The sequence below is a fragment of the Pseudonaja textilis genome, chromosome 1 (assembly GCF_049901715.1).
Source record: "Pseudonaja textilis isolate UNSWEBS1 chromosome 1, rPseTex1.2, whole genome shotgun sequence".
NCBI lineage: Eukaryota > Metazoa > Chordata > Lepidosauria > Squamata > Elapidae > Pseudonaja > Pseudonaja textilis.
Window position 1 is genome coordinate 221700164 of NC_141990.1, and position 286951 is coordinate 221987114.

At 40.6% G+C, this 286951-nt stretch overlaps 12 protein-coding genes and 1 long non-coding RNA gene across 29 annotated transcripts; 8 read left to right on the top strand and 5 right to left on the bottom strand.

Annotated features, from left to right (window-relative positions):
* Positions 1-530: 530 nt before the first annotated feature.
* Positions 531-21817, bottom strand: ATG9A (autophagy related 9A). 2 transcript variants are annotated; one of them, XM_026708109.2, is made up of 18 exons: positions 21710-21817; positions 20948-21075; positions 20427-20525; positions 17608-17741; positions 17240-17367; positions 16772-16815; positions 15777-15841; positions 14919-15080; positions 13998-14139; positions 10983-11731; positions 9360-9513; positions 8959-9138; positions 8220-8465; positions 6900-7114; positions 6284-6401; positions 4446-4671; positions 3720-3862; positions 531-3126 (listed from the first exon to the last, which is right to left on the bottom strand). In XM_026708109.2, exons 5-18 carry the CDS (start codon positions 17340-17342, stop codon positions 3121-3123), a joined length of 2553 nt encoding a protein of 850 aa, XP_026563894.1. In that variant the 5' UTR covers positions 17343-17367; positions 17608-17741; positions 20427-20525; positions 20948-21075; positions 21710-21817; the 3' UTR covers positions 531-3120. The 2 variants fall into 2 exon arrangements, with proteins under 2 accessions (XP_026563894.1, XP_087776722.1); XM_087920596.1 differs by having other exon boundaries at positions 21639-21764.
* Positions 13240-16864, top strand: LOC148128035 (uncharacterized). Its single transcript, XR_015740843.1, has 3 exons — positions 13240-13339; positions 14239-14310; positions 16762-16864. It is a non-coding gene; the product is annotated as an uncharacterized LOC148128035 (long non-coding RNA).
* On the top strand, positions 21548-38669 carry ANKZF1 (ankyrin repeat and zinc finger peptidyl tRNA hydrolase 1). Of its 6 annotated transcripts, XM_087920604.1 has the most exons (19): positions 21864-21960; positions 22336-22440; positions 22572-22638; positions 23185-23205; positions 24019-24136; positions 25663-25760; positions 25988-26090; positions 26323-26516; positions 27529-27644; positions 31036-31183; positions 32148-32370; positions 32752-32916; positions 33605-33754; positions 34183-34278; positions 34554-34806; positions 35232-35343; positions 35670-35837; positions 36623-36693; positions 36774-38669. In XM_087920604.1, the coding sequence occupies exons 5-19, from the start codon at positions 24022-24024 to the stop codon at positions 36892-36894; spliced, it is 2133 nt and encodes a 710-aa protein (XP_087776730.1). In that variant the 5' UTR covers positions 21864-21960; positions 22336-22440; positions 22572-22638; positions 23185-23205; positions 24019-24021; the 3' UTR covers positions 36895-38669. The 6 variants fall into 6 exon arrangements, with proteins under 6 accessions (XP_087776729.1, XP_087776730.1, XP_087776726.1 ...); XM_087920603.1 differs by lacking the exons at positions 21864-21960; positions 23185-23205 and adding an exon at positions 21548-21783; XM_087920600.1 differs by lacking the exon at positions 23185-23205.
* On the bottom strand, positions 37699-50013 carry GLB1L (galactosidase beta 1 like). 3 transcript variants are annotated; one of them, XM_087920599.1, is made up of 17 exons: positions 49903-50013; positions 47227-47383; positions 46054-46226; positions 44719-44869; positions 44325-44385; positions 44018-44112; positions 43272-43452; positions 43123-43181; positions 42262-42383; positions 41693-41733; positions 41426-41544; positions 40668-40742; positions 40165-40254; positions 39883-39996; positions 39579-39710; positions 38835-39041; positions 37699-38037 (listed from the first exon to the last, which is right to left on the bottom strand). In XM_087920599.1, exons 2-17 carry the CDS (start codon positions 47278-47280, stop codon positions 37819-37821), a joined length of 1893 nt encoding a protein of 630 aa, XP_087776725.1. In that variant the 5' UTR covers positions 47281-47383; positions 49903-50013; the 3' UTR covers positions 37699-37818. The 3 variants fall into 3 exon arrangements, with proteins under 3 accessions (XP_087776725.1, XP_087776723.1, XP_087776724.1); XM_087920597.1 differs by having other exon boundaries at positions 46054-46229; XM_087920598.1 differs by lacking the exon at positions 49903-50013 and adding an exon at positions 47788-47946 and having other exon boundaries at positions 46054-46229.
* Positions 49892-60343, top strand: STK16 (serine/threonine kinase 16). Its single transcript, XM_026707853.2, has 8 exons — positions 49892-50008; positions 51927-52039; positions 53685-53904; positions 56257-56390; positions 57121-57241; positions 59303-59398; positions 59537-59658; positions 59751-60343. Exons 2-8 carry the CDS (start codon positions 51954-51956, stop codon positions 59887-59889), a joined length of 918 nt encoding a protein of 305 aa, XP_026563638.1. The 5' UTR covers positions 49892-50008; positions 51927-51953; the 3' UTR covers positions 59890-60343.
* Positions 60344-64367: 4024 nt separating this feature from the next.
* TUBA4A (tubulin alpha 4a) lies at positions 64368-93529 on the bottom strand. Of its 5 annotated transcripts, none has more exons than XM_087920628.1 (5): positions 93314-93529; positions 76719-76770; positions 67672-67894; positions 67059-67207; positions 64368-65796 (listed from the first exon to the last, which is right to left on the bottom strand). In XM_087920628.1, exons 3-5 carry the CDS (start codon positions 67850-67852, stop codon positions 64825-64827), a joined length of 1302 nt encoding a protein of 433 aa, XP_087776754.1. In that variant the 5' UTR covers positions 67853-67894; positions 76719-76770; positions 93314-93529; the 3' UTR covers positions 64368-64824. The 5 variants fall into 5 exon arrangements, with proteins under 5 accessions (XP_087776754.1, XP_087776756.1, XP_087776753.1 ...); XM_087920630.1 differs by lacking the exon at positions 93314-93529 and adding an exon at positions 92971-93299; XM_087920627.1 differs by lacking the exons at positions 76719-76770; positions 93314-93529 and adding an exon at positions 73242-73324.
* Positions 93530-98702: 5173 nt separating this feature from the next.
* On the top strand, positions 98703-102936 carry LOC113441124 (tubulin alpha-1D chain). Its single transcript, XM_026707947.2, has 4 exons — positions 98703-98942; positions 100894-101116; positions 101529-101677; positions 101861-102936. The coding sequence occupies exons 1-4, from the start codon at positions 98940-98942 to the stop codon at positions 102842-102844; spliced, it is 1359 nt and encodes a 452-aa protein (XP_026563732.2). The 5' UTR covers positions 98703-98939; the 3' UTR covers positions 102845-102936.
* Positions 102937-106261: 3325 nt separating this feature from the next.
* Positions 106262-127884, top strand: LOC113441083 (uncharacterized). The gene is made up of 9 exons (XM_087920632.1): positions 106262-106335; positions 106821-106930; positions 107359-107406; positions 108649-108732; positions 110533-110604; positions 113608-113701; positions 123953-124023; positions 126299-126507; positions 126541-127884. Exons 1-9 carry the CDS (start codon positions 106262-106264, stop codon positions 127735-127737), a joined length of 1959 nt encoding a protein of 652 aa, XP_087776758.1. The 3' UTR covers positions 127738-127884.
* A 7477-nt stretch (positions 127885-135361) lies between these two features.
* On the top strand, positions 135362-146701 carry LOC113441084 (dnaJ homolog subfamily B member 6-like). The gene is made up of 7 exons (XM_087922757.1): positions 135362-135426; positions 137573-137682; positions 139361-139414; positions 140431-140541; positions 144633-144732; positions 145007-145077; positions 146418-146701. The coding sequence occupies exons 1-7, from the start codon at positions 135362-135364 to the stop codon at positions 146699-146701; spliced, it is 795 nt and encodes a 264-aa protein (XP_087778883.1).
* Positions 146702-174872: 28171 nt separating this feature from the next.
* Positions 174873-192600, top strand: LOC113441197 (dnaJ homolog subfamily B member 6-like). Its single transcript, XM_026708069.2, has 8 exons — positions 174873-174960; positions 175862-175971; positions 181503-181562; positions 182176-182289; positions 187399-187503; positions 189202-189304; positions 190111-190181; positions 191850-192600. Exons 1-8 carry the CDS (start codon positions 174896-174898, stop codon positions 192359-192361), a joined length of 1140 nt encoding a protein of 379 aa, XP_026563854.1. The 5' UTR covers positions 174873-174895; the 3' UTR covers positions 192362-192600.
* A 3315-nt stretch (positions 192601-195915) lies between these two features.
* On the top strand, positions 195916-226254 carry LOC113441148 (dnaJ homolog subfamily B member 2-like). 4 transcript variants are annotated; one of them, XR_015740844.1, is made up of 12 exons: positions 196130-196313; positions 197783-197850; positions 204629-204722; positions 204882-204991; positions 206695-206748; positions 207617-207733; positions 208335-208415; positions 209052-209157; positions 211571-211641; positions 212846-213088; positions 214671-214861; positions 216250-217208. XR_015740844.1 is itself a non-coding variant. In XM_087920606.1 (12 exons), the coding sequence occupies exons 3-11, from the start codon at positions 204658-204660 to the stop codon at positions 214833-214835; spliced, it is 876 nt and encodes a 291-aa protein (XP_087776732.1). In that variant the 5' UTR covers positions 196130-196313; positions 197783-197850; positions 204629-204657; the 3' UTR covers positions 214836-214861; positions 216250-217208. The 4 variants fall into 4 exon arrangements, 3 of the variants coding, with proteins under 3 accessions (XP_026563772.1, XP_087776732.1, XP_087776733.1); XM_087920606.1 differs by having other exon boundaries at positions 214807-214861; XM_026707987.2 differs by lacking the exon at positions 214671-214861 and having other exon boundaries at positions 195916-196313.
* PTPRN (protein tyrosine phosphatase receptor type N) lies at positions 218363-260052 on the bottom strand. 2 transcript variants are annotated; one of them, XM_026707983.2, is made up of 23 exons: positions 259852-260052; positions 245665-245715; positions 244619-244732; positions 243922-244027; positions 241988-242171; positions 240151-240349; positions 239816-239908; positions 238946-238983; positions 237893-238209; positions 235736-235822; positions 234762-234841; positions 234147-234211; positions 233330-233542; positions 232305-232520; positions 231510-231657; positions 230834-230907; positions 229751-229828; positions 228859-228978; positions 227491-227657; positions 222686-222739; positions 222124-222188; positions 219737-219810; positions 218363-219341 (listed from the first exon to the last, which is right to left on the bottom strand). In XM_026707983.2, exons 1-23 carry the CDS (start codon positions 259982-259984, stop codon positions 219270-219272), a joined length of 2748 nt encoding a protein of 915 aa, XP_026563768.2. In that variant the 5' UTR covers positions 259985-260052; the 3' UTR covers positions 218363-219269. The 2 variants fall into 2 exon arrangements, with proteins under 2 accessions (XP_026563768.2, XP_026563767.2); XM_026707982.2 differs by having other exon boundaries at positions 240034-240349.
* A 2938-nt stretch (positions 260053-262990) lies between these two features.
* Positions 262991-283464, bottom strand: DNPEP (aspartyl aminopeptidase). The gene is made up of 15 exons (XM_026707979.2): positions 283326-283464; positions 283027-283105; positions 280187-280275; positions 279879-279992; positions 279415-279540; positions 276118-276248; positions 274301-274385; positions 274053-274157; positions 273028-273105; positions 267977-268060; positions 267029-267189; positions 265147-265186; positions 264382-264483; positions 263671-263838; positions 262991-263119 (listed from the first exon to the last, which is right to left on the bottom strand). Exons 1-15 carry the CDS (start codon positions 283329-283331, stop codon positions 263069-263071), a joined length of 1419 nt encoding a protein of 472 aa, XP_026563764.1. The 5' UTR covers positions 283332-283464; the 3' UTR covers positions 262991-263068.
* Positions 283465-286951: the final 3487 nt, after the last annotated feature.

Below are 286951 nucleotides of genomic sequence, written 5' to 3' on the forward strand. Positions count from 1 at the left end.
CCAACATCACTCTTGAGTTGCAGAAATAACTCCACCTTCATCAGGTTTAATAAAACTGATGTGCTTTTTGACCTCTTAACTTGTAGAAGAATGTTATCTCAACACCAAACTATTAAACGAAGAACCACATCTCTCTTAATGTCTCAAAAGTGATGACGTACAATCTGGGATTCAGCTTGGTCCATTCTGCAAGCAGTCAGTATTAAGAAACAGTGGCTTTATGCAGAGACACACCTTTGAGAACAAGTGCATGGAGCAGGATATCCAAACCTTCACAAGGAGGGTCATTTGACCTAAGCACTCACACTCACTGTGTCCACTGCTCTCAAAATAAATGTTGTATTTCAACTGCACGGTGATTTAAGATGGCGAATCATTGAAGTGATTTAAGATGGCGTTTGAAGTGGCATGTCAGGGTGAGTTGAAATCTTGGCTAAAATGTACCCTTTGCAGGTGGGCTAACATAACTCTCTTACATTTCTAATTTAAACTTGGGTGTAATGGATAATCCCACACAAATGGCCAGACCCTTCAGAGAACACCTCCTTTATTCAGTAGATACTGTACAGGAAGCTGGACAATCAGCTCTGCTTTACAAACCACTTGCATTATTCACATACAAACTGGCCTCCCTAATGCCACAAATAAATGTGGAGGTAGAAGGTGGCCATTCCATGCAGATGCAGATGGAGCAAAGATAAGAAGAATGCATGACTGCTAGTATTGCCTCCCCTGCTATCCTTTTGGCTAAGCTACGTCAAGATGGAGGCTGAAGAAGAGCCCATACTTGACCAGCACAATTCAAAGCAGCAACCTACAAAGTGATTCTTCTTTCTACAGGGATATGTCAATATTGCTGGATTTCTCCGTATACTAATGAGGAGTAGGCATAATGCTGATCCTAGCTGTATCTGTAGTTTTAAACCATCCCGACCCAACTTAGAGAACTAAACCACAGCCACACGAAGGTGCGTGAGTTGTGCATTGTACAAAGGCACCATGACACTGGGGTGAGGGGAGGGAATTATGGGAGCAGTAGTATCCCAGTGCCACATTGCAGGCAATTGGTTTGGAGGACGAAGTTATTTTAGTTACTATTCTGCACATGTGCTGTAGAAGAAAAGGGAGACTGAAGCACTGGGAAACCACTGACATGATTTGATGCTCTGGTGGTAAAAAGCTTTTTGCACAAAGGCACCTTATAGGTCAGCGGTGGTCCTACACCAGATATCCTAGATTACGACTCTTATCAGGCCAAGAAACAGCACCTGCAGGGTAGTTACTGAAAGTTCTTTTATTTCTTGGCAGACAACACTCTGCAGTAGCAGCTCAACAACATTTCCCTATCCCATAGATACTTGATAAAACTACTGGGAGAGAAATGATGAGTACAGGAAAATACTGAGCCATGAACTAGAAACAAGTCTGTGGAAAACTGAGGATACATAATCTGTTTTTGTTTTCCTTCAAAAACCCCTAGGAAAGTATATAAAATTCAGGAATCTGGCTTTCCCAAACATGAAACATCCCCAGAAAAATCAGCTATGGGATCCTGCACAGCCTAGTCTGCGACAATGAAAACAAAATATATTATCTGGGATAACTTACTTCTTTAACACAAGGTAGTGGTTGTCACTGATCATTACCTAAAAGGCTAATGAGAATTTAAAATATGACCCATTGTGACTATGGGCTCTCCAAAAACGAAATTCAGAAAAAATAGTGGGTTTTTTTTAAACCACAATGGTTCCTACTACTTAACTAGGCCCAGCTAGCCTACAAATAATACAGAAAGGAAAGAAGAGCAAGGGCAAGAATCGAACACCAGTGTTTCTGTAGACAGTCTGAAATAGGGCTTTATCTGTTGAATTGTGAGTTTAATTAACTCTTTTTGTAAAAACATGAAAGTCATCCCTTCTTGAGTTTTAAGATAGCTTTTTTTGGCATATGGTATTTCCATGAGAGCTGCATAATTACCATCAAGGCACCCAAAGGGAAAACAAAAAGAAAATCACGAATGGGGCAGCACCAATTTGGAGAAGCCAAGCAGGATATTAAAGAATTACTTAAATATGATATGCCTATCATGCCTCTGATAAGCACTGGTAATCTCCACTCGTCTTTCTCTCTCTCTCTCTCTCTCTCTCTCACACACACACACACACATAGACACATACATATACACACCCACACAGAGTACAAAGTCTTATTCTTGATTCTGAGTCTCAGCAGGAGAATCAAGGGCTTTTAGAGCAGAGTTTCTTTCAAGGCTTTTAGGCTGGGCATTATTTTATAAAGCTGACTTTGATCACTTCAGATCTTGTCTCAGGCAAACATTACCATGATAAACCTGTGATCTGATATGGGCGGGGTAGGACATGAAATGAATATGGCCCCCAAGCAATGAGAAATCAATTATGCCCCAAGAAAGGCAAATCCTATGATAGAAGTGATGATGGCACCACAGGGGTATTCTTTTCTTCTAGTCTGGCATCTATGTAGAATGGAAAAATCGAAGATGATGTATTCCCTTGCTGTGTGCGACCGCTTCAGTTGAGTCAGGCTCTGTCAGTGGGTGGAGGAAGTCTGGCCCTCAATTCTTGTTACAAAAATAATCTCTCACAGCCCTTCTTTTCCTGAGTCCAAATCTACATCCTGATTGCATCTTTAGTCATGCTGTAGTCTAGACAACGGAGCAGCTCTTCTGGCTGCTGAACAGGATCCACAAGCAGGTCCTCTTCCCAACTGAAGATGATTTCATCAGGCAGGTTGAGCATTGCTTGTCTCACCCATTTCTTGTGTGCTCTGTGGCATTCTGTGCAGGTCTTGGATGGTTCTCCAACATGGACAACACGTATGTAGATACAGACAATATATGTAAATACACACACCCCAGCCTATGCACAGCTAATGCATCACCGGTATGATGCATGTCTGGATAGAGTTCTGCCCACCCCAAAAGGCACCACTGACAGCATCACATCGGTTACCCTTGTATTCTGATGTCCAGGCCATGGGTGCTAGAGCTAACCCATATCTTCTAGGGCAGGGTAACTCACTGCTCACCAGCCGAGATAGGCCCCAGGTCTGGAACCCCCATTGGATCTTCAGCCTTCACAGTTACACCTGGAGGGAGGGGTTATTGTTTAAGACAGAGGCAGTTATTTTGACAGGAAGGATACTGATTTAGTCAGAAACAAAACCCAGTATACATGCCCTTCTAAGGTCGGTGGCACACCCATTTCCATTTCTACATCAAAATCAATTAATATATCCCTTGACAAAACAGTTCTTGGTAGCAATGTGCAGCGCTGCATTACCACTAGGCTGTGTGTGTGTGTGTGTGTGTGTGCGTGTGCGTGTGTGTGTGTGTGTGTTCAACTATGTGAAATCGACAGCTACATCTAGGCAATTGAAGCATCACTCCTTTTCATGAACATGGGCTGTGTAGGATGCATGTCAATAAGGGGTGGGTGGGTTTTGATACATGGTCACGCCAGCTATTTTGCTGTCCTTGACCCTCCTGTTAATAGCAACAGCGCTTAAGACTTATATACCGCTTTACAGCCCTAAGGTTTACAGAGTCAGCATATTGCCCCCAACAATCTGGGTCCTCATGTCCCCAATAACTACTTATTAAGATATGGGAAATTCCTTCTTTTTAGGAGATAACACACACCACACCCACTGCTAATACCAAGGAATAAAACAAGCTGTACCTTGTGTAGCTGAGGTGGCAACTCATCTTCTGAGCTCTCTTCTGGGACAGGTTCTGGGTGTCGAGCAGCTTGGCCATCTTCTGCCCAGCCCCCAAGTGGCAGCCGAGCAAAGTGTGATGGAGCCCTATTCACTGGACCAGGGTCTATAATAGGACAGAAGGAATGGAATGGAACTCACCCATTGCTTGAAGAAAGCACTGTAACTTATTAAGAAGAGAAAATAAGAGTAAAAATTATGGGGGGAAGCTTTCAGCTATAGAAGCAATAAAGGGAACGTTTGGGAAACTTTTCAAGCTTACAATGGTATTATTGTTACTTTTGGCAAGTATTCTGTATGTGATCATGTTCACCTATAGTTCACAAGAACTATAGAAACAAAAGTTAAGAAGCTGACAAGGAGTCTCAGGGCAGCCTCATCTTATGACAAGGACTGCACATTCTGCTTCTTGCTTTTGCCATATTATTAAGTATAAAGAGGTTCTCTGTAGGATTTAATATTTAAAATAACTCCTACCCTTAGTAATCTGAGAATAATGAAAGAATAAGGCCCTAATGTATAATTGATAAACAATGAAGTTAATTCAAGGCCTACTCACTATGGTTTGCAAATCATGGTTCATTGTATCATGCAAACAAATTTTCAGTTGTGGCTTATTCAAAAGTCATTTCAGCCCTTCTGGCTGAAGAATGCAGGATGACCGTGGATTTACCAGACTTTATACATACCCGAGACACCTCCATAACGGCGCTGGAAGCCTGCCTGTAGAGCAGAGGCCTCATCACTAACTTGGCGCGGGGAGGCAAACGGATAACTGGCTGAGCGAGGCATGGTGCTGCTAGGGGTGTTCCTCTGGGCCTCTGGGTCTTCCTGGGCACTCTCGCCACTCTCATCACTCTCCCGCCGGTGCCACAAGTGTCGTTCAAGGTCCAACTGGGCGTGCTGCTTGTGCAGCTGTGAAAATGAGTTAATAAACAAAGTGGGACTGTGTTTAGTCAAGTCAAGGTTATGGAGAGGTCCCAAGTAAATCTAGCTCCAGACCTGAAATTAGCTGCCCTGCAGTCCTACATATGTGTGTGGAGTCCCCGTCTGTACAAACAGAAGGTTCAGTTCTATTCTGTTACCTAACATTCAAATGTAAATGCATCTAGCTACAGTGTATGATGCAGTTTTGCCTTAAGTTTTCCAATATGATCTCTTACGATGTGATTCTTATTTCGCAGATCCTGAGTTCAGTTTGATACTTTAGGATAATACAAGCGCAATTCCCTATGCTAGCAGGAAGTTTGAGTTTACAGCAAAATCCACAACGTATGTCCACAGTTATATAAGCGCCCTTCCAGAAATATGGATACAGTTCTAAATGTTTCAGAAATGACTTGAGAAACATTATTTAAATTCATGAGTAATCATCAGAGCTATGCAATGATTTGGTTGTAACTGAGAAAAGTTCTTTGAAAGCATGATTGAACATCCATATGTGATTCACTAAAACAGCCATACTTGGGTCTAGGACAAGGTAGCTACGACATAAGCTTTCCTGCAGCAGCGGGAATCCTGAAACAAATGTGCCTATTTTGGCTTCCCAGATGAATCCAAAATACTGGACAGCCCTAATAACAATATAAATCATGCTGAAGCTAACTTTCAAAATTAAGATTAAATGTAAAATAAATCCCATATAGTTTATGTTTTCACCATTATATCTTTCATTGTTCTGCCTCCGTTTCCTTTTTGTAATGCAGCGCTAGTATACAAAGACTTTTCTGGCCTCAAGCCAAGACTTCAAAATCAGTGTCATCTCCAGCAAACTAGATGCCGAAGTGTCAACACGCCATGTGTACTTTTTATCTTTATTATTATGTATTGTTTTGTTACATGGTATGAGCCACCAAATCAACTTACAATTGAATAAATAAAACATGAACATAACAATACATATTCACATCTTATGTATAAGATGTGATATAAGTATAGTACATAAAATTATATATTGCAATGTCCTACCTGTCAATGAATACTTCAGCTTCAACCATAACAATACAAGAGCACACAATAGATACAAACTCAAGGTAAACCGCACCAAACTTGATTGCAGGAAATACGACTTCAGCAACAGAGTGGTCAATGTCTGGAATACTCTACCTGACTCTGTAGTTTCTTCCCCAAACCCCCAAAACTTTAACCTTAGACTGTCTACTACTGAACTCACCCCTTTCCTAAGAGGTCTGCAGGGGGCGCGCATAAGCGCGCCAACGTGCCTACCGTCCCTGTCCTATTGTTTCTTTTATTTTTCTTATGTGTATCCATTTCATGTATTCATAACTATGTTTATATTTATACCTGTTATCTTGTAATCACTTGACAAAATAAAATAAATAAAGTAAAATCTTTTAGATTTAGACATATTTACATATTAATTGTTATTTAAGCTGCAATGCCTTAGGCAAGCTCAGAAATGGCCACATATATGCAATGACCTCTTCACACCACTGTCATTTCTTTCACTTCCTCCTCTCCCCTGCCCCACAAATACCCCCAGCGTAAGTCATTATGATCATATTACCTCATGCATATAGAGAGCATGCAGACTCATCTCAGTGGAGGCATATTCTGAAAGAATTAGGCTCTGGAGCTGACCTTCCCAAGCACTGCTGCCAGAGCTTGCTGTCCTGGCATCCACCCTGCAGCCAAAGTGAAGGAAAGAATCAAAATGTGGTGGTAGAAAAAAACAACAACACTGATATTCAGAAAGACTGCCTCACCTTCCAGCACTCATCTGTTAAATAAACTTTTTATCAATCATATATATGCTTTGCAGCTCTATTCTAACTGGGTACACAATCATGGGCTTATGATTCCACATCATCCAGAATGGGACTGCAAAACACACATTCAAAATACAAAGCAGCTTTTGTGAAGCCTTGGAGAAGTGACCAATTTTATGAAGCTTCAATCATACAAAACAGATCTAGACGGTGCAGGAAGGGACAATTAAAGGCCTTAAAATGTTCAGTTTAGAGGAAAAAATGACATTGCCCTCCCTCCTCTTTACTAGGAAAAGCATCGAGTAAAAATTACTCCTCAGAATATACTCTCAAAGCATCCCAGATAAAATATTGATGAGATTATTGATCTCTAAGAATTTTTCCAGGAGATGCTTACCACACACTATATCTTACCCTGAGCCTGTCATTGCACCATGTCCCCGAAGCTGGGCACCATCAGCATGGGAACTGCCATGTATTGTCTGGCTAGACTGAAGAGGGGAGAAGGAACGCAAAGCAGATGCCACCTCAGAGACAGCAGATAGGTGCCGTGAAGTCTGTGCATCACGGATTGTCTGGTACCCAAGTGCCGAAGAGCCAGCAATCACATTGGCAATCAGACTGTGTGGCTGCAGACAGAAGAGAAGAGGGATTTTAATTCTTCAGGAGCAGGATTCTCTCCCCATGTTTGTCCCTAGAATTTCACCATCCCTTTCCAATTTTAGCTCTGAACCTGCAATGGGCAGAGCTGAAAACTCTCACTCTCCCATTCTGAAAGCTAATCCGTTCACCAATCCCAACCCTAGAAGGCATGTGGGATTTTCTGGAAGATATTAAAACCGGATAGTTGACTCTTTACATAGAGAAAAGGAAAGCAAGCGATTCAATGAGGCTCAGTGGGAAACCTTTATAGAAATTCCACAGAAGGCACCTGAAACTTGTATGAGTGTCAATAACAGAAATACTGTGAGGACTGGGGTTGGCTACTTCTAAAGGGTTTGGGACAAGGGCTTAACTTTGTGATTTTCTGAGAGCCACAGGAGGCCATTCACTGATGAATGAAAATAAACAGCTAAAAATCTTTTAATTTTTTTTTCATGCTTTTGAAAATGAGGTGAAAAATCATCTGCAAACAAAAACAAATTGCTATTGTTCTTATCTTTAAATTCCTAAAAAAAAAAAAAGGGCAAAATGGCAGTGTCAGAATTTGGGAGTATTACTGGAATTGAGGCTGAATTATTCCGGACTGCTAGAAGATGTTGCTTGCAGCTCCTAGATTGCCTGTTTCTGTTTTAAGAAGTGCAAATGAAAGATGGAATACAAGAAACCTACTCAAAGCAGGACATGGAAGATTTCAGCCTATACAACAGTTCTCGCAACAAAGATGGCTTCTCATGAACTGAGATAATGCTACTCTGGTGAAAAGAGTACCACAGGTGTGAGGAAAGCCCTTATGCAGAACTGGTCAAGTCAACTTAGAATATATAAAAGTGTTTGGGAGCTGTAGTCCACTGGAGTCACTGCACAGAGCAAATGACTACACATAGTTGGCACTGTGCCTTGGTTCTTCTCAGCCTAACCAGCAAGAACACTATTCTTGGCTTAGATTCCCAAACAGTCCCCCCATTCTCAACGCTCTACAAAGAGACACCAATTCTCTCCTGTATGGGGGCAAGACATCTCACAAAAGTAGCTTTGCCATTTGTTAGTTCTCATCGTCTTCTGTGTGGATACCTCAGATTCAGACTGTAGTGACTGGATAGAGGTAAAAAGTGCATTGTCAGGCAAGACAGCCTGCTGGGCCAATGCCAGGCTGCTATCACGGTGCACCCGTTCCTTCAGCAAACCAATGAAAGCTGTGCTCTCCCGAGGTGGTTGCCAGTGTGGATTGGTGATGGCAAAGTGCATGAGGGACAGCTCTGTCTTGCCATCTTCAGCTTGCTGATAAATGGAGGCTTCTGTCTTCCCAGCTGACATCCACTGCAAAACAATCAGAGCAGAGCTCAGGGAAGTATCAGAGCTAACTATCCCCCCCATCCGTATTTACTTGATTTTGTGCAAGCAAAAAAATAATACAACGGCTTCTCCTAGAATCATTATTTTTTCCAGTATGCAGTTATTCTTTAAAAAAAACCTACGAACAGTGTACATCTGATATGTAAACCACATTTCATATTGTGAAAATGAAATTCACAAGTGTACCAGGAGCCTGAAAGAGTGATTAGGCTTTTACAGTATTTTAAGGCTACAGCAGAGGAAAATACTGTTTTGTACCTTGATAACTTAGCTGACAGAGTGAAAGCAATTACCTCCACATGTAAGCTGCATTTTATTATTTGACCCCCTCACTTCTGTGCTCTGTGATTTAAATTACTTTTCAGGTATACTTCCATTCCATTAACATCCTATTGAAGAACGGCCTTTTCTGAATTCCTAGTTAATTTCCAATTTTTTAACTTTTGGTGGGACTTACTGCAGGATGCCCATGCTGGCGCACATCCATTTGGGCAAAGGAGCAAGTGTCTCCCACACCCACCACCTCCACTGTAAAGTTGCGGAAGAAGTCGATGATCTCCAAAGCTTTGGGCCTCAGACAGAAAATGAGAATCAAGGGCGTCACAATGGGACTAAGCAGCTCTTCCAGAATGAACACCTTTGATGAACACAGAAAACAAACCATTCAGTCTCAGAAAACACCACAGTGAATATTACCAACATAGCTCAGGATGACTACAAGCACGACTGTTACTCCAAATGAGAAGGTCCCTGAATTTCTGGAGATTCTTATGTAAGCATCTTGTTTATAACTAGTAACTACTCGGGACCTCTCTTGATTGACAGGGCCCTCCCACCCTCGAACCTATCCTATCTTACCGCCTTGTACTGGAAGAGCTGAGCAAATTCATCTCTGGTTTCATAACGATGGGCATTTCCTTGCCAGTGGTCAGGCATGTAATGGATATGTGCCAGAATCACCCGAAGCAGCTGCTCAGGGCAGAAAACCAGGTGTTGGTCTGGGATGAAGGACCTGCAGGGACAGAAAGGGTGCACAAGCCACATAAACTGGAGCCAAGGAGTTCCACATCCCTTGAGAAGCAGCGGCAGACAGGAAGTAGCTTGTTGGCAAAGAATGCATATTGCTACTGTTTACACTTCTTCTTTTTTTATAGTAATGGAAGGACAGGTTACAGATAAAGATTATATAGGAATTCTTAGTTCTTCAGACACAGCACAGGCAGCTCTAATCCATGTATTCATTGTGGAGGAAGGCAATTAATCTTACAATTTTTTTTGTCCCGCAAACAAATTGTACCATTATCTTCTAGTTTGAAGACTTTCAGATTTTATTACTTTTCTATAAAAAAGTTTTATCAAGTGCAATGTTAGTTTACATGTAGGGCAATCTTTTAATAATTCCTCCAATGCCAATTGTTAATTGACATGACATTGGTTGCAGATTACATCTCTCCAGAACCCTTTTAACCATTGAACATATACAACATATATTGTAATTCATAAAATGCCAGGTTGATTTAAATGCTGATCCATAAACAACAATGTAAAAGAGAAACCTTCAACTTGCAATTATTTATATCAATAAAGGAGAATATTTGTAGCTCGGGGTTGAAATAAAGGGGTCTTGGTATTCTCTGAGCTTGATTGTTTTCTTACACATTTGATTACTCAAACTAGGTAACATCATCAATCTTAATAAGGGGTGGAGTTTGCTCTCTAGCAAGCCACTAGAATATATTCTGAGAGCAAACCCCACTTTTTACTAGCACTGATGACGTTACCTAGTTTGGGTAATGAAACATCTAGAAGAAAACAACCAAGTTCAGAGAGCACCGAGGGCCCCTCTCAATTATTTGCATCCTGTTTGTTTCTTCCTATTTCATCTCTTTATTTGCTAATTCTTCCACTTTCTTTTTCTGTTTCAATTCCCTTAAGTAAACTGGTGACTCCACAACTAGTACCCTTTTTCTCTCTGCTATAAAGTTACAGTGTCTATGCACTTTATAGTGAACAACTGTACCACTGTTAGATTCAGGAAAAAAACCCTAATAACACGTGTCAAGTAAGTCTTAAGATTCCTGAAAAACCAGGTTTTGTCTCCTGACCTCTCAAAGTTTTATGACACAATCATTAGAATGAAGTCAACTTCAAAGCATCCTGCCATCGTGATTAATGAATTAGGAAAGGCCTTTGCTTAACTGAACTGAAAGACATGAATTGTGAGGCTTAGTTAAGTCTCAGACTCATGGCACTCTAAAATGTTCCAGGCATAACTGCTAAAATAGGAAAGAGTGACACTTCTAATTTGTCTTCTAGCAGTAAAATCAAAGAGGGAGCAAACATAAGAGCCCTTAGTGTTTAATATATATCTTTTAAATTAATGGATTGCTTTTACTACCTGCATAGTAACAGTTATTATTCTCCAACCATAAAGAAAGCCTCCCAAACCATGATAGCTTCAATCCAACCATTCCCACTCACCTGCAGACAGTGACAGCCACTCCCAGGATGGTGACAGTTGTGAGAACATGTTCTACAGCTAGTACATCTTCATCATAAATTGTGAGGGCAATGAGGACAGCAAGGATAGAACCAGCAAAGAAGGCCACGTTCTTCGCCACAATAGTAAACAGGGGAGAAATGAAACAGTTCATGTACTTGGAAGCTGGCTTATAGCCTTTGCTAAGTCTTGAGTGCAACTCATGGTCCAGCTCATTGAAATGTCGCAGGTAACAGCGGCCATAGAGAGACCAGCAACGGGCACCCAAGCTGCCTGGTTCTCTCTTGAGAATTTCAGTGTAACTGAAGAAAGCATAAAGAATCTGCCATATAAGTATAAGCGGACAAAGGAGAAAATTAGCAATGCCAATCCATAAGATACGGGTGCCCAGTTTATCAGCCAGCTCCATGCGATTGCTACTACGCTTGTACTCAGCCTTCAGACTCCATTCGTTCTCAAAGAGCGAGCCTGGACCCCAAAAGAAAATGAGTTCAAAGTTGTACTTGAGACCACGGGTGTAGAAGACAGTGTCTCCCAGTAGGGGAAGATGGAAGCGCACAGGCAGGAGTGACTTGTTCACTATGGCTACCATGTAGTTCTTGAAGCGCAAGATGCGGTGGTAGATGTCCAGTTCCGTCAGCTCCTTCTTATGAATGCAGATCTGGTGCTCTTTTTGGATTTGTATAATCCGTGCTTGTACCTCCTGCCAGGTATAGTAGGGCAAATTGGACTGCAAGTAAGTAGACAGAGGATATAATCAGTGGTATGATAAGGGCCAATGGAATAACTTTCCTTGAACTGACTAGAAGAAGGCGATAATTTTACCACTTCCTATGCTAATTCCTAAAAAAACCCAACATATCCATGTAGACTTTAGGAATCGAGCTTCTGTGAATCCTCCAGTCTGAGAATTACGGTATGTACAGAACAAGTGTTTTTAGTCTTGTACCTAGTCAGTTCTTTTGTCCTCTTCCTATATCCCAATGTAAGGATAACACTTATTCACTTATTATTTATAGAGATCTGCTCCTAAAATGCCAATCACTTCACAAGCATTTAATTCCAAAATCTCTTGTATATCTCAAGGAACTTCAGTCAACTTTCTTTTGAAGTGTCAAATTTAACTATGTCAAAAAAAAACCAATGCAGATTCCCAGTCACAAGTATATAAAATGAAGGCATCTAATTTTAAACTTGAAAGGGTGATGCCATGCATAGCAGCCAAGAAAAAAATCATACAGAGATCTTTTCTGCATTACTTCGTTTGCTTGCTTGTTCTATAATTTTGAGTTGAACATTCCCAGGACCTGGGGATAGAGAAGCAAATTCGTAATAAAGAAACTCAGCTTCTAACAGAGCTGGCCAAGGGTCTAGAAATAGATATCGGCAAATCCAGAAAAGCAGCTGCAGAGTATAACAGCCCTGCCACTCAACTAAGCAAATCTGAAGAGCAAGATGGATCAATGGGCAGAACTAAACTTCCATGGGATCGTCACCAGACTGGAAAAACCAAGCAACACTGTATAACTGCAAAGAAAGGTCACTAAGGAGCAGCACATAGCAAGTAAATTCAGAGACTTGCGAGGCATTTTGGGAGAGGAAGGGTTTTAAAACATGGAGCAAGTTCTTATCTCCTCTTGATTACTTTGACAAGAATGTATATCTACTTAACTGATTATAAAATATTTACAACAATATTGGCTGATAAACTAAAAAGGATTTTACAAGATGATCAAATTTTACTCAAAAGACAATTAAAAGATAATGTGGAAATTGTATTGGATGTAATAAAGCAGCAATCCTGAATCTTTCCGGCTCTGTGGACCCGCAGCGGCAGGGAGAGGGATAGCTTTGTGAATGCCTGCTGCTTGCACAAATGCAGCTTTGCACACACTCATCTGCCACTTACACAGGCCAGTTTCCAACAGGCTACAGCCTGGCCCAGGGCCTCAGACCGGCAGGGTGTGTGTGCGTGTGTCCCTATAATAGAGTATTTGCAACAGGACAATGAGAAGCAAGCGGCATTGATTTTTCTTGAAGCAGAGCAAACTTTTGATTATTTGCTCTTTTGTGTTCAAAACACTGGAAGATCTCAACTTTGGGGAGAATCTAACTAAATCACTTGAAATACAGAAGGGGCACGACAAGGATGTTCTTTGTCATCTTTGATTTTTAAGTGTTAATTGAAAATATTAGGATGAGAAAATAACAGGGTTGAAAACCAAAAAAGAGGCTTATACAATGAAGGCTTTTGACTTGGTTTTGCAAGAACCCCAGAATGGTATTGAGCACTTCATGAAATGAAGAAAGTGAAAGACTTTGGTGCATTAGAATGCATGTAAGTAAATCCAAAACTTTTGTTTTTAAAATAAAAAAAAAAGTGAGTACACAAGACCAAGAGACTCTGATGAAAACGATGGCTTCTAAAATTGAGAAGGTTAAATATCTAGGGGTTACATTGACTAATGTGAATTGTATGCAGTTTCAGAATAACTATGCTAAGGTATGGAATGATGGTAAAAAAGACTTACTGAGGTAGGACAAACAACAGTTGTCCATGTTGGGTAGAATTTGAATGATTAAGATGACTATTTCACCTAGAATGTTATTTCTATTTCAGACAATACCAGTACTGATGACTGTTGTACCATTTAACAATGGCAAAAAGAAACAAAAATTTAGCTTTGGGATTTGATTATTGGAATTGTTTATGATTATACAAGTACTGTGCATTATGGTTAATCTTATAATAAAAGATTGAGACATTTATACTTGTAAAAAAAAAAAAGAATGCATCTACTACCTTGCTGGTAGTAGAACAGGCTTTTTAATCCAGCACCACACCCCACCCCACTCCCCAGTAGCCAGGTGTCCCTGGGATGCCTGAAAAGACACTGCGTTCACTGGTAAATCATAAGGCCTCTAAACAAAAAAGTTTCACTCAGGTACCTTTCCACTTGAATGAACTCTTAGTGAAGGGAATCTCAATAGCTTACCATGGGAATTTTGAGCGCATTCACATAAAAAGAATGTATTTCCCAGTAGCAGCATAGGTTGTAAATGAATTTAATCAGCCGGTGAATCCAGAAGACCCCTGCAATCACTAGGATGGAGAGAAGAAATCCATTGGCCTGGATTCTATGAGAGAAAAGAGAGACTGAGTCACCGATGGGAAAGAATAGCTACTGCCTTTATGCTTTAGCAATATGAATAAACTCTTTCTTCTCCCACTACCAGAATTCAGGCAACTCTAGCAAAATCTGGAGAATGTGTAATATGAAGATACCAATAACCAAAGCAACTGGGCTGGTAAGACTAATGGGAAAAATATCAAGGACATCATTACATAAACAAAACAAAGCTCTATGAATCATATGACATCACCTACTCACTCCCAGTCAAACTGGTCCTTGATGATTCAAAACATTAACCAAATGTCATAAATAGAATTATAATTTATAATTATAAAATATAAAAAATAAATAAATTGAATGTACATCCAGATAAACAATACTGCGTACATTCAAGTTTAAAAATATGAAAGTGGTCTTTTTAAAACAGATTCCCCCCTCCCCCATGTGTGGTTCGTCCATTGACTGGGAATAGAAGACCAAAGATAGGCTAGCTAACCTTATTAAAACTGTTGCAAGTAAATAATACATGAAGTTTAAGATCCATTGTAACTGCTATTGGGAATCACAAATTAGCCAGTGTACAAGCTGGGACATGTAATATTTCATTCCCCAAGTCAAACAACTGAAAACATTTCTAACTAGAAGCTAAATTTCTCAACATACAGTAGAGACGGAGCATTACCGATTATGACGCTCGGGAACTTGCTTATCTGGGAGATCTTGTATTAAGTCTCACAAAGATGAACAAAGGATGTGGCTGTATTTAGTCACTGCTATCTTTACCTGGCACTGCACTCATTGGGAGGCAGGAAAGCATCTGGCAGAGTCACCTTGACTGGGTCACTGGAATGCTGACTGTGATTCACCAGTTTGTTGGCAAAGAGAATATCATAGTCAACACAGCTGACAAGGAATGTAGTAAAGGCCACAACAAAGATGAATTGCCTATAAGAACAAAGAAGAAAAATTAGATTGGACCAGATGGACCTTGAACAACACTTGTGGCACCAGCGGGAGAGTGATAAGAGTGGCGAGAGTGTCCAGGAAAGGACCTGGGCTAACAGAAAGTATGAGGTTTCCTATGATCAATTTTCGAACTGAGTCAGCACATCAAGACACGATTTCTTACCGTATTTTTCGGACTATAAGATGCACCCCCCCCCCCACCTAAAGTGGGTGGAAATGTCTGTGCATCTTATAGAGTGAGCACTGTGATGGGGAGGGTTGGTGGGGTGCCAATCAGCTGTTGTAGGCGGTAGGGATTGTCGCCGCCACTGCCTATCACCACCGCCACCGCCTGTTTGTGGCAATCTGCAGTGAACGGGCAGTGGTGAACAGGCCATGGTGGCAGCGAATGGGCCACAGTGAAGTCAAATGGGCGGCGGCAGTGGCGATAAATGGGTTGCGGTGAATGGGCTGCGGTGGCAGCGAATGGAGGCAGAGGTAGTTTTTTTTTTTTCCTCCTCTAAAGCTAATGTGCATCCTATAAACCTAAAAATATGGTAACTGGAATTGTGCATTGCGAAGTATCACCAACCTAGGTGAGAGATTATTATATTTTTCACCTTCTGATTGACAAGAGGGCTCATAGGAACTTAAAAATTATTTCTACAAATCCAGGGAGGAAAAAATTATACTCACATTAACTCAAAGATCTCACTGATAAGCATGCATGTGAAGCCATTCTTCTGGTGCAGGTTATAGACGTGAAGATTATAGTCAAGGAGAATTGTCAAATTTTTAGCTGTAGAATCTACCCCCAATTTAATCTGTGACTTAGAAATGGTATTTTCTCTCCCACTTTTAACTGCCTTGCTATAATATTAAGTAGTTATCACTTGAGGTAGGGAGTCAGTAATTTTCTTCATAAAGAATTTCCTTTGAAAGTGCAGGTAGTTCTTCTTGCGTAGGAAATTATGACAGACCTCTCCCTCCCCAATGTTATTTATGACCTATTTTCAAAGTTATGACTGCTATATACCACCACAGTAATGTGACTGCATTTGGGGCACTTGGCATGACTGGTTGCAGCCACATGGCATTTGAAATTATTTTGTTAGTTTCAGGCACTTATTGTTGCTTTCTAGTAAAAAAATCATCCATTCAGGAGAATGGATTCACTTTATAGTCACCTAGTTCATTAAATAACCCCAATGACTTCTTTATGACTGTTCTATAAAAAGGTCACAAAATCAAGTCAGGTTACCTGGCGACCCACTTAACAACTACAAAGACTTACAACCAAAATTCCAGGGTCATTGGCGGTTATTGAGGACTATTTGTCTGTACAGTTTACATCCTTGTATCTTTTGTTATCTGTGAGGAATCTATTGGTTGCAAGGATCATTTCTAAATGAAATATACAATATATGTGCATTTATACATATATAATTTATATGTTGTATAATTGAAACTGAAACACGCTCTAGTTTTTTAACGTACTTATTTACAATAGTACTCTGTTGAATGCAACTAATCTATCAATTATTTCCTAATTTATGTCACTATGGTTTATTATTGTAATAATTTCTTAATCCTGAAGTTAAAAGGCTCCTTGTTAAGTGATTTCCAATTTGGTATAAATGGAATTCTCCTTGGTGTTCAGTAATTTTGTCCCTGCAATCAGGTAAGGATATACGAGAGAAAAAAAGATCCAGATTTTCAATGTGATGCCAGGGAGCTACAAGACAAGACAAAATGTCAAAAATATTCATTCCAACATTCATCATAGAAGATTTTACCAGAAAGGGAGAATGCCTGCCAAAAGATAACCTCTTCGCAGAAACTGCGACTACCATTTTCACTTAAAACAATCTCACCCAAAGGGAATTAAGAGGCATTTGTGTTTCTATTTGTGTTTTGATTTATGAGATGAAACATTCAATTTCCAGGAGAAACGAACTAAGAATAGCATCTGGAATATCTAAAACTAAAACCAATTATTATGGAAACTTCCTTCCACTAGATTTAATGAAAATTAGGATCATATTGTATAAGAAATGCAGTTCCTCCACCAACATGGAGCAGAACCCCCAATTTTCCTTTTCAACAATGCATACCACTGGAGTTTTTGATACCAAGGTTAGCAGTCCATCTATACTTACATTTGCTTCCCTCCGGGACATGAACCATCAGATTCTCTTCTCCAGGGGGAGAGTCATTATATGAGGCCTCCAGTCGCTGATACTCAGTATCAAAGTGAGCCATGTTGTCATCTAAATTCTTATAAACTCTGACATAAAGGGCAGTGAAGGACAGAGAGAAGAGGGATCAGCAATTTGATGTAATTACGAGCCATCAGTCAAATAGGCAGTTCATAACTTCTTCTTTTAAGCTATACTTATGTACATAATACCAAACAGACTAAGAGAAGAGGAAACTATTAAGAAACTATAGCAACAGGGCAGAAAATTATGGAAGTTACTAGTTTTTCTTTTTGCCCCCTCTTTTTCCTGAAGTCTGATTGGCTCACCTCTCTGATCACTACTTGAGGATAAAACAAGAAGGAAAAACACTTCATTTCATTAAAAATTCTGTTCATTGTCCAGCCATTCGACTTTCATTGCCTCCATGTTTACAAGCTGCAGTCTGTTACAAGATATACTCCTAAAACAAAAAAACATATTACATAAGCACAGATTTGACACAAATAGTTATGCTGTATCAAGCTCTCCCTAAATGCGAATGAAATATTTTCCAGTCAAATAAATATACCGCTCTCCTTTGGCCTTCACAAGAATGTTTTTCTAGTTTTATTTTCAGTTTCTTATTACAGCATTAAAATGCACGTAAGTTGAAAAAATACATGCTACTTAAAAATAAATCTTAATGTAACAAATATATGGCATAAAAATGCTATCAAGCAACTCTTTCATTTAAAAACAAAGCAAAAGATTACATTAAATGTAGAAAAACACAACAGGAAACTGACTGTCTCAGAAAACTAATTCTGCTACAAATGCCAAATTCTGGACTGTGAAGTCAACTCAAATACACTGAGTGCACAAGGAGAGGATTAATCTATAGTTAGCACAGCTGGTAAGCTACACACAATTAAAAATTGATCTATTCAACATGCACAGATTAATATAGAATTGGAGCTTCGTGCTAGATGAGATGAAAGCTTATTGAGCCCAGCACTGTAGGTTCAACAGACACAATACTCAGAGAGAGCCTCTCGGGAGACCACAAGCAGGACATGTCTGCAACCACCACCTTCTATCATTGTCCTTAGAAATTAGGATTCAGACCATAACATTTCTGAGATTAGAAAACCAAGATTATTTGTGGCCGTTGGTAGCAGTGGTGGGATTCAATTTTTTTAACTACTGGTTCTGCTGGGCGTGGCAGGGGAAGGGTACTGTAAATTCTCCAGTCAGAGGTGGTATTTGCCGGTTCTCCAAACTGCTCAAACTTTCCACTACCGGTTCTCCAGAACTGGTCAGAACCTACTGAATACCACCTCTGATTGGTAGACTTCTTCATGAAATTTTAATGCTGTCCCCTTTGGACAATCACTACATTCCAGGGCAAAGAATCTTAACAGCTTCACAGTTTGCCGTACCAGCATACTTTTATACACTAAACTACATAATTTCTTGCATATCCATCCTTCCTTTGGGACAGTCAATGTTACTGTTGCAGTGTCCTTTGAGAACCCATGTAGTGGATTTCAAGTATCAGCATTCAAGTATCAACTGTTTGTATCAATTCATTATTCTACAGTACTGTGTTAGCAATTTTAAATTAAGCATGGGATTTTTCTTTTTCCCAGCTGCCACTTCCCAACTGCCACTTTCTTCAGAGAGCTACACACCACAAATCCCATGAAGAACCCACTGGTGTATATGATTTTTTTTTTTTTGCTCCATTATATATCACTTTATATATCACCTACGCTAAATTATATTTGCCATTTTAATTCCTACACATTCTTTAAAAGAGATCATTTTAAAGTGCCTCACACTTCAGTTTTCTTTCAATCACTCTTAACTATCTAGGTTTTCATAGACAGTAAGAGATCACTATGGGTTTTGTGATAAGATTGTGATACAAATGTTGTTTTTTCTAAAAAAAAAATCATACACCAAGTAGTCCTAGCACTTCTGGTGAAGTGAATTTTTACATACTGTGATTCAGTTACTAGCATGCCACTTTGCTGCAAACATAGTAAAACATGGTTTGTGTAGGTTAGAACTGAATGCTACAGTTTTTCAATTTTTTAGGGTTTTAATGCAGGGTTTCCCTGAGATCTGGAAATTATTTCAGTTCCTCCTGAAAAAAAATGGTGAGAAAGGCCGGTCTATATAATGTGAAATGTATTATTTAGTTTAATCTGATTACCATAAAATAATATATTCTTTTACTCTATCATTGTTAAGCTTATTTGGAAGCTTTTCATAAAAGATTCTGTTAATAGTACTGGCAAAAATTATGCAATATCTTTCAAATCAACTCATATGCAAGCATATTAATGTTAACTAAAAAACATGTTATTTAAACGGACATGCTTTCTAAATAGAATATAATTCTGAGTTCTCATAATTTCCAAATATCCTTAACCTTTTAAAACTTTCAATTTACTGATTTTTATTTTTTATTTTACTGATTTCATTTTTTTAAAGATTAGTCTACTAAAATCAAACTTCCTTGGCTATTATACGTGTGTGTGTGTATGTGTGTGTGTGTGTGTGTGTACTATTTCCAGTCAATTCAACAATATTTATACAGTATTTTGCCTCATATTCATTTAGAAAACTTGTAACCACAACAACAGAACACAAGCCTGCTTCAGTCTTCTGATATTATCTCTCACAGATTTTTAAACAGAATTACTATAGTTCCAAATGTATTTTAAATGCAAAAAGCAAGAGTGCATACCTGTAACTGGTCTATGTCACATGCTTTATATATATATATTTCTGAGGTTTTCGCGGTTATTTGTATGTGGATCTTTGGTTATTCGGGTTTTCTCCCGCGTAAAATTGGAAGTATTTTGGCGACGTTTTGATGAAATCTCATTCGTCATCTTCAGGCTTGTGTCTTCGGCTTTGTGCTTCTTGGAGTAATGTCGAAACGTCACCAAAATACTTCCAATTTTATGCGGGAGAAAACCTGAAAAACCAAAGATAGATAGATAGATAGATAGATAGATAGATAGATATACACACATACACACGTTCATATATGTCTTATTGGGCAAGATCACAATCTATCTAGTCAAGATTTACATAAATTGTACCAAAGGGCTGTGTTAGGTGGCCAACTGAAAATCAACTAGTAGTCCATTACCAATTTTCTGATGCTGCTAGGTTAAAAGGTCGCAGGAATACAATAGCATGGCAGACGATGCTCTTGCCTTCTGAGCACATGCTTGCATTGTTGCCAGTTCTGCAAATAAAAACAATCACATCAAACTTTAGATGTTTCTCTTGGTGTATTTAGGATAAAATCTGTCCTTGTCCAGCAGAGAGGCAAACCAACCCACCCACAAGAAACAGCAGCTAATCTACTGCCTACCATTATTCTGACAAACCGCCTCCATCTGTAGTGTGGCAGAATTAAGGAATTAAAGAGAAACTTCCTAGCAGTGAGGACAATTAACCAGTGGAACAGCTTGCTTTCAGAAGTGGTAGGTGGTGCTTCATCACTAGAGGATTTTTGTTTTTTTTAAAAGAAGAGACTGAAATGGTATAGAGCAGGGGGCTGGACTAGAAGACCTCCAAGGTCCCTTCCAGCTGATTCATTCTATTCTAAAATAAACCCTTCCCAATGCATCAGAACAAAACGGGACAAAAAAGCCAAAACCTAACCTGTTCCATCTTGCCCTAATGCTGAAGAAACATTCTGTTTGTTTTGTGGCTGGCAAGACCAAGCAGCATGGTGGGCATCTCTAAGCCTTGAATCTCCACAGCGTTTTTAGCACCTGGTAGGCTGGTGCCTGGGGAAAAACAAAAACAAAAACAAAAACAAAAACACAACAACCCCACAGCACATTTACAGTGGCGATTTCCAAGGGTGGAGGAGGAGGAGGAGGGGAGGGGGGGGACCCTTTATGTAAGTATCAGGAGAGCGAGAACCAAGAGCCTCCCTCCTTTTCAGCAATTGCACCAGACCCGCAGAGCGCAGAAGCCGGCAGAGGCCCATCCAACCCGGGCCAGGTGGGGGTGGGGGGCTCTAGCCAGGTGAGCAAAGGTGAAACTAACCCACCACCCTCGGACGACCTGGCCATTGGGACTTGCTATGTGGGGCTGGGCTCGGTGTCGGAAGTCTCCCCTGCCGAGGGAACCCCACCCCACCCCCCGCCTTCTTCCCCTCTATAGACCGGGCGCGTCAGGCAGATAGTCCCGATATGTTGATTTGTTTTGGCTGCGGGAGCTCCGGTAGGGAGGAGCCTTCCTCCGGGGTTGTTTACACGGGAGAAGGGAAGCTCGGGTTGGAGAGGACGCGGGGAGCTCTTCTCCTCCTCCTCCCCGGCTTTTCCCCGGAGTTAAGGAGGCTCACCCTCTGCGGTCGCCCCTGGTAACCTGCCAGGGCCGCCGCTACCACCGCGACTTAGGGGAATTGTCACTCACTCTTTCTCCTCCGCCGCCTTTCCCTCCGTCTGGCGTCTTCCGCTACCAATCAGAGGTCACGACGGGCCGAAGAGGTACAATCAGGGCGGACCAATGAGAAAGCCGTTGGGGTGGGGAGGAAGTGAGAAGGCGAGGATTGTCTTGTAAGGGAAATCCGCGATGACGGACGGAAGTGACGTCTCTCGCCCGGTGACAGAGTCGACGAGCTCGTGGAGCGGGGCCCAGTCCTTGCTCCGGTGGGCTGTTCGGAGGTATAAGGGGTGGCTTAGGCTGTCGCCTCCCCCTCCTCCCGGGATAATTGAGGGTGACAACAGCCAGTTGGTGGTTTATAGGTTAAGTAAAGTGATTGCAGAGGTGTTTTGAATGTTGCCCCTCCACTTATTCTGTGTCTTTATTATAGGGAATACTAGGTACGTTGATTCAAACAGGGTCGCAATTTCGACCTGTCTACTGAGTGTAAGCTCTTTCAAGGACAGTCCGAGCAGTCTTTCTGATTTTGTCCATCCACCTGATCTGTTGTGCCATCCCCCCCATTTTCTACTTATCTTAACTTTGCCAAACGGTTTTATATAGTCCAACATCTATCCTGTATCACATTATGAAATGGTGTGTATTTCTACTTGTAGATTGCTAACACAAGGGAACAGTCATTTTTTTTGATCCAGGATTGGCTGGCTCTTCTTGCCGTCCACAGTTCTCTTAGAGACAATTTCCAGCTCCCCAATTCATAGGTATATCTTTTTTTTCTTTCACTCTTTCTCATTATAATGTATAACTTTTATTACTCAAAGACTATAATGTTTAGCCATTCTTTTTGTTACAGAAATGCTCTTTCATCATGTATGTTTGTCTTCCTGTCTAGGATTAATTTCTCTTTATATCTGCGATATAGTCAATCTTGAGCCAAGGAAAACACCTCACCATCAGCTGTAAGTTCACTGAGCACGCTGCTCAACATTGTTTAATATTAACCCAAATGTTTTACACTTTCCATTTTTATTTTCACAACCAAATTTGTGTTATCTGCATTTCAAAAAGGGTATTCTGGCACTCCCATTAGTCTGATTGTATTGTATGCTGGTATGACTTATACAATCAGTGGCCTAGATGTACTTCCTCATATTTTCTTGCTCTCTTCAGTATCAATTTGTAACAGTCATCTGATTCCATGTCCTGCCTTTTTTGAAACTCATTTGACATTTCACTATGTTCTGTTCAATTCTTCTTTTAAATTTTAAGCCAAGTGAGATATATATACTAATCTTTTCCAGATTCCGGGCCATATAATTTTGTTTATATTTCAGAAATGTTGGCTCTAATGAGTATCTGGCCTGGTGTGTATTGTATGTAATTTTCTAAGTTGGCTTTTGAAAGTATATTTTCTCTCTATAAATATGTATCATTCTAGAATCCTTTATATAAAAAGTTTTGGCATTGTATATTTATCTATTTTTAAGTCTACTTGTTTATTACAGCTCTCCAATGATGACACATAGGTATTCCTACATTATTTTTGATTTTTGATTTGTTACCTTAAAATATTTTTCACTTATCCTTTTCCTGTCAGTTTTTTAAATTTGCTGGTATTCTTAATTGAGATGATTGTTTGTTCTTTCCTGCAACATACATGTAAGTTGACTTACAACCATTTGTTTGGTGACCATTTGAACTTACAACAGCATTTAAAAAGTAAGTTACAATCAGTCTTCATACTTACGACCATTGCAGCATCCCCACGGTCATGTAATCAGAATTGGGGTGCTTGCAACTGGTATGTATTGCATTGTCCTGGGGTCATGCAATTGCCATTTGTCACTTTCCCAGCTGGCTTTTCGACAAGCAAACTTAATGGAGGAAGCTGGATTTACTTAATGACTACACAATTCACTTAACTGCATCAATTCACTTAACAACCAAGGCAAAAAAGATTATAAAATCAGGCATGACTTACTTGACAACCATCTTGCTCAGCAATGAAAATTCTGGCTTCAATTGTGCTGGCAATTCTCTACCTTTGCACTTCCCTTATACCTTAGGGGAGGGGCAATCACCTCTCAGCCTTACTCTGGGTCACTGAGAGTAATGGTAGGTCATTGTACCATATCAAGATGGAATAGCAGCTTAATCTACTTAGGTAAGAATGAAATAATTAGCTCTAGGCATGCTTCTTCCTGTCCTTTTCTATTTCCCATTGGAGGTGGAATGAGGTAAATTGCATTCCTTTCAGAAGCCCCTGTTGAATTTAAATAACAATTGTCTTTACTGTATATCTGTTCTTAAAATTTGCTGATTTTTCTCCATCTTTTCAGACCATGCAGCCTATTGAAACCTTGTCTGTGTTTGAAGCTGCTCAGAATACAGCTTTAATGAATGGACTTTGCCTTGTCACTGAATCAACAGAAGATATCACTTCTGTGGCAATTCCAGGTGCTGAATTTATGGGCAACAAATGTTATAAATGTGGGTGGGGAGATTCAGCAAATGGCTACATGTTTACCTGATTTTGGTTGGGACAACCATGACTTGGATGACTGAGAATCTCCATAAACATTTACCAGATTTAAAGTCTTCAGTTTCAAGTTGAAATTGGTTTTGTTTTCCGTTTTAGTTTGTTCCCTAGAATCCAGAAAATTAATGCTAGAGTAAGCTAGCCAAATTTTATTAGGCCACAGGTGTGTACTACAAATAAATGACTGCTGTTCATATAATAGCTTAACCTTACAGAAACTTCAGACTTGGAACATTGTGATATACCTGACATTCTTTGAAGTGTTGACCGATTTTTTCCTGTTGCCTTGTACTCTTAGAACTACTATAGTTGGATTCAGCAGTCTGGATGACCACTAAATGGCAGCAAAGAATTTGGTTATGTTTAATAAAACAACCCTTTGAACTGGTCAGCATTACCAAATCCACATCTTATATAGTGGGTTGCAATATAGTTTGACATACAGGTTGAGTGGAATATGATCCAGGTAGCTAAAAATTTCGTGTTGTCTTGAAATTATAGCAGAAAGAGTAATTCTGTATGGTGTTCCAGGGAAAAGGTTATAATGGATCCTTCTTGGTTAATTCTCAGATATCTGTATTGAATTAAGCATCTTCTCAAAGCTAATGAAATCGCGAGAGTTGACCCTGTGAACGACCTCATTTAGACATAACAGGAAACCACTGTTTTCCCACAATGTGACTGAACTTCAGCCAGCCTTGAGTTTCTACATTTTCTTCCTATCCTATTTTTGCTCTACCAGTTAAAAACATTAGGAACATCTGTTTTTAAGATAGTTATCATATTAACAAAGAATGGTTTCTTTAGTTGTTAAAGGGAGCTGAGGTTAATTGTAAACAGTTGAAAATAGGAAGCAAATGCTCCTGATAATTTCAGATATTAAAATAGGAGAAGTGACATGGAGAAAATAGAAATAAAGGTGAGCTACCACCTGAAATTTTCATGATTAGTATACAAATTTAGTACATTTATTTCTTTAGCAACTATTTAAAATTAATTTAATACTCTTAAATAATTTGTTTTTATGTTTTCTACATGGGAATATTGCAATTCAGATTTTGAGAGAATGGATTCGGGTTTACAACTCTGGTTCACTTAACTGTCATAAAAACAGTTATCAAATTGGATATGGTCACATGACTGACTTGCGTTATAACCATTATGACTTATGACCAAAATTCCAGTCCCAGTAGTGGTCATAAGTCAAGGAATACCTGTACATGAATTCATCTTATTAAGCCAAATGACAGAATTGGGTTTTATTTAAAAAAAACTGTTTTCATTTTAGTTTTAAGGCTGTTATAAATCAATGTCTACCACAGATAATGTGTTTTTTTTCTGTGGCTGATGAAATGCTGTGCCTATTTTCAATGAATTTTTATAAAGACATACATTCATCACGTAATTTTGTGTTATTGGTGCCCATTTTTTGCTGTTCTTGCAGAAACCAAGGAACTCCAACAAGCTAAGTTAATCCTAGAGGTATCAGACCGGATGTATTGCTCTGTTTGCTCAAAGGCTTTTGAGAATCGAGATGAACAGGTAGCCATTACTGCAAGCATTTTCTGTATGAACAGGGCAGTCTCTTGCTTCAAAGGAAATCTGGGGATTTTAAATTATTCAAATTATTGCACAGAGAGCCATGTATTGATGGGAATTGTTTCTATGTGTAAAATCATAAAGGCATTTCAGATTCATTAAGAATTTTTGCCTATTTATCACAAGAAATTTAGTTCCAACCTTTTGAACTACTTGCTATTTCTATTTAGAAAGAGCATTATCGGTTAGATTGGCATCGCTTCAACCTAAAACAGCGATTGTTGGGACGTCAGATGCTCACAGTTGAAGAATTTGAAGCGAAGACTCAAGCAGGTGAAAAAAAATATACGGATAAGAGTCATTATTGCTTCAGGATTCTGTTAATTCTTATGATTTCAATCAACAAACTTTTGGCCTAGCAGGAAAATTCTAATAATCCAGCTATGAAGTTGTTAACAGATTAATGAAAGTGAATCCTTAGAATCACCAATTATGTATTTATTATTTTTTTATCCTTACCTTATTAGTTTATAAATAACTCAATGCAATGTTACTTTGTATACAGATGATGTCTCCAGTATCTCTGGTTCTGATTCCAGTGACTGTGAGTCAAATAGTGAATCTGAATCACAATCTTGTCTGAATGGTGAAAGAAAAGGAACCGGCTACTACAACCCACGCTCTCAACGCATACTGTTCAAAAACTCTGAAGCCCAACTCATTTCAGTCTTTCGCTGTGTGCTGCTAAACACTACAAAGGCATGTCAGAAAACACGTGGTCTTATTCTAGCTTTTTCTTCTTTTAATTACTAGTTGCCCATTAGCAAATGAAGCACTTAGCTTTTCAGCTGTAAAACACAAAAGGACACACATTGGACATCCAGTCTAGGTTTTAAGTGATCCAGTGTGTTCTGCAGAATTATTAACTGTTGTTTTTTCCACCTAGTTTTCTGCTTTCCTGGGCTACAGCCTCTATTCCAAGCATTCTGAGTCTCTGAGCAATATTGTTATCTCATCTACCTGAGGTTGCTCTTCAGTTCTTGTGGTCAATATATTAGAATACAGGTGGTCCTAATTTAGCAGCCACAACTAGGACTGGCAGGTTGATCATTAAGCAAAGTGATCGCTCAGTGAAACTACAACTTCAGCTTTCCTTTGCTTTACAGACCTGTGAAGATCATAATTGTAACAAAAATGTTACTTTTTCATCACTGATGAAAGGGTGAACAGTTAGTAAAGGAGGCAGTTGCTAAACGATGATTCCCAATATCTGTCAATTGCCCTAGTTTTTTGGCTGTGATTTTTCTCTGCCAGCTTATTTCTGAGTGGGATGTTTATGAACTAAAACATGTTTTGTTTTAAACTTGGAACCAAATAGCCCTTTCAAAATCATTCTAGGCTGATTATATTTCAGCAAAGCAAGTCCCATGTTGTCCCAGTTTGCAATTTTTCCTCACTGAAATGATTTCTCCCTGCTCATGGTTAGTTTCCTTGGAAAGAATTGTCTTTTTCTATGGGATGGTTGCAGTTTTCCAATTTCACATGTTCTGTGGAAAAGAACATCTTTTTGGAATCACTATTTTTTACTTTTGTATTTATGTTGCTTGGAAATGCAGAATTTCCCTTTAGTACATTAAAACCTTAACATTTCTCTGCAGGCCAAGAATATCCTAAAGATCTCCAACAGCCAGTTTGCAGGTGTTTGTGTATATGTGTGTGTGTGTTGCTCAGTTTAACCTTTCACTAATTGAAGAGTTTGCTGTATCTCCAGGGCAATTTTGAAGAGCCTGCAGATCTAGTGGCTTCCCTTCAGAGGCAGAATCCCAGAATCTCCTGGGTTATCCTGATGGCTGGTGGAGGTCACTTTGCTGGAGCTGTTTTTCGGGGGTAAGAAATGGAGGATCTTGCTGTTATGGTGGATCTTCTCTGCACTGCAAATCAGATCTGTTAGAAGGCTGAAGGACACTATGGCTTTGCGCATAGCTAACACTAAAGCATTCTTGGTTTGATTTTTGCTCAGGTTGTTTGACTTGTTGTATAAAGCACGTAGTGCAGTTAATTCAGGGAATGGATGGAGGCGGGGGAGGGAGAAAGAATGGGAGAGAGAGGGAGAGACTGAGACTGATCCATCTGTACTGCATATGCACAATATGGACACTGACTTAGTTTTTTCTGAAGCAAGAAGGGTAATAAAAAGAAAGGAGATTTGTCAAATAAGCAGCAAATATGAGAATTCTCCTTGGATGGAAGAATCCTTCTTCTTCCCCCTCCCCACAAATGCTTGAATTAACTATCACTCTTATACCATTCCTCTTGGGGATTAAATCAATTAAAATAAAACCCAGGTTCACTCCCTGTGGCCCAGGATTTCAGAAGTCATTTAAAATTTTGATTACATAATAAGAATAGAGAGCTACATGTAATTAGCTTGAATTGTAGGGTCACAGATATTTTTTCTTTTAAATGCAACGTTTTGTAAAAAAAAAAACACCTCTAAAAGTTGCTTTGCATATACAGGTGAAACTCGAAAAATTAGAATATCATGCAAAAGTTCATTTATTTCAGTAATGCAACTTAAAAGATGAAACTAATATATGAGATAGATTCATTACATGCAAAGCAAGATAGTTCAAGCCGTGATTTGTCATAATTGTGATGATTATGGCTTACAGCTCATGAAAACCCCAAATCCACAATCTCAGAAAATTAGAATATTATGAAAAGGTTCAATATTCTAGGCTCAAAGTGTCCCACTCTAATCAGCGAATGAAACCATAACAACTGCAAAGGGTTCCTGAGCCTTTAAATGGTCTCTCAGTCTGGTTCAGTAGGAATCACAATCATGGGAAAGACTGCTGACCTGACAGTTGTGCAGAAAACCATCATTGACACCCTCCACAAGGAGGGAAAGCCTCAAAAGGTAATTGCAAAAGAAGTTGGATGTTCCCAAAGTTCTGTATCAAAGCACATTAATAGAAAGTTATGTGGAAGGGAAAAGTGTGGAAGAAAAATGTGCACAAGCAGCAGGGATGACCGCAGCCTGGAGAGGATTGTCAGGAAAAGGTCATTCAGAAGTGTTGGGGACTTTCACAAGGAGTGGACTTAGGCTGGAGTCAGTGCATCAAGAGCCACCACACACAGACAGATCCTGGACATGGATTTCAAATGTTGTATTCCTCTTGTCAAGCTGCTCCTGAACAACAAACATCAGAAACGTCTTACCTGGGCTAAAGAAAAACAGACCTGGTCTGTTGCTCGGTGGTCCAAAGTCCTGTTTTCTGATGAGAGCAACTTTTGCATCTCATTTGGAAACCAAGGACCCAGAGTCTTGAGGAAGAATGGAGAGGCACACACTGCAAGATGCTTGAAGTCCAGTGTGAAGTTTCCACAGTCTGTGTTGATTTGGGGAGCCATGTCATTTGCTGGTGTTGGTCCACTAATGTTGGATGTTGCTTAATGTTGCTTCATTAAGTCCAGGGTCAACTCAGCCATCTACCAGGAGATTTTGGAGCACTTCATGCTTCCTTCTACAGACGAGCTTTATCGGAATGCTGACTTTATTTTCCAGCAAGACTTGGCACCTGCCCACACTGCCAAAAGCACCAAAACCTGGTTCAATGACCGTGGGATTACTGTGCTTGAGTGGCCAGCAAACTCGCCTGACCTGAACCCCATAGAGAATCTATGGGGCATTGCCAAGAGAAAGATGAGAGACATGAGACCGAAAAATGCAGAAGAGCTGAAGGCCGTTATTGAAGCATCCTGGTCTTCCATAACACCTCAGCAGTGCCACAGGCTGATAGCTTCCATGCCACACCGCATTGAGGCAGTAATTGCTGCAAAAGGGGCCCAAACCACGTACTGAGTACATATGCATGCTTATTGTTAGGTATAACATAGGTCACCTAACTAGTTTGGGTAAAATAATATATATAAGCTATGATTGTTAGTTTAAGTGTGTGTCACTTTAAATGCAAAGCATGTAATTTTGGGTGTGGTGTGAAACCACCATAAGAGGCAGCAAGACAACCTGGCTTTTGCTGACGATTCCCTGACGTTTGCTGGCAATTACTGACAATTACTGGATTGGATTACGTTGATGTTTGTTAGCTGCTGTATTTTCCCTACTGACGAATTGCTCAAGGAAGAGAGGAGTTTTTTCTTCATATCTCTCTACTGCGAGGAGATATCACCGGACTGATACTTTGTAAGTGTACTGACCTCTCTTTTTCGACACTGGAATTTGCAACTGAATAATCCCTGGACGGACTGAACTAAGTGAATGATATATGGACTGTTTTGACTATGCTTTAACTCTTGCTGGAATAAAACTATTTAATAGGCACTGTGTATCTGCTTTTACTGAGTGTAAGCTACACAACGTTTATCTCACACATATTTTGCCTGCCTGCCTGACTGCCCTGCAGATCTTGCTAGGGTATATCCCTAACACTTATACTTTTCAGAGGTCCAATATTGTTCTATGTACAATCCTTGTTTTATTGATTGCATGTAATATTCTAATTTTCTGAGATTGTGGATTTGGGGTTTTCATGAGCTGTAAGCCATAATAATCACAATTATGACAAATCACGGCTTGAACTATCTTGCTTTGCATGTAATGAATCTATCACATATATTAGTTTCACCTTTTAAGTTGCATTACTGAAATAAATGAACTTTTGCACAATATTCTAATTTTTCGTGTTTCACCTGTATGTATACATCCACACACATATATATACAACACTGAGTTACAATTCATTCCTTTTTTGCTTATATCCAATAATTGGAATTTATAAAAGATACTATATGGTATCTATTTCTTTCAGGCAAACATTACAATATTTGTACATGTTAGCAGAGAGGGATTCAAGTATTAAAAGAAGACAGAATCTACCAAGCTTCTGTAATAGGGGAGCTGCCACTGTGCTTCTATTAAGCTGCCTTTCTTTTCATTGAAGGCTGTCTCTGATAAAATGTGGGGAAATAGCATAAGTTTCCAGGCTAGTATTGATGTTGATGTCATGGTAATTCACGTAAGGGAGAGAATTGGTGGAAGGAGGAATGGTAGACACTTGAATATTTTACACATTTGTGTAACAAAGGAAGATTTCCCATTATCTATCTATCTATCTATCTATCTATCTATCTATCTATCTATCTATCTCTGTTCTGTCTGTCTGTGAGCTAGAATCTAAATTAATTTCATTGTGTAGTTTCTTAATTGTACTAAGTGTTTACTCCTGCTAAAGGCTTATATTCTCTCTGTTCTCAGGAATGAGATATTGGCACACAAAACTTTTCATCGATACACTGTGCGAGCTCGACGAGGTACAGCCCAAGGAATGAGGGATGCTCAAGGGACAATGCCAAAATCTGCTGGCGCATCAATACGGCGCTACAATGAGGCTGCTCTCCTTAAAGTAAGTACGCAACCAAGAGGAAACCTGCAAAGTGAGAGGTTCAAGAGGTCTCAGATTCTTCCCGTGGCCCTATTTCAGGGTAACATTGCCCAGGCCTTCATGGAGAAAAAAAATAATAATTTTGTGGGCCTGTCTAGATTCTTATTAGTGATACGTGCATAGCCAAGTGATGGAACATAAATATAGATGGATCACTTGGTGGCACAGTGGTTAGAGTGCAGTACTGCAGGCTACTCCTGGTGACTGTTGGCTGCCTGTAATTGGGCAGATCGAATCTCACCAGGCTCAAGAATGACTCGGCTGTTCATCCTTCTGAGGTGGGTAAAATGAGGACCCAAAATTGTTGGGGGCAATATGCTGACTCTAAACCGCTTAGAGAGGACTGTAAAGTACTATGAAGCGGTATATAAGTCTAAGCGCTGTTGCTGTTGCTATAGCTTAGTTATATAGATTCATCTTTTTGCAGTTTCTGCATGTCAGTATACTTTCTGATAGAACATTTGAACTGTGCATTCCTGCCAGCCCTTTGAGATAGTCCAGGCAAGAAGCACAAACCATCAGTACTAGCTCTAACTTTATTGTAAGGTTACAATAATACAATCTTGCAAATCTGAAGGTACTTTTCTCTCCTCATTTACTTTAACTTAACAGAAAACTAGGGAGGTTCCCATCTGAGACACCTCCCGTACCCCTTTTTCTTCCTGTGGGCTGTGATACCTATTGCATAATAGTTGTTTAGGCTGCGGCTCTTTCTCCTGCTTACAAGATCATCGTCACAGAACATTATAATCCCCTCTCTGACATTAAAAATGGTTCTGTGGGAAAAGCAAATATCTGGATCTCTTGAATCACATTTTGCATTTAAGCTGCAAACCAGTGCTTACTGTAGTACCCAGTTGCTAAACTGGCTCACAGCAATATTGAACATTGTGCATGAGTTGTTCCCAATTTTTTTTTTCTACAGGAGATTCAGGAGCTGCTAACGAGCTGGACAAGTTATTTAAAAGAAGCAGAGTGCATCTTCCTTCGTGCTCCACACAATAACCAAGCTCTCTTGTTTAGCAGCAAACATGGCCCTCTTCAGCGAGGTGACCCACGTATCCGGCGTATTCCTTTCAGCACCCGAAGAGCCACCTTCCGTGAGGTGGAACGGGTCCATGGGACTTTAAGCAGTTTGCTGGTATATGGTGAGCTGTCATTTAATTTTTCTCTGTTGTTGACTTGACTTTTAGCACTTGAAAGATATTTTTTGGTCTGTAATGCAGTGCCAGTCAAATAATTAAACTTTCTAAGGAATGATTTCTTTCTTTATTCCCTTCAGAACCACCCAAATACTTGTAACTGCACTTTAAAAGCGTTGCAAGTAGTTTTCTTAGTCTTATCCTAACATATTGGAGTTCTCTTCTGTCCTGTCCTGTCCTGCTCTTGTAAGTTCTCCATTCTATTATAGAAATTTAGTCCAAAACTATGCCATTGAGATGCTATTGGAAGTGTAATCTCAATTTGAGCATCTTAAGGGGAAAGAAACAAGGACATTAAAATTACATTCTGATTTTTTTTTAAAATAGGAAGTAATACAACAGTGGCAGATCTGACTAGTTCTCCTCGGAAGACCTGGAAAAAAGTAGTTCGTAAGGATGAAGCATTTACACAGCCTTCTGGCACTAGTGAGGAGGATGGCCATTTTGAAGCTGAAGGAATGCATTGTTATTCCTATTCTGTCACCCTTCCTGGTCAGTGTAGTTATCTTCTGCATTCTTTCTTTCTGACGTCTGGTGTACAGAACGAAAAGAGTACAGGTTGTCCGCGACTTACAACAGTTCATTTAGTGACCGTTCAAAGTTACACTGAAAAAAGTGACTTATGACCATTTTTCATACGACCTTTGCAACATCCACATGATCATGTGGGTTTTTTTTTACTCAAAATTGCTTGGCAATTGGTTTGTATTTATGACCGTTGCTGTGTCCCAAGGACACGTGATCCCCTTTGGCAATCTTCTGACAAGCAATCTATGGGGAAGCCAAATTCACTTAACAACCAGGTTACTAACATCAACTTCAGTGATTCACTTAACAGCTGAGGCAAGAAAGGTAGTAAAATGGGGCAAAACTCACTTAACAAATGTCTATCTAACAACAGAATATTTGGGTTCAACTGTAGTCATAAGTCGAGGACTACAGGTGTTGAAGTTAACAATATACTGGGGATTTTGCCTAGAATGATTAGTAGCTTAATGAGAAGTCCCTGAAGTAAAATGTTTCAGGCAGCATGGAGTTTACTAATGTATAGGGTGTGATCATAGCAGACTTTAATAATGACTGATGGCATACAGGTGGATAACATGAAACAACAAATATAACCAGTTCCTTCTTTTCCCCCTCTCCCCATTCTCATCTGAGCTGTGCTTTTTTTTTACAGTCTCTGTAGCAACGATAGAGGAAGAAGAAGTGGGGGAAGAAAATCTGGAACTGGTGGAGGAGACACTAAATTTATTAGATTTACGTGAATTTGAGGTGACGCCAAAACAGAATCGCAAAAAGAGGAGAAGGAAACCCAAGACACCGCCAAGTAAGTGGTTGAAATAATGACCCTGCTTTTAGTATGCCTATTAGGTTTATTGCTTTGTGGAATGATCTTCAAGGATAGCAAGCAGGACGATAGAACTAGACTGGCTTTTTGGCAGATTCTTCTTTTTATAGTCAATGGACTATAGGTTGCGGGCAAAGAGTCTGCTAAGAGGTTGGTGATATCTTGAAACATCATCTAAGTCGTCTTAGAGTAGATCACCTCTGGCCTTCAGATGTTGCTGTACTGCAGTTCTTGACTTTTCCAGCCAGCATGGCTAGTGATGAGGAAAGTTAAAATTTGCAGGTTAGCAACACTATCCCAGGTACAACCTCATTGGTTTTAAAATCCTATTAGTGCTAAAATATTAGGCAAGGATTTAAGGGGACTGATTAAAACCAGGGAATCTTCTACTGTGTGTTCTGAGACAGAGTCTAACGTGGAGACTTCAGGAAGTGTTGAACACAATACTTCAGTATGTAGAGGACCAGCGTCAACTGACATCCAAGAACAGCAAGAGCCTCAAGGTGAGTTTGGGAGCATGTGTGGGATAACATAGTCTTCCAACTGGCTATCTTGACCTTTATTCTAGATTATGTGTGGCAGGTTGGATCTGTGGCTAGATGCTATTGGATGTGTGTGTGTGTGGAGGGGGATTGTATGTTGTTCTGTACTGATGTTTTTATTGTGTTAGCTGCCCGGAAAACCTTTTAATGGGATAGGCAGCTATATAAACCCCAATCATCCCCTCTTTCCAAATAATAACCTCAAATGCACTTGAATACCTTTCTCTTCCTCCCAGATGCTCCCAGCACAACTGTGCAAGATGCTTTATTTACAGCATGCAAAATGGGAGACATTGGAGCCCTACAACATCTTCTGGGAATGGCTGATAATACAACAGATAACAGTGAGTGCAGTGATATAGTCACAAAACAGTTGCTCAACACACCCCTGGATGAGAGTGGCTGGACTGTTTTGCACGTGGCGGCAGCAGCAGGAAGAACTGCAGTTGTGCGGCTCTTGTTGGAGAACGGGGCTGACCCTGCCATCAGGTAATGTCCATCAAGAGAGGGTCATATTGAGGCCTAAGTTAGCCCCAGTCTTAAACTGTATTTAGTCTGTGCATGGGATCTGACTCGCAAACTTAGCAATAAGCAGCTGAGATAAGCAACAATAAGTTCTTCTGCCGCATCTCCACCGGTGTCTTGGTTTCCCTTCTAGTTATTATGGGTCCAGGATTTTCATAAATATAAGGAATTAATACTTTACAAGAACCAAGGTATTCAAAATTGTTTTGGCATATTTACATGGATGTTTAAGTCTTCCGAGTAGCAAACTAGAAGAGAGTTGTCCTATTTTCATAGCTGGAAAGGTTTTCACATCTCTTTGTCTCAGCAATGATTACCTTGAAGGTAACCCTTCTTGCAAGTGTTCTGTAACTTTTATTTTATAAAGCACCCACTATTTTATACTCCAGAGACAGAAAAGAACAGCCTCCATACTGTGTGTCTACCAACAAGCAAACCCGTAATGAATTCCGTAGATTCATGGGTGAACAGCCAGAGAGGTACGACTACACCCGGGCTCAGGTGAGTGGAAACAAGGTCTTGGATGTCAGCTCCCATCATTCCTTCCTGACTAAGTTAATCAACTTAGGAAGGAATGATGGGAGTTGACATCCATCCGCTAAAGTGCCACCCATTGGTTGTCATTTAATGAAGGTCATCTTTAGGTATGGATAACTTTAAATGTTTGTTTCAGTTGCCCAGTCTAGATTTTGTCTATGAAGCATACAGCGATGGGGAGGAAAGCTTTGCACAGGATATAGAAAAGATTAATGTCCTCTTTAGGATTTTCTTTTGCTGTTGGGATCGCCTCCTGTTCTATTTGATTCACATATGGAATGTAACCACAGGTGCCTGGCCCCCTAACTGCAGAAATGGAAGCCAGACAGGCAGAACGCCGACGAGCACAGAAAGCCCTACGGAAGCAACGAGAACGAGAAGACCGTGAAGCACAATTACTTCTGGAGCAAGAACAGGAAGAGAAAAAGCGGTTTGCCCTGCTCAGTGATCGTGAGAAGGTCAGGGCTTAAAGTGGCTTAAAAAGTGATAGCGTTTCTCATTCTTCTGTTCACTGAAAACATTCTGCTGCAATATAGCAATAGCACCTAGACTTAGATAGTACCCCATAGTGCTTTACAGCACTCTCTGAGCGGTTTACAGAGTCAGCATATTGCCCCCAACAGTTCACTACACCCATGTAACACTGCTACTCTGTAAGTTATTTTGCCTTCCAATAAGATTCGATAGAATTCAATGTTCTGCTTATCACTTTTAAAGCTCTACATGGCCTAGTAGTAGTAAAGTTGCAGAACCACTTTCTGCAAAGAACATCTGCCCGCTCCGCATACTCCCACAGAGAGAGCATGCCCCAGGTTCCCTTTTAAATTTTGCCACCTTATGGAAGCTAGTACTGCAAGCATGCCTTTTGGAAGGCTGCCTCTGTGCTCTGGAACAATCCCTCACCCACCCTAGGAGAGGCTTTTTCCATAGGCAAAGTTACTTTCTGATTGTTTTTTATTGTGCTTAGTTGCCATTTTCTATTAATAAATTGTGTACATTAGTGCTAAATGGTTCGTTTATTTTATTTCTTTTATGTTGTATGTTACCCATAGTCCTATTGTGTTGGGTAGCCTAGTAAATCCAATAGATTTTAATAAACCTTCTTCTATAGTTTGATATAATGTTGTCCAAATTCTTTCATCAACATTTTGAGACTGTTAATGCGTTGAACTTCATACAGAAAGATGGAGACCATTCTTTTTCTATACGGTGACTTTTTCCTAATCGTTTATTTTCATTCTAGCGTGCTCTGATGGCTGAGAGGAGATTTGCTTCCCAATTAAAAGACTCTGGTGCATCTTTGACCAATACCAGGTATTTTGGGAGGGTGGGGACTTCCTGAGAAATATTATTTGGGTAAAAACCACATGATTTCTCATCTTTTGTGTCCATAGGCGCTGCTGGTTTTGTGGGGAATCCCTTTTGGGTTGCATTCCTTTCCATTACCTTGACTTCTCCTTCTGCTCCACAAATTGTCTCCAAGCCCATCGTCGAGGGAAAACTCTCCCATCTTAGCTGGAGGTTTTGCTTTGGCATCAAGAGACTGTGCTACAACAGAAATCCAACCCCAGGACTGTTGTCACTTTAGAATGGTGAGAGATTAAGCACAGCAGGAAAGTCACAAGTAATTGTTTCCAAGTGGTTCATAAGAAATTAATATGGACTGCTGTTATTTGAGAAATGAACTTCTTTTGTAAGAATGTAGGTTTTTCAATTTTAAACTAGGTTATTTAGGAACTGGTTAAAAAGAGCAACCTCTCTCCCCAGATATGTTGGGCCTGCCCCACTGGAATTAACTGCTGACTGGGAGTTCTACAAGTTAAGAATTGTAATACATCTTTGCTGTGCTGGTTACAGAAGTCTACTGTATATTAAGGAATAACTGAACGAAGATCATAGATAACAAAAATGGAAGAATCCTTGAGCACTGTTTTTTTGACCTAATGCTATTTGATTGTCTCTTAGCTAGTACTTTCACAAGTAGCAATAGATGTCTTAAGAATCGAGACAGACCCTTGATCTACTTAATATAAAGCACAAAGAACTTGATATCTGTTCCTGATGTTTAAAGGTGCCTTATCCCCAAGTATGTCATGTGATTGCCTGGTTCATCCTATTTTCACTCAACTTTGCCAGTTTCCAATTGCAACTCTATCTTTGATACAAATGCAATGCCAAGAATGCATTACAATACTATACCAGATACCTGCATATTTAATTTGGTGAGGAGCATGATTCATCCTGAGCACTTAAATAGCATCAACTTCAATTAATACTCCAGTGAAAGACTTGCCCTCTAAATAACTGTAGTTTACTTGGTTTGTTCATTAGAGCTTACGCTACAGTCCAATACTTTATTCATTTGATTCTTACAAGACAGTGATTTCAAATACTTTTGCCAGGGGTCTCAGCAATGTCATAATCGGATAGCATTTCCAGTTATTTCATGTCTTTTACAGAGAAGCTAGAAGTGCCATTGAGAACGGGACGGTCAAGAAAAAGCACCTTTGGGTTTGATGGTGCATTCTGCAGTTCCAACACTACAATAGTATTGAGGACTGAGGTACTGAGGAGAAAGCCAGGCACAAAGAGGGTTTGCTGGGGTCCACGAACTGGCCAGAAACGGCCCAGGTTAAAACCGTTGATCCAGATCTGGCCCTAGTTAAAAAGATAAAAGTGATTTTTATAAAGTAATACTTTATTTGGGCATCCCAGGAGACTACTGCATCTATTTCATATTTTATTATTTATCCAAAGCCAGGAAAATCACTGATGGCAAGAGAAAGCTTACTAGTATAAAGCTTAGAAGTTAATTCTGTATGTGTGTGGATTACAACTATATGATTTGAATATATAACAATAGGAAGACATACTTTTAGATGGTAAAAAGATATTATTCTTAATAATGTAATTATGGAATTTGAAATGCTGAATGAATTTTATAAATGTTTATAGGAACAACTGGCAAACATTAATGTTCTACACCAGAGTTTTCTAACCTTTCTGGCTTTGTAGATTGGGGGAGTGGCTTAAGGCCCGATAGGGGGGCTGCAGCCAGGGAGTTGAGGATTCCTGTTCTACACAATGCTAAAACCAATAAAATTTTATGTTATTAACCCTACCTCAACATAGTTCTATAAAGTAACTATTTAATTACTGTTTAAATTACATAAAACTTGTTTTTGGCATCATGTGATATTTTGTCTTTCCTTTTCCCTATTTTGACCTTAATGGCCACTTAATTTTGATATTCTTAAAACGGTAAATAAAGGCAACTTTTTACTTATAAACTAATTCTTGAACTGCCTGTAATTATAAAGTGCTTAATGGATAAATATAGTAAAAGAGCTGCAGCTAGTAATTTGGATCATAGAAGCTCCATTGCCAATGAGAGGAAGCAAAGAAATCACCTTGCTGCATAATGGAAGATAAAATTGTGTTCAGGACTGCTATACCTTGCTCCACCCTGGAAATTTCACATAGGTGTCATAGTTGATACCAGGTGTTTTGAAGACCCCAGTATAGAAAGCAGGTCCTGCAGTGCTATTGCTTCGTGGGACATATGGAGGCCATTCCTGGGCCACAGCTGAGTCAATATCAAGTGGATAGATTAGCCAGTCGCTTAGAATGGTAGAACCCAAAGTAAGATTATGGGTCAGGCCCTGGGCAAAAAAAGGGAAAAGTACACTAAGATGTGAAAAGAATAGCATACACTTCGCTTTTAATCTGTAGCCCTCATGTGAGAAAAGAGTTGAATCCTGCTGCTTGGCAAAACAATCAGCTATTATCTGTAAGGACCTAATCATTTTTCCTGTAACAGGATTTTTAAAAGATTTCTCCCCCAAAAAAACCTGGAATAAAGCTATTCAAGCAACTAATAAACATTATATCAGAACGTGCAATGATTAAAAATGAGTTCATTACTTTTGCTTTACAGCTCATTTTTCAGAAGAATGCCTAATACTCCAATTCCAAATCTCAAAATAATAATAATAATAAATAAATCCCCAATTCTTTCAAATCACTTCAGTTGCTGTTTATTATCTAGAAACGGCTTACTCTTCTGGAAAATACTTAACTTTGAAGCGATAATGTAGCTGCCTAGAGTCCATCCCACTCCAGTGTACTTCTATGAATAAAAGTTATGAATAAAATTACTCTTTATCTACTATTTCATCAGTAGTGCTCTCCTGCAGTACCTTAAAGTCACTGTTATTTGCTCCAAAATTGATATGGCCCATGCTCTCCACCAGCAAGTCCAATGAATCTCCTAGCTGACCAGTTATAGTGATGGAATTCACTCTGTCTCGTTCCAGTGTCCCTTTATATTCCTCAAGGCAGAAAGAATAAAGGATTAACAATTAAATAGCACTTTTAGAACTGAAGCAAAACCCCTATATCACTCAGCAGCCTCAAGCAATCACTATGAGAACCAGGGACATCCCCCCCGCCCCCCGCAATTAAACGCCTGGATCATACAAATGTCTCCACTTTCCAACTTACTCCATTAAGTAAAACATAGGCAAGGTCATGGATCCCATTCTCAAGGACTGAGAGCAAAACAGGCTGTAGGATGTCATCTGGAAGAACAGTACGATACAACATAAAGCCATGGGTCTGAAATATAAAATGAAAACTAATGCAAATGTGGACTGTAATCCAAACACCAAACAGGCAAGATCCAAAGGATCTTTTTTTCAGCTTCTCTGAGTTTTCCTGAATTTTCTCTTAGAACTACTCTTAGCTCCCCTTTTTGATGCCACAGACTCTTGTTTCATTTCTTACCTGCATCAGAGCCTCAAAAGTGAGGGGGAAGGAAGAATGGAATGGTAGGCCAGGGGAGAGAAGACTTAGAATATCCAAAAAGGCCACACGCTGTAAGAAAAAACTGAAATTGTATTTATGCTATTTAAAAAGTAAGATACAAAAACATATTTCCCCAAATCATTTCCATTAAAAATATCAAATAATGCAAAGTAAGTATACAGCAACATTAAAACAAGCAAAAAGATAACTGTCATTTTAAAAATGCTGTACCATATAAGCATATCACTGTTTAAAAATGAAAGCAGTGGTTCTGCTGAATTCCTGATGTGGGCATGGAGCACATCTCAATACTGGTGCCATTAATACCATCAGTTTTATGTATCAAATTTTCTATTTCAAAATCCATTTTAATACCTTTGATTCCATCTTAGGAAACAACATGTAAGACTACAGGAATAGCTTATCCATTATCCAATTCCTAAACATCCAATGGAATACAGTATCTTAGAAGTCTCACTTACCAGTGGTAAAGATATATAGCCATATGAAAATTTGGGAGTGGGAGGTGGTATTGGTCCTGCAGGCACCAGTTGAAACTGCATTTAAAACAAAAAAGCAAAAGAGGTCAAACTTAACATTAATTTCAGCTGATGACAATATCACATTTAGCAACTGAAACAGAAAGAATAAACCAGTTACCTTGCCTCGACATGGCTCCTACCAGAAAAAAAAAATCTTTAAAAATTGGAGGGGAGGAGATAACTTTTAAGCATCCAAGTCCCCAGTATTATCTACCATCTGCTAGTGAAACATCACCATTCTCTTGTTCCCAAAATAGCTGTCCTATGCATATTCGACTGCAAGTGGAGGAGAATGAGAAAATAATTGCTGAAATAAAGATTGGTACATGCAGTTCATTCACTGGAGATTTGGATGTGGGGAGCCCAAATGTAATTCACCACTCTTTTACTTGATTGCATATTGAACCAGATTTGGCTATATCATGGCTGTCTGGTGCAGTAATACCAAGCTCTTGTAGTCATTCCATTCCCCTGCTTCCAGGAATCATGAATAGAACTTATCTCTTCTAAAACTTACTGCCAATAATTTATTCGAATATGCTCTGATTAAATTTTAAACTTTAGGGTTATATCCTACCTTAGTTGTGACTGCATGTGCATAGCAGCAAAAGAGCAGATTATTAATAAATAGTTTCTTTCAATCAGTATAAAAAGCAGCATTGCCTCTCAATCTACTGTCAAGAATGTTGAATTGTTACCTTGCCAATGATGGCTCGAATGTCATACAGCTTTTCTGTAGGATCTCCAGCTTCTGAGAGAGGTGCATCATAGTCATAGCTAGTAGTGATAGGATAATACTTGTCCTTGTAATCAGCACCTGAGTAGAGAAACCTATGAGAACAAATCAGGCTTCTGGATTTCTAACTCTCATCTGCAACTAGATACCAGTACTTCTATTTTCCACCCAGAAGCTAAGCCTAACAATATCTGATTGAGGTAGCAACCCCAAGAACCCAGAAACTCACCACTCCAGTAACCAAAATTGGTGCCGCCCTGGAACATATACCTAGAAAAAGATCAGGCAGCAGAGTAAGAATTCACTTTCCATCCAAGCACTGAGACAATGACTGATTGTGGAATAGAAAAAAATGGACAGGGAGTACAAAAGGAACAAAGAACAGTTTTGCAGTTGGATTTGCATACTGAATAAACCATAATGTGACCTGTCTGGTTTTTGCTTAGAATGAGGAGAATGTGACTCCATATAAAGTAAGATAAATAAAGTCATATAAAGTAAGATAAATGGTGAACCCCGGGTAGTCCCAAATATGTTCAAGTTTCACATTACATCTTCATTCTGCTGGAAAATTTTATTTGCTATGTATGGAAATACATAGAAAGAAAAGATAGTAAGATTGTACACGCACACGCACACCCACACACACCCACACCCCATCTGAAGTACCAAAATACCCATATAGAATAAGATGAAGCTAAGAGCCATGACTTCTGTCTTAGACATAATTCATTTCTTTTTATAATCAATTCTATTGCTTCTGTCCCCTGCCACTCTCCCATATAGTCTCACGGTTACATGTTGACGTTGGCTCCCAATTCTAGGATCTTCTGTAGGCCATTAGTCACAACTGTAGTACTTTTTGTGGAGTGTGGCTCACCCCAATAATCCAGCCAGCCTGTGTAATACTCAGAATTCACCTAGGGGAAAAGCATAATTAAGACTTTTATGGAATAATAGCAAAGCTATTTTCAACACCTGAAACCATATATAAATGTTAAAATCTGAGAGCACAGGATAAGTAAGTCAGACCACAAAAATAGATTAGTTGATACATTATGATTTACAGTCCATAGAACCACATACTTCAACAATGATATCCAAGCTGTACGTTATCATCAGCTGCGGTGGCTATGCTCATGATCTCATTTATGTCCAAAATGAAGCTGTGCACCAATTAGGAAATATACTCCAAGGTGAATATCTCTGCTCATTATGCTGTCTACTTTAAAGTGGTAATTTAATATATGCTTGTATCTGTAGAAAAACAACTTTTAAACTGAATTTGAATTGAATGAATTAAATATTAAATGAATATTGTTCATTTTATTTTTATTGCATTTATTTTGTTATTTTGTATATCACCCTGGTACTTCTGAAACACCTAATTATTCTATAATTGAGTCTCAGAATTTTTTGTAGAGAGAGATGAATCTTGAGACCTACAGATCTGGCATCACCCAATGAAACTCATAACTTGCCCTATGTTGAAAACATAGGGCTACAATTTCTATTGCTTTAGCACCAACTTACAAACCACAGAGGCAAATGAGGATTTAGCATGCAATTCCCTGGAAGCACCTCTAGGTGCTCAGAAGAAATGAGAATTATAAAGCCACAGGTTGCTTCTTCCTACACAGCAAGGCTAATTGCTCTCACCAGTGGCCCTCTTGGCTCAATCAGACGCTGCTGTTCAAATGCTCGTGTCACATTTGTTTCTGTCAAAAAACAAAAAACAGAGTAGAAGTCAAAGGATAATCCATTCCAGATCCTATGAATTCTGTGCAGATCATTTAGCTTTGCACTACCTGATCCAAAGTCCACAGTGGCATATAAATCTTGCAGGGACCCACACTTCAGCTCAGATTCTTTGATGCCATCAGTTGTGAAAAGTACAACTTCTTTGCCCAAATACAAGCGGAAAACAGCCAGGAGGTGACGCATATAGTCATAGTCACATGCGTAATAGCTTCCATATTCATTCTCCACCTGCCTAGAGAACAGTGGGGAATTAAAGGATGATGACTTAGAGCCTCTCATTTCCCAACAGATCAGCTTTAAATAAGACTTGTATATACCTCATTTGTCAAATGTTGCATATGTAGCAGCTTATGCAGCCCACTTGTCCCATATGTTGGTTTTCCAAGTAGATGCAGCTGAGCTAGTTTTTAAAGGAAGCAGTTTGCTCTCCCTCTGTATAAGTTGGAAGGGTGCTAAAAATGTCTTTGTTGTTTGATAGTGAAAGACAGCAAATGTAGGTTGTGTAAAATGTTGGGCACTGGATAACATGATTTTAAGATCCAAAAGGATTCTGCTAGGCAAAAATTTGTCAATGGATTCCAGAATTCAATTTTCAATTTTTTGTACCCGGTAGGTCTGATTGCCATCTTTTTCCAAAACTATTGTTTAGGATTCATTTGTTTTAATGAAAGTGACAAAAACTTCTATTCCCTACTATATTCACCACATGGCTATTGCCAAGGAGACAACATACACACAAGCACACAAGAACTGGGAGTGTGTGTGTTCCTGAAATGTCTTATCCTTCACGCACCTGGATACTGATGATGTTACCTCCATTTTGGTAAAGACGAGGTTTTATTTTCGGTAGCAGGACACTCAGCCATTTGTTGACAGCTTGCAGAAAACCTGAGAGCAGAAAGCAACTTGTTCAGCTAAAAATGAGGATACTCTGTTCAAATTCCTGTGTAGTACTAAGATAAGAGTTGGTGGTTACAATGCTGCATAGAGAAGTCTGGAAGAATACATTGAACTTTGTATTAAGTTCATATACGTTCTCTGCTTCTGCAGAAGATAGAGGAAATCCTGTTTTCTTTCTCTGGTTCAGATTTCCCCTTTACCTGGATCAGATGTTCGTAGAATAATATTTGGTTCTGCCAACAGCCAAGATGGAAGGCCACCCTAGGAAAGAAGACATCAAAATAATCCAATTGTGCAACGAAAGTCAAAGACATTATTTATGCTCTCTTTATGGCCACACAGAACTGCCAAAAAATGAGAATTCAAAACTGCAAAAATAGGTTTGATCTTAATTAGTGTAAATTAGTTGCTTGAATGATGAGAGCATCCATATATAACTATAAAGCCAGAAAAATACAAGATTTAAAAATGAAGAAAAGCTATAAAAGGAAAACGAAGGAAAGATAGCTCATCAAATTATTAACTGTTTGAAATGAGTTGTGGAACATTCAGATGCTTAAAATAATGACTTATCTGAATCTGCATAGCCCTCACCATATCCCATTCAGCACAGATGTAGGGTCCAGGGCGCAAAATCACCAATAGTCCTAATTGGGCCACTAAGTCCAAGAATCCTTCCAAGTTTCTATCCCCAGAAAAGTTGTAAATTCCAGGCAATGGTTCATGGTAATTCCATGGGACATAACTGAGGAATTAAAATACACATTTCAATCCAGAATAGATTTCTGAGAGACAAAAAAAAGTAACTGTAATTATGGGTAAATAGCACAAAACCATGCTTTTTACCTTCTGGCACTAAATACTAAACAATATTTTTGTAGTTCAAGTACATCTTTCAATCCCTATTTCTCAGCTTAGCTTGATAGCAAATTCACATATAAGTGATAGCAAGCAGGGAATATGAACAAAAATTTTCTCTCCTAGTTTTAAATTGGAATGATGGGCAGAGGTAATTATCCCAATTGTAGCAGAAAGGGGGTAATTAAATATGCTACATTATATACATCCATACAAACAATTAGTGCTATACAGACATACTGTATCTGCGCAAGGGTATATATATCCTAATGAGACCTTATGATAGAACAAATGATTTTCATTACTTGGGTCAGACCAAGGGTGGAATTCAAAAATGCCAGCAACCGTTTTGCTGTCAACCGTTTTGCTGTCTGGTTGCTGGGTGGGCGTGGCCATGGTGGGCATGGTCTACCGGAACTCCCAGAAGTCCAGAAACAGGCCTGTTTCCAGCTTCCAGTGGGCCTCCAGAGCCCGGGGCAGGAGGCTGTTTTCGACCTCCCAGAGGCCTGAGAGAGGCCTCTGGACCCTAGGTCGAAAACGGCCTCCCCTAGGCTCTGGAGGCCCACTGGAAGCCAAAAACAGGTCCGTTTTGCAACTTCCAGTTTTTCTGGGAGTGCTGTTTTTTGCCTTCCCGAGAGCCCAGAGGCCTCCCCCAGGGCCTCTGGAGACCCACCGGAAGCCGCAAACAGGTCCATTTCTGGGCTTCCGGAAGGCCTGTTTTTCCCCCTCCCAGAGCCTCTGCATGAACCCTGCACTTACCCTACATGGAAAATGGGCCAAGTGGAGATTCTTGGGAAGGGAGGGGCAGGGTGGGCGGGACCAGCCGGTCGGTTGAAATACCGCTTCAAAGAACCAGATGGAAACTTAACAAACTGGTCCAAACTGGGAGAATCCCACTCCTGGGTCAGATCTATTTTTAATAAGCATGAGTTTCTCTGCTCCCAATATTGGTTACAATCCAAATCATTAACCTTCCAATTAGAAAATTGGAATATTTATGATCAGTTAAGTCTCTAGTCTCTTTTACAGCAAAGAGTATGTTCCAGCTGGGAATCACTTCTGATCACTTACATTTGTACAGCATTGAGACCACTCATATACATCTTGAGGAGCCGGTCTTTCCAATAAGCTGGTGGGATACGGAAGTAATGGATGCTGCCTGAGATATAACGAAACTTATTTCCATCCTTGAGGAAGCAGTTATTTTTATAATCAATGCTGAAGGAACGAACTGCTGCAGTGCCCTGCTATCCAGAAAAAGAAAAGAAAGCTTCATTTTGTCTTTTTCCATACAACCACAGTGCTGCTTTAACTATAACTATTTATTAAGGTTAGGGGCATGGGTAGAAGATCCATTCATTCCATGGCCGTAATAAGATATAATTTATTGACTGAAACAATATATTTAACACTAATTAGCTCCTTGTATTTCTGCCCTGGATGCTTTGCATAAGAGACTTTATACTTATAAATACCTAGTTAGTATAAAACAATACAATATTTCAGAATGGTAGGACATTACAATACTGTATATAGTACTTTCCCGAGGTTAATCTCATGTACCTAGACATAAGGCATCCCAAAGTAACTCATATCTCATGCTCACTGCTGCTCCAAATTTTGCAAGTTCAAATCTAACGTCCCAATCACAATTTATACTTGACATTTAGATCTGGCCCTCTCTTATTCACTTAAACTCTTTCTAGGTTACTGGCCGATCTTCTTCTGAGTCATACTGTGGAGTCACTTTATCTCTTTATCTCCCATGCTATGGTGACACATTATCAGCCAGCTAGTCACATAACATGATCACATGATTGTTGAGAATTTATTTTGAAAAATAAATGATTAATTTGCTCTGAGTGCATGACTTAGATCATAGTCTAAAATAATTGGAACTCTGTAGTGTTCTTTGTTGTGGCCTCAGTCAAATGATTATTGAGAATTTTAAATGAGCAGAACAGATTATGTTCTGATTATGCTCCATGTATAAGAATTCCAAGATAATTATATTACACAGGAGCTTAATTCAGTAGTACAGCAATCAACTCACTAATTACAAACAGAATATCAGGAGAAGGTTGTGGAGAAGTGCCAAAAAGCTCTAAAGAAAAACCTGGACTATGAGATTACATAGAAGATTACAAAGCAGATAGATAAATCTTCAATATTTCCCTTAAAAAGTTGTAAAAAAAATTTCAGCATTTTTCCTAATAAAATCCTTCCCTAATTCTTTTTGCTTACCTGAAATTGTAAACCTCCGCAAACTACCATGAGAATATACAGCCCCAGCCCCATCTGTTTAAGGTTAATTTCAGCCTGGAACAAGAAGCTGCAAGAAGATATCACATGACAATCTGGTGGGCAGGCCCTGGTGCTTCCTCTGAAGCAGATGATCGTCCTATGAGTTGGGAGGGAAGAAGGCCAGTCAGCATTTTTTTTAATGAACTAAATCCAAAGCCAGTCATATCAGAGTATCATAATATCATATCATAATACACTACCATGATGTACCAAGTTCCCTCTGAATGCAAAAATGAACACCAAGGAACTGAAAGAGAGGTTATTTACCATAACTTATGCAAAACATACATTTCCTCAGACTAGCAGGATACTGACAAATAGTTATCTGTGAGTTGAGAGTGTTAATATACCTAAGCTGATACTGTATTGTATGATATTGATTCAAAAGCATCAATTATTTTAAAATAATACACACTGGATTTAAAGATAACTCACACTTCTTGTAGATCTAATAAATGATCAGAAGCAAATATGGTGATTATGAAACAAGCTAATACATACCTATTCTGAGAGAGCAAAAGGTTCCATAAGAATATCAAGTACTTTAATTATTAAATATTGTGTGCTGCTATCATATAATTATATAATCTTCTTGCTTTTCAGTGTGTTTTGTCCTATTTATTGAAACTTGTCATTGGAAGTCCCTTTTACTCGCCAGACCTGTATAATGATTGTATTCATTCAGCAACAGGGAATCCATATAGACATCCAAGGTAACCAGTGCATAATGTCCCAGCACACTATCCTTGGCATCACCACATTCTGTGCCACCTCATAATGAGATGCTGTTATAAACTAAGGAATTAGGAGTCACTGAATGGTAAAATTTGGGTAAAACCAACCAGGCTCTAGATGCCATTGCAATCTAAGCCACAAAGGAAGTTATTTGATCAGAATGTCAAATGTCTGCTGTCAACATGATTACTCCCCCCACTTTTTAAAAGACCCTGTAGTCCAGTGGTTGCCAACCAGTGGGCCACAGACCACTAGTGGCCCACGGGAAAATTTTGGTAGTCCGCAGAGAAATATCACCTGCAGAGCATCCCCCAAAGCAATTAATCCAGGCTGCACAGGAACACAAGGCTGCACAGCCCACATGGCCTGCAGAAACCCTCCCCGCCCACTCACTCCTTACGTGGCAAATTTGCCTGCTAAGTTGCTATTTTTGCTATTTTTTCTTTTTCCAACCATCAACTGTTCTGCTGTGCTGGGAGATTTGGATTAGCTAAAAAGCAGGAAATCATTGCATTTCTTGCTTTCTAGCTAATCTTTAGATCTTCAGCTCCTTCCTTAGGACTGAAGCTTCTATTATTCAGTGCAGATAGCCAATTGTGGATAGATAGATCTCTAAGTGAATCTGTAATTCTATGAGCAACTCAATATGCCTGCCTGCTTTGCCTGATTTTGGGTAAAAGTTGCACTTTTTTATAAAAAAATCAATATTTACATACATAGTGTGTTGTGAGTTAATTTTCTGAGTTTGCTTGCAAGCAAATTTTATGTGACAGACTCAGGTAGCCAATTTCAGAATCATAGATCTCTAAGTTAATCTGTGATTCTGTGAGCAACTCAGTCTGCCTGCCTGCTTTGCCTGATTTTTGGTAAAAGTTGCTCTTTTTAAATAAAATAAATAAATTTACATAAATATTTATATTTACATACAAGCCATGCCCAACCAGTCACATGACCAAGCCACACCCACAAATTAGGTCACACCCCCAGAACCAGTTGTTAAGAAATTTGAATCCCACCTCTGCCTGTGTGTGTGTGTGTGTGTGTGTATGTGTGTGTGAGTGAGAGAGAGAGAGAGAGAGAGGTTAGATCAGATCTCTCTCTCTCCCACCAATGTCAGCAAGTCAGTAAAAATTCATATTAGTGGTCCCTGGGATTTAAAATTATGGGTTTGGGTGATCCCTGAGGTCCAAAAGGTTGCCGACCTCTGCTGTAGTCTCTATTCAGGAGAGAGTTGGAGCAACTGGATGAAGCTGAGCATTTACTGGCCAGTGCCCTTCCTGATGCTTATGCAGTGTTCACAACAGTTTTTTTTTCTTTGCGCCCTAGGAAACATCTGCAGCTACCTCAGTTTGAATTCTCAACCTTCCGAGGTGAGTGTCTTCACCACTAGGCCACCAATATTATGTTCACAATGTTATTATTAAAATGATCACAATTAAATTTTATTAAAACTCCCCACTGCATTTTCCGGCATGTTAAAGTGGCTAAAATTACATCTGCCTTGACACACTATTGCATCCCTACACATCTATAAATTTCAGCAGAACACCTTGGGCTAATCATGTTCTAATTAGTTCACAGTTTTTGTACTAATTTATGTGGTGGTGGGCTATACGCATTTATTTAAAAATAAGTCTTTGCTGTTAATTGAAAGTGACTCTCACATTTTAGGAAATATTCAGTAACCCCAGTCAAATAAAACCCACCCTACTGAAGCTCAACACTTTTTGTCTAAAAACTCTACAGACTTGCCCTTGAACACCCAACTCATGACTTCTGTCTGTTTTTCTCTTTTTGCTTATCAGTTCTTTCCCACTTCCCGCCTTCTTTTCCTCTTTCACAGATTATTTTCTTCTTCCCCTCGAGTGGTTGCTTAGTTACCTCCAGGGCCGCAAGAGAAGACGGCGCAGAGTGATAACGTCACCAGCCAGCGCAGTGGCTCCTGTCGCGCTCAAGCTCTCCAGGACGCCTTCCAGCTCTAGACTGGGTGAGTGTCTCGCCCCCTCCCCTCTCCTCTGCTCTCTACCCCCCCCACCCCCACCCCGTGTGCCTCCGTGGATGGGCGGGGCGTGAAGATGAGCTTGGTCGAGTTTGCGGCTGTTCTTTATTCGAGAATGGCGGTGCAGAAAGGGCGAGGATTTCCGTCCCCTGTTTGAGAGTTTGAGCCATAACTCTGCCTCGGAATTTAATGCACTTATCCACTCTAGAACAAATGACATAACAGTAACTGCGACTGTGCGTCTGGTCATGTGCAGAGTGCATTATTCCCATGGCGGAACTCTGCATGTACTGCTTCCCTCGATGGCTTTTCGATGCCCCCCAATCAACCGTATATGTTTTCTGAACTACTGAATGTGACGGCTGCTCAACGCTTTTCTCTCCGGCTCCGAAGAAACTCCCTAATCTTTACTTTTTCCTCCTTTTTTTCCTTATGTGCCTTGCCTTTTTAGAATGTAATCCAAAGGGCAGGCTTCTGACCTTTCATTTTGGATTATGGTTGACACTCAGGGAGACGGTACTTTACTCGACAAGCAAGGGGAAATATATAAAAGAGTTTTATTATGTAGTTTTTAAAAAGTCACATTTTTGATAGGCAGTTAAAGAGAGATACTTTCCCTTCCCCTTTCCATGCTATCAATTCAGTTAGTATCCTTAATGAAGTGCCTTTATATTTGGAAGATACCAATTACATTTCATCATATGATTCAACTGGGAGCAGGTGGAAGGAAGTTCTGATTCTAGATTGTTCCATTCCTTGTTGAGATGAACAGTGGCATTTTGTTTTTGTTTTTCCAAAAATAGACTACAAAATTTTGGTGACTGGAGTCGGGCCCTGTTCCCCAGTTTTCCACATAATATCATTTTTTTTCTTTTTAAAAGAATCATTGAGTACACATTTCTTGGCTGCCAAACTGTTGACATGCAGCTGACTGCTGTTTTGGAGTTGACAATTAACCCTCTTTTTTATAGTTCCACAGAACATATTTTATTATAACAGGATAGAGAATGGAACATTTGTCTTCAGCTGGCCTGGGAAGCCTGCAAGTCTGTATGTGCTTCATCTGCTTTTGTTGCTGTTTTATTTTTTGCAATTCTCAAAGCCTATTTAAGATTGCACCATCAACATTGAGTGGCAAGCCATAGCAGTGTAATTTCTCTCCTTTCTAATATTTCCCTAAATAAACATGCTAAACCTAGTTTTACTTTTATAAACCTCACTTCCCCCTCCCCACCAAAAAAGTAAAAAAGAGGGACTGAAAATTCTAGCCATTGCTCTTCTATGGCATTTCCAGATGATATTTACTGGTTCTGAAGCTCTCCGAAGCTGGAGAAAATGTTCCCATGTTTTTTTAATCTGGCTCCTACCCACAGAAAGATAGTTTATATTACAGCCTGCAATTTGAGCTGTCTCATTTCCTCTCCAGTACCAATGTTGTGACCATATTTTTTTCCAGTCAATATGATGATATTGAGAGAAAAGAAACCGATGGAGGGACAATTCTGTTATTGGGCAAACAATATGAACTATTCTCTTGTATCCCCCTTCAGTGTTATACCTTACATGAAAGGTCATCTGGTTTAATTACATAGATAGTCCATGTTTAGCAACTATTTTGCACAATGACTACTCACATTTCTGATGTGATGAAAAAGTGACTTTGCATGTGTGACCTTTGCACAACTGCAAAGCAAAGGAAAGCTGAAATAAGGTCAGAAATGCATTTACTGTTTTATCTAGCAACTACTTTGCTTAATGATCAAATTGCCAGTCCCAATTGTGAATGTTAAACATGGACTACTTGCATATGTATCCATTTATTAATATCTTCACATGAGGCTGTCCCTCTTTTCTCAGCCTTAGGCCTTTACAATGGTCTGGTACTTTGCTTTCTTATCCTCTATAGAGTCTGAAGGATGTTGAAGCGACCACCATGGGTCATGCCCTGTGTATCTGTTCAAGGGGGACCATCACCATCAATAACAAACGCTATCTTTTAATCCACAGGCTTGGGGAGGGGTGAGTATTGGACTCCTTCCAGAGGGATTTTTTAAGATGCTTTGCAGTGATTCATTTTGAAATTTCACAGAGGACCCTTTAATCACTACCCTATCTTTTACCGAAGTTTGGTCTATATTTCCTTTTAACTGTGGTAATCAAGTTGGTAAGAAAGACCGAAATGCAAAGCACAAAACTTTAGCATTACCTAAAGTGCTTCTCATCATTGTCTCCCCATCACTGCCTTCTCTGACTCCCACTAGTATTAATTCTCCATGTAGTTCTCCACCTGTAGGAAGATGTTTTGACCGCATATGTTCACTCTTTTAAAGAAGTAGGAATTATATATGTGTATATACACATACTTTATTTGCCGGGGTAGAATTATTGCATTTTAAGGTTTATTCCAGATATGAGAAAGTTGTTCCCTTCAGATTATTCTGATCAGTATCATCCATCATCCTCACCATAGCTGGCTTCAGCTGCTGTGAGTTACAGCCACATGGAGGGCCATTGGTTTTTCTATCCACTTCCCACCTTCTCCAAAATATTCCTCCAAAGTTCTCATTCAAGCTTCATTAAAGACAAATGTATTTTTTTTTCTTCACTTGGTGCTATTCCCTCCAGCTTTTCATACATGAATTGGCTTCCTGTTACTCCAAGAAAGGTGATAACACAATTCCTCTGGGCATCTGATTTTGTTGCTTACCACTCATTACAGTTAGAATGTTATTTCTGATACATAATCATATATTTTCTGTGCCTTATGTGTGCTGCTTCTCTTCCCCCAGTAATACCTCAGACTTTCATCCTTTTCTTCATGAAAACTTAAGAAAACATACACACACACACACACACACACACACACACATATAGATATAGATATAGATATGCAGAGAGAGAAAGAGCATAGAAACCGAGCAGACCATCAGGCTATCAATATTTAATGTTTAGTTTCTAATATTAGAAAATATCATTATAAACTAAATATAAAATAGTTTTTAATGGTAGAAAATATCAGAGTCCTACAGAGCTGGTGATCTTCCCCATTTATTTCCAATTAGGTATATTTTGGATGTGCATAAACTCTTTTGTGATTGCTAAGCATATTCAGTGGCTGTGCCCCTTTGGACAGTTTTATCAATATTGTGATAAAGTGCTATGGAGAACCAGAATTCTGCTTAATTCTATATGGCATTTATTTAAACATTTTCCCCTTTATCAAGCCAACAATTGTACAGTGCTACACAAAGTATTTTTGAAAAAAGCAACAACAGCTTCATGAAATTATAAACAAACCAGGGGCACAACATGAACAAGAGTCCTCTCTTGTTCTTCTTCCAGTTGTAGCATTAGATATCTACCTTTTCTCTATAATCTCATTATTATGTGTCAGCACTGAACTGATATGAATAGCAACTATTAAGCTGGCATCGATGAACCAGCAACTCCGTGTGGAAAGCACAGCCCTCGCAGTGCTGCGAAGTGTAGGATGCGGATGATAGCAGAACAGGGTCATAATTTAAGAATAAGGGCGAGCTTTGAAAGTAAAGAAAGTCGTGGTAGAAAAGAGGAGAGAAAATAAGTTGTTTGGGTTCCATTTACATCAGAATACACAAGCCTTTGTCCTCCTGCCCTGTGGCTTATTCTGTTTTACTCCCTGCAGTGGTTTCAGTTATGTGGACCTTGTCGAGGGGCTGCAGGATGGGCGCTTCTATGCCTTGAAACGCATCATATGCCATGACAAGGATGATCGTCAGGAAGCTCTGCACGAGGTAGAGATGCACCTGCTTTTTGAGCACCCCAACATCTTGCCTCTCTGTGCACATGCCATGGTAGAGAAAGGATCCAAACATGAGGCCTGGCTCCTCTTGCCTTTCCTCAAGGTCAGTCGCCTCCAGACCAATTTCCTAGTTAAGGGGTAAGGTGCAGATAGGTTCAGTAGGTGCACGCCAAGAAATGTGTTCTCTGGATAAATTAGGTGGGGCAGGGAGAAGAATGGGCTCTATGTGCAAACCCTACTTTCAATTCATGTGAAGGCTATTTCTAAGGTATAATTAACTAATCAGCCAGTATAATTAAGATCCACATTCTTACACCAAGAAAACTGTTGTATAATTGCTATAATTGCTCCAGTGGCTTCAGCATATATATTCTTATGCAGTCGGAATTTATTTTCTATTTTTGTCTTATGTGCATGGCTTGTGATCACAAAGGTTAAAGTATCTTCCTTTTAAATGAAACTATTTAAAACAACAAATCTCCTGAAGTATAATTTGCATAACGGGAAATGTGGTGGCTCATGTGATTATAATGGTGAATTGACAATCTGTTAAACCTGCATTCGAGACTGAGTGCTGCTGTGTGACGGGGTGAGCTCCTGCCAATGTAGCACTTTGAGAGCATGCAAATGCAAGTAGATAAATCGGTATCACTTTGGTGGGCTCATTAATAGAGACGTGAAAGGACCCTTCAGCGGGCATCCCCTGGGCAACAGTGATGTCACCAGCTAATCCTTTCAACCCGGAAGCATCTCGATGCTTTTGACACGAATATAACAACAGTTTGCAGAACAAGGACAAAAATTAAAATTTGCCCACTTCCAAAATTGGGCAAAATGACACACAGAGAAAAAGTTTTCAGTAGGGTGCCAACAAGCCAACACAAGGAAGCCAATATATCTTGATAGCAATCTGGTATTCCATCTTCAAAGATTCTGCCCCTGTCAGCTTGTGGAGAATAAGGAAGACGACTCTGGGTGTCCAGTGCCTAAAACTGCTATCTAGGCAAAAATGGCTGGAACATTTTTTTAAGTCCAGAAAAATGAGGTAATATTTAGAAACAGCTCAGGCAGACACCTCCCTAATTCACTTGATTAAAAGAAGGGGGAGGAAGTACACAAAATCAGACTTGCAAGATTCTATTATTGTAGTTGATCTCAATAAAGGTATAGTTTTAGCCTTCCTGGAGAGTTGATTCCTCGTCTGGTCAACCCAGTGGAGGAGATGACACAGCTAGGGCTCCAGTGATATTGGGACCTTGAGCAAGGCCTCAGATGAAAATCCAGGGGATTGTGAGAGAAGGGGATCCTTTCAAACTAGTACCAAAGTGTCCATTGGTAATAAATAGTACTGGAATCATGACTGGAAATAAAAGTTAAATTATTGCACTTTTCTGAAAAACAGGTTTTTGGATATTTTGCAGTAGCTGAAGTTTGCAATGTTCTTTAAATGCAGTGTTACATCATTTTAATTGGATGCAAACAAGACACATGTAACAGAGGCTGGTTTTCCCCCAAAAGGTGTAGCTGTGCTCCATCCCAAACTGTATAAAACCAGTATAAAAGCTTTCTTAGTACAGCCATCAACTGCGTATCCAGTGACATACCTGGCCTCTCATACCTGGCCTGCATAGTATTGTGCAGAAGAGACTCCAGTTATCACCAGCAACTGGCTTTCCGTATCAATGTTTTTCAAACTTGGAACTTTTAAAATGTGTGCATTTCAACTCCCAGAAAAGCCAGTTGGGAAATCCTGGGAGTTGAAGTCTACGCAACTTAAAATTAGAAAGCTTGAAAAGCACCCTTCTACATGCAGTGCATTTGAAGTCAGCTAAGGTCCTCTCATATCTGTTCCCTTTCCCCCTTCAAGCCAATCAGGATGTTGTGAGTTGTGCCCGTAATTTTGCTCAGCCATGCTGTTTCTGCCATATTTTCTCTTGGGGGGGAGGGATCTACAACCACAGGCACCTAAGAGTTCTAGGACAATTTTAGTATTTACAGTTTATGGCCAAGTAGCAAATACATTAATCAACCCTTAGAACAGGGGTCCCCAAACTTGGCAACTTTAAGACTTGTAGACTTCAACTCCCCAAATTCATAGCTCCGTGTGGAGCTATACTGGCTGGAGAATTCTGGGAGTTGAAGTCTACAAGTCTTAAAGTTGCCAAGTTTGGGGACCTCTGCCTTAGAATATCATGGTATATTCACTGTAGCCCCAAACCAGGCGTAACTAGTCCTGCTTTAAATAAATGATTTGCTTGTTTCGGATTGAACCAGAAGCAACCAAACCAATATTGATTAAGTCTCTGCAGTTGTGAGACTCAGATAGAAAAGAAGGGTAAATCACCCTTAGGCCACAGTCTCTTAATATCTAGGGATAAATCTTTTTCTTCATTCAGTAAGTTTGGAGAACATGCATGCCATTTCAGTTACTAACATGCCTGGGTTTCTTTTCCAGAGAGGGACCCTCTGGCAGGAAGTGGAATCTCTAAGAGATAAAGGCTCCTTCATGCCTGAGGAGCGTATCCTGGTCATTTTTCATGGCATCTGCCGAGGACTGCAGGCCATTCATAACAAGGGATATGCACACAGGTAAGAAGCTGGCCTTAGACAGCAGGGTGTCAGGATTCCAGCAGTGGCCCTAATTAAATCATGAGCTTTGAGCCAAGCTTCAAACACTTCAAAGGATTTATTAGGAGCTAATATGTCGATATGACCAGTGTGTAGCCGATTCTGAGACATGTAATTCATTGTCAACCTTGACCCTGTTTTCCCCCCACCCCCCCACCCCTCTGGGTGTATCATAATTCGTATTCTCCAATGAAACACGTTCATAGCCAAGAGTCATCAATCATGTTCTCCAGTTAGAGATTTGAGGCAGCAACTCCAGTCGCTTAGTTATAATCTTTGCAGGATATGAATAGAATGCACTTGCAATTCCAAACTGCTGCACTGCTCTTTCAAAGTCCTTCTCCCCGCCTTTCTGTTCATGGCAACTCAGAAATGGGCATAGAAATGTTTTAAGTGTTGACACAGGGTGCATGAATAGAGTAGCAATGAGAACCACAAATGGGGAGCAGAACTGAGGTCATGACAGACTGTCAGTCTTTGTTATAGGATTGCTGGCAAAGAGCAGTTTGCAAAGATAAAGAAAAACCTAAGGCACAGAACATCAGCGTGGCAGTATGTTTAGTACAGGAAAGCCCTTGATTGAAATATTACAAGCTTCAAACTTCCTTTAAAGCAGGATTTGGATAAAGCTTTGGATTGTTGCCAAATACAGATTTGGGGATCCATTTATATTCTGCTTGCCCTTTTCCAGAGATTTAAAACCAACAAATGTGCTGCTGGACAATGAAGATCAGCCACTGCTCATGGATCTAGGCTCCATGAATCAGGCTCGCATTGAGGTGCGGAGCTCACGGGAAGCTATGACTATTCAGGTATGAGGTTGATCTGTTCGAAAAGAAATGAGAGTGTAGCTCTAACGATGAAGGAAAACCATCCAGTGAAATGAAACTATTCAGACTATAAAAGCCAGAGACTTTTATTGATATCCCAGCACCCTTCATTTAATGGCAAAAGAAGGATATTATTAGCAAGTAGTGATATTGTCTGTGAATGCAAAATGGTGGCACAAAGTATTTTGTGTCCCAACATGTTATTTCCCCTTAAAATAAATGATCGGGTATCTTGATGGCAAAATCAAGTTTATATGCAAAAGATTTGGAAAAATCAGCAGTGGCATCCACAATGACTATTGCTGTCATGGAGCAGGTAAACCCAAAGTCCAACCTCAAATGTGTGTCATGCATATTGCATACTCAGGATCAGGTCTCCACTTGTCTAGTTGTGCCCGCTGTTTGGAAGATCATAACCATTGTTGAAGATGCCCCCGAAAGTGTGGGCAGATGCACTCAGATTCTAGAAGATCCTGAATCAGAACTGTTGTTCTGTCTAGCTCAGGATTATTGATATTGAGTGGATCAGCTAATTTGGGTTTCCAGGAAGAATCTTTTCCTTCCCTACCCAGGCCAACTTGTTCTCAACTTCAAAGTTATGCATGGCCTTTGTCCCAAGCAGAAGTGGGATACAAAAATCCCAGCAACTGGTTCGCTGCCCAGTTACTCGGTGGCCGTGGCATGGCCTACCGGAACTTCCGGGAGGACAATTTTTCACCTTCCCAAGGGTCCAGAGGCTTCCCTCAGGCCTCTGGAAGGGTGAAAATGGCCTCCGGGGTCTGGAGGCCACCTGGAAGCCAGAAACAGGCCCATTTCCGGACTTGCAAAACTTCAAGTAGGGCCATTTTACGCTTTCCCATGTTTTGGTGGCTTCCCTTGGGCCTCTGGGAGGGCGAAAATGGGCTCTGAGGCCCTCCAGAAGCCATAAACAGGCCCATTTCATGACTTCCGGTACTTCTGGTAGGGCCGTTTTTCACCTTCCCAATGGTCCGGAGGCTTCCCTCAGGGTTATGGGATGGCAAAAACGGCCTCCCCCGAGCTCTGGAAGCCCTCCAGAAGACGGAAACAGGCTCGTTTCTGGGCTTCCAGAAGGCCTGTTTTTCCCCCCTCCCAGAGCCACCACATGGACCCTGCACTTACCTGCATCAAAAATGGGCCATGTGGAGACTCTGGGGAGAGAAGGGGTGGGTGGGGCCAGCCGGTCAGCTCAAATACTCGTTCAGTGAATCAGATACAAATTTAACATCCGGTTCATCCGAACCAGTCCAAACCGGTAGAATCCCACCCTTGGTCCCAAGACCTTAGAGATCTACAGCCAGTCAAAATAAACATTAGTAATGAAATAGTATCTACCTCTGTTTCTCACAAAACTTCCCACCCACCCACCATAAAGCAAAGTAGCCCTTGCTTTTAAGAAAGGGAGGTGATTGCTGCAGTTTCCCCTTTCCAACCAGATCAATATTTCAGTATAGGCAAACATAGTCATAGTTTCAACAGCAAGCAAGCAGAAGCAATAGAATCAATTACTGTAGTGAGATCTGTCCAGGAAGATGTATTTATATATTACGGGATTTGCAAATCATAACTTCAACCTCTTGAGTATTTTGAAAAAGGCAAGCAGATCAAGGTGAGATTTCTTTTTTTCTCTCCCTTATCAGTGACTTTGTTAGGACTCTCCTGGCTTATTAAAATCTCACTTGAACTTAGTTTCTAGTGACAATGTAGGTACACATCCACCTAGTTTTCTTTTGTCAACAGCATGGGAGTAGTTTACCAGTGCCTTCTGCTAGAATGTTTTTCCCCAAATCCCCGGTTTAATCTACAGCCCTGAAATTTCCTACTTGTCTCCTACACACTACTATGCACGAACTGCTATGTCTTATATTTAATGTTAATGCCCTTAATTTAAAATATTTTTCCTGTTAACTATTCCCCAATAGCAACCAGAGGGATCTGTGGGGGAAACCTGCTAGCAGAGAAAAGTTGGGATATTTCTCCCCTTTCTTCCCAGTCTTTGTCTTCCTTCCCCTGTTGATCCCATAGGACTGGGCTGCCCAACGCTGCACCATCTCCTATCGAGCCCCAGAACTGTTCCATGTTGAGCGTGAATGTGTTATTGATGAGCGTACTGACATCTGGGTAAGAGATCATCACTTCTTGGAAAATATAAATATCATTCAATATTGCTGCAATACATTCATAGGAAATAAAAAAAATCCTATTTCATTGTTCCTCGGTTAGCTTTTTGCTCCCTAGGCTCACCTTCCCTCTGCTTAGTCCTTAGGCTGTGTTCTCTACTGCATGATGTTTGGTGAAGGACCTTATGACATGATTTTCCAAAAGGGGGACAGTGTGGCCTTAGCTGTTCAGAACCACCTTACGGTGCCCCCAAATACCAGGTAAGCATTTGCTACCTAGAAGGTTGGGGAGGGGGTTGTGGGCCTGCTCTTAATCCAAGGATAGATTGATCTAAATGGGTTCTAAATTTCAGGTACTCCCCAGCCTTGGAACACCTCCTCTCTTCCACAATGGTAGTCAATCCTCAGGAGCGCCCATTTGTTGCAGACATAATCTGTCAGCTTGAAGCGATACAGCCACCTCTCACTGGACAGGATGCCACACGCATCTGAGACCACAGAATATGCAGCTAAAAACAGAAGCAGCTAGAGGCATTTTGGCCCAGGTGGGACCTCAAGAGATGAAGTTCAGAGCAAACACTTGACAAGAAGTCATGCTGAAGGCCAGTCTTGTACCTGGAGGAACTGTCTTACAATGGGGACTGCATTAAGGACAATGCTGGTCTTTGGGACTCACTCCTTTCCCTGTATCTTACCAGGCTTTGACTGTTCCGATTGTTGGCCCTTACCAAATGCTTCCACAAAGCATGAAATTGCCCCAAGGGACCAAAATTCCCTTTCTTGGTGGAAAAAAAAAAGCTCTTAAATTTGTACCTGAATGTGTGAGTGTGGATTGATGCCGATATTGTTTTGTTAAAGGCATGCCCTCGGGGCCTAAGTGTTAAATAAAATGCAGGCACCATCTTGGACATTTTTAAACCACCAAGATGATAAAAATGTGATCCAACAATAGTGTTGTTCATTTATCACATACTGTATATACTGCTCAATCACACATTTTCTCTTCATGTTTCTTATGTATTTAATTACATCTTCTTGGTTATTCCAGTAGATTTTCCTTTTTTTCCAAGCCTCAAAGAACTGCTTAACATATACATTGAGAATTTTTTTGTATTATTTACGTTAATTGTTAGTTGTTTTGAGGGTCAAGAGTCATATAGGGTACAAAATTTTATTTTAACTCTCTGAAAAGTTGATTTTTTCCACAATAGTAGGTATGTGCAGGAGTTCCAAGCTTGAAATGTGTGTTTTAAGTATTATGAGTTTGGAACAAGATACCTAAATTGAGCATTTTGTCTCATCAGGTTTTCTTTTTAGCCAAAACAAAATGGAGCAATTTCAAGCATGTTACAATTATTGTAAATATGTCACTAGGAGGCAATGTATAACCAAATTCATCCATATTGGGGCTCATCAGATTAATGTCAGATCGTTTTCTATGGGGTTCAAACCCTTTAACAGGAGATAAATTTGTGGATTATATACAGTGCATTACCTTTAGAAGTTATCCAAGTCCTTGCATTCAGTGGTGTTATAGGAAAGGACTATAAAATATATACATTATTCTGTACACCATTGTTACGATTTCCTAGGAGACTCAAGTCCTGTGATTGATTTGTTTTATCCATTATAATTGGCTTAAGGTCTTTCCCTCAGCATAGCTGATAAGAGTAACAAATACTGTACGACCTTGCTTCTATTGACAGAGAATGGGATAAAGAGAGGAACAAGGAGCAATTTAAACACGGTTCAGAGATACATGTTGCTGCAGCACCTGAATTAGTTTTGCTGAATCAGATCAAATGTCCTGTCTGCATTGAGAGGCAATTCTGGATGATCAGTTTTCCACCTGATGGACTAACGTTAGTTGCATATCTATCTGAACAAAAACATAATTTTACTTACTCTCTGATATAAACAGAGCTGCTAGGCTGGGTTGTTTACCATTGTGTTGTGGCATTCTTCTGCAGATAGGACTTTGAACGTATTTAAATATGTGCTGTGCGCACTATATTAACCAAGTGTTGCCAATAACACTGCAGGAATTAGTTCTATGTTATAAAATGCAAATACTGCACTGTATGGCTTTTTTCTTTTAGTTGAGCACATTGTATGCCCTCACCGAGGTGTGAGTTTTCAGGCTGCATGCTAAATGCCAAGACGATTGGTTTTAGTTTATTATGTACTCTTGGCTGCTGGTCAAATGCACAAGTGTGCACTGTGTTCATTATGAAGACAGACGTTTCAGTCTGGATTATTGAAGTGAATCATGCTGTTACTTTTTGCAACACTTTTGGGCTGCAAAGGAAAATAAGACCCAAGTTGTGTTTCTGTTCTCTTTTATGAGAATTAAAACATGACTCCCTTTTCCAAAATCAATTTTTGCAAATCAGATCACTGATAGTCACCAGCAAAGAACTGTTGTTTTTTCTAGCTATAGAGTGAAAAATGAAAGGGCAAAGAACTTGTGTTCTCATTATTCCCTGTGACAAGAGTGCAGTTTTTAAAAACTGTGTTCCAGGATACTCATACCATTTCTGAATGTTATTTCATTGGAATGTAGCCAATTTGTCTGTTTTATGCCAAGCTCAAAAGCTTTCTTTTTCATACACATCACTACAAACATGTAGTGCATGTGCAACATGTATCAGTTGCTTTTTAAAGCTGTGTGGCATAGCAGGATGAGTCTGACTCTATTTAAAGAAAATAATAAATCAGTGACATTAATATCAGTTTCAGGAATAAAACATATATCCTTAGCACACCCATCACTTTTTAAGGGTGATAGTCCTTCTGGATTAAATTTCTGTGATATAATCCAGTTAGAAATGGAGGGAAGAGAATGTAGCAGACAAGAATGTACAAAATATAACTTGGGGATGGCAAAGCTACCATAACTGAAGTTGACATGCAATGTTTTGGCCGACATGCCAAAGTTTACCCACATCCGACAACTATTCCCAAAAATATGTCATGTTCTTGCACAACTTTCAGAGCCTGTAATGGGTGTGTGAGAATGGGATGCACTCCCATGCAGCCTCCAGGTCTACCAAAAACCATGCAAGAGCAGGGACATGCTTTTTTGCAGTTTTCAGAGGCTGCTGAGGATGGGATGTGTTCTTGTATGTCCTTCAGACCTACTGGAAGCGACAAGAGGGCCATCACCACCTCTGAAAACCACAGCAGAATGGGGAATTCCTTTGTGCAGTTTTTGGAGGCTGCAGAAGAGCGTTCACCTGTTGCTTTAAGAGCCTTGTGCAACCTGAAGCAACCTTGGGTAGGTAGGCCACAGAGAGCTGTCTACAGAAAGACCACCATCTAAAGTTAAATGATATACAGCAGATTGTTGGGCTCCGAGTTCACTATGGAGCCCATCAGCTCCGAACATGCCTTGCAGCAAGTCAGCTGGCCGTAGAGCATGTCACCTCTCTGCTGCTGTCAGATCTGTATTTTCGCTTGCATGCTGGCCTTTGGAATGACTCAGCAGGATGGATCCTGAAGGAACTGCGGGGCTGAAGGATGGATTCTGAAGCAACTGCAAGATGGAGTCTGAAGCAACTGTGGGACAGGAAATGACTCTCTTCATGTATTTATGTGGTGCATATTGTTAGAGGGGGTTGGGGCACATATAGGTGGTAATTAAGCCATAGGTTAAAACGTGAAGGTGGCACCAGGTGGGGATCAGTTAGTGAGGGTCAGAATAGGTTAGCGATGTAGACATGTTATAGGGTTAACAGCATTTAGGGATAATGGGTTAGGCGTGACCAGAATTAGAACTGTGTATAGGCCTGGGTGTGGTGTGGTGTGGTGTGGTGTATCTCATGATGACATAATGGTAATAAAAGGAAAAGAAGCAAACTCAAACCCAACGCTAACCTTGCCTGGCTTTTAGCCTTTCTTGTCAGAGAAGAATATTTGTTGTTTGCTAATCTAACAAATAAACCATCATTGCACTACAAAGGAGCTGGGAGTTTGTATTCATTTCAGGACAAATCTTAAATACTCAAGGACTGGCTGACAGATCCTGTGGAGCACTGGGCCACGGGGCAATTGCACCTTGGAGAATGAGGTGGTCTTTTTCAGTAGCAGCAGTGATGGCGGCAGCTGAAGTCAAATGCTACTGTTCAGGGTAGCCTAGATATTGGGGGGGTGAGTGAACAGAGATTTGTCTCCTTTGTGTATGAGACACACTATCAGTCAAGGTATTTTCTGAATTGGATGTAGCAGTGGACCCTTTCCACCTCAGCCTAGCTACTGTGGTAAGTTACTACTACACTGTTAAAGCTAACAAGATCTCCGCTTGAATACAATCCCACTAAGATTTTTTTGGTCTTTCATGGGTTTCAATAAAACAAAAGTCAGATACCTGCTCAGACATAATTTTCTATGATAGGCTTGGGCTGGTTGCTTTCTAATGGAATGTCTTGGATTTAAAATGTTACTTTGTTAGTTTTTGCAATACTGTAGCCTGACATCCTATTCCAGTGGTGGCAAACCTTTTTCGGCTTCCGTGCCAATAATTTCACACGCACTTGTACCAGCACCCAGAAGGCAATGCATGCTGGTCCCCCCACCCACTGCACATGCACACGTGATCCCCTTGCCATGCATCTCTGCACCCGCAATTACCCCATCATGCGCCATGCATGTGCGTGCGTGCATGCGCGATCCCCATCTGCATGTGCGAGCCCAGTATGCATTGTGCATTTCCGCATATGCACGTGTCTCCTGCGCATCCCGCGTCAGATACCAGACAATCAGCTGTCAGGCGCAAGCGGGCGCGCATGCGCAGTGGGGCTCTTCCGGGTGAGCTCTCGTGCGGTGGGGGGAATGGCTCTGTGTGCCACTTCTGGCACGTGTGCCATAGGTTCGCCATCATGGTCCTATTCTGACATCTGCAGCTCATGAAACATGTTTTAAAAGGCAACTTTTATTCCCAAAATACATGTAGAAGTACGGAGTTTCCCAAGCTGGAAATAGGCGAATCGTTTATTGTTCAGAAATAAGCTCATTGTTTCCTCAACTTATTCTTATTTAAAATTGAAACAATCTCATTCTTTGATTCAAAGTTTTGTATCAAAAGATGAATTTGCTTTTGTGGGAGCAAAAGTGATATCAAAGAGGGCAGACTAATCGTTTCATGGTAATGTGCAGTCTGTTGTAACCTAAAGTTTTATTACTTTGCCAAAATGATCAGCAAACATGTTTTTTTTTTTTTCAAAAAAGATGTGCTGTTCAGTTTACAAATGTAACTATTTCCTTTGTCAAGTAAGGCAGCCAGAACTGCTAGGCAGCTGAGCAAAAATTGCGTTAGATAGAATTGCTTCATGTGAATTCTGCCTGGGACAAACACATCACTGTAGTTTAGATTCAAATCAAGCATACTTTAATGAACAGGAAGGTCCAGACAAAGTAGAGCATTTATAGCTATTCTTCTCCCTCCTCCTCATCTTCATATGAATCAATGCCCACCTCCTCATAATCCTTCTCCAGGGCAGCCATGTCTTCCCGAGCCTCAGAGAATTCCCCTTCTTCCATCCCTTCCCCGACATACCAGTGCACGAAGGCCCTCTTGGCATACATTAGATCAAACTTGTGGTCCAGGCGGGCCCAGGCCTCAGCAATGGCTGTGGTGTTGCTCAGCATGCACACTGCCCGCTGAACCTTGGCTAGGTCTCCCCCGGGAACTGCAGTGGGAGGCTGGTAGTTGATGCCCACTTTAAAGCCTGTAGGACACCAGTCTACAAACTGGATGCTGCGCTTGGTCTTAATGGCAGCAATGGCAGCATTGACATCCTTAGGTACCACATCGCCTCGATACAAAAGGCAGCAGGCCATGTACTTGCCATGGCGGGGATCACACTTCACCATCTGGTTAGCTGGCTCAAAGCAAGAATTGGTGATCTCAGCCACAGAAAGCTGCTCGTGGTAAGCCTTCTCCGCAGAGATGACCGGAGCATAGGTAGCCAGAGGGAAATGGATACGAGGGTAGGGCACTAGATTGGTCTGGAACTCTGTCAGGTCTACATTCAGAGCCCCATCAAAGCGCAGCGAGGCAGTGATGGAGGACACAATCTGGCTGATAAGGCGGTTGAGGTTTGTGTAAGTTGGCCGCTCAATGTCCAGATTCCTTCGGCAGATATCATAGATGGCTTCGTTGTCCACCATGAAAGCACAATCTGAGTGCTCAAGGGTGGTATGTGTGGTGAGGATCGAGTTGTAAGGCTCCACCACAGCTGTGGAGACCTGCGGAGCTGGGTAAATAGCAAATTCTAATTTGGATTTCTTGCCATAATCAACAGAGAGACGTTCCATCAGCAAGGAAGTAAATCCTGAGCCAGTTCCTCCTCCAAAGCTGTGAAAGACCAAAAATCCTTGGAGTCCTGTACATTGGTCAGCCTGTGAAAAAGAAATTATCACTCATCACTTTGCATCTCTTAAGTTACAATGCAAAGTGTTATTTTTACCTGGAAAATCTGAACAAAAAAATCCATTCCACTATTCCATTTATTTTCCATAGATGCCCGTCTCAACCAATTGGTTACTTGGAGGTCACTCTCTTTTGCCTCAGGATATTAGCCTCAAATCATTAACTACACACACAAGATCTCTTTATACGACCAAGCCAGGCATGGTATGTTTTCTGTTTCATAATTAATTAAGAGCAAGTAATTTTTCAAGGTTAGAAGGCAGCATCTGGTATTACAGTTGTGGCAACCGATTATACAAGGGAGCAGGGTTGGCTGGAGCGTGGTGAAGAAATTCACTAGAATGCATGTGCCAAGTATACCAATTTCAAATGCATCCTGATAACTTGCGCTTGGTTCCAGGAAGGAAGAGGCAGTGCTTGCCAGCCAGCTGCAAACCCATCTACCCCACATGTCCTTCCTCCCCAGAGATTCATAGAAGCTTCTGCGCAAGCAATGAGGAGATAAAGAGGAACTAAGAAGAAGAAATAAAACTTTGGAAGAGCAAAGGCAACAACATTTTTAGCTGAGAGTGGTTTCTTAGGAACGAGTGTTTAAATTCAGAGTAAGGTAACCTTTACAGTCAACTGGATCAGTAGGAAGGAGTTCTGGAACACCGATGAATAGAAAGAGGACGGGTAGAGCAATGCAGGGACATGAAAGGTATAGGCCCCGAGGCAGTGTTTCTCAGCCTTGACAACTTTAAGCTGTGTGAGGAATTTTGGGAGTTGGGAGTTCACATATCTTAAAACTTGCTGAAATTGAGAAACACTGGCCTAAAGGAATAATGAGTGGCTGAGACAAAATTAGAATTGGGAAACATCACATACAGTGACAGTGATTAGAATCAGGAAGACATATTATTCACTCTGATCAGAAGGACACAAAAAGACAAGGGTGAAGCATAAAGAAACATTCTGAATTTTGCATTCATTTGCACTGCACTCAGCATCCTCAGCTTCTAAAACAAAACTTGAATGAATGGAATAATGGAATGAAATACCACTAACCCACCCTCTAAAGAGGTGTAACATGGCAAAATAAATGCCTAGAATTATCCAGAAAGTGCACAAATAACCAATAGCCATCCTGGACCTCAAGTCCCTGCTATCCCAACATCTCCACCAGTCTCAGGCAGAGTTCCTTCCATTCCTCCAAAAAGTCCATACCCCCATCCTTCATTGCAATTATTACCAGTTTACGAATCCTATCCAACACCAAGTCAATGATCTCCTTGCCAATGGTGTAATGTCCACGGGCATAGTTGTTGGCAGCATCTTCCTTTCCAGTGATTAGTTGCTCTGGATGGAAGAGCTGACGATAAGTGCCACCACGAATCTCATCTGGAAAAGATTAAGAGGATGTAAAGTTTATTACAGTGTACTGTGTACTTTCAAGCAGACACCCAGCAAGCGGAATAATTCAACAAGACATCTAAGGAAGGATATTGAGTGCAGCCAAAATCTTGCAGAAGATCCGGAGGAGTTACATGCTTCTCATTCTAGGACAGAATCACTTTATCAGGAGGCTACTTTACGGAGTTATTCCAACTGAATGTCTCTGTGGGAACTGAACAAGGAGTTGGCAAGTCAAGTCTCTTCTCTAGGAGCCATACTGAGTGGTAATTCTGGGTTCAGTAGACCCCCCATACATCTAAGAGCGAATTGGATAAGAACGTACCTAAGAAATTCAGACTAAAACTGCATGTTTTGCTCTGCCTAAAGAAGAACTGAATGAATCTGAGCCTATTTGAGAAAAGTTGCTGCTCTTCTCTTCTAGGAGTCAACATTTCCATAGATGTACTCACCAATCACAGTGGGCTCCAGGTCCACAAAGACAGCCCGGGGGACATGCTTCCCAGCACCGGTTTCACAGAAGAAGGTAGTAAAGGAGTCGTCTCCACCACCAATGGTCTTATCACTTGGCATCTGTCCATCTGGCTGAATTCCATGTTCTAGGCAATACAGTTCCCAGCAAGTATTGCCCATCTGCACGCCAGCTTGGCCGACATGGACAGAGATACACTCGCGCTACAGAAAGAAGAGAAAGTTGACTTCTCAGAGTGCTATCCCAAGCAAGGCATCAAGCTGCGAGTTCAATAGAGCTAATATATATCATCGTGTGTACCATTACTGGTAGAAGGTGTTTTACCAGGCCATTGGCTCAACTGGGTATTCTTGTGGGTGACAAGTTAAAGGGTTTTTTTTCATTTTTGAGAATGGGAAACCAGGAATATTTCATTGTAGAATTTTAATGAACATTACATCCATATCAAACCTGTATTTGGAATGGAATTGTTTCTAAACCTACTGAACAAGAGAGCAATAACAATGCCACACAAGAGACAACAAATGCAGCTAAGCTGCCTATGTACTTTTGAAATTACAAGTTATCGTAAGAGGAATAGTACTTACTTAAGTGTTAAGTGTAATACCAAAATAACTGTTTTAGAAGGGAGAAAATGAGCTTGAGCTATTCGTTATATCAAGAAGGTTCAGTGATCATTTCAAAATGAAATGGCAGCAGTTCCTGAAGTCAGCAAAACAGGAAGCAGAGTTAAGAAATCTATTGCATACCAAAGCCGCAAGGAACTTTATACAAACTGCCAGCCTGTGCACTTCCACGCCTTCCATTTCACATGTGCAAATATAATTTCCTTTTCACACCTACACATCTCTAGCCTATAAAATGCATGCACGCTTTGCTAGCATGTTCATCTCCCACATTATACATAGCACATTTATTAAATTTAAATTAAATGCCCCTCTCAAGATCTGGATTCCTCTCTTTGAAATCCAAATTTAAGTTTAGACATTTCCTACCCAAGTCAGTATCAAGACAGTGGTCATGTTCACTGTAGGTTTCAGTTCTGAAGTTCAGAAAGAAGTCACATCTGCATAGATAGCAAAGCTCATTGGAGCGAAAAAAAGAAAGAAAGAAAGAAAGAAAGAAAGAAAGAAAGAAAGAAAGAAAGAAAGAAAGAAAGAAAGAAAGAAAGAAAGAAAGAAAGAAAGAAAAGAGCCCCTAAATCTCCCTAAAAGTCAATACAGACAACCCTCCCTGAATTACCTACAGCCCTGCAACAACAAAGTGATCGAGGTGGGAAAAGCCAAATAAATATTGCCCAAAGATTTCAAATGTTTGCTAGTGAATTTGTGCCAGCTGGTGTTTAGTGGATCAAATACTTAGTATCAGGTCAGGGCAGCTATTTACAAAGACATCCAAACAGTCTGCTGGACCACCTTGTTCATGGAGTTAGTAACCTTCGTGAGGCCATCAAAGTAAGGTACTGAATGAACCTGAGCACATACAACACTGTTTTAAATAAATATGCTAATTCCAAGATGGCCATGTTATCCATCTTTCCAAGGAGAAGAAGTGAGTTCAGAGTAAGTAATGCTTAGATAGAAATGGTCTGGTTTAATTTTTTGTTTAAGTAAGAGAACTACCTATAATCCCAAGGAGAGGTGGCATCTGAATATTGTATGTGAATTAGGGTGCTATGTATGGAATCTTACTTATAGTTTTAAAACTAGGCATTCTCTCTGAAATGGAAAAGCCATGTTTATATTCAGGCTGCAAATATACATTGTGGTACAAGTTATTTCTTCATAGTGGTAATTTATTCGTACTTATTGAGAATGAGGCCTAAAACCCTGTCAGATTAGATCCTACCCAGAACCCCCTTCACTGGATCCCTGGCAGTGGGGAAAATCAAGCAAACTTGACTCATAGAGGATGCTGATTCCAGAAGGAACATAAACCTGGACAGATGTTTCCTTAACCAGTCAAACCTTCTGGGTTGCAGTCCTAACACATAAAGAGAATGTCATGTTGGTCCATGGTGTTCCACAGCTGTACTATACCCTTTCAGAGCTCCCTTCTAGAATGCATACAAACAGAATCATAAAACCAAGCACACACAATCACAAGGACAAGCCAATAAGCTATTGCTAAGGGGGGGGGGGGAAGCCAGATTGAGGAAATGATAAGACTATTTTTGTTCCAAATGAATGACATAATTGCCCCATAAAACTCTATGCTAGTTTTGCCTATAAGCAACTCCCCCTCCCCGTCATACAGCATCTCTCATTCACTTATTCAAGGCACAATTTACCCAGGAGAGCATTTCTCAAGCTATTTATACTGTACATTAAAAGCTCAAAGTAAGTAGTGTAATACAGGGGATAAAATCAGAGGCAATATGAATCCATATGAAAATTAATTCTTGGCCATAGTCTCAACTCCACATAAAATATTACAGAGTTTTGTGATAGAGTAAAATACTACATAAAATTAAATTTGGAAAAAAAATGATTTTTAGATTTTCTAATCCCTCCCAGGCTTGTTAACTAAACGAAACAGACATATATACATACATACATACATACATACATACACATATACATATATATATATATTGGGGGGGGGAGCTTAGGCACTCTTACACAAGATAATGAAATCCGCATTAAACTCAATAGCAAGTAATTCTGCTATAAAAATGATAGGAGTGCATATAATTATCTTCATTCTTTGCAGAATAAACAGAAAAGGAAAACAAATACCTTATTTTTTAAAACTTGCTGATTCATTGAATGTTACTAGGGAACACATAGGAAAGATATATTTGATAATTTTTTATGAGTCATTTCAAGGCTCTTACTGAGAATTAATGACACTTCATTAATATATTTGATAAATATATTTGATAAATTTTTATGTGTCATTTCAAGGCTCTTACTGAGAATTAATGACACTTCATTAATTCTCAGTAAGAGCCTTGAAATGACACATAAAAAATTATCAAATATATCTTTCCTATGTGTTCCCTAGTAACATTCAATGAATCAGCAAGTTTTAAAAAATAAGGTATTTGTTTTCCTTTTCTGTTTATTTGATTCTGTTTATTTGATTAGCTGCATATTATTTGTTCAGTACTATACTCACCTATCAATTGTCACATTTTACAACCATGGTTTTATTTGTTTTGATTTTTTTTCTCCAAAACCCCCAATTCCCAACAGCATCCATAAGCAATGCTGACAAATCCAACTGCACAAGTACTATGCATCATCAAAATTATGACAGGAAATAGGCCCTGAATACAGGTTCTAAAGTCAAGTTTAATCTTTGCTATAGATTTGCTAAATGACCTTGAGCAAATTCTTACCCTCAGTTCCTCATATGGAAATACTGGCCTATCATACCTAGCCCGTAAATAAAAGAATTACTGAATGGACATCTCTAGAAGTACTTCATACACTTGCACCTCTGAATACTAGCATGCCCACCCACATCTTTAGGATTCCGCAAGCTTCTGGATTGGCTTCATACTTTTTAATCCTCCCAATTAAAAAACACGAGTCTGTAACAAAGTACACCTCTCATTCTAAGTTATTAATGGTCTGATTTGAATGTTACATGAATGCAGACAATACAGGTAAGTCCTCGATTTACAATAGTTCATTTAACGACCAAAGTTAAAATGGCCTGAAAAAAGTGACTTATTTTTCATTTATGTCCTTTGCAGCATTCCCATGGTCATGTGATCAAAATTCAGATGCTGTTTTGCAAATTCACTTGGATCACCTTTTGCGACCTTCTGACAAGCAAAGTCAATGGGGAAGCCAGATTCACTCAACAACTGGGTTGCTAACTTATCAAGTGTAGCAATTCACTTAACAACTGTGGCAGGAAAGGTCGTAAAATGGAGCAAAACTCACTTAGCAAATTTCCCACGTAATAAATGCCGGGCTCAGTTGTGGTCTTACGCACAGGACCACTGATAATGGCAAACAAGTTGGATGACTTAGCATCCAATCAACTGTGCTTTTACTCAGCAAACCAAGACTGTGTACTATGTGAACCAGATCTCTTACAGGCTTCCTTTGGTGCTTGGAACAAGTCCAGCGATTTTGCTGTGTAGAAAAAGCCTTCACCGCCAACGAGACAGGTAAAGGGTAGCAAAACGATGGAGGTGGGTGGGGGAAGAAATGGTTCTGAGCAGCAGAGCAAATTTTGGGCAAGGCATTTACTGTGAGGCCGGCCCAGCACTGCGAAGGCGCCCCGGGGGAACTCTTAAATGGCGCGTAAATTCGTTCTTTTTTCTTCCGAGATTCGAATGAAAAGCCGCAATTGGCTAATTGGCTAGCCAAAACGAATACGCTACTTTAAAACGAATACGCTACTTTAAAACGAATACGCTACTTCCGCTTTCCACACCCCATTCGCTCAGATTCATAAGTGACGCAGTTTATATATAAAAAAAAAAAGACGCAACACATATGCAAAAACGCCCCAGCCTCCAGGGAACTGGCTCCCGGAGCTGGGAGAACGAGTCTCCTCATTGGAAAACATAGGCAAATCCCCCCCCCGCCACCACCACCACCCGCCCCGTAGTAGTGACAAAGCTTGTTTCGGAGGGGGGCTGCTTCCCGTTCGCTGAGACTGGAATACTAAATATAGGACACCCTTTCGCAAAGTACAGAATCTCTCCCCCCACCCTTAACCCCGAAATGAAACTGGAGAGGCAATTACCTACTTTGGACTAAAGCCCGGTCGAGGGCCCAGTTATTTCCAGCTCCAGGATTTCGCTGGAAGCCGATCAGGGGAGCGTCCCAGCCCCGATGCTCCCTCCTTTCCACCTGCCTATTAATAACCTCTTACTCTCCCATCGGCGAGCAATGAAGTATAGGAGGGGGGGGAGGGGGGCGAAGACAGAGGACCATCTGCCCCACGACTCTTCAGAACGACGGGCGAGAATATTCTCCCCCGCTCCCGTTATCCAACCGGGGCAGGCAAAGCAGGGCTCGGAAGCGCCCTTCTCTCTCTCCCCCCCCCCCGCCACCCCCAAACACAACTTCGCTCGGTTCCTTTGCCAGCCTCCCTTGCCAAGGAGCAACCTGCGCCTCAAACCCAGCTGTTACTGCTCGTTGCACCAGCGCGGCTAAGGAAGAGAAACGGCGAGCCCCGAGCGCGCCAAACTACTAGAGGCCCGGGCCTCCCTCCGCGGGTCTAGGGAGCACGCGCCTGCCAGGTGATCGTTCTCTTGCCGCGCGCTCTTGAAATGCACCGGGGTCACCCTTTGCTCTCCCACAGGCCAGGTTACATTAACTCCGCAGGTGAGGGGGGCTAAGAACGGGAGGTGAGCCCCCTCCCCGCCGCGCACGGTTTATGGAGTTTCTCGGCCAAAAACCTTCACCTTGACCGGAGAGCGGAAGAACTCAAAAGCGCGCCCAGCCTGTACCGGACGGCCAGAGTCCAACCCTGAAGGGTGCCAGCTTCCGCGCGGGCGACGTAGGACGCGTGTCCCATTCGGTAGCGCAGGGAGGCTTAGGCCTGCTGCGCCCGCCTACTTTCTTCCCCTCCCCACCTTACCATGGTGTAATATGTGACGGGGCTGAAATCTCACGCTGAGTCGGTGCGACGGAGCCTCAGTGAGATGCAGCAACGCCTGGTGCAACTCGCTCTACCGCAGTGGCCTTATAAAGGAGAGGGCGGGCAGTCCTGACAGAAGGAGGCGGGCGTAAAAGGTCGCTCCTCCTGAGCCTTCGTGGTGAACGGGTGACGCGGCTCTTAAGTAGGAGGCGTTCATTCTCAACTGGAAGCGAGGAAGGCCAAGCTGCACGACCACCACGTGCTAAAACTCCCTCCCCCCCCTTCAGTTTTTAGGGAGGACATACAACTCTAAAGAAAAAGGTCCAACCCTTCTTTTCTTCTCTATGGCAGCAGTTCGAAGTATGGGGGCTGTTTCTTCTCTCCTCCCTTTCTTTTATACCTGAAGGTTTACCACCAGGATTAACGAAGATTAGAATAGCTATTAGCAGAAATCTGCAGAAGATTTCTTACAGGCATATTTTACATCCTTTAAACCTGATGTAACTATCCGGTAATATATTCCAATTCAGTACTTTTTTTTAATGCTGTCCATTTTTTATTTTTGGTATTAATAAATTGTCTTAGTAAACTCCTTCAATAACAAGTTTCGGAGGCAGGGAAGGTTTCAGGATCATACAAGATATCCAACATATTTTAATGATATGTATTTCCATTTAACTTTCTAAGTAAATTATTCCTTTTCTTTTTCTCTAAAGTATTTTCTTTCTTACTAAACCGTATCTGGAGGTTGAAAGTTTCATTACTGTACTTAATAACTGATAAACAGTTAACAATCTCATGAGTCCATATTCTTTCACGCAGACAACCAAAAGTATTACCACCAGCCAGTTTGAAACAGGGATTGCTCTTAAAGTCAGCTTTAAATATATAAGGCCCTGGGAACAACGTCTGGCAAGGTTGTCTATAAGATAAGGAAAAAAGTTGTGGCTATACATCAAATATGGTTTTATATAGCTGTGAACATACAGCTTGCTGAACAACTCAAAGTAGCCCTACTTCAGATACAATGAAAAACAACTCATAGCTACATTATTGCTTTAGACAAGCAATGAAAAGGCAAGAATAAGCAGTTCTTGCCAGAGTTGTCAGTTGAAAAGTGTTGCACATCAATATCTGACCTCTGAGCAGCTGAAAGAACACAGGGGACCTGTAAAGTGGTACGCTTGGAGTGCATCTCTGCACTGTTCTACTTAAAGTAATTATATTCAGCTGAATGAAACCTCTTCCTAATTTAAACGGAGGACTACAGCCATGCTTCCAGTTCTTTGGTTGTGTTCATAAAATGCTGAATCTATTGTTTATGGAAAAAAAGTCAGTACAGTTGATTTGGTCCTTATAAGATATGAAGCTGTGAAAAATTGATCTTTGAATCACCAATACTCAATAAATATTCACCACCTGCATTTTGCAAAATGTGTTATTTGTGCATTATTTTCTCCTACGTAGCTTTATTGGATCATCTTGGATTTTAGTACTTCTCCAGGTGGAGACTGGATCTGCCCATTGTTTTAAACTATAATATAGTTCATTTTCTGGTTAAGCTTATTGTATGAATTCAAACACACTGCTTTGTAAATCATAATACTGTATATGATTTATCGTGTTGTATGAACTCAGATAAGTCTAAGCCTTTGCTTCAGTCTTGACTCCTGGTGACTACATGGGCAAGTCTATGCAGTTTTCTTGGCAGTATTTCCAGAAATAGTTTGCTACTTCCTGCTTCCTAGGGTTGGGAGAAAATGAATGCCCCAAAGTCATCCAACTAGTTTCACACCTAAAACAGGACTAGAACTCATGATCTCCAATTTCTAATCTGGTACCTTAACCACTGCACCAAAGTAGCTGTTAACTAATTATATAACGAATTACTACTTCCTTCTTTATATCCCACCTTTCTTTAAAAAAAAAATCAAAATAGTCCAGACACACTTTAACCTTTTCTTGCTCCTTAGTATTTTGAGTTGGGCCTTTCAGTTCCACTTTGATGTAATCTTTTATTTTGTTAAAACTATGACTTAACCATTCCGTGCTGCTTTTCACAATAGCATTACATGAAGTTAATAGCCTCATAACCTTGCTAAGAAAGAAATGCTTTTGGTTAAGCTCCTGAAAGAACTTTCAGATGAAGGGGTCAGAAGAACAGCCTTAGGAAGAAGTACCCATACAAATTGAAAAATCTTCAACTAGACCCCAAAAAGTAGGATTTGGGGAGTGTTAGGGCATGTAAGACACCTCTGATGAGTTCAATAGATGGATGCTCCTATGTGGAAAACACGAGCCCAAATATTCTAGCCAGCCTAAAACTAGAAAAATCTCTGTAGTCAGAGTAGGCAAAGCAGCATCTGACCGACCTTATCTCGGGTCAGAAGCCAAACAGTAAGACTGGGCTAACATTAGGATGAGAGGGAATCCCAAAGATCTAGAGCTGACAAATTTAGAGCTAAAAAAGTAGCCATGGGAAACCGCATCCATAGGGTCACTTAAAGCAGTTGCCCCCAACCTTTTCGGCACCAGGTACCAGTTCCATGGAGACAGATTTTTCCATAGACGGGAGGGGGCATGGTCTCATTTGCTGCTTGCATCCTGCGGATGGGTGGGTGGGGTTCGCTTGTTTGCATGGCCCGGTTTCTGGCATACCACAGCCCGGTGCCGGTCCACAGACTGCAGGGTTGGGGACCCCTGACTTAGAGAACTGAGTATCTTTGTCTGGTGGTCATCAAACTCATTATCCTTTGAGGCAAAGGAGTGCTTGTGGGCATCTCTTGGTACACATGCTTTGCAAGTACAGTAATGAAAGGAGGGATCCCTTTATAAATCCTGCAGACAGCACATAAAGGAGAGTGGAGCAGCCCCTTTTCATCAGGATGACTTATTCGCTAGGACCATCCCTTTGTCTCCAGTGCTGGAGAGAGACTCCTCCACTCCCCAGCACTGTCTTTGCTTAGGAATGTTGCCTATGGTGATGGCAGGCCTGGACACGTGGCCCCACTTTTCTTGTGCATCTCCAGCTGCGCTTGCTGGAACAGGTATTCTTTCCCTGGGGCCCAGTCTCTGCAGAAAAGACACCCTGTATACAAACAGCCTGAGTGTGGAGTTTAGGTCAGGCTTGTAATTGTAATTAGACATTCTATTTATAATAATAAACAAGCTAATAGGGAACCCATGAAAAGGGAGCAAAAGGGGGAAAGGCCATGATAGATAATGCTGTGCCAACTGAGAACTAACAGAAAGCTACTGAAGGTTGGCAGGATTGTGAAATCTGACTCTTGCTTGAAATATCTAAATGTCTAGGGGAGATGCTAAGAATAGGACCAGCCAGGGAAGCATCTTCAGGTTTTCATCCTGGATTCAAGCATGGCCTTTAGCCACCTTTTTATGTCTTCCAATTTATTGAAGAAGGCAGCTCACCAAAAACCCAACAAATATTATGTATCTGGCTTTATGGCATCCACCTACCAGTTCTCCAGTCCACTGGGGCAGTTTTCAGGAAAGCCATGTCCTATGAAATCTGGAGGGAAAAAGAAAATAGACTTATTTGTTAACTCAACCCCACAAGCAGTCAGGATTCACCTGGGAGAAATCCCCCGCTTCTCTTTCACCTGACAGCCCTTATCTCAGGTCAGAAGCCAAACAGAGTCAGACTGGGATAGTACTACAGTAGGATGAGAGGCCACCAGGGAATATAGGACAGGTTTGGAATGAGACAAAGTGGAGTGTGACAAAGACAAACTCTTAAGTTGTTCTTAGCATTCAGGAGCTACATTCCACATATGGGCTGCGTTCTCCTTGCCTTGGGCTTAACATCTGCATTTCTGCTTATCTTTAACAAAAAGCTACTGCATAGACACTGAAATTAGCGCTCGGTAGTGCAGCAAACCAATGTGGAATGATGAGGTACAGGTGGGAATAGCGTGATTTTTAAAATCTGCAGTTTTTTCTTCAGGGATCAATTTTGCATTGTTAATGCCTTCCTGCATTAAACATTTGATCTCTGTCTCTGCCCTCTTCTGCATATACAGCTCCATGCAGGCACTATCTAAAGGGGACATGATAGCTACCTTCAAGTGTTTGAAAGACTGTCTTTTAAAAGATGAAATAGATATATCCAAGAAAAAAACTAACAAAATCTAGAGGGTAAAATAAACAGCTGCTCAATACCCTGTTTCTCCAACAATACGGCCTCTCCCAATAGGAAGTCCCAGCATGTTTTCTTGGCATGAAATGAAATTAAGCCCCTCCCCCCAAATTAAGGCTATACTAAAACATGCGAAATGGAGGAGAATGGCGGGAGGGCTTTGGCGCAGCCACGCGGCGTTTGGCGCAGCCATGCACGGCCAGCCAGGGCTCCTCCCTGCACCCGGAGCCTGGTGGAGACACTTGGCTTCAGGTGCTGCTTCCCTGGCCAGCAAGTCCAGCAGAGAGAGCCCGAAGCCGCCTGTTCTTTCCACCCCTCACCCAGCCCGTCCCTGTCCCCACGCATCTCCAAACTCACCGGCAGCTCCAAACGCTGCAGCGGCATGGGCATCGGGCAGAGGTGCTCACTCGGTGGGGCTCAGCTCAGAGGAGGACGCGACGCGGGCTGTCGCCTTGCCTCCCTATCCAGGGATGGGTGAGCACTATCACTGCCTCGGGCGGCCTCTCCCAGTGGCCCCTTCTGGGTCGGGCTGGAGGGACTTGAGAAGGAAGCCAAGCTCGAGTCAGCCCGGTTCTTTCGCTTGACAGGCGGGTACGTACCAGCAGCTCACTTTCCCAGCTCTGCCAACCCCACCTGGCTCCAGCACAGCCCTGGCAGGATGAGTGGAGGGTCTGGTGGGGAGGTGCTCGCTGCTTTGGCCAGAGCTCTGCTGCTGGGCAGGAGGGCCCACCTGTCAGCTGCACTGGGCGCCCCCAGTGAAACTCTTCGCACTCTGCCCGGTGCCAGGCAGGGATGGTGGCTGGGCGCTTCTCCCAGGGTGGGCTGATCCTGTGCTGTGGCCCTGGGAGATTCGCCTCCCCATGTGGGGTTGGACTGCCCTCTTGGGCAGGGCAGGCTTTGTCACACCGGTAATAGGGTGTCGTTTTTAAAAGAATGGGCTTTGCCTTCGAACGATGCCCGGGAAGGCGGCAACAGGAGTGCCTGAAGTTGAGTGTCTCTGCTGGGCTCCATTTGCAGGAAGGACCCTGGCTGGCCCCGCATGGCTGCGCCAAATGCTGTGTGGCTGCGCCAAACACCACAGCATTGCTCTAAATGCTGCGGCAGCACGGGGAGAAGGGAAAGCAACGGTCGCGGAAGGTCTCCTGATACTAAGTGCCCCACCAATGCCGAGGTCAACATCCAAGCCGTCGCCGCCCGCCTGCCTGAGGATGCAAGCAGGGGGAATTAGGTCACCCCCGAAAAGATGGCCTAGCCGTTTTTTCGGGGCTTAAAAAAAAATAAGACCCGGCCTTATTATATGAGAAACACGGTAGTAATAAAATAGAAAGCAGCTTCAACTTAAGAATGGAATAGAATAGAATACTTTATTGGCCAAGTGTGATTGGACACCCAAGGAATTTATTTTTGTGTAAATACTCTCAGTATACATAAAAGATACATTTGTTAACAATCAAGAATCATAACGTACAACACTTAATGATAGTCATAGGGTACAATCAGCAATCAAATCATGCTAGGAAACAGTCAATATAAATTGTAAGGCTACAAGCGGCTGAGTTACAGTCCTACAGTCACAAGTGAGATGGGATGGGTGATAAGGAGTGATGAGAAGATTAACAGTAATAATAGTGCAGACTTTGTAATAGTTGAACAGTGTTGAGGGAATTATTTGTTTAGTAGAGTGATGGTGTTCAGGAAAAAACTGTTCTTGTGTCTAGTTCTGATGTGCAGTGCTCTATAATGTCATTTTGAGGGAAGGAGTTGACACGGTTTATGTCCGGGATGTGAGGGGTCTATAAATATTTTCACAGCCCTCTTTTTGACTTGTGCAGTATACAGGTCCTCGATTGAAGGCAGGTGAGTAGTAATTGTTTTTTCTGCAGTCCTAATTACCCTCTGAAGTCTGTGTCTGTCCTGTTGGGTTGCAGAACTGAACCAGACAGTTATAGGGGTGCAGATGACAGACTCAATAATTCCTCTATAGAACTGTATCAGCAGCTCCTTGGGCAGTTTGAGCTTTCTGAGTTGGCGCAGAAAGAACATTCTTTGTTGTGCTTTTTTGATGACGTTTTTGATGTTAGGTGTCCATTTAGGTCTTGTGATATGATAGAACCGAGAAATGTGAAGGTCTCTACTGTTGATATGGTGTTGTCTAGTATTATAAGAGGTGGTAGTATGGGAGGGTTTCTTCTAAAGTCTACCACCATTTCTATGGTTTTGAGTGTGTTCAGTTTCAGATTGTTCCAGTTATACCACGAGGCAAGTTGTATAACCTCCTGTCTGTATGCAGATTTGTCGTTGTCTTGAATGAGAGCAATCACTGTTGTGTCATCAGCAAACTTCAGTATTTTAACAGATGGATCGTTTGAGATGCAGTCATTGGTATATAGGGAGAAGAGAAGTGGAAAAAGGTAGGAAAAACAAGAAAGTCATTTTGGTGCCAGATGAAAGGCATAAGGTGAGCCATCCATAGCCTAGGGCCTTCCAGATGTGCTATAATGTGCAGATAGGCCAGGCTGACCTACAGTACATGAATGTTTCTTGGAAGAGTTATAGCAATGCAGCTTGAGTCCTTAGCATGTCTCTTATATATCACTGTGGGTACTTCAAGAAGGATATTTATTTATTTATTTTCAATTTATATGGCTGCCCATTTTTCACGAAGTGATTCTGGGCATCATACAACAAAACAAAACAAGCATTTTACAAAACCAGATTAATTAAATCTAACAAAAACAAGCATGCGAAGAAATACATAAAGGTGTTGCCCATGATGCAGCCAGATCCCAGGCCTGTTGAAAGAACCAAATTTTAAGGGATTTCTGGAAAGTCATGAGAATGCAGTCCTACTCCAGAGTTCACCTTCAGGTGAAATGAATTTTATTCAATTAAAGTAGGCAAGTCTGCTCTACTTTTCAAGGTGAGCCACAGTCTAGCTTAAAGTAGATTTAATATTCTGAGCAATACAACACTCTTAAAGAAAACCAATGGAAGCTTTTAGCTGCCAAGGTAATAATCACTTGAGAAATCATTAGTAATTCTTAATAAAGGTATTCATTGCCTTCAAAACAAACTTGCTTTCATTTGGTGGCTGAAATCCCACAAACAGATTATGGGTGAGAAAATTCTGCCTATAATCTCTCCTCCTCCATATGGTTATTTATATCTTCTCTGAAGAAAGGGACATTTCCAAAAGGGTAGGGAACCAGATGTTTCTCAGCAGAACTGCCGGCATCTGTCTCCATTGCTATGCCACTTGGATTGCCAATTCACTAACAACTGGAAGGCCATTCATTGCCAATTCTTGCACACAAGAATGAATCTTTGTTGCAGGATGACTCATTGGGTTCATTCAATTTCCTGACAAGGCAAATTACTTTTGAAATCAGGAGTTGGTCGAAGCAGCTTCCAGAATACAAAATGCAAGGGTGATATCTCTGAAAATTAAGGAACCCCACTGGCTTTCACGTTATAAATTCTATTAACACTTTCATCCACAGAGCTTGAGCATCTTTTTGCAGTTAAGTGCCGAATTTGCTCTATCACTGCACTATAAAGCATTTTTGGAATATAATCATATTTCACTTGTAATTTTTTTCTATCCTGATTTGATATGATTTACTAATTTCATCCCTCTCCGGGGGTGTTATTGGTGTTAATGGTGTTATTAATGCAAACCTGAGGCAAAAAAAAAAAATAGGAAATATCCAACTTCCTATGAACTGGCTTTAGCATTACACAAATTATATTTTGAACTATTGCCAATACCATTTGGACTTTGGATCAGGCAACCAAATATCTTAAACCAACTCAGCCACAGATCAACTTGTTCTGCTAACTGTATCTCCCTTAAATCTCAGTGGATTCTACTGAATATCCTGCACCATTCAATGCAGGCTTTTTCAGTCCAATCCAGTTCACTTGTTTCTCTCCTCACACAGCATAAAAAAAATGAACTGCATTTGACTGTAATTACCTGGGTTGAAGCCAAACGTTTATTTCCTAGATCTAGAACCACCTTTTGGGTTAGCAATTTGCAATAAAATAATACAATTCTCGATGAAAGTGATGAGGAAGGATTAACATCAGTTCATATTGTGCACATGCCCAAATTGTCGTATGATATGTCTCTGACTCTTCCTCCAAACAGATTATTTTTAGGTCATGTAAGAATAAAACATCTCCAATTAATGTAAATATGACAGCTTTGGAATTATACTGAAATCTAATCACCAGCATAGATTGCAAATTTAAAATGACACCCTTATTTTGAGTCATACAAATTATTGCTAGTAGTCATTTTCATTTTAGTATTGAATATTCATACTTTTATTATTCACGAATGATTGTGAGAATACAACTCTGCTGTTTGAGCCTTATAAAGGAAGGGTTCCAGGGTCCAATTCTTAAGGATTTGCCTATGCAGTGGTAAAACAGGGTAAATTTAGATGATCCATATTAAAAAAAAACTTTTTTCTAGTGACCAAATTATGATTTGCATATTGTGTTAAATTGTGGTTCAATCAAATCAACCATAATTATCTGGGCTAATAAGAAACTACAAAAACACAATATGGATTAGCAGGAATCCAGCCTCTTGCCCGCCCATTGCTTTCCTGATGTTCCAGTCCCTTAACTTCCAGCATCCCGTTTTTCTTTTCCTTAAAACAACAGTCAATGTACTTAAGTGGGTGTGCCCACTTAGGTGTAGTGTGAGGATGGCAGTAGCAGAATGTGGAGTGGCATGACGTGCTTGATGAGAAGCTAATTCATTTGTCTCACTTTAATGGCATTTAATCAAGTACCTTCTCTACCCAATGCTCTTTTAGCCTAGGAGCTTAGCAGACATTTCCAGTAGCTTTCTTTGCTTATTAACAGTGTGGCAGGTGGCCAAGGGAATGGGCAGGGCAGGGCAATAGATTTAGTAAAGGACAGTAAAACATACAACAAGGAATATTGCTGTGATTGTCAAGTACTTAGTAGAAAAATGCAACTCAGCCCAAGATCTGCCTTAGGTAAAAAAAGAATCTTAGGCCCTTTTTTTCCTTAAGGCACTATGTGAACTTTAATTGGCAAAAGTTGCTGTCCAGATGAATCACCAACTCAAACTCTGATTTGCAAAATATTCTGCCCAGAGAGAGCTTTGAAAGCAAGTTAATATCCTCTTTTCTTTGAAAGAAATGTCAAAGGGCTTTTATTTCAAGAGCTTACCCCAAGATAGGAACATAGAAAACTGATGGGAAAAGACCTAGTGGTCCATCTGCCCTTTGAGTTTTTCTTTTAATTGTCAGACGATGGGTATGTGTTTATTCCAAGCATATTTAAACTTGTTTAATGATGACTGACCCACTACCTCCACTGGACCTCTCTCCTTATTTATCAAACTTCTTTGCTGCCCACTCTCATGGTTCAAGGTGACTCTGAACAGCTTACAGCAAGATAAAGCACACAGCCATTTGACCCTTATAAATATAAAAGCAGATTAAATTAAGGAAATTAAAACAAGCTAAAAAAAAACCCCAAGGGTTTGCAGGGGAGAGGTGTGGGGGGGTGCCTTCTCTGCTAGTACACCAGCCACATCCTTGTGATGTTTACATGGTTTATTGGACAGAGGGACAAATCCCACCCTTGTGTAAACAGTTTGTTCACAATCCAGCCGTAGAATTGCAGAAGAAACAGTTCAGTTTATGAGAGGGCTTTGGAGAACTAAAAGCTTGGGCAGGCAGCCAAATACAAGGGGAGAGAGTTTTAGGAGGAAGTGATTGGTTGATGCAAGAATTTTATTTCATTAACTAGCATTACCTTTACTCACCCTTGAACTGTAGAAATAATGAAACTGTGGAGGAAAACCAACTAATTATGAACCAAGGAAATTTAGATTGTACAGGGGTCAGCGGAGAAAAAGGAGCTCCTGTGCTTTGGCTGCCCAGAATGAGAAATAGAAAGTGTTTTTAAAATGGAGTTTATTCAATCCCGTAGTCACACTTACTGCAGAGAAATGCCAAACTAACTATTCCAGAAAAATCCATACCAGATTTTGCACTAGATCAAGTAATAGGTGGGAGGAAAAAAAAATAGCTGGCAATTGGTTGTCTGTGTTGTTCTGTATATTGCAGGATTAAATTGTTTCGGTTTGTAAAAGCCACTCATTTTCAAAATTGCTAGGACAGATAAAGCACATGTGCAAACAACCAATTCTAGTTTTTTCAAGATGCAATTAAACAAGCCATGGTTTAGCTCAATGTGCAAGCCTAATATTGTGAGTGTTTGGAAGTGGTAAAGTTTTTTGGGGGACTGGTCTGAATCTCTTTGAAATTATAAACTTTAGTATAACACAAGCTAACTTTTGCTCATTATTGGAATAAAATCATTAAATCGCCACACTATTCTGATATAACCCTACAATTACTAATTTGGGCTACTACCCCAAAATATGTTGGGAAGAAAAAAAAATCCAACTGGAGTTTGTTAAATTTAGCCTATCTCCCATGGCTGCGTCATGAGACTAAAATGTAATTCTCGACTTTTTGCTAAACCATGGTTTCCCTAGTACTGTTCCTGTGCCTTTAAACCTCCAGCGTATAGGAATTTATCCAAAACATTTTTATTCTGGCTGTCTATAGTAATTGTACTTGCTGAACTAAACTCATAGTATCCTTCACAGCAGGCCACGCTGGTTGGAGCTGCCTGTGTCCTGTTTGGCAACCTGTCAAGCGAGCAACTTATGAGGCGAAGATGGAATGCATTTTACCTGCATTTCAGGCTTTTGCAATTAAAGACGTAGCAGCAAGCAAATAAATAAGGCAGGGACGGGACTTGATCCAAAGAAACACAAAGAAGAAATAGCCACAAAGTGGGAAAAAATAATTCTGTCAGAGTACATATGTTCAGGTATTCCTCATCTTAATGACCACAGTTGAGCCCCGAATTTCTGTTGCCAAGCAAGACAATTGTTAAGTGAATTTTGCCCCATTTTGCGACCTTTCTTGTCACAGTTGTTAAATGAATCAGTGCAGTTGTTCAGTTGGTAACATGGTTGTTAAGTGAATCTGGCTTCCCCAGTGACTTTGCTTCTCAGAAGGTCCACAAAAGTTGATTACATGACCCCAGGACCACAACCATCATAAATATGAGTCAGTTGCCAAGCATCTGAATTTTAACCATGTGACCATGGGGGAATGATGCAATGGTCATAAGTGTGAAAAATGGTCATAAGTCACTTTTTTCAGTGCTGTTGTAACTTTGGATAGTCCCTAAATGAACTGTTGTAATTCGAGGACTACCTGTATCAGAGAAGGATATGTAATGCAGCCAGGAGTGGGCTGCTGGGGGTTTGCAGCGGTTTGGGAGGGCCCCCAGCTAAGATTCTGTGCAGTCTGGAGAAACCCCAAATCCCACTCCTGGCTGGCCCCACCCACCCTGCCCCTCCCCTCCCAGGAGTCCTCACAGGGCCCATTTTTGGATGCAGGTAAGTGCAGGGTGTGTGTGGAGGCTCGTGGAGGGCAAAAAAATAAAATAAAAACAGGCCTCCCAGAAGTTCGAGAAGGCCGGAAATGGGCCCATTTCCAGCTTCCAGAGAGCTTCTGGAGCCCAGGGAGGCTGCTTTCACCCTCCCGGAAGCTCGAGGAAAGCCTCCGGAGCCCAGCGAGGGCAGAAACAGCCCCCTGCCATGGTGCAGGAGGCTGACACTCAGCAACCGGGCAAAGAACCCTTGGCTAAAATTTTTGAAGCCTACCCCTGTATGCAGCTTCCAGCCTTCTGCCTAACCACTGGAGTAGGTAAATATAGTTCAGGGTAGAATTCTGAAACCTCAGAGTTTTGTCCCCTAAAACCACGAACTTGTACAACCTGTCCATAAATCAGACAAATAATTGGGGACAGGGGGGAAGGACCAGGCAAGATATAAATATGATCCTTGTTTTTAATAATTCAAGCCTACTCTACATATCCCAGGAGATCTCAGACTTTGTAGTACTCCAGTTACCTCTTGTGTGCACAGACAAAGCTGGGAGCAAAGCTTGTGCATGTTTTGACAGTCTTTCTGTTTTTTTACAAGTAATAAAAAGTAAAATAAAAGAAGGATTTCTTCAGAGTCAGCATTTTTCAATCTCAGCATGCTGGCTGGAGAATTCTGGGAGTTGAAGTCCACACATCTTAGTTCCTGGGATTGAGAAACGCTGCTCTTAGTTGTTTGCAACTCTCTGTGGGCTCACCCCAAAGTTTGACAATCCCAGCTACAAATAGTTGTAATCTCAATGCTCCAAATCCATAGCCTTATGTTGCCAAGACAGCATCTATCCATAAGGGTAAAATAGATTTGTAGAATACCCAAAATTGCAGTAAGATCGCATATCTGATTGGGAGGGGAGCATCTGTGAGTTAGTGTGGATTGCTGGGGTCCGCCTGAACTAGTCCCTGCAATGTTCTTGATATTTTTGGAAATGGTTTACCATTGCCTACTTTCCAGGGCTGAGCAAACGTGACTGGCCCTAGGTCACCTAACTGGCTTCGTGGCTAAGGCAGGACTAGACCTCATGATCTTTGATTTTTAGTCTGGCACCTTTAATTAATTACCGATAATTGAAACTTGGTTTCAACTGGGAGAGAAGAGTTTTCAGTTAAGGACCGAACATAACTAATGTGTATAAACTTCTGAATGATGTTATTGGTGCGGGACAACCTGGGGGAATGGAATGGAACGGCATAGAATGAACATTGGGGAAAAGAGCTCGGCTGGCGAGAATCCTGGTCAGGAAGATCCCACACAATGTGCTGTTTTGCAAAAGTTATGTCTTACATTGTGCAGAATCTTAATAGCTTATGTAAGGCATATAAGGCTTGTGCCATAGAAATACGTGCAATTCTCCACGTACGACCGCAATCGAGCCCAAAATTTATGTTGTTAAGTGAGAAATGTGTTAAGGGAGTCTTGTCCCATTTCAAGACCAGTTTCCCCATTGACTTTGCTTGTCAGAAGGTTGCAGAAGGTGATCACCTGACCCCCAGGACACTGCAACAGTCATAAGTGTGAATCAATTGTCAAGCATCCAAATCATGTGAACTTGGGGATGCTGCAACGGTCATAAGTGTGAAAAATGATCGTAAGCAACTTTTTTCAGTGCCGTTGTAACTTCAAATGGTCACTAAGTGAACTGTTGAAAGCCGAGGACTACTTATATAGCATAGATGCCAAACTTGATTACGTGACATGATGTATCATGATGTTCTTGGCCTTTGCGGAGCAGGGGTAGGCGTGGCCTGTGCGTGACGCACCTGGCCCACAGGCTGCCAGTTTGACAGGCCTGCTATATAGGATTGGGCCATGATGGCGAACCAATGTCACGCATGTCAGAGGTGGCACGCAGAGCCCTTTCTGTGGGCATGTGAGCCGTTGCCCCAGCTCAGCTCCGCCACACATGAACCTGCACCTCCTGCCAGCCAGCTGGTCTTTGGGTCTCTGCCATGCATGTGTGGGATGAGGGGCGCATGCAGGGGGCAGGGGGCATGCGCAGGGGGTGGGGCGCATGCACAAGGGGCAGGGTACACGTGAGGAAAACGTGCACACATTGCATTTTGGGGATGGGCGAGTGCTTTGGGTGCCGAAAATGTTAGCCATCACTGGGATAGAGCAATGCTCTCCTTTCATGATGTTCAAACATGGGCACATTTGGCTTCTGAAGGCTTAGTCTTTTCCTTAAACCTGGTCCTTTCCCAACATAGTTTAAGGACAGAAGTCCTAAGCATAACAGCTGCTGTCTTTTAGTAATTTGGAGCTGCCAAGATTATAGTCTGAGAAGGGCAGACGACAACTACAGAAACCAGAGTCTCATTAGAGAATCACACCAGGGGTGGGATTCAAATTTTTTAATAACCGGTTCTGTGGATGTGGATTAGTTGGTGGGCATGGCTTGGTGGTCATGTGACTGGCTGGGTGTGGCCAACTCAACATCACTCACATTGAGGCATGCATCTCCTCGCCTGGCCTCTCATGACTGTGGGGATGCTACAACAGTCGTTAATGTGAAAAACGGTCATAAGTCACTTTTTTCAGTGCCATTGTAACTTTGAATGGTCACTCCACACAAGCAAAGTACCAGCAAAGGAGTGGAAAAAAACTCCAGAGAAGTTCCTGAGACAGGAAGTTTAGTCCTGCCAAGAATGTAATAAGGGTTAATGGAGAGGCAGTTTCTGTAAGCAACACCAGAATGTTTCCTTCCTGCCTTCCTTACAGGATTAGGCCAGTAATTTCTTCTAACAACCGGTTCTCCCAACTGCTTCGAATGTTAACAACTGGAGAGGCAGTAAATGAGGACTTCCGGTGGAAAGGCAAGGACGGTGAGAGGGGCAGAAATCCGCTCGTGATTCTATCCTCCCTTTTCTTGAGTTTGGTGCGATCTTTCGGGGTGCTCGAGTCTTGGAGAGACTCGTGCCGGTGTGGGGAACCTCGGGCTGCAGTGTGGGAAAGCAACCCCCTGTAACGAAGAGGAAGCCCTCCAGAGCCCAACGATCAAGAACAGCCTCCTAACAATGGAGGCTCCAAGTCCGGACTGCCACCGATGGGAAGAAAAAGTGAGTGAAAGTTTGCAAGCTCGGGGGAAAGAGAGTCGTGGCAGAGAAGATATTTGTTTGACAATAGACTGATTCCAGGCTGTTAAATACTGTGTGAATGCCAGCTGTGAGCTCCAAGACGAAGCGGCTACAAAAGAATTGGTTTAGTGAATGTGAAAGAGCTTGGCAGGCAGAAGAGAGTCGGAAATAAAAAGAAGTAAAGAGAATTTTGGAAGTCTGAAGACTCTATTATCACTAACATTTGGATTGAAGCTATTAAATTGGATCCAGAAGCAGAACGAAGCCGATTGGGGGAAAGACAGAGCAACTCCATAGGCAGCACCCAGAACGTTGAAACGAGTGGGAATATTGCTTACTGGCAGCTGTTACTCAGCAAATCTTCATTTGCCATTTCCGGTGTGCTAGAAGTGGAAGCTTCCAAAGTGAAAAGCGGAAACAAAAACTCTTGTCTTTGGAATTTTCTTTTTCTTTTTCTCAACCCTTTTCTGTGTGTACATACTTACTAAAAATAGCCTCTCTTCTTTCTTATTTGTTGATGGTATGCTATGTTGAAATATGCTTGCTTTTTTTTTTTCCTCTGATTTCCTCTTGATAAATATGTACATTTAGTAATGAAATATTAGAGTGTTAAAATATTGGATTAATTTAGTTAAGTTATTATTAATAGAGATTGTTATAATTTGAATGGGAATATAGGGAGACAGTAAGAATATTAAGCATTAGCTACTTAATAAGCTTAGAGCTCTCTAGACCAATATTATATTTCTTTGTGTGGGTTTATCTGTGAATGTAATATATTTTATAGTTAAGGTTACTTTATATTGAAGTTAAACTAGAGAAAATATATACACTTTACTAATTAGTCAAGAATATAGCTACTTAATAGGTTGATAGATCTTGGTCAATTTTAGTTACAGAACTAAGAATACTGAATGCCAATTTGGAATAATATATTCAATATTGTACAACAACAAAAACAAATTTTGAAGGAAATGACTACTACAACTACCACTGCTTTGAAATCTGGTAGGAAGGTTAATCCCACAATAATGTCTACTTTGACAACAACTTCACCCATGGCACAAAAACAATAGAGGAAACACTACCAACAGAGAAGTCAACTAGCATCTCGAATGCGAATATCCAAGCAATGTTCCTAACTTTACAGGACTCATTGACAAGATTGCAAGAAACAATGATTAAAAACCACAGTGAAACAAGGGCAGATATCAATGAATTGAAGGAAGAAATGGGGAACTAAAGACAGAAATGAAAGCGGACATTTCTAAAGTAGAGGATAAAGTGGGGTGTTGCAGCAGGCCTTGGAGAAAAACGAAGTTATAATAAAAGAAGTAGAGAAAAGAACCGAACGAACAGAAAGGGAATTAGAAAGGGTGGATGAAGATTTCAAAAGCATGAGCAAAGAAATGGAGGACTCCCTTGTCCTCCTAGAAATGGACAAGGCAGCAACTTACCTAAGATTCCAAAATGTGACAGAATCAAAAGAAGAAGACCTGGAATACTTGATGGCAGAAATACTGGCCGGTTTATTGAAGATGGATAAAGATGAAATTCAAAAAGAGTTTGATGAAGTCTACAGGGTCAATACAAATTATGCAAGACGCCACAATTGTTCTAGGGAAGTACATATACGATTCACTAGAAGATGTGTTCGAGACATGATATACAGAACCTCAAGAGATAAAACTATAACCTACAAAGAGAAAGAAATTGTGATTCTTAAACAGATACCGAGGAGAATAAGGGAACAAAGGCGTGACTATAAATTCCTGGCAGCATATTTAAATAAAAAAGAATCACATTTAAATGGCTTATTCCAGAAGGAATGTTAGTGTCGTGGAAAGAGAGGAAAATCAAAATAGATACTATGGAAAAAGCCCAGGATTTTACGAACGGATGGTGGGCCCACAGGAGCAAAGTAGTAGGGAGAAATTGGACACAAAGTTTCAAGAAGAATACAGTGGACATAAAAATAGAACTGGAACGGTAGGAAACCAAGAAAATACCTATTCACAACAAAAGACAGAAGGAACTACATCAATACAAGCGCAAGAAGAGAGAGGAATTGTTACACGACAAAGAGCAAAACAAAACTAAATAGATGGGAGAAGAAAAAAAAATTACTATCAATAAACATAAATGGTTTAAATTCAACAATTAAGAGAAAAAGGATATTATCTAAATTAATTAAACATAATGCAGATATAACGTGCCTGCAAGAAACCCATATAAAGAAGAAGGATGAAAAATATTTAGAATGCCCGAAATTAGGAAAATTATTTACCACACCAGCAGATGAGGAGAAAAAGAAGGGAATCGCAGTATATGTGAAAGAGGATTTGAAATCTGAGCTAATATGGTCAGACTTAGAAGGAAGGACTCTGGGTTTGCAGATCTGGATTAATGATATTCCAATTCTTTTAGTAGTAATATATGCCCCAAATGGAGACCAAAAGAGTTTTTAAACACCTATATGGAAAATTGGTTGAATTGCAAAAAGAAATATTTGTATGGTAGGGGACTTCAACTCCATTGCTGATTTCCAAAAGGATCACAGTAATGCCGGGAAGAATAAAAAGGGGAAGAGAGAGCTCCCAAGATTTGTAGGGAAATGATGAAAGAGCTAAATCTGACAGATATATGGAGAAGATTACATCCTGAAAAAGACAATTTACATTTTATTCAAATCCCCACCAAACATGGACACGGATTGATATGGCATGGATGAGTGGAGAGATAGCAAATGAGACAAAAGAAGTGGAAATTTTGCCTAATGAATGGGCAGATCATAATCCAATACAGGTAATATGGAAGGGCAGGGCAAAACCAAAGAAAAGATGGACCTTAAACACTCAATTAATAAGAGAGAAAGAATATATTAATAAATTAAAGGAGGAATTGATTTTTTTATTAAAGAAAATGATAACGGAGAAACCACTGAAACAAAACGTTTGGGATACGATGAAGGCGGTTATAAGAGGCACAACAATCTCTTATAATGCTAAGAGAAACAAGGAAAAATACTCCCAACAAAACAAATTACAACAGAGAATTAAGGAGCTAGAAACCCTTCTACAAAATAACCCAAAAGAATCCAAACTGCAAAATCAGATAAGTATAATCAAACATAAACTGAATTTAATTGATCAAGAGAAATGACTATGAATTTGAACTTAACTAGACAAATCTATTTTGAACATGCCAACAAGCCAGGAAGATGGCTATCTTATAAATTGAAAAAAAAAAAGAGAAGAGACTGATATACCAGTTAATAGATAGCAAAGGAGATACATACCAGGAAATAGAACAAGAAAAAAGAAATCATTCATAAATACTTTGAAGATTTATACAAAAGAGAGGATGTCAGTGAAGATAGAATAAGGAATTATCTAGATGAAGTAAAGGATAAGGCAATTGGGGAAGAAATGGCTGAACTATTAAATAAAGACATTACTGAATCGGAATTGAAATCAGCAATAGAGAGCCAGAAAAATAATAAAACCCCGGCCCAGATGGGATCCCAGGGGAGCTGTACAAGGCAATAGCAGATCAAATCGGATCACTTATGGTGGAAGTTTTTAATGACGTTTTACTAGCAGCTAGGATGCTGGACTCATGGAGGGGGGCACTGATCTCGCTGATCCCGAAGGAGGATACAGATCCCAGATATATAAACAATTACAGGCCGATTTCACTCTTAAATACTGATTATAAAATATTCACTTCTATTATAGCAAACAGATTAAAAAGATTGCTAAACTTGTATATACATGAAGATCAAAATGGATTCCTTCCAACTAGGCAAATAAAGAATAATCTAAGAATAGTATTAGATGTACTAGAATTTTATGAAGCCCACCCAGAGAGACAAGTAGCACTCATGTTTCTAGATGCAGAAAAAGCTTTCGATAATTTGAATTGGCAATTTTTAATTCAAAAATTTATAATTTGAATCTGGGTACCAAATTTGAAAATATTATAACAACTATATATGACACACAACAAGCTAATATAATAGTGAATGGGGAATGCACCACGCCCAATAAAGATAGAAAAGGAGTGAGACAGGGTTGCCCACTCTCTCCCTGCTCTTCATATTAGCATTAGAGACATTATTAACACGAATTAGGCGGAATTCAGATATAAAGGGATTAACAGTTAAGAAAGAGGAATATAAATTGCAAGCGTTTGCGGATGATATGATTTTCTTCCTTGAAGAACCAAAAGACAGGGGACCAAAATTGATGAGTGAATTAGAGAAATTTGGAGCAGTAGCGGGACTTAAAATAAACAAAAAAAAAACCAAATTAATGACCAAAAACCTAACAGAAAAACAGAAAATAGAATGTTAACAACTGGTTCTAGCTAATAGGTGTGAACCTGTAGAATCCCACCTCTGAATCACACTCATAAGGTTATTGCACTACATCTTTTAGCAATTACAGGGGTAAGAAGTACGGGCTGCAGAATGCACAGAACAAAGCCCCAAATTTCTGGACCAGACATACTCTTGTTTCAGGTGAAGGGTGGAAGAGTATGTTCTCCCTTGTCCAAAGGGTGTGTGACAATGCCAGACCTCTAGTCCACAGTTTCTCAATCTTGGCAACTTTTAAGATGTGTAAACTTGAACTCTGGGGACAATTCCTCATACATGCAGTAATATAAATTAACACCAGAGGGCACTGCTATGTTAAAATTCCTCAGTTTAACAATGAAGCATTGAATTGCAAACTACCAGTATGGAACTGCAGTTTGCTAGGTACTTTAAAATGAACACACACACACACACACACTTCAACAAAAAGTTGTGAAAATATAGAATGGCTGTTCACTATAACTGTTATTTAAACCATTAATCCTCCTCAATCTTAGTAAAACAATAACTGGCAACAGAAGCAGATAATGAGCTAGCTGCTAGCAAATTCCTATCACAGAACACAGCCTGGCACATTTTATTGTTATCAAGATCAAACAGTTACTTACTCACAAGTTCTGCAAGCATAACAGTAAGCAGAGAGACCTTGATCTTGCCGTTCAGTTCCTCCTGCTCCAGTGTTGCACAATATAAAGTGTTCTTGCAAATGGAGCTACAATTATTAAGGTTATGCCCTAGTGGAAAAGTCAACTTTCCCTGATCACGTTTCAAGAAGAGGGTATATACTTGTTTTGCTGAAGGCTATAGGGGTTGGGGCTTCTGCTGTTTAGCTTGACAGAAAACTTCAACTGGATGGAAGCTATTAGTTTCTGTTGAAAGGAATCCGTCATCGGCTTCTCCAAATTCAAACTTGCTGGAATTTTTAAGTTAAAAGAAGAAAGAAGCACTTACCCCTTTGGAACAGCTCCTGTTTGTCCTGCAAACAGGCCTCTGTGGCAGCTCTGTGTTCAGACTTGTCTGTTGCCTTGGAAACGATGCCAGACACTGCCTCCTTGGCTTCATACCATTGGTGGGCAATGTTACCGCTTGCTCCAGAGTCCCAGAGACAAAGCTCTGAACACGTCTAGGCAAGTCCTATCAATATGAACTCTGTTGCGGAATTGAGGCAACCACCAGGCAGCAGCTGGCTTAACCCCATTCAATGTGCTGCTTGATGACGTTGGGGAGACCAGCAAGGGGATAAAGGGCAGACCTACGTTGGTTTTAAATACTCCTGATCAATATATACACATTCATGATATTTATAGCTTGCTTTTTAATTTTAACTAGACAACACGTGACACATTGTTGCAGAAATATTTCCTTACCAAATAATTCCTCATTTTGTGCTTTCAACAATGTACCTGAAAAGTTCTTAAAAGGTCAGGAAGTTATTCGGGGATGTAGCTATCTTGAAAGCAGCCAATTCTGAACGGTATAGCACAGCCAAACATCGGTAGTTGATCACATAAATGTTTTATGACGTTCTGTATTATGTCAAAATGCTTTATGATAATTTTTATGCCTTAAAATTTGCCAAATTTTAATTCTGCGGGAGTCATGGGTCCCAGATTTTGGATACATTTTGTAAGCTGGCCCATTTTGAAATATCTTAGTTGAAAATATTTTCCCTAATGATCCTCTCTTTCACCCAGATAAAAATTGCAGACATGAGAGTTTTAGTACTGTTGGAAGAAATATCCTTCTGGGTTCAGTTCCAAGTGGGGAAAAAGACACTGGAAACATGGAGGCTGTTTGGAAATATAGTTTCATGGTAGACAGGACCACATGGCTTGGAACTCCAAAGTGAAAAGGACGATCACATGCTTCAAGATGTCGGATGAAGGAAAAGAAGGAAAAAGGGGCAAGATGCTGAGAGTGCAATTGCTTTATACCCTCTGTTGGGCCCCACTTTAGTGTTTCCTGTTCCTGTGCAAGAAATGTATCCCATTGGCTGTCAGACTCCCAGGGGCGGGGTCTTAGCTAACTTTGTAGGCTTTGTCTGGACCACAGGGCTTCACCTGAGTGCTGGCTGATGCAATCTTCCCAGACCAGGTGGTGAGATGGGCAGAGGCCTTTGTTATGTACAATATGCTGGCCTAGGCCCACCCATTAACAAAGATGAGGGTGGAGCTTCTTTGGCAACAGACCAAAGCCTCGTCTCTGCAAGGTTTCATCTGTGCTCGCAGCTGGAGCGCCCCGAGCTGGCTGGTTTCAGGGCTAAGCCACCCCGTAGAGGTGGTGAAGAAGAGGGAGACTGCCTTCAGGGTTGAGGAGAGCTGCATCTCTCCTCCCCAGCTGGCCATTACTCCCTTTCCTGAAGGCGGTTGTAGCGGTGGTCAGAAATGGCTACCACAAAGAAGAACTCGACCGGAAAAGAATGTGCAGGAGGAGGATAAGAAGAGAAAGTTTTGGTTGACTGGGTCAAACAGCAAAGGCAACAAATAAGGTACCCTGGAATTGAAACTATTAAAAAAAACAATAACATTGTTCCCTAAGAGGATTTTTAAGCTGCGAAGGAGAGAAAAAGGGGAAAAGATTTGGGGGTTTTTCCTCCTTTTCCTATACTGACAGCTAAGAGACTTAAGCAAGAAATTGGAAAAAAATCCACTTTGACATTAATAGGCATTTAATGCTGAAAATAAAAAGTCAAAGGGATAATAAAGATTTCTGGATAATCAAAAGCTTTTGAAAACAGGAAAGGAGAGAAAAAGAATAAAAGGGCAGCATCTGGAAGGGAGGAGACTGCCTGGAATTAAAAAGAATTTACAGCAAAATCTCAACAAGACTTCCAAAAGATACATTTTAACTGAAACATCGCAACAAAAACCCCAGGAAGAGAAAGTGGAAAAAGAAATAAGAAGAAACAGCTTGGGACTATTTGGATTACTTGATGATCTCTGGATTTTTGGTTATTATATTTGAATGACTAAAATCAATCGGGTGGTTGTTTAAAACTGTTTAAAATGGCCCCACTTTTAGAAGAACTGAAAATGGAACTTAAAAAGTACAAAGAAGATGCACAAGAAGGGAGAGGTTCTTCTGGCTTCGTATTTCAGTTCTTAGAAATGGAGATTTGGAACTATGAGAAACAATAAGAAATGCCTGTAGAACAAGAAGATTGCGACAAAGAAGAAGCCATATTTAATGAACAAGTAATCTTAGGTGGGGGAAAAAAGGAAAGGGAGGAAAGAGAATGGAAAGTTTCAGATTGGGACAAACACCCCCCCCCCCAAAAAAAAGTAGAGTGAAAAATAAGTATAAAATCAGAAAGCAACAGAAGAGGGAAATGCAGAAGAGAGAATTAGAAGTAGAGAGACAAGGGGGTAAAAAGGGGAGGGAGAAGATGAGAGGGAAGAACGAAAGGAAAAGAAGTTATAAACGACAGAAACAAAATATAGAGAAACAGGGTCTATTTAGAGATAATGGGTGAAAATTTAGTGGAAAAAGGATTCTGCAAAGGTACATAAGATAGTATTGTTATATTAGAAATAGAAATAATTTTAGAAAATATGCAACAATGTATGATTAAAATGTTTGATAAAATAGCTATTGTAATTCAGTGGAATGCTTGTCAATAAATAAATGTAACAAAATGAATATTTAATGATTTACAAAACATGTGAAGAGAAATAAGGGAAAAATTAATTATGGAGATTATACGTCTTTAAGGAAGTATGATATTTAATTGAAAAGAAATGTTAAAGATGTTAAGATTTTAATGATTATTAATGATAGAACTGAATTGGAATGGAATGAGGGTTTATAATTACATATATTTATAATCCTTTTTAAAAAAGAATATAGTGTGTATTATAAGTATGTACCAAGCAGAATTCGATTGGAAGTTATGTATTATGTATTATATTGGAGGTCATAACCTTAAGGTATATATTGAAGTTTAAGTAAGAGTTGAATGGATGTAATTAAAAGATATAAAGGTGTCATACTCCAATTAGTAACTACAGGAGAAAACTTGTTTAATGAGAAAAGATAATATGAAATTGAAGCAGAACAGACAAAAGTATAAATATAATGATTTGAATGGAGATGACATAATCAAAATAAAATTGAGAAAATTAAAAGAGGGGAAAAACTATATAGAAAATGTAGAATAGTATAAGGTATGGAATAGAACACAAAAAGGAGCATGAAATTGAGTTTTGTGTCTGTATAAAGAAGTTCAACCCGGGACCATGATATTTTCAAAAAAGATGTTTTACTTGTATTTTGTATGTGTGAAAACCCAAATAAAATTGTATTAAAAAAACAAACAAACAAAGGTGGGGGTGAGCTTCTGCTTCTGAGGTGAGTTTCTGCTTCCGAGTTTCTAGTCTTTTTAGGGGAAATATTCTGCCTTTTAAATATTTCCTAGGATATTTCATTTTTCTAGAAGAGGGGTGGGTGCCTAGTGGGATTCACTGGAATGCAGCGGCAGTCTGCTGTTTTTAAAATTACTGCTCCTATAATAGAATAACTGATTGGAAGGGACCTTAGAGATCTTCGGTCCAGCCCCCTGTTCAAACAGGTGTGGAAGCCCTCCCCCTCCTAGAGAATGAAGTATTTTGGGGAATATTAAAAGAGGCAGAGTATTATATTTTCCCAGAGAGGAAATGGAGAAACATGCTCTTAAAGGCAGAAAGCCATCTCAGTCTTCCTGCTATAGGAAAACTCAAGCTGCCTCCAGCAGAACCCTGAGTTCTTTAGAGACAGATATTTTGTGCCCATTAAGAAATCCTATTCTTAAACAAAACGCCTTCAGCCCAGGTCCCACAGAAGGTTGGAACTGATGGGATTAAGAATTTGCATGCACACACCCCAAATTCTAAAGACAGGACCTTTGGGACATAACATTAGTAAATATAAAGATCCCTCTCCCACATACTTGCTAGTCATTTCCGGCTATAGAGGGCAATGCTCATCTCTGTTACAAAGCCAAAGAGCCAGCACTGTCCAAAGACGTCTCAGTGATCATGTGGCCGGCATGACTAAATGCTGAAGGCACATGGAAGGCTGTTACCTTCCCACCAAAGTGGTCCCGATTTTCCTACTTGCATTTTACATGCTTTCGAACTGTTAGGTTGACAGAAGCTGGGACAAATAATGGGAGCTCACCCCATTACGTGGTGCTAGGGATTTGAACTGCTAGGTTGGCAGAAGCTGGGACAAGTAATGGGAGCTCACTCCCTTATGTGTAGTTGAATTGATAAGTTGAAACGAACCATTATTCTCTTTTTAAACAAGACCTATGGGATTTTGCATTTCATGGACATCATTTAGATGGGACAGAAGGGTTATTGCAGAGCTGTAGACTGATTTTGCCAGGAAATATCTTGTCTCTTCAGTAAGCCTCACAGGACTGAAGAGGCCAATATTATATTTCCAGCAAAGTAGATACTACTGTGTTATCTCTTTTAGCTACAATCAGGCTGAGAAGTGGAAGAGGTGTGTTACTGTTCCATATTTTCTGCTCAGGCAGATTTGCTTTCCTTGTAGCACAATTTCCATCCTCTGAACCACATACACTTTCCCAGGGGTTTCAGACTGAGGGAAGTGTTCATTAAAAAAAACAACCTCAGAATCTTGGACCAAGGGGCAAAGCTCTAGTGACAGCAATTTGATCTTTTGAAATGAACTTTTTTTGCATTCTTAATGACATTGCAGAACCTCACCACATTCTCATGGCACCCTGGGCTCTGTTGCATACTTTTGAAAAACCTGGCAGCCTATTTTATTCATTTATTTATATCCCACACCCTTATGATTTTTATAAATAACTCAAGGCGGCAAATATAACCGACGCACTTTCCTACTATTTTCCCCATAGCAACAGCCTTGTGAGGCGAGTTGGGAGTGACTGGCCCAAGGTCACCTAGCCAGCTTTCCTGTTAAGGCAGGACTTGAACTCATGATCTCCTGCTTTCTAGCCGAATGCCTTAATCAAAGTGTCTCTCTAGCTTCCTCGAGCTAGTATAAGAGGCAGTTATTTACTTTTCCTTATTTATTTTAGTAGGCTTATATGCTGCTCTAGACATGTCCTCCAGACTAAAATGCAACAGTACATATATCATGTTACAATAAAATGACAATATAGTTATTAACACGGCATGTTCTGAAGAAAAAACCAGGGAAACTAAGCAAATAGGAGAATTAAACCAAAATACAATATCATGCTTAAAATCCACTAAGTTCAGCCTTGCTTTGGCCATGCATCTTAACTGAACAACATAATGAGAATTTTCTTTGGCCAGAATATTGTTTGTGCTTCCTGTCCAACACATGTACACAATCTGGGTTAGTTATAATAGAATTGTTAGTTGTAACCAAGGCCTAGCTTTGCTTTCATTACTGATTACTTGTTGAGCTGGGCTGTAACTCAGAAACCGTTCTGACAAAAGCTAACCAGAATCCGTTTCTAACAACAAAGCATTTCTTTTTTGCTGGCAATGCTATAAAAGCCAGCCTTGCAAAAGAAAGCTTAATTCCCACCCTGCGTCCTCTGGGCTCTTCGCTTGCCAGGTCAAAGAAGTTTTGCAAGATGGTGAGTGTTGCTTGGAATGCTTAACTTCCCTGGAGGTGGAAAGGAACTTTTATTTTTAATTTTTTAGTTTTCTGGGTTGTGATCTCTCTCTCTTTCTCTCTTTCAATATGCAACATGCAATGCAATCCCAGGGTTTTTCTGTGGAAATCCAGGAATGCTTAGGTCTGTGCTGAAATATATCTTAAAAGGTACATTGCATAAAAAAGAGAAAAGAAGCAAAAATTCCATAACATTGGAGAGGAATAGCTTTCACTAACTGGAGCAGCTCTGGATTAAGGTTGTCTAGTCCCAGAATTCCCAGGAAGTTGCTAAAAGTTTTGGAAATTGCACATATTTGAAAGCTGTTCAGGAGGGAGAAGTTGAAGTTGCTAGGGGGATATCTTTCTTTTCCACCTTATTCTATCTCTCCCTCTCTTTTTAAAATTTTGCTTAGTCTTAGTTCCAGTACAGGTTATATCAACACTATATTTTTGAAAGCACTTTGGGTGAGCTGAGGATGCTTAATCACAATGCCAAAAACAGGTTTTGGTAATCTAGCAGGTATTTTCCTCGATTCAAAGAATCTTGGTGGGGAAACAGAGTGCCAGACTAGCAGAGGTGAAGTCAAACCACCATCAGCCTTCAAATTCACTCATGACCTGAAACTGAATCATCATTTCAGTGTGGTTTCTAAATACAGGGGTCTTATTTCCAGCTTAAGAAATATGGAATAAAACGGCCAGCTGTAACACTCCTGTCTGCTGGGATTTCAGCAGCTTTACTACGCTTGAGTATTACACCTATATATATACACGTGAGATAGAAAAATGTGTTTTCAAGTTTGATAAGGACAGGTGTAAACTGAAAGGCAAGATCTGATTAGATCTAATGTAAATAAATTTATAAGAAAACGTGCATAAAGTTACCCTTCTTGGAGAAGAAAAAGAGGACATCAGTGCAACATTTTAAAATATAAAGTAACATGTTATCTAAAAGCAGCCCTTTGGCTTCCTTCCCATGACATGTTATTTGAGGACCTACGGATTGTCTATCTACAGATGTCTTTTTATTTTTTTGTCCTACCTGGGCAAAAATATTCCTTCAACTTTTCAAGATAAAGCCCAATTGGTCTAATTAATATATTTAGCTATAGCAGAGGATAAATTAAAGGAAGGAAGATAAATTTTGACCAGCTCTAGGAGGTTTAGCAAAAGGATTTTTTTTTTTTATCCCAGGTGGTTGTCTGCATCTCTTGGAAACTTGAGAGAAGAGACTATTCTGTCCTTATAGCCCAGATTATAAACTATGCACCTGACGGAAGACAGAATATTTCCCAGATACTTGCTGGGTTAGTGCTTGGACTGAACTACGAAGGGAACCAGGATGTGTGCCAGAAAACTCGAGCCAAGTGGGCAGAGCCAGGCAGACCTCAGGAAACAAGTAATAACCTCCCTTGACTTAGAGGTTATAATAACCAGTATGGTCGGCATCAGTGGTGGGATTCAAAGTTGTTTTTACTACTGGTTCTATGGGCGTGGCTTGGTGAGCGTGGCTTGGTGGGCATGGCAGGGGAAGAATTCTGAAAAACCTCGATTCCCTCCCCACCCCACTAACCTGCTTTCCAGCTCCGTTCTCCTGTGCAGGGCAACAAAAGAAGACCCAGCCAATCAGCTGGGACTCAGGAAGCAAAGAATAGATGGGGGCGGGGCCAGTCAGAGGTGGTATTTGTCAATTCTCCGAACTACTCAAAATTTCTGCTACTGGTTCTCCAGAACTGGTCAGAACCTGCTGAATACCACCTCTGGTCGGCACACAGACTCTGGGAATGCTTCACTTCTTAGAAGATTAATCATCCATCACTTTGGGGTAGCTCACCACATCCAGCAGTTGCATACTATATTCTGTACTCTGTTTCTGATCACAGATAGCTTCTACACTGATAATGGATTTTGTTTTTGTTTTTTTCTCTCAGCGTGAATGCATTTCTATCCACGTCGGACAGGCTGGTGTGCAGATTGGCAATGCTTGTTGGGAACTGTACTGTCTGGAGCATGGAATCCAGCCGGATGGGCAGATGCCCAGTGACAAAACTATTGGAGGTGGAGATGACTCCTTTAATACCTTCTTCAGTGAGACCGGGGCTGGGAAACATGTGCCTCGAGCTGTTTTTGTGGACCTAGAACCTACTGTGATTGGTGAGTGGCGCCTCTTAGGAGGGGAACCTGATTCAATCATTCTGAGATAAATAAATCAGTGTAATTTTGTCCGGGTACTTTTCAGAACCTAAAGACAGCCCACACCATTGGATTTTATGGTATACATACAATACATTAAAATTAACAATTGTGTGCCCCCAAATCTCTGCTCAATGACAGAAGTTTATTGGATAGTTAAGAACTCTGTGTCTTCTAAAAAGTTTCACAAAGCTCCGCCAGTTCTATACCCCTAGCAACCATAATACCTAGCAAGCCTTGATCCCTCAAGGAAAGCAGCTAACTATACTACGAATAAACAAACAGAAGTGTACAAATGTCAGAACGCAAGAAGAGGGACAGAGAGTGAATTAAAATGGGACTGATCTGATCTATTCTGTATCTTGAATTCTAGATGAGGTTCGGACTGGCACATACCGTCAACTTTTCCACCCAGAACAGCTGATCACCGGAAAGGAAGATGCTGCCAATAACTATGCTCGTGGTCACTACACTATCGGCAAAGAAATAATTGATTTGGTGTTGGACAGGATCCGAAAGCTGGTAATTGAATAAGGAAAGCTGTTGGTAGGACTGGGTTGGATTTGTCCTTAAGAATATAGAAGGAGTCCTGGTTAATTTACAGGAGTGGCGATTATACATGACTATGCTTCAGATCACTCCACCTAATTTCCTAAACCCAATTTACTGTTCTGATTTGTTTGTTGTTTGTTTTCATTTCTCCAGGCAGACCAATGCACAGGATTGCAGGGATTTCTCATCTTCCACAGTTTTGGAGGAGGCACTGGATCAGGTTTTACTTCTTTGTTGATGGAAAGGCTCTCTGTGGATTATGGCAAGAAGTCCAAGCTGGAGTTTTCCATTTACCCAGCACCTCAAATATCAACGGCTGTGGTGGAACCCTACAATTCAATCCTCACCACACATACCACCCTTGAGCACTCAGACTGTGCTTTTATGGTAGACAACGAAGCCATCTATGATATCTGCCGTAGAAACCTGGACATTGAACGCCCAACTTACACAAATCTGAATAGGCTGATTGGCCAGATTGTGTCCTCCATCACTGCCTCGCTGCGCTTTGATGGGGCTCTGAATGTAGACCTGACAGAGTTCCAGACCAATCTAGTGCCCTACCCTCGTATCCATTTCCCTCTGGCTACCTATGCTCCGGTCATCTCTGCGGAGAAGGCTTACCATGAGCAGCTTTCCGTGGCTGAGATCACCAATGCTTGCTTTGAGCCTGCTAATCAGATGGTGAAGTGTGATCCCCGCCACGGCAAGTACATGGCCTGCTGCCTTTTGTATCGAGGCGATGTGGTACCTAAGGATGTCAATGCTGCCATTGCCACCATTAAAACAAAGAGAACAATCCAGTTTGTAGACTGGTGTCCTACAGGCTTTAAAGTGGGCATCAACTACCAGCCTCCCACTGTGGTTCCAGGGGGAGACCTAGCCAAGGTTCAGCGGGCAGTGTGCATGCTGAGCAACACCACAGCCATTGCTGAGGCCTGGGCCCGCCTGGACCACAAGTTTGATCTAATGTATGCCAAGAGGGCCTTTGTGCACTGGTATGTCGGGGAAGGGATGGAAGAAGGGGAATTCTCTGAGGCTCGGGAAGACATGGCTGCCCTGGAGAAGGATTATGAGGAGGTGGGCACAGATAGCATTGAAGGAGAAGGAGAAGAAGAGGAAGGTGATGAATATTAACACTGAATATTAATAATACAGTATGAATATTTAATTTCTCTGTTGCTTTACTACTTGGTGAGTTCCTTCTCAATAAAAATTTAATCATTTTATAGAGTTGCTTTTCAATTATTTTTTTCTCACTTGTTATTTAACAATTAGTTGCCATGCTACAATCTGCTCCATGCACATATAATTCCTGGCATACTTTAATTCCAACTTACATTTCCTTTGTGTTGTCCTTATCCTTAGCAATCTGAAGATGCATTTCAGTACAATGTGGTCTAGTACTTACGGTATCATTAGTTCAGCACAAATATTCCAATCGTATCAGACCTTCAGTCACTAAATGCACTCCTTCCACTCTCCAGCTTTCAGTACTTAAACAGCAAGCCCTCTCCTTTCCTTCCTCGAAGACGACACATTTTTTTCACCAAAGCATACATGTAATCTAGATGTTTGTCTGCATATATTTATGTGCATTTGTTAGGACATTTGCAAAAGCATTCTCGCTGATTGGGTGAGTTTTGAAATTATTATCAAATACACAGAAATCACAAAAGTCCTTTTTTGACCGTGTACAAATAGAGCAACTGCTGTAATGTGTTCTCTCTCTCTCCCTCTCCTTCTCTCTCTCTCTCTCTCTCTCTCTCTGTGTGTGTGTGTAAGTAAGTAAGTAAGTGAATGAAAGATGCTGGGAGATGGAGTGACATAGAAAACGAGGTCCTGTAAGTTCAGGAGAAGGATGCTGGAATGAACATTCCATTTTGACTCTAAAGCAAGAGCAGGACAGAATTTAAACATTATATAACCTTGAAGCAAAATTTTCCAACATAACAACACTCTTCAATTGCATATTGATTTGTTGTTGATATTGTGCAAGAAGCAGGGATATCTGGTGGAAAAGACATGACAAAATGATTATTGGAAAGGCTCACACTATCAATCTGGATTGAAGTAGCAAAGTAGTTCAAGAATAAAAGCAAAGGTTGACTATACAGAAAATATTAACTTACAAATTCCCAAATATTGTCTTTTATATGATACTTTTTAAAAGATCTTTAAGCAAAACTTAAGTTCTGATGTCATAATGACCCCAAACTTTCCATTGGCTATGAAACTGTTACACAGTAGGGGAAAGATCAGCTTTGGGGTGCTGGTATCTTCAAATGCCCAGCCAGCCAACAGGTGGAACCAAGAACATACAGGCAATCTCTGGATGAGCCAAGGTAAGAGGACACATGGCAATAAAGAAACAAACTCTGCAGAATATTTTGGAATATTACCTAAGGTAGGGTTTTTTTTCTCACTCTGGTTCCTAGATGTGTTAGACTTCAGTTTTCTTAAATCTAATCAGCAAAGTCTTCCTGCTGATTGAAAATAATAGAAGATGGAAATTGAATACCTCTGGAAGATACTAGGTCCAGGAAGGTTGTTTTAAGGAGAAAGATAAGTTGGGTTCACAGAGTTAAGAAAAAAATAATGGCCTTTCTTGAAAACAGGAAGTAAGGCTGAGACAATATTTTGATAAACCAATGCAGAGGTGTGATTCTACAGGTTCGCACTATTCGGTAGAACCAGTTGTTAACATTCTAAGCAGTTTGGAGAACCGGTTGTTAGAAAAAATTACTGGCCTTATCCTGTAAGGAAGGCAGGAAGGAAACATTCTGGCGTTGCTTACGGAAACTGCCTCTCCGTTAACCCTTATTACATTCTTGGCAGGACTAGACTTCCTGTCTCTGGAACTTCCCTGGAGTTTTTTTTCTCCTCCTTTGTTGGTTCTTTGCTTGTGTGGAGTGACCATTCAAAGTTACAATGGCACTGAAAAAAGTGACATGACCATTTTTCACACTTACGACTGTTGCAGCATCCCCACAGTCATAAGAGGCCAGGTGAGGAGATGTGTGCCTCGATGTGAGTGATGTTGAGTTGGCCACACCCAGTCACATGACCACTAAGCCACACCCACAGAACCGGTTGTTAAAAAAATTTGAATCCCACCCCTGAACCAACGTTATAATCATTGTTTAGGAGAGCCTTCTTTAGTTGCTCAAATGGAAGGCAAATTCCAGTGCTCCCAAGAAAACATGTCACCAGGAGTTCTTTAGTGTCCCAGTTTTTATTTAAGCAAAATATTCCTAGATCCTCATTGGCACTCATCTGTTTATCCAAATTTAGGTTTCACTGAGTTGATTTCTTGCAAAATAACTCTCTGATCTTCCAGATACTTATTTAAAACTTTAGGAAATAAGAGTGATGGCACTGACTCAACAAATAGCTTCTGTCAGCCCAGATATATTGACAATAGGGGTTTACCACTTCCTCATGCACCTCTCTCTCCAAGGACTGTGGTTAGTTCATGGAGTAGAGTAATAACCAAGTAGTCAATCAGAAATCTGCCTAAATCACTATTGGCAAGAAGTCAGAATTTAATGGGATCAACCATAAATGAAAATTTGGAACTCAAGAATGCAGAAAAGATGAACACAATTTCTAATCACTGCAGGCAGCAATAGCAATAACAATAGCACTTAGACTTATATAGCGCTTCACAGTGCTTTACAACCCTCTCTAAGGAGTTTATAGAGTCAGCATATTGCCCCAACAATCTGGTCCTAATTTTACCGACCTCGGAAGGATGAAGGCTAGGTCAACCTTGAGTTGGTCAGGATCAAACTTCTGGCAGTCAGTAGAATTAGCCTGCCATACTGCATTCTAACCACTGTGTCACCATGGCTATCTAAAATTAGATGGTTAAAATTAAAGTCTATGCTCTAAAATCACATGGGACCTTAGACTTAATTAAAAATGGTAGTCAATGAATATTTGTCGTAAGTGAGGAGCCCCATGGCCCCATTTGTTTTCTAGAACATTGTACATAATAGAAATATTGAACAGAGGAAAAAACAGCTGAAATGTCATTGCTCCCTTTATGCAAGATAATTATTTAATTAAACCTACAACTACACATGCATGGCAAATTTTAGCTAGAGTAGGACATGACAAGAACATATTCATGCGCAGGAGTCATTGAAACTGGAGATCCTATGAAGAGGATCTTCTGAGGTAACCTAGGCATGACCAACTCATCATCTTAGTTATAAACAAGTAAACTTTTTAGTGGAAGGAAAAAGGTGTAACGTTTGGCATTTTCCAAGCCAAATTTCTGAACAATTTAAGTTTATTTTTGGTCAGCTAACCATGCCTTCTTTTAGCGAGTTCCTTGGACTGGATGATGGGATTGTGGTTGGCCATTTTTTATGGCACATTATTCTATTTTTTGGTCTGCAGGATCTGTTTCCACAGCACCCACCTTCTGCTGTACAGCCAAGCGTGCGGCCATGATCAGCCCCAGAAGCAGCTCAGAAACACTGTTCCCCTTGAGGCTGCAAGTTTCCTTCCACATCTCTACTATCTGTTTCTGCACAGAACAGACCAATGGCTGCTATGCCAGACTATTATAAGCTTTTAGATATTCCTCGGGATGCTTCTGACAATGATATTAAAAAAGCGTAAGTCTTTTCTTTGAGTATTCTTCTCTCTAAGGAGCTTTATTCTGGAATGTAAACCAAGTTTCAAAGTTACAAAAAAAAAAAAGATCCCAAATCTCATTTTTTTTAAAAAAAAAACATGCACTGACATTTACGATTTTTATTCTGGTAATTAATGAATAAAGGATGTCAAATTATTAGTGATTATATCTACCTAAATAGATAGATACCCATTTAAATAAGTATTTATTTGGAGTTTTTATAATTGAGGCTTCAGAGCATCAGCATTTAGACTTATATAGTGCTTAACAGCCCTTTCTAAGCAGTTTATTGAGCCAGCATATAGCTCCCAACAATCTGGGAAATGGACTCCAGTAATTTGAGTCTGTCCTACCTTCAGAGAAAGAGTATTCTCCCTAAATCTAATAGCTTCTTTAGAGATGCTGGTTTACTATTGGTTATTGAGTTATGGATTTCTAATATTGTCTTCATTTTGCCTTTTGTAGGTACAGGAAAAAAGCCCTGCAGTGGCACCCAGATAAAAATCCAGAGAGGAAGAAATATGCTGAACAGAAGTTCAAAGAAGTTACAGAAGCTTATGAAGTGCTGTCAGATAGTAAGAAACTTCCTGGCTCTGTTTGCCCAATTTCTCTCCCTCTCCCTCTCTCTCTCCCAGGTTATATAATCAATATTTTAATGTGCATGACAGTGCTTCTTTTTTATATTATACTTAACTTCAGGTGAAAATTTATGTAATCTTTTTTTTATAATAAAGTACTGACATCCTAAACTGCAGTTATTACTGATAGAATTTCCCCTCTTTTTATTTTCAATACATTAAGCCTTCTAAATAATAAGAGTGTTCATGAGTTTCAGTTATATTATATAACTATTACTGCGTTGAAATCAGCATTGAATATATATCAGAGGCGCAACTCGCATCAATGCAGGTGTGTGGATGAGTCCTAAGTCAGCAATTTTGTGGACCAACACAGAATAGTAATTTACGTGGGAGGTAACCAAGTACATGACTTTCCTTTTTAGAGACCAAGAGGGAACGTTATGACTGCTATGGGGATGGACTCACAACAGGTGAGGAAAAGATTTTCTACTATCTAACTCATGTACCTTCCAAAACTTATTCGTCTCCCTAAATCAAACTTGTACCCAGAAAAAGGCCCCAAAACATTATCCATGCCTCTTTTCCTTCCTATGAAGCGGGTTTGAGGTGATACCCGGAGGACATAAATATAAGCATCTGTTTGAATTGTAATAATTACAACATTGTAAATATTGTAATATTTATTTGTCAATGCATATTTTATGAATCTTTCAATGTAGAGTACCTCCAGTGCTACCAGTTACAAATATTATGTAATTATTCTGCTATTCCTGCCCTTGCCAGGAAATTAAAAGAAAAGAATGACCAATGGGAGACAAATGAGAGGGCTCTAAGCAGTTATATTTGGCCGCAGTTATTTGGGAAGATGCTAAGAGGCACAAGATCATTTTTGTGATATTGGCAAAGGCATCATTTCATACTGCACAGAAGATGACAATGGAAAAACATTCCTATATTTTTCTAAGAAATCTATATGGACAGATAAGATGAAGCAATTGATAGTACAGTACTTGGATTATGGGATCCTTGAGTTAGATTACACTTAAACATGCAATTGAGGAAGAGCTAAAGAACTTTCAGAGTATTAATGGTGTTTATAATAGTCTTCAGGGTGTCTAATTGCTGATATAACCGCGTAAAGGCAGAATTACACTGGATACATGGAACATCAGAAGCATAAACATGGCAAGTTCAACATAGCAGAAGAAATGGATTGACTTCATTTTTATATCTTAGATGTCAATGAATGGGGTTGGAGTCTCACAGAAGACTATGCTATTTATTAATGAGAAGGCAAAAATAAAAAAGAAAGTTGTTTTTGTAAGTGAGAAGGATATAGAAAACATCGTACTTGGGTCAGTGTATTTGGTCAGTGACCAAATAGTAGCAATTGTACTTTGTGGACAAACCTTAATATGCTCCAGTTGTTGATGCAGAACTGGAGGCTGATGAGTTTTATGGTCAAGTGGAGAGTGGAACACCATTGGATTGTATGTCTAGGAAAAGAAAATAATTTTTCTTATTGATTTTCTTATGGCTCTCCATTGCTAAAGGTGGGACTTTCATGGGACTTTAACATGAGATCCATGTATCTTAATTATATAGCTATTCTCTGAGAATTACTGTATCCCATTTTTGCTTGTAGAAATTCCACACTGAGAGGAATTCAGGATATTAGTGATAAGTTGCATATAATATTATTTTCCCTTCAGTTCCTGAAGAAGAATTGAGATTCACTTTCCGCAGCCCTTGGGATGTTTTCCGAGAGATGTTTGGGACCTCAGACTCCTATTCTGGTAAACTGTCATCTTATTAGAAGTCTCTTACATGGTTTAAGATTCAAAATTTGTTACTCAGAGTTATTGTCTTAAAAGAACAGTTTTCAATCTGACAAAAATATTTCAAATTCTTCGCTGTAACTGCCTTCCTGGTCAACCAAGATTTTCCTAATCCCCGTCTTCTACTAACTATGTTATTTGAGGTTAGTGAGAATTATAATCCCAAATATCTGGACCACACCAATTCTCTCTTACGTGAAATCATTAATTCTGCATGAGATGATATCTAACTCTCTGTTCACTTTGAGCTTTCTCTCATTTGTACTTTGTAGTGGCATCTTAATGATTGGCAACTTCTGTTTTATCTTAACACTTTCTCTCTATTTTGTCTCCCCTCCATAAGAGAAAAGACCTTATCTCATCTGTTCTTTCCTTCTTAAAACCCTCACAGAACCATGGTGTGGAACCTCTCTTCATTCTGACTCTCTTTTTTGGAGATTTCCCTTGATTATCACTAGTAGATTTTTATAGCCAGATGACATTCACACAGGAAAGGTATCTGTACCTTAATAGGGTGGATGTAGAATGAATTGTATGAATTTTGCCTACTTGGAAAACGGTCATCAGGATAGTCCGCTCCTCTAGCAAAATTTTGCAGTTTCTAGGTATCCTCTTTGAATGTGGATTTGGAGGTGTAGAAGATTGGGCTTTAAAAATCAATGAAAATCCCACAGAACATTGATTACACTGCCATGAAATCATTGTTCTTTTGGAAATAAAAACAATTTTTTGATGAATATTTCCTATTTTTGCAATCCAAGAATTATCTGCTGTAAGTCTCAGATCAGAGAATATCCATACAAGGTGTCCCAAAGATACTTTTCCAGGAGTAACTGGACTTTCTTTTTTCTTTAAAAACATTTTGCTTCTCATCCAAGAAGCTTCTTCAGCTCTGAATGGATTGTGGGGAATGGAAGGATTTACGTATATTCTTGCAGACAGCTGGTCATTTGCATGTTACCGCTGAGGTCAGCTGAGTAATGCAAAATGATTGTGGAGACTTCTTGGCTGCAGGATATTTCCTGTCCTGTTTCCCTTCCCTATTGAAGACCCTGAGGACACAGATAAACTTCCAAGCGTCCTCAAGGACTCTCTAATGACCAGCTGTCTGCAAGAAATACAAATCCTTCCATTCCCCAACATCCAGTTAGAGCTAAAGAAGCTTCTTGTATGAGAAGCGGAACATCTTCAAAGAAAAAAGAAGGAAGTCCCGTTGCCTCCTGGAAAAAACACCTTTGGGACAACCAGGACCTGGATGACTGCGCATCTCCACAGACATGCATACAAGGTAATCTTTGACTTACAACCGTTCATTCAGCGACTGTTTTCAGCACTGAAAAAAGTGACATGATCAGCCCTTGCACATATGACCATTGTAGCATCTCCATAGTCATGTCTTAACAATTTGGGTGCTTTGCAACTGGCATGCATTTACAACAGTTGCAATATCCCAGAGTTATGTGACCACGATTTGCAACCTTCCCAGCTGGCCCTGACAAGCAAAGTCCATGAGGAAAGCTGGATTCACTTAAAGAGCACATGGTTAACAACTGTAGTGATTCACTTAGCAATTGTGAAATTCTGATATTAATTGGGATTATAAGCTGAGGTCTATCTGTATAGTTTTTTTATTCAGAGTCATGGGGAAGGAGATCTGGAGTAAGAGAAATGTAGTACCCTAAGATTATTCAGAACAAAAAATGGGAAGACCTTGCTGTTCCTTTCAGGTAGATTATCCACCCTCCTCTGCTTTTTCAGCCAACAAAGAAGAAGATGTTCCATGGTTCTTAAAAGGCCCTTTATTTTCCATCTCGATTTCAGAAGATTCAGGTAGGATGTGGCCAAACCTCTTGCATGGATTAACCACAGTACAGTACTTCAATTTATATAGTGTGCTAAGCCGTCTGCAGTGATTTATAGATCTTAAAAACTCGGTTTAAATATTATGGACATTCATCATCAATGAAACTCATTAAAGCTTAAGTAGAATATGAGACATCCATCTTGCCCTGGTGGATTTTATTAATCCAGCCTTCTCTAACACTTTCCTGTTGTAGGGATGACCCTGTTTTATTTCCATGAATGTATTGATGAGTAGGATAATAGAGTGTAAATAATTGTTTTCAATGATCTTGAAAACAATTTGGATATGTCCAGGCAGTACTGTGGTCATCAGGAATCAGATTGAAAGAGGTTTATCTGTGGAAAGATTTAAGTGCTTTACAATTACAAGGCTGCAGAAGTTACAGATTGGTGTTTACCATGCACAAGTGGTGCTTTGTAAAGTAGATTGTTTTGCTGTGGAAAACTTGCTACACACACACACATTTTGATTTTAAAAAAGTATATGCTTTCTTACAGGGATGTGTTTTAGAAACATGCAATATCCATTTTCCATTAATTAGCAAAGGCATCTTCTAGAGCAGTGGTTGCCAACCAGTGGGCCAGGGACCACTGGTGATCCATGAGAAAATTTTGGTGGTCTGCAGAGAAATGTCCCCCCGCCCAAAGCATTCCCCCAAAGTAATTAATCCAGGCTGAATGGGAACACAAGGCTGCGCCACCCACATGGCCCGTCCACCCACTGGCTCCCACCCTTTGGCCGAGTGCAAACCTTACCTTGAGTAGAGCCACATGAGCTGGAACTGGAAGGTAAGACCAACAGTGGGGAAGGGAAATCTGCCCTGGGGTAGCTTGCTGATGGTGGGAAAGTCAGTCCCGTATTCCAGAGCTGCAGTAGTCACAGAATTAACCCTTTGGTCATCCTGGAACAGCTTCTCCAGTCCATGGCAGGCCAGTGCACCTGGGTGGAGGAGCAGCTGCTCCGGGATGACCAAAGGGCCAGTCCTGTGACTACTGCAGCTCTGGAATATGGGACCGACTTTCCCACCAATGTCAGCAAGCCACCGACAGTCAAAATTCATATTAGTGGTCCAGGGGATTTAAAATTATGAGTTTGGTGGTCCCTGATGTCCAAAAGGTTGGCGATCTCTGTTCTAGAGCCCTCAAAGTCATTTTCTGTGGATGCTGCCTAGCAAGCCCAGAGTGCTGAGTGTACCTTGTAGATGTGCAGTTGTGTAGTTGCCTTACACAACTTTCTGTGACCAGACTTGGTGGGTTTCGGGCAATGGCAGAGCTTGCTTGGACTGAGTCCTTTTACAATACTGCTCTCCGAAAATGGCTACTCTTACATTTCAGGACAATTTACTTACTTACTTACAGTATCTATCTATCTGTCTATCTGTCTATCTATCTTCTATCTATCTATCTATCTATCTATCTATCTATCTATCTATCTATCTATCTATCTATCTATCATCACATTTAGTAACCACATCTCCCTCACAGAGGGACACTGGGCAGTGTACAAATAAAACGTTTTTTAAAAATGAATATAAAAAAATTCAAATAGAGGCAAATATGGTTAAAATTTGACACTAAATATTTATTAAAAGGTACTTTAAGGTGCTAATCAGCCCCATAACTGCCTGCCCTCTGTGAACACCAAGCAAGAAGGCAGAACCATGTTTTCAACCTTTCCAGAAGGTCAGGTGAATGGACCCTTCCTCACCTCTGGGGGAAGAAGGTGCTACAGGATGGGGCCAATGTCAGAGAAGATGTTCTTCCTGAATTCCATCACTTAAAATTCTTTAATTAATGGGGTTTGGAATATACCTTCCCTGCCTGACAGGGAAGGACAGGCTAATGTAATGGGATGAAGATGGTTCCATAGGTAGACTGGCCCAATGCTAGACAGGGCTTTAAATTTCATAACCAACACCTTGGATTGGACCTGGAAGCAAACTGGTATCAAATGCATCTCAAGCCGTAGAGGTGTTATATCCACCATTCTTTGGGTGTCCAAAATTTTTACTCGGCCTCATTTTGTATCAGTTTAAGCTTCTGGATAGTTTTCAAGGGCAGCTCAATGTAGAGTACAATGTAATAGTCCAAGTGGGAGATTATCAGAACATGAGTGACCAACCAGAACAGGAAATGCTTCTGAGATGTTCATAGGAGAGAAGGAGGAGGCAATAAGCAATGAGGACTGGGTCTGGCATAAAGGTCTTTTTACCAAGGAAGGAATGGGAAAGATTTTGAGCAAGCAACTACAGTAAAGGAGGAAAAGGATGGGCTTGGCCAGTGAAGGAGAGAGAAAAGGGAGACCAAACAAGAATATATTTGTGTCTCTACTCAAGAAGATGAGAAAGAAAGAAAAAAGAACAGCAGAATTTAGGCAGATTTAAATCTTAGATAAAAGCTAAAATATTATATATCAATCCAGAAGTAAAATAAAAACTAATGGTGTTTGATGATTGAAAATTGCTAAGTGACCAAAGTAAAATATCTCTGATTCACAGGGAGGGTTTTGTTTTGTTTTGAAATTAATACCTTTAGTATTAATGACTAATAACTAATCATTATAAATCTTAACTGCCTCCTACAAAAATATAATATTTATATGGTTTTAATGTTTTTGTTGTTCACTACCCAGTGTCATTCTACGAGAGAGACGGGCAGTCTCCCAATTTGATATATAAACAAATATACTTTTTATTTTCCTCATTTTTTACTCACTACATATTTTTTTAACCAATGCTTGTGAGGTATTCTGGCCTCTAGACTAATGAACCTGTCTTGATATGATTATTTGAGACCCCTGTTCTAGAACCCAAACTCTTCTTGTGCTGATAAGAGTCATAAGGGGAGTCCTTATGCTTCAGGAATGACTGAATGAAATGACGCTGGAAGAAATGTTAAGTAGAGAAATGTCAAAGCAGTATTACTTACTGTTTACATTCCCAGCAATTCATTTGTCACCTTCCTTTGCAGGTGTTTCAATAACGTTTGGTCCCAAAAGATCTTTATGTTTCTTCACTCTTGATCCTAAAGTCTTCAGTTTAAAAAACATCATCACCAGGAAAAGGTAGGAATTTTATCTCAGCAGTACAAAACCGTAATGCAGGGCAGCTGTGATGCCATGTGCTGGGAGGTAATGGGATGGTAAAGAGAGACTGTCTTAGTAAGTTAAACAAATATCCTAACAAAGATGAACACTGGGCAGGACTCCAATGTCTTGAATGAATTTCCAAATTAAGCCACGATTAAAAATATACATAGGCTCAAGTGCAAAAGACAAATTATTTCTGCATTACCCTACTAATGGTGAACTGCTTAAAAAGCCAAACAAAACCTCTTCCCAACATTCAGCACAAAATTAAAGTCCAAGGTTCTAGTTGTCCAGTTTTTTCTAACTCTTTGTGACACAATGGACATAATTTATCCTGGATTATCTGTCAGAAACTGCATCTCTGATATTTCATAAATAAAACTTAAGTTAATGTCATCTGTGAGATTATCTACCCTGTCTTTTGTCAGCATCCTTTTTTGTCTCCAGTTGTTTTGTAGTCTTGTTCAAACGTATTCATCTTTGTTAGCTGTATTAGGGCCAAAATATTTTGGTGTTAGCTTTGTTTTTAATACTCCTAGTGTGTAATTTGGCTTTACTTTATCTAGTACTGACTGATTTGTTCTTTCGACATCCAAGGTATTCTCAGCTATTTTCTCCAGCACTATAGTCCTACAGTCTCAATATTTTCTGTTAGGTGGTTCAACTTTCATGTCATTATATTAAAACCCAGAAAAGCATGGTTTTGAAAATATGTATCTTTGTAGTGTCCCTGCACTTTAATATTTTGTCCAGATTTATAGATTTTCTTCTAAGTAGCAGTCATCTTTTAATTCCATGGATACCATCTCTGTGAAATTTTAAGCCCATTACTACTTCATCTTCTTTGTTGGTATTGAAAGACGTTACCTGTTGACATAATCTATTTTTCTTAATATCGTTCAGAAAACAGATTTTATATTTTCATTACCTTCTTTAGAATGTTTTCATCAAACTAGTATCTGAAGTTTTGATGTTTCTCTCAGCAATTTCAATTCCAGTTTTTATTTCTCCTAGTTTAAATGATTTTCATGATATATTGTGCATAGAAGTAAACAAAAGATAAATACTTCAATAAACAGATGAAATTGTTCAATGTATTTATGTTTTAAAGGGTTGTCCACTATTCATTATGGGCTAGACTCTAGAGCATGAGTATCCAACATTTTGGCTTGCCTGGACTGCATTGAGTGAAGAGGAATTGTCTTGGGATGTATATAAAATATAAATATAGTTAATGTATATATTGTAAATCACATAATGTTAAAGATTTACTATTTTGTGGGGCCACATTACTAGTTGTCCAGGTCTGCATAGAGCCCTTTGGCTCAGGGTTGGACACCTCTGATCTAGACAATGAATGTGTAAATATTATCAAGTCTTTATTTCAATGAAATAAAAAAAATGACCAGAGGCCAAGGTGAATGAACATTTCTTAACAAATATGCCTAGAATTCAGGGGAATGGCATTTTGGGGCTCTTTGTAAAATTCTTTCAGTTAAAGTTTACTTTGAAACAGATTGTATACAAATGCAATAATGAATCAAATAGCACAGAGTAATTTTCAGTAGACCCCATATGAAACAGAATCAAATATGACCTTGTAATGTCCAGTACATTTTAATATCATTTTATTAAGGATTTTAATTACAATAGTAAAACTAAAGTAAACTAAAAGAAAGAGAAGACAAAGGAAAAAGGAAAGAGGAAACAAGAAAAAGATATAATAAAGAAAAAAGAAATATATAAAAAGTGACTTAATCATAAGTATATACAAATTAATAATATTTCATCCCCTACAACAGGGGTCCCCAAACTTGGCAACTTTAAGACTTGTGGACTCCAACTCTCAGAATTCCTCAGCCAGCTATGTTGAAGTCCACAAGTCTTAAAGTTGCCAAGTTTGGAGACCTCTGCCCTACAAGGTTAAACAGATACCATATCCTATTTTTTATCTGTAAGCAAATCCATAAACATCAAATTTCAATCTTGGCGTCAGAAAAAAGGACATAAAGTTGCCAGAAAAGTCTTATTTTAACCTTGATCAAATAAATCACTTTATATTTCTTTCTTTTACTCCTAACAATCTTTAATTCAATCAAATAGTGTCATAGGATTTGATTTCTCTTCTTTATCTCATCATACAGAGTTCTTCAAGCCTTTAACAAGCCTCTTTTGTAGATCCAACAAGAAAATATATTCCAAGTCATTTTGTTGGTTTATCATTTGAATTTCCCTTTTAATTTTTAAAACTTCAGCCAGTTTCTTTTGTGAATTCAATAAAGCATCTTTTCCAAATCATTGGAATATTGGCTTGCCACCTGACATTCTACTATTGGTACTTTCTTCTCAGATAAAATTTGTTTTCCTGTCTTCATTAACATCTTTTAGACTCAGTCTATCCATAAAGGCAGACATAATTACAAACAGTATTGATATTGTAATTACTAATTTCTGGGTCCATTCTTCAAAGATGTCTTTTAATATTTTGATGTTATAAGATTTTGTGTCATTTTGGTAGCCCCGATATTAATCAACATCAAGAACAGGCTTGTACATTTTCCCCCTCTGCTTGCAACCTTTAGTTCCCTCTAGTGTCCAATTTCTAAAACAATCACTTAAAGTTTGTTGGAACTTATAATAGCCAGGATAAAGTCTGTTTTCCATTAGAAACTGTTTATTTTTTATTGTTAGTTCCAAAATCTGATAGTAATAAAAACAATATTCTGAATTTACCTGGACCTTTTATCCTGATAATAACTTCTATTGATCAAAATCTTATTTAGCTTTATGCTCTTTATTTCAAATTCTTTCCTAAGCTTACAAAAATCTTTTTTTATTGAGAGTTGAAGATAAATTCACCTGACAAAGACATTTCAGACTTGTCATTTTGAAGATCTCTAATACCATTAAAATGGTTAACAGGCAATTTCTGAAAGTGATTAAAAAGTGAGATTTGGAAATATAGTGTGCTTTAAAAGCCTCTGCCATGGTTGCAAGCAAGTTGGCTAATCCCATAATCTCCCAGCACTCAAACCCACAGGACACTGTTGTCTCTTGCTCTCTTATCCTGAGAGGTTCTAAGGAACTGATCTACTTACTAGTTCCTTGGTCTTTGCCACAGCCATCTTCAGCTCACCATATTTCCCCAAGAAGTGGTTTTCTTCGTACAGAAATATAGAACAACAGAGTAGTAAGGGACCTTGGAGGTCTTCTAGTCAAGCTCCTTGCCCAAGCAGGAGACCCTATACCATTCTGAACAAATAGCCACCCAATCTCTTCTTAAAAACATCCAATGCTGGAACAACTACAATTTCTGAAGACAAGCCATTCCACTCATTAATGTTCTCATGGTCAGGAAATTTCTCTTAATTATAGGTTGGATCTTTCTTTGATAACTTTCCATCTATTACTTCTTGTCTTGTCCTTAAGTGCTTTGGAGAAAATGTTGTTTCCTCTTCTTTATGACAGCATCTCAGATATTGAAAGACTGATAACATGTTATCCACGGTCCTTTGTCAGAGTGTTTGCAGTGTGACTACCATTATGAGACAACCCATGAGCAAACCACAGCACACAGAGACGTAGACATTTAACAGTGGTTTATGTTGAGGTAATTCCCCGTTAGGAGAATGAGCGCATACAGGAAGACATATTTGAGAGTAGTGTTTGAATAATACACACACAGTACACAGATACACTGTACAGTAAATGTAGGTTTTTACTTCCAGACAGTTTAAGCGAAGTCCAAAATAGTCAGTCCAAAGTCATTCACAGGTAAAATCAGTCAGTTTTTCAATCCAGGGATAATCCAAATATCAAAGTCCAGTGTCAAAAAACAGTTCAGTATCAGACTTACATTGAATCCAGTAATATCAGTCAATTAGAAGAAATGGAGCAACGGCAATACTTTCCAACAGAAGGAAACAGATATACACACTCAGACACATTCTCTTCTGAGACTAAGACTAAAACAATCCAGGTTTCTGGCTCCATCTTATGGCTGTTTGAAAAACCACACCCAACTGCAGTTTTTGCAATCTCTTAAAGACATAGTACTAAAATGTTTATCCTGGTTTATATATTTCTAACCCAAATACCTGTTACGTGACTTATATTCCTAACAGTTTATATACAACAGTTATATACAGAAATATATGTGGTAGGCAAAATACCCTACAAGCAATCTTTCTTCTTCTTAATTCTACACAGAGACTTCTGCAATGAATACCAGACACAAGGAGAGAGGACATGCCCTCTTATGGCTGCCTTTATATAAACACCTCTTAAAGGGATAGAACTCATCCCCGGTCTTAAAGGGAAATACCCATGCTATTCTGATTCATTCTGTTAGTGTTTGGGGACGAACCCCCCAAAAACACAATGTGCAGCAGCAGTCAAGCCAGGCAGCCAAATGAGAGAAGAAGGGCCCTAGGGTTTACACACACTGATGACAAACACTGTTTGTAGTTTAAATAGTTGTTTAATCCAATTCGAGTTTAAACATTGTCAATCAGTCCATATGTCATTCACAAATATATCCATTCAGTAACTTAGTCCATGTACTAGTCAGTTCTATATCCTTATCTGCTTGTAAAGATATCTTCTCCTTTGATACCTTTCCTTTTGAAGACAACGCTGAGTATTCACAGGATATCAGCACATCAATGAAGTAGTCCTTTCGTTCAGGTATTCAAACAGTTGTAGCAAAACAGTAGCAAACAAACAGTAGCAAGCAGAAATCAAGCAGAGAGAGATTACGTTTCTCTTACTGCCTTTTATTGCCGTTTGTAACCGCACCCCTAATTAGTTAATTACAAGCAGTTTGGTGCTTAAAGCTACAAGTTACAAACACCTAAACCTTGGTTTATATATTTATTCACCCAAACTTAGTTGGTGTATCATTGTTATACCCAACATTCTCCCTTTTGGGTGATATAAATATATAATACCCTTACAATCTAAAACCATACTTTACACAACTCTCTTGGTGCTTAATGGCACCTTGGGCTTTAGTAAAGTTATCAGCTATATTGTCCTCCCACATACAGTACTCCAGCTGTATCATATTACTTTTTACAGATTGTCTAACGTTTAAGTACCTTAAATCTGTATGCTTGCTCCTAGTTTTTACTGCAATATTTGTGGCCATTTGAATTGCTGCCTGATTATCTTCATGTACAATTATAGGATAATTTACAGTTAATCCCATGTCATTCATCATCTGCTTATACATTATTAATTCAGTACATAATAACGACAAACAGGAGAATTCTGCTTCCATAGTGGACAAACTTATATGCTGTTGTCTTATTGACTTCCAACCTATTAATGTCTTACCCAGCATTATGGCTGTTCCCCGAAGTCGACTTTCTTGTGTCTCTTTCTGATGCAAAACTAGCATCTGCATAAGCACTCAGTATTAGATCACTTTTTGGTTCTAGATACAGTGCATGGTGTAATGTTCCTTTAAGATATCTTAAAATTCTTTTTAATGCTTTCCAATGACATTGAAGTGGATCATTATTATGTCGTGCCAGTTGATTAATACCATAAGCTATATCTGGCCTTGACCAATTGCTAATGTATGATAAGCTACCAATCAAAGATTGATATATTACTTTATCAAATTTTGGACTTTGAGCATCCATTTTGCAAATATCCTGACTCATTGGAGTCTTTGCAGTCTTACAAAGTTCCATCTTATAATCTATTAGCAATTTAGATATCTTATTCTCCTGAGATATCTTAAAACCTTTCTGTGTTTTCAGTATATTCAAACCTAGATATTTCTTTATCTCCCTAATTGCTTGATTTTTATTTTCTTAGCTAATGATGCTATTATTTTATTGGCTTCATCATTAGTTTCTGTAATCAAAGCAATATCATCTGTAAATAATAGTAATAATGATATTTTCCCATTTGTCTCCCTTTTAAATAGACATGGATCATTAAACCAGCTTTAAAACCTATATTGTTTAGTTCCTTTACAATATACTGGTTCCATTCATAGCCTGATTGTTTAAGACCATAGAGGCTCTTTTTTAACAACCAATAATCATTATTATTTTCACCTTTAAATCCAATAGGTTTTTTCATGTATACAGTATGTCTTAGTGGAGCGTGCAAGTAAGCAGTTTCTACATCTAGATGGTTGACTATATATTTCTTGCTTTGCCCACACTAAAGCTGCCCTTAATGTTGCTTGCTTTAAGGCTAGGTGCAAATACACTCATCATAGTCATTGGCATTTTGCTCTAAAACCTTGGGCTACTAATCGTGCCTTATGGATTATATTACCATCTTTTTCAGTTTTTATCTTAAAAATCCATTTGCAGCCAATGGGTTTTATATCAACAGGTAATCTCGCATTTTCATATACTTTCATATCCTTTAAGGATTTCAATTCCTATTCATTGCTGCATACCAACTTTCCTTATCTTTAGTAGGATACATTTTTATTTCATCTACAGTATATGGAACTTTATTAATCTGGCACACTGTGTTAGCCTGGTATCTATCAGGCGGTCTAGATATTCGTGTAGTTCTTCTGGGAATTACAGGGCTTGTATGAGGACTTTTTTTGAATTACTACCTGTTCCTGTTCCTCAGCTTGCTCAGCTATTGGTACTATTTCTTTCCTTTATGGGCTCTATCTCAGCCTGTATTTCTCTCTTTACTTTATTCTTAAAGTTACAGGGATAATTAATGGGATTTCTATAGGATTCAATAATTACTTCTTTATTGTTATCCTGTTCTAACTTATCCCATCCTACGTGCTTCTAGAAATTGGGCATTGGCACTACATAACACCTTAGATGTGCCTTTCTCCCAAAATCTATATGCCCTATGGTTTGCTTGGTAACCAACGAAGAATAATTGTTTAGCTCTGTGTTGCCCTTTACGCCTGAGTTGTGTAGGGATATGCACCCATGCTGGTGCACCAAATGTGTGCAGGTAACTCAGATCAGGCTTCCTGCCATGCCACATGGTGAATGGTATTTCACCAGTAGTTGTGTTAACAACGTTGTTCAATATGTTATCAGCACACATTGTGGCCTCCCCCACAAAGAATCAGGTAATCCAGAATCAGTTAACATTGTTCTAACCATTGCCTGTAGTGTTTGGCCTCTTCTCTCAATAAATGCGTTGTGTTGTGGTCTGTATGGTGCAGATTTCTTGTGCTCTATTCCAGCTACCTTTAATCTATTCTGAATTTGCTGTTAACAAATTCCACCATTATCTGTCACCAGGGTTATCAGTTGCCGCTTTAGTTTTTCTTTCTGCAAATTTTAACCAGTTGAAGAAATGTTGATATGTTTCAGTTTTGCTTTTCATTAGATAGCAAAACCCATATCTAGAATAATGGTCCATAATGCTCAGTATATATCGAGCACCCCCATACTGGGTTTCTTTGGACCTATAATGTCTGCAAATACTACTTCTAAAGGTTCTTTAGTTTTGAAACCATTTAGCCTATTTGCAGGCAATATTTTACTCTTATCTTCACAGCAGACATTACAACGCAAATATTTATCACAAGGTTTTAACCTTATTCCATCAGATAACTCTACTGTACGTTTTAGCATTTTAAAATTTACATGCCCCAAACGCCTATGCAATAAATGGATACATTCATTATGAGGCTTTATATTGTTAAATACAGTCTGTGCCTCCCTTTCTTACTATCATGTAATACATACAATGTTCCATTTAAAGCTGCAGTTACCCTTTTGTTATCTTTTTCAATTATGCAATTATTATCCTTAAATGTAATTACATAACCTAGTTTGTCTAATACCCTTACAGAAAGCAAGTTCACCTTTAACTGTGGTACATACAACATTTTTATATCCTGGTTTAAGCATGGACAGTATGCAATACCTTCTCCTTGGCCTTGAGGTTCCAGCCATTAGCAAGTGATATATGTTGAGAGCTTGTAGACATTTTTATAAATTTTTCTTATCTCTCGTGATGCAGTGGGATGCACCACTGTCCACCACCCATAAATCATTCTTCACATCACAGTTACTAAACATGGCTAGTTCAAAAGATTTCTTTGACTTTTTTACATTCTGGTTTTTTTCTTTTCTGCAGAATCTTGCCAAATGTCTCTGCCTCCACAATTAAAACACTTTTAATTGTGTATGCCGTCAAGATAAATTCTCTTCTTCCGGGTGCTTTAATTTATTTAGTTGGTTTCTTTCAAGCTTTGAAGATAATTTCTCTTCTTTATTAGGTTTATCTTCTCTCAGCTGGTCACATTCACACCTTCTTCTGGCTTCTTCTAATAGCCTGCCGGTAATCTCGGTTAATGATAAACTATCTTTTGGCAATACTTCTAAAGCAGTCACATAATCATCATAACTTTGATCTAATGAAGACAGTATGATGTATACTTGTTGCAACTCATTAAATATAAGCTCTTTTTCTTGTAATTCCTGAAAAATGCTCTTCATACAATTTAAATGAGTTAACATGTCTCCATTCTTCTGAAGATGTGTTCGAAATAGTTTGCGTGTAAGATATATATGAGCTCCTACACTGTCCCGAACATATATCTTCCTGAGGTTCTCCCAGCAGTTCACAGCGTTTTCCTCTCCACGGATATGGATAAGTTGCTGGTCAGAGAGAGACAGTCCTATGATGCATAAAGCCTGCTCATTCTTTCGCTTATAGTCTTGTATCTTTTTGTCATCCTCCTCAACATCAGGATCTAAGTTAGTCACATCTGGTGGGTTTGTTATTATGTCCCACAAACCTTCTCTTCGTAGAAGTAAACTACATTTCATTGACCATGAAACATAGTTTGTTCCATCTAGTCTGGATATCATGGACAGATTAGGCAAATTTACTTGTGCCATTGCTCTTCAGGTAAACAACTATTTAAAAATCAATGAAAAACAGTTTGTTTTTACAGTAATGTGCAACTCACACCAACTCTCACTGCTATATCATGGTTAGTTAGACTGTGCTCACTGGGCCCATAACCAATGTTAGTGTTTGGGGACGAACCCCCCAAAAACAGAATGTGCAGCAGCAGTCAAGCCAGGCAGCCAAATGAGAGAAGAAGGGCCCTAGGGTTTACACACACTGATGACAAACACTGTTTGTAGTTTAAATAGTTGTTTAATCCAATTCGAGTTTAAACATTGTCAATCAGTCCATATGTCATTCACAAATATATCCATTCAGTAACTTAGTCCATGTACTAGTCAGTTCTATATCCTTATCTGCTTGTAAAGATATCTTCTCCTTTGATACCTTTCCTTTTGAAGACAACGCTGAGTATTCACAGGATATCAGCACATCAATGAAGTAGTCCTTTCGTTCAGGTATTCAAACAGTTGTAGCAAAACAGTAGCAAACAAACAGTAGCAAGCAGAAATCAAGCAGAGAGAGATTACGTTTCTCTTACTGTCTTTTATTGCCGTTTGTAACCGCACCCCTAATTAGTTAATTACAAGCAGTTTGGTGCTTAAAGCTACAAGTTACAAACACCCAAACCTTGGTTTATATATTTATTCACCCAAACTTAGTTGGTGTATCATTGTTATACCCAACACATTCTTATTGCATCATCCTATATTGCATCAGCTTCACTGCTGGTTGGCTCTTAAATCCCAAGACCTTAATATCCTTCTCTTCATTTGAGTAGATACACCCAGTTTGCAGATATCGGTTTCTCACTACCTGGGTAATCCTTGATGTACTACCAGTTGCTAAGGCTGTTCAAAGTTATAATGGACTCTCCCCTAAAAAGTACTTATGACCCAGATTAAAATTTCAAATGGTAAGCAACACCCCCCTGTGTCATGTGATCATATTTTGGGCACTCAAGAAAGTGCCCCACTTTTACAACTGTTTGCAATGTCATGTGGTCACAGGAGTTCAGGCTGTGATTTACAATAATTTTGCATTTGTTTCCAGTTTCTGGCAAAGAATGGCCATTGCAGACAATGGTTGTTGTTTTTTTTTAGCAACTATAGACTTTGCTTAATGACCACTGCAAAAAAACACCCCACCATAAAATGCAATCACAACTCTTCTAGAGTAAAAGATCTGATTGATTTTAAAAACAAGCCATACCTACAGGAAGTAAGAAAAGAATTTCCATCAAAAGACTCATTTGGGTAGTGAGATGGGCAGCATATAAATTTAATGAACAAATAAATAAATAAATCATGTCTACTTGTCATCTATTGGTTAATACAACTGTTGATTTTCCAGCCCCCCCGAGAAAGATTCTGAACGAGTAGAAGGAAAAGAAGAGAGAGAACTAAAATCTGTTGAAGTTCCTGGTAAGGAGTTGTGATGTGGGAAGAGAACGATATACACAATTTTATTGGAAGTTGCAGAAGAAATATGGAAAAGTATGAGAGTTGAGCCTTTGCAACTTCTCAGACACTGATTCAGAGGTGGTATTCAGCGGGTTCTGATCAGTTCTGGAGAACCAGCAGCGGAAATTTTGAGTAATTCACAGAACCGGCAAATGCCCCTCTGACTGGCCCCACCCCCATCTATTCTCTGCCTCCTGAATCCCAGCTGATTGGCTGGGTCTTCTTTTGTTGCCCTGAACAGGAGAACAGAGCTGGAAAGCAGGTTAGCGGGGTGGGAAAGGGATTTTGCAGTAACCTTCCACTGCCATACCCACCAAGCCACACCATGCCCACCAAGCCACGCCCACAGTAGTAAAAATTTTTGAATCCCACCACTGCATTGATTGTATAAGTAGATCTCGACTTATATCAGTTTGTTTAGTCAGCGCTTAAAATTACAATGGCACTGAAAAAAGTGACTTATTACTGTTTTTCACACTTACGACTGTTGCAGCATCCCCCTGGTCGTATGATCAAAATTAAGATGCTTGGCAACTGACTCATGTTTATGACAGAGTGTCCCCGGGTCATGTAATTACCTTTTGTGACTTTCTGACAAGCAAAGTCAATGGGGGAGGCCAGATTAATTTGATAGCTGTGTTACCAATTTAAAAACCGTTGTGATTCGTTTAACAGCTATGGAAAGAAAGGTCATAAAATGAAACAGGAATTTGGAGCTCAATTGTGGCCATAAATTGAGGACTACCTGTGCTTTTATACTCTATATATATCAAATCTTGTTTCTGTAGTCAATACAGGTGGATTAGATATTCCATAAGCATTCCCTGAAAGAGTTAAAATTAATTTATCTATTGCCACTGAAAAGTCCATTGTTAAAAAATTCAAAAGATAATTTACCTGAATTAACAGAAAATATAGGCATCCCTTGTTTGGTATCAAACAAGAAACCTAGGGAAAACTTCAGAAGGAATTGTGTTTATTCTGTATTTTAAATTGAGTCATTGTAGGCTGGTTTTTTGTAATAACTGAGACGTATCAAAAGGGGAAAGCAAAGCTATGATGAGGGAACATTCTTGAGCTGGAGGGAAACTTTGCTCATGAACGGTTTGTGGCTCCCTGGTTGAGCAAGTACAGGTAATCCTCATTTATTGACCACAGTTGGGACCGACAACTTGGTTGCTAAGCAAAGCAGTCACTAAATGAAACTGTGGTTAAACGTATGATCAGCTAGTTTAAATAAGACAGGCAGAAACTATTAGTAAAACATGGTTACCCAGGCCCTAGCCAAATACAAACCGTCACCTTAAATTGCATTCAGAAACCTAGTGTCGATCAGCATCACTGGTAAAGCAGGGGTAAAACATGGCAGGACTACCAATGACCAATATGCACACATGCCAGTCTCATGTAGATCAAAATATAATCATTGAGAAATGACGAACAATCTGCTTTCAGTCTATCCAGTTAAGAATGCAGCTGGCACAATAACCACAACTGTGCAAAAGACCTGGCTGACTGCTCTCTATGCAGGAGTCGTGAGTCCAAGAGACTATCAAATTGCTTGCCTGCTCTTTGGAGAAGCACAATCTCATTAAGAGCTACTGATTGTACAGTCATGGAGTCAGTTGCTTCTGAATCCACCGTCATGTGTCTTGTTTGGATTGAGCCTGATTCCATATTCTTATGGCTTCCGGATACTCAGTCATGACTTCCACCACATTTCCCAGTGGATCCAGGGTAGAGATATATCATCACATATTAATGTCACTTCATCCTAAACTGGCGCATGCCATCTCCCAGCAATTTTGTGTCAGTATTCAACAACTGGTCCCCAAGAATAAAACGTGTTCTTGATAAAGGAAGGAATGAGTGATGCATGCTTTTCTTCCATCATGGAAGGGAAGTTAATGGATTTTACAGCAGTGGTCCCCAACCTTTCTGACTCCACAGACTGGCTGCAGGGTTGGGTTTGGGGATGGTTTCATATGCGCAGCCTAGATCCCATGCATGCCCAAAGCTTTTCATGGCTACCAACCACTTTGCGCAGTCCAGTTCCCAATTGACCGTGGACCGGTACTGGTCCACGAACCAGGGATTGGGAACCCCTGATTTACATGAAGGAGGAAAATTTGTTCCCCGCCTCTTTCTATCAGTGAGACCATTGGAAGTGCACAAATTAGCTGCTTTCGGTTTTGTTTTGTTTTTAACCCAATGACTTGTGTTTCTATGGTCACAGATGAAGAAGAAAGCAACAAGGTAAAAGCAGTGGACAAAGGAATACAGGCAGAGGCTGAGTCTGTCCCGGAATACAAGGAGGATTGTGAATCTGGGTTGGAGGCTAAGTCTGAGACTGCTGATGAAGAAGATGAGTCCCTAGATGAATATGAGTCCTATGAGAGATGGAACAGCCCCTGCAGGGGATATGAAGCTGGGAAGGAGGAGGAGGTGGAGGAGGAGGAGGAGGAAGAAGAAGAGGAGCCTTATGAATATCCTTCCTCTTCTCTATATGACTCTCAGTATGAATCTAGTCCCTGCACTGTTTATGGCATGAGTTCTTCAAGTACATCTCCCCAGTACTATGTAAAGAAATATGGGACACATTATACATATATCGCCTCTCCGATATATGAGCCCACAAAACCGTATGAACTCTATGATTCACAATATGGCTACGAATGGTCCCCTGCTGATGAGTCACACTATGAATATGAAGTCTCTCCTCCACCTGAGTCACAATATATATATGAAACTTCCTTGGGTCACAAGTCTCGATATACTTATGATGGCCATTCTCCATATGAATGGCACTATGGATATGAGACTCCTCCAATATACGAAACACAAGATGAGGGCAAAACTTCCCCAGAATATGAGTCACCCTATGAAGGTGATTGCTCTCCTACGTATGACTGGCCCACAGAGCAGAATGAGTCAGACACCAAAGATGCCTCAACTGAATATGAGATCCCCGCTAACTGGAACCAACTGCAGAAGAATTGCAAATCCCCTCTGGGGAACACTGGTTCAGACGAGAAGCCAGACCCTTCTTTTAGAAGTAATGATAATCCCCAAACACTGAAGGGATTATCGGACAGGTGTTGCCCAGTAGTTGAAAGCAAGTCCCCTCTGGGCCACAGTGAAGGTTCACCCAATTCAGTTAGAACCACTCCTCCAAATTCTCCAACAGTTTCATCTTCTGATGAGCAAGGCAACAACCCGCAGGACCACCCACCAAATGGAATAAGCAAACTGTCATCGGATAATACAGATGGGCTCCTCAGTGGCGTGAGGAAATTTTTGGACGGAACAAGGAAGCTCTTGTGTAGAGGGAACCATCTTCCAAAAGACCAATCCCCAGAGGGAGCCAAATGGATCAGCCAACTTCCAGACATAAACAGCTCGCCCCAGAGGGGGCTGCATGGTAGTGGAAGTTGTCTTCTGCATGGGAACAACCTGTTTTTAGACAAGCCCAGAAAGCTGAGAAGGCAGAGGAGCCCAGGCATGGGCCAAGGAATCCCACCACTTCTCTCAAGAAGGGGCTATTGGACGCGAGGGGGAATGACACCTCGTCTCCCAGATATTTCAGGCAGGGTCCCGGGCTCTGTAAATAGGATTCTGGGCAGGGGCAACTTCTCTCCCTTGACTCGCCATTCCAGTTCTTCCTATAACTCCTAAACTCAGGAGTCTGTTATAAACCTAGGAGATCTGGATAGATGCTTAATAAAGGGTGGAAGTAGAAGTCTTCCTTCCGGACCGCATTTACTGTAATTTCATAAATGACTAGGCTCAATAGAAATAAGGTAAGCCAGCAACCCTGGAAGTTTTGACCAAGTTACTTAGAGTAGTAAAAAAAAAAGTTGTATGATCTGTATATCTGTATGTATCTGTATTTGTAGTCAATATTGCATTTCAGATTCTGTGAGCAGATGCTGTTTGAGAAGCATTTCCAAACTGATTACAAGCATTTCCACACATCAGCAGTATGTGTGCGTGTGTGTGTGTGTGCGCGTGTGTGTGTGTCTTGTGGATCATTTCTGTTTGAATACTGCTTAGTTCAGAAACTGATATTGAATCAGAGGATCATAAGAAATTATTGGTACTATGAGCAAGCATTTCTCCACCTTTATTTGGACCAGAATTCCTAGAATCCCAAGTTGTAAAGATTACTACAGTAGAATGATAACCACTGACATCCATTGGTAATCTGCATTTTAAGATTGGGGTAAAAAGCAGCAATAAAAGCAACAAAGACTTTTGGGGGGAACCACAAGGGTTACAAGTTGAACTGTGTTCCCAAGTTAAGTGTTGTGTAGCTTGAGCACATGCATGTTTATGCAATAGAAAAAATACATAAATTCAAAAGAATTTACTTCAAGGTGAGTAAATTTCCATGACATAGAAACTTTTAAGTCTCACAGTTCTTAATAGGAGAAAATCAAAAACATCTTAACTTCTTCACCAAGATTAATGGGACATAAGAGTACTTTAATGTTACCAAATTATTTTTTATATGAAAGTCAAGATACTCAGCATTCAGTTTCAGAGAAATGTAGTTTGCAAATTGCATCCTGTTCTTCCTTGCCACCAGCATATTGATAGGAGATTCTCTATTCTTTCAGGAATGCTGTAATTTTCTGAATTTGCGCTTAGGAGCCACCGAAAATATATATATTTTTTTGTAATCAAGGCTTCAGGCCAGTTATCTGACTTTATTATCTTCATAAAAAACCACCACGATGGGCAGTGGGAGAGTGTGTTTGAATAGGTTTGTCTGAATTTTATTTTCAATCTGTTATTTTCTGAGCCATAATTAGTTGCCTGCTTAGGGCTTGATGCAGATTAAAGGGGAAAGGATGCATTATTTAATATTAAATAGTCATTTGACAGTAGAGGAGACATGTCTCAAAAGTTTTCCACATTTAAATCAAAGATCAAGAAAATCCATGTAACTTATCTCTAGAAGAAATCAGCTGATAGCAATCCCTCCCCTCATAAAAATTTCATTGTAAACAAATGCTTCAATAGTTTATTGAAAGAGCAATAGCACTTACACATGTATACCACTTCACACACTTTTACAGCTCTCTCTAAGCAGTTTACGGAGTCAGCATCTTGCTTCCAACAATCTGGGTCCTCATTTTATCGACCTCAAAAAGATGGAAGGCTGAGTCAACCTTGAACTGGCAAGATTCAAACTGCTCAACTGCTGGCAATCGGTAGTCAGCAGAATTAGCCTGCAATACTGCATTTTAACCACTGTGCCACCATGGCTCTTAGAAAACTCAATCCTATCATTTTCATATCTTTATATTATTTATATAGATTATATTAGAGTAGTGGGTTTTTTTGTTTTTTGTTTCTAAAACTTTTTCTCATAACTTTCTCACTTACCCACTCAATGCTTTTCCTCTTAATATACAGACATTTTGTTCGTTTTACTGTGCATGGAATTGTAGCACTTAATGGCTGATGGAATCAAGAGTTAAGGAGTCTAATTTTAATGTACATTTAAATAAGAGACTTATTTTAACAAACATTTATTTTAAACAAAGTAGGAAGGCCTAAATCAGTGGTTTCCGAAGTGGGCAGTACCGCCCCCTGGGGGGATGCCTTAGGGGGGCAACTGAGAGGCAAGGGGGCCAGCGGGGGGAGTACTAAGAGGCAGCAGGGGGACGCTGGAGGTGAGTGGCAGGGCACAATTCAGGGGTGAGAAAAACCCCCCACCGCCGCGGGATCATCCCATTGACTTGCACGCTCTGGTGCAAGGAGCTCCACCCCGAACGCAGCGTTGGGAAAGGAGAGCTCCCCTTTTCAAACATCCCACCGCCGCGGGCGTCGCCCCAAATGCAGCGTTGGGAAAGGAGAGCAAAACCGCTCCTTTTCAAACATCCCGCCACCGCCGTGTTCGGGGCAGCAGGGCAGCGCCCTGAACGCAGCGTTGGGAATAGTGGCTTTGCTCTCCTTTTCAAACATCCCGCCGCTGCCGCCCCTTTGAGCCCCTTGCACCGGAGGCACCTGCCCAAGCAAGTCCGAATGGAGCCGGTGCACGAAGTCAATGGGGTGAGCCTGAGAGAGGGAAAGAGAGAGAGAGAGAGAGAGAGAAAGAGAGAAGGAAGAAGAGAAAGAGAAAAGGGAAAGAAAGAAAAAGGGACAAAGAAAGAGGAGGGAAGGAAGGGAAAGAAAGAAAAAGAAATAAAGAAGGAGGGAGGGCCGGAGAAGAAAGATAATGAGATATCTATTCTAGTCCAATCACCTGCTCCAGCAGGGTTAGAAGGGAGTGTGTGTGTCCTTGTAATTTACCAATACATTTTGGTTTTGCCTTCTTCAGAATTGGCACTGTAATACATTGGGGAAAAGTAACTTTTTAGAGTGGAGATCTGGTCCAATGGATCCTGTTTAAAGCCTCAACAAAATGTGAGAGCTTCCTGATAGTCTTGGCCATGTTTCGTCCACAAAACTTTTAATAGAAGCCAAAGATGTTTCAATGTGCTGGCAAAGATGCTGGCAAAGATGTTTCAATGCAGAGAAGGGCATCTAAACTAGGCCTCATTTCAATCTGGATGCATCAGGTCTCTCTCTCTCCCTCCATCCCTCCATGCTCCCCTTTCTTTGTCCCTTTTTCTTTCTTTCCCTTTTTTCTTTCTTCCTTCTCTCTTTCTCTCTTTTCTCTCTCTCTTTCCCTCTCCCAGGTTCACCCCATTGATTTGGTGCACCGCTCCTCTCGGACTTGCTTGGGCAGGTCCCTCCAAGTGCCACAGGCTCATTGGGGTGGACCATTCGGGGCCAGCACCTAGAACGCGGCAGTGCCAGCAGGTTTGAAAAGTAGAGCAAAGCCAGAGGTCGGTAATTTTTGCTGCAAAGAATCACAAAAGCTTCTGGGTTGTGCACAAGAAGGGACACACATGTCAATGCAATTCAGCAACATAAATAAAGAAATACAAATAAAACAAATCAACAAGAATTGGCAAAGCATCTCTGATTAGATTTTATTCACTACTAGAATCTAATCAGAGATGCTTTGCCGATTCTAGTCCAATGACCTGCTCCAGCAGGGTTGGAAGGGAGTATGTTTATATGTGTATGCAAAACTCCAAAAACAGGTCAAGTAGTTCTGGGGAGGCCAGTCATAAATTAGAACACTTGCTAAGCAACCGGCCATTAAGTGAGGACCACTTGTATTTGGTTTGCCAGTCACCAAACCATGCTCACCCAGTCACGTGACCAGCAAGCCATGCCACCAGTCATGTGACCAGCAAGCCATGCCCACCCAATCACGTTACCAGCAAACCACACCCTCAAATTAGGCCTTGCCCACAGAAATTTGAATCCTGCCCCTGCGTGGGGGGCATTGAGGATGAGTTTGTAGCACCAAGGGGGTGGTGGACTGAAAGTTTGGGAACCACTGGCCTAAATATTTTGTCCAGGAGACTCCAGGTTTCAGTGTGGGATTGTTCCTAAGCTTTTTCACTTTCCTTCTATTTATAGCAAATAGGAATTTATTTGCTTTTAGAAAAAAGAAAAATAAGCTATCTTCTTCATAGCAAATGTTACTAAACATAACAGCTCTCTTAAGAAGGCACTTTCTTCCCTCTGAAAAATAATACACCAGGAACTTGGAAACAGCTTCTGGATTTTGAGCTCGAGATGGAAAAAAAAATGAAACGTTGAGTTGGGATTTTGTTGATTAGATAAGTTTGTTGTTATAGAAATGGCCAGCACATATTAAGAATGTAAAAGTAAAAGTTGAGGCTGCAATGTTATTATTCTACTTAATTGCACTAAAAAGAGTCAGAAGTCAATGTTTTTCTTTCCTTTTCCTCTTTACTCTGCACTTTTTTCTCTCCCCTTTCATTTTCCCACTATTTTAATTTTCATTTGTTTTTATAGTTTGATAAGTGTAATATTATTTAAAAAATAGAACACACAGGCAGGCATTCACTTCAGATGGATGGCTCTTTTACTAGCAGCCGCGCTCTTTTGTTCCTGGGAATAAATTATAGGGAGGCCACAAGGCAAATGCTACTTCAGGCTGAGCCCTCATGTTGGGTTAGGCTGCTAAACTGACTGGAATAATCAAATGTGGTGATAAAAAAGGAAAAAACAGCAGTACTACTCTTCTTCCTAGCACTCTGGGATATTCAGTGGGTGTCAAACTGGTGGCCCACAGGCCAGATGCGTCACGCGTAGGCCACACCCACTCCAGCTCCGCGAAGGAAAAAACATCACAATATGTCATGTGACAGCAACATGACGCAATGAGTTTGACACCTGTGGGATATTGTCATCCAGCAGCTCTGTTTCAATTAGTCAATTCTCTTTAGGGAAGTACCAACGTGAAGAACCCCTACCTAGGGGCTGTGATCAGCTATTGCAACATTTTGTTATAGAACATCATTCCACACACTCTCCTCCCAATAAATTTGTCTATGTTGAAAAGAGCTTTGAAAACCTGGCTGTTTTCTCAGAGTGTGGGTTAGAATGGCTTAGTTAATCCTCTGTGTCTGATAGGGTTTTTTTTTCATGGTTGTCTTTCTTTAGGATTTGGGATTTTCATTTATTTTTTGGGATTGTCTTTGCTATGTGCCAAAGACTTGGAATCATTGCACAGTTGGATAGCCTTATAAATTTCTAACAAAGAAAAAAAATAAAGTCATGCTCCCTCTGTTGTTCTCCAAGCAAAGATAATCCATCAGGTTTAAAAAGGCACAGTCAACCTCACAGCTCATTCTGAGGTCAGTGTGAAGTAGGCTGAGATATTAGATTTCTTCAGAACTGGAGGAAGCCCTACTGCAAACTCGATTTCATTGACGGCCGCATCAGGGTTGTGTTTGACCTTGGGGGACCGGGGTGGGCGTGGCCAGAGTGAGCATGGCCAGCATGACATCACTTGTGCCGGGAGGGTGCCTGTGGTAACCCGAGCACTCTGCTAGTTAAAACGGCCTCCTGAGCTCCGTTTTCAGCTGCAACGGCCTCCTGCCAGCGAAAATGGAGCTTGGGAGGACCACATGCGGCCCTCCTGAGCTCTGTTTTCGCTAGCAGAGGTACTGTGGGCTGTCCTTCACTATTTCCAGGATAGCCCTGCAGGCCAGATCTTAAGCACCCCATGGGCGGATCTGGCCCCCGGGCCTTGATTTTGACACTTGAGTTCAGTGATTATTAACTCTTGTAATTAAATTAAAATTGAATGAAACAGCAGCAATATGGGCATTTACACATTTTTTTTCTCACTTTCCCCTGCTTGAGAACCATGGTTAGTTTATAATGTCCCATATGAAAAATACAAAGAAGTGACATCATAATCAGGTCAAACTTCCCATTGGTTCTTGTTGCTACTGCTGTTTTGCAAAAGAAAAGGAATTGGGTGATTGGCTGTTGCTGAATTCCTTTCCCTTCTGACCTTCTGATCAGTCAGCAACGGTGTGTGTAGGTGTGAGCTGACACCTGCAAGATCTCAGAACTGGACCCAACCCAACATGCAGCCAGGACAGTTTTTCCCTCTACAATAAGGTACCCAACTGCTTTGGGTTTTGATAGGTGGACAGAAAACATGAAACTAGTCCATAAGAGAAAAGGCAACCCAGTAGCAGGGCTGTGTATAGAATTGTTACATGTACTCAGCTGTGTGGATTTTTACTTTTCTCACAGTGAAAGTAATTGTGAGGATTTTCACTTTCTTCAAAGTGTTCAATCCTCTTCCTTGTAGATACCAGTGGAAAAGTGCCCCCTGTAATTGAGATCCAGACTGACACTTTATAGAACATTGTATTAAATAGGGCTAGATATTTTATATATATATATATATATATATATATATATATATATATATATATATATATATATATATATATATATATATATATATATATATATTTGTTTTCTGAGGTTCTCGTATATTGTATGTGGATCTTTGGTTATTCGGTTTTCTCCGCATAAGATTGGAAGTATCTAGGCAACGTTTCGATGAAGTCTCATTCATCATCTTCAGGCTCAGAGTGAGAAGCACAGAGCCAAAGACACAAGCCTGAAGATGATGAATGAGACTTCATCGAAACGTTGCCTAGATACTTCCAATCTTATGCAGGAGAAAACCCGAATAACCAAAGATCTATCTATCTATCTATATATGTATATATATTGTTAAATGAAATAAATAAATATTAGTACAGCAAACTTGAAAAAGAAAACCAAACCGACAGCCCGAATTCTCCTTTTTAAAAAGATGTGTTGCTTAGCATGATAAAAATTGTCCTTGGTTTGTTTTATTGTGGCTTAGATTATATATTCAAATAGCATGATTACTTTAGCATGATTCATTGTGTTGTGTGATCCCAGAGAAATCAATTTAGAAGCCAAGTTTAAATATGTTGTGCAGACTCAGCTCCTGTGTGACTGTGGAGATGAACCAAAGAAAATCTAATATGCTTCATCCAACCGTTAATTATCCCATTTTTTCTGAGCCACGCAAAAACATGAAAATCTCAAGCAGCACATTTAATCAGGCACTGTTCTTATCTAAAATTAATAGTTTCAAAACAGGCAGAAGGAGCAACTAGTAGTAGAACTGAACTCCTGATAGGAACAAGAGAATAAAGGATGTTAAGCACTAATGGATTTATAAAAAAATGTTTAATGTCCTGACAGAGACTCACAAAATTGGGAAAGGGTGGACAGTGAAATGGCAGATGATCTAGTAGATCATGATGAAAGTGGAAGCACCTCCCTAAATGTGGATGGGGATCTTTGTTTTTTTCAAATGTATCTTAATTTTTTTCCTCACTGTTCCCTTAGTACAGGGGTTCTCAAACTTGGCAACTTTAAGACTTGTGGACTTCAACTCCCAGAATTCTCCAGCCAGCCAGTTGAAGTCCACAAGTCTTAAAGTTGCCAAGTTTTGAGACCTCTGCCTTAGTATCTAAGAGATTAGCTCTAGGAAAGGTGTGATATCAGCAGTTTTTTAATCACCTTTGTCCTGTCTACAGATCTTCTGTCTTTCTATGTGATACAAAAATACTAACCTTCATCAATAGGGGACATGGAGGTTCATTTCCCCCCCCCCATGTCTTTGGAGAAGCTAATATATATTTGAGTAGCATGTCATCTTCTTCTGTGTGTTGTAGGATCAACTATCCAACCATTTGCGTCTCCATATGGGCTTACCCAACCTGGTGAATGGCCATGACCACCTGTAACTTCAGTTGAAAACTCAAAGATTTTGGTTGAACATCTAGAGACTTCTTAATACATCTCTGTTTGACTGTGTTTACATCCTCACCGATTCTGCAGAAAACATCTCTTCAACATGGTGGAGTACTATGAGGCCCTGGGCCTTCCCAAGACTGCTTCCGTAGATGATATTAAAAAAGCGTGAGTACTTTTGATTTAATCAAAAATTGATTTCATTAATAACCCCTGTCGTTATTTCTAAGAGGATGTTGTCCTCTAGACAATCAGCTAATGTAGGCACTTTGAGAAGCAAGAAATTAACTTTGGGTGAACCTCTCCTTGTAACAGATGTTTCACTATTTAAGGCAAGAGGTAGGTGAGCTTTAACACTGTAGAGTTTAATGACTTTTTTGAAAATGTTTCAGAGAACAGATATATATTTTAAGAACGCTGTTGCAAGTCCAGGAATCTTATTAATCACATTAATCATCTTAAAAATATTTGACCCACTAAAATTATGTCCTAGTTTGGCAGATCTAGTTTGGCAGATATGGGGCATTAATAGGCATTTTAAAAAAAAGTCCTCTAAGCAAATAAAATACACGTACTCATTCAGTTAACATTATCTTAATTGTATAATAGTCCTTGTGTGTAGGGTAAAAGGGAAGAAAAGCAATATTCTGGGTTTTGTAAAGCTAATTTCAGATATTTGGGTGCCATAAGCGAAGTATGAAATGAACTCTCCTTCCATTAGGAGTCAACAAGATAGCAGGTAGTATTTTACTTCTAGGTAAAATTGGTGTTAGGGGAGCATCTTCCATCACATCCAAGACCAGTAGGCTAATTTAGGGGGAGCAGAACAACTAAGTAAGGCAACTCTGTCCTCCTAGAGGATGGCCAACAAGCCCACAAAGAAGTGGGTTATGTCACCCACTGTTAGCAATTGAAGCAGTTCCTAATTGTGTCCAGTACAGATAGTCCTTGATTTACGAGCATTTGTATCATGTCCATTCCAAGTTACAATGGTGCCCAAAATAGTGATTTACAATTGGTCCTCAAACATACAATAATTGCACGGTCCCAAGGTCATGTGATCAAAATTCAGGTGCTTGAAAACTGACATATATTTATGACTATTGCAGGGTACCAGGGTCATGTGATCACCATTTGTGACCTTCCTGGGGCTCCCAGTGAGCAGAATCAATGGGGGAAGCTGGATTTGCTTAACAACAGTCTGATTAACTTAATAATCATGGCAAAAAAATGTAGCACAATCAGACAGGACTTAACAACCGCATTGCTTAGTCACACATGTTTACAACTCAGTTATGGTCGTAAGTCAAGGACCACCCGTAGAGGCCATCCTTAATTTGTCATACCTATCATGGTTTCGCTAGAACAACTTGCGAGTCTGTGCAGGAGATTTTCTTTCATCCTTTTACTTCTGCTGCAGATATATTTAAGGTCCGAAGTATGTAGAAATGTCGCTACCTTATTATAATAAAATGCTTACAAATTAGCCTGCTGCAAGTTTCAAAATTATCTTTGTAAAATCTGATAATGCATTTGCTTAATTCATTGTAATAATACTCAGTGTACTCCTCTGACCGTATGCCAGGCTCTAAACCATTGGAGGGAGATAGCTTCAAACAGTCTGAAGAGAGTCTGCCTACTTGACTGCCCCTCATCTAGTAGTGTCAGACTAATGGAGAGGTTGTTGAAGCCCACTTTAAAAAATAATAGAAAAAAAAATCCTATGGAGCAGTAACCTGTTCCCTTCTTTGTCCCAAAAACGAGGTGACAGAAGTGCACAAGTCCTTTGTTCTTAACAACTGCTGCCCACTTTAGCAACTTTGTGATTCATTCCTTCCCTCCCCGCTCCCCCCCTCCCCCCTCCATCCATACACACACACACACACACACACACACACACACACACACACACGTGTTTATGTATGTGTGTATATATTTTATATCTCTATCTATCTATCTATCTATCTATCTATCTATCTATCTATCTATCTATCTATCTATCTATCTATCTATCTATCAACCATCTATCTATGTCTCTCTCTCATGGTATGTATGTATGTATGTATGTATGTATGTATGTATGATCTCTCTCTCTCTCTCCATCTATCTATCTATCTATTCATCTCTCTCTCTCTCTCTATATATATATATATAGATGGATAGATAGATAGATAGATAGATAGATAGATAGATAGATAGATAGATAGATAGATAGATATAGATATAGATATATAGATGATGTAGATATAGATATAGATATATAGATGGTAACTCATTTTGTATCTGTACCTCTGTGTGTGTATGTACATTAAAGGTACAGGAAGAAAGCTCTTAGGTGGCACCCAGATAAAAACCCAGAAAACAAACAATATGCAGAACAGAGATTCAAAGAAATTTCAGAAGCATATGAAGTACTTTCAGACAGTAAGTATTCAAGCTCTCTTTTCATGATTGAAACAATGCCTCTTGTATATTTGTCTCCTGTTTTTTTCTTCCAAAAACCAATTTTTGGCATGTGAGCACTGCTCAACCAAATTCATTTAGTGCCTTTAATGTATTTGTCAGAACAATAGAGGCGGGCATTGTGACATACTGCCATAGTTGCCTGTAAGAAGGTGCATCAATTTGAACTCTAACTTTATTTCTTGTAGTACTAGTGCCTTGAATCCTTAAAGAAGAGTTAATTTTCTCCCACTGAAATCTGGAAGATAAATTCAGTCCGTATCAGCAGTGGGAGGTACAATTTGATATTTGTTGCATAGACTTGAGGTTCTTAAAAAAAAATTATTTAAAAAAGTTTTGATCAAGAGACAGACTTTTAGTAATGAAAAATGATGAAATTTTGCAGCAAGAATGTTATATGCACAAAGATAAATAATACCTACAATGGAAGAATGAATGGAAAAGGTAGTTTGTTTTAGTTAAAGAAAAACTTTTTTTTTCTACTTGAAAATTGCTTCTAGACTTTCTGCTCAAAACTGGAAAAAATGAAAGTTTGATTTTAGGTTTGGATAATTAGAATTATTTCATAAATATAGAAATAGCTGGAAGTGTTATGAAATGTGAAGTAAAAGATGGAGGCTGTATTCTTTTTGCATTCTACTGCAGTGCACCAAAGAAAGTTGGAAGTCATTACTTTTCTTTCTATTTTTCTAACTTTTGCTCCTTCTATATTTTTACCTCATAACAAAACTTAATAAAACTTTATTTGAAAAATTGTGAATTTTGTTGTTCCTTTCTCTCCCATGTACCCCATCAAGTTCTTATGGAACCTTTTGTAGGACACAATTTGAAAAGCCATTGGTTCATCTTTGATATTATCCCTGTTTCTCCTTAATACACTTGCATAAGTCCTTGGAAGTCCTTAATGCATAGGAGATTTTTCCAAATGCATATAATCACATGGCCTTCTGTCTTTCCTACCTGGAATTTAAGCAGCGACATTTTCAGCTTCTTTCTTAGATTCCATCCATTTGGCATATTAGTCTCTATCTTCTTTATATGTGGGAAGCCAATGGTAGCTAATCCTATCATTTATTTTACATCTTTCAATGCATGTTCATTTCATAGAAGCTGGTGCCATTTACCTATATTCTGGAGGTCAGTCATTAACTGATCCTCATAGTGAATTCCATTTGATCAGGTTCCTTATTTTTCCTTAAGACTAAGTCTCTGAGCTCAGCATGCAGGTGGTGACTATAAAATATTGCACATTCATTCTTGTATGCTTTACTTACTTTGGTTCTTATGGTATTTATCAATTCTCAAGTTTAGCTGAGGATGGTGGAGTACTGACAGAAAGGCCAAGCCAGGTCTTTCTGCATTCATTTACTATTCCACATAGATATGGTGACTAGATGAGACTGTGAAACAAAGCAAGTCAATAAAAACAGTGTTTCTAAAAACAGATGGGCAGCTAGATAAGGTCCTACTTTTCAACATGGTTGCACAATAAGCTATAATATAGATGAATTTAATTTAGCACAAAGCAAATATCTGGCTAGAATTATTTGTAAACCACAGTCAATGTTTCACATATTATGTAAACCCAGTTCAACAATCTAGCTTAGTTTGTATGCTAACCATGCCTTCCTTCTTACAGAAAACAAACGTGATGTCTATGACGTGTATGGTAAGGATGGACTCATAGGGAGAGGTAAGTTACATTGCAAAGAAAGCAAATGCAATCACAATTGTAGAAGACAACACAACTGGAGATGCATTTCTTTCTCAACCTTAGCAGTGCCCAGAAGACATGAACTTAGAAGGGCACGGAAATAATGATTTTAAGGGCAGACATCTGTTAGAGATGTAAGGGATCCACAGTCCAAAGGGGGTGGGGGATATCACAAAGCACCAACTGTGAACTCCACAGAGTTTCAATTATGCAGACAGAAAGATTGTTGTTGCTTTTTAAAAAAAGTGTTGGAACACACTGCAGCTGAACCAGAGATAAACGATTTAAACTGCCAGAGTTACCCAACATAGAAGTCTGGAGTTGATTCTGGAGTGATATGATATGAAAAACCCGGGAAGGAATGCCCTTTAAAAAGAATTTCAAGAAACAGATACTCTAGTACGGATCTGGCCTGGGTCAATTATTAATATTCAGAACGTAGGTTTTTTTTAAAAAGAGACCTGTCCCTGTCTTGTATTCCATAGCCATCACTTCTTATATTATAAACATCTTTTTTAATATAATTTTATTAAATGTCAGAAAATGTAAAGTACAAAATAACTACAAAAAAAGGCGGGAGGAAGTTCAAGAGGGGAAAAGGTGAAAAATTGGGGGGGGGGGGGGGAATGCCTCCAATTTTCCTCAGTATAGACAGAAATATTTAACCAGGTAATCTCTTACTTTAAGTTAAACATAACATAATAACTAATATCTCTAAATTTAATTATTCTGAATATCTTTTCAGGGATGGAACATGTTTCAAACACATTTCGGAACGTGTACCACAAACTCACACAAATGGGCAGTTCTCTGCTGTTCATTAAATCAGGGCATCTTTTTACTCAGGTCCTTGTGAGACTTCAAGCACCATCATCCTTTTTGCAAAGTTTGTGCAGAAAAAGTAAGGTGGCTTTAATGAACAGCAGAGGAGCACCCTGAATTATGTTTTGAAGTGTCCACAGCCCTGATCTTTTCCATTCTCTAACATCTTTCAGGTAAACCAGGAGGATCTGCTGGGAGCAATACTGGTTCTGAATATATGTTCCATTTCCGCAGTGCCCATGATGTCTTTCGGGACTTTTTTGGGGGAAGGGACCCTTTTTTTGGTAAGTAGTAATCCTGTTTATTATTATTCAGAGAAACTCAAAGCCATCTTATCTATTTGTACTAATTTATATATAGGGAGTCCTTGAGTTACAGCCACAACTGAGCCAAAACGTTCTGACAAGACAGCTGTTCCAGTGAGTTCTGCCCCACTTCACGGCCTTTCTTGCCACCATTGTTACGTCAATCACTGTAGTTGTTAAGTTAGTAACATGGTTGTTAACTGAATCTGGCTTCCCCATTGACTTTGTTTGTTAGAAAGTTGCAAAAGGGGATCACGTCAGAGGTGGATATTCAGCAGGTTCTGACCAGTTCTGGAGAACCGGTAGCGGAAATTTTGAGTATTTCGGAGAACTGGCGAATCCCACCTCTGATTGGAGATTTTACAGTATCCTTCCCCTGCCATGCCCACCAAGCCACGCCCACAGAACTGGTATTAAAAAAAATTGAATCCCACCACTGGATCACATGTGGCGGGATTCAAATTTTTTACTACTGGTTCTGTGGGTGTGGCTTGGTGGGCATGGCAGGAGAAGGATACTGTAAAATCTCCATTCCCTCCCTACCCCACTAACCTGCTTTCCAGCTCCATTCTCCTGTGCAGGGCAACCAAAGAAGACCCAGCCAATCAGCTGGGACTCAGGAGGCAGAGAATAGATGGGGGCGGGGACAGTCAGAGGTGGAATTTGTCGGTTCTCCGAACTACTCAAAATTTCTACTACCGGTTCTCCAGAACTGGTCAGAACCTGCTGAATATACCACCTCTGAACTCATTTATAAAGAATTCGTTGAGCTCTTGGTTTGAAGTTGTAGTAGATTAAGTTGAATATAAGAGGCAGCAATATTTACTAGTTTTAGATTAGCTTTAGATTCATTAACCAGAAATGTGTGAGCTATACTGAATACTAGATTAATTTGCAGAATAAAAATAGTTTTAATTTATTAAATAGTTCTTGTATTGATTGGCAGAAGATAAGCAAGTCCAGTTCCCTGCTCAGTGAAGAAATCCACATTAAAGTATCGCAACAGCTGGACTTTTGCTATTCACCCCCAGTGAATGGGAACCCAACAATTTTCAGTACTCAATTTCAGTATTCACTTGTACCAATTTTGATAGTTTCACTATCAAACTGCAGGGTTAGAATTTTTTTCTGTGATTCATTTGATATTTGCCCTCCTGTAATTAAAATTAATTATTCCATGTTTTGCATTCTATTATGATGGATCTTCGTCTAGATCTTCAGATCTTCGTCTAGATCTTCAGTGCAACCCCCATTCCCTCCCCACCCCACTAACCTGCTTTCCAGTTCCATTCTCCTGTGCAGGGCAACAAAAGAAGACCCAGCCAATCAGCTGGGACTTGGGAGGCAGAGAAGAGATGGGGGCAGGGCCAGTCAGATGTGGTATTTTGAAGTACTCAAAATTTCCACTACTGGTTCTCCAGAACTGGTCAGAACCTGCTGAATACCACTTCTGCACGTGACTCTAGGACACTGCAGCTGTCATAAATGTGGGTCAATTGCCAAAGGTCTGAATGTTGCCCATGAAGATGCTGCAACAGTCACGTGAAAAATAGTCACAAGTTGCTTTTTTTCAGTAATTTTGAAAACGTAACTTTGAATGGTCACTAAATGAATTGTTGTAAATTGAAGACTACTTGTAATCTGCTTGTTCCACAATATCCCAGAAACAAGAATGTGCTGCAATTTAGCCTTCCGGTTTGTCGGCTTCGGTGACAGCAGGGATTCGCTTTTCTCTGCGATCCCTGCTGTGCAAAGCCTTGGTGCCTCCGATCCTGATGGATTTGGAGGCTAAGGCTGCCCTGTTGGGGCAGCTGAAGAAAGGGGGATCCGGACAGGGGTTGAGGGTATCGCAAACCCCTCCCCAGCTGGCAATAACCCCCTTCTCTCAAGACGGTGGAGCGGCAGTCTTAATGGCCACCATAAAGAAGCCGGCAACTGGATAAAGAATGTGCAGGAGGAAGAAGAAGGAGTTTTAAAACGAAAGTTTTTTCTTGGTCGAACTGGGACCTTAAGGACATATTTAACACCTGGGAAAGTATTGGCTTTTTCTGGACGCTACAATGTTCCCGATTGATGTTTTCAGCGGCGAAGAAAAGTGATGAAAAGGGAAGTTACTCTCCCTCCTTATGGAATTAACAAATGGTCAAGGAAACCAGCCTTTTAATAGAAGGTAAAACCTAAACTCCTTTGTTATAAGTGGGAAGGAGAGGCTTGGGAAAAAAATTTACTCTAAGACTTTGCTGGAGGAGATGCCTTGAAGATAAAGAGAATAGAAATTAATTCTAAAAAGATTTAAAGCACAGACTGGACGTTTTTTCTTTCCCTAACTTGACTTCACCCCTAGAAGAGAAATGTAAAGAAGAAGTTTGTACTCTGCCTGGACTGTTTGATGATTGCGGGATTTTGGGACTTTTGGGAACTGTTTTAAGTTTGGAAATAACTGATTGGCTTAATAATAAGAAGAGGATACAGAAAAAGAAGAAGAAACAGTTTAAATGGCTCTATCTCTTGATGAACTAAAAAAACAATATTTAAAAATAAGGAAAGAAGGCAAATATGTTATGGGAGAAGCCCTTTGTTTCCTAGATATGGCGCTTGTCATGTGTCAGCAAATTAAACAACAGCTGGAAGAAGCCGAGGAAGAAGAAGCCATTTTTAATGAACTAAATGGTGTGACTAAGAAAGAAAGGAGAAAGAGAGGAGCGAAAAGGAAGGACTTAAGAAATAAAAAAATATTTATGAAAGAGAAAAAGAAGATGCAAAAACAACAGAATGCTAGAAAGCAAAAGGAAAGAGGAATGCAACAGAAAGGGGAAACCAAGAAGGCAGAGGTTTGGAGAGGAGGGGTAAAAGTTTAGGCGAGCTAAGAAGGAAAGGGAAAAGGGGAAAAAGTTACAAAAGTATAAAACAAGATGGAGAAAAGAAAATTTTTTTTAGGGATAATGGGTAATGTATGGGTTTTTTTAAAAAAGGGGGATTCTGCAAAGTACACATGAGTATTGTAATAGTGGTATTTGTATTATAAGTAGATAATCAGAACTTTTAAGATCTAATAAAAGACTAAAATATTAAGGTATAGCTTTAAAATGTTTAATAATGAATAATATTAAGTTTTAATAAAATACTAAAGGGAATGTTTAAAATATTAGTTTAAATATAGAGTTTAATGGATTAATGTGTTGACTGTTATGGATTTATTATTGTAGTATTGGTTTCTGAAATAGTAGAATGTACTAAGCAGAATCTGATTGGGATTTAGGTGTTATTTTAAATTTTAATTTAGGAGAATGATAGAAAGGCATCATACTCTGATTAGTGATTCCAGGGGAAACTATTCTTTTTTATATTGGAAATGAGACAGATGTAAATGGAGAAATGGACAAAAGATATAAAAATATAAAACTTGTTTAAAAAAAAAGAATGTGCTGCAATTTAGATTTAAAGTGGGAAAAGTAACTTGGAATTGGCATGGGAACTATTCAGATTGAAATATTATTGTTGGTAATAAATCTTTTTATGGGTCAAATCGACTTTGTTGAAGGGGAATGACAAATCCCTACTGAATATGTTGATGTAAATTTCTGCTGCCTGCTGGTCTACTGTGGGTCTGCACTATTCCAACTACTGCTTTCCAACGAGCAGTTGGTTTCACAGCTGACATAAGCATTTATTTATTAAACCAAGATTTTTTTGACTAAGCCACAATTGGCTGGGTTGACATGTAATCCGTAAGTATCAGATTCCAAACATAACAGTTAATAAAACATTATACTGTATAAAACCCAATCAACCAACCACATTATGGCTTTCATAGTAGATATATCAACCCAGCTCCTATCTGCTTAGTATGGCAGGCGATATCACATTGAAGCCTACCACTGTAGAAGACCGCTAGAACCTCTGATCCATCATATTTTATTGCTATAAAGTACATCTCAGTAGGCTTTTCTGCTTGAGATGCCAAAATAATTTGGTCCTTCCCTTCCTCCTTCTTCTCTCCCTCCCTCCCTCTCTCTCTCTCACACACAAGTCAAATATCCAAGACCTAAATTTGCTAATTTATTTTTTAGGAAATCCTATGGCTTTCACTGGCTGCGTTGGAGGAAAAGGATTCAGTTTTTATTCTTCCTCAACTAACTTCTTCAATGGCAAACAAATCACGACCAAAAGGTAAGGAAGGGATTTTTCCAAGAACCAATCGGAAGCTCCAACTGTACCATAACTATTCCTTTTCCCCAAATACCTTTCAGTAGTGCGCAGTGGTTATAAATGATTTGATCATGTGACCAGAAAAACCTGGTAAAAACCATCTCCCCCAAACTTTCTGTCATGGCTGCCACAAGCCAGCAGACTTGGGGTGCAGTAGGAAAATCCCCGACTCCAACCTCTTAAAAAAAAGCTAGAAAGTGAGTTTCATCTCTGAAATGTATTATTTATTTCCCAGAATTATTGAGGACGGACAGGAGCGAGTGGAAGTTGAAGAAAATGGAGAACTTAAATCTGTTGTTGTTAATGGTAAGAAACTGAAACATAGAATCTTGCTTTGTTCCAGCAGGAGTTATAAAAGGAACTATATTGTAGCCCAATCAGATTGAAATTTTTATGCAGTTTGGAGAAGAACTGCTGCTGCTTTGAGTGGAGTTTATTTCAGATACAGTTTTGAAATTCTGCTTCTGTTGATTAAACTTATCAACACTCAGAAGATGTCCCCACATATTTACTGCTTGCACACTGTCCAACATTTAGGAAATAAAGGATACTGTGTTCCATGAAATTCTACCATTGTTCCATTTAGCTCATTTTTGCGTTAATTCACAGCAGATTGCCAAAATTCTGGATTTCAACTTGGAGAGGTTGAAGGTTGAAGCTAATGTGCTTTCATTGAGCTATGTTCTCAATGGACAAACATGGACAAACATCTGATATATTATTTTTATTTAGTGTATAAGAAATATGTCACCTTAAAAACATGAGTGTAATACATGTGAATGGGCTAAAAAAAAGAAGTTCTGACACAGAAAATCCAAAATGTAGGATTGGCCCAGTGTAAAATACTCTAAAGTGTTTTAGCACAAAGATTATTTAATTGAGCTGCTTGGGTTTTTTTGTTTACTTGGAGTAAATATTCATAAATGTATTCCTGAATCAGAGAAGATTTCTCCTAAGATAGTGGACTACAATGTTAAAAAAAATTAAAGACTTATCTTTCTCTTTAACTTGGGAACTGCCAGGTTTTTAAAAAAGGACAATGATGCCATGATTAAAGATAAATATATCTAAATAAAACCAGTAATGGTGGCTATAACTGAATAACAAAATTGGAAGGGACCTCCTCAGAGGCCTTCTAGTCCAACCCCCTGCTCAGGCAGGAACCCTGTACCATTTCAGAAAAAATGGTTGTCAAATGTCTTTGTAAAAACTTACAGTGTTGGAACACTCACAACTTCTGGAGGCAAATTGTTCCACTGATTAATTGTACTAACAAATGCAAATATAGGAAATATCTCCTTAGTTCTAGGTTGCTTCTCTCCTTGATTAGTTTTCTCCCGTTGCTTCTCGTCCTGCCTTCAGGTGCTTTGGAGAATAGCTTGGCTCCCTCTTCTTTGTGCCATAATAAGCCACATGCTCTCTAACGCAGCAAACCTGCCTTGGGGGTTTTGATTCCTGGCATTCCTAGTAAAAATATGAGTTTTTGGAAGGGGCGACTGTTTTATGCCAGAAGACTCAGTAGTCTGACTCAGGGCAAGGCAAGTAACTGTGTTCCAGTTGACATTAAAAAAAATATATGGAGCATTTGTTTCTAGAGGAGGGCATGAACTTGAATGCTAACATCATAACTTCCATCCTTTTTGCAGGTGTACCAGCTGACAGAAGACCCACTAGGGAAATAGGAGGGCATTTTATTCGTAGTAAGCCCACCAGGTTCAGGTCTTTACCTCAGTTTACTTACGATGAATATGACTCTAATCCTAACCGTAAGGTACTTAAGGTGAGACGCATCTTCCCTATTAAAAATATAAACAACACAGTAGGAGGAGAATCTCCTGAAGAGGACAGTAATTCTCACACAGACAGCGAGTCTCACCAAGACGATGAGTTCCAGTCTGAGGATGATGAATCCCATATTGATGAATTCTAGCAGTAATCTGCATATAAATCAGATCTCGTATACTGGCGGTAAGTCAGGAGGAACATATTGTGCACCTGATGTGAATACTACGAAGACCCAGGTGAGAAGAACTAATCAACCAGTAGATACCATGTGGACCCTAGGTGAAATTAGGCACCAGTGTGCTGGGGGAGACTGGCTTGCAAGAATATGGTCCTTAAAAGAGCGGGAAGAAGAAGAAGAAGAAGAGGAGGAGGAGGAGAATACTTAAGGATTAACGAAACTCTTAATCAGAGAAAGAAGTTCTCTGCCAAAGAGAACAGGATCACCCTCACATGTAACAAATCAACTCCACTATGGCTGATGAAGATTCTTGGGCAAAATCAAGTTCCTCTAAGTTTGCTTAGCTACCAGTGTAGGGAGAACATAAAATTATGGGATCCATTAGGAAGGAGACAAGCAAAGGGCAATGGGCTGTTTAATAAAGGTTGGGAACAGTGGTTCTGTTTTCAGTATTCTTATTTAGTCCGTGTTGGAAGAGATACATATGCTTTTCAGAAGAAAAAAAGAATGTAATCATGATATTTGAGTGGGAAGCTTCACATACTATGAATAATTATATTATAAAGCTTTATATGATAAAGTTTGTAAGGTAAATCTCTAGATCAGGGTCCCCAACCCCAGGATTGTGGAACAGCACCAATCTGCAGCCTGCCAGAAACTATCTAGGCCAAAACCCAAGAAAAGCCCCATCTGTGCACATATGGGATCCATGCAGCTCATGAAACCACACAGCCCTGGTCTGAGGAAAGACTGCCCTCTACAGAACTCGTCTTTGGTGCCCAAAAGGTTGGGAGCCACTGTTCTAGATTAAAGATTATGGTTGCATTGAATAGTGTGAGGATGCTTGGGATAAAACTGGGAGTAATGTGCTTGGGGCATACTTGCCAAAATATGCCAAACTGACCAGGATTGCCATCTTCACAAGCAGATGCTGTGTGTGGCATGGGCATAATTATGCTTGCTAATTTAGTTTACGCTTTATTATTAATACTGTTATATGAAAGTGTTGATTGATTAAAGCTATGATATGTGGCAGAAATCAGTATCTTATGGACCCTATTGGTGTCAATCATGGCATTTGGAAGATTGCAATCTGGAATGTAAGAGGAATAAATGGTAAAGATTTAACAAATGAAATAAAAGAACAAAAATAATTTTATTGTATGATACACACACACACACACATGCATGTCTAAATATATATACTGTATGTGTGTGTATAATATATAATATATACATATATATATATGTGTGTGTGTATTTGCACACATATTATACAAATACACAATACATACATACATACATTTTGGGGGGAAATTGACATGCAAGAAAAAGAAACTAAAATGAGAACAAAAACCTAAGTTTCAAGAAATATGAAAGGAGTCCTGTATGAAAAAGTATTAGAAGACAGATTAATGTCCCTGCATATTAATTTGAAAGTGGATTCAAGGAAAGAGAAGAAGTGGAAGCTGCTTGCAACAGAATGAAAAGAATTATTGAGTACCATAGAGTTATGTGGGATTAATTGGGAATATAAGAACAAATACCTGTGTATTTATGCTTGGTGGAATGATGATGTGGAAACAGCTGTAGTTAAAAATATAAGAAATGAATAGTTTGAAAAAAAATGACTGAAACCTGTTGTATAATGTATATGCATAGAAAAATATAATTCTAAAGAAAGTAGCAGAACCCTTCCAGTTTCTTTCCAGGCTGGTGCAATATACTATCCTTGCTTTCCCATTATCTCCTATAATAAAGCAGAGTTTCCCTTTATTTATTTTTTAAAGACACCTTCTTGTTGTTTGTTTCCATGAAGTGGAACTATCTACTTTTCCTTGCTATAAATTTTCCATGGAGCTGCAAAAGACTGAGATTTAGAGAATGGCCATACTAGAAGCAAAAAATAAAAGAACGGACCTGTGTTAGTGTGAAAAGATAAGGCAGGAAGGCAAAGATAAGGCAGTCTGGGTCAATCCAGTCTGAAGCTGGCTTAAGCAGCACAGGAGATGAGCAACTGTATGGAATTTCCCTTACACTGTATTTATTACTTGTGGACAACCAATCACAAAACCTGAATGCGAGTGACAGTTCCCCTGACATCACAATTAACCACATCCTGTCATACCCCAGGTAAGCAGCCTTCAGGGGTTATAATTCTGCCTACATGGGGAAAAGATAATACACAGGAAAATCTTTAACACCCCAAGGTAGGACACAAGCTTCCTCAGTTTTGCTGTGTAATTTGTGGAACTACCCAAAAAGGTCAGTCCTAGATTTATTAAATCTTCTTGAATTGGTCAAATTGTTTTTAGACTATTTAAAATTCTTGCCTTTTAATAAGACTATATTCACTGTTTCAGTAGGAGAGGGCCTTAATACTCATTTGAAAGCAAGGAAAGCTTCAGTTACGAAATGTGCACGGCTGTGAGGTTCACCTTTTCTATTGGATTAAAGTGGGAAACGGATCACTGATTTCCTATTGCCATTAATGGTAAGAAATCAAATAAGCTGTTCTCCACTAGCAAGTCGATCACCTGACTAGGAACCAGATCCTTGGCTTCTCTTTGACTATTGCCTTACTATCTGCTTTGCTGTCGCTCTGAGTATGGATCAGCTACAGTTAAATGAATGAGCCAAGCTGATTCAAAAAGTTCAGAATTTAGATAAGTCTTTGAACTTTGCCCACCTTTACCTAACATGGTACAGACATGCCTTGATAATATTTCTTTTTCGGTATCTTCCTGATTATTTTTTTATTTGTAGGGCTGCTCGTCTTAAACACAACTCTGGGTGGCTCACAAGAATAAAACCAAAAGCATAAAATCATAAAAACCGACAAAAATCTGGTGCCTCCATCATCTTTTTGAGATGTTTCACAACAAGCCTCAATTATTCTCATGCTATCTAGCATCTAGTTTCTATGGTCTTCAGAAAGGTTAAGAAGGTTGGGATCAGCTGGATCACCAGAAAGTGGGTGCTGCATAAGATAGGAGCAGCCACACACACAAAAGGCATACTTCCAATGTCCTACTAAGATTCCCCCCTATGATTTCAGAATAGGATTTGGAATGTGCCTATCTCTCCAATCTGGTAGGAAGGGAAGATATTCTCAGGGAGAGGTGGTCCCACAGATAACCTTGCTTTATGCCAGGTAAGGTTTAAAAAGTGATAACCTTGAACTCACCTTGGAGGAGACTGGGAGCTTGCACAGGAGAGGGGTAATGTAAGTGAACACCAGTACTCTGCATGTTTCCGTATTCTGGACCAGTTGTAGCTTCCAAGTGTTCTACAAGGAAAGTCCCACGTCCCCAGTCTGTGAATGTGACAAGCTTACATCTTCCTTAACTTTGCAGGTATCAATACTGTTAGAAAGAAAGAAAAAAAGTTATGTTTTGAGCCAGGACTTAAAGAATCCAGAAAGTAGGCAGTCACCCGAGACAGAGGGCTTTATTTCCAAGAGCAATCATCTGTCAAAAGTGGCCACAAGTCCATTTTCTAGGATGGATTCTTTTGTAGGAAAATCTTTCCATTGTTTCTCAAAAGCCCATCCTCTAGAAACATTTTGGAAACTTCTGGAGCACTCTGAGGCCGGACACCTTAGAACCTAGAATAATAGAGTTGGAAGGGACCTTGGAGGTCTTCTAGTCCAACCCCGTGCTCAAGCAGGAGACCCGATATCATTTCAGACAAATGGATGTCCGCTCTCTGTTTAAAAGTCTCCAGTGATGGAGCACTCACACCATCTGAAGGCAAGCTATTCCGTTGGTTGATTGCTCTCACCATTAGAAGTTTTCTCCTTAATTCTAGGTTGCTTCTCTTCTTGGTTAGTTTCCATCCATTGTTCCTTTTGGTGCTTTGGAAAATAATTTTGAGCCCCCTTGTTTTTGTAAGAGCACCTCAGATAAGGAACACTGCTATCATGTCTCCCCTAGTCCGTCTTTGCATTAGACTAGAGGTACCCAATTCCTGTAACGTTCTTTGTATGCGTTAGCCTCCAGTCCCCTAATCATTCTAATTGCTCCTCTCTGCACTCTTTCCAGAGTCTCAACATCTATTTTATATTGTGGCGAACTGGATGCAGTATGCCAAGTGTGATCTGACTAAGGTTTTGTAAAGTGGTGCTAGAACTTCACATGATCTTGATTCCATCCCTTTATTAATGCAGCCTAGGATATTGTGATTTCCCCCTCGCCCACTTATTTATCATTTCAACTGGCTTCCTGCTTATTAACATTGCAGATGAAAGTGGCCATCACACAGAACCACATTGACTTGAGGCGGGGACAATAGGAACAAGCTAAGTAATGTGAACAAAAGATACATTATTGACCTCATGATAGGTGGATAGCACTTAAAGGCTTTTGGGGTTAACAGTTGTAAAGTGTGCCCATTCATTCAAAGACTAGCTAAAATGTTATTTTCTTTTTCTTCTTTAGGGCCAGGTATTTCCAGCCACTACCAGTTCCCAGCTTGCATGACTTTGCCAAGACATTCCAGGGTGCCTTCTGTCCTCTTCACAGGATGGACAAAAGATGGAATAGACTATTACAAGATCCTGGGGGTCACTCCAAATGCCTCCTATGATGATATTAAAATGGCGTAAGTTGGTCTTCCACATGCTCAGCCTTCCAGCTTTTAGTTCCCATTGTGAGCGTGTGGACGATTCCCAAAGCCACCAGTTTTCTCTATCTGGGCAAGTAGAATTTCTTTATACTTTCTGGGATCTTCTGTTTTTTAATCATGAAAATTAATCAAGTATGTTCAATTTAATTTGTTTTCATTTAAATTTCAGTAGGCATCAATTACCTATACCTTTTAATAGCTTTTACTTTCTGGGTTGTTTTCTTTCTTTAAATTAAAATTAGAGGGTGGGGAAGGAAATTCATTAATTTAAGCTTCTTAATTCTGAGCCAGAAGTCTGAAACATCCTTTTAAAATAAGGATCAGCAATCTCGAGTCACTGTATATTGTTGAACAAGCACCCATCATTCCTTATCATAATGGCCATTGAAGTGAGACATTGTGGGCATTACAAGCAGTAAATCCAGAATACCACGTCTTGCGAATCCTTGTTTTTAAAACTTAAATTTAGCAAGATTATTGGCAAGATCACCTTGTTTAATTATTCAATGAAGCTGATCAATAATGATTTGATGGCAGATAATCAAAGTACAGAGGAAAGGAGGAAAAAAAAACAAATCCTGGTAGGTTTTGAGAACCATAACAGTTTGACAATAGTTTTTAAACAATGCCAAACCCAAATAAGACTACTAAAAACCAAAAAGCTTGGAGTAAATAAAAGTATAGGTTTAGTTCTATTAATTAATTGGATGTATACTCCATGTTTCTGCCATGAAGTGAGGTTCAAGGCAACTTATAACAGAAGAAAAAAATACTGAATTAATTGAAATAAAAAAATAAAGCTAGCATTATAATATAGAAAAAGTAGTAATAATTTAATAATAGCATTGAAACTATTCAGAAGACTACATTGAAAAGGTGCATCTAGCTTGCTTTCTAGAATTCTTGCCTGAGTCCTACGTTCAGATGTAGTTTATCTGTGATGATACTGTTCTCATAGGAACAGAAAAAATGCCATCTGGATGAGCTTAGGTCCTGTGTAAAAAAAAACTACCTGAATTTACTGTGAAAAGAGCGCACGCCCAATCCTTTCTTAGTTGTTCTCAAAGTGTGGTGTGAGAACTTTTCAGGGGCCCCACAAAGTCAAATGAATACACACTTTCAAATTTCAAGTCATTTTAGAAAAATTAGGATTCCATACTTAGATCCATAATTTTGATAAAATTTTCTGCTGAACAGCATCATGTGTAGGGTGGAAAATTTCTTTGCCACAACCATTGTAGAAAGCAAGAATGCCTCAGCACAGTGGAACTTCTACTTCTTCCTATTGCCCCCTTTACTGTAATATTTGAAGAGGGCGATGTTGGGTTTCTGTGTGAGCATAGAAATAATGGGTTGAAATGTGCTGAGTTAGCATGATAGTCCTTGTTTATGTAGTTAGCATGACTTCAGCTTTTCTTTACACACCTGTGAATGGAAGGATTGGTTAAATTACTTCTTTGTCACCATTGTAATTGCAAATGGTTGCTAAAATGAGGCCATCACTAAACAACTATCTATATTGTCTTTGATACTAGTGGGAGCAATCTATCCAATATGCTTGCTGCTGATACTTTGAGAAATATTCCAGAATGAAAGAAATCTTAGAATGGAATTAATAATTTGCTCATGAGACTTATTATTTGCGGCCTTCTCTCTAACTGCACAGCTACAGAATGCAGCTGAAGAAGTGGCATCCTGACAAAAACCCGGATAACAAAAAAGAGGCTGAAGAGAAGTCAAAGGAGATAATGGAAGCATACAAAGTGCTGTCAAATGGTAATGATCCAGCATCTTCATCCTTCCTCAATTACCCTCCCTTCAGTGGTGCCCTTACTTAGCATTACCAACACATTGATTTAGCATCATTCCAGATGGATGAATCCTCGCAACAACTGCAATGAGACCTTTTACAAGTAATGAGTTCTTTTTTTAAATGGAAATTAGAAAGACAGGACCTTTAGGAAAATGAAAAGACTTGCAAAGACGGTATGTTTGCATGCACATATGATGACAGGTTGAGAATATGATAGCGTGTTCTCCATTTCTTCATAATGCTGTTCATGGATTTGAGTGGGGAAGATATTGTTTTTAGCCTATGATATGATTTGGGCCACTGATTGAGAAGTTCACATCAATTACCTTCATTTTTTAAAAAATAATTCCTAAATTCCTCCTTAATTGCAATCTACAGCATGAGGGGCAGTTTTAGTTCTCTAAATATATTTTACTTATATAATATTCTTCCCATTTATTCCTTTTTACAAGTAATAAAACTGAACCTTCTGAAACCCTGTTCATTCATGGTGTTAAACCACACATGCTTTTACAAAAAATAAAATAAAAGAACATTCTGGAAATCCTACCTCAAGGGTGAGATAAAGGATCACTGCCCAGTTTTCAGAATTTGGAATACAAGGAGGTATGAAAACTGGGAAGAATTCTGATAGTCTCAGAGTTACAAATAATCCCCCATCTTGAAATGGTAGATATTATTATTCTTGATATACAGTAAATTTCTATATGTCTCTGGATGTTACTTTAATAATATAGTTTAAAAATCTTCCAAGAGAATCTCAGAAAGTAAATCACACAAACTGAAGTTTTATTCACATGAACTTTGGAAGACTCATGGTGGACCTGGATTGCCCTTTTGGGCTGTGTGTTTTGAGTTTTAGTTTTGATTTTATTTTTTTTAGTGGATTTTTATGGAGTGACACCGTAGAGTCAGTTTTATGTTTTATGGATTTTTATTGTATTTGATGACTTTTATTGGGTTTCTGTGTGAGCATAGAAATAATGGGTTGAAATTTTATTGTACTTGATGACTTTTTATTGTATTTGATGACTTTGTAGCATGCAAATGTATGAATTAAATACATGACATTAGGAAACGGAAGTATTGGCTGTAATATGAGTGAAACAATGAAAGCCATGTAGTTTGCTAGATCATATGCAGCTTGGCATATCATTCCACAATACAAGATTAGAAAGAGCTATTGTGGGAAAAAGGAACAAAAGCAGGAAGAGCCCTGAGAACATCTGTCTAGTCAAATAAGAGGCATGCAATGCAGTGTCAAAGAAGGAATAAGGAGTCAAAGCAGGGAAGCAGATCTTCCACCCCATTTACTGATTAATAGATCCAACTCAAAATTAGGAGATAAATATGTTTTGTTCTGAAACTGGAAAAAAATGTTCCATTCCAGAAGATCTGCTGCTTCAGATTGGCATGGTTCAGCAGGAAAACAAAACTGAATGTTTTGGCAGTTCTGGATTTTGAATGAAGTCACATGCAGAGATCCCTGAAGGACCCTGCAATGACTTTTTAGAGTAAATAAGGTGAAACCAGAGGTGGGTATTCAGCAGGTTCTGACCAGTTCTGGAGAACCGGTAGTGGAAATTTTGAGTAGTTCAGAAAACCGGCAAACACCACCTCTGACTGGCTCCGCCCCCATCTATTCTCTGCCTCCCGAGTCCCAGCTGATTGGCTGGGTCTTCTTTTGTTGCCCTGCACAGGAGAATGGAGCTGGAAAGCAGATTAGTGGGGTTGGGAGGGAATGGGATTTTGTAGTAATCTTCTCCCAGGAGCGGGGAGGGAATGGAGATTTTACAGTATCCTTCCCCTGCCACGCCACCAAGCCACACCCACCAAGCCAAGCCAAGCCATGCCCAACAAGCCAAGCCACACCTACCAATCCTACCACTGGGTGAAACCAATGCACATCTCCCCCTCTCTCCTGCCCTCCCCAGTGCAGCCACCCAATTGGCCTGCTTCCTAATTTTCTCTTCCTTCCCTTCTCTCTGCTGCTATGGCTGTGTATGTGCGACATCTCTACTTAAAATCTTAGTTTTTCAAGATAGAATACTATGAAATCACTATAATCTCTCTAATTCCAAACACAAAGAAACACTTAACTGTTAACACTTAATTAATAATTGACACTTAATCATAATTAACACTTAATAATTGTTGTTCATGTATGACAGTGACTAAGTCATTTTGGTGCTACATGTTTATGTGTTAACTTTCTTAGCTAGTATTGTGTTTAACAACAGCCCTTGATTCTCCCTATTTGTCATTAATTCTACTGAAGAATTATCCTGTATATTGTATTAAATTCATCTATTTTTTTTTCTGCACAAAGCTTCATAATTCAAGAATGTGGAACAACCATGGCGCTTCCAGTTGCAAGGCTTCGGTGGCGGCAGGAATCCGCTTCTCTGCGGGTCCCTGCTGCGGTCGCCGCTGAGGTACCCCTGATCCAACTGGATTTGGGGGTTGTCGCTGCCCTGAAGGGGCAGCGGAAGACAGAGGAGATCTGGGCAGGGGTCTGGGGATATCGCACCCCCTTTCCCCAGCTGGCTAGACTCCTTTTTCCTGAGGCAGTGGAGCGGCTGTCAGTAATGGCAGCCACAAAGAAATCTTCAACCGGATAAGATTGTGCAGGAGGAAGAGCCAGAAGGAGAAGTTTTCTTGGCTGAACCGGGACATTAAGTTACTTTCAAAACACCCTGGAAACCTGACTTTTGGATTGATACATTTGTTTCCAAAAGAATTTGTTACAATGGCGAAAGTGCTGAAGGAAAGTTCACTCCCCTTCCTTACGGAGAAAGCAAAGGAGCACAGAAAAACCTGCTTTTTAAAGGTAAAAATAAGCTCTCTGTTACAAGTGGGAAGGAGAGGACTAAAAAAAAAAATCTTTAAAACTTTGTTGGAGGAGACGCCTTGAAGATTATAAGACCATTAATCAACTGTAATACAGCTTTTAAAATACATTTGGGATTTTGCCCCTGGAGGAAAAATTGTAAAGAGAAGAAGAGGAAATAATTTCTGTTTGTTTGGACTGTTTGGTAACTTTGACATTTGGAAATTACTTTAAGATTGAAAGCATCTGGGTTGTTTTTAAAAATTTACAATGGCACCATCTGTTGATGAACTAAAAATGGAATATGAAAAATTAAAAGAAAGACAGCAAAATGGTAAGGTTTCCTTGGGAGCTGCCTTCCACTTTTTAGAAATGGCGGTTTCTACGTACCAGCAAATACTTGAGGAAGGAGAAGGAGAAGAAGAAGAATAAAAGGAAGAAGCCATTTTTAATGGACTAAAAAGTTCAATTAAGAAAGAAAATGGGAAGAGAGGAAGGAAAAATGAGAATTTAAGATTTAATAAAACAACCAAGAAAAAGAAAAATAGGGTGAAAAGAAGGTACTACGTTAGAAAGCAATTGAAAAGAGAATTACAACAGAGAGGGGAAATTAAAAAGGGGGAGGCTAGGAGAGGGGGAAAAAAAAGACCAGACTGGAGAAGAAAGGGAGGCAAAAAGAAAAAAAAAGCCACGGGCTAGAACAAGATCTTAAAAAGCAATTTTTTTTTAGGGATGAAGGATAATGGATAGTGCATAATTAAAGAAGATTCTGCAAGAGTGCATAAGATAGTATTGTACTATTTGCATTTGAAATAGTTTATTGGAATATTTAATAAAATATTAATGTTTAATAATGATAGATTTCAATATTTAATAAAATATTAAGGAGAATGTGTAAAATGATTAATGCTTAGTTATAGCCTAATTCATTATTGTCTGAATGTTATTATAACCTTAGTATTTTATTTTCTTATTCTAAAATAATGTACTAATCAGAATTAGAATTAGAATGGAAATTATACATTTAACTATACTATAAGTTTATTATTCTTTTATTTTAAGATTTAATATGTAGAATGTACTATGCAGAATCAGGATGGAAATTATGTATTATAAGTTTTACTTTAGGGGAAGGCGTCATACTTTAAAAGTGATTACAGGGGAAATTTTTTGTTAAAGAGAAGAGATAAATAGATGATTGGAAAAGAACGGACAAAAGATATAAGCATAATGATTTTGAAATAAGATGAAATAAATAAAACATAATTAAGAGAGTGAAAAGATGGGAGAAGTTATATAGAAAATATAAAATGGTTAATAAGATATGAATGGTATATAAGGTGAGCATGAATTTGATTTAGGTCTGTTAAAAAAGATGTAACCAGGGGCTAAGCCACTTTTCAAAAGAAGTTTTATGTTTTGTGCTTTGATTAGTTATGTTTGATTGCAAACTAATAAAACCTTGGAGGAATGAAACCAAAGGGAGAGAAATTTGGAAAAGACGTGTATAAATGACAACTAAGGAGGTTTTTTTTTAATGTCTTGTTTTATGTTATGTATTCTGTGTGCTTATGACTGATTGAGAATTACTAAAACTTTGACAGAAAGAAATATAATTGAACAAAAGTGAAGGGAGAAATAATGAGAAATTTGGAAAAGATATATATGTGTAAATGGAAATGTGATAATGTGGAACTATGTTTTAAAAAATAATGCTTTATTTGCCTTGTTAAAATTTATAAGTAATTCTTAGAAAGGAGGTTTTATACTTTTATGTTTTATGTTTTGTTTGTCTTCAAAAATCAATAAAACTTGTTCTTAAAAAAAAAAGAATGTGGAACAACCTGCCCAGTTGCTACTGCTTCAGTTATATTCCAGTATTTGTTTTTATATAATGTCACATCAGTGACATTATATCAATTGTGGTGAGACTTGTAGTGCATTGTTATAATACATTTTCCTCTGTCATGCCACTTTGGTTTTCCTTATTCATTTGAACACGGCATGTGATGGCATTCTTACATAAAGTGTTCTACTCAAAAACAACTGCAAAAAGTTATCTTATTTTAGATATGCTAACCTGCCAATCATTCGTTTTAAACAAAAGTTTGCTTCTTTGGCATTCTGCAGTGCAAGTTTAATAATTTTCATTCCTATTATTCCATTCCATTGCATTCTGCTAGCCATTATTATTACAACAATTACTGTACTCTACTGCGTTACTGTTCAGTCATTATTATGAATATAATACCACACTCCATAGTAATATTACTTAGCAATGTTTTCTTTGTGTGAAGACTGTAATGCCTTAATTCCTCTCTCTGGAATTTCTTCTTTTTGTTACTTAGCCAGCCTGTACAATACTTGCAATTTTCCACACTGTGGTTTTCATACTTGCACTTTTCCTTGCTGTTCCTCTATACTGCTTTTCCTTTGGACCATTTATTTCACTGAAGGAAATATGCCTTCTTTTATTTGCCTGCTTTACTCTGTTTGCTGGTGGTGCTAAAAACAACATATCCTCTATTGTCTGTTTCAAGATTGCAGCTTTATTGGTAATTCTGCCAGGCTGATACGGTGAGAAGGTTCAAATATAGGTAGTCCTCAACTTATGAACACAAATGAGCCCAAAATGTCTGTTTAACAACAGAAATAACAGCAAGAATTTTATTGGGTGAGTTTTGCCGCATTTTATGACAAAGTTTTTTTCTTGCCACAATTGCAGCAAGAGAGTTCTGCAATTCTGCAGTTGGTGAGTTAGTAACCCAGTTGTTAAGTGAGTTTGGCTTCTCAAATGGTTTTGCTTGTGAGAAGGTCATAAGAAGTGATCATATGACCTTGGCTCACAGCAATAGTCATAAATATGAACCAGTTGCCAAGCATCTGAATTTTGGTCACATGATCTTGGAGATGCTATAAAGGTGGTAATTGTGAAAAACCGGTTGTAAGACACATTTTTCAGTACCGTTGTAACTTTGAACAGTCACTAAATGAACTGTTGTAAATTGAGGACTACCTGTAGGAAGGGAAGAAGGCAGCAGAAGTGCCTGCAATTTTTCTAAGCAGCCTATTCTACATTCCTATCTTCAAAAAAAGAGAAAAAAACAGAGGTGGCAAGGAATTAGAGGCCAATGAGTCAGTACTGATATCTGAGAAGTTTCCAGAGAAAATCTTTCATAACAATAAGTTCATAAACATCTTGAAGATAATGTTCTCAATTACCAGGTGCCAAAGTCAGCATAGTTCTATCTATGAAGATCAAGTCTTATCAAGGTAATTTTTAAGAGAAGATAATTTCCATAATGAATTGTGGAAAGGCTGTCAACATAATGCATCCTGACTTCAGCAAAACGTTTGACAAAATACCTCATGATTTGCTAATTAGCAAGCCTGTTAAGTATGGGCTAAATAGCATAACAATGGATTGTTGTTTGAAAATAATATTCAAAATGTGGTATTCAACAAATTGGAGGGATGTATTGAGTTGAATGCCATAACGTTCAAACCTGAGTTGTCTACTCTTCTATAATTTTAATAATAATGGATGAAGAGGTAGAGAAAATAATTATTAAATTTGCAAATGACACAAACTTAGATGGCTCTCTGGGAATTGAGCAGCATATAAATTTAATATGTTAAGGCTGGTCATGCATTCAGCCAGATGTTTACACTGGATTTGGCATTTTTGTCCATTGAGTCCTTCCTAAGGGCCTGGGATAGGCAGATGTTGTTTAATAATATTAAAGATATTGTGCATTTTATAAGCTGTTCCAAATAAAACTGCCTTTTGTAATTGCTTGATGGTGATCTCATTGATGATGTTGTTCAAGTATTGCTTCAGATGTTTAGGAGTTGCACCCAAGGTGCCTCTTACTATTAATGCTATCCTTGCTTTCTTTTGCCACTGTTGTTCTACTTCTGTTTGCAAGTCTTTATATCTATTATTTTCTCCAGTTCTTTCGATTTTCTTCTGCTGTCTCCAGATATTGTAGTGTCCACTACTCAGACTTTTTTGTCTGGATTGTTAAATTTGGGGTGCTGTGAGGCATGTGCTTGTCGGTTTGAATTCTAAGGTCCCAGAGCATTTTAGATTCATTTTCTATTACTTTGTATACAGTATTTTGTGGTCTCACAATTCTTGCTTTAGGTAAGTGGTATTTTTGCAGATATTCCAGTACATCATGGTTGCTACCTATCATGCCACTATTTGCAGTCTGTGCAATCTTCTTACAGCAGCTAACTATTCCTTATTATTATTATCTGCATAAAATAATGGGAATTCCCAACTACCAGTTCTTTAGTTGGTGTTAGCTTGCATATACATCAAGTTCTCCCTAAGAATTTAGGAAGTCGCAATGTATCAATGCAGTACATGTATGGATCCAAGTAGCGAGGCCTTTTGCAATTGACTGTTGGAAATTTTGTCAATGTGCAGATTTTCTAAGAGCTATCCAATATTTTTTGGTACGGTACCCAGTATGCTTATAACTATGGGAACACCACGGCTGATTTATGCTATAATCTTTCAGTTTCAATTTTTCATTCTTGATCCTTTGTGATCTTTTCCATTTGTTTGTATTCTATTCTGCTATACCCTGGTATTACCACATTAACTATCCATACTTCTTTCTTTTCAACCGCAGTTAAATCTGGTGTGTTGTGATCAGTTTATCAGTTTGCATACCAATATCCTACAATGATTATTTTTATTATTTATTAAATGAGTTAGGTCCTGGATACCTACTATAAACCTACTAAAAAGAATACTGTTTCAAGTTCATATTTAAATAATAATTATTTCATTAATCTTCTTGAAAGTAAAAATTAAATTCTAATCTACTTTGATAGTTTAGGAAATGGACTGAAAGAAATATCATAGAATGAAGTTTAGCAGAGATAAATGTAGAATTGTTCATTTAGGAGACAAAGCTAACAAAGTTAAGACAAGTGTAGGGTATAAGGATATCTGGTAACTATTTTGGGGAAATATCTTGAAATAGTACTAAGATTGTGAATATGAATCAGCAGTTGACAGGGCTGCAAAAAAGGTATTTAATCAATTTATATGCTACCCCACTCAGCCATAAGAAATATAGTGTTTAAAACTTAAAAAATAATCACTATATTTTTTTCTGCATTGGCCAGACACCATTTTGTGTATTATGGTCAGTTCTGGGCACCCTACATGGATTCAGACAAACAAGTTCAGAAAAGAGCATTGAGGATAATGAGAGGACTAGACACTAAATTCCATGAAGAGAGTTTGAAAATATTAAGAATATTTAGTCTTTAGAAGATTGGAGACATGGAAGATATGATAGTACCCTTCAATTATCTGAAAGGTTGTTGCACTGAAGATCTAGGGCTGTTTTTCCATCATAATAGCATGCAAAACATGGAATAATTAATTTTAATTACAGGAGGGCAAATATCAAATGAATCACAGAAAAAAATTCTAACCCTGCAGTTTGATAGTGAAACTATCAAAATTGGTACAAGTGAATACCAATATTGAGTACTGAAAATTGTTGGGTTCCCATTCACTGGGGTTGAATAGGAAAAGTCCAGCTGTTGCGATACTTTAATGTGGATTTCTTCACTGAGCAGGGAACTGGACTTGATGGCTTAAAAATACCTCTTTCAATTTTACAAGTTTGTGCTTAAATTCATAAGATTCAAATTGCTTATCTTTTGCCAATCAATACAAGAACTATTTAATTAATTAAAACTATTTTTATTCTGCAAATTAATCTAGTATTCAGTATAGCTCACACATTTCTGGTTAATGAATCTAAAGCTAATCTAAAACTAGTAAATATTGCTGCCTCTTATATTCAACTTAATCTACTGCAACTTCAAACCAAGAGCTCAACGAATTCTTTATAAATGAGCTCAGAGGTGGTATTCAGCAGGTTCTGACCAGTTCTGGAGAACCGGTAGTAGAAATTTTGACTAGTTTGGAGAATCGACAAATATCACCTCTGACTGTCCCCACCCCCATCTATTCTCTGCCTCCCGAGTCCCAGTTGATTGGCTGGGTCTTCTTTTGTTGCCCTGCACAGGAGAATGGAGCTGGAAAGCAGGTTAGTGGGGTGGAGAGGGAATGGAGATTTTGCAGTATCCTTTCTCTGCCACGCCCATCAAGCCACACCCACCAAACCATGCCACACCCACAGAACCGATAGTAAAAAAATTTGAATCCCACCATTGGATGAGTTAGATTTAGTTTTCATCAACTCTCTTTGTGAAGCCAACAGTCCCTTATAAAATTGTTTCTTTTAAAAATGATATCAGGCCAATAAATGACAGCATACCATTTGCATTTTTTTAATAATTAACTGCCCCTCAGGAATGCACTGCAGACATATCCTTTGCTCAGAGAAAGATTTTCTCATGTTATATCTGAAGTGTAACATCTATTACACATTATAAACCTATTGTACATTACTTTCTCATATGATCGCATTATATCCTGAAAAATCTTGTCCAGTTTGTTGAACAATTTGCTCCAACAACTGATCAGAAGCTGGAATTGATGTATTCCATTCAGAAACATGAGTCTGGTTCTTTTTTGGTCACAACTACCCCTCCCTCTAAGGAATGATGAGAACAGAGTATCCTCTATGAATAACTTATTGCCAAAGAGAAAGCCACAAATTTGCAACGAAAAAAACAAAAGCTTTTGTAAACAGACAGGTCTTTATGTCATTCATTGACCAATAAAATGAACAACACAAAATTATCATCGAACAGCAAGAACCATTAGCAACCATTTGTGGGTGAAGCTTTCACATAATGTAGCAGTTTTGTTACTTTTAGGGAAATAAATTCATTTTGATTATTTAACAGTGCAAATAAAAGCTATCCTTGGAAATTGAAATAAAATGGTGCGTGCATAAGCGCACCAACGTGCCTACCGTCCCTGCCCTATTGTTTCTTTTATTTTTCTTATATGTATCCATGTATTCATAACTATGTTTTTACTTATACCTATTATCTTGTAAGCAATTGACAAACCAAATCAAATAAAAAATAAAATAAATAAATAAATAAATAAAAGAGGAGTAATCAACCATTGGTGAATGACCTTGCAGACCTGGCAATATAGAAGAACATGAGCTGTGGTTTCTATGGTACCCATATCACAGGAGCGAGGCAGTCTCAGGTTTCATACGGGGAGTTTCCTATATTTCCCTTCCAAGAGAGCTTTGAGGAGGACATTAACTGGAGCTAAAGAAAAAGCTCTCCTAAAGGATTTGATTATTTGGTTATAGTCTTTGTGAGCTAGAAGTACATATATGAAATGGGTCTTCTTTAAATACTAGCCTGAAGCTTATGATTAATTTCTGCAGCCACCAACTAGAAACATAGGCAGGCTGTTCATTGTATTTTTGTGGCAATGCTTGTTCCTAACTGAATCTGAATCAGAACATAGCTGGAAGGACCTTGGAGGTCTTCTAGTCCAGCCCCCTGCTCATACCATTTCAGACAAATACAATCAACCAATGGAACAGCTTGCCTTCAGAAGTTGTGGGAGAGCCCTCACTTGAGATTTTCAAGAAGAGATTGGATTGCCATTTGTCAGAAATGGTGTAGGGTCTCCCGCTTGGGTGGGAGGAGGGAGTTTGGACTAGATGACCTACAAGGACCCTTCCGACTCTGTTAATCTCTAATCTCAAATCTTCTTCTTGTCCGGAGGAGAGAGATTAGGAAGAGCTCTTCTACTTGCTGGCTCTTTATCCATTATGGTCACCAGCTCTTTTCTTCTTGTCCAATCTTTTCTTAAAAACCTTCAGTGATGAAGCACCCACAACTTCTGAAGGCAAGCTGTCCCACTGGTTAATTGTCCTCACTGTTAGGAAGTTTCTCCTTAATTCCAAGTTGCTTCTCTTCTTAATTTAGTTTCCATCCATTGTTTCTTGTTCTGCCCTGTGGTGCTTTGGAAAATAAATTGAGCCCCTCCTCTGTGGCAGCCTCTTAAATACTGGAATTCTGCTATCATGTCCCCCCTAGTCTTTCTTTATATCAAATGAGCTTGATGCATTTGACATTGATATAACTGATTTGATATAAGTGATATTTGATATTGATATAACTATATCGTTTGGTTATCAGTTTGATGATATCAAACTGTTATCATCAAATAACATTGGATATTGATATAGCTGATTCGATATAACTCACCATTTTGGGAGAACCGGTTGTTAACTTTCTGAGCAGTTTGGGGAACTGGTTGTTGGAAGAAATCATTAGGGCAGAGAACTGGTTGTTAAATTTGAATCCCACCACTGATATAACTGATGTTGATGCAGTTGATATTCTTTGTATTTGATAAATTTTTCGGCATCAAAGTATTTGAACATTTAAATAATTACTGTTTCGCTTTATAAACACATGGTATTGTTCAGAATCCTGAATAACTCTACTAACTTCATCATTTTTGCATCAGGTAACTTCAGAGTACATTTTTCCTTACAGAGAACAAACGTAACCTTCCCTGTTCCCTCAGCGATAAACAGAATGAAACTGGTGAGTAATTTAGCAACTTAGCCGCCTGTTGTCCAAGTCCAAATGGAGGAACACTAAATTCATAAGTGTCTCTGTGGCGCTTCTCCGGATTTACAGAGTCACATCTGAGGATAAGTATCAGAGGATTCTTATCAGGAACAGTTGTCACCAAAGAGATATGTTTCCTTATCACAATATAGTATAACAACATTTTGTTATAGAAGACACAAATGATGTCATTCTGGTCAGTTTTACAATCCCCATGCCACTCTGTCTTCTTTTAGAGATGTTGAGGAAGGCAATAACAATTCACACTACCCATCCTTTTTTAAAAAAAACTAAATAAACAAGGAGCTGCAGGACAGTGTCTGACAGTTTATCTCCATAACCAACATTTTAGCCCTGAAGCAGAACTGAAATGGCAAAGAAACTTTCATGCTTGGATCCAGCCTTGTCTTACTCCCTTGGTGATTTGAGGATTGATAGACTGTAGGGTCCTGGATGGATCATGGAGCCAGAAGCAAAACAATTAAAATACAGGTGTGTTTTGCTTTCAAGTGACCTGGCAGATATTGATAAAAACACAAAGTGGTATGTTAATATTTTGAGCGTATCAGTTTGATTAGAGCAGTGCATTTTTCTCTTCCACATCGTATTGATTATATAACCCATGTATTCCAAAAGTTTCTACTTAATAAACTGTGCCCTCTGGGTCGTATTTGTGATGATTTCATGACTTTGAGCTATATCTAGCGAAGTTGAACACAGAGAATATAATTCCTGATCCTCCAAACCAGAGGTCTCCAATCCTGGCAACTTTAAGACTTGTGGACTTCAACTTCCAGAATTCTCCAGCCAGCATAGCTGAAGTTGAAGTCCACAAATCTTAAAGTTGCCAAGTTTGGGGACCTCTGCTCCTAACTGTTAACAACTCCTTCTGAACCCTTGAAATTTTAAGGCGTTACCTTGAGTCTGAATATTTTTGTGAGGGCATTTAGGTTTGATTTTAAAAGCAACAGGAAGAAATTGTGGTACAGATGGTTCTCGACTTACAACATTTCATTTAGTGACCATTCAACGTTACAATGGCACTGACAAAAGGGACTTAAGACAGTTTTTCACACTTATGTCTGCAGCAGCATCCCCATGGTCATGTGATCAAAATTTGTACGCTTGGCAACTGGTTCATATCTGTGATGGTTGCAGTGTCCTGGAGTCACCTGATCACTTTTTCACTTTTTGTCAATGGGGAAGCCAAATTCACTTATCAACCATATTACTAATTTGAGAAGCTAGATTCACTTAACAAGCGGGTTACAAACTTATCAACTGCAGCAATTCACTTAACAAATTGTGGCAAGAAAGGTTGTAAAATACGGCAAAACACACTTAACAACTGTTTCACTTAGCATCAGAAATTTTGGCCTCAATTATGGTCATAAATTGAGCTGTATCTGTACTATCTGCAATGTATATTTATCTAGCTCTGTTTCCTACACTGAATCCTCCAGAGTAAGTTAAACATAATAAATGAATTGCTTTGAATTATCCTAATATCTTTATGCAATACTATACTTTTCCACTTAGTCTTTTAGGTATGGAATTCCTTCAGGGGTGCATGAGTAGGTAGACAGATGTGGTCATGAAGAACACCATAAACATTTGTGCCTGGATGGCAGGAATTGTTAAATGTTCTGGATTGCTCAATTTGTCCTTTAATTAGATTAAAAATCTAGTTTCTTCCAGGTGTGCTGTCTGCTCATGAGAAACCCAAGAACAGTAGCCCAAGAAAAGAGGAATCCCACACAAAATTGGAAAAACAGAGCATTCAAGGAACCGAGTCCACTTCAGAGAAGGACAGCGGCTCCTGTTATGAATATGAAGATTCAACCTTTGAATCTACCGATGAGTCATCCCATTCAGAGGATAATCGCAGTCTTGAGTCTGAGGAGTCACGGAATAAATCAAACTCTGAGTCCAATTCTGAAATTAGTGAGTCCAGTGAATTTAGTGCAGACTCAGAATCCGAGTTTAACTCTTCAGAACCTTCCAAATCTCTTCCTGTGCCTGTGCAGGAGAAATCCCAGCCAATGACAAAGCAAAATACATTATCCATCGAAGAAGCAGATTTTCAGGCCAGGAATGATCTCAGGAGGCCCGACAGAAGAAATGGATTGCACACCGAGATTAAAACAGGGTCTGGTGCGAAAAGCGAGCTGCGTACTCAGAACAGGAAGTTCAGCCGAGAGCCTCTTAGTGAGAATAGTGAGAATTGCAATGGGAAGAGAAAGGCTCAGACAGAAAAAAGTAGGCTGTACAAAGAAAAAATTAAACAGGATGAAAACGTAGAGTTCCAGATTGGGTTCCCAGAATTAGAAACTGAAGAATATAGTGGGGAGAGAAAGAGACTTGCCATTAAGAAAAAAGAGCAAAATGAGAAATTTGAACATCACGGCAAGAAAAAGTTTCAGAAAGGGAAGACTGATGGTCTTCCTGGAAAGCTGCAAATGAAGAAACCTCCGGCACAGAAAAGCAGATTTTGCCCCAAAGAGGAGCTGGACACCAGAACTGGCCAGCCAACTGGGCAGAAGCAAAGATTTGACCAACCTGATTCATGTCCTGGGTATATGAGACCTACCAGAAAGTATATAATTTCATTGTCCCCACAAAAGGGAGCACAGAATGGGAAGGCAGATGTGCAATCTCAAAAAAGTGAGCTGAAAGTTGGTAAGGCAAGACATCCTCAAAAGAAAGAGATTCAGACTAGGAGAAGCAAGTTGCACGCTGGGAAGAGCAAGGGGAACATCCAGAAAAATGATTTGCATGCTATAAAGAACAGTGTGGATGGCCAAAGAAGAGAACCACTGGCTGGGAAGAGCAAGATAAATGTTGGAAAAAGTGGGGGGCCTGATGGGAGAGTGAAAAAAACAGTCCCCGAGGCCAGAGAGAGAGATGTGGAGAACAGCAGACCTGCTTACACATGGAAAGTACCAGCTACTGTCTGGTTTGGCCCAGCAGAAAATGCAAGTGGCTTTCCATTCGGCGGGATGACTGAATTACTGTATGGCCAAACAGCTTTACCAGATAAAAGAAAACCATATGGAACAAATCCAACTTTGCATAGTAACCAGGGGTCAAACATCCAGGCATGGAATAGAATAAACCAATTACATCTGAAGAAGAACTACCTTCCACACATCGGTGTCTCATTTCAGGAGAAGAAGAATTGGTCACCGCATATAAACAACCCCACTGAAATATATACATCAGATGTCTCCTCTTCCTGCCCAAGATGTTCCCAGTGCTGGTGTAAGTGGTTTCACCATAGTCTGTGAAAATATGCCCAAGTGCTGGACACTTGTTGCAAAGACATTTCCAGGTACAGCAGCTTTTCAATTAAAAATGTTTTCAAAGTCAGGTTTGGTTTCTATTACTTATTCCTACTCCAGAGGATAGGAAGATGATTACAGATGCACCAAGGGAACTGCTGGTACTTAGGCTAATGTGAAGAAGATTGAATGAATGCCATCCTTGAGTGTCCCTGTTCTCCTTGCTACTTATACTAACGTTAAAACAATGCTGCATTTTTGAGATGTGGGGTTCCTGCAGAATGCTTACATTTTTAATTCTGGAAACCTACCCCCAAGTACATGCTTGTATAAAAAGAACTAGAGAAGTGGTTGGGTTGATGGGCCTGTATCTTCTCACTCTTTATTGCCAATCAGAAATCCCCAGCTGGGCCTCCTGTTTCCCCCTCTCCATTCAATGCATTACAGGCTGCCTTTGAATGTGGGTTAAGGATTTAGTTCTGAGTGGATATATTTCATATCCCAAGTTAGAAAAGTGCATTTCACTATATTTCCTGAGACTTTGAATGGAGGTAGTGGAACACAGCAGAAATGATTGTTCCAGGTGATAATAAGATCTCCCTCACAATCTATTTCTATTAGGATCTCATACAGGAGGGAATGATACGCTGCCCTCAGAAATAACTGATCTAATAGTACACAGTATATTCTGTCTTTCTAGTCTTCTAACTTGTATTCTGCTTTGAGAGGCAAGAGCTCTGAAAAGCAGATGATAATATGTTCATTTTGTAGTCTAAGAATAAGCCCAACATTGGCCAGAATGGTTATTTGCATTTTAAATCTGTCCTCTGCTAGTCTCTTTTTGGTGACCCAAGATCAGCATATGTTGCATAAAAAGGGTTGAATGGTTAATTTAATTCCTCACCTGGATATGATGTATGACAAATTAACAAATGTTATACAGCAGGGATGTCAAACATGCGGCCCGTGGGCCAGAAGTGTCATGGGCTGGCCCTGGCCCCGCCCCCACCCGGTTTAGTGAAGGGGGAAAAAGTTCCGATACGTCACATGATGCCGCCATGACGACACGAGTTTGACACCCCTGCTCTACAGGTAAGTCATGATAAGTTCATTTTGAAGAACTACAGCAGAATATAGAAGATAGTAGGTATTTATTTTTATTTCGTTATTAATTTATACACAACCTATCCCACTGTCCAAAGTGACTTTGGGCAGTTTACAAAAGGTATGCTTTGGATATGGGTTTATTCTCTTTTATTATTGTAAAGAATATATTAATAAACTTGTTAAAATTATGTTTAAAAAGTGTAATCACTTATTTCCATCAAGCTGGAACCAATTATCCCATAGTCCATAGAAATATCACTTTCAATAGTGCAAAATTGAATAGTGCAGCCATTTTGTGGGATACATTAACCAAACCAATCAAGAGATACCTGCATATTAGTCTTACACTCTGAGTAAAAGCAAGAGATGCTTTAAGTATTATACTTGACAGGACACATGCAATTCAGCAACATGAAATCATAAAAGAAACATCCACTAATTTAATCCACAGGGAGGATGCAGCTATATTTCTCATATGACAAGCAATGTAGATTTAGATCCTTTAATTTTTTAATTAATGCTTAGAAGCACCATTTTTATTCAGTCTTATATCTAATTTAATATTAGTCTAATTCCCAGTTTCAAAAGAAAGATTGTCCACCTGGTTATAAAATACTTTGAAGCACTGAGTAACATTTCGAGCAAGTTGATTTTGCCATGCTGGTGAAATGACTGACATATTTAGTGCATGTTCGGAAGGGAAGTAGAAAAACTCAAATAAAAAAATAAAACGATTGTGCAAAAGTCAGACAAGTGGACACTATGCCTGCAATTTCTGCCATAACCTAGTAGTCAAGTAATTACTGTGCCACCCTATAATCATGCACATGAAAAGAAAATGTATATCGTCATAGCTGTATGCCTCTAGCAATTGCTACATATATAATATCTATATGACTATACTCTAGCAAAGACCAAAACCAAAATTACACAACATAAAGTAAGACGTGCCAAGAAAAGAAAGAAGGAGAAGATTCTTGATAAGCAGCCAAAGAAAGGGAAGGCACTGAAACATGGGATATATGATCTTATTCTGGTGGAGATGGGATTGGGGAGCACGAGACTGGAGTTCTCCAGATCAGAACAAAGGCAAAAACAAATCCCCGGCCTGTTTAAAGTCTCATTAAAAAAAAACACAAAACAATTTCCCAAGACCCACATAGTACAAACTCACTTTCCTTAGCTATTGGCTACAGGAAGGAGTAGCGATAAGCTCTCCACTTCCTTCTTCCTTCTGTTCTCCACAACTACACAAACTACACAAACACACAGGGGTCCTCCGTCTCTGCTTTGACCACAACTGTACCTCATTTCAGCCATTTTGCTCCGGTTCAGAACCAGTGAATATGGCCTGCCAGGGATTTGTTTGAAGAATGTTGGTAACATTTCTTGCCTTCTCCTATTGGAACGGGGCTTCTACTAAATCCTAGACCTCTTTACTGCTGGCAACATTCAGTGTAATGTTGTATCCCCTATTTTTCATGTGAAATCTATTTTTGCTTAACTGGTTTTTTTTTTATAAAAAATATTGACTTTTTATGCCATTAGAACCATAATTTCAAAGGCCTGTAACTTAAGAGCATTGTATATAATTTTTGCAGTAACCTCTATTTTAAAGGGAGGTTGAACGTTATTCCTTTATCACAATATCATTGTTTTCTTAGTCTATTGTTCCATTACGCTACTATTGTTATGTTTACACTTCTTTTCATTTCTCCATTTTTGTTGTAAGCTGCCTAGAGTAGCTCCCCGGCAAATAGGTGGCAATTTTTTTTAATAAATACATTAAACAAATAACATCTTTTGTGGATCCAATAAAGTATATAAACTGAGTGAATAAACTCAGAGTGTCCGTATGTTATTTTTTTATGCAGAAACCAAGTAGGGCATCTCTAGTATGTCTTTGTTAATTATAATTCTTATACCTTCACTACAGAAATTAGTAGACAAGGCACACACTAGCTATTCATTATACCCTCCTATTCATTACATGATAATCATCACTTATTAACATCTAAATCTACAGTTTGGCTTGTGAATATTTATGTATTTTCAACCAAGACACCAACAAGAATAGAAAAGGATTGTGTTTTGGTCTTGTTTAATTTGTTGTGACACTAGCTGTTATCCGCACAAACAGGAAAGACTTGTTTGATTACTATTCAAACTTAGTTCTCTGTAGCTCACAATGATTCAATGTCTCTATATACTCATTCTGGAAGACAAACCTCCCTAAAGGAAGGACTATTACTGCTGCTTCTGTTTCTACTATTTTCCCAAAGCACTATCCTTTGGCAAATGTATTAATTTATGAATGAAACTCTCCAGCTATTGCGTTCTATCAGAGCGTGTATAAAATATTCATTTAAAAATCCAAAGGGCAGGGATCAGAGCTGCTTACTGTAAAGATTTGCCCCACAATTCCAAGTGGTAATACCTCAATTCAAAGAAAATACTACGCTGCGCAGGCTCCAAGGCAGCTTAAATCCAAGTCAGGTCTAATCCCTGTGAGAAAAATAAAATAAGGGTTTACCCCACTGTGTTATTAATGTTGTACCCTACTTCAGTCCCCTAAACATGTTTTAGCTGCCTTGAGGTAAAACTTAATAACCTGAGTATTATATAATAAAGATATTAGAATAATAAATGTATCTGAGGCTTTGAGGGGTTTGCGGATTTGGTACACAGAGTACCGTTGATTGAATTGTGAAGGATCAATCAATGATGCCTGTGTGATGAGACTGTGACTTTGAGTATGTGAAAATTGTGTTGTGCAAGTTGAAATCGTGCCTTGCAAGCAGGACGATTGCTTAGTTGGCAAGATGTGGTGGGCCAAGGCCATGAAAAAAGAGGAACTTACGGTGGTCACACATGTAAAAATAAAAAATAAATGTTTGCAATGCTTTAAATTCTAATAAACCTCTGAATTCTAAAGTGAGACTTTTTGTGCTATGTGCTGTACTGTCTGTTCAATTGTTATTAAGTGCAGCTATGCTCACAATCAGGTTTTTCCCCTGACAGCCCCTGAATCCTAGCAAACAATGCACAAAACTGCATCCCTCAATGGCACATAGTAAATGTTCCATAGTTTTGACTATTTTGCAGTTTCATTCTTTCTTTTTTTGTTAGAGAGCATCCATCACCTATTTCCAGTTACACTTCTAAGTCAGTTATTAAGTCCCAAATGTACACTTTAATGAATGCAAATTTGAGTAATGCAGTATTTAGAGCAAACTGTAAATCGATACCAGGTCATATTTAGTGCAACTCAAACTTCAGTTACTGAGAGGCTACCTAGTTTATACACTGTTGTAGTTGGGATTTTAGCTGCTGCCATTCTTGGAGAAGAGGAAAAATCCATCAGAGGAAAACAATACAAGCTCAAAAAACCCAAGAGGCTCATTATTAATCAGAGCAAAAATTTGATGTAAATAAATGACACAAAGGTGGTCATAGCAAAGGTAAAATAGAACAAGATCCTGAATTTATGATGTGCAATGTTATGCAACTCAGAGGTAATAAAACAAAAAAAAGTAACATTACATCACCTTTTTGTGATTTGCAAACATCTTCAAGATGTTTTTTTTATGTGAGTTTATTTTTAGGAATGATATTTAGAAGTTTTTTATTTTGATTTCAATAACTATTCAGTCCTTTGTTAACAATAAATGTACACAGTATTTTTTGTCATATTGTAATATTTTATTAATATACATATACAAATGTATGCTTAAATATGTTCATAGCCTATTGGTTCCTTCAAGTTGGGACTCCATTTTCTATGGATATGTCATGGTGAATTTGAATAATATGGCCATTTTGTGGGATTCATTAACTGCATTTGCTGGCCTGGCCGGTCCCCCCTCTACTCCAACCTCCCAACTCCCTGGACCATGACCAGAAGCCCTTGCTTACACCCCTGACATCATAATCTGCACCAGCTTGCCATTGGCTGCAGCAGCTGCTGATCAAAAGAGGATAAAGGTAAAAGGATGATGGAGGACTATCACTGTCCTTTCCTACATTCAAGGCAGTCAAGAGGCAGAAACAGAGGCCTTTACAGGTATGAAGAGCCCAACGCATATGACATGATTTCATTCGTTCTTGTTCTCCTGAAGCAATAAATACATTGAACATGGGTGTCTATAGAAACAGGTTCAACCATTTTTAAACTATGGCTTAAATATCCAGGGCAATAAATGAAAAAAAAAGTAAGAATTAGAGACATTAGAAGACAGAGTGCAAAAGGAAGTTTTGGGTTGGTTGGATTCTTAACAACTGCATTATTTCACCTTATATTTAGCAGTGCTGTGATGGATGTCTGTGATTAACAAATCCAGATATTCGTGAATTGTACAGATCTACAAGGCATACCTTTGATATTTTATAACTCACCTTGCATACGTTTATATAAAAGAAAACGTTTATATAAAAGATTCCAATGACATTTACTTCACAGAAAAGAATATGTACAATCAGGGCATTAATTTCTAAGAACTAGCTGACTTAGCAAAGATTCTAAATCTATTGTAATACAAATACCCTACTCCCTCTTTGACTCAATTCTTTTAGGGCAACTGATCTAGCTCAGTGACAGATCTCATGTTTTATTAGAAAATCCCAGAGTCAGTCCTCAGTATTTCCAGGTGGCACTGGAAAATTTCCTGCCCCTTGCAACCAGTATTCTTAAGACAGCATTAGATGAATCAACCTGAATCAGTGTGAGACAGCTTCCTATGGTGCACAAATTATTATTGCCAATTATGGACGATGTGTGACAGAGGTAGGAGAGACATGTGCTGCATGACTGCTACCAGCAAAATAGAATATGGAGATGAGCAATGACATTTTCCCTACTTTGCAAAAGGTGGCAGCTCTCTTCCAGGTCTCATGAGTTTGCAGTGGTCTTTCTGACCATTGTTTTAAATTCAAAACGGGGTTTCCTACAGACTAAGAACTCTTGTAGAATGGTGAGAGCAACTAGTTCTTAACTCAAAGTAACCGTTTCAAACTCAAAACTGAGCATTTTTAAATGTTTCAAATTCAAAACGTTTTCTCTACCCCCTGTGGAGCTTCAAGATAGTGGTGTGGCACTTCAGGGAAGAAAGGCTCAAAGGTTGTCCTAATTTTTAAGCTAAAAGGAGTGCAGTGGTTCAAGTGGTTAGGATGCTGGGCTGACAATCAGCAGAGACCCGGTTACTGCCACACGGCGGGGTGAGCTCTCGAATCTCTCTCTGACTCCTGCTAATCCATCCATTTGAAAGCAGGCGATCATGAGTAGATAGATGAGTACCACTTTGGTGGGCAACTTAACAGGGACATGAAAGGAGTCCCCAACTGTGCACCCCCATACAATGGTGATGTCACTGTTCAATCCTTTCAACCTGAAAGCGCTTTGGTGCTCCCGACACAACAGTAGTAGTAAATAGTAGTAGTAGTGGTAGAAGAAGGAAGGAGGAGGAGGAGGAGGAGGAGGAGGAGGAAGTAGGAGTAGAAGAAGAAGTAGAGGAGGAGGAGGAGGAGGAGGAGGAGGAGGAGGAGGAAGAAGAAGAAGAAGAGGAAGAGGAAGAGGAAGAAGAAGAAGAAGAAGAAGAAGAAGAAGAAGAAGAAGAAGAAGAAGAAGAAGAAGAAGAAGAAGAAGAAGAAGAAGAAGAAGAAGAAGAAGAAGAAGAAGAGTAATGCCATAACTTGAGTGTCTTTGCTGCAGAATTATTTTAATCTGGTGACTGCTATCTGTTCTTCTGCAAGTTCAATTTCCCTTTTGTCTTCCTCAGGAAAGGGACAGATACTTTTGGTATAGTCTCCCAGAATTGAGACCTAATTATTTAGAGCATGAATATGTGCTGTATACCTGAACTGCCAGAGCAGTATAAATCTGTAGCACATATCCCAGTCAACTCATTTTCTCTCTTGATTTCCAGCCGGCCTCACCTAAAAGAAATAACACCATGGTGGATTACTACCAAGCACTCAACGTCCCACAAACTGCCTCCTCAAATGATATTAAAAAAGCGTAAGTAGCCCTTGCTCAGAGCTCCCTTTGCCCATCTGTAAAGTTAAAACTACCTTCCATTTGTGTTAGGCCACACAACTGCAGCTTTCATGACCTAAAGCCAATACATATCACTGTTCATACTGTGTTTGTTGAAGGTGGTTGGAATTCAACACAGCTTTGGGAGAGTTCCAGTTTGAAGAAGACTGTGCAGAAACTTGTCATTTCTAAACATTCTGAACTGAAAGCTTGAATATATATGCCCATGTTGAATGTTCGAATGTGCACCTGTTTAAACTATGTAACAGGGTACCTTTGAATTTTTGGGAAGTGTTTTGAGATTAAAATGGAGATGTTTCAAGCTCAAACGCTTTCTAAATGGCTGGTCGGATACCTGAACTAGGACTCTGAGTAAGGTGTAGTGTTTCAAATTCCAAACAGTTCAGATTCAAAACAGTTTGTTCAGTCCTACTACATATTGTATGAGACAGGAAGTACAGCGTATAGTTAAAAGATAGTGTTCTTACTGACATCTGGGGTGAGAGGCAAGGGAGACCAGTATCTGTCTTTTTGTGAGAATGCAGAGAACTTGGCTTGTAAGCTCCAAGAAACATTGTTTAGCCATACATATGAAATAATAGATACAATGTGATTATGTTTTGTAGGGATTCTGCTTGATGTACTGTAATAGTAAGCACCCTTTTACAAATATATAAATTCAGATACAGTGACAATTAAAATTGGTGTAGTTATGAGCCATTAGTACCTTCTGGCAAAGATTATTGTCAGAGAGGCCTTTCAATTTTCATTTATTTGGCTGTCAATTGATGGTTATCATACTGCCTTGAGATCAGAGATGTCACCGTTGGCTTTGCATGAAAAGGTTTATCATAATCAGCTCTTTCTCCCTGGAATGTTCAAGGTACAGGAAAAATGCATTGAAATGGCACCCGGATAAGAACCCAGGGAACAAGGAACATGCTGAAAGAAAATTCAAGGAGATAGCAGAAGCATATGAGGTGCTGTCAGATGGTAAGTGTTAAGTTTGAGCAATGAGAGGCTGAACCAGAGCATGAGTGCAACAATACTTTATTTTACAATAAAGGGCTGACCATGCTTGCCAAGCCTGGAACTGGCTCGCAGCAATCAGCAACCGGTTGGACCCCGCAGCCTGCTTTTATAGCTGGCTGCTGGGGAGAACCAACCAATGGGAATGGGGGAATAACGCCCACATAAAGTGAGTGGACCTGAGTGAGAACTCCTTGAGTCCTCAGGACATAACACCCCTTCCCCCCAGATGCGAACATGCATAGTCCTTGAGGTAGACGGGGGGTTTGTGTTGGCGCCCGGAACGGCGCAACTCGGGAACATTGTCTGTCTGTTCGGTATCAGTCTGTGATGGTCGAGCCGGCATAGTGTCGCCAACACTCTCTCTGGACTGGGCATCCTCGGAAACCACCTGGTTGGTTACTGGGGTCGAGCTCTCGTGGGTTGGATCAGGCTGGTCAACTCTCTGGGCGCTGTTGTCCGAGTTTGGGCTGACCGGAACGACCGCTGGTGCAGACTGGTCGCTGGGTACGATGTGGCTGGGCGGCAGATGAGGCGGTTCCCCTTCGACTGGAGACTCTGGATTCTTGTTGGCAAGGGTGCTGAGGCGCCTTCTAAGCTGGTCTATGTGTCTCCTCCAGACGCGACCATCCTCCAGCCTGACCCTATACGATCTCGGCCCGTGATGGCGATGACCTTGCCTGGAATCCAAAGTGGGTCCCCAGCGAAATTCCTTGCGAATATCGGCTCCTGTAACATAAAATGTCTAACCCCGAAGTAGAAGCGAGGGAGAGTCAGGCAGTATTGTGGGTGCAATCTGTCCAATACAGTCCTCAGGCGCCGGCCCATCAGAAGTTCCGCTGGGGACTTATTGGTGACTGCACAGGGGGTTGAGTGCTGGCTCATCAGGAACCGTGCGAGTTTGTGGTGCCAGTCATCCCTGCCAAACCTAGCGAGGGCCTCTTTGGAGGTCCTGACGACCCTTTCAGCCAACCCATTACTGGCAGGGTGAAATGGGGCTGTGAAAATGTGGCGAATGCCCAGGTTGGCAGCAAAACGGCTGAATTCTACTGATGCGAACTGTGGGCCATTATCGGAGACAATGGAGTCGGGTAGTCCATGTGTAACAAACAGGTGCGTTAACACGTTGGTGATTGCTAGTGTGGTGGTTGTGGATAGCTGTGCCACGTCTATCCATTTGGAATAAGCGTCCCACGACCACTAGGAACATCTTTCCATGCACGGGGCCGGCCAGATCGATATGGATTCTAGACCAAGGGGCGCTGGCGCTCTCCCATCTGGTAGGGGTGGCGATGGGGGGGGGCAGGACGGGATTCCTGGCAAATGCTGCAGGAACTTACCCAATTGACAATGTCCTCGTCTGACCCGGCCACCACACGTAGCTGCGTGCTAATGCCTTCATTCTCACAATGCCGGGTGTCCCTCGTGCAACGCCTCCAGGACTCGGGTACGCAGCGAGGTCGGAATGACCACTTGAGTGCCCCACAGTAGACAACCCTGCAAACTGGACAGCTCCTGCATGCGCGTCTTAAAGGGTGCGAATTTGTTATCAACGTTGCCTCCCGGCCACCCCTCCTCACCCAGTCGAGCACCTGGGCGAGCATTTGGTCTGCCTTGGTTTTAGCGGCGATGTCAAGGGCAGTGATGGGCAGGTCCAACTGGGTGATTTCGAAATGGCGTTGACAGGAGCTGGGTCTTCAGCCGGAGCGGGTAAGGGGTAGCGACTGAGAGCGTCGGCGTGGGATAGAGTTTTGCCCGGGCGGTGAATAAGTTTGTATGAGTAGGCCGCTAGGAAGAGTGTCCACCTAGTCATCCTAGGGGAAAGGACTTGAGGTGTCTATTTGTCGCCGGCCAGTAGGCCCAGGAGGGGCTTATGGTCGGTGACCAGTTCGAAGAAGTGGCCAAAAGGAATTCGTGAAACTTTTCACGGCTGCAACAGCTGCTAGGGCTTCCTTGTCTATTTGGCTGTAATTTCGCTCCGTGGCCGAGAGCATCCTGGAGAAAAAGGCGATGGGGCCTCAGCGCCATTGGGGAGTCTGTGACTAAGGACCGCCCCAATTCCAAAAGGGGATGCGTCTGCTGCCAGTACTAAAGGAAGGTTGGGGTCGAATTGGATGAGCACTGCCTCTGACGTAAGTAGTGATTTGATGGCGTTAAACGCCTGGTCTTCTTTGTGCCCCCAGTGCCACGGTGACTTTTGTCTAGTAATCTGTGTAGAGGTTCGGCTACTGAGGCTTTATGGGGCAAGAAGGATGCATAAAAGTTCAGCAGCCCCAAGAAAGCTTGTAGCTCCGTTTTGGAGGTTGGTGTGGGAGCTTGTGGATTGCCCTAACCTTGGACTCCAGGGGTGAATGCCAGAGGCGTCAATTTTATAACCCAGAAAGTCCACCTGTCTAGTGGCAATGGCGCATTTTTCTTTTTTTTAACTTGAGGCCATGCTGTCTGAACCTCTCTAACACTGCTCGCACTCTCTGGAAGAGTTGGGGTCTGTCCCTGGCCGAGACCAAGATGTCGTCGAAGTAGGGTACTACACCAGGGAGGCCCTGTAAAATCCGCTCCATGAGGGGATTGAAAAATACCCGGGCAACACTTACGCCAAATTGGAGACGCTTGCATCGGAAGGCACCCCTGTGAGTGACGATGGTCTGAAGTTCCGCTGTTTGGTTATCAACAGGGAACTGCTGATATGCTTGAGACATGTCCAATTTAGCAAAAATACTGCCCGGCTCGAATGTGTGCAATAAGTGCTGAATGACGGGCACAGGGTAGGCGCTAACTTGTAAATATTTATTGATTGTTGTCTTGTAGTCCGAGCAAATTCTCAGGCTACCATCTTTTTAAGGGTGTGACAATGGGCGTCTCCCACTTGGCGAAATCTGTTGGCTCAATGACCCCTTGTTTTAGTAGTTTATCCAATTCAGCGTCTAGTTTTGGTCGAATAGCAAATGGGACTCTACGTGGTTTTAATCTGATTGGGACTGCCTGGGGTCAACGGTGAACGAGATGGGGTTCCATTATAACACCCCAGCTCCTCGCTGAACACATCTGCGTAGTCAGCGAACAAGGAGTCAGTGTCTGAGGTTGAGACAGCATGGACTCCTGTTAACCCTAGGCCGAGGTGGGGAAACCAATCGAGCCCCAATAAGGTGGGTAGATTGCCGTTAACTACCACTAGAGGTAGGTGGCCTTTAAAAGCTCTAAAACTGACAAAGAACTTGCCTCTGCCGATCACGGGAATGGCCTTCCCTGGTAGTCCTTCAGACCGAACTGGCATCTCTGAAGCCGGGTAGTAGATAGGCTGGGGTGGAGTCTCTTGAGGGTGTTCCATGAGATTATTGAGAGCGCTGACCCTGTGTCAACCTCCATGTGGCACGGTTTACCTTCTAGGGAAACGGAGAGAGAAATTTTACTAACAGTGTGGCAAGTACGCCTGGCAAGGCGGTGCGTGCGACAGTTTAATACTTGCCTCTGTGGTCCCGAGTGCGAGGACGGGGTCTGTGTGCAGCGCTTTGGGGGCTTGGCAGACTCTCGCGATGTGCCCCTCTTATGGCAGTTGTTGCAAGTGGCTCCTTTAAACTTGCAGGTGGCCCTTTGATGCGATCCCCACAGGCTAGGCACAATGTGATGTGCTTGGGTGGACCGGTGTATTCTTGTTTGGCCCCTACCTGCGACCGTCTGTCGCTTGGCGAGGCGGTGGACGCGCTTTCATCGTTGTGGGTTTCCTCCGCTTCCACCTCTTCGGAATGGACTGGGAACAATGCTAGCTTGGCACTTGGGCCCTGGATTTCGGTGGCTGAGTTCATTGCTAGCTCGGCTGCTAGGGCCTCCTCGACCGCTTGCGCGAGGTTGAGGTCTTTTTGCTAGCAGGCGCCTCTGTAGGTTGAGATCCTTGACCCCACAAACTAATTGATCGAGGAGCATGTCCTCCAGGTATGTTCCAAACCCGCAGTGCAGGGCTGCTGTTCTGAGGGCGGCCATATATTGATTGATGGTCTCCTTACTGGATTGCTTCCTCATACGGAACGTGAACCTCCTGGCGATTTGTGAAGGCCTGGGAGCGTAGTGGTTAGTGAGGATCTCAAGCAACTCGGACCACGGAACGCTTTTCAATTCTCTCGGCGCTACGAGTGCTGCGGCGGTATCGTAAACGGTGGCTCCGCAGTAGATTAGGAAATAGGATTTTTTCCGATGTTCTCCGCGTCCGCCAGGCCGACCGCATCGATGTAATGATTGAAGCGGTTCTTATACGATTCCCACTTCTCTTCGTCTGGTTTAAACGCCAGGAATACTGGGTTGGAACTCATGGTGCTGGAACGGCTGGGCTACCTGTGGAAAATCTCTCTGGGACTACGAGCGCTCGTGAGTTACTAGTGATATCAGCTCTGGAGAGGTTTTTTGCTACCCTCTCTTTCTCTCTCTGGGTTACCACGTTGGCTGCTAGCCGTTGGAGGTGTCTTGATTCGCGCCAAAAGTGGGCGTTAGTGACTTCCTACAACGCTGTGCTGTATCTCCTACTGGCTCGAAATTCAAATGACACCCGTTTGAATTTCGCGCCAAATACAGAGCGGCTGCGGCTCGCAGCGCTTCACTTTCCCTGTAGCGGGCTAACAAGCGGCTACAGACGCTTCTAACTTTTTGAATCAGACCGCTTTCTCTGGCTGCGGATCAGCGTTTGCTCTTTTTGATCGCTCGTTTTGTTGGCTGACCGCTCTCTCTGGCTGCGGATCAGCGCTTTCTTATCGCCAGCCGATCGCTCTCTCTGGGCTGCGGATCGGTGGCTAGTGACTCAGCGGTTGCAAGGTGCTTCTGGTAGCCATCCCACCCTCGTCGCCAGTGTTAAGTTTGAGCAATGAGAGGCTGAACCAGAGCATGAGTGCAACAATACTTTATTTTACAATAAAGGGCTGACCGTGCTTGCCAAGCCTGGAACTGGCTCGCAGCAATCAGCAACCGGTTGGACCCCGCAGCCTGCTTTTATAGCTGGCTGCTGGGGAGAACCAACCAATGGGAATGGGGGAATAACGCCCACATAAAGTGAGTGGACCTGAGTGAGAACTCCTTGAGTCCTCAGGACATAACAGTAAGAGTTCAAGAACCTTCTATGCGCTCCATCTTGTTTTCAAGAGAGCTCTTCTCTGATGGCTTCTAGTTTTCCTTTCTTGTGTGACATAATAGTCTCCACATAAACAGTAATTTATTAACTACTATTTTGCTGTGTAGCCCCCATTTCTTGATTTTTCTGCTCCTGAGATACCCATGGAGCTTTCCTTAGGTTTCCTGTCTACCCTTTGTCTCTTGGCTAAGGAAGAACCAGAGAGCAATATCAAGGAATTAAAAATGACATTGAACGTTAGCATCTGACTACAGCCATTGGGCCTCAATTTTGAAGGGTTGTAGAAAGATTAAATACTCAGATGGAATTGTACAACTAGTATAGTGAAAGGTGAATGTGCTTAAAGTAGGATTTTTGACCCTTTCCATTGTCTTTGTTCCAGATTATAAACGTGACCTTTATGATCTCTATGGAGTTGAGGGCCTTCTAAATCTAAGTACAGGTAAGCATCCTATTCTGAATGACAGTGGGAAAGAGGCCATATTCTCTGTGTACGTATTGAAGTGTTTTGTGCATTAGCCTTGGTGCTTGTCACACAATTAGCCTTTTATGGAATCTAGTCTTCCCCATGCCACCCTATCAGGATGTGAATTCATTTAGCACCCCAGGGCAATATCCATCCTCTACGTGATATTCCATGTTTGCAACCAGACAGTTTCTATTCTATCAGAGATAGAATTTGAATATGTAGTTTCATGAACATTCCTCTGTCAAAAAGGCCAAACTGTTCAAAATGAAGAGGGATTTAATATTTGATCAATACTTCTACAACTGCCCCCCATCCCTCTGTGTGTGTGTGTGCATGCAGGTGCATGCGATGTCCTTATTTTACAGCATGCTAAAGATGCACTCCTTTGTAGTTAGGGTTCTTCTTCCCATCCTCCAATTCAGCATAGAATTCCCTCCCTATTTCTTCTGGCTCTGCTTGCAACCTGCTATAGGCAAAGAGATCATTCCCAGCCCCAGCTGTCTTTAGCAAATCATCTCCCTTCCTTATCTTACTTCGGTAAAGTTGGAATTTATAATGAGTAGGTATCTGATCTGTTTTCTGCAAGGAACGGGAGCATGCCCAAGCTCAACAGGGACCCCCGATCTGTTCACGTTTCGAGATGCGGATGAGGTCTTCAGAGAATTTTTTGAAGGACAAGATCCCTTTACCGAAATCCTTGGTAAGTACAGTGAGTACATAGGGGATGTGACATTGAAACCGGCTGTCTTGGAAATTGCACTTCTAGCTCAGTATCGTTATTGTTGATGGGCACCAGATCTTCAAAATTTCAGTGATGAGGTCTTGGCCAGTCCTACCAGCCTAGAGGCATCTAAGGTGTGTGTAGTAATGAATAAGTTGTGCATAATGTTGTTATCATGCAAATGCCACTACATAGATAATTGTATTACATGTCATGACATAAGTAAATAAATATAGCATTTGTGTGATGTCATCATTATATATTTGCCATTTTAATGTCACAAGTTTGTTATGGATGTCCTTAATTATCTTAAACAGGAATTATCCTAAACTTTAAACATTCTTCACCCAATGCCCTATATTTACCAAACGAAGAGATTTAAAAGTGGACATACAAAATGAAGTTAATTAAGCAAAAGTCTTACGAATTAAGAAGCTGTTACAAATAATCACATACTAAGTACAAACAGCCCTCTCATTAGTTAGGAAATAGCTTCAAATGAGTCGTTCCAAGGCGGTGGGGAGAGGGAAAATTTGTGGCCTACTACAACTACTCAAGGCAAAGTTCTGTTGGAAAGGCTACCTTAACATCAATTTGTAAGCAAGAACCAACATGACATGGTGGTGACACTTCCTTCAATCTTTGTGCCACCCAAATATGTGAATTTTAATTTCCAGAATTCTTAGTAATGTACATTGAAGAAGTATTGGAATAACCCTGAAGAAATCCAGCTTAAAATCCAGGTATAGCCAAAGAAGCTCATAATCATGCAGCACAATATCTTCCAAGGCTATTGTTGGTATAAAAATTAACAGAGAGTGTTTTGTGGGCCCTGAGCTTGAAAGAAAGATGGAGTATAAATATAACCATTGAATAATAAATGTGTCAACAACCAGTCCAGTCTACCTATGCATATGAGGGAAAAATGGGAAGCCCCAATTTGCAATTTGCCACTAGCAACAAAAGATTTAAGGCTGGGCTCGGAACTCAAGCATTTAACAATCAACACACAAATTGGAATTTTAGTGAAAATTAATCACACAGCAGGAAAACTCCCTGCTGAACAGAACTCGAGGATGCTCTTCTTTTGCTTCACAAACACTTTTGGGCAATGCCCAGCCGCTGCATGTGATTTACTGCCTGGGACTCAAGAAAGTTGTTTCAAACAGTGGTCCCCAACCTTTTTTGTACCAGGGACCAGTTTCACGCAGGAACATTTTTTCAAGGACTGGTTAGGGTTTTTTTATTTATTTGTTTGTTTATTTTTTAATTATTATTTATTTATTTATTTTTATTTTTTATTTTATTTACTATTACACTATCAACTCACCAAAATTAACCAGTGTTGGAGGATTACTAAAAATGTGTATAAATGCAAGACTAGAGTCCAATAAAGTCATCATGATTCAGTTGATCATGATCAAACAAAAATATATGTTTTCTCCAAAAGCGTTTTGTAAGGTAATAATCCGCAATTCAGATTTTACACTTAGGATGGGTTTGATCTCCCATATGGTCTTCAGCTTTCCACAATCTTAACAACTGTAAGGTGTGTGGGGAATTCAGAGAGTCCAAGTCCACACATTTTAAAGTTGTTGAGGTTCAGAAATCCAGGCATATAAGGAATTCCGGGGATTCATTTGAAATACCTGGAGAGCCCACTTCTTTCCAGATCTCTCTTGCTCCATTTCACTGCAACCCCTTGGCAAGCAGAGCATTGTCTAGAACTCTTCCAGCTGAAATAAGACTTTCAATTACCTGGGAACAAATCCATATTAAACCAGTCAAACTTTTAGTAGATATTCACTGTGTAGCTTGGCTAAAGCAACATTCTGCCCTGTGTGTTTTAAGATTCTTGTCTCTTTCGCTCTCTTCTCTTCTCCTCTCCCGGTTGTTTCGGGCGGCAACTGCCTTTGCCTCTGCCCGGCGCCTTTCGTCGCGCACCCTCGTCCTCCCCCGGCTGACGGCTCCGCCGCTGCCGCCGCGCCATGGCCCCGGCACCCCTCCGGCACCCCGGACAAGCGCAGGGCTGCTTTTGGGGGCTCCCGTAAGGGGTCTGGATCGGGATCTGAGCCCCTTCATTCCACCCCACTCTAGCTTTCGGCTCACACACCTCTCTCTCGCTCTCGCTCCCTTTCCCCAGGTGGAAAGAGGCGCTTCGTGGCGGAGCCGCTGAGGCGAGCTTTCTCCCCACGCTGCGTTCCTTTCTCCCTGAGGCCGTCGACTGGCGCTGCTGAGGGCAGACTTTGAAACAAGATGGCGCCCAAGCAAAGTAGGCGGCCCAGTCCAAAATGATCCACGGACCGGTACCGGTCCGGGGACTGGTGGTTGGGGACCCCTGGTTTAAAACATTAAAACAGGGAGAAAAATCAAATGGGAGAGAATGCAGTGGCATTACTCCTTTGGTTACCTTATTTTCCTAAAGACTTCCAACTATGCTAATCTGTTAATCACTGTTAAAAGGAGCACAAATCCCTGGTTATTCTCTACTGCAGGAAAAGGGGAAAGGAGCCAGAAGAATGGCAGGGGAAGAGTTGTTTCCCTTGTTGTATAAAGGGAGGGGTTGCCTGCTCTTTTCCATGTAGAGCAAGGATGTCAAACTCAAGGCCCGGGGGCCAGATCAGACCCATGGGGTGCTTAGATCAGGCCCATGGGGCCACCCTGGAAACAGTGAAGGACTGGCCCATGGAGCCTCTGCCAGCAAAAATCGAACTCAGTAGGGCTGCACATGGCCCTCCCAAGGTCCATTTTCACTGGCAGAGTGTTGCAGAGATCGTCACAGCTGTAACCCGAACTCAGGAGCCTGTTTTTGCTGGCAGAATATTTGGGCTACCATAGGTGCCCCCAACACAAGTGACATTGATCTGGCCATGCCCACCCTGGCCATGCCCACCCCGGCTCCCTGAGGTCAAATACAACCCTGATGTGGCCCTCAATAAAATCGAGTTTGAAGCCCCTTATGTAGACTCATGAACAAGAGCAACAAAAATAATCTGGGATTCATATCGTTGCAACACATGTCTTAGTGCCAATTCCAAAAACATGTAGCCATTGAAGCAATGAACCTTTCTCATTACAGCATGGTTGCCCAGAGCTGTCCCTATCCATGGTAGTTGTTGTCACTGTTGTTATTCATAGTTCTATTAGTTAAAACAGTACAGTGGTGGCATTCGCCCGGTTCTGCCCAGTTCTGGAGAGCTGGTAGGAGTGATGAGCAGCAGAGACTGATCCAGTTCTCTCCACTGCTCTAATGGCTCTGCTGTTGGGCCCACCTGCCTGCCCGGGCTCCCATACTCACCTTTATCTGCTGAATTTGAAGCGCAGCTGCTTTGCGCGGCACAGAATAGTGCTGCACGGCAGCTACTGAAGCCACTGGGAGATCATGCAGGCTTTCAGGAGGCGAGGTAGAATGCACTTGCACAAAGGCCTCGGTGCCTGCACAAAGTGCGCATGTGGTGCGCGCGTGCCTGCAAAGTGTGTGCACACATGCAAAGTGTGCCCACCAAACCACGCCCACTGAACTGGTGGCAACAATATTTGGATCCCACCACTGAAACAGTAGTTATTAAATTATTTTCATATAATACACATTTGAGCATCAATAAACATTCTGAAATGAGGGGATCAATGAGCTGAAGAGTTCAGGGGGTCCTGGATACAACCTATTATTTTGTAGAGGTTACAGTGAAGATAGCACTAATAATTAAAATACAATACAAGTTGTTGTTTACACATTAATGAAAAACACAAGACAAGGTTGAAGATAAGTGACTGTCTACTTCAGCCAGCTATTAATAAAAAAATCCAAAAGGTGCCAAGTGCAGAAAATGACAACCACATTATTTCCAGCTAGATGCAGAATCAAATCAGTTGGAAACAGCGAAAAAGTCATCTATACACCATATATAGACATTATGTATCGCACAAAACCACATGAAAGTTCATAAATAATATTTTGGGAATCCAAAGAGTTATTTTGTAAATCATGTTGTGTGAACTCACCCAAATTCTAATTTATTTAACAGACCATGTGTGAACATAGTCATGGTTTGGGCCATTCCCAAATGAAAGCTCACTTGAATAGGTTTTTACAACCAACCACGCCACACCTTATCTGGGGTTCTATCAAGCCTCTGTTTAATTAACCGACATTCTAATGTTAGAAAGAGGCTTATTGTATTGCAACATACGTTGCAACTATTATTATAGGACCTGCAAACAAGATCTTTGAAGTTTGTGATCTCATGTACTCTTGCAACCATCAGCCTTGCCCTATGATATCCGAGCAACTAAAGTTTAGCAAAGGTGCCTTGCCTAGAAACTGTGCTCACCTTTGGGATATAAGCTTAAAATCAGGTTTTTCAAATTTCTCAATTTGTGCCAAATAGTGTATGGCTTAATTTGCACAACTTGAATCTGTGTTTCAGAACACACCCAACATTCTTTAGAAGTTGTATGCTGCAATAAAAACAGACAAACTGCTGGGCCGTTTGATTAATTTTTTGGATCTACTGCTTTTGTGAATCCAGATAGCGCCATGTTATCCAAACAGTTCCAGATAGTTAAGAGTTGGAAAAAAGTGAACCTTTGATCCTTGATCACTTCTTGCAAATATAGGAGTACCTCTCTTACAAAAATCAACCTTCTGAATTCAAGGTTGTTAAATTTTGACATTGTGTATCATGCATATTCTCCCTCTAAATAAAAGTCCTTAAGAGGCATGTGGGAACCAGAAAGGTCCATACAAAAAAATTTGATACCTAACAGCCCTTTCAGCATTGTTAATCACAACTTAATTTTTTTTAGTACAGTATTTGATCTCCTTAACTATAGGTTTTTTAATGTCTATATCTGAACCTCAAACCTTCACTGAAAGATGCATTTTATAATTAACAACTTTCATTATCTGTTCAAGATTATTTAATATAATTCCAGATTTTTATTATTTATATATCACCCAGAATCCTTCAGAGTTCAATGGCATACAGCAGCCATAGCAATAGTATAAATCTACTGCTTGAAACAACCACATCTATCATGTCCCCATGATATCTTCAACTTACTAATATCTCTCTTTTTTCTTTCCAGAAGACTTTTCATCCTATACTGATGCACCTGGAGGAGTATCTACCTGGACCATGCCAGGAAGTGCTACTTTCTCCTATTGCTCCTATAATGCTCCAGGCCAGACAGGTAAGGCTCTGGATTCCTCCTTCCCTTGCTTTCTCAAACAGCAGAGTAGTCTTTGTGCCCCAGTTGTTGTGTATGATAATTGCACAATTTTCAGAACCCACCATTGGAGGATGGGTTCATATATTGCACCAGGCTAGAGTTTGCTCAACATGGTTTATGGAATAATGTATAGCTGATTGAGTTTATACATCACACTATCCATAAACTATGATTTCAAAACCACAATGGCTGGGTTCATATACTGTAATATGCTGAGTCAAGGCTGAGAAACCACAATATGGCTTTGAAAACCAGTTTCTGCTTTTTTAAAATTTGGTCTGGCTCCATCTACTCTTAGGGACTTGTCGTATTTTTCAATACAAAAAGTTTCTCAAATAAATTAAATTAATAAATAAAATAAATCTAATTCTCCCATTATATTTGTATTCCTCTTTGTCTTGTTCCTTGTTTAGCAAAATGTATTTCCCATTGACTTGGGAAAACTTATATCTTCTCTTAGGGAATTATTCAACATTTTTATTAATGACCAAGATGAAGAGATTGATGAACCAATTGGGTTAGTCAAGATAAAAAAAGTGAGAGGTTTGGGCAACACCCCAAATGATTTCAATTTAATCTGGACAGGTTGGAAGAATGAGCTGAGAGGAGTAAGATGTTGCTTAAAAAAAAGAATTGTAACGTGTTATATTTAGGAGGGGAAACGTAGGGTACATCTACAAGATGCAGAATATATGGCTATGAAACAGTACATCTAATGATTTGGGTATGATAACCGACAATAAGCTTAATATGAGGTGGGCTAACATAGTTCTGGAGTACATCAGAACATGAATTATATCGATGACAGGTGAAGTCATTTCCTTTTAATACTCTATTCAGACACACATGGAGAACTGTGTGAAATTCTAGGCACCACATTTCTAACCACAAGAGCCATGGTGGCAGATAGGTTAGAATGCAGTACTGCAGGATACTTCTGGCTGCCAACAGTTTGGCAGTTCGATTCTCATTGGCTCAAGGTTGACTCAGCCTTCCATCCTTCTGAGGTGGGTAAAATGAAGACCCAGATTGTTGGGGACAATATGCTGGCATTGTAAAACCACTTAGAGAGAACTGTAAAGCACTGTGAAGCGGTAGATAAATCTAAGTGCTGCTATTGCTATTTCCAGAGGGATTTAGGTAGATAAGAGAAAGTTCAGAGAAAGGTAGCAAGGATGATCCAGGGAATGGAAGACTTATCTAATGAGGATAAGATGAAGAAACTTAGGATGTTCAACTTGCAGAAAAGACCAAATGGAGTTGTTATGACAGTGTTCAGGTACCTAAAGAAAAGATAAAGAAGAATATTTTCCAGGGCCCAAAAAACTAGAACCAAAAATAACAAATAAAAAGTGCAGCTATCTCCATTTTGCTTAGGTTTATTTCATTTAAAAATATTTTTAGTAATAAGAGTGGAACAATTTATCTTTGGAGGCCGTAGGTTCTCCAGCTCTGAAGATTTTTAAGAAGAGACTGGACAGGATGGTTTAATTGGTTTTCCTGCACCTTGTAGAGGGCTGGACTAGATGATGTTTGTAGTGCCATGATGACAATTCTATGATTCTATATCCTCGCTGTCTGTTTCTCTCTCCTCAGCAATAAATGTTCACTTTCCTCCTCCTCCACCGCCTCCTCCTTCTCCTCTTCCTCCCTTTTCAGATTTCTATACTACTTTTGGGCCTGGTGCTGAATTGGGAATAGGATTTCGCTCCATCTCCACTTCTACAAAATATGTCAATGGCAAACGGATAACCACCAAGAGGTGAGGTGATGAAGATGACCCTGTAATTCTTGGGATAGCTTGTTCCCTCAATCATTTCCAGTAAAGCTAAGGAACTTTTCCAAAAAGATAGTAGTAGAAATAATGTTAGAGATTAGAAGCACCAAAATACTTCCTGCTCACAGGTAAGACATTAATATTACTGTTTAACTTAAAGCTGCTTTCTTCTGAAAAACCACTATTTTTGCCTTGCTTATTCCCATACCTTTTTAAAAATAATATTTGTTTGTAAAAAAAATATTGAAGTTACCCAGGAAGCTTTTGTGAATGAATATTGTCCCACGGCAACTTATCTTCTTTTAGTTTGTTTGAATATTTCTGGATGTGAATCTGTTTATCTGTTAATGGCCAAAAGGAGGTCTTCAGATGTTTAGATTTATCATTGTTCATTTTCATGTTCTTCAGGAACAGATAAATAGAACTTTACTATTTATTATATTCTTTTCCCATGGTCAAATTATTTGTTTAAATTAAAGTTAATTCTTGGAAATTTAATATAGGTGTAAGCTACAGACATGAATTAAAGCCTATTTATATGTGATTATAAATACATTAAAGCCGTATATACTGGGCCAATTACTATAGTCAAGTCAAACTAATAAGCTGTAGGATGCCTCTGAAGAATGTGGTAGTTTGGCTGATAGTTCTTAGATGGAAAAAGCTACAAACAAAATCACCAATGTTGCCCCTTTGAACAGACCGGGGTGGGTGGGTCATGGAAATTGGCCTAAATATTCTGGGGTTGACGTTTCAGTTGCTACAAAAGAGGAAACTGGCTTGTTTTGCAGGATTCTTGAACACGGAGGGGAAAAAGTAGAAATTGATGAGAATGGTTTGCTCAAAGTGGAAGAAACACAAGGTAAGATATCAGGGGTGGGATTCAAATTTCTTAACAACTGGTTCTGTGGGTGTGGCCTAATTTGTGGGTGTGGCTTGGTGGTCATGTGACTGGCTGGGCATGGCTTGTATGTAAATATTGTAAATATATATGTAAAGATTGAATTTTTTATTTTTTTTAAAAAGAGCAACTTTTACCCAAAATCAGGCAAAGCAGGCAGACAGATTGAGCTGCTTGCAGAATCACAGCTTCACTCGCAGATCTACCTTTCTGCAATCTGCTGCCTGAGTCTACACTGAAAAAATAGAAGCTTCAATCCTAAGGAAGGTTCAGCTCTGCTCTCAGGCCACTTCTCCCTCCCCCAACCCCCTGAATACCACCCTTGAATGGGCCTCAGGGAAGCCTCCTGGGTGGGGAGGGGACGGGCCAGCCAGTGGTGTAATTTGCCAGTTCTCTGAACTGCACAGAATCGTATCAACCGGCTCTATAGAACTGGTCCGAACTGGTAGAATCCACCCCTGTAAAGATATCTGATCTGGAGAAAACATATATGTACTAGGAGGGAAGATAAAAAGCTTTTGGCACAAATACTCACAACAGAGGAAAAGAAGTTACATCACTCACTCTAATTGAGGAAATTCATGGAGGCGAGAAGGTACATCACCTCATTATCCAGTGGCACCTATGTAAGCACTAGAGTAGAAGTGGGCCACATTCTAATCTCCTGAGGCTCTATGCTTTCCTGCCTTTCTCCCTCTGGATCATCATATTTGTCATACTTTCATATCCTTGCCCGAATTTGGATATATATATATACACACACACATATGGCTCATTCCTCATATTTCCCCCACATACTGGAAGAGTAGGAAATGTCAAAGTCCAACAAACAGACTTGAAAGCCCTAGGTGACACATTTCTGAATTAGACTGCCATGAGCCAGCTTTCTGTTATCCATTTCTTTCTTGCACCAGCACCAGGACATCCTGTAACGGGAGGTGTATCCTTCCCACTTGTTCTAAAGACAGGGCTTAGGGTTTTTCACACCTGGCTCTTTGTGGGAAGAGATAGGCCCTTCCCTAGTTCTGTTCCTACCTAGCTCTGAATAGTATATTTATTTGCAAGATAGGCCAGCCTTCAATGTTGTTCAGCCAAAGTAGAGTAGATGGACAGGCTAGGAAAAGGCATCTCAATCTCTCCCATTTTTATGCAAATGCTATTTCTGCAATCCCATATGGCTCAGGAAATTCTCTCCCCCACCCCCATTTAATACTGTAACGTGGAGTTTGTATTGGGGAGAATGGCCTCCTGAACAGTGGTGGGATTCAAAAAATTTTACTACTGGTTTTATGGGCATCGCTTGGTGGGTGTGATGTGGCTTGGTGGCCGTGGCAGGGGAAGGATACTGCAAAATCTCCATTCCCTCCCCACTCCTGGGGGAATGTTACCACCTCTGCTCCTGAATCACATAGGGTAAAATTCAGAGCTGGTATTCAGTATTGACTAGTTCAGAGAACCGGCAAATACCACCTCTGACTGGAGATTTTACAGTATCCTTCTTCCTCTACCATGCCCACCAAGCCACGCCCACTGAACCGGTAGTAAAAACCTTGAATCCCACCACTGGGTAAAATTGAAGGGAATTTTAAGTTATATTGTTCTCTATGCCCCTTTGTTTTTCTCTTTCAGATCCCTACAGCAACTTGACAGCCACAATTGAACCTATCCAGCAGGAGCAACCTGAGGTTTTGAGCTCTGCAGCAGACATCTGGCCTCTACCACGATCACAGAGTGCTGACTTCTCTTATGCCTACCCTAGCAACGAAGACAAACAATTGCATCGGGCCATGGCGTATAGTCTGTCTGAAATGGAGAATGTGGGGCAGTACTTAGCACTTTCCCAGGGCTCCAAGAAGAGACGGGGTACCACTCGGCGAACACACTCAAGGATCCTGGGACCCAGTGAAGATGTGGCTTCTGCTCCATTGGCCATCAGAGCCAAGAGCCCAGGCGCAGGAGACAACATTGAGAAACAGAGGAAACACAAGCCACCTGAAGTGCCAAAAGTGGAAATCATTGTTGAGGTACCAAAGAGCCCAGCAGTGGAAGACCATGCTGCCCCTAATGAGGTGCAGTATGTCTTTCCTGAAATTGTTCCTTCCCGCAGAGAGAGGGAATCAATCATGTGCACCATTCTCTGAATTCAAGTATGTAGGAGGGGAACAACCTGTGTCCATTAAAGGTAACAATCTGGCTATTGGTCTCCATAATTGCATTATTCCCTGGAGATGTTCTCCAGATGTTCCTCCGCTAAGGTCCTTTTAAGTGGGAGCTACAAGAAATGTCTAAGCTCAGTGAAATGTATACATTTAATTGGCATAATTTGTCCAGAACATAGAATTTAGCATTTCACAGTATAAATATCTAAAGAATTCTCAAAGAAAATGTTTTAGAAGTGTTGGAAGAATTATCCTTTTGGGTTCAGTCCAAGTGGGGAAAAAAAACCACTGGAAACATGGAGGCTGTTTGGAAAGATGGTTTAATGGTAGACAGGATCACATGCCTTGGAGCTCCAAAGTGACAAGGATGACTACATGCGTCAAGATGGTGGGTGAAGGAAAAGAAAAGGGGTGGTACGCTGGGAGTGCCTGGGTTTTATACACTCTGTTGGGATTTGAATTTGAGCTTGTATTCCGATTGGTTGTCAGACTCCCATGGGGCCATGCAGGGGCAACTCTGTAGGCTATCCTAAGTCCCAGGCTTGGTTGAGCCTTGCTGGATGATGATGTAATGAAAGGGCTTTGGGCAATTCCTATTATAGCTCTACCTGGAGTAGATCTTTGTTATGTAAAATAGACTGGCCTAGGCCAGAGTAATGGCCCATTAGCAAAAAGGTGGTGGTGAGTTTCTGCTTCTCTGAGTTTCTACTTTTCTTTTTAGGGGAAATATTCTGCCTTTTTAATATATCCTAAAATATTTCATTTTTCTAGGAGAGGGGTGGGTTTTAACTTCCAACAGAAGGAATTAAGTTAAATCAGGGAAGAATCTGGTTTCCTGAAAGTTTCCTTCTAAAAGAAAAAAGAAAAACACAACACCCTTCTGCTGGATGAAACCAAAAGCCTGCCATATCCAGCATCTTAATCTCCTTCCAATCTATAAAAGGAGAGACATCATTCCCAAGTTTAAGTATTATCATTTACCCCAAAGCACATTTTCCACCAATATTTTAAATAAACAGGCCGTTTTAGATCCACAGAGAATATGGTAGTGAAAGCGGGCAATTAGTTTCTTGTTTGATGTTCTTTTTGCAAGGGTCTTAAATTCAGAGTTACCATCTTTTTCCATCTGTAAATTCTGTAATTAAATGATGGTGCAGAAGGCGTGCCTGGGACTGGAAACAGGCTGAATAATAAATAATTCAGTGAAAACAAGGAATCTAGCTAGAATCTGGCCTTCACTATAAAATTCTTTCACAAATAAGTACTGTATAGAGTTTATGGACCACCATAGACAGCAAGTGTACAATTGGGCAGGGTTTTGCTTTTTTTAAATAGTTAGAAAAGGAATTAAGGTATGATACTGTAACTATACACGTTGAACCTCTTCTACACAATAACTGAAAATGCAGGCCCTTTTTAATTCTAGTCATCCTAGAAACATACAGGATGAGTAATTTCAAATTCTTGGATGTAATAAATTCCATTGTAGAACATAAGGTAAAACTGTAGATGAGGATTAAAAATAAACAAAAAAACATCTGTGTAAAGATTGCATAAACTACCAAGTGTGGTTTCTATTGTGTGATGCACTATAAAGAGGAAATCTGATACTTTATCCATCTGTTTGAAAGAAGGCAATAGCAAACCATTTTATCCATGTTATCAAAAACCTAGAAGTTGAACTCACCTTCAGGAAACTTCTACTTTTTATCTTCTTGTAAGAGACACTATAGTTTATTTGGAAAAGGACCATAATTAAGGGCCAAGAACATTTATCTTGAAAGTCATGAGATTTGCTCCTATAAATGTTTCAGAGATTGTTCTAAAAATAAAAAGAGGCATGTACGTTTGTATGTTATTAAACTTCACATTCTTTTACTAGGTACATGGAAAAATTGCCAGTGTTACAAGGCTTGATCCTATATGTATGCAATTACTTTTCCATTCAAATTATTAATTCAAAGGAAGGTTGTCCCTATTGATATATGACACATTGAGTCAGTGAAAGATAACTCTGATGAATGAACTGATACTTAATTTCTGTATTCCATTATACTCTGAAATGGAAAAAAAACCATGAAGGCAGTAGTCCAGCGGACTTGATATTTTCTAATTATCTGCAGTAACCAACAAGGCAATTGTGCACTGTGAGTGATCTATAATTTATATGAGACTTTCCAATTGTCTCAACATGCAGGTCAGACTGCTGATTGAATAAAGCACAATTGACACAACTGACATGTGAAGCCATAGCTGGATTCACACAACACATTAAACTGTCAATAACCAAATTATCTTATGGTTCTGTGAATCCAGGCACTTTTTTTTTCCTCAGCTCCCCAAATTTCTGGGGCATCACAACTCTGTCCTTCTATTGCTGATTTCAATCTTTCTGCAGCACAAGTTCCCCCGTTTAAAAAAAAAAACTTTTAAGATTGGGAACTCTGAAGTGTTTGGTCAGACAATACTCTCATCAATAAGAACCAGTTTGGTATTCTGGTGAAAATGCTGTCTTAGAAACCAGGAGACCGATTTTTACTCCCTTCTGAGGCACGAAAGCCAGATGGGTGACCTTGGACAACTCATCACTCTCTCTAGCCCAGAGGTCTCCAAACTTGGCAACTTTAAAACTTGTGGACTTCAACTTTAAGACTTGTGGAGTTGAAGTCCACAAGTCTTAAAGTTGCCAAGTTTGGGGACCCCTGCATCTAACCTAACCCATCTCATAGCATTGTAGTCAGATGTGGTATTCAGCAGGTTCTGACCAGTTCTGGAGAACTGGTAGCGGAAATTTTGAGTAGTTCAGAGAACCGGCAAATACCACCTATGACTGGAGATTTTACAATATCCTTCCCCTGGCAGGCCCACCAAGCCATTTGAGTCCCACCACTGGTTGTAGTGATGGAGGGAAACAAAAGAAGAGGAAGGAATATTAGGTATGATTGTCACTTTGAGTTGTATATGAAAAAAAAGGCAGGATAAACACAACCACAGTAATAGCAGCAGCAGTAGTAACCCAAAAAGGGTGAGTCACTGTTGCCGATTTCTGCCATCCAATCTATTATTGTATTCATATACTATGCAAGTAGACCTGCAGGAATTCACACAGCTCTATTTATAGTCATACGACAAAATCTTTAAGGAAAAAGCGTAAGGACTGTCATCTCTACTATCTTAAAAAAAATGTCAATCGTTTTGAATTCAGTGCATGGGATAGTACCGCAGGGCTGTTTTGAGTGCAGGGGTGCTGCTGTAAACGTGCTCTAAGCCCTTCTCCTCCTTCCTATTTTGCATTAATGAAATCCAGTCGACAGACTTCGGCCCTGGGCAGCCAATTCAGAAGGGGGAAAAAAATAAATAAATAAAAGCTAAAACCGAGATCCGTGACCGCATCCCATCAATTTTTGAAAAGTAAGGGGGGGGGCACCTAATCAAATCTTGACAAAGAGGGCAGATGCTTCAATCGTTGCTTCCTCCACCTACCTAGCCCACCCGCCCCCCACCCGCCAAAGCCACCGCGTTTTCTAGCTGCAAATGCTTAGGCACGGTGATGCAGCAAGGATGCCCGCGTGCGGCGCCAGGTGGGGCTCCGCGGGCCCAGCCCCAGGAGTGGGGGGGGGGGGCGGATTCTAGCGGGATCTCAAAACCAGCTGTTGTCTGGGTCGGGTTGCCTTTACCTCACCAGTTCAAAGGGCGACGCTCTGACGTTACAATGGGGCTGCGCGCGTTCTATTGGTGGCGAGCCCCGCCAATCGTCGGGCGGGCCCAGGCAGGAGCCGGCCTTCCATCTCGCTCACTTGACAGCCAGAGACCGACGGAGGCCGGAGCTTTAAAGGGGTGGGGAGGAAAAAAAAAAAGAACCCCGCGTTGGGCCGCGCGTAAGAGCTGCTCGTGGCCATGGTGGAATCCGGACGGAGACTCCTCCGGTGGTAAGGTGCGTCCCCGGCGTTGGTAAAAGATGGGTTTTAGCAACCGGCTGCATCCCTTTTCCCCCCTCCTCCCGCACGGTTAGCCGCGCGGGTGCGTTAGACGGGGCGCCCTGGGGACCTTCCCCCTGGAAATGCAGGTCTGCTCTCCCCCTCCCCACGAGAGGCAAGCAATCGCAGCAGCAGCCAGCCAGCCGTCAGTCGATCGGGGAAACGGGGGCTCTTATTTGCAAATCTATTGGCGACGTGATTCCAAAAATAAATAAAATTTAAAAAAAAATATCACAGATTCTGGGTGACTGAAATGATGATGATGATGGTGGTGGTGGTGGTGATGATAGCCCGTCTTCCCGGAACGAGTAATATCAGGGATGGCCCCATTCGATGTCCAGGGGACGGTTACTATTCCCGGTGCACTAAAACGGAGGAACGAGGAGCGTCCCTCCCGTACGTACTAAAGGGGACCATTCTGAGCTGGAGGAAAAAAAGGGGCTGCGGCCCCCAAGTCAGGCGGCGCCTGGGCTTGCAATGATCTCCAAATGCGTAGGTAAGAAACCTTGGCAGCCTCAAAGCAAATGCCGGCATGGTTGTTTATTTTGCTACGCGGACAATCGGGTGCACGGCGCCCGGCCTGGTTAGCGCGGAGAAAGGCGGGATCCATTAGAATCCTCGAGAAGCTGAAACGCGATCCGCCTCTTAAGGCCGGATGTTGTCTCTCGGTCCGCTGAAGCACACAAAAACAAAAGCAGAGCGAGATCCGCAACTCTCCCCCCCCCTTTAAAGCAAAAAAATATGCATTTGTCACGAGGGAAAGCGATGCAGGCTCCCTACCGGGAGAGCGCGAGCAGTCGCGGCGCTTTCCGTCCGAATGCAGCAGGTTGCTACTCCGTGTTGTAAACTGCCCTGAGCACGATGGAGCTGTTGCGGAGTGTTGGGGTTTTGTTTTTGTTTTTTTTAAAAAAATACACATCCCTGAAACGAAGAGTTAATTAGAAAAATTAATCGGGAGGAATTGCAAAGACGGGGCATGCTTACATGATTTGGAACATAGGCTTGGTTAGATTGGTAGAAGGATTTAATTTCCAGAAAAGTAATCTGATAAAATTTGCTTAGATCATGATGACTGGTGAAAAGTGACATTTTAAAATTGATATACCAAGGAGTTACTATTATGCCTTTCTGGGAAGGCAAGATTAGAGAAGCTGACAGTTCAGCATTTCCACATACAAACCATTCTTAGAGCAAAGTATGTGTCCAGCATGTCATTAGAGCTAAAATATCCATGGACAGAGAGAAGACAGATCCTAACAGCATTTCATTGCACACCACAGGAAACTGGTCATGAGCTTCGAAGCTCCAGTTTAATTAGAATGGGCCATTGGTATGTGTGTGGGGAGGAGCCATCATCAAGAATTTATAGTGTGAAGGGATGCTGAAGGAGCAATAAAGGATAGAAGTGTTTCTGTTTCTTTTCTAGAGGAGGAAGTCCCCTTTCTGTTGTTGAGCTGTTTCTGCCTCTGTTACTTCATCATAACAGACAAGAAGGTAAGGAAGGAAGCACAATTTTTGGGAAAGATTGTTTGGTTATTGATTACCGGTATCGCCATCAGATAACAAAAGACTTCCACATCTTTATATGTCATGGGAAAGAAAAGAGTCACATCCCTTTTTTCCCTAGATAGTTAAAAGTCCCAGAACGCAATCTGCTTTAAACTATTCTATCCAACAGAATGAATGAAAAATCTAGGGTTAGTCTGAAATGTGAATGGGAGCATTTTTGTTGTTGCCCCATTTATTCAATCTTTGCTTATTTTGTAGAAGAGACACTGATGGAAGAGTGAGAAATCATAAAGGAAATACCAGCAAAGAGGAAACTACATATCTTGTGTCAGATGTATTAACAAAGATGCAAATGAACTAACTTTGGTCATTTTGTTTAGTCCAGGAGATCATCTTAGTATCTGTACTGCAAGGAATACGAAGTGAATATTCTGAATTCAGGAGCAATCATTTGGGTCCATATGACATTTCATTGTAGGGTGTAACTCCTTATACCCTGATTGTGAGTTTGAAAGATGAGCCTAGAAGGATCTAAACTGAGCTGAACTTCAGAACAAAGCTGCAACAGTGCTGGATCGATAGAGGTAGTTTTCATTTAGTGACCGCAATAGGGACCTGCAACTTGGTTGGCAAGCCCAGCAGTTGCTAAGTGAAACTGCAACTGTGCTTATGACCTTCAATTTTCCTTGGCTATACAGACCTGCCGAAGGCCATACATATGAGGATTGCTCATAAAATTACTTTTTCATCATTGTAATGGCTGCTAAACGGGGCAGTTGCTAAACAAGGACTACCTGTATTTTCCTCCCAAAAGCAAGTTTTGGTCTAGTGTTGTCAGAGCAGCTGTTCTTGCTGTTCCTGCAACCTTCTATCTCTTAAAGATCTAGGCATACTTCTCATGACTTTATGGATACAACCAGGTAGTAATTTCTTCCTGGAGTTTTGACTTCCTAATTTAGCCTGCAGCCCTGGGATTTCCTGAAAGCCTTCTATCCCATGTATTAAATAGGCCCAGCCCTGCTTAGCTCCCAAGGTCAGCCAGGTGCTGCCATCTGTTGAGACAATAATTGTTAAACTACTTAATGATACTTAGTGAGCCAACAGCAACCTTTGAGTGTTGGAGACTGGGTCATCTTGGGTGCTTCTCTGTTCTGCCTTTGAATTGGAATGGGTCACAGTGAGGCCTGGGTTTCCCCATCTCTGAGACCCAGGGCAAAATTTCACTGGGAAATGTGGGTGATTTTTTTTTTGAAAGGAACTCCCCTTTAGTTGAGGCAATTCTGTGGAGTAGATGGCAGTGGCTGAACTAAACAGAAGCAGCTCCTGAGACGGTGCTAGTAACCCCAGTGGTGTAATTCAGCCGGTTTGCACCGGTTCATGCAAACTGGTTGATAAATTACACACACACACTATCAAAATGGAGGCCGCTTTCCCTCTTCTCCCTGCTCCTCCCCCCTTCATGCCCGTTTCTTCATTGTAGTGCAGTGCCCGGGATCCACTTTGAGAGCAGGGAGAGGGGTGCAGTTTAACAACTGGTTCACCCAGGGTCAGGTTGGGCGACAGCCAACCTGACCTTGGGCGAACTGGTTGTTAAATTATTTGAACCCCACCACTGGATAATCCCATGTTGTTGGGTGTCAACACGTAAATGATTGTGTGTCTGCATTGGGCAAAAGGGGCCAAATTGCAAGTAGAAAGACCAGGTGCTAAACACAGGCACTTGTAAGTGCTTTCAGAGAGGATTATTATAGCAACCGAGTCCAAAAGATAGTTTTAGAACTGATGCAGGCCAAGCAGAACCTCTGTGTTATGTATCATTTTGCCAATACAGGTAGTCCTTGGCTTACAACAGTTTGTTTAGTAACTATTCAAAGATACAACGGCACTTTAAAAAGTGACTTACGACTGACTTGTGAACTGTTGCTGTATCCCCATGGTCACATGATCAAAATTCAGATGCTTGGCAACAGGTTCATATTTATGACACTTGCAGTGTCCGAGGGTCATGGGACCCCCATTTTGCGACTTTCTGACAAGCAAAGCCAGTGGGGAACCCAGTTTTAGTTAACAACTTTGTCAACAACCACAGTGATTCACTTAATAACTGTGGCAAGAAAGGTCGTAACATGGGACAAAATTCATTTTAAGAAATGCCTCACTTGGCAACAGAAATGTTGGGCTCAGTTGTGGTCATAAGTCGAGGACTGCCTGTGTTAATTTGCACAGGTTTGTCAGAGCCATTTGTTCTGCAAATTAGAGCTGATCTGCACTTCCTCCTTGCCACAGCATAAGGCCTATTATTTAAGAAGGGCAAGACAGGTGCTATGGTCTCAGCCTGCCCCTTAAGGGAAACCTTTTCTCCACGTCAGAAGTGGTGTTTCCTCCTGCTGCTGATGTGAGCTCAGCAATCAAGTCTACCAGCTGGGCTTCCTACTGTCTTACACAAATACCTCCATTCCTGTTGGCATACCCCTAGCCCACCCTTCCTTTCCCACTGTCTGCCCTTATCTATTGCCTGCTGGGCTGCCTCCTTTAAAAGACTGGTTGGTTGCTCAACCGTGTTTTTCCCTTTCTCTGACCTGGTGGAAATTGACAAGAGTTCTACCGAGTTTCCCTTTCTAGGGAAAGGAAGAACTGAAAAATTGCGGTATTTGTTTCTTCTAACGGTACAGTATGTGTACAGGTTTCAAGCACCTAAAGGCTACAGGGTGGAAAAACCCCATCTTAAAAAAATAAGAAGCTTTACATTAACCAGGGGCAGAGCTGTATATTTTTCCTTTAGAAAAGCAACAACTTTTAGGCCTCTGTAATTGGAGATATCATGTTTTCTCTCCCGAAGCCGTTAATCCCTCGAAAAGTAGATTCTGACTCTATAAGAAATCATGTTTCTTTCCTTTTCCTGGCCAGATCCAGATGGCATGAGAAGGGATATAGGAAAGGAGTTGGCTCAAGTTTGGTCTCATTGATGCATTTATGGCAGGGCTGTCAAACTCACGGCCCACAGGCTGGATGTGTCATGTGCTGGCCATGCCCACGCCCAGTTTAGTGAAGGGGGGGAAAAGTCCCGATACATCACATGATGCCGCCGTGAGTTTGACACCTCTGATTTATGGTGTTGTATGAGAACTAGTTATTTACGAGTGTTACGTATTCAGTGAAGTTCAGCTCTATAGATATTTATGGCTGATATAGGCAATTGAATGCAGGTAGTCCTCGACTTAAAACCACAATTAAGCCCAAACTTTTTGTTGCTAAACAAAACCATTAATTTTTTCCCCATTTTATGACCTTTCTTACCACAGCTGCTAAATAGCAATAGCACTTAGATTTATATAGCGCTTCACACTGCTTTACAGCCCTTTCTCAGTGGCTTACAGAGTCAGCATATTGCCCCAACAATCTGGCTCTTCATTTTACCCACCTTGGAAGGATGGAAGGCTGAGTCGACTTTGAGCCTGTTGAGATTTGAACTGCCAAATTGTAGGCAGCTGGCAGCCAGCAGAAGTAGCCTGCAGTATTGCACTTTAACCACTGCACACAGAGACTGAATGAACCACTGCAGGTGTTAAGTTACTAAGTTACTAACATGGTTGTTGAGTGAATCTGGCTCCTCCCTTGACTTTGTTTGACAGAAGGTTGCAAAAGTTGATCATGTGATCCTGGGACACGGCAACCGTCATAAATATTAGTCAATTGCCAAATGTCTGAATTTTAATCACATGACCAAGGGGATGTGCAATGGTTGCAAATGTGAAAAATGGCCATAAGTCCCTTTTTTCAATGACGTTGTGACTTTCAATGATCACTAATTGAACTGTTGTAAGTCGAGGACTACCTGTGTTGAGTATGGGCTGCATCTGAACCACTGAGTCTTCTGAAGAGCTTCACGGGCCATCTGGTGACTCTGGGCCATCACCCCCAAAATGGTGTGGCTGACATTTCAAAACTTTCATAGCAGTTCTGAGGGTGGGGATTGGAATGCACTTGCTTTGCCCTTTAAAGCCACAAACTGCTTTTCAGCTTGTGGGTGAGTTTCATCAGGAGAATGGAAACTGGTGGCATCCCAGAGGCAAGCTCTTGACATTCCCAAGTCCTGCCCTCTTGTACCTCATCATCTTATTTCACATGTGACAAATCATTCACTATTGAGGTGTTATGTTTGATTCTACTTATAATGTGAAAGGAAGGGAAAGAGAAACATTGATATAGAATAAACACCTCAGATACGTGGGTTTCATTTTTACTTTGCAAATGGTTCTTTTTAAATAAAGCTGCCTGTGAAAATAGCTAAATATTGCTGGCTGATTTAATAGTTTTGGAACTGATCTGTTGGCCTGTGTCGTCTTCTCCATATCTGGTCATTAACATTAGGCTTGTTAGACTACAACTTTTGTCACCTATGAGATTTATGAGAGTTGTGACACTCACATCTGGTAGCTGTGGGCTGGGGAATGCGAGCCAAAAAGGAAAGAGTGCCATCCCTGGGACAACAGATCTTGCTTAGAGCATACTGTACTTGCTAGTGCTGAATTGCTAACTTAAAATGGATACATTACAGTCCTATCTGATGAAGATTACCATAATTGCATAATTTCATTTAGGTAGATTAAGTATTGGGGATGGATGTAAATACTTCTTAATATTTAAGAAGCAGTTTGGTAGAGGAAGAGATAATGCCAATCGTGTCCTGTTAGAATAGATTTGAGAGTGATAGAGAAGCATAAGGATTTGAATTGTTTGAAATTCTAATCTAAAAAACTTCCATTTATAAAATTTTTAGGAGGATCTCAATTTTTTAGTTTAGAACAAAATGTTTAGTTTAGAACAATCCTGGAAACAGATTGAATTATTTTTCCCCACATATTGGATAACCTATGAAATTCACTATAATTTTAAAAATTCATTTTATATTAAAAGTTTGAATAACCTTGAAAACTAATTTACCAAAATTATAAACAATTATAGTGCACAATAATTATTATCTCATAGTTATTTACAATACACTAATTTTACCAAAATTATAAACAATTATAGTGCACAATAATTATTATCTCATAGTTATTTACAATATACTAATTTTACCAAAATTATAAACAATTATAGTGCACAATAATTAAAATGTACAATAACAGTAAAATAATCTGAGAGAGAGAGATGGGTGGTTAAGAAATAAAAATAAACGCAGTCTGTGTAATTAAAATTCTTCTAAGTACTATAAATTAATACATCAAATGATTAAGATTACTGAAAGAATACAGTAATTCTCACTTACAGACTGCCTCATTTAGTGACCATTCAAATTTTGATGGTATAAAAAATAGCTTTGTGACTGCTCTTCACATTTATAACCATTGCAGCATCCTGTGGTCACGTGATTGCAATTTACATACTTCTCAATTTACTTGTGACAAGCACAGTTAATGCAGAACATGGAAGTAAAATCATAAGTTGTGGTCACAAATTATTTCACATAATGATCCTGATGATTTGCCTAATGACTGAATGGAAAGCGATGTTGTGAGCCTTTTCTGGTCAAGTGATTTTCTACTCAGTCACCCTAATGCTTAGCAATGGATTTGCCAATCCTAATTTTAGTTGCTAAGCAAGGAGTACCTATAGAAAGGTCTGAACTCGAACGGCCAACAACCAATAGCAGGGTTTCTTGAGGAGGTCAGAATTGGCAAGAGGGCAGATAGATTGCAATACAAGCCCCACTCTGTTTGAAAGCAGGTACAACGCACATGCAATTATGAATTGAATTCGGATTGGATACAAATTAAATCGTCAATGAAAAAACAGGCTGAAAAGAGACCAAATATTTCTGCAAGTCCAAAATATACGTTACTGGAAAGAAAGATAAAGATTTTATAAAGCCTTCACAATCCTAGGCTTGAATTTTACTGAAAATCAGTGAAGAGAGATCTCAAACATGCAATGTGCGCAAGGAAATCCAAGACTGTTTCTAAGAGCTAGAAAGGTATTACAAGGAAGAGTGGGGAAACATTCAGAAGGACTCTTAGCTAGGTATAGGGTAGAATTGACAGTTTTCATTTTTGGCAAAGGAGGAGTTTCAAATATTCCCACTAGCCATATCCACTGTTTTCTTATTTGAGTCTGTAAGCAAATGCAGATAAATAGTACACATGCTTTCATGTTTCCAGAAAGATGTTGCCTTTATTTCACATAAAGGTTGGTATCACCTTCCATTCCCTTTGAAATTCATTTAAGCATTCCTTTTCTTCAGACTTTTGCATACCACTGTATGTGGTGTGTGTACATAGAATGGGAATAAGAGCACAAGAGATAAGTCTCTTTTGTGCTCTTATTCCCATTTTAAGTATATGTACACACACTACATAACTGATATATATACTACCAACTTCTTTTTTTAACTTTTGAAGAAGCTCTGAGATAAATTGGTTAGAGAAGCAAACTGCAGTGCCAGAATGGGTATAATTCCATATGCTGCTTCTAGGTTATTCACAGAATTACCTCTTGAATGGCTTTCTGGTCTTTGGAGGGACAGTTGTCAGCCAATCTGTATGAAGTGCAGAATGGGCTGTGAGCTACACTGGGTGATAATTGTGTTAGACACAGATAATACTGTTTTGGGTATTTCATTGACTTGGTGTGTTTCGGAAAAGCTCTGATGTGATAACTCGTTCGCCTTGACTTGTTGCAAATTATGAAAGTTATTCTCTGTGTAACCCCTACTGCAAACTGTTAAAAAATGCCTTGTATTCTTCTCTGTCTTCTAATTTAGTTTCCCTGCATAACGTAAGTGGACACACGATGGTGGATTATTACGAAGCGCTGGGGGTGCCCCGCAATGCCTCTCCAGATGACATAAAAAAGGCGTGAGTTGCATTCTTTCTATTTCTACCAGAGGACATTCACACAAGTGCCAAGATAACACTTTTCACAATCTTGTGCCTAGCGTGCTCTATCATAGCCAGGAATCTCATGGAATGGGATCCCTCACAGGTATATACTACCCTCTGTGTTGTTATCCACAGGTACAGAAAGAAAGCCCTGCAATGGCACCCAGATAAAAACCCAGATAACAAGGAAAATGCTGAGCAGAAATTTAAGGAGATAGCAGAGGCCTACGAGGTTCTGTCTGACAGTAAGCAAATGATTTTGGCTTTTCCCCCCTCATCCCTCAGCCATTTTGACTGCTTTGGTCTCTATCCAAGATACTGGCCAAATAAGTGGGACTATTTACTTATTTGGTTTTTGTGCTGCCTTTATACCGGTAGTTTTCATAAATAATTCAAAGGAGCCAATATACCTACTTCCTCCTCCTATTTTCCCCACAACAACCCTGTGAGTTGGCTTGACAGAGAATTATTTAATTGGGACCTGGTTTCTAGGCTGCTGCCTTAACTACCAGGCCAAAGTGGCCCTCATTTCTGCAATGTAAGGAGATATCTTCTTAATGTTAATTTTATTAATGAAAAGCAAGTTAGAAGGGAATAGAACATGTTCCCACATCCAGTTTGGGGACTTAATTATTAAATGAAAGAAACAAGTGTGTCGAGGTTTTGAAGGAGAAAAATTCTCCATGACCCAGTTTATGAGTGGAGACCACAAATGTACTTAAGTCAAGTTTATTTGAACAGCACTGGGGACAAACCATAGGATTCTGCTCCCCAAAGGAGGGTGCAAACAATTTTAAATAACTGTACAATAAATGTTGATCAGTAATTATGTCAAATGCCAATCAAAACATAGCTTTGATTTTCTGCTTATAGAGGGATAAGCAGAATGATAAAGTGGAGGTCGGCACTAGTAGGTTTTTGTGGTTACTTTCTAGTTCCTGTTTAAAAATACAAGTGCTGATTTAAGATAACTTATGAGCCAGCATCTGCAAAGCCTAAGCAGACAGTTAAAGAGGCTTATTTTGGTTCAAGGACCGTAGTAGTTTGGAGATCTTGGTCCAAGTATTTGTTTTACTCCATCAGTTTTAAATGTGCTCATATTTTGATTTAGCGACAAGTTGTTCAAACAAATATTTAATATGTTTATTTTTTTAAAAAAGTTTTTAAATGGAGTTCTTTTAAGATTAAAACTCCATTTGATCAATTTCTCTCAGTGTCCTTTCTCAGCTGCACTATGGTTCTAACTTGGGCTGGCTTTTTCTAGGGTGAAAATGAAATGATATAAACATTAAGGCAGCATTAATTGTCTGAGCACTTTGTGAAAAGACCATGATTACTTAAGAGAACTTGGCTTTTTACTACATGTAGTCCTCATCAAGTTACGACCACAACTGAGTCCAAAATTCATGTTGTTAAGTGAGTTTTGCCCCATTATACAACTTTTTTTTTGCTACTTTTGTTAAGTGAATCATTGCAGTTGTTAAATTAGTAACACAGTTGTGAAGTGAATCTCTTTTCCTCATTTACTTTGCTATTCAGAGGGTTGCAAATGTTCACATGACCTCAGGACATTGCAGCCGTCATAAATGTGAGTCAGTTTTCAAGCGTATGAATGTAAATCACGTGATCATGGGGATGCTGCAGTGGTCATAAATATAAAAAACAATCAGTGGTCATAAGCGTGAAGAACAGTCATAAGTCACTTTTTTCAGTGCCATTGTAACTTCAAACAGTCACTAAGCGAACTGTTGTAAGTTGAGGACTACCTGTATTTCTTGAATGGATATCTGGGCCTTAGCAAGAGCTCAGACCAATTTAATCTCAATAATACTTCTTGTGTTGAAATTGATGTGTTCAACTAATGCTCATGTTAAAAGAAGAAATGCTTGTTCCAGATGCAGACATTTCTAAAGGGGTAATTATTAATTCAAGTGGTTTCTTCTTTCAGAGAGCAAGCGTGAAGTCTACGACCGCTATGGCAAAGAAGGGCTCATTGGTGCAGGTGAGGACTGGGGTTTTATTGAACTAAGGTGAATGTAAACCGGGTGCTTCAAGCTGGGTGATTAAAAGAAACATAATCCCTACTGCCAAGAAGGGTGGGGATTGATGGGATGACAGTTCAACAAATGTTGAAGCCATCAGGCTATACTACTGCACAAAATCTTTCCAAATCCAGAATGTTTGGAACTCAAAACATTGTGTTTTAAGTTTGAAATGGCTGTTTGGAGTGTATTGAAAGTGGCCAAATGTTCTGAAAATTCTGGATGGCTGTTTCCTCCAACCTTCAAAACACTTTGCATTGGAGGCGGATGCTCTAACATTTCAAGGAAGTGTGCTTTATGTATGCAGATATACCTTGCAAGAACACACCCTTCAAATGCTTTGCCTAGTGGTTCTTACAGAGACCTAGGAAGGTCTCTAATTTGTGTTTGAGTTTGAGACTTAGGGAGAGAACATGAGAGAGAGGTCTTCTTTGGCTGTGGAACAAAACCATGGGAACTTTTGTGCAAATCCAGCTTCCAACTTTGTAAAGTTTGACTATCTAAAATCTCATTGTGTGTAGGAGATTGCTGTGATTTATTAGCTCTCCATTTCTTTGTAAATGGGTTTATCCAACATAAGGCTTTTGCCTTGTTCTTGGCTTACCAGCTACAAGCCAGTTTTTCTACAAACCATTTGCCTGGACCTGCAAAAATGGCTATAGTTGCAATCCACTGCTAGCAAACTTTTGAGCCATGGTGTAATATTCTTAATTTTCCAATATTTCAGCATCTTTGCTTTCTTACACCTACAATACAGATTGCAGCTTTGTCATATTCTTTCTTTGCTTTTTAAGCAGACATGGTAATACTGTTTTTCATTTTTCCTAGCTGGTTCTGCTGGTTCCAGGGCTCAGCCAGGACCAGAATTCACTTTCACTTTCCGTAGCGCCCATGACGTCTTCCGAGAGTTCTTTGGAGGGCGAGATCCATTTGCTGACTTTTTTGGTAAGTAGCTATTTGTAATGTTCAAGTTAGTCTTTTTTTTTTTTTCTGGGAGAAGAATGGGAAAGAATAAGGTCAATTTTCTTTTGATGCATAGCTGAGAGGACAAGTAGCCAGTTCTGAAAGATAAGGCACTGTATCAATAGCAATAGCACTTAGACTTACATACCGCTTCACAGTGCTTTACAGCCCAGTGTCAGCATATTGCTTCCAACAATCTGGGTCCTCATTTTGCCGACCTCGGAAGGATAGAAGGCTGAGTCAATCTTGAGCCAGTGAGGATCAAACTCTTGGCAGTGAACTGAATCGGCCTGCAGTACCCCTGCGCCACCACAGCTCATCAAGAAAAGAAAAATAAATTGACTGAGATTAGACCAAAAGCATTGAGAATATTTTTCTTGTTTTCCTTCTTGGAAACGCTAATCGTTTAGATTACTTTTTCCTCTAATGTGGAGGAATTTTCTCGATCAACCTTAACTCCCATAAGGACTGAACAGTTAATTCCAGGAAACAAAGCTAATTCCTGGATACAACTTGAGGAGGTTGCTCTATGGTGGGATATCTTGGGAGCTGCGGATGTTTCCATCTCTTTGTTTCATTCCAGATGATCCATTTGCAGACTTACGTGGACCTGTACCCCGGCATCCTGCAGCAGGGCCTTTCTTCTCTCCTTTTCCTGCATCGGGTAAGAAACGAACAGTTGAAATATAGGTAGTCCTCAATGCATGATCAGTTTAGGGAATCAAGATTTCCATTGCTAAGTAAGTCAGTTGTTAAATAAATGGCATCCAGTTTTGTGACCCTTGTGTTGTTAAGTGAATCATGCAGTCATTAAGTGTATACCAATTCCCCCACTGACTTTGCGTGTTGGAAGCCAGCTGGCAAGGTCACAAATGGTGGTCACATGACCATGGGATGCTACAACTATTGTAAACGCATGCCAGTTGCCAAGCACCCGGATTTTAATCACGTGACTAAGGATGCTGCATTAATCATAAGTGCGAGGAGCAGGCATAAGTCACATTTTGAGTGCCGTTGTAACTTTGAATGGTCACTAAACGAATGGTTGTAAGTCAAGGAGTATCTGTAGTTTCTTCCCCCTTTGCATCTCACTGGGTTCGATCAATTGTCACTTACTGGTTTTAAGCCCCTTTTGATTCTGTAACATCCTCAGCCTTTCTGTTTGCCTATCCCGGAATCTCAAAAGAAAGCTTGGTATGTATCACATATATCAGTTCCCTTGCTGGAGTACTTCCTTTTCCCTGGTTCTGGGCACGGCTGTGCCGTCCCTTGCAAATTATTCTGGTGCTCTGTCTTGTAGAGTTCTTCGCAACTTCGCTTGGTCCGGGGATCAATGCAGGGATGGGCTTCCGCTCTGTCTCCACTTCCACAAGGTTCATCAATGGCAAGCGCATCACTACCAAAAGGTAAGTTTAACTTGCCATTTATTTATTTGTCATGTTGGTGGGCCACCCCATTCTGGACAGTGAATCACTTTGTGTCTTAGTGTTCAATGGGCAGCATTTTAATCCGATTTGTTCTTTGTTTACCTTTCTGTCAACTTCTGGTCTTGTAAGACAGATTTGGGATCCTCTTCAAGGATGTCCAGGCCCATTCTTTTCATCATGTTTCTGGAGCCTAACCATTTTTTGCTTCGTTTGTACTGTTTTGTTTCTGTTTCCCCTCAAAGAGCCTCATATTATATCGCTCTTCCCTTTTTCCTAGCGGAGGCTTGTTGCTCACCCAGTATGAAATGCCTGCAGTGGGATGCAGACTTGTTCACCCATTCTAATAAAAAAACAATGTGGCTTGTTTTGTTTGGGACCCAAACAATTTAAGTTTAGGATGTTTTGTGCTCTCAGCCAACCATACTTTACATTTTAAGTAATGATTAAATAAACGATGATGAGTGATATGGTGGCCTAGAGGTGAAGCTCTCGCCTCACAATCAGGAGGCTGTGAATTCGATCCTAGGTAGAGGCAGATATTTCTCTCTGGGCATAATGAGAATATATCTGCTGAATATAACTCCGCATTGGTGACAGGAAGGGCATCCGGCCAGTAAATACTCAGCCCAGACTCCACCCCAGAAAGGATTATGGGGTCATTAAAAGAAGATGATGATTAAATAAACTATAGTTCAGTGCAGTGTGGTATCAGATCATATTGTACATATTGATTTGGATACTGGGATATAACTGTATTTCAGAGTTGGGTGTGACAATTGCCTTGATCAAGGGCTGTCCTGCAAATATTTTATTTTTTTAATGTGAATGTTTTGGAAATTAAACCTTATGGAATGCAGGGAATGGAAAGACAAGAAAAGCGATGGGGAGACCTGAATACTTTCTCAGGTATATCCATTTATATATAATGTTTACTTAGAGGTGTGCAGCATTCAGATCCAAAATATTGAGTGCTTGGATGTGGCATGGCCCACTCCTGTGAGTTGCTGCATAAAGAAGCCATATTCAGTACACAACTGCATGGTCTCAGGAAGAACTACACTTGAGTTGAGCCCCTTGTCCTGTTTTAGATCTGAATATTGCATGTCTCTAACACAGGTGTGATGTGCTGTAACGTTTTCCACATGGTGCCTGGGAATTCCATTCTCTATTGGGCTGCAATTGGTCTTGGAATAAAAAAACAAAACAAAAACATTTACAGTTCAAGTGTACTTCTGAATGCTGACATTACAGCTTTTTGCCCAGCCCAACTTTTCTTAGTGCATCATTGTTTATTTTTCTTTTTTTTAATAACCACTATAGAACTCATTAGATTAGAAAGCAGGAGGCAAGCTTACAAATGATTAGAAGTCATTCCGAGCTTCTGAGTAAGTTTTTTTCCATTAAGGCAATTGACCCTATTAGCCATCATTACAAAGCAACAAAGCAACGATTTTCCAATGTTTTGGCATTGGTCACATTTTTTAACCAGCCATTAGAAGTTTTTGAATCTTGTAGAGCCGGGCTGTCAAACTCACGGCCGACAGGCCGGATGCGTCACGTGCTGGCCACAGTCCCAGCTGGTTTTGCAAAGAGATAAAAAGTCCCGATACGTCACGTGACGCTGCTGTGATGACATGAGTTTGACACCACTGTTGTAGGGTTTCAATGGTATGCTGTGCCACTGGTGTTATAGGTTTTAGAGTTGCTTCTTTAATCTGAGCGGAGAAAGGAGTAACCCCCTTGGATGATTGGTAAATCAATTTCTGTTTCTCAGATCTGAAGAGAAGGACCAGGGGAGACATGAGAGCAGGGTTGCAATATTTGAGGGGCTGCCACAGAGAGGAAGGGGTCAGGCTATTTTCTAAAGCACCTGTAGGCCAGACAAGGAATAATGGATGGAAACTGAACAAGGAGAAATTCAACCTGTAAATAAGGAGAAACTTTCTGACAGTGAGAACAATCAACCAATGGAACAGAAGTTGCCCTTGGAAGTTGTGGGAGTGCTTGAGACTTTCAAGAAGAGATTGAAATGATGTAGGGTCTCCTGCTTGGGCGGAGGGTTGGACTAGATGACCTATAAGGTCCCTTCCGACTGATTATCTGTTATCTGCTATTTGCTGTTGCATTTTCATTTTTATATTGGATGCCTTGTCTGTTTTTTTTCTATGTAGGCTGCTAAGAGCCCATTAGATTGCAGTGACATGTGTTTTATTTAACTTTATTACTAGTTTCTTCATTAGAAGTGACGTTACTTCATGAAGATAGCACAGCAACTGGCTTTGAGCCACATTGAGTTGGTTTTATTTATTACATGGATTCAACGTGGCTCAAACTAAGCAGATCTGCTATCACTGAAATAACTTCAGTTTTTAACCTCTCTCCTATTTATTAGGATCATTGAAAATGGACAAGAGAAGGTAGAAGTGGAAGAAGATGGAGAACTGAAATCTATCCAGATTAATGGTGAGTAGCTTTAGAGGAAGAGAACTCTGAATACCTTAATAACTTCTTTATAGAAGTACAGAATATTTTTAGTCTCCAGGGTGACAGAGGGTTGATGGATATATTTAAAAGGTTTCCATAACAGCCCATTTCACTGCAGTGATTCTGGACTGCGTACAAAGTTAAAACAAAACAAGCCCAATAATAAATGTCTGAAGTTATAAACACCTTGCAGTAAAACAAATAGCTCACTCAGCAATCTTAACCTCTCGGCCCCAAAGCCTGGAGGAACAGCCACGATGTCATCAAAATGAGCAGGACTGGAATTGGTCTTTTGGGATAACTGCATGGGGCAAAAAACATGCATTAAACTTCCCCTTGTAGTATCCCCCTCTAAAATCAGTCCTTTGTATTTGTTTGTTTATAATCCTGCCTTTTTTATTTTTACATATAACACAATATCATATCCAACTTCTACTTTCCCAACCACAACCCTGTGAGATGAGTTGGGCTGTGAGAAAGAGACAGTGGCTGGCCCAAAGTCACTCGGCTGGTTTCATGGTTAAGGCAGGACTCAAACCCAAGGCCTCTAGCCTAGTGCCTTAACACTAATCAGGGATGTCGAACTCGCGTTGTCACAGCGGCATCATGTGACGTATCAGAACTCCCCCCCCCCCTTGCTAAACCAGGTGTAGGCGTGGTCAGTGTGTGGCGCATCCGGCTCATGCACTGCACTAGATCAAACTTTTTGCCTCTGAATTTGGGACGATGTTCTAGAGCAGGGGTCTCCAACCTTGGCAACTTTGCTGGCTGAGGAATTCTGGGGGTTGAAGTGCACAAGTCTTAAAGTTGCCAAGGTTGGAGGCCCCTGTTCTAAAGGACATCTGGGGAGCATAGCGCATGTGCTGGGGAAACTACCTGAGTAGTCACCCATACAGCTGCCACAGCAGATTCTGCAGATCATGTAATCCAAGCCTGCCTGCCTACCTGCAGAAATCTGGGGTCTTTCTGACAGATTGGATGTCAGCACACATCACTTCACATAGATATACTTACTGGGCAATTTCAGGCATTGTAATCCAGCAAAAGTTTCCTGGGCTGCTGACCTTTCTGGTTAATGCCGTGTCAAGGTGGGTGTATGCACATATGCAGTCATATATAGGGGTGGGGGAGGGATATTGGATGATGACTTCCCCAGCTATTGGCTGAAAGATGTCCCTTGCAGGCATCCCAGACGACTTGGCATTAGGCCTGGAACTGAGCCGGCGCGAGCAGCAAGCGCTACAAAACCGCGGGCCGCCAGCATCTCCTCCAGTGACATCACCTCAACACCCACCGCCCAAGCGCCCATCCCCGAGCTCCTCCCCAGTGATCCTGTACACAGACAGTGATGAAGAGGATGAGGATCTTCAGCTTGCCATGGCCTACAGCCTGTCTGAGATGGAGGCCAAGAGCCAGCACAGAGCAGGTGCGAGAAGCCCCACGAAAAAGCAGTCCAAAGGAAAGTCACAGTTGCCACAAGGGAGTCTGGTCATGGACAGCCAAGCGGGTGGCCCATCCAAAAGCCCTGCAGGGTCCGTGGGAGGAGCGGGAAAGGGGAGGGGCAAAACCAGAGACCCTTCACCTAAGAAGAAGAAGGACACTCAGTGCCACCTCTTGTGAGCCCACCAAGACTGTGTTTCATTGGCTGGTACGCTCCGGACCTTGGCCAATGGAGGGTGGGATCTTGAGGATGGCTCTGATTGGTTGCAAACAGGATAGCCTGCAGGCCCATCCGGTCGTTGAGCTGGTACCACTGAGTAAAGGGCAGGAGCAGATTCTGTAACTTGGTATGTGTAATTTGGCACGAAGGGGGTGGGTGGGGTTGTCTAGGCATCTCCTGGGCTATAGAGCCCTGGTACCTTGTACAAATTCAGGCTGCACCCTCTATTTTGCTGTTTTATTGCATGGCTTAACTGCATGGTCTGACTGCGTAGCCCTGCCGTTGCACTGTACCAGAGAGGTTTGTCCTGGGGAATTGTTACTGGCTGCTGCTCCTTGATTACTGTTATAGTTGAGCCCTGGGCAACAGGAAGAAAAAAAAGTGATATTTAAAACCCAGTTTTTTAAAAAAAAAATATTTGGTGGAAGTGACTCAGTCTGGGCCCTTCCTAAATGAGGATGATTCTAGGGCATACTTAGGGGTTGGGGCCTTTTCCTGCCACCTTCTCCTCACCCTTACTACCAACACTGTGCCTTCCTTAGCTAGTAGCTGTCTGGTTGTGGTTGCACAAAATGCTTAACCAGATCAGTTAAGGACCTAGTGGCTGCAGTAGCATACGATAGACTTGATTAATTCTAACTGTGGTTTCTTTAGTGTGTTATGTATGAGCCCAGCACATTTCACTAGCTCATTATGTGAATCCTGAAAATGGATTAAATTTGTCATCAAGTTAAGCATATTGTGCAGAGAGAGTTGTAATGTACAGTAGTATATCGGGGATTAAAAACTCGACAGAATTTTGCTCCAAAGACCGTCCAGGATGTTATAAAATCAGAGCAGCCATTCCCTACGGGCAGTTTCCAGTCTTCCAGTAGCCCAGTTTGTGAATGTTTTGTCTTGGACAACCAAAAGGTGGGGCCAAGGCAAGAAATTTGCCACGCAGAACCATTCAGGTTACTGGTATCTCCCACTGTGGGTCATAGTCCCATATTTTATCTGCACAGGGGGTAAGGAATCATAGGTAACTTCACTGCTTGCATGACCCTTGTCCTCAAATTGTGATCTTCAAATCAAATCACTCGTCGAAGAGGCTGTACATCTTTTTTATTTATCGGCATGGCATTTTCTCCTGCAGACAGCACTCACTCACAGCTCCTTTTAATTATTGCTTGTTTTGAGTATCTTGTACCTACCATTTCCTTCCCCCACCCCATCCTCCTCCTCTGGGTCACATGCCTAAGAATCAGGGTTGGGGGGGGGGCGTATTGGGGTGGTGGTGGTGGCACAGGATCTGATGGGTTTGCAGTCCTTTGCCTTTCTCTTTCCTTTTGTCTACCCTTGGTGGCAGGCCCTGGAAAAGGCTTCGGTGGATGCTTGATGTAGGAATGTAACTTGTTGGTGCCCTCTTTCTTTCTCTGCTGCCGCCTCCCGCTGCTTGTCTGCTCACCTGCTCATCCCTCCCTTCCGTGCTTCCCATGCCACAGACCCTGAAGGACAGGCCTATTCTGTCTGACACCCCTCCATGCTGCCTCCCTGCAGGTAACCCTCAAATGTTTATTTTACCCGATCAGTTGAAACCGCATCCATCAGCAGGGCTGTGTATATTTCTAATACCCTTGGCTTTGACTACGCACATGGGCCAAGGTGATCCGTTCCTCTCAAAGCATTTAAATAAAAACCCAGTACCTCTATCAGCTTTCCTTCCGCTTTTTTTTTTAATTTATCCCCATTTATGATTTTAAAGTTTATTTTGAGAAAAGCCTTGTAGAGGCAAAAACAAAGAACGTTTACAGCTATCTGTATTATTCCGATTGCAGATACATATATTTGCTTGGGGAAAATATAAGAATATATACACAACCTTGGTCTTTTTCATTTATGGGCCTCAGCCTGCCATTTAACTTGCTTGTCTCTGTGCAACTACACTATGTGTTCCTGTTTTCCTTGCTTTCCATCCCGACGAAGGGGCAAGAGGTTGGGGTGGAGGATGACAGAGAAAGAAAAAAATGCTTATGAGGGATCTATTGGCTGGATTATCCTTTGCTACGTTAGGCCAATTCACAAAAATCCAGACAATATTGTATGAAGAAAGCAAGGCTAGAATGTACAAGGGCAGCAAAGTAGAGGCAAAATGCATATTTCATTAAATGTTTCTGATACCCTCCCCGGATGCACAGAAAGTAAATCAGGATTTAGCAAGTGAAGACATTTGCTGTAAATTGGGAAATATTTTTTGACACCTCTTCCAAAATACTAATAATGACTTGTTACTAAATTATATAGCCAAGATGGGGGGGAAAAGCTTGAGATGAACTGTGAGTAGGTTTTGTGTGTGTAGACAAACTGTGAGCTCTATGCAAAGGCAGTAGATAAATATGGGTGAGGTGGAGTGAACCTTGTTTCATTGGTATGCTCATTACAAGGCTCCCCGCTACAAAAGTCCTTAAGTCTATTTTGCATCTAAATGTAAACTGCACCTCTAATTTCCTTCAATTGGAAAAAGCCAGTTGCAAGATTTCGAGGCCTTGCTGTCCTCTTTCCACCCCCTCCCCACTCCCTTTGCAATAATGTCTTGGTAGAACAAAAATTATGATCAATAATAGATAAAGATTTATAGAAAGAGGTGGGAATCTTCTTTACCACAAGTAGTTCGTTAATAGCAACTTTTCTGGAGTTCTTATTCCTTATTTTGCATGATCCAATGCTCCCTTGCCATACCAAGGTTGAAACAGACCGGTTCTTGCATGATCTCAGGGGTTTGCAACAACTGTCTTGATGCTAAAATACTCCCCTTCCCTTTCTTTGGGGAATAGGTCACAGCTCAGACACTGCCGGCTGCTGCCCACTTTTCACTGTTGTCCAATTCACGCGATGTCTGTATTTTTCTCTCCCTTCCCCTCCTTCTGTCTCTTTGCTTGTTTCCCCAGGTGTGTTCTGAGTCTGGAAGAGCCATGGGGATTGCCTCTCCAGCATTCGTTCTCGTTGAAGGCTGCTCAGGCCTGGACTTCACTTTCTGTTCTCTCCGTGAACCTATGTGGGGGGGGGACTGGCAAGTGCCGAGTGTGTTTTTCTCCCCTTCTTTCTGCCGCGTAGCATGTAGCAATCAATGGCTCGGGCAGGCTATAGCCTGTTTGCTGTAGAAGTAGCTATCTTGCTGCTCCCATAGAGCCAAGGCCTTTTATACTTGTGAGCCCTCTTCACTGGTGCTCATTGCCCTCTTGAGAGAGCCTGGCTGAAGAGTTGGGGGTGGTCTTGAATGGTCTGTCCAGAGAGGCAGTGGTGGGTTAAGAAAGCCAGAAGCTCCACATAGGCATGGGCCGCCAGCATCTTCTTTGGCTGCCAGGGACGCATGGCAAACACCATTTGGGTTTGGAGAGTCATATGAATGGGGACAATCAGTTTTGTTCAAGCACCAGGGTAGGCTCTCATGTTGTGAAAAGGCAACCTTGGCTCCTTTCCCAACCCACCATAATAGATAGAATGACACCTGAACTCCCAGAATTCCTACCTAGCACAATGGCCCTGCTATGAGAGAACTGTGGGAGTTGCAGTCCCAGAACATGGCAAGGCTGCTCTAAAGCCAAGGGCTAGACATGAAGTTTCTCCCTTAGAGCAGCAAGGACTCTTCCAGACCAGTCACTGCAAAGAGAGTAAGTCGGACTCTCTGGGTAGCAAGGAGAGGGCTAGGTCTGTGGCTCACCCTGCCCCCCCCGCCCCCTCCCCCCCAGCCCTTCTAGCAAAATTCTCTTGAAATAATGACTACAGATAACATAACCCCATTCAACATGTCTGTAACTTGGAGTGGATCTGGTCTCTTTTGTAATGCAGAGTGCTGGCCTGGTATATAAAATGGAAGACATTTATCAATAAACTTATTTGCAATTAACGCTGTCTCAGAAATGTTTGGAAAGTGGTTAGGAATTATTTTGACCTTTCCGAAATTCGATAAAAAGTCTATCAATGACAGGTAATTCAAAGAACAAATTCTCCCATTTGGTATCCTCCCTGCTTCCACACAGGATGAGCATTGTATGTCACAAAATTGCAGTGGTATTTAGGCCTTTTTGTTTTTGCCTCTTCTAATTTATTATCCTCTTAACAGAAGATAAAATCAAGCCTCGGTTGGATATTTTGAAAAGATTGCTTCCATGGTGTTTAGCGTTATTGTCTCCTATACCCTTACCTTTAGATATATCTTAAGAGCTACTTACAGCTTCATGGTTGAAGAATAAAACTTGCCTTGTGAAAATATATGGAACAGCTTAAATATTTTTTAAAAAATAATTTCAACTGGTAATATCCAGATTGCTCAGAAAATGAAGGGCTATCCTTGAAAGGCTTCCACCCATGGCTAGCTATGGCAGAAAAAAAAAAGGGGGCTCATAGAGAGCCTGGCAATTAAGGGTCAGAGCCAACTTCACCTACTTCACAAAAGGCCACCTGCTCTCTCTCTCAACCGTCCACCCACATTCCTGACCACAGGGTTCCTCCCCAAGGTTATAATCCAATGGTTGGCATACAGGGTGGTGGTGATGGGTTGGTTTAAACCTTTCTCATCGGACGTACTTGAAATGGTGGTGTGCTTTTTCCTGTAGACTCAAGCTAACATGGGTGTTCAGATCATAGATGCCCCTGCCTATGTATTCTGGGAGGAGCGGGAAATCAAGCCAAGGAGACAGGAAAAGATGACAGGGCTTGTGCTTAGATGGGATAAAGTGTGAGCAGGTGTTCCTTTTGCTTGTGAAATGGCAGCAGATAGAAGGGCAGGATGTATTGTATTTTTAATCATTTCAAAATTAGACGTGTGTGTGTTTGTACATACACACCCACACGCATTCCCAGGCACACATATAGCAAGGGTTGGGATACCAGTGCACTCTTTGATACCATGTGGGCAACTCTCTGACTCCAGCCCTTTGCAGCTAATTCTTCTACTTCCAGGAAAATACCTGACGCTCCAAGTCGTTATCTATAAAGCTTTTGGCATGAGCAGACAATGCATTTTTCTGCCTGGTTATACACAAGATGGGGAGGCTGGGCTGCAGCTGCACAAACGCGACACAGAACCTTTATTCACATCAAATACAAAATTAGATTCTCTAGAAATGTCTCTTTGTGATAAGTAACACCCAGGAGAAAGTAGGGAGACAACACAGCAATTAGCAGCTGTAGAGCCATCTCCCTCTGATGTTCCCTTCCTCCATTTAGGGAAGGGAGCAAATGGCTGTGACTAGGCTTGGCTCCAGGCCTGCAGGAAACAGAAGGAGGACAACAAAGGGACAACAATGAGCGCAGAAGCAGTGTGAGTTCTTCCCCTGCTGTGGGCACAGGATCAGGCGGTGAACTTTAGAGAGGGAAGAGTGGAAGAAGGATGAAAACTGGTGACTGACGTAACCTAGCTTCTGCTAAGGCATTACCATTTCTACTCATTCATTTGGGCACTAGGGCTAAGCAGGACACTGAAGAGAAAATAGAAATGGGCCCACAGTCCTCCCATTGTAAATCTACTTGCTTTGACTAATGCCCGTAAACATAAAATAGGCACTTCAGAAAACTGGTCTTTAACGCATCTCACAAGAGGGGGCTAACTCTTCTTTGGACTGCAGCCCCTGTATTGCTCCATGGCACTCCCTCTCAAACTAGAGGTGACCTGGCTGTCCAGAAAGGGGACCACTCTTCTATCCACCAAGGGCTGCTTCCAGAGAGACCAGGGTGGAATAGGCCTTAGCAGCATGGAGGAGGATTATAGGATGTTGGATGGATGAGGCCCAATTGGGCAGGTAGGCAAGGTGCCAACATTTCCACAGGGCAATTAAATGCAGCCATGGTGAACCACATGGAGATGACACATGGTAAAGGGAAAACACCCCAGGCAAGAACACGGCAACAGCAGAGGCAAAGGGTCAGGTTGGGGAATCACCAAGTTGGGATATGCTGAATAGAGGCTTCATTGTGGCAGGGCCTTCAGGATGGCATTCACTTCTTCTGCCACGGCTGTAAGTGCAAACTCAAACTGGTCCTAGGAATACAAAAGCCAATTGTGTAAAGTAGCATGGACTTAGTCAAAAGGACCAAGAATTTGGGTCCCTCTTTTTCTTTTTTTTGTACCCCACTTCCCTTCTTAGAAGGGAGAAGCACTACCCCCTCCAATAATATAACTATTCTTTTAAAAAGCATAGTTTCTTTTTAACTTTAGTTTGAACCCTTTAAACATAAGCACCGTCTCTCTTCTTTCTTGATTGAGAGCCTCCTTCTTCCCCCAGAATAGTATGATGCACTTAAAGACAATATTTGATATTTACAAATAGCCGCAACATTGATTTGTTATCTTGGACTACATTCCCTTAAGTAGTTAGCTCTTCCATCAAGAGGACTGTATAGAATTCTTGTGAGCAAGGAAGCATCAAAACGTACCTTAGTCTGCACCACACCCGGTCTCTGGTCCCTCACGTGCTCCAAGGTGGCTGCAATATCTATCTCCTTCACACCTAATATAGAAGTGGAGAGGTAAAAATCAGAAAATGGTGAATAAGAACTGTTCTGTGGGGGCTTTGGGGGTATTTGTATCTGTGGATAAACCCCACATTCAAAATATGTGAGTAGACACAGAAGAGGTTAAAACAAATGTAGAGTAGATGGCAGAAAAGATGCGGCCTTCATAGCATAATTTGAAGGGAACTGATCATTTAATGATGGTGGTGTACAGTATTATATTTGCACTCTTTGTGGAATTGGTTTGACAAACTCTAAGGAAAAAGAATTACAGTAACAAAAAAAATTCAGCCAATATGTAAGCCCATATATTTACTAAGTAGGTAGTAAGTAAATTTAATAGTAAATTTAATCTAATTTAATAATTAGTAAATAATCAGCTACATAAATAAATCATAAATATCTACTTTATGAAAATAGTGAGGAAGGTACGGGGCTATCCAGTATATGGTATGGGGCATTATTCTGAGGGCTGGACAAAATTTATGCACGATCTCTAAAAGAACAAGTTCATTTCTTAAAGTTTGTGAACAGCAAAAATATGAGAGAAGCAGAGAGGCTTTGGACAAATGCCTTTCTAAGATCTTTAGAAAGTTAACTTGGTGTTACACAGAATTAGCCTCTTGTGGAAAAAAAGATATTGGTTGGAAGAAAAGGAAAATAAACAATTGGAAGGAATCAACATCTTGGGAAATGAACTATGAAAGGAATAGTGAAGGAGGCTTTTCTATTTCAAGAGCATTATATCAAAATATACATTTTTTAAAAAAAGGGCAGATTCTTCCCAGGAAGAAATCTGATGTGGACTCCAAAAATCATTGCTGTTACTGCTCAGGTTGCTGTTATATTTATTTTATGTATTTATTAACATTAGGAATTTTTAAGGACAATGAAAACAAAACGTTCTCCAGAGAGACGTGCTTACGAGGTGATTTCAAATATTTTCAAATAGACTGAACAAGCTATTCTGATTGTGACAAGTTGTATTGCTGAATATCCTAATTTAAAATTGTACAATCTTTGGGTTGAGGGTATGGACTTGACTTTAAATAGTGCATCAGGAGCTGCAGAAAGTGGATGGAGTCAAGAAAAAAGATTAAATTCATGAAATATTAAAAAAACCCAAGTACAATAATATTCTCCATGCAGTATGACAATTTTCTAATTCCATCAAATTAAAAAACCCAGATTTTGAAGGGCCAAAACTTTCACAGACACATTCGTTGTGTGGCTAGAATAGAATCAATTAGTGGGAATGAAATCTTTTCTTCTCAAAATAATACCTCTACTCAGGCTTTAGAACATAATATTATGAATGTTTTAGACTTTATATGACTGTAATGCTTGGTATTAAAAAGAATTTAAGAGGATTCAGAAAAGTCTTGCATAGCTATCAAAACCCTAATCCAACCTGAGCATCTGTTTGATGGTACGCATTATTAAATAAAATATTATTTGAGAGTTCTTTCACAGTGTATGTAGATAAGGAGGAAAAATGAACATTAATTGAATTTTCAAATGTTGACTTTTTATTTTTTGCTAATATTCCTCACTAAAGTTTCCTGAGCAAACTTAGCAATTAAAGAATAAGAGAATGGTCAGTTATGGATGAGCAACTGGCCATGCAACATAAACATAGACTAGGAATAGTGACCAATCTTTCTGATTCAAGGATGTCAACAATGGAATCACAAAGGATCTATGGCAGAGTTCATGCTGATTGGTTAATCTTAAATTACCAAATGTAAAGTAATAAGCAGTGAGGTTGTACATTTTTAAGTAACAGATTATTTAGGATGACAGAGAGAGAGAGAGAGAGAGAGAGAGAGAGAGAGAGAGAGAGAGAGAGAGAGAGAGAGTAGTTCTGGAGTAATTATGATGTCAGTGAAGGGAGATTTTAAGCTTAGAAAAATGGAAGGTATGATGGACGCATACGTACATATATTATGTGAAGGAAAATACAGAGGGAAAGCTTTTTGACTCTTATAACAATTAGAATTTGGGATCATCACTGAAGTTAAGTAATGGATGAATAAGTAAATAGAAACATTTCTTTACATAGTTAAACTACCCACTACAGCAGGATGCAGTAACTCTTATTAACTAGAGTAGCTTTAAGGAGGCAGGATACGGCTATCAACAGCAGGAATTAGTAATCTCGCTTCTGATTTCTCAAAGGCCTGTTGCTATGGGAACAGACTAGCTAGGCCATTTGCCTGCTGCATCAGACTGGACTTTCTTATGTTGAATTGACAGATCGTTTGCAGAAAATGGGTTTATATAATAGTCTCTTCCTTCCACCTTCTTACCTTTTGCCATTCGGTTTAAAACCATGTCAATAAGAATGTACGTTCCAGTCCTTCCTGCACCATCACTGCAAAAGATAAGGAAACACACTTGAGGTTTCAGTCAACAGCAAGCTACATAATCTTCACTTAAGTTCAACGTGAGGAAGACCTGGCTCACAGAAATCTTCTGATCTGCTCTACCTTCAATGATCAGCCTTCAATTTTGACAGTGCTATTTAGTTCTTGGAAGGATGTTTATGAACGTGAATGGCAGACTAACCTGCTATCCTTTTCCTGACCAGATTTTCGAACTTCTGGAATGCATTTGCTATGAGGGACAAGACTCTTTGTCCTGCCTTGCCACTATTCTTTTCATAACTTATTTGAATGCATTAGCTTCCAACTCCATTGGACTCTTATTCTTGTCACACACCCTGTGTGGAAAAGATCTCACATTCCTTGTCTGCTTGAAAGTCAACACCAAAGGAGAGTACTGCATTTTTTTTTCTCATGACATTTATTCAATCCTCTTCAGTTTCTCCAAGTTGCTCTCCCCCATTATTCCCCCTGACCAGGTGATTACCTGCAGTGCACGACGATTGGGCATGAGCGGCCCCGGTAGCATTTGTTCACCTTCCTGCCGGAATAATGAGAGGTTAAGATCAGACAGGTGAACTCTCTGGGAGAAACCGTGTGGATTAAGCCCCCTCCCCCCTCCTTTTTTATCCTTGATCAGCCAAGCAGGAACAAGCATTAAGGAAAACATCCAAGAAACGAAAAAGTATTTCACTTATAGCTGGTAGGTTGCAATCTAACATAGGAAAATTGTATGTGTGGGGAACATTATCAAGACACTGGAAAACATTCACACATCACCCAGACAGAGCAACTGGAACAATACCTAAAATCGCCAAATTTATGTGTAGGGTTGAAATCCAACAGGAGGCTAAGTAACTAAAGCAAAATATGCCATATATGTTCACTTTATTTCCAACTCAACCAAGTGTGGATTTTCACTTGAATTTATCACACAGAAGCCCATTTTTTGTTTATACATTGGAAATACTTGAAAATGCTGAATTGTCAACTGAATTCAATGATCTATGTGTGAGCCAATCTTATTTTTGTGAACCCTCTGAAATTTGTCAACAAGCTGAATGGATTTGTGACTTCCCATTCATTCTCAGAGGAAAACAAAACATGTCTAGGAAAAATATGCGTGTGCTTCTTTGTATGACTGTGTAACGGATAGAAAAGGTTGATGATACGGATCCCTTCCCTTATGATGATACCATTATGTCACATCTTGTTTGCAGGCTTTGGTTACCAACATCATATTAGAAAGAAAATACTGCTCTTGACAATCAATACGTAACTTGCTCCTGTACTAAATGACAAAATCTACAGTAAAATACCCTGTTACTTGAACCACCTGTCAATCTATCCACCTTTTGTTATTCCTATTTTGGGGCAGGGCACCATGGTATCCCCTAAATAATCCATCAAAGTGACTTCATGCCAAAAAGTCTGAAGAGACAGAAGTCATCCCTTATTTTCCTGAAATCTGATATGTTTAACCCTTTCCATTCTATTGCCTAACTAGTGAAACCTGACAATGCCTTCAACAGGTGAGGTGGGGTGAACCCATGGAATATTTTTCTTGATTGACTGTTGTATTGCTCCATATCCCAAAGAAACCTTCCATGTTCTATAATATTGGAAGGCAAAAGAGGCAAAGAAAAAAAACCTGCCAGTTGACATTCAAACAGAATCCTAATTTATTTTACATGGAATTTGGTTATCTGGCTGCTTGTTTTCCTTTATTTTTTTTCCTATTTCCTCCCTCTAATAACCTTTTCCTATCTGGAGAGTTGGTATCTTTAGTTGAAAAAGTTTCACTGGTGTCTTATTAAAAGCTTTCTTTAATGGAAGACTGCATGGATGGATAACACTCTGCTTTTCATAATGTTCCCGCAATTCAGATCCAAACTAGACCTGTTTCCTTGGAGTTGGGCTGAATGGAGGCCTTTGGAAGAAGAGCTAAGGACTTCCCTACTGAGTGGACTACAAATGCATGCCTCAGGAAGGATTAATTCTGACTGATGACAGCTTATTGTACATTTTTTGTGTGCAAAACATGATGTAACTATTTTGGAAAAGGTTTATTCACCATTCCTCCTGACATATGTAGCAAGTGAAAACTAATACATACAAATTGTTCAGAAGACCAGTAAAGTTGTTGGCATGAAATTCGCTAAATGTTTTCTTTATTAGGGACACAATTTAAATGAACGGTGTTCCATTTCAATCTCAGAGTGCTGATGACAGTGCTAATGATTTATTTGTGGACTACTCGGCAGGCTGTCAGAATATCTAAAAGCTCAGTGGGTGTAATCAGGCGTATGTAAAACCTTTTACAGTTGAATCACTTCCAGAACACTCAATATTGCTTGTTCCAAGACCAGAAGGGCCCATTGTGAAGTCAGAACATTCTCTGACAGAACATTCTGCTCACCCCAGGGTGACTCTTCTGATACCACACGCCCTATATTTCTATCGTGTTCTTTGCTAGCTGGCTGAAAAAAATCTTTATCTACTCAGAAGAATCTTTCCCACATGCATCGCCTGAGTATTGTCCATTCACCCATATCAAGTCATATGATATGTATTAAATGAAAACACAAAAAAATATTTGAAAGTGATATTTAAGTTGTTTGGCTGCCGTTTATTCTAGGACAGTGGGGTCTAAGGTGAGAAAGGGAGGCTCAGTTCTACTGTACATTGTTTAAGTGTTGCAATATCTTTTGAGCACTGTGATGTAGAAATACTCAAATTCTGGTACAACATGCCACATTTCAAATTCAAAGATGGTCTTTCGAGTGATTTGTAGAACTACCATCCAAATAAGCAGCAGATATCGGAAAATATATGCATGTTTTTGAATTACCCGTGCTGCTGATTGGTAGGTTATAAGAGCAATCAACCAACTCCACTTTTATAGGGATTGACAGCTGGGTTGGTGGAGATTTCAGGATTCTTTGCCCACACAAACCCATCCAAGGTTTTCAGGGTACCTCTTGCTCTATGGCTTAGAACCTTCATTCATCCCTAACTGTTATCCAATGGAAATCTGTATAAGGGAGAGTACCCGGATCTCCCCTTTAGGCCCACTAGGACAAGAGAGCAAGTAATGGACACAACAGCAACCCAGGCCCTCTCCTGTTCCATGCCGCTGGCACAGCAGCCAATGATCACTTTTGTGACTATGCAACTGGGCCAGGATTACTAGCTGCAAATCACAAAAATGACACTGGCAGCTGTGAGGAAGAGAGGAAAGAGAGAGGAAGAGGAGGAGAGGAGGTGGTTAAGGGGAGAGAGCATGGTACAATGCAGTCAGAAGGACCTAACATTGCTCCATAGCATATGTTCCACAAACCAAGGCTTAAGAGGAAGAGGTACTAAGAGGGATAAACAGTAGTTAAATGAAGATCCTCTGGTTTTAATTTGCCGAGTATGTGCCCTGGGCTCCTTAAATGCTCAGAAGGAGCCATCGTACCTCTGTGCCATGAGGTCCTTGCCTGCCCATTGATTTCCAAGCCTTGACAGTCACACAGAATGGCACATTTCTAACTTGTTGCAATGCACAGATGTAACATTAGGTTCCAGAGTTCTTCTTTTAACAGCTGCCTGACAGAACAACCCTAAGTCTCACCCAATCCCAACTCCCCCCTGCATAGGTATTGAGCCAATTGCTGGCAGAGAGGGGAGGGGGGGAACAGGTGAATCCAAGAAGAGAAGGAGCTTATGAGAGTACCTGGAAAGGACAAGACAGGGAATAAAAGAGATTAGAATAGTTTTGAAAACAGGAATCTAACGAGAGACCAACCCCACCATCATTTTGTTCTAGGTTAAAAAAAAAAAAAAGGAATAAACCAGTTCTCCGATTCCTAGTCATGTTTTCTCAGCTTCCTTTATCTTATATATTTCTCAAAGTTGGCATAATCAGAGGCTTCTGGAGCAATTGGTAGCTAATATTGCTACTCTTGTGATCTTGCAGGAATCCTGAACGGTATGCAACCTACTTACTACCTGTACCTTACCATTCTCTGTCCTCGGAACCTCCTAAATAAAATTCAAATTATGCCTCCCCGCATGAAGGTGTCCCGAGGTTCCTTTTCTCCTATATTATTCTGGTGGTATAGCATCTACATCACATAGAGCACCTTGAGTTGAGTTGTTGAGTCTGTTATGTAGTGCCTTTGTTTAGTATGGTGTTTTGCGATGCCTAATAGCAGTAGCGTAAACACTATACAACCGAGTGGTCAAAAGTTTTTCAGCTGCGAAAAAAATAACCACCACCACAGCACCAGCTTTATCCTCTACCTCCATCTCCCCACCGTGGGGGCCATACATCTATCCACCCGGCAGGGCTCCAGGCAGGATTTTGCTCAGCCCTACAGCAACTGCCACTTTTAAGCAGAACTGAATTAACTGCAACGCATAGTCCCAGGGGGCCTAAATGTTCTAGCTATTACAAGGGCTTCCAGCAGAACTAGTGCCCTACTCATAATACTTTTTTGTTTTTTACAGAAAAGATCAGGCTGTTATTTCAGCTGCTGATGGTTAAAAGGAAATCGCACCCTGGGCTACCATGGCAATCTGTGGTTGAATGAGACGTCAGAGATGGGGTGGGGAGGCCTTTCATGTCTCTAGAAAGATTACGAAAAGGGCCTTTGAGGGAGCTCTCCGGGAAGCAAGCAATCGAGGGGGTGCGAAGCAAAATCAGCATCAAAATCAGCAATATCGTGGGTGGGGAGAGAACAAACCTTCACTTTGTATTAGCGAGAGCCCCAAATCCATACCGATATACTGTCTCCAAAGCTCACTGAAGCATGCCTGCCTCAAAAGAAAGAACTCGGTTTCTCTTCCTGGTTACTTGTTTTCAATGAGTCCAAAATATACAGGCCTCATTGCTGCTTATTGTGGGCCAATGCTTGGACTTTCTGCTTCTGCAGCCAGCTTTGATTTTACAGCCAGGCTCCTAATATTGCCCAGGACCCTTTCCCTGACTGTTGTTTTGCAAAGGAAATACGTGATGGGGCCTGGAGCAGTGGTGGGATTCAATATTTTTACTACGGGTTCCGTGGGCGTAGCTTGGTGGGCGTGACAGGGGAAGAGGATACTGTAAAATCTCCAGTCAGAGGTATTTGCCGGTTCTCCGAAATACTCAAAATTTCCGCTACCGGTTCTCCAGAACTGGTCAGAACCCTCTGAATACCACCTCTGGCCTGGAGTATCTTCTGAATCTCGGCCAGATCCTGAGATCCCCCCCCCCCCCAAATCATGTCCCTCCCACCCAACTCCTAAGAGGAAGACAATATTCCTTACCTGCGGAAGTCAAGAAGAGGCCGAGTGGTGGTAGGGATGCCCTCTGCTGGCCAGCTCAGGAAGTGAAATTGCGTCAGAGTCCGGGTCTCCTGTGACTGCACATTCTTCAAGTAGAAACTACGCACCAGGAAATCCTCGCACCAGATGTGCTCTGATACCAGGTTCACCTGAATGGAGACATCAGGATTTGGAAAGGGAGAAGAAGCAGCATGGGATACTTGCAGCCAACAGTTTCCTTCACATAATAAATCTTGCCATCTACACAACCTATTGTGTGGGGAGACATGATAGCAGGGGAGACATGATAGCGGTCTTCCAATATTTGAGGGGCTGCCACAGGGAGGAAAGAGGTCAAGCTATTTTCTAAAGCACCCGAAGGCCAGGCAAGGAATAATGGATGAAAACTGAACAAGGAGAGATTTAACCTGGAAATCAGGAGAAACTTTCTGACAGTGAGAACAATCAACCAATGGAACAGCTTGCCCTCGGAAGTTGTGGGAGCGCCATCACTTGAGACCTTCAAGAAGACATTGGACTGCCATTTGTCAGAAATGGTGTAGGGTCTCCTGCTTGGGCGGGGGGTTGGACTAGATGAGCTACAAGGTCCCTTCCAACTCTGATTATCTGTTATCTATTAATTCCCCAACTTGTTTTCCTGTTTTTCTCTAAATACTTGATTGGGCTTGTTAAAATGCCCTTTTCTGCCTTTCTTCTCATAAGGCTAGAGCAAAATAGATGCAACATGTGCCCATAATTTTGCTGCCTACAATCAGAATTCACTATGGTTCATCTATATCATTATCAGGATTCAGAGGCTACTGCTTTTGAAGATGCTGTCTTTCAATGAGTCGCGGGCCATTCAGTGTGCCATTCTGAATCAATCCCCCTCTTCTGCAGAATGGGGAATTCCAGTCACTGTGATTCGATAATCACATAATGTCACATAATATAAACATTTTCCTGCTTTCTTCATATCACTAGCAGCACTTTCACAATTTGATACATATCCCACTTCCGTCTCCCAACACCGAAGGTATAAAAAGAGCTGTATTGCTCAGGAAAGCTTCCCAGTTTGTATAGACGGCTGTGGGGCCAGGGAGAAGGGAGAGAGAGAATATTTCCATGTTTTTGTGGACTGCCTGAAAATGAAGTATTCGCAAGAATGAAGAGATTTCATTTATCTTCCACAGGAGTTTAATTCGTACACCCAACTACAGAATGCTCATATTGCTGGGAGATACATCAGAAAAGGACATCATTGCTCCTTCAGATATGACCCTCTTCTCAGTGGCATTCCCACAGCGAGAGAGAGGAACCCTTGACACTGTTTGCTGAGCATTACAAAGACATATAATTGGTCAGCCTTACCTCATAGATGTGGTAAAGCGAGGATCCTTCATCAGGCCAATAACGGTCACACTGCTTGACGCCATCCTCCACAAGCGGGGTGAGCATGACAATGACTGTACAACCATTCTCCCATACCATCTACATAGACGGAACAGGCAGGAGATTCAGCAATTATAATACTGTACATTCTGACTTCTCCGCATTGAACGAAGTGCAAATGCCATCCCACATGTGAAAAGAGGCACATGGGGAGTGAAGAGACTAGCCCATGGAATGCCTCTTCCCCCAATTAAAACAAAGCAAACACCGACATTTAAATTTCCCTGGGCTGCAAAGTCAGCTTGGAAATGTATTGGATATGTCGAATAAAATTCTAAAGGGGAAGAGAGGAACCCAGAAGCTTCTCAAGTGTGACAATCTATCTTTCCGATGCCTTACTTCTTACTCGTTCATAACATAATTCAAATACAACTGTGCATTCATATGTTCATGCCTTGAGGAGTTTGCCACTGGAGATGATCCAGCCAGAGTATTTCATTTTGTTCAAACCTGCCCTTGTTTCAGAACGGGAAGATGGACTCCGTGCTCTTTATCGTCTCTCTGCCTCTTTTCTAAAGGCTTTGAATATAATGCCAGGGATAATAGAACCCCCTGTGCCAAAGAAATATCAGTCCAAATGTCTATGGAGATTCTCAGTCATCCAGGTCACTGTTGTCCCAATGGTGTTTTTTCAAAAGATAGCTGGACTTTGTTCTGAAGCTTCTTGGATGAGAAGCAAAACGTCTTCAAGGGAAAACAAAGCCCAGTTGCCTTTTGAAAAAAGCACCTTTGGGACTCTCATTCCGAATACTCTGTCAGGCAGCACAGGAATGCGATCCCTTTAGAATAAACATCTCTATGGCCTTCTTACCTGCCAAAAATCAGCAATAGTATGGGACAATGGGCCTTGTGTTGCAATGTATGCTGGCATCCGTGGATCATGGTCAATCTGCAAAGAAAGTATGGAGTATGAAGTGAAATAGTACAGACTACAATTCCTCGTTCTTCTATGCTAGCTGGGAATTCTAAAAGGGAAGGGACTGAAGAGAATTAGTCTTGATAAAGTAGGCTCAAGAGGATGAGCTATAGATGAATCTACATTAAAGATCTGCTATCACCATTTAGACATTTGGGCACACGCCCAATCATCTCTTGAGAGCTATGGAAGTTGAGTTAGAACACATCTGGTTGAGCAGTTATTTGACTTGGCTTATCAAGTTCATTCTGAATAGAGATACTGCAAGGGATCCACAGAACAACCAAGCTTGACTGTATGTTATTAGAAGTACAATGTATGACTCTGAAATGGTATTGTCTACAGTTAAACTATCCACAAGCATCTAGCTAGATGATCAAGATGAACTTGGATGAATTAGACTGAAGAATAAATAATCATGGCCTGGTTGGAGAGAGAAAGAGAGAGAAAAACATCTGATCCAGAGAAATAGAAGCTGTCCTATAGCACCCACCTATTGCCCTTGCTCTTAAAGAGACACTTTAAATATTATGCCCTTGATGGAAGATAGGAAGAACGAGACACAGAATATCTTTCTGAGTGAGAAAATATGCAGACAGATTGAAAAGGGAGAGACTAGTTGAATGGATCAGTTGTCCAATTGGGAACCGCAAGACTTCACACCAAGAAGTGAGAAAGTCTATCTGCATCCAGGTGAGAGACAATTGTGAAGCCCAGCTAACAAATACATTCTGGGAACAGAAGGTAGAGCTGATGATGGAAGAACAGATGGCATTGCACCTTCAAAAAATGATGAGCGTGGCACATTTAATCCAAAGGGGCAGGGCTGAGGGGACTTTGGGAGTGTCCTTCCTAGCTGAACAATGGCTGCTCTTTGACTTGGCAACAAAGCCCTCTTAAAAATGGGCCAGCGAGGCAGCATTTGGTTGGATACAGAGTGCCATAGCAAGGAGAGGAACATGCGTGTCTGTCACTCACAATGGGGCTGGCATTAATGAAGTCACTCCGCGATGGGTTGCATTCCATTTTCAACTTGATGCGTGCGTGATCATCTAGGAACAACAGAGAAAAAAAACAAACAAGGAGCCAATGGTCTAGTCTGGCCCAGAGTAGCAGGAAGCTGGAGTTCTTGTGAGGCTACAGTGCCATCTCCCAAACACGGAATTGTTGGTCACAGAGATGCATCTCCAGACCCGTGTTAGGGAATCCATAGCCCAAGAATTGCATATGACTGCAAATTCTTTCCAAAATGAGGTTGAATTTCTGGGTTGTGATTTCTTTAAAAAAAAAATCAGTAATATGACTGCAGCTTCCCTCTATTTGTAGACTGGAAGCTTATGAAAAGAGCATTACCCTTTAAATAGGTTGAACAAGGAAAAACAATCCACCTCAAGTCAGAGAAAATCAGAAAATACGGCTCTCTCTGCTTTTTGTGACTTACTGAATATATTGTCCTTTTTGTACTGGTGTTCCATATGTCACAGCCTTGCTGCACCCCACTCCCCAGTGCCCAGTTAAATGTGGGCCTATAGCCCCCACTATAGAACCATGCGCTGGCCACACTTCAAGCCTTCTGCTAAGCCAGCAAGAAGCAGGAATAAAATGGGACAATCACATCCCTTCGTGCCCATAGGCAGTGCTTGTATGGACTCACAGGGCACATAATCTGGATTGCGGTTCTTCTTGACGTTGGCTTCACGCTGGGCAGCATTGCAAGTGTTTGGTTCTGCTTGGTATGCACACAGTGCTTGCCACTCTTTAGCCAACCTATCACGATTACGTAGATGGTCCTCCATATATGCCTGTGGGGGCAACAGAAGAGTTGTCACATTCAGGACTTAAACGTAGACCCCCTCCATCTCCCTACTCCCAAAGAGATTGCTGAGATTGAAAGCATTCTCTGACTTGATACCTTCAAAATGTTTGGGGACTGAATTCCCAGAACTGACAATCTCAATATATCTGATGACTGTTAGGTTGCTGTCAAAATCTAGGGCACTGTTTCTTAACTCAGCATCTTTAAGATGTGTGGGCTTCAACTCCCAGAATTCCCCAGCCAGCCATGTTGAGTTTGCTATGAGTTTACTTACCAGGTTTTAATTTCACTAAAGAAAAAGGAAATAAGTGAAGCCTCCAAAAGGCTCCAAAACTTATTTCCTAATGATCTCCCCTATACAACCTTGCAATCATCAGGCAGCAATATGGAACTACTTTGCTCTGGCCATTGTCTCATCTTTCTAGAATTCCCTCATGGTCTCCAATCAAATCTGTCCTCCTTGCTTAGCTTTTAAGGGCAGTCCTGGTTGATTAAGTGGGGCCACTTAGCTGGTGTTTCATTTCAAAAATGACACCAAGCATCAATGTCTTCTGTAAAGCTCATCTGGCAAGCTTGCAAACCTCTGTCAAGCTGTCCCAACAGCACAAATGTGTAGGTGTAGGTTCTCCTCACCAGAATCATGTGCCCAGTGGAGATATCCATGTTGGACTGCACGGGCTCTTCACACCAAGATGGCGTGCTGCTGTGGGAGCTGGGACTGGCCTGGGGTGCATCACTGAATTGCGAGGAGACACTGCTGACACGAGAGTTTTCGGCAGGAGCCTGGGGCGGAGGGGTTTCTGCACGGCCAAAGAGCGACTTGGCAGCCATGTGCTGTCGGCAGAGCTCCTGTGGGAAAGATGACCCAGCTACAACAACCATGCACACCGGTCACTCGGACCAGACAAAAAGGAAGGAAAAGCAGAGAGCTTGACAGAGCCAAAACCATCCCAATCATCCAAATACCCTTAATTCTTCCACTCCGAGATGCAAAAGCAGTAGGAAAATAAAGACGTAACTGAGTTCACCTCAGTCCAATCCTTCCCAAGGAGCCATGCCTAGCAGCCATCTGTCCAGGAAGCTTGCATTTGTATTCTGGCACTGAAGAAGAGGCTGGAGCCTTCCAGTTTTAGGAATGTGTTTACCCAACACTCTTAACCGCACCAGTTAAAGCTTGGGTGGCTACCGCTGCATAATATGCTAAGCTGGTTAGAGTTTCTCTGAGGACCTTGTGCAATCTCAATTTGGAGGAACTCCAAAAATGACCTCAGTTACTACATGGAGGGTGCTGGGCAGCCTGGCCTATGATTTCTGGTGAACAACGGTGCTACATGTAGAGTGAACTTGGCAGACTCAGGGATGTCAGAGTTCCTCCCTGCCATCAATCCCACTGGTACCTGGCAAAGGTGGTATTCAGCAGGTTCTGACCAGAACCGGTAGCGGAAATTTTGAGTAGTTTGGAGAGCTAGCAAATACCACCTCTGACTGGCCCTGCCCCCATCTATTTTCTGCCTCCCGAGTCCCAGTTGATTGGCTGGGTCTTCTTTTGTTGCCCTGCACAGAACGGAGCTGGAAAGCAGGTTAGTGGGGTGGGCCACGCACACCAAGCCACCCCCACAGAACTGGTAGTGAAAATTTTTGAATCCCACCACTGGTACCTGGTATTCATAAGTGCTGTCGGTCGCTCCCTCTGGCCCTAGCCCTGCCAACCGCTCTTTCTCCCGCTGCTTGGCATGCTGGCGCAGACAAAAGACCACAGCAGCAGCAATGACGATGCCGGCCACACAGGCCAGTAACACAAAGGTGAGCAGCACCGAGCGGAAGGTGTTGCCAAAATGGGCAGGATGGGGGTAGGCTGCAGCCTCATTGCGCTGTGGAAAGACAGGCATAGAACAGGTGAGCTTGGGATAAATAAGGAAGCACCTCCACCAAAGGCAGATGGCGGACAGGGACTAGCCCAATATGGGAGATGGTAGCCCTTCAAATGTCACTGCGGTCTAACTCCCAGCAGCCTCTGCCACAGCATTGCCAAGGGCAAAAGGGTTGTGGCAGTTGTAGTTTCACCACATTTGAACAGTCGCAGCCATCACTGGCTTAAGCTACATGCTTTGCTATCAGTTGCCATTCCACCATCCTGGCATTGTGGATGAAACAATCAAAATCGCTACTGCTCACTGCTGACATCTCCTCAGGCTCTATTCCACCCCATCACTAAAATCTGGAGCCTTTGCTGAATTCTCATTCTATTCTTTCCATATTTTGCAGCCAACGCCATTCTTCTTCTTTCATGCTAGGATAATTTTCTTAAGCGCATCTCTTCTTCTGGTCCCAAGTCTCCCTTAACTCAAAAGCAGACTTTCCAAGCAGGCATCTTGAAGGGTTGGCTTAGGAGTCAGAATTCTCAGGACTAGCTCTCTTGGCCAAACACCACCCAAGCTGGAAAATGCTATGAGGTCAATCACAGGCAAGTCTTACCTGTCCCACGCCCATCTGCAGGATCTTTACTCCCACCTCCGATTCCAGCTCTGACTTCACCAGGGCTAGAGGAAGGATAGAAATGAGCAAGTCATACTAGAGGACAGAACCTGGGCAAGTGCAAAGCAGCAACTGAGTGAAGAATAGAAACTGAGTGAAAAGAAGCTATGGGAGCATGACTCTGAGATTGGTCTGTTTCTGTTTGGCATGGTGCAGTTACTACATGAATAGAAAGGATAATAGCATGCTAGAGATCCTTTGCTCCCTCTTTCATGGACCCCGAAGTTTTCTTTCCAAACCATATTTATTTTTATTGAAAAGAAAAATCACCATAACAAATAAAATAAAGCAAAACAGCCATGCAAACTTTCTGCTAGGCTGAATATACTTTTCCTGAAGAAAAGAACATTCTAAAGTAATAATATTTACAGTCATACTGATAATAAAAGTAATAGAAATAATAATGTTATGGCTCCAAGTTCCAAAAAGAGCATACTATTACCCACTTCAGCATAGAAGGTATCCTGCCCCTGTTAAACAGGATATTTTCGTGTCCTGATAAGTCTAGGACACAGAATTGGTATAATTGTGACTGCTGATTTGCTCTCAACTTACCTGCCCTATTGGCGACATCATTCAGAGACAAATTTTGATGGTTTTGACGGATGCGGAATGTGAGAGCTGGACCCAACACACTGAATGAGAAAAGATTGGAATTTAGGAGTCTGCTTTCACTAACCACGTTGTTCAGTCAACAAGTGTGCTTTTTTGACCATTCCTGCTGGATGTCTCTCTTATAGCTACTCATCCAAATTCTTTATAATGCCCTTTACGGAAGGGTATCTTAGTTTTCTCTCCATTCATGGTTCTGCCAGGGGACCCCAGAATGACATAAAGCCCATCAAATAGTTTGCATGATTGCTGTGGCCCGGAGAATGGAGGAGGTTATTGCTTTTTGTATTATTTTTGTTTTGGGGGTTTTATCCTAGTAAGCTGCCCAGAGTCACCAAGAATGAGTTGGGAGGCCACAAAATTTTTCTTAAATAAATAAAACTCAGAGGATAATACTATTCACACAACTTGAAAGACCTCAAGTTGTGCTTTAAAGCCCAAACTAGTTCAAAATCCAATGCAAGTTACACAGTTGCTAACAAAGGTCCCTGCTCATATGCACAAGAGTTCATTACTTAAGAAACTAAGAAGTCCAATCCTGTTGAGATGTAACAAAGAAAAGACTTTTGTGTTAGCCACCCAATAATTAGAACTCACTAGGATAGGAGATATAGGGTAGGAGACTGTATAATCCATTCCAAAGCAATATGGGGTGCTACAAGTATGTTGTGATAGCCAACTGGCTACATATTCTGGAAGTTATAGTCCTAATGTATTGAGAAGCAGTAAATTGGAGAAAATTATCTCAAGGGTACAAGGAAATCCATGTAGATTGTTCATTATGAGAACTGTATGACATTCTGGCTAGCTACTATACGTCACTTCCTTTTAGTTGTTTTTCATTAGATTCTCCCTTTCCAGAACCACAGTTCAGATTTTTGTGGGTCTCTAGATCTCAACTAAGCTACATCACTTACCTGATATTGATGAAGCTGGCAGTAGATAAGTGAACATGTTCAGCCAGGGTCTCCAGGAGATGAATGCCAACAGCAAGACTTAATGGCCTGCCGGTGGTAGAAATGCAGTAGGTCAAGACTTAATGGCAAAGCATGTAGAGAAGGGTTGATAAACAGCAGATAAATAATACCTTTAGGTATTTAATTTTAAGATGTGTGAACTTCAACTCCCAAAATTCACCAGCCAGCCATGCCAGCTGGAAAATCCTGGAAGTGAAGTCTACACATCTTAAATTTGCCATGGTTGGGAATCCTTGCTTTGGGTGTTCCACCCTGGATAATAGCCATCCCCTTACATAGTCCTAGAACTTTTCTGGTAAAAGTATCTCAACCATGTTAGCCATTTGTTGGGGTTCATATCTGATTTATCCAAGTATCACAATAAACAAAAGAAAAATATTTATAGTTTGTGATAAATGAATCAAACATAACAGGGTCTCTAATTAACCTCTATATCCTTTTATTTTTATCATAGCACTTCCCTGTGTGAGATTAAGGAAGATAATCTTGCAAGAATCATTACTGAGGCAAGAGAGGCTGAAACAGTTTTTAGCCCAGAAGGACGAGACAATTTGTGGAAGTGGCTCAGACAGAGACTTCCCTAATTCACTGAAGGGGAGGAGGTACACTACGATCAGACTTGCAAGGGTCTGATATTGTAGCCCATGTCAGTCAATGTAGATTTATCCATCATGTGGGTTTGATTTTGTAGCCCAACCTACCCTGGGGGGGGTAACATCCTGGCTTCCAAGACCCCCCCTCCACTTTATACCACTCCTCTAATTTGCTTGAATTGTCCCACCTATGTTAATTATATCCATATATTTAGCACCACAAAAAGTGCATTCAGTTATCACACTGAACCATACTTGATTTTAACCATGATTTGTTGGGCAAGCTACAAATCATCAGAGTAAATTTTTTAGTAATTTTAATTAATCAAGACATGCTCATCCAGTTCCTACGTTTGCTTCCTTTTTTAGTCTGTTGTTTTTTTGGGGGGGTGGGTGGGTATCTTTTTGAATTAGGTAAAGGTTTGGAAGGAATTAAAACACTAGCCAAGGATAAACCAGAAAACCCAGCAAATCCTGTGCCCCCAAGTTATAGACAATGGTTGGATTCAGCCAGTTTGCACCAGTTTGGGAGAACCGGTTGTTAACTTTCTGAGCAGTTTGGCGAACTGGTTGTTGGAAGAACTCATTAGGGTAGAGAATCGGTTGTTAAATTATTTGAATCCCACCACTGGTTATAGGTTATATTAATCCACAGTTGCAACTAAACCCAATATGCAACCAGACTTTGATATTGCAGAAGACTACTTTGTAACAAACCACAATTTATTCATTGATTCTCTTTCCCATGTCACACCAAGTGGAAAATAAATCAACCATAGTACGGGTGAACAGGATGCATGTATCCAACCACTGTGCAGATGCAAATGCGAGTAATTATTATAAGTATCATCCTATTATCTGCTGAAACTTGTCAATGTGCAGCTCAGGTTTCTCCAGCCTTGCTCACTCCAGACAGACTCGTTTTTAATTAGGCCCAGACAGCCTGGACTAGCAGCTAACCTAGCCTAGCCTGGATTTGGGGTGATGTAGGATGCACTTGTCTGATCCAAATCCATCTCACACATGCATGGGTCAAGTGCATCCAACCTTGAATAAACCAAGCCATACGGATAGTCTTCAACTTATGACCATAATGGAAGTTCCCCCTGTGGTTGTAAGTCATCATCACAATTGTAAAGCAGGTCATTCGCATGAGCAACCTGGTTTTTATGATCTTTTTTTTGCAACAGTCATTCTGTAAAACCAGAAATAAATACCACCTGGTTGCAAAAATGCCACAAAACATGGTCACGTGATCGCGGGATGCTGCAAAGGACTGTGAATGCAGACTGGATGCCGAGAGCCCGAAATACAGTCACATGACTACGGGGAGGGGAGCGGGAGACAGTCATTGGAATTTCAGACCCGGTGAATCTGTAGTAATTCTGAACGGTTGCTAAGTGATAGGCCATAAGTTGAGGAGCCACCAGTACAACTTGCCTCTCCGTATCCGCCCATTTGTTTTGCCCCTCCCTCATTTCCCCAAACAAACTCTTTCTCTCACTTCTGGTCTGTGACGACGTAGCCATATTCCTCTGCTGCCAAAGGTTGCACCTCATCCTTATTGAGTACCCCTATTACCACGTGACTCTTCTTCACCATCGCCACCTGCTCCTCAGGACTGCCGGTATCCCCTTCCCCGGGGCTTAAGGGCTTGTGTGAGTCTGGGGGAGATGTTGTCATTGATATGGAGGCCCCAGTTGAGCCAAATGTCTCCCCATGTGCCTGAATTTGCTCCTCTGTGGGAATGACGCTGACAGAGTCTTCTGGAGAGAGGACTGGCTGGGGTTCCTCCCCATGTTGCATTTCTGCTTCTGTCACCTAAATGAAGATGGAAAGGTCACTCACCAGCACTCAACATTTCAACCAATAACCCACAGCTCTCTTGACAACTCCTGCTTGTTATTACGGCCAGCCTTGGAAATTCCCTTCTCAAACTCTGCCTCAGGTCGCTGGTTCCATCCTCAAGTTTGAATTTGTATCCGTCCGTTCTCTTCCTCTTCACAGGAACCGCTTATGTAAGAATTGGCTGGGGATGGTTGTTCTCTGATGGGGCGGGCAAACTATAATCTAAACATGGTCCAGAAAATCTGCAGAGTCCTTGCCCCAAGTGGACAGGGTCAAACTATTTGACCTTATTTCAGGGGGAGAGAATGAATAGGGGATTTAAGGAAAGTGTTTAGATCAAAACATATCTTTTCGAACTCTTCCCCAACTCCTACTAAATTGGACAATCCATCCACTCTGGCTATGTTCAGAAACAACTTCCATCACCCTCCACATTTCCTGTGGCTTTTGGAGACTAACAGCTCCTCTCCCAACTTACAAAAATAAAAGTGACTCTGCCCCATGTAGGCGCAAGTTGCCCAGTTGTGTGCTTTGGCAGGAGAAAAGAAAAACAAGGGTGACTTAGCGGGATCTACTTCTCATTTCCAGATGTTGGCTCAAGTAGTGTATTCCTCCAGTGACTAATCAGAAAGCACATTTCAACGTTTTGGGATGAGGGATTGTAGAGACCGAGAGATTTCTACATATACCAAGAAGCTGGTGAACTTACCCGCTTGGATTCCGGAGCCTCCTGTTCAAGCCTACCAGCTAAGGAAAGAATTAGAGAAGGAAAGTGCTTATTTTCTAAGGTGAGGGGGGAAAAAAACTTACACGTGTTTATTTTCAAAGTAGTGAAGTAGAAATTAACAATCTATAACTTTCTTCATGTGGTCAAAGTCCCATCATGTCCAGCTAGCCTGGCCAATGGTCATGGCAGTCACAGTCCACCATTAGAGAGTTACCAGTTTCCTACCCTTGCACTTAAGGGAAGACATTCTGCGGAGGTTCAAACAGGTTCTCTGGTTGCCATGTCATTGGCTCCAGAGCTAAAATACCAACAGAGAAAAAAAAAATTCCGGGGTGAAGCCGGCACAAATTTAAGCCTGGCTTGCATGAGCTAGCACAGGGACAGCACAGAATCTCCTCTCTTCAGATTCAGCCCACAGAGTTCCTCTTTTACATCCAGATACAAACCTTCCTCCAGAGGTGGGCTTCACATAATTTAACAACCAGTTCGCCTAGTGCAGAACCGAAAATGTGAGCGTGCGGGCTGCTTTGCACACGGAGCTTCAACCACAAGGCAATTTCATGCACGCTGCTTCCAGCACACCTTCTCGGGCAGCTGCGGTGAGTAGAGTGGGTGAGGTGCAGAAATCAGCTGGGATGCATTGGTGGGGCAAGCGAGCCATAGAGTGAGATATATAGGACGGGATAGCACTGGGGCGGGTGTGCAGGCCCAGCTGGTGGTTGGAACTACCATTACGGGCAAACCGGTCTAAACCAGCAGCATCCCACCTCTGCCTTCCTCCAATCTCTCTCCTCCAGCTACAAAAACCATCCCTCCTGCCTCTTTCTCTTCCAAGTCCTCATTCCCACTCACCGTGTTTATTGGGACTCTGTAGGAACTGAATTACGTCCTGCGGTTTAATCCCATAGTTGGCAAATATTGCTGTAAGCCTCTGCACAAGTCTATCTGTGGACAGAAGGGAAAGGATCGTGATTTGCTTCTGTAGCTTAATCATCATCAAGGCTTTCAAACCAAGATAAATAAGCTAAATGATTCTCAAGAGGGCCGCCGAAAAATAAGAAAACTCTCACCTGGCTCAGTTAAGTGTGCTTGAGACTCTGCTCTGTTTTCGAGGTTGTTATGACTGTCCTGAAGAGGATAATCTATCTTGGGATCTTGCTTGTTCTCAGCCCTGTTTCTGGATTTACCTGTCTGTTCCTGGGTTAAGTAAAGTGCCCCCAGGTCTTGGAAAAGTTGACTTCCATCCAGCCCCTGCTGTTCCCTATAGAAAGGAGCAGTGCTGGCGCTCATGAACACCTTGGAAGGAGAAGCTTGGTCTAAGAAAATGGGAGACTTTGGGTTGTGACCACCAGCACTGCCCGGGAAGGTGCCATCTGGGTAGCTGAACTGAAGCAAAAATACACAGAAAGGCAATTTAGAAAGAAATGAAACCAGCTGTCTTAAACAGAGTCACAATTCTGGTCAATCTAGGTCATTGTTTCATTTGCAAAGGCTCTCCAGGTTTCTGATATGAAGCTTCCCCAGATTTTCTTGGAGGTAGCAAGAGCTATGTTGCCAAATTAAAAGTTTTCCTCACTGAATTTTTCAAATCATCAATAAACCCTATTGGCATAACACTGCCATTCTATTCTTTCTCTAAAGTGTCCACTCTGGCTTTCTACTAGAGCAGGCCCTCCCAAACGTGGCAAATTTAAGACTTGTGGACTTCAACTCCCAGAATTCTCCAGGCAGCATAAGCTTCTGGGAGGTGAATTCTGGGAGTTGAACTCTCAGAAGAAAAACTCCCAGAAGCCTTAAAGTTGCCTAGTTTGGAGACCTCTGTACTAGAAGGGGGTATACTGATTTAGCTTTGCAGGATATGTTAACCATTGGAGAAACCCTCTGGTTTTGCTCCGCTCCCCTTTTTCAGTGTCACCACCCAGGAGGAAACCCACCTACCGATCACAAAACTGTTGTGATTGGTAAATGGATTTGACAGATAGCAAGACTTTAGCCATCTGTCAAAATCTGGTACCAAGACAGATGATGTATGAGGTGACAGAGGCTGCTTGTTAAAACAGGAGAGGCTTCCCTGGGCAGCCCCCACAGCTTCAGGGTGGCACAGGCTGACACACTTCTCCTGCCTTCCTTGTCAGCCCTTGTTAGATGCAAATAGGGAAAGGACCTGACACTGGCTTTTTCGATGGGAATCTTTCTCAGTTTTCCTTGAAAATCCTAGGAATTGAAGTTTGATTTATTGGAGCACCATGGCTTAGTTACAGAGGGCCTTGCATTTATAAGCTCCATAATCAATTCTTCGTTATAAAGAGCGATCTTAGATAATATTTAATTAGAGTATATGAGATAATAAGAGCCGTGGTGATGCAGTGGTTAGAATGCAATATTACAGGCAAACTCTGTTCGCATTGCCAGGAGTTTGATTCGCTCAATTCTGAACAGTTGAAGGTTGACTCAGCCTTCCGTCCTTCTGAAGTCAGTAAAATAAGGACCCGGATTGTTGGCGGCAATAGGCTGGCTCTGTAAACTGCTGAGAGAGTGCTGTAAAGCACTGTGAAGCGGTATACAAGTCTAAGTGCTACATGCTATTGCCACAAACCATCATGAGAGGGTCCAATCAATAGCCCGACTCTTTGTTCCTGCATTCTTCTGGGGAAACGGCTATTATTTTAGTTAATGGAACAGTTTTTACAAAGAAATGAGTGGGTGGGGAACCTATGACCTTCTAAGATGTTGTTCATTTTCAAATCTTATCAACTCTATCCAGCCTGACAGGGTTGATAAGATTTGGAAATGAACAACATCTTAGAATCACCATAAATCTATTATATGGTGATGAAGGGAATGAGAGCCCATTAGCATCCGGAGGGCCACAGGTTTCCAACCAAAGTGAAATAAGCAAATCCCGCAGCATCATTCCCTAACTCTGTGCTCTTTGGGGTACATTGAATCCAATTCATTCACAGCCGGTAAGTGGGCTGAGGCTATTCTCCCTGATGCTTCGTAGTTTTATTGAAATACACACACCTGGTAATGAGGATAAGGAGACAGGAACGCATTCTTATGACCTAGATCAGGCTGAGAGGCCAAAAGCAATTCCAGATACCTCTGCAGGAGTGCTGGGGGCAGAGGAGGCTGGTGAGCTCCCTGAGCGGAGGAAGGCTGAGGTGACAAAGAAGGTCTCCTGGAAACTAGGTGAAGAGATGGCAACCTGTAAAGGGGACAGTCCAGGGTAAAATGTCTGTCCATCCACCTACCCATCCATTAACTGCCTTATAGGTCTCTCTCCATTTGGGAAGATTCTGTGCTGTGTTTAGATGTAAACTGGGGGCCAAAAGGTCCCTATCTCTAGTTCAACAATTTCTGCATGGCAACATATGGTCATACCCAAAGCTCAGCGCTGCCAGTGTATCTTTCATAAGATCAGAGCCAAATTATAACGGGCTCGCAGAGTCCCTCTGGCTAGAGGGCAACAATTTAGTTCTGCTTTTTTAAGTAGCCAACAAAACGTCTTTGATGCAAGTGTGGGAATTTGAATGGCAAAAGCTGTGCCTCCTCCCTCCCTCCCACTGTAATACTGATTAGATTGCGGTCCAGGCACCAGCAGCGCGTACGGCAAACATCGGCTGAGACAAAAAGATTATTTTCTGGCAGGTGTGGAACTGGATCACAATAGGGAACAGCATAGAAACTTCCTCCTCTTTCAATCAAATCCTCATCCTGGCAGTTGATAACAAAAGCGAAAAGAATGGCTTCCCAGGGGAGATCCGTCTGGCCTCCGAAATTGTCCGCCTTCTGGAAAAGTCTGAAGACAGAGCTCGATGCCACATACAGACAGTCCTCAGTTTATGACCACAACCGAGGCCAAAGTTTCAGTGGCTAAGCAAAACTGTCAAGTGAATGTTGCTCCACTTTATGACCTTTCTTGCCACACTTGTTAAGTGAATCACTGCAATTGTTAAATAAGACGTTTGTTAAGTCAATTTGGTTTCCTCATTGACTTTGCTTGTCAGAAGGTTAAAATGGTGAACACATAACCCCAGGATATGGCAACCGTCATAAATACATGCTAATGGCCAAGTGTCCAAATTTTAATCACATGACCATAGGGATACTGCAATAGTCATAAGTGTGAAAATTACCTTCTCAGTGCTATTATAAGTTCAAATGGTCACTAAGCAAATGGCTGTAAATCAAGGATTACTGCATTTAGGGTATATCTGTCTCTGCTTCCATATTTATTGCATTTTTATATGTTATTGCTTGCCAAGAGTCTTTGACTGAAGCAGCATATAAATTTGATAAATAAATAAAAAGGGAAAAAATGTGCACTAAGGCCTGATAATATAATAACATTTACTTCTTGGATAAGTAGAAAGAGCAAAGATGATTCTTCCATTTTATAACCCTTGTTTAATCCATACTGTGGTTTGGTATGTTGTTTCTTTGTTCTATTTTTAAAAATATTACATCCTCCCTCTCTCACCTCCAGTTAACATTTGATTCACATCTTGGTTGCCTTCACAGCATAATCCTACTTTCATTCAACAGTAAACTCTACTGACTTCAGTGGAACCTTCTCCCAATTAGGTATACAGCAGCTTATCCTAAACTAGATGTCTTCAGATTTATAGACTTTCAACTCCCAGAATTCCCCAGTCAGCGCTGATGGCTATTGATGAGAATTCTAAGGTTTGAAGTTAGGCATCTGAAAGGCAGACTGGTGAAGGAAGGATATGGAGATCCTTGGTTCTTGGCTTGATGATCAATACACTACAGCAGTTTTTCGAACTATCTTTGCATATCATTTACACATCATTACACATCATTCTGCTGAACAGGCAGATGGTTGCGCTAAAGAAGACAAGGGGGGATGGTTTATTGTTGAGCACAACCTAACACTAAACAGCAGATATTTGCTAAGAAACAGAAGCAGCTACATCCCAAACTATTCTTCCTACCTATCCTCAGCTGCAGAATTCCATGGAGATGGAAGGTGAAGCCTAGGGATGTGTTCCATCTCCTGGGCAATCACATACTGGGTAAGGTCATCCTGCCATGATAAACCTGATATGGAAAATAGAAAGTTAAAATAAGTTAGTACATGGCCACAAAAACTGAATATTGACTTGAATGCTAAAAAGATACACGTCCTCTGATTCAGGACCAGGCAACCCAATAACCTTGAGATGTTTTGCCTTATACCTCTGATCTCTTGTGGTTCTCTGTGCAGGCCAAGAGTTCAAAACATCTGGGAGAAACGAAATTATCTATCCCTATTGTAATCACCAAACTTTAAATACGGTAGATTCTAGCAGCTTGGAGTAAACATTTTAATCAATGGCAGACATTCATACGCAAGGTTTAAAATACGAGAGATTTCCAAACACATTGGCAAGAGAGGCAGAGTTTGAATATGTCTCTATAGGGAACTGCGGCTCATAAAAATTAATGCTTTTAATAACATTTGTTAGTCTGAAAAGGTGCCACCAGATTCCTCCTGGACTTTGTATTATGAATCTGATCCAGAAGAGGGAGGGAATGTTTCTGACTATAGTATTAAGGGTGGAAGGAGGCACCCAAAATCTTGCCTGATGCAGGGATAGCTCGCTTCCCTATTCTATCCTTAGCTCTCCTCTGCTACCTGCTGATAGTCACCTTGTGCCATAAGATGCCGTAGAATATCTTGCAAACGCTGGAGCACTGGTGTAGTGACTTGAAAGTAGGGCTGATCTCTCAATGAACTTTCCTGGCACTGGCCAAATAAACCATCTGGAAAGATAACAAATTCACAGGATAGTTGTCTACATGTACCAGAATGACAGGGCTGAAGTGGGGAGAAGAAAGGAAGCGCCCAATAATACCAGGCATACTAGATATAATTTGCATGGTGGGCTGTATATGGATCTTCTCTGACAATCCATTGAAAACCAAAAAGGCTTGAACAAATTATACATTTCTTCAAGCTCTGAGGACTTGTTGAGGCTGCAGACTTTTCCCAGAAGTAAGCCCTTTTGTACTCATAGGGACAAGCATTTAGGTCAATGTGCACAATAACGAATAATTAACAATGAAGGGTCTCAAACTGAATTGCTACTCAAAGGAATGCTAGGATAAGTAGCCTAGCAATGTGGGGATTGCACAGATTCCCCACCCCCAGTATCTGGTGAAACAGGAAAAGGAAAATCATTATGTTTTCAACAGCTAAGCAGGCACTCTTCTTCATTTATTTACCCAGGAAGACTGATATTTCTATATAGCTGTGATATATATAGATTTTGTACCGTAGTATATGTAAAATAGTAACAACAACTGCCTATATAACTCAAGACTTAATAGCTCTTAGGTCCTTAATTAGGATTTGAGCTAAGTTTTTAGCAGTCTCAGACTGTGAATCAAATTGAAGATTGAATCTTAAATAACAACAACAATAACAATAACAACAATAACAATATGCAACCTAAAGGACAGATTTAATATCAGAGGCATACATCAACATTGAAAGAAATAGTCTCAATCAATGAGGGGAAGACCAGACCCTACTGTTGACTTCTCCTCTCCCTGCATAAAAGACAAATTTTATAGGCTTAGGGGAGGCAGCTCACATCTTTCCCCAGCAACAGGCAGGAGTTGTCTTCCCTCCCGCTATTTTAACACTTTTGATTGTCTTCTAGCCACAAACCCCTTGTGCTATATTAATTTACCTTGCACACAGATTTCCTGCTGAGAGCATAGCCTCCTGTCAAATAAGCAGCCTGCAGGGAAAAAACACAAGAGAGATAGAAAGGAAAAGAAAGATAAGAGATTTTCTCTAAAACATGGCTAGTTTGTTTAGAAATGAGATTATCTCTCATGACTGCCATATCTTCAGTAAAGACTGAATTTGGTTAAGCAAGTATCAATTCTAAGCATTAAAATTAACAGTAAATTGTGGGGTTTTTTGCCTTGTTTTTGGCACCTCTGGTAGCTTAAGAGAATTGAATGATGCAGTTTTCTACAATATTTTGATAGAAGTACATAGAAAATCTAGAGTAATCCTAACTGCCTCCTCCCCCCCATCCAATGTCTTCAAGAGTCCTCATACCAGTCTATTATTTAATTTTCTGAAATACCCATCGTGGTAGCTCATCTGCCCATCCTTGTGGCAGCCATGGTCTTTGAGTGTCCACATGTTTTCAAAATGTCAAAGGAGCTATTGGCCCGCCCAAAACAGGAATCCAAGATATAAGTTCTAAATAAGTTGAACTTAATTTTAAAAATTGATTTTAAAAAAGGTGCAAGCAATTCTTAAACCCTGAAAAGTCCTGGCTTGCCCATAAATAGCAACATAGCACCACCAAATTTGGACAATCCCTAGGGAGGTTGTGATTGTATGGAAGCTATCAAAAGTTTCCCTAGCCTGACTTGAACCAGTGAAGATCCCAGAACATATATGAACCTAAAACAGCATTCTTTTCAATTGTGGAAATGCCTCCACTGTAAAAAAAAACACCACCACCTCTGAGCATTTCTCCAATGAGAAGAGTGAGTTTCAAGCTGTTCTGCTTTACGTTGAAGTACCTGAATGACATTCATTGAATAGACAAAAAGATGCTTCTGCAAAATCTCAACAATCATTCAGAAAAAGGATAGAAGTTTACACATTAATCTCTACCGCCAATCACCACAGAAACTGACAGATGAAGCAAACAGAAGAAATTGACTTGCACTCTCATTTGATGGAAATATATTTTAATGGAGAAATAATAAGACAAAATAAATAAATAAATGTCTACATATGCATGCTTACATTTAATTTTTTTATATCAGTGTGATTTCTCATCTATACTGTACAAAGGCAATGTATCTATCAACCCACACAGAGTTGAGGCACATCTAGTTAGTCATATGTATTATTAATATAATGAACACCTGACTTAGAAAAAAGACCATTGCTCATATGTATAAACTTCTTTTGACATTTAAAATAGAAGAACAAGTTAAAGAGTAAATGGGCTAAGAATTTTGGTTCTAATATACAGATGGATCAATGGGAAAGAATGTGGTTAAAAAGACTGAATTTCACATTGTGTTAAAATTTAAGAGAAAATGTCTATGAAACAATGTTCTACTCGTAAACGATTCCAGAGAAATTATCTAAATCTTAAGATTCTAAAATGTATAAAGAATGTATAATTCTAATCATTGTTGAAAATATGGAAAGCTTGAAGGGATATTTTATCATTCATGGCAGACTTGTGAAAGACTGAAAAAATATTTGTTGCAAATACATAAGATAAGGCTTTTGCAGGAGAATGCAGAAGATTCCCAAAGTGAATTTAAAGATAAAACCAAAAACTTTTCTTCTGGCTTAATGAAAAAAGACTTGGTGAAAAAATTGGAATGTTGATGTTATATATGTGGATGGCAGCAAGATTACTTAATGCACAAAAATGGAGAATGGTTGCAAAAGCTGATGGCATTAGCAGAGAGGGTTAAATTGATTGCTTTGATCAAAGAAAAAAAAAGCACGATTATTTTTGTTTCTACTTGGAAACTGCTTCTGGGCTTTGGGCTTGAGGTGGAAAAAAATGAAACTTTGATCTTTGGTTTTACCGATTAATAGGTTATATAATGTTATAGAAATGGCTAGCTTATAATATTATGTAAAAGTAAAAAGTTGAGGTTTGATGTTGTTATCTTATTCTACTGCACCAAAGGAAGTTGGAAGTCAATGCCTTTTTTTTCTTTTTCCCCCTTGCCCCACACTTTTCTCTTCCCTTTTTCCTCCATTTTCCTATTATTTTCTTTTGTATTATATATTATAAAGCAATAAATAAATAAGCAAATACATACGACGAGGCAAAGAATTTTAAAAAGTAACTTACTGCTGAAACCAGATTTTTTTTTTCCTATTAGGATTTAAGGGTAGCTAATTTTAAAAGGTGTATGAAAGATTGGTTTTATACATAGTAACTGCAGAGGGGCTACCATACGTGCAAAGGTGGAAAAATACAATAATACAATAAAAACCCACTGTGGAGGATTGGATTGTGACCATGACTAAACAAGCAGAAATGGCAAAAGTGTCTTGTTTGATCAGAGACAAAACAATAAACTCTTAAAATACTGGAAATCCTTTAGTGACTTTTTGCTAAAAGCAGACAAAAATGATTTGGAAAAAAAACCTGATGATTTCTGAATTTGGTGACTGAAGAGGGTTGAATATAGGAAGAAGTGAACTATATGATATAATCTTGATGGGGAGGAGTAGCAATCAGTATGTCTGTGGGAGGGAAGATCAGAAGTGACTTCTTTAAATATTTCTTTTTATTTTCTTCTCTCATCTACCGCACTTATTTTTTCTTAATTTCATTTCTATTTTTTTCAATGTTTACCTATTTTTTAAAAAAATCTAAAAACAAACAAACAAAAAATAATTGCTTATTATTAATTTAAGGCATGTGTCATCAGTTCAAATATTCTTTTTGTTTGTTACTGAAAACAGCAACTTCCAACCCTTTAAAAAAAAATAAAACTCCTTATCCAAGGGTGTGGAGAACTAGTCTCACAAAGAAAGGAATGTCGGCATGGAAGCCTCTGAACTAGTGCACTAAAAAAGATAAGAAACATAGAAACTAAGTTCAGGCTTTGAGTTTTAAGTAATTTTAAAGGAATGAACTAGCACGGTATCCATCTATAGTTCCTAATAGAGTATTGAATTACAAGATGAGTCACACAAATACTTGGCAATCAGAAACCAAAAACAACTCTGCTTTCAAGCTAAAGAAGTGACTGCATCCAGTTTTGGTCACCACAATATTAAAAAAAAGAAAATCTTGAGAATCTAGAAAGAGTGTAGATAAGAGCAAGAAAGGCGATTAGGGGACCAGAGGCTAAAACATATGAAGAATGGTTGCAGGAACTGGGTATTTCAAGTCTAATGAAGGGAAGACTAGTGGGTGACATGATAGCAGTCTTCCAAGGGCCTGTCACAAAGGGGCTTCTATAAAGGACCTGTCACAAAGAAGAGAGGGTCAACCTATTCTCCAAAGCACCTGAAGGCAGGACAAGAAGTAACAGATAGAAACTTATCGAGGAGAGATCCAACTAGAGCTACAGAGACATTTCCCAACAGTGAGAATTATTAATCAGTGGAATAGCTTGTCTCAAGAAGTTGTGGATGCTCCATCACTAGAAGCTTTTAAGAAGAGTTTGTACAGCCATTTGCCTGAAATGTGATAGGGTAGCCTGCTTCAGCAGAGGGTTGGATTAGAAGACTTCCAAAATTTCTCTCAGCTCTGTTATCCTGTTATACCATTTCTAGTCTATCCATAAAAGCAGCTTTCCATTGGCAGTATCATATAAACTCAGGGAAAAGATACATCTATTGCATGAGAGAGAGGGGGGAAGATTTCTACTCTCGTCTGCTAAAATATCCTTAAAATATCTTGGATTAAAATTCTCAAAAGCTTCAACCAGTGTTGTCAATACCTAATAATTACTAAAGCTGAAGCCCAATAGATCTGGGTGGCACCACCAGTGGAGATAAAGGATGGGGAGACGGAAGACTGATTTACCAGTTAATTATCTGGCTCATGAAGATGAGAAAACACAAAACACGAATCCTGTATATTTATTACTAAGAAGCTCTTCTTAGGTTCAACCTTTGCAGCTCAGACAAGTTGCTTCCACAACAGAAGACTTCCGCATTGCTAAATGCAGAATTAAGATGATTACCACATAATTGTTAACATAGCCTCTGATCAAAAGGTGGTAAACTCTTTTTTCTTTTTCCTCCTCCCTGCCCATAAGAATCCACAATAAATAACTGAGTAGACATCCTAGTCTCTCATGCAAATGTCTTCTAATTTGTAGCTTCCCCGATTTTTCTCTCTCCCCCTTTAAAAGGAATAATTGATTCTCATTTGAGTAATATGGATGTTCTGGGTTGTCCTTAGTTGGTTCTTATTCCCTTCAGGGACAAGAGGAGGAGATTATAATTACTGGTTTCCTCTCTGCAGTCAAAACATTTCTTTACCTTGTGGGGTTCCTGCAGAATCACCATTTGCAATCTCGTAAATATGATACAAATAATTTGTAGAAATTGTTCAGGTTTATGTAAGAATAGCCAAAACGTTAGATTCCCTGTTTGCAGGAACAAATTAATTAAAAGCAATTAAGGGATATCACAGCAACAATCACTAAAACCAAACATGAATTATTTATTATCTTTGTTTCTTTTTAAGAGGAATGTGTAGAAGTTGGTGTTCTTAAGACAAATAAACATTTGCATAATGGAGGGAGGAACCCTAAGAATGAAAATGCCCTGAATGCAACATTTTGGCACTGATGTTGTACTTCCTTTTAACACTGAGCAAGGGATAAGGACTTATTCTAAGCTTAATTACCCATACAGTTAAACAAAGCCAGCCACAAGATGACTGCCAGGAGCTAACCATAGTGCTGAAACACATCACAGCCAATCTCTAAGCACTGAAGCTGGCAAAAGATGCTCAGTTACAAAGAAAGAGTAGTTCCTCCATTCCTAATGATATAAGAATGAGTTGGGGGTTAGTAAACCTAAGGCAACACTGATATCTTAGCTGGGCCCTTCTTTCAAAAGAAAGAAAGAAGAAAATGATAAGGACGTGTCCACGTGTCAAAATATCTCCGCAAATTTTCTTGCAAACCCCACAGATGAGATGCATCAAGCCCAGAGTCACTTTTCAAAGGGATGGAGAAAACACCTTTTTGTGAAGATAAAGCCAGATGTAGGGAGCATTGCAGGGTTGGCTGCTGTGACCTTTTCCTATGCTAACCTGGCAGTTTCCTACTTCTCTCCCCCAAAGGGCAACACACTTTTCTATCTATAAAAATTAATACATGTGAACAGTGACCATGAGAGAAAAGTGGAAGAACACAGAGAAACACAGGGAAAATTCATTTAAGAGTAGATGGATATTTCATAGAATAAATATTTGCCAAGTGTGCTATAATGTCTTTTAATTATATCATAAAATCTAAAGAATTCTATCCATCTATCCATTTTCTATTCACATAGGCACATTATCTTCAGAGTTTATTGCGCTTAGAAGGGGAAAGCATGCAATATAACTGACATACATATTTACTATTTAAAATGTGGACTACTCCTCTGAAGGTTTCTGTGTATGACACTTGGTCTGGGAGAGATGCTTCATGTGCATCAGTCACCCATCAAAGATGTTCTCAAACACTACTATACTATAATCAAAAACTAACAGCTGTAACCATTTAGCCAAGATTGGAAATTTACTGTAATTCTTGCCCACTTTTATTTACTCTTTGTGATTCAAAGGACATAATTGCTCCAAAGCGATTGCTCCAAAGATGTATTCTTTAGAAAGCATTTTTCATATTTTGCTCCTTATATTTCCATCACTGTTGAAAACCTTGTTAATTCTAAAGGTACCTAGAGATGGGGATTTTAAAAAAAGGTACAATCAATTATTTGTGGTTCTATTCTGCTGCTGCTGTATCTTGCTGTTGCATGCAATCTTTTTTCTTTTGATTAGTTTTCTTTTTTATTAATATACTTATGCCTTTTAAATTTTGTAAGTTGTCTTCTTCTTTGAAATATGCACATTGATATGGTGAACAAAACATGAATTCAACTGTAATAGACAAAATAATGAACCAACCAAAATAATGAACCCAAAAACAAATCAATCAAGGATAACAACTAAAAGAGAAAATTGTTTCAACTATCAAAAAAGTAACTTCTTGGAAATTCCAGCAAAATCATGGGAACAATATGTATGATCTTCTATTGAATGCATGGAGAAATGTGCTAAACCATGTTTATAGCACCAGGGTAGAATTGTGCCATGTCTGCTCCTACTGTAGTTGTAGGAGAGGTTTTTCCTTGCTTTATCAATCAAATTAAATAAAAAAGATGCGAGACAAGAACCAGGGTCCAGGAACCAAAATAAAGTTTATAACTACAAACAAACATATTCAGATTCATGTATTCTCTTTCTCCAGAAGGCAGGGATAAAACCAATTAAGTGGAAACTTTAGAAGCATATTTCAGCTAAAAAAAACCCAGAGTAACACTAAACAATACAGAACACTGGGACATCTCATCTTAAAAATTGGTAAAGAATTCTGCCTTGCTGCAGGAATGTAATAATAGGTCAGTCTGCTTTCTACTTGCGATGTGGTAGTTGCAATAATTCTTGAACTGAATGGGATATTTAAGAGTGAAGGGACTACCACAGGGTTTTCCACATGGGTAGATCCTCCCTTTCTCAACCGATAAGAATGGGGAAGGAGTCCAGATTGCTCCAAGCACTTTAAAGGGATATCTCAGACATCAAAATATCTATTTCTGAGATTTAGAGACAACCTTAGTCCAAAATGATTCTAAGCAACTCCCACCAAATAAGAATAAAACAATTTAAAAATAGCAAAAAAAATGACAAGTTCCTCTAAGAAGCATTACCTTCAACGCTCTACAAATATCTGACCCCCAAATTCAGAAAAAGATAGAGAAGTTTTTCCCTAAAGGCCTTTCATTATATACCAGGGGTGAGGAACTATGGCCCTTTTATCTTGCGGACTTTAACTTCCATGCTGGCTGAGGAATTCTGGGAGTTGAAGTTCACAAGTCATAGAAGGGTCATAGTTCTCCATCTCTATTATACATCATTTGTATCACTTGAACTCAGCTTTGCCAAGCTTAGCTTACAGAAAGATTAAGCAACGTCTAAACAGCCCATCTACAACTAAGAAACTCCCATTCCACCCAAGTTTTTCACAGAACTCGAAGTCGTTTCTTCACATTGCAAACATTAAAAGGGAACAATCCATATATATTGGCTTATAAAGGATAATATCTGAAAAAGGCCAGCAATATACATTCATCTAAAATACTGGACACATTTAGTTAATGTAATTATTTTCCCAATACAATTTAAATATCCAACTTATCAGATGGTAAATAAAAAGAAGTCTTCCTATACTAACAAGCAGCCTGACGGTAACACGGGTTAATTAGGGATGATTTTGTAATGTGCTGTCCTCACTGTTGCTCCACCCCAGCTATTGTGTTGCTACGCAATGCAGGCCTTTGCTGCCTGAATCCCCATCCAGAAATATAATTGTGAATTCATATTATGTAATTATAACAATTTATTCATACTGATGTCTTCCAAGCAGGTTCTGACAATAGTTTCTTCCTCTCTCCACTGTGGTGTTTTTTCCTTTTAAGAAAACTTACCTTTTTCTTTTAAAGCGTCTGCTGTTTTTAAGTCTTTGTGTATTATTTTAAGCCTTTTGTGTATTATTTTAGATTATCGATGGATGTTTTGAAGAAAGGTGTGAAGATCATCATTTCCACTGTGAATTCAAGACTAATGCAGGCATTGCTTCTGGTGACTGCTTCTTTTCTTTTCTTTTTTTTAAAAATAAGCAGCAGTTTTAAACACAATTATAGATTTACCTCTTTCTCTAAAGTTACATGTGGTATTGAAAAACTGTTGGTGATATGCTCATGTACAGATATTCACAGGCACGTGAAAATATACTTATGGTGCTAAATATGCTCTAAAATATTCTAATCTTGATTTCCTAAATATATCCTCCTTCACTTCCTCATCACATAGATCACTTCAGACTATGAATATGGAAGTTTTAATATTTAATTTTTTAAAGGACTATTTCTTTTAGCTTAGCTTTTGCAGTTACTTTAGTAAGACGCTTTGTGAAAGCTTGGCTTACAAGGCAGGGGAGAAACAATTAAAAGAATAAACCATGGTCCCACAGGTACTGCCTCAGACTGGGAATATAAACTATTCCCATTTTTATTAAAAGCTATCTCAAAGGGGAAATTGAAGCTATAGGGAATGTGATTTTATTCAGGGGTTTCCCCCCCCTAAACATTCTATCCTTTCTTATCAAGAGAAATCAGAATATCTATGGGTCATACATTCAACTGTGTCAGCAATTTGATATTCCTGTTGTTCCAATGTTTCAAAATCACGCAGCCCATATTAGCTGTCAAGACTGAAGAAAAATCTAGGGAATAATTGAATCTATCAGGATGAAATCAGAATCATCAGATTCCACTTGTATCAAAGCAACCCACCTTGGTTGTGAAGGCCAATTTACTGTTCCTCTAGGAAGCTGTGGCTCATGGAAGCAGGTACTTTAGGTATACAGCCCCAAGCACATAAATATAGCTCGGGATTTTCAACCCTGTGAATTTATTATTCCATAAAAATACCAAAGTTCTAAGGTAAACTAGAGAATGCCAGGGAATAAAAATAGTAGATCTTTTATCTTCAGCCACCTCCATATGGAATATCACTGAGATCTACTCTGAGTCAGAGTGGGCTAACATAACATACGTTATACCTCCTCTGACGTCTTTATCAGTATGACTCAGAGGTCTCCAGAGAAGTAGTATTCTGCAACCAACCATAGCAGCAACACATTCAGCAAACCAGGAAATCAGGATGCGCCTGACAAAGGATTAGATATAGCAATGGCCACTCCTTGCAGTTTAATCCAAGGTACCAGAAGACATTGGGCAATAGGGGAAAAATTTCAAATGTTAAAATGATAGATGGATGCTACAAATCCATCTGTCCCTTCAGGAAAATTAATTTGGTCAGACTGAACAAGAACTTAGCTGATTTTTTTTAAAAAAATTGTTTTATAGGGTTATCAAATTGACTAGCAGCTCAAGACATATCATACAGAAAATTAATATTGAGAAAGCAGTAACAAAACACTAAAACAACTAAACAGAAAAACTTAAATCCAGCAGCTTCATAAATCGTTCTTGCCCAGTGTCTGATGGAAGAGCCAGGTTTTTGAAAGGGCAGCAGGGCTGGAGCCATACGGTCTTGACAGTGGGGGATGCTGTTCAAAAATCAGGCATGGTGATAGAAGAGAAGTGCCTACTGGATCCTGCAAAAAGCCCGCTTATTGATGGGAGCTGGAGCATGCCAACCCTATCAGATCTTATCGGATGGACAGAGACAATGGAGATCTGCAGTCCCACAAATACCAAATCCTTCCGTCACAAAAGGCTGCATAGTTGCCCATTAGCACCCTGAAACGTTCTTGGAAGCCAACTGACAACCAGCGGAGAACATGAATATTAAGGCATGTCCGTAACTGTGCTGCCACATTCTGCACCACCTACAGCTTTCAAGCGGTGTTGAAATGTAATCCCAGAGTGATAAGATGGGCCTCCAAATTCAGGAGTGGGTACAATTGGTGTACAAAACGAATTTACACAAAAGCCCTCCTTCCTGTGGGTGACAACTACTATTTGAGTGGGGGCAAGAGTCTCTCTGTCTCTGACACACACACACACCCTGAGCTGCATGTCAGTTTTCTCTGACCAAGTAGGAGATTCTCTAATGTTGGGTGGTTTCACATGCTTGATTTAAGGAAGAAAATCTCTCCTCAGGGTTGGTAAAATAGCAGGAGTTGTATCACAATAGAGTTTTGTTCCAATTAACCCCCATTATTTTCATCTGCCAATTGATCAGGCTGTTTTCAGTCATGAAATAAGGCAAAAAGACGATGAAGTTCCAGTATCATAAAGCAAGTTATAAATATTGCGCTTCTATCAAAACAGACTTCAAGTTTCATGTAGCATCAGTCCTGTATTTTTCATCTTTTCCCAAATTTTCTGTTTATTCACTAATTTCAATCGTGCCATAATTTTTCTCTTGGGATTCCAACTGCCTGAAGCAAAACTAAAAATTCAAACAAATGGGAACTGGTATATACTATTTTTAGTATCCCCAAATTCCCACAGGGAAGAACCACGATCATGTTAAAAACATACAAAACCTTTCTACCAATCAAGACTGTGCTTTGTGGAACCTGTTCATATTTTTAAAAATGAAGCTTATATGTTGCCATTTTTTAAAAAATTAACATCTTGAATTAATTTGGTCAGTCTGACTAGGTAGTTGGACCATATTAGAAAGAAGGAAGGAAGGAATTAGAAAAAGGTTCCCTAAAAAAAAAGGATAACTAAAATTAATGATGGGAAGAAGTTCAAATTTCTCAAGAGTCAAAAAAATAACCATGCAATAACTGGAACCCAGCTCATTTGGGAAGGACATCCTCTTCTCTTTTGCTTACCAAAATCAATGTAGGATCTCATAACAGGGCTTGAGAGTTTCCTCTCTTCAAATTCTGGGATGTCCTGGCACAGGAAGAACTCAGGGCTAGAGGAAAAAGCCTCATCTATACAAAGATGATAATTGGTATAGTGCAAGAACTGTTTACTATATCCTCCTTTTGTCTTAGGCCGCTTGGAGTCTTTTAAATCACTAATGAAAATATTTATATGCAGCAGGGTTCCAAGGCTCCAAAAGCCACGGATTGCTGGTTAGAGGACTCCATCTTGAGCCCCGTCCCTCCATGTTTCTAAGATAAGAATAGCAAAAGGTCTTTAGGAACCCTTCACCAGATCTCCTCTATTTAAGGCATTTTACTAAAACCTTTTGTGCTTAAAAAGTAGGAAGAATTTCCTGTTTTAAATCTAGACTTTTTGCCAGAGACACAATTCACTGAAATGGAACATAATATTATAGTCAACCTGCTGTTGATATGTATATTAATGCTCATATTCCTTAGTGGCAATAACATTTCATGCAACCACCATGTCAAAATGTAAACACAATAGCTTGCGTGTGAATATGTATGTGTGGTATTTTACGTAACTGCAGCCAATGGACTGGGAAAAAATATGGCCTTCTGTCAAATTATTAAAGGCTGTGATAGTATTTACCAATGTTTAATTAAAGCACCAAGGAAAAACACTTATTCAAGTATTAAAGGGAAAGCAACTTTTCCATTTTTGGAACTTCAAATGATTTTTTAATAATGACCTGTATTATTTCATCTCTAACTGTGGGTGCTATAGCTCATACTATACCACGATATCATTAGAGCTGTTCAAAAAATAACAGTTCTTCTTGCTTCTCTTCTCCGCCTGAATGTCATCACCAGTGAATGCAACCTGATGAAATACTAACCTACTATTCAGGTCCTGGTTACTCAATTAAGCATGCTGAGGTTTAGTCTCTCTTACATAGGTACCAAGCGTGATACTCTACAGATTATTGTTTATCTGATAATTATATAGAAATCACAGCAATTAACTACTTAATAAGCTACTTGCAATTATAATTTTTGCCTATATCATCCTGTGTAGAATACAGTTGTCAGATGTAACTGGCTGGTTAAAGAATAATAATGCCACAAAAAATTAAAATCATGGTTTTGTCAATACGCCATTTCAGAAAATTTATTCAGTAAGAGACCTGGCCTAAGGACAGTAAAAGGATGTTTATTCTCTTTGGGAGTGTATGAAATAATATTTAGAAAAGTGAAAGGTTTCTCCCACCATCTTAAGTGGGAATAATAGGACCGTTGACCATAAATCGTTCAACAGGAATAAAAGGTATGGCTCTGCCACATGTATGCTGTCCTTTCATTTACAACATCTACCTTTTTTTGGCTCAGTAAAGGTATGCAGAATAAGACTGTGATCAACCATGAAGGTTCATTATCAGTATTACTACTTTTGTTATCACTATTATTACTGCACTCATCGGGCAAGAACATCAACCAATCTGCCAAAAGCAAAGAAATAATAATGCCCACTTATTATTCCTGCCATCATTCTCCAATCCAGGCATTGCCTGCTTTATCAACATCAAAAAAGAAGATCATTATTTCTGCGAGAGAGAGTTTGGACGGAAACATAGTTCAGTTTCTCTGCAGAAAATATAGCCATACACAATCACCCACCCTGCTATGTTATATCCAAGCTGAGGGTTACACTTCTGGATTTATGGAAGAGGAGAGACCAAATGGGACACCAATCTTCCCACAAGATCTAGTCAATATTTATATTAATGAAGAATTTCAGCTCTTGCATATTTTACTTTTAGAAGCCTGCTCGTTTTGTTTCTCATATGCCAGCAAACACTTCTGTAAGACTCCATTGGAATCTGTTTCATAAGGTGCTGTGGAAAGAAAAGTATTTGCTTTTCAACATTTTTCTCCATCAATACGTCGTTTCCAATATAGCAGACTTCAGAAAGGAATGTACTTAGCATCCAAGTGGGACTTTAGGGTTAAGTATATCTGATTTAGTACATCTTTCCTGAATGTGATGTGATAGCTTGGGCCCATCTTGCTAACGTTTTCTTCCTTGGTAGACAAAACCTCGCCCTCTTGCTAATTCTAAAACGGGATTCATAATCAAAAAGGTTTTTGAAATTATGGTTTCTCTGTAGCCTGTACTAGCTTTATACTGAATAATGGTTCACCCAGGCCTCTTCAATCACAGTCACTGTAGTTCCAAGGCAATGGTAGGGCAACTTGGTCTCTTCAAATATTTTGGACTTCAGCTCCCACAATCCTCCCCATTGTCTACACTGGCTGGAGCTCATCACAGCCGGTATTACAAAATCCCTGGAGTGACCCAAACTGAACAATCCTAATCCAAAGAGCGTGGATCTGCCTGCAACAACCTCATGCAAAGGGTTCTACAGGGTATCTGCAAGGTAGCAAAGGTGAACAATCAGACATGGCAAAGTACCACAATGTCAAAATCCGCCAGGGTTTCATAGGCACTCTGGCATAAGTGAGGAAGGAAGGGAAGAGATGCAGAACTAATTCCAAACAGGAATTCCCTCTCAACAACAATTGAGAGGGATCTTCAGCAGCAGCAGCAGCAGCAGCAGCAGCAGCCAGAGAAAAAGGGAGGGAGGAGGAAGCCGGGACAGCTGATATTTGCAACAGGCAGCTGGGCCAGGATGGAAAAGTGGAGGGGGATGAAGAGACCATCGAGAATGACGTCAGTGAATTGACTGAGCAGGAAAACACGGCGTGGGGGGAGAGCGCGAAGGGATCCGCTCTGTAAATGAATACAGAAAGCTGCGCGTGGAGGGGCCGTGGGAGACACGCAGCGAGCCGAACCTGGCAACGCCGTGACGCGAAAATGACAAGCAGCCACGCAAAATGGTGACAATATTCCTTTTGGAGGAAGGGGGCCCGAATCCGCACTTGGGAAAACTCGCCCCAAAAGCGGAGGGGAGGGGGAAAACATACTTGCCTATGCAACAGCAAAAAAAAAAAAAAAAAAAGAGGGGAGATGCAAGAAAGGAAAAGGGGAGGAAAAAAGAGGGAAGGAAGCTGCGCGGTGCTAACTAGCCTGGCTGAGGTGGGGGGCGGGGGGAGAACCCACCCTAATATTCTCAGGGGCAAAACAAGATGGAAAAGGGGTGGGATTCAGCCCAGCGGGACCGGAGAAGTGGTTCGGTTCCGTTTTCAAGGAGCCGGTGCCGGATCTTCTGACGGATGCTTTTTTTTTTTTTTAAATAGAAGGTGCCCGTTTGCCGCCGCTTCCAGGAAAAGCAGCAGCCTGCAGAAAAGGGGAGAGGTGGAAACCTTCCCCGCCCTTTTGCCCAGTGAACCCCTTTCCCCTCCAAATCCCCACCATCTTTGGCGCTCAAAGGCACCCTTTTCATCCCACCCAGCCAAAAAAAGACGCTTCCCTATCCAACCCCCACCCCAACCTACCAAGTTTATTCTGGGGACGCAGATAGAGAAGCGGGAGGAGAAATCACCTCTGTCCGGCGTGGAATAAGAGAAGGGCGTGCAACTCCATCCAGCCATATGGAAGCCAAGGAGCTATGGCTGGTCGCTTAGAAAGGGCAAAAAGCCGAGACGCTGACCAGGCGCCTGTAAAGAGCCCGGGGGCCCACGATTCACCCTGCCAATCCCAGCTCGGAGCATCCCAACCAAGTCTACCCTGGTCCCCTTTCGGCATCTTCCCTCTCCCTCCCGGCAGCCCCCCTTTTCCACACCGCATCCTCAGTTCTCACCGTGCAGCACTTGCAACGGGCGATCTCCAGCAGCGCCGGCGGCCAAGAACGGAGGCAGCGGCAGAAGCAGCGGCAGCAGCAGCGAAAGGCAGAAACCGTCCAGTGCCCGAAGCAGACTCCGCCACCGCCCCATGCCGGTCGCTGCCCCAGCTCACAGCCCGGGCAGCCGCCACTTCCCCGGCCGCTGCACCATCCCTAATCAGCGCCCCCTCCAGACCGACACTGGCACGGCACCGCCCCGCAAACCAACCAATCTCCAGACCCATGCAAAATGGATTCTCGGCCCCACCAGCCTATCGCAGCCCAGGAAGAGGACACGCCTGAATTCGAAACGCGGGGCTTGACTATCCCTGGTCACGCCCGACTTTTAGGGTTACGCCTCCGTATTTTTTTTTTTTTTAAACAAGATTCACCTCTTCCACCTGTGATTATACCTGGTACGTTCCCCGGTCCCGGCAATGCCTCCTCCAATCAATTGCATCAACATTTTAAGTTGACGCCCTTCTGAATAGTTATATTTCAGCCCTGCATCAAGCACAAGGCAGGGAGATGGTAAATTATACCTCTAGCAGACAGACATTTAAGCACAGCCTAGGTTTTGCTCATTTGAAGCTTCAATATACACCTGTTACAAACCTGAAGCTCTTCTAAACTTATCCAGCCCTGAAGGCCGACAAATATCTACTGCTTCTCAGGTGACACAGAGGGGTGGAAGTCTTGGTCTTAGGGCCCAAAACTGGCAACAGCAGGGCGGCAACATTCTCTCGTTTCTTTTGCTCAAATCCTGTAAAGAAACCCGTGATACATCCACAAAGCAAAAGCAAAACCAAACTGGTAAGCTAGAGCATCATTTCTTGGCGAGGACACCTTGGTGGCAATTACATCACATCTGGGAACGTTGTGCTACAGCACCCATTCTCATCCTGTCTCAACGAATGCTAATAAATCGCTACAATAGTCACGCAGAAAGCCACCAATACACAACTATGCTTCACAGTTCCTCATTTGCAGTGAAATTATCTTTAAAAAAAATAATAAAATCATGGGGTGACTTTCATGACAATTCTTAAGACAGTGGTGTGGCTGTAGTACAGCTGGCTTTCTCCAGCCCTGATGGGGGTAGTTTTAAAGTTTTGTATGAGGGACACAGAAAAAGGATGGACCCTACCCTCAAAGAAAGAGTTAGGAAGAGCACTTGTGGTACTATTATTGTACTTTTCTTTTTTTTACTTCAAACGAACTCAAGTATTCTCTTGTTAAGAGAAGCGGACAGAATAGTCTAGCCAGTCTCCTCTCCAGCATCAGATTCTGCTCCCAGCAGCAACTATAGCAGTAAAAGCATCAGCTTTAAGGGGCCATGGATGAACCCATCTCAAACATTCTTCAAGGTACTGAAATGCAAGGATGGGTATTTTTAGCATTTTGCCCTACGTGTAACCCTTGATGGGATCCTTTTATGAATCTCTTTTCTTTTTAAACTGCTTCTGCATCCATTCAAAACAGCGGGGGTTTAGATAATTCGGTGATGGGAAAGGAACAAGGAGGGAAGTTTTCTTATCTTCAGGTGATCTACCTTCTATGAGAGTGGAACAAAGCTATTGTCAGTTCTCTAGGTCTGCTTTGCCATGCATTCAAATTAGGTTGGATGATAACTCGATTGCAGACAGGTCTCTAAAAAGCACCCACCTTCTCATTTAAACACACTTAAGAAAATGATAGCAAACAAAATGTGACATTGCCCAAGAATGCCTTTTGGCTTCCTGCCAACTGAAATTTCAACCACTGCAGAATTCCTCCCCCCCCCCCCATCCATTCAATCCTGAAGACAGACGACAAATTCCAAGTCAATCTTAGGAAACTCATTCTAACCCCAGGGGAAGCTTCCAACAGTGGAATCAACTGCAGAGGACAATCAGCCATTGGGACTAAGACCGCCAACCATGACTCCCTTCCATCTCTCTGATTCTAAGAATTCGATAGGCAACTATCAAAACAGGGTTCCTTACAATCAAATTGATTTAGCTTTGAACAGAGAAGCAGCTGTAAAATAAATCTCATATATCTTGAAGAATTAATATGTAGTACTGTGTGTGTTTGGAGTAACTCATTTATCCTTGTGGCTATGAGATCTAATGGTCCTAATATGAAACAATTTATAATTACTATAAACAGCTGCCTAGAGCTGCCCAAAACCATGAGATGGACAGTATATAATTTAATGATAAATAAAAGTGTGTGAAAGTAGAGAAACTCACCCAAGTAAAAATGTACGGTTGTGCCTACAATACTGTCTTTTCACTCTTGATGGTGGAAAAATTAAATAAAACACACCAGAAAGGTCATAGCAATTTTCCTTCAATCTTGTATGCCACTCAGTATCTTCTAGAGGTCATTTTGTTCACAAAGACCAATTATAAACTGATTGAGGTACCACTAAATTGTCAGCAAAACCTGTAACTTTCCTGGGTAGAGAACGAAGTTGGATTAAAGGACCTCGAGGCGATCAGGTTAGAGGAAAGCTCATCTGTGATGGCTGATGAATAGAATAGGGCGATCGAGTGGGAAGAAATGTTCTGCCAGCATCTTTGCAGCATTACATCTGCTAGTATCAGCCAGGTTTGTGGCTCTGAATTGCTCTTTTCCTCACAGCTATATTTTAAAACCTTTTTTGAGATATGCAAAAAGGTACAGCATGCAATGGCCCCACGCTCCCATTATGATCTGATTGCATACTTAAAATGGTCCCTCTAAGAACATAATCTATGCGGAGCAGTTCTGCATACATGACCTTTGTATGTTACTCGATGAGCCAGCATCGCCTTGCTAACTTCACACAGCCTGTGCAAGCAGGGGGTGTGGGAGTGGAAGGAGAAACGGAGGTCTGCATCATTTGGCATTTACCAACACCAGAATGTCATCTGTAATTTTACTTCTCACTTGAAATATTAAATTATTCCAGAGGCCAGTATTTAAATTTCATCGTCTTACTACTGATAGGGGGGAAAAAAGGGTTCAAAGGTTATTTTATGCCTCTCGGGCTCAGCCATAATAATGTAAATATGCCTAAGAGGTAATTTCTGTTCTGAGGCGAGACAGAAAAGCAAATCAAAACTCAGCAAGCCTCTGAACTGCACAGAGGTCACTGGATTAAAGCTGCTTTAATTATTATCCAGCCTTAAGGAAAAGGGAGAGCCTCTTTCCGCATTCAGGCTGCCCATCAGCTGCTCAGAAGTGCCTGATCCAAGGTGGGAAACAAATTGAAGAAGCCCTGGGAAGGAGAAAAGAGAGAAGTCAGGGTCAGAGGGGATGCAGAGAAAGGCTCTCAAAGGGAAAAAAGCAGGCAGCTGTCAATACACACAATGGCGTCACCATGGCAGCCAGAGAATCGTGAGGCAGTGTTGCCATGGAAACCCATCACTGATTCAAGGCCACCATTGTAGCCATGGCAACATGAAGACAAGATTACAAAGAAGAATTAGAGAGTTGCAAGAACCAAAGCCCAAACCTCAACCCAGGAACTGGGAGCGGAGGAAGGCACAGATTAGGACCTGTTCCTATCTCCCCCCCCCCGCCCCGCCCGCCGCAAATCCCCATTTGTTTCTTTCCTTTCGCTCCTTCAAATCTGCTACTCCTGATGGGAGGGGGTGCTTATCTGCAAAAGGGCTTTGCTACCCTACCTAGGGACTTAGTATCTCTTGCTTAGCTCAAGCGATCTTCACTGGAAGGTGCAGGGCAGAAGGAAAAAGAGGCAGGCTAGGACTCTGCACGCCTGTCTTCAGCCCCGTTTCCCAGGGCAGAAGCACCCAAGCTATCGCCTACCTTGAAGAGAGTGATGGTCTGAAGGACCCCTGAAGTGCAGCACATCTCACGGATGGAGTGCATAGCTAATTGTGGGCAACCCATATCAAGAACACGCAAGCCAAGGCGGGAAGCCAGGATGGGTCCAATGGTTGTGCCACAAGGAGAATCATTTCGAACCATAAATTCCTGCAACCGACATGAGAAAAAGGAGGGGAAAAAAAGGGAGCAGACAGCTGACTATCTCTTTGATAGCAATGAAGGAGCGGGGGAGGGGGCAGGATATAGAACTGAATCTTTTGAATGGATATCGCTGGGGGTTCTTAGATCCTTGGCATTGGCCAGTCCAACCCAACAGTCAAGCTGAAGTTTCTAATGTGGACTGAACCACCAAATGAAAATGGAGAAGGGAACATCTTCAGAGGGAGAAGCCCTTCATTTAGCACTTAACTATAAAGCCCCGGCATCCCTGGTCTTGTTTCCCCTGTTTCTAGCAGGTAGGATGTTTTGCCCCTAACGGAGTGGACCAGTGCCCACTCCTAATGGTGGAAGCATCATGCAGCATTGGTAGCATGCAGTCAACCTTCTTTAAGCTTGGAAATTAAGTAGGGTCAGGTCAGTCTGCTTAGTACTTGGATAGAAAACACCGGGATATACCATGGAGTCTGCCCTGTGTAGTGTTTCCAATAAAGTGCCCGGATAAAGGGAATCTTTACTTTTCAAAATGCTTACTTGTAAAGGAACGTTGACACGCGTGGCAATCTCACGAATCAATGCCTCTGTGACAGCAGTGGAGGCATAGCGTTGGTTGCTGTTTATTTTCAGAGTAGGTCCCTGCACAGAAAATCACCAGACTGAAGAGAAAGGTTCTCTACTCTGAAAATGTGTCGCTTGTTTCCATTCTGCGTGGAATTTCTTGAGGTGTGCCACTGTTCCACCCTAACAGGAAGGGCTCGACTTGTGCTTCCCACCAGACTCCCAACTCTTAAAATGATACATCTCTTCCACATAAATAATTTACTGACGTAAGATACAAAATCTATAAAAAGAGAGTTTTCCTTCCTATCCGTGTGCTTCTCTCCACCTCTCCCCCATCTCTTCATCTGGGAGAAGCACAACCGTTTTGCCCTGCTTGGGCTCAGCAAGAAGGAAGATATATAGCTTCCAATAATCAAAATAATTACCTTTAGCGTACTTTCCCATATCTAGGCCACCAAAACAACAACATAATCTCCAGAAAGTGCTTTTCTACTAGTCATCTGCCATATGGACTTTTATCTCCTGAGCCCTCCCCAATCCTGAATCTATTCAAAACTATTATCATTGTTTTGGGCACTCCCACAGCTGGCTCTCAACTAAGAAAAAAGAAATCTCCATTTTAAAGAATCGGTTTTGCATTTGACATCTGCCCCTCAGTGAGTGGTTCCTGTGCCGCTCGCTCGCTGAGACGACTAGCTTCCAAAATCATGCTGTGGCCAACTAGTCCACATTACCTACCTTGTGAAACTGTGGCCGATGGTTCTTATCATGCTTGTCCCTGCGAAAAGAACAGCCTTCAGTAAGCATGTTTCCCCCTTGTGCCTGGATTTCAAAGATCAGAGGACCAAAGGAAAGAGGTGCTGCCGCTGTAATGCATTCAAGCCATTTTTAATAGACGAGACAGAGTCGCCCTTTTGACAGAGCCAGCGAAGAAGTCTCTGTGCAGAGATCTCTCATTAGAACGGAACGTCTGGCCCGGAGAGAAAGAAGTGCCTTCAAATGATTAGAATAAAATTACTTTATAGCTGTCGCAAGCGGATGAAGGAGGCCATCTCAGCACCAGTCCTGAAAGATGTTTCACGCTTGAAAGCCCACCGCATGTAGGGCTGCATAGACCCACTTGCATATTCATCTGGTTTTCAACGTTCTCATTTAACGACTGGTTGCTTAGCAACAGTCTGAAGTTATGGCAGAGCTTCCACAAGCACTTATCACCTGGTTTGCTTTACAGAGGCCACATTTGCTTTACAAGTACTGTACCTGTTTAGTGACAGCTACAAAAAAAAGGTTATAAAAATTGGTCACTTTTGCGCCTTCACTTGTGACCGGCATGATGGAAATTCTAGGTGCCATTATTGTCATAAGGGGCAGGGGGACTACCTGGACCCTTTCTAGCAACTTCAAGGCTTCGGAAGAGAGATGGTTTGCCCATGATTTTGCCCCAAATCCTGACTCAGTCCTTTACAAAATAAGTAAATAGATCCATTCTAAAGAGTTATCAACTTTCAGAGGGTTCCAAAATCCAGGAACAAAATTAATGATTTCTATGCATCCAATTCAATCCAACAGGCTGGATATGCTGTGGGTTCCCTCAGTCAAGGAAGGTCAGTTAGTGGAGACTAAAAGTGCCTTCTCTGCCGTAACTTCTACCCTCTGGAACATTCTCTCCTCAGAGTTGAGGATGAACCTCCAACTCTGTTGGCCTTTCATAAGGACTTGGAAGACCTGGCTTTGTGCCTGGGCTATCGAGAGTACGAAGGGCCCCGTTTGTTGGATAGATTGATATTTATGGTGACATTTTTTTCCACGGCCACTTCTTGCCATATATATATATATATTTTGTGTGATATTGGTACTGTTTTTGTTTTATGATTGTTTGCTGCCCAGAGTTACTTGTTTAAGATATGGGTATCTATAGACATTAAATGCACATACAAATATATATATCTATAGTGGGGAATCATCTATCATTTGGAGAGGAATGTCAGTCATCTAAACCTCTGTGTTTTACAAGTATGGGTAACCCTCAATTTTTCTTGCCCCATTTGTTAAGTGAACCACTGCAGCTCTTAAATTAGTAACATAGCCGTTAAGTGAATTTGACTTCCCCATTGACTTTACTTGTCAGAAGGTTGCAAAAAGTGATCACATGTCCCTGGGACACTGCAACCGTCATAAATGTGAATCACCTGTCAAGCAGCCAACTGTAAATCACTGTAGGGGTACTGCAATGGCTGTAAGTGTGAAAAACGGTCATAAGTCACTTTTTTCAGTGCCTTTGTTAACTTTGAACGGTGACTAAGTGAACTGTTGTAAGTTGAGGACTACCTGTAACCCCAAGGTAATAGGGAGATTTTTAATATCCCTTTGGCCTTTCAGATATGGGAAAAGTACAACAAAAGCACCTTACAAGAGAATCTGAGAGTTTTATGATTCAAGTAGCTTCCCCTGTTAAGACTCATACAATCTGAAGGATGGAATCGGAGGTAATACTTGTGAAGTAAGTTCATTGAAAGCAGCCGCCTCCTTCTGACTAACTAACTAAATATAGATAGATAGATAGATCTAGATATCCAGCCCTGGCACACTGTCTCACGCTGTCCATTGACAACATACTCACGCATAATTTGGGTGCACCGCATGAGCCATATCTGCACTGATCATGCACGATTTGGGCACTGCTTCCTCAAAGGCTGTAATGTTCTGGGGCGAAGCTGAGATGCGACGAAGGATAAGCTCCGTGAGGAGCGATGCAGCCCCTTGAGCACTTTCTGAACCAACCTGCCAGAAGGAGGGCATTCAAAAGGCGAATTGTCAAGAAACATTTTGATGCTACAAGAATTTTAATTGCCATTCCAATTTGGAGATCAGTTTCAGTTATCCCCTTATCACTTCTATTTCTGCTTCTTATCTATAGTTTATTTTGTCCACAATCCCGCTACCGTTTGATTGATAAGTTATTTTGGGCAACCTGCCACACTTTGTCATGCTTTTCTGAGGTCCTCCTTTTAAATTTTCTTTTGAGGTGAGTGTGGCTTCAGACCTCTTTTTTAAATGCCCCCCCCCCTCCTCTGAATCAGGACAATATGGGAGTGGCTTAAGAGACGAGACTTAAACTCATTTCATTCCTTAAATTACCCCTGGTGGAAATTTTTGGTCCCACTCTGGTTACCTCACAGCATCACCAGCTAAGGCCCTTTATCATTTTTGGATGTCAAATGTGCTCAAAAGAATCTCCCAACCCATGTTGTCTATTAGATTTAACCATGTTAAGTATTCCTTCAGATCAGAATAGGACATGCTCTTCCTCTAAATCACAACAATCTGAGAGTGACTTAAACTCATTTCATTCCTTAAATTATCCCCACCTCCTGGCGGAAATTTTTGGTCCCACTTGTTACCTCATAGCATTACCAGCTAGGGCCTCTTATCATTTTTGGACGTCAAAGGGTTTAAAGTGTGCTTAAAAAAAATCTCCCAACCCTATTAGATGTGACCATGTTAAGTATTCCTTCAGATCAGAATAGGATATTCGACTTCCTATCCAGCAAAAGGGCTTACCACTAACCTCTTCATTGTCGTAGAGTGCAATCAGACGCACATTTGGTTCTCGAGCGAGAGCGTCAGGCTCATCGGTAGATTCAATCAAAGCCTGAAGGGTTAGACAAGGGACCAAAGTGAACTGATGAGATGGGATTTTCAAAAACACTTTCTGCTGGCTTTCTCCCTGGCTTATGAGTTAGTGTCAGAACAATGCTGGAGCTTCTGGAAGCTTAAAGCCTAGGACAGGAAGGATCTGCAGTTCATAGCTTGGATCATTCATACAAGAAGAAACCTGAATTATACCTCCCACTCAGCAAGGAAGTCTATTTGTAAGTCTTGACTAAGTGTTCTTCCAAAACGCCCATCTGGAAAAAAATATACCAGCCTAGGAAAATAGAGAGTTTTGATTTCTTTCCAGTTCCTCTAAGCTCTTTGCTGCTACAATACAGAAGCAGCTCCTCTAAGCCCAATTCTTTAAAGTAACCCCCTTCTACATCAGAAATTCACTGCACTGGTAGAAGAGGGTAATAAAACTGAAGTTAATAGGTACTAATTGCTTAAAAATGCTGATATCAGCAAGTTGATCAACTAGTTCTGTTCAATTCCTCCAAACTTTTCAATTTGTACTGTTTCTCTCCTGCCCTTCTAAAGATGCTGTTAAATGTTAATGCTCTGTATGCACAAAGCGCAAATTACTTCCACTTCCACATTTAAAATGGCAAGATTATTCCCCTTTTGTGTCTGTTTCCTGGATTTAATATCTGTCCAGTCAATCAACCTTTGTTGGTCTCCACATATTCAATCTTCTTGGAATTTGTGGACACCAAAAGCGTGTATGTGAGAAAAATGCATCCCATAGTTTGGGAAGGACACTGGAGGGAAGGTCTCCTTTTTGCCAAATAAGCGAGCCTCTTGACTGCACTAAGATCTTCAGAAGGCGGTCTCCTGAAGAACTGACTGGCTGAATAGGCTTTTAGCAGGCAGTCCCTCAAGTCAATTTTACTTTTATTTAGGGCTTTAAAGAGTAATAACGTCACTTTAACTTATTAACCAATCTGGGTCGGTCACCAGGACCAGAGGTTTAGTCTTCCGAACTTTCAGACTTGTGCGAGGCCCATCCTCAGGGAGTGTCTTTCTCACCAGAATATGTACTTTGGGCTAATCTAGCGCATAGTGCTGGTGACCAACCCAGATTGGATCCTGCAACATTATCCTAGGACACATAGATGTCTTCATTCGTGACTTTAACTTAGGTTTGGTAAACAACTGGGATCAGCAGAGCCTCCTAGAGTGCCAACTGGGACATGATTGAGGTGACTCTTGACACTGTCTATTTAGATTTTCAAGAAGTCTTTGCAAGAATTCTTCATCAAAGGCTCTGTTTAAATTTAGTGGCTATGGGTTAAGAGGACCATTTATGGATTGCTAATTAGTTAAAGAGAAAACAAAGAGTGAGAACACATCAACCTTTATTTAGTGTAACAGGGTAAGAAATGGAATCCCTCCCTCAAGGATCTGAATTGGAACCATTCGTTTTTAACTTAATAATCAATCAAGACTCTGAGATAAGCAACGAATGGCCAAGTTTGGAGGCAATGCTAAATTTTTAAAGGGGTAAAGAACAAGTACCCTGTGAAGAACTCCAGAACATTTCACCATTTATGGGTGAATGGTTAACCAAATGGCAAACCAATTCAAGTTAGTTCAAGCTTAATGGAGGAAATCCCACTAACTTCCCATATACACTGATGGGACTTGGGTCTGTAATTGATCATGCAAAGAAACTTTGGATAGAACAGAGTAGATGTCAACTCAGTGTGTGGCAGCTATGAAAAAGGCAAATTCTATGTCCTGGGTCATTAGGAAAGTGAATAAAAATAATAAAATCGAACATCTATAGAAAGCTACAGTACATTCAGTTAGCAGTAGAGAATATAGTTCTGATTTCCACATTTGAAAAATGGTTAACAGGGCTAAAAACAATAACATACAGAAAAATGCAGCCAATTATCAAAAGGCTTGAATATCTTTTCTATTGGACAATTAGGGGACTGGAGGCTGAAACATATGAAGAACGGTTGCAGGAACTCGGTATGCCTAATGAAAAGAAGGACTAGGGGAGACATGGCAGAGTATTCCAATATCTCAGGGGCTGCCACAAAGAACAGGGAGCCAAGCTATTCTCCAAAACACTTGAGGACAGGACAAGAAGCAATGGGTGGAAACTAATCAAGGAGAGAAGCAACTCAGAACTAAGGAGAAAGTTCCTGACAGCTAGAACAATTAATCAGTGGAACAACTTGCCTCCAGAAATTGTGAATGCTCCAACACTGGAAGTTTTAAAAAAGATGCTGGATAACCATTTGTCTGAAGTGGTGTAGGGTTTCCTGCCTAGGCAGGGGTTTTTGACTAGAAGACCTCCAAGGTCCCTTCCAACTCTGTTATTCTATTCTATTTTAGTATAGGTTAGAATATGGGAGACTTCTTAGCTTGGAGAAGCAACTGGGGGCAACATGCTGGGTTTTATAAAAAAAAAAACATGGCAGGGAGAAAATTGTGTGTGTGTCCTGCCTTCCTTCCTCAAAATACTAGGACCCCAGACCATCTGAGAAAGCTGACTGGAAGCACTTCTTCACACAATGCATAATTAACAAAGAATTCATTACCATAACACATGAAATGGCCATTAATTTGTATGTCAACGAAGACTCAATTGTCGAGGCCAAAAGTTGGATCATGGCAACTGGACCAATTTTTGTTAATCTGAGACGTTTCGTTGCTCATCCAAGCAACTTCATCAGTCAGAGCAAAATGAGTTAGGCAAAGAGTCAGAGAGTCCTTGGAATGTACCAACTCTTGCCACACCAGCTCAAGGAGGTTCTCCCCAAAATGTGTTGCAATATGTCAATGAAGGTTCAATCAAACGAAATATCTCAGACTAACAAAGATTGGTCCAGTTGCTATGATTCAACCTTTAGGCCACAAACTTGATTTTTAATAAGTGGGATTGGAAACATACATTCATTGTGAAGGCCAAATGAAGTGGGAGGCCTCAATGTGACCCCCAGGTTCAAGGCAGCATTCCTCCGGATGTTGTAGGAATACCGCAGTGACAAGGAGCATGTTGCCATCTCCCGCTTATGGGCACTGCAGAGAAGATGGCTAGAGTAAGATGGGCCTTGGCCTGATCCAACAGACTTATTTTAAGTACAGGGGATGTGCAAGGTCCAGATATACACAATGAACCTTTCTTGGACCAAGCCATATGTTTCATCCGTGCACAGACCCAGCCGAAGTACATTTGGTCCATGCATGGATCTGAAGCACACATATTCTGTTAGGGGCGCTCTAGAACAAAAAGCACAGGTCATTCCAGAGCTCAGGAGACTGTGAAAAGTAGAGCTGATAATATGCATAAACTCTCCTGGTTGTCCAAAGCAGCTCAAAACTAGCTATCTGTCCTGACAAGTAGAGGATGTTGACATTCTACCTCCCTGCTGTCAGGTCCCAGCATGCTGTACCACGGAGATGAAGCTGGATAAGGGGAGTTAAAGGAATAACTCAGTTCAGCCAGGCTTCAGTGATATGCGCATTAGATGTTTTAATCAGCAACTGACCCAGCACTGAGGGACAGGATGTTTTGGTTGGAGGAGTTATCTTCACTGTTACCTTGCCTTCCTTCATTAGACTAAATCTGAAGGGACCTGACAGAGAGGCAGAGTGGTAGCTTCCCTTCCCTTGTGCCATTTCTTCCCCTTCTATGTTTGTCTGCAGGACATTTTCTCCCTCTGTGTTTCCCTGCATTGATCTATCTAGCCCAGGGGTCTTCAAACTTGGCAACCTTAGGACTTGTGGACTTCAACTCCCAGAATTCTGGGAGTTGAAGTCCACAAGTCTTAAGGTTGCCAAGTTTGAAGACCTCTGATCTATCCTATCTTTAAGCATCAAGCCCAGTTAAAAACAAGTCTAGTTTCCCAACCCACCTCCATCCCGCATCACAAGCCCTGCAATAGTGGCGAATACCTGTAGTTTGAGTATAGGATAATGGTGGCGTGTGGGTTGGTTTCCAAGCATTTTGTTACCAGGCTAGGTACCATGGTGGAATTTAGGGAATGTCAGTGTTGGTGTCCTTCTGCTTATAAGGGCTTTGTGTGGTCAGTAGGTCTTGTGATGGGAGGGTGATAAGCCCTTTCCTGACACACACACAGGACTACCTGTAGATGCTATTTGCCCTCCATGCGCTGTCTGGTTTTCTGCTATGCATTTCATCAGGCTTTAAAAGAAAATCACTTTGGAGGCCTAAGGGAGGGAGGTGATCTCAGCTGGGTGGCTTTCCTAAGAGGCTTCTAGAGTAGCAATCTCCTTCAAGGAACAGAACCTGCATCAGACGCAGAGCCCTTTTTTTTTTTTTAAGCTCAAGGGAAGATAATATTGAGCTGAGACCTCTGCCGGGAACACATACAGCCCTCTTGAGCACCAGGAACTTTTGGGTCACCAAAGAGTTTGGCTTGCGATCCTCACCTCACCGGTTTAGCTCAACCTGCAGGAAGACGCTGGTGCATACAGGCCTCCAAAGTGACTTTCTTTTAAAGCCTGATGAAATGCACAGCAGAAAACCAGACAACGCACGGACAGCAAATGGCATCTACAGGGAGTCCTTGACTTATGACCACAACTGGGACAGAACTTCTGTTGCTCAGAGATTTTACAACCGTGGTCAAGTAAATCTGTCATTAAGCAAATCTGCCTTTCCCCACACTGACTTTCCTTGCCAGAAGCTCCCGGGGTTGGTCGCAAATGGTGATCATGCGACTCTGGGATGCTGCAACCATAGTAGATACATGCTAGTTGGAATTTTGATCACATGCCCACGAGGATATTGCAACAGTTGCAAGGACTCGTCGTAGGTCAGTTTCTTCAGGGACTAGGAATGGTTGTAGGTCAAGGACTATCTGTAACTAGCATGCAGAAATATGGTGGGTGTTCCCGTAAAGCCCTTTCCTGGCTGCTGAGATAGTAGCACAGCAACAAGAAAGCAGCACTGCCTCCTGACATCCCGTCCCTTAAGTTACTTACCTGCAGGGCACAGTAGCAGCTGTGGAGGTTATCCAGGCGAGGAGAGAATATGAATTCGTTGAAGGCACCACCCAAAGTCTATTGGAAGTCACAAAGCCAAAAAAAAGAATTAGAATGATACAATTGACAGGGACCTTGGTGGACATCTAGTTTAATGCCTGGCTTCTGGGATCTGCTAAAGCACTTTGGCCCGATGGCTATCTGGTCTCTGCTAAGGGGAAACACACCACTTTCTGAGGTAGCCCGTACAATTAGCTGACTACTGCTATTGTCAGGTAATTCCTCAGAATATCTAACTTGAACCTAAATCCCTACAGATTCAACCCAACGGCTCTCGTCTTGCCCTCAGAGATGACAAAGAAGTCTATCTGGCAATTTCATTGATTGATACTATACTTCCTCTCAATCTTAAGCCAATTCTGTAAACTGCCAAGAACCCATTAGACTTCAGACAGTGGACAAATCTCATAAGCAAACAAATAAACTTTCCTCATAGGACTTGGATTTCCAAGCCCCTCATTTTCTTGTCTTAAATTGTTTGAGATCCATTTTGATTGCACTGCAGTGCTCAGAACTGGATACAACACCCTAAAAGGGGTATAACCAAGGCATGCATAACCAAAGTAAAATACAAGAATCTGGACTCTTTGGCTCTTGTTAATACTTTCTCAAACATCAGTTAGTTACCTTTTTGGCAGCTGCAACACCATAGTTTGGGAAATGTTTTTGTCCTTCCTAGTGTACCCCTATCTATGTATCTCTCATACTGCCTACGTGTGAGCAAATAAATCAAAACAAAGCAGAATATGACGGTGGAGTAACTCTCAACCTCCTGACAAACCTCACTTAATGGTATTTCTAGAAAATCAAGCTAAATTACAGAAGAGCATGATTTTATCTCCCTTGCAACCCATCCTTCAACATGGAGGAGTCTAAACACAAGCCACCTGAATGAACCTCCACCCCAATTCCTTATGTAGCAATGCAAAAAAAAAAAAAAAAATGAATAATAAAGCTGTGCTTACTGGGGGCTGGGTATCTACTAAACACAGTTCCATCTCCACCAGTTGTTCTGGTTTCACTTCCAGCTGGGAGCAGAGAAGGGAGATCAGAATTGGAGCATGGCGATTCTGGAAGAAAAAGAGAAGTTAAGAATGTGCAACACCCTCTAATTGGTGAGAGAGACAGGCTTCCCCTCACATATCCCCTTTCCCAGCTTTTGACTGACAACAGACTGAGGAGTCCACTGCACCCGCTATCCAATCTACCTTACCTGGAAAGACTGGGTGCAGCTGTCTTCTGTTATGGAGTCTCCCTTTGCCAGGATCTCCTGGGCTTGAGTGGCCAGAATTGGAACCCTGTGGAAAGCCAATGAATTGGCTGTTAAGAGTTGCTCCCTGGAGAGCCTTAGAAGTTAAAATTACAGAGCCAGAAGAATTCAGAGCTGAGGAAGCAAGCGGAACGTTGTTTGTGTAGCTAAAAAGTCATACGCTTCTCATCCCCATGGAGGTAGTGTCCAGAAACCCTGGAGTACATCGTCTGTTATTCTCAATCTGCAAAATACTGGGGAGAGATGAGAATCTAACCCAACACACCTCAAGGGCGTGAAGTTTGAAAAACTACTCTAGCTATTTCTCCTATTTTTCTCAGGAACCTCTCCCATCATTACATTCAGAGTACTGCTAAAGCCTCCAAGAGCTAAAGAACAGCCTGGGTAGTAGCTGAAGAGGTCTTGTTCACCACTTCTAGACAGAACAAGGCTCCTTTGCGTACAGATGCAGCTTTTCTGAAAGAAAATGTGAGCATGTTAATTCCCCCTATCACTGTCAGAGGAACTCTATTCCCCTGACAGACTCCATCCTTCTATTCAGTTACTACAAATGTACACTAAGCCCTCAAGTAAAAGCTTGAAGATCATGGTCGGATCCTGAGAGGTTTCCAAGCCAGAGGAGAAAGCCTGCTGGCTGACCGTAGGAAGAGACAACCTTCATCACTTTTCTCTGAACTTGTAGTCTTCTACCCCAGCTCAGTTAACTGTTCCAAAAGACTGCAGGTCCTCCAGGACAGTAAGAGAGATTCAAAGGCAGGAAGATGGGAAATCACTAAAGATCATCATTCCCATCAGTGGGAGCATTCTGAGCCAAAGATTATCAGAAAAGTAGCATTCAATCCATGCAGTGATTTGCCGAGAAATGAATCAAGCCCGCCCTTTCTTGCAGTCTTTTAACTGGGTGCTTGTGAAAGAGGACAACTCTTGGTCATGCTTTCCGGTATCAAGGAGGGAACTGGACAGAAAAGCATTCCTTATATTCCACAGATTCAAAAAAATCTGCTTTGAGTGAATCTGTACCGTTATAACTTTACATATGTTTATTTTAAAGTGAGCTCTACCTTAACCAAGAGAAATCAAAAGGGCTCGTAATAAAAGCAGTGTCATATACCTATTGAAAGCAGATAATTGATACTCCGTTTGCCAGGGGATGATTTGGTTTTATTAAAAGAGAAAAAGTACAGAGGGGAAAAAGCCCTAAGCAGATCTCTTGGTGAAGTGTTTACAAACCCAGAATGCCACACTGGCAAAAGCCCTTCCTGAGTCCCACTTATGAATTTTGATAAAACCACAACTTTCTTTTTCTGGAATCATACACAATAAAATGTTACTCTCTGTGTGACCGTGTGTGCGCGCATGGGCCAATCAGAACTTTTGTCCACAGCACAGAGTTAATCTATGGGATTCAGTATTGCAAGACAGAGTACACACATACATTTAAGAAACAAAGAAGGTTGTTCCCCAACTGGTGGGGAATAGAAGGGAGGCTGAACTACCACACCTGTGCCTTGCTTTTTGTGGATTTCCTAAAGCCATTTGGTTTGACAGTGTGGGAACAAGACACTGCAATAAATACAGCTTTGGTCTAACCCAGCAAAGTTTCTTTGCACTCTATCTCTTGCTAGAAAAGGAAGTCAATAAACAGGCCTCCAGAGATCCCTTTTCCTAAAGGCTGACTAGCTGATTGGCCCCAACATAACAGCTTCTAGGAAAGGCTCTTGTCTGAGACGGTGCAGGACAAGGGCTGTTTATTCTCTCACAGGTGTTGCTCAGTGTTTGGTCCAAAGCTCTCATTCACACTGCGTTGGAGATGGATGGCCAAATTTGGGATGCGGAGAATGGGCTGTTCTATCCTCACTAGCTGTTGCTCCAGCCGCCCTGTGGACAGGTCCTGCAGTGGGGAAAAAAAAGCAGTATAAAACCCTTGTAGCTTGAGCTCCATGATTTTTTCATGATGGGGGGAAAAAAAGGTAGCGTAGAGGAAAGCTACAAAGTTTCTTCAGGAAAGCTCCAGCAAGTAACTCTGTCTTAGCTTAGTTATCAAAAGAAAATCAGTTCCAATGGCCCGAATAAACGCATCATTGAACTTTAACTAAGAACAGATGGAGAATTTCATGGCTCTGATTTTTAACAGAAGAGTTTTATTTTTAATTTCCCAGCCCCGGTGTTTAGTGGCTGCTAAAGAGGAAATGCAACAATCCTTAACAACAATGCTGCCAAATAAGAAACTGGTGATTTGAAGACAAATCCTTTGTATTAATTTCAGCATCAAGTGCTTTTCAAGATGAACTTTGACCATCATTGACTTACAAAGCTACAAAAATTCCACATGACTACTTTTTTGTGTGTAACACGCTTTATTCTTCAAAGGTTAATCTGCTTAAGCAGAAATACTCGAGGTAGCACATAATGAAATGTGTGCTTGTTTCAACACAGGAAGAAATGCCACGTTTCAGAACCAAATCTTTATCCATCTCCATTCAGCAAGGATATTACCATACTTTAGCACCTTCAGCTCATCATCTAGAAGTTACTGACTGTTTAATAAACTCTCAAGCCCTTAATAAACCAGTTTCACATAATTTGGTGATCCAGAAATACTGGGAATGGAGTTCTTACAATTGCTAGCCATCTTGATGGCATAAAATTCTGGGAATCCCATCTGGAGAATGCAAGAAAGTGATCATCTACCCTTGCAGGGTTCTTATTGGTGTATATTTATCGTTGGGACGCTATATGGTGGCTGTAACAGTGTTTCTTTGGGTTTTCCTTCCTTCCTTCCTTCCTCCTTCATTTTCTATAGCCACCCATCTCAATCAATGTCTTTTGAAAGCTCGCAATTCAAAAAATATATTAAAATTAAGACATTAAAAACAAGAAAAAAAACAATGAAAACATCCAAAATAAGTATACATAGCAGACCTAAAGAAATAAACATCCAGTATCTACCTGAGAAACCATCTATCAAGAGGGGCAAGTGTTCGCACACAAAGAAATTAGCAGCTCCCTGAACGCACCTTTGCCAACTGCTGAAATCTCCTATCCTAAATCTCCTATCCTATCCTATCCTATCCTATCCTATCCTTCTAGTGTTTTGCATGGGTGTGTAGCGGTTTAAATCTGAAGCAGAAAAAGTGTTTTGGAAGGGACATAGTGCACAATATGCACTTCTATGTTCCCTTCTGTTTCCAATCCAAAGCACTGCACATCCCTAGGCGTAAATTTTGAATGAATTTTCAGATGTTCTTAAAAACACGAGAACGAGAAACTTGTGTGAATAAAGGCAAAAATGTCATAATCTGGGAAAATTACCACTGTGTGCAAGTCTTCTCAGAAGTAGTCTGTTTATAATAAACAGGTTCTAGCCGCAATTTTATTTTCCCTATTTATTATCAGATGCAACATGCAATTTCCTGTACTATTTTTTGAAACCTAAATAGATAAAATTAATTTCCCACCATTTCTCCAAGAGCAATCAAACACAGCCTTGCTGAACTTATTTTTAAGATGCAGTAAAAATATTTTCTTTTCCTCTTGAGTTTTGAAACCCAAGCAACATTTGACACTTGACAACTATTTATCATGGCAGAATATATGCTTTGTCATTTGAGTAACATGGAAAACCTAGTTTTGGAAACTAAAATGGGAAGCCAGCTAGAGAGGACACTAAAAGGCAAATATATCAAACTTTCACTTTAAGTCCCTAGTTTTAATTAATTCCCAGGGAATCCTTAAGAGGTTTTGTTGATGTCACATGATGGTTTCAAAACTAAACCTGATACTTACAGCAGTCTTCAACTTTATTATACACAAATGAACCAAACTAAAGTTATTATCTATTTATTAAGTATGCAGAACACCCCTTTAAAAATACTCTTTAAAATTTTATGTTTAAAAATGGGCATTTGCAGCAACAGACTTTTTTAAAAAAAGACAAAAGGAAAAAAAGGTATCTGGCATCCAATTTAATATAACTTAAGAACAATTTTCTCATCCCATACAGACAGAAAATGAACAGACATGTTTTGATTTCTGTCACTTGTCCGTATATTCCAAATTGCAAACAGCAGCAATAGCAATTTTTGCTTCCAGGCACATTAAATGAAGAGAACTTCTCTGAACATGTGTAAATAACATGTTCCAGTACATTAGTACACCTATATCTCCCTCTTGTACCAGCATATCCTAATAATGCAGTTCCATACAAAAGCAAAATCGGCTTTGTTTGAAAGCTCTGTGCTCAGGTGGAGGTGGACAAATCTGCACCTCTGGTAAGAAGTAACATCCGATTTTGAATGTATTAGTCAGTTTTGGTTTTTAGTTCCACTCAAACAATATTAAAATCAGGCTTTGCATCATATATATTTAAGGCCAAGCAAAATGCTATGTAACACACTTTGAATGACTATCCAATAATTTACAAACAATGTTAGGCATCCAGATTCTCTGAGTGTACTGATTAACCGGGACTGAAAGCCTGATCCAGTAATTCATAAAAGTGCTGAGGCTTAATAACATTCTTACGGACTCCCTCTGTAATATTAATGCTTCTATCTCCAATCAAAGAATATAAAACAAGTATTCTACACAACAAGGCTCTTGAAATCTATTTTACAACACAAGCGTTGACCTTTGGATGGAGGATTAAATGATAAAAACACATTTATGCGCATCTGCATTTAATCCTCCATTAATTTCAGTCCAAGAGAACAGCAACTGTTTCAAAAGCAACTACCAAAAGGTAACTAAAAATCATGAGCAGTTGGTTCCGGTTCTGTAAACAGGATTACTTAACATGTACCTTCTCAAGGCACCTTAGATGGGAAGATTGCCCTATTAAATTTTTTCCCATGGGATATCTGTTTTCTGTTATGTTTTCATGGAGTCCATGGGAAGAAATCCACTACGGTTGTTGCCACACACTGAGGTAATACAAAAGTAGATCTTTATGTGACATCCTTATAATACTGGATGGAGAAAGAAATGAGCCTCAAGTTCTTTTCCAATTGTACAAATGTACAAGAATGTAGAAGGAGAATAATTCAGGCAGGACTGACCTTGAAAATTACTCTTCCAGCCACAGAGAGATCACGGTCAAACCAGGTATTCCAAATACCTCCTCCATATGTTTCCACAGCCACCTGGACTGTACCATCCTGGTTACATTTTGAGGACCGCTTCACCTAAAAGAGACACAACCATCATCTCAGATCTCCCCCAAGAGCCGTGTTCAATTACTACGTGGCATCTTAATGTCATTTTTAAAAGAAAGAGGTTCTAAGTACAAAAACAGAAATCCTTCCAACAAGTATCAGAAATAATGTCACCATATAGAAAATTGTAGCTGTGAAGAGGAAAATAAGATGAAGCTGTACTGATTGAAGCACAATCAGAGGAAGCAGGGGAAATTAAGATAATCAAGTAGAAGCAGGTAGAAAAATTAAGATAATCAAGTAGAAGCAGGGGGAAAAAAATCCACCCAAGAGCAAAAATGTCAGACAAGGATTACATCATTGCTTACCCGCAGACAGGGACTGTCAGTGTGAGCTCCAACCACTGTGAAGCCATTACCTGGCTGGAATTGTCCTCCCACAGCAAAAGCAACCAACGTTGACAAGTTTCGGGTCACAAAATACTGAGGCAAAAAAAAAAAAAAAAAGAGTACAGAAAGAGATGGAGACATCAATATTTTGCTTTGTTCCTCAGGGAAATAGCTGGGCCTCAGGGAAATAGCTGGCCCAACCTTCCATCCCTTTCAAAATAAAGGCAACACAACTATAAACCAGAAACTAGGTACAGAAAAGTCATTATGTCTATCCTTCACCATACCTTTCTGTCAGGCTTGATATCCCAGTGTTCAGTTTCTTTCAGTTCCTGGAAACCAGCCTGAAGCAGGCGTTTCCGACATTCAGCAACCACTACAGGAAGGAAGAGCAGAAGCAATCACAAAAGGAAACAGCGAAGGCATCTGGCAAGAAAGCTTTCTATAGAATTCCTCCAGAGATCCACAATTCTGGGTGTCCTCCAAATGAACAGGAGGCAAGGCAACTCTACTGGTGCTCCTCAGGCTATCAGAATTGCTTGACCCAGCTCAGGAACAGATGGTGTGATGGTGATCTTATTCTGGCTACCCTCAGGCAGCTTTCTACCACTTGGGCTGGGACTGCAATTCCCCCAAATTGTCTCCCAGCTTTTGGACAAGCCAGTTGAGAATTCTGAAAGTTTCAGTCGCAACAAAGTTGGAGGTCAATAAGCCTGGAGAGCAATTTTAGGGTTATAATTATTAGGAAGGTTGTCCTGAGACTGTCAACACAACTTGGGCCCTAAGGCCTCAAGTTGCGATCCTTCCTCTGCCAAGCACTTACTTTGGTTTATTACATTTTGGATTGTAGATCAAGACAGAATGTACAAGATACTTAACAAAAGGAAATAAGACAATTACTTAAGAAGCAAAGAAGCTAGATAGAAACCAAGTGAATACATCGGAAATACCAGTGTGCATGCAAGAATTGCATATACATATTGTACAAATATGACGTATTTTCCAGCTTGGATATCTAAGTACATTCCTCATCAGCAAGAAACTTCAATCTTTACTCTGTGCCTCATGTTAGAGAATGTGTTGCTAAGGGTTCTTCCCAAATTTCCCCCTCATAATTTCAGTGCCCTAATCCAAGATTCTTTTTAAAAAATTCTACGAACAAAGCTTTTCATATTTGAACAATTCTCTGAAGCAGAGAAAAAGAGTAGTATATTCCCAATTCCCCCCAGTCGCACTGGCAGAAGGGGCATGCTGTGGACCCTGTCAGCCAAGGATTTGGGGCTGGCGATGTCCAGAAAAAGAGCCTTTTCCGCTATGGCTCCCACCTTCTGGAACATTGTGCCCCCGAAGTGGACTGTTTTAGCCTTGAAGATATGGCTATGCCAACCAGCCTGGGGTCCCAGTGGGTATATAGTACTTTGAAGGTGGCTAATGGAATAGGTAACACCTCACCCCCTCCTTGTGTACACTTGGCTCCCTCCCTCTCCATCCTGGTTAGTTTTATTTGACTTTAATTTTAACGGAATTTAATCTTATTTGAATTTACTTTTATTTGAATTTTAAATTTATGATCCTTATTTTATTGTTTTAATATTTTATAGTGCATTTCAGTTGAATGTCTATAAGCTACCTAGGGTTGCTGCTGGTGAGATGAGTGGCATATAGATTTGTTCGATTAAAAAAAAATTTTTTTTTGATGTAGGGGAGAGGATCTTAACCAGTATCACTGGATGCTAAACATGGATGCAAATATGCTAAGCCAGTCAGGTTATGTAATATGAAAATCTAGAGTCATTTCCACACAACTCCTTAACACCAATTTGTGGCTTTTCTGTTAAGCTTCTTATTTTGAAGCAGCCACCATTTCTGGTTAACATTAGTTGGAATCTGTATCCATGGCGCATGCTCATGTTACACGCCTGAGTAACTTGCGCTTTTGTGTGAATGTGTCAGAGGCATCTGCAGAATCTGATACTTTTGTCAAAATGATGAAAGCAGGTGTTTTACTGCAAGATTCACCCTTTTCGAACATTGCGATGGCACAATGCACATACAAAAAGGGGGAATGCTTACACTGTCTAACCCTTTTGACCTCCTTTGCAGATGCTCCTGCCCACAATACCTGTATAATACGCAAGTTATGTTTGGCCTTTGGAAATGGTGTTATTTTGCTTCAAAGGTTAGTTCTGTAATTACGATGCAGGTACAAAAATTAGTATTAAAAGTACAAGAGAACATTCTACTAGTAACTTATAAAAGAAAGGAATAAGATATCAGCAAAATGCATATATAAATTTACCTTTTTTTAAACAGAAAGGAGAGAGAAAAACAGGAATGAAAACGATTGGGCAAAATTATGAATTTTATTCAAATAGTTAAGATAATTTATTGTTTGGTAACCAGTGTCATTCTAAAGATGGATTCTGCCAACTATCTAATTATGGCAAATCCTACGGGCATAGGGAACGGAAGATTAAGGATATTAAAAATTATATTTGCTGTTTCTGTATATTTAAAAAAGTGTGAGCTTCTGCTTCAAAGAAGCAATTAAGGTGCTATTAATGATTCAACAATATCAAATTATGCTAAGCATGGCTAGCAGATAAGACAAAGAGCAAAGTTCTTCGAAAAAAGATTCTGAAGGCTCAGGAAGAAATAGAAAAGTTATCTTTTGTTCTGACTAATGCTCACAAGTATGATAAAAGACAAGTTAATAATTTCCCACACTGCAGTGGCACAGAAGAATTGGGACACTAAAAAACATTATTTTGCGCGGATGGAGGTGGAAGAAGCCAATAATAGAGAAAAACACAGGAGTAAGAAAAAGAAAATGGTAACAATACTGGCAATCAAATGCAGAAACATCCCCATTCAACTTGCTTTTAGTATATTAACTCTAATCCTGCGTGAATATTCCAAGGCTGGGTTAAAAAAAAAATCTGAAAAAGGGGGGAACGTTTAAAAATCAAGCTTATACAGAGGTTTTACACGTTAACTGTGAGACCAGGCCTAAGAGTCAAGAAAAGGCATCATAAGCCTGGTTCATAGCCGGGCAAGGGTGCGCGGCCTCTGGTGACACCGGGGTCGGCGGCGAAGCTCCCGATTTCGCCGAATGCCTCTTTCTTACCGTGGTAAGGGGACGGGCTGCGGTGCACAAACTTCAGCAGCTCTTGCGCCGCCGCCTGCACCGCTTGCTTGGAGCTGGTCTAGAAAGGGGGAAAAAACGCAGCCGAATTAGGCGGGACCCGCCCAGTCCCGGTCCTTCCCAACGGGTCTCTCTACGGTAGCCTCCCCGCTGAACTACGCGACCCGACAGCAATCGCCCGCCCAAACGGAGCCCGCCCCCCGAGCTCTTCCGAGCTCCCGCTTTTTCCCCCGCAGCGATCGACCTGGGGGAGCGAAAAGCGCTTCCCGCTTCTCCTCTACCTGCATCCTGTTACCGGCTCTGCGCCACCCCCAGAGTCAGACGAACAAGACGCTGCTAAATACCCGGGGCCACCCCGCCTCGGAAAGAGTGCAGCCGGCTCCACCCCGCACCGCTCGGCCTGCTGGGGACTTCGAAAGGGAAGCTGTGGGTCGGAGCCCTCTGCAGGTGTCCCTTGGTACGACCGATTGGCTATTAGATTTAACCAAGGAAAGAAATTTCCCGAAGCTATATAGGCCTTGCTTTCTTCTAAAGCGCCTCTGATGGTTATGACTGGTTTCGGGGTAAGGTGGCAGAAGCCGATCTTGGCTGATTTCAAAAAAGCTACTAAGTAAGTCAGATCTGCTGTGAAGTGGCAAAGTACTAGATTAATATTCTGCCTCCGAAGCTGTATGAAGTCACAAGAGACATTTTCAGTATAGCCTGCTTTCGCTTCCATCCCATTCTGAGTTCCCGGAGGCCTTTTAGACCTGTACAAACTAACCCCTGCTTAATTTTGGTGCCAATAAAGGTAAAGGTAAAGGTTCCCCTGGCACATACATGCTAGTCGTTTCTGGCTCTAGAGGGCAGTGCTTATCTCCATTACAAAGCCAAAGAGGCAGCGCTGTTGGAAGATGTCTCCGTCTGTGGTTATGTGGCCGGCATGACTAAACGCCGAAGGCGCACGAATGTCGTTACCTTCCCACCAAAGGGGTCCCTATTTTTCAACTTTAATTTTTACATGCTTTCAAACTGCTAGGTTGGCAGAAGCTGGGACAAGTAATGGGAGCTCACTCCGTTATGCGGCGCTAGGGATTCTAACCCCATGCCCCTGCGCATGTGCATATGACCCCCCCTTGCATGCTGCACCTCTGCGCATGTGATTCCCCCCTTGTGCACTGCACGTCTGCACATGTGCACGCGATCCCCTCACGTGCAGCGTGTCCCTGCACACATGCATGTTTCCCCCCCTCACGCATGCACCCCCCCCTTTGCCCCTTGCACATGTGTGCCAGATACCTGACAATCAGCTGTTGGGCAGCGGCGCGCATGCGCTTGCACAGTGGGGCTCTTCCAGGCGACCTCTTGCATGCTGGGGGAAATGGCTCTGCATCCACTTCCAGCACACATGGCATAGGTTCAACACAGCCTAAGCTAAGCCTTCTAAGGCATGTAAGGCAGGTTACAAAATGTAAAGATACAAACTGACACTAAAATTGTCTTTTGAAACAAGATGGACAAGATGATTAGGGGACTGGAGACTAAAAGATATGAAGAATGGTTACAGGAACTGGGCCTGGCTAGTCTAGTGAAGAGAAGGACCAGGGGAGACATGATAGCAGTCTTCCAATATTTGAGGGGCTGCCACAGGGAGGAAGGGTCAAGCTATTTTCTAAAGAACCTGTAGGCCAGACAAGGAATAATGGATGGAAACTGAACAAGGAGAGATTTAACCTGGAAACAAGGAGAAACTTTCTGACAGAACAATCAACCAATGGAACAGCTTGCCCTCGGAAGTTGTGGGAGCACCATCACTTGAGACTTTCAAGAAGAGATTGGACTGCCATTTTTCAGAAGTGATGTAGGGTCTCCTGCTTGGGCAGGGGTTGGACTAGGTCAGGGGTCGTCAACCTTTTGGACCTCAGGGACCACCAAACTTATAATTTTAAATCCTGGGAACCACTAATATCAATTTTGACCAACGGTGGCTTGGTGACATTGGTGGGAGAGAGAGAGAAAGATCTGATCTAACCCGCCCTCTCTCCCTCCCTCCCTCCCTCTCTCTCTCTCACACACACACACACACACACAAACACGCAGAAGCAGGGGTCGGATTCAAATTTCTTAACTGGTTCTGTGGGCATGGCCTAATTTGTGGGTGTGGCTTGGTGTCATGTGACTGGCTGGGCATGGCTTGTGTGTAAATATTGAATTTTTTATTAAAAAAGAGCAATTTTTACCCAAAATCAGGCAAAGCAGGCAGGCAGACTGAGTTGCTCACAGATTAATTTAGAAATCTATGATTCTCCAATTGGCTACCTGAGTCTGTCACATAAAATTTGCTTGCAAGCAAACTCACAAAATTAACTCAGCATACAATCTATGTAAATATTGATTTTTTTTATTAAAAAAGAGCAATTTTTACCCAAAATCAGGCAAAGCAGGCAGGCAGATTGAGTTGCTCATAGAATTACAGATTCACGTAGAGATCTATGTATCTGCATTTGGCTACCTGCACTGAATAATAGAAGCTTCAGTCCTAAGGAAGGTTCGGCTCTATAGAGCCGAAGATCTAAAGATTAGCCAGAAAGCAAGAAGTGCAACGATTTCCTGCTTTCTAGCTAATCTAAATCTCCCGGCACAGCAGAACAGCTGATGGTCAGAAAAAGTAAAAATAGCAACTTAGCAGGCAAGTTTGCCAGGTAAGGAATGAGTGGGGAGGGTTCCTGCGGGCCATGTGGGCAGTGCAGTCTTGTGTTTCTGCGCAGCCTGGATTAATTGCTTTGCGGGGTGGGTGCTCTGGGGGTGACATTTCTCTGCAGACCACCAAAATTTCCTCGCGGCCCACCAGTGGGCCGCAGTCCACCAGTTAGCAACCACTGGACTAAATGACCTACAAGGTCCCTTCCAACTCTGATTATCTGTTATCTGTTAAGATCCAAGAGTATTCCCCCCCCCTCAAAAAAAATCAAACCACTAATGATTGATTATAGAATTCAAATTTGAGTATATGGAAATTCTGAATCATAGATGACTTCACCTTAATAGAAATGGGCTTAAAATTTTTTTCTTCCTCACAGTCAACTGAAGTTTCTGGGAAGAATTAAAAGATGAGAATTGTTAGGAATATAAGTCACCTAACAGTAATTTGGGTTGGAAATATATAAACCAGGATAGACATTTTAAAACTGCATCTTTAAGAAAATGCAAAACTGTAGTTGGGTGTGGTTTCTAAAATGGCCAAGATGGAGCCAGAAACCTGGGTTGTTTAATCTTAGTCTCAGAAGAGAGTGTGAGTAAATCTCTGTTTCCTTCTGTTGGAGAGTTTTGCCGTTCCTCTTATGGACTACTATTCCTGGATTTGATGTAAGTCTGATACTGAACTGTTTTTGACACTGGACTTTGTTATTGGATTATCCCTGGACTGAAAACTGACTGACTTACCTGTGAATGACTTTGGACTGTGTTTGAACTTTGCTTAAACCTTTATTGAAAGTAAAAAAAACCCTACATTTACTGTACAGTGTATCTGTGTGCTGGTGTGTATTATTCAAACACTATTCTCAATACATCTCCCTGTATGCGCTCATTCTCCTAACGGGGAATTAACTCAACACAAATGCCTAACAAATTCTTCCTTCCTATTTAAAGAAACAGGAGACCACCCAGCTCACAGTTAATCCAAAACTAGCACTGCCAAAGGTGTCAGATATGGTTTTAAAGAAGCCATAACTGAGCTATTTTGCTGAATCCAAGAGATACTCCTTGACCCTCTCTTTTCCCAGTTGAAACAAATGTAATAATTGTTTTATGACATTAATTAGCATAGGATCTTATGTATTATAAATAGTTAAACCTTCACAGTGCTACAAGATTACACTTTCTGCAGTAGATGAATGTGCTATCCTTCCGGCAATTAAAAAAATGC

Bases quoted from the DNA above. Each gene is read 5' to 3' on its own strand.
- PTPRN (XM_026707982.2), bottom strand. From the start codon at position 259,984: ATGGGGCGGTGGCGGAGTCTGCTTCGGGCACTGGACGGTTTCTGCCTT. The intron at 234,212-234,761 runs GTAAGTTGAGAG...TCCTTCCTCTAG, and splicing joins TGATGTCGCCAATAGGGCAG to CCCTGGTGAAGTCAGAGCTG. The intron at 228,979-229,750 runs GTAAGAAGGCCA...CCGTCTATGTAG, and splicing joins CTATTGCTGATTTTTGGCAG to ATGGTATGGGAGAATGGTTG.
- GLB1L (XM_087920597.1), bottom strand. From the start codon at position 47,280: ATGGGGCTGGGGCTGTATATTCTCATGGTAGTTTGCGGAGGTTTACAA. The intron at 42,384-43,122 runs GTGAGAGCAATT...CTTTTCCCCTAG, and splicing joins TTGAGCCAAGAGGGCCACTG to GTGAATTCTGAGTATTACAC. The intron at 39,042-39,578 runs GTACTGCAGGAG...TTTTTTGCCCAG, and splicing joins CAAATAACAGTGACTTTAAG to GGCCTGACCCATAATCTTAC.
- STK16 (XM_026707853.2), top strand. From the start codon at position 51,954: ATGGGTCATGCCCTGTGTATCTGTTCAAGGGGGACCATCACCATCAAT. The intron at 57,242-59,302 runs GTATGAGGTTGA...TTGATCCCATAG, and splicing joins GGGAAGCTATGACTATTCAG to GACTGGGCTGCCCAACGCTG. The intron at 59,399-59,536 runs GTAAGAGATCAT...CCCTCTGCTTAG, and splicing joins ATGAGCGTACTGACATCTGG to TCCTTAGGCTGTGTTCTCTA.
- LOC113441084 (XM_087922757.1), top strand. From the start codon at position 135,362: ATGGTGGAGTACTATGAGGCCCTGGGCCTTCCCAAGACTGCTTCCGTA. The intron at 135,427-137,572 runs GTGAGTACTTTT...TGTACATTAAAG, and splicing joins GTAGATGATATTAAAAAAGC to GTACAGGAAGAAAGCTCTTA. The intron at 140,542-144,632 runs GTAAGTAGTAAT...TTTATTTTTTAG, and splicing joins GGGAAGGGACCCTTTTTTTG to GAAATCCTATGGCTTTCACT.
- DNPEP (XM_026707979.2), bottom strand. The intron at 265,187-267,028 runs GTGAGTATGTTG...TTCTTTTCGCAG, and splicing joins GCGGTGCACCCAAATTATGC to GGACAAGCATGATAAGAACC. The intron at 264,484-265,146 runs GTAGGTAATGTG...TTTTCTGTGCAG, and splicing joins ATCGGCCACAGTTTCACAAG to GGACCTACTCTGAAAATAAA.
- TUBA4A (XM_087920627.1), bottom strand. The intron at 67,208-67,671 runs GTGAGTACATCT...AATCTTTTCCAG, and splicing joins CCTGGAGCCCACTGTGATTG to ATGAGATTCGTGGTGGCACT. The intron at 65,797-67,058 runs GTAATAATTGCA...TCTTTTTCACAG, and splicing joins TGGATAGGATTCGTAAACTG to GCTGACCAATGTACAGGACT.
- ATG9A (XM_026708109.2), bottom strand. From the start codon at position 17,342: ATGGCTCACTTTGATACTGAGTATCAGCGACTGGAGGCCTCATATAAT. The intron at 9,514-10,982 runs GTGAGTGGGAAT...CTGTCCCTGCAG, and splicing joins GTGGCTGTCACTGTCTGCAG to GTCCTTCATCCCAGACCAAC. The intron at 9,139-9,359 runs GTAAGATAGGAT...TGTTCATCAAAG, and splicing joins AGCTCTTCCAGTACAAGGCG to GTGTTCATTCTGGAAGAGCT.
- LOC113441124 (XM_026707947.2), top strand. The intron at 101,117-101,528 runs GTGAGTGGCGCC...CTTGAATTCTAG, and splicing joins CCTAGAACCTACTGTGATTG to ATGAGGTTCGGACTGGCACA. The intron at 101,678-101,860 runs GTAATTGAATAA...TCATTTCTCCAG, and splicing joins TGGACAGGATCCGAAAGCTG to GCAGACCAATGCACAGGATT.
- ANKZF1 (XM_087920603.1), top strand. From the start codon at position 24,022: ATGCAGCCTATTGAAACCTTGTCTGTGTTTGAAGCTGCTCAGAATACA. The intron at 31,184-32,147 runs GTAAGTACGCAA...TTTTTTCTACAG, and splicing joins ATGAGGCTGCTCTCCTTAAA to GAGATTCAGGAGCTGCTAAC. The intron at 34,279-34,553 runs GTGAGTTTGGGA...TCTTCCTCCCAG, and splicing joins AGAACAGCAAGAGCCTCAAG to ATGCTCCCAGCACAACTGTG.
- LOC113441197 (XM_026708069.2), top strand. From the start codon at position 174,896: ATGGTGGATTACTACCAAGCACTCAACGTCCCACAAACTGCCTCCTCA. The intron at 175,972-181,502 runs GTAAGTGTTAAG...TCTTTGTTCCAG, and splicing joins ATATGAGGTGCTGTCAGATG to ATTATAAACGTGACCTTTAT. The intron at 187,504-189,201 runs GTAAGGCTCTGG...CTCCCTTTTCAG, and splicing joins TAATGCTCCAGGCCAGACAG to ATTTCTATACTACTTTTGGG.
- LOC113441148 (XM_087920606.1), top strand. From the start codon at position 204,658: ATGGTGGATTATTACGAAGCGCTGGGGGTGCCCCGCAATGCCTCTCCA. The intron at 204,992-206,694 runs GTAAGCAAATGA...TTCTTCTTTCAG, and splicing joins CTACGAGGTTCTGTCTGACA to AGAGCAAGCGTGAAGTCTAC. The intron at 206,749-207,616 runs GTGAGGACTGGG...CATTTTTCCTAG, and splicing joins AGAAGGGCTCATTGGTGCAG to CTGGTTCTGCTGGTTCCAGG.
- LOC113441083 (XM_087920632.1), top strand. From the start codon at position 106,262: ATGGCTGCTATGCCAGACTATTATAAGCTTTTAGATATTCCTCGGGAT. The intron at 110,605-113,607 runs GTAGGATGTGGC...CTTCCTTTGCAG, and splicing joins CTCGATTTCAGAAGATTCAG to GTGTTTCAATAACGTTTGGT. The intron at 126,508-126,540 runs GTGGAGGAGGAG...GAAGAAGAGGAG, and splicing joins AAGCTGGGAAGGAGGAGGAG to CCTTATGAATATCCTTCCTC.